Source organism: Natrix helvetica, assembly GCF_964273705.1.
Source record: "Natrix helvetica genome assembly, chromosome: 4".
Taxonomy (NCBI): Eukaryota; Metazoa; Chordata; class Lepidosauria; order Squamata; family Natricidae; genus Natrix; species Natrix helvetica.
This window is the reverse complement of record NC_138550.1, coordinates 33,588,653-33,877,010: the sequence shown is the minus strand read 5'-3', so window position 1 is coordinate 33,877,010 and position 288,358 is coordinate 33,588,653. Positions and strand designations below refer to the sequence as shown.

Below are 288,358 nucleotides of genomic sequence, written 5' to 3'. Positions count from 1 at the left end.
TTAATTTTCTCTTCACATGCTTTAATTGTCACTTTTACATATTTAAGGTGCACAAAATGGCCTTTCATGTATGCTTCATTTACAGTGAGGAGAAATGATTTAAACTGACCAAATGAATTTAATTCTGATTAATCTTAAATTTTAATTAACATAAATCAATTTTAGTTTTATCCATCCATTTAGTTTTACGGGTTTTGTGGAACATGTTCCTATCCTGGAATATGATTCCATTAACAAGTGTAGTTCTTGGAACTAAAGAGATATGCATTCACGCTAGCATATTTACATTGGATCACTATTTACTAAAATTTCTTTAAGTTATCACTGAAGTTGTTAATTCTAAGCTTTTCCACTACAAAATAAACAGCAGTCAAGTTTTGTTAATAGCTAGATGCATAAAACATTATTTCAAAGTTTCCATTTTAACCAGTGAACGTTGCCAGAATTGTAAAATTCCAAATTGTCCATAGTCCTGTTTAATTTGCAAGGGTAGGAAATTGTCAAATTGACTAGAATCTTATTGATTCATAAAATTGTAAACTATTCTCTGCACATAAATATTAGCATGTGCCATGGGCATATTATTTTAATTATAATATTATGTGCTAGTTATTTCAGTAGCAATGAGTAATGGTTCCATGGGTTCCATGGAATATTTGATGTTCATACATCAAAAGCCATCTCAAAATTGCATTTATTTTGGCTTCACATGTAATCTCAGATGTCCATCCTAAACATACTACACTGTTCAATTTTTGAATATGATTCTCATTTCAATTTCCACTTGAGAATTTGTTCTTAAAACATCAAAAACAGAAAGCAAATAAAAAATAATCCTTTCAAAGATATTGTTTTTTTTAGCAGCCAATCCAAATATTAGCTGAATGTATATCTAAACAAAGAAATGTAATTACATTGAAATGAACCCTTTTCGGTTTGCATTTATTTTATTTATTTATTAATCCAATTTATATGCCGCACCCTCTCCACCAAGGGACTCGGGGCGGCGTACAATTTATTACACAACAAATAAATAACAAGGAGGAGATATAAAAGCAATGTACAACACATAATAAATAAATAATCAATTAATTAAAAACAGCAAAATGCAATTAAAAACAATTAAAATACCCAGAGTTAAACTTAATTTAAAATTTTATCCAGAGGGATTAGAAAATAGCTATAATTCAGGCCAGGCCGGCTAGTTGGAACAGGTGGGTCTTGAGTTTCGTGCATTTACAAATATGGGTATTCAAATAACCTTTGGGAAATTGAATGACACATTGGAGTTACAGATTGCAACCATTCCAATAGTTCTCTTGTGATTTTATAGTTTTGATTGGTTGGTTCCAGTAGTGGGTTCTGGGTGGTACAGCCCGGTACAGCCGTACCAGTAGTAGCCGGGAGAAGCGGCCACTGTACTGGTACGGCGGGTCGTTTGGCCCACCCGCCCGCCCACGTTCCATGGCCGTTTAATAACATGACTGGCCCATTGCGCACATGCGCACAATGTGTGGCACCTGCGTCATCTCCGCCAACCAATTGGGGGTCGCAGGGTGGTGACATACACACATGCGCATAGCACATGTGCCCATCTAGAATGCCCAGCCCTGTGCGCAGCATACCGGCTGCGCGGGAACCTACCACTGGTTCGTTGTATTTTGATTTGCCTTAATTTGAATTACAGAGGGTAACGGTATACTATCCAGAATATGCTCTGAGTGAAGACGCTTATTAACTCTGTAAAATAAAGACATACATATATATATATATATATATATATATATATATATATATATATATATATATATATATATATATATTAAAGTAGTCCTTATCTGATTAAAAAAATAAGTAACAGCTTATAGGCTGATTTTTCCTGCAAGCAAGAAAAGCTAAATAGCGCGTGCAAATTAGTCCTGTTGTACGGTCATCTCATCTTGTGTAAAGGGTTTTAATTTTAACATATAATTGAATTGAACACCCTTTTAAATAGCAGAACATTATCAAATATCATATCTGTTTCTATTCTGTGTCTATAATACTGTTTCAGATCACACAGGAAAAAATTGGGGCCCCTAATAGTCATTGCACAAGTTCTTCGTTTCCCTATGCTGCATTAGTGAGGTTGTTTTTGCTTTTGCAAGTGTACTTTTGTGCAACTTGTTTGTCTCAGTTAGACTGTATATCGGGGCATAAAACTTTTACCAGGCTGACATCTTCCAATTGGCTTTTAGGCCTTTATGGCAATGGGCTACAGTTTAACCAACAGTAAATATGACAATGAATTAATGATTTTAATATATGTATTTTGATTTAATTACAATTAAATATCTTTAACATGGTTTACTTACTGTCAGTGTTGATGTCAGTTTTTCAAGCATTCTATTGACACTAAAAAACTTTAAAAGTCTGTACACTTTACACTCCACACATAATTGAATTAATAACTAATTTAGCGATTGCAAATATACGGTACTCAGAAAAAACATTTTATGTTTTTTCTGCATATTTGTCAGGATATTTGTTTGATAAATTATCATAGAGGAAAAATGCTCTCTTTCAAAAATGTGGATAAATATTCCCCCTATTTTATTCATTTTGATAAGCATATCTTTGTGTTTTCTAAACACTGCACAACATTACACAATCTATTTACACTTCTTGAAATATTATCTTTACTGATGTATTGAACAGTAAAGAGTTCTAGCATCCCTCTGTACAATAACACTTAAGAAACTCATGCATATATGCCATTATTTTCAAATGATTAATTTCTTCATACAATTAATTTGATAGGGATGAAATTATATATCAAACATAAGGATCTGCTTTATGGTAAGTTTTAAAACTCAGACTTTTCGCTTAATTCTTAGCTCCTAAAATACCAGTAGTCTAGGAGGTGAAGACCTGAACCGGTAGTAAAAAATTGCAGGATTTCCTGCTTTCTATCTAATCTAAATTGTATGGCACACCGGATTCCTCTCCCCTCGCTGTTCCGCTTATGTTTGCAGGCGCACTTGGCAGCAGACTCTGCCCACCTGCCCAGACGTCATCATGTCCATTTTTGATGCTCTGCACGTGCACGGAAAGTCCTGCACATGTGTGAAGGTGGCATGTGCAAGAAAAGCGAGCATGAGAACGCATGTGCACTCCCATTTACGAATTGGTAGTGAAGGTAAGTTGATTTCACCCCTGGAATATAGTAAAAAACAATTTCATCTTCAATCTCTACTAACATAGACTCTGGGAGTTGTTTAAATGTGATGGCGAGAAGTTGTTTTTACATCCAGATTTGTAAGAGTCTGTTAATGTAGCCTTACAATAAAGTAGAATTAGTTCCTCAAGTTATGTTTCCTATCTGGGTTACTTGGAAGGACTAAGAGTGCTATACCTGAAATTGAAAAGTAGATTGAAATAAGAATTTTTATGATTTTAAAGTCTAATGTCTGTTTCAGAAGAGGCCGTGTGGATAGGCTTTCCTCTTTTAAATTCTTAGGCATGTTTATTAGTCAAGATCTCACCTGGAATGTGAAGGAGGGGAAGTTTCCCCCCACCTTCGATTAACGAGGTGCGGATCGTCAGCCCTTCCAAGAAGCATATCTCTGAATAAGCAGAAAATAAAACCCGAGAACATGTTCTAATAAAAACAAAATTTAATATGAAATGAAATAAAATCTTACTATCTAAATCTTACATTTTGGCAAGAGCAATTGTTGCCCACCTCCTTCGGCAGGCAAACGGAAGATCAGAAGGGAGTAGGCAAACCAATTACCGCAGTGACATGGAAATACAACACGTCCCTGATAGTTAGTAAGGCTCAACAGAGACTTCATTTCCTTAGAGTCCTGCAGAAAAATCAGGTGGAACAATGGCTGATGACCACACGTACTGTATAACAGTATGGTGTGCTGGTTCAACAGCTGCAGACAGGAAGACGCTACAGAGAGTGTTTAATTCATCACAAGAAACCATTGGTTGTCCCCTAACACCACTGGATAACATCGCCAGGTCTCATTGTTTCAGCGGAGTAAGGAAAATACTTAGGGACAATTTGCATCCTAGTCAGTGTCTTTTCTCACTTTTACCATCGGGCAGAAGACACAGAAGTATAGCCAGTCGGACAAACAGGTTTAAAAACAGCTTTTATCCATGGGCTGTCAGACTCCTAAATACTACTACAATCACACCATGCAAACATGGAAACATATGACTGGTTCCTTCCTAATTACTTGTATAAGGACCATTTTCTATGTTATTCATGTTGTTTTGTATTTGTTTATGGATTGCACCAGTAGTGGCTAAATCAATTTCGTTGTATATACGTACAATGAAAGTAAAGGTTATTATTAAGGGATGTTACAGAAAAAGAAATGCAACAAAGTCCATCAAGAATGACTTTTTTTTTTTAGATAAAAAGAATGACTGAGAATTTCAAAAAGAATTTGTTTTATACATACATAAATACATACATACATACATACATACATACATACATACATACATACATGCTGGTCTTGTTGTATTCGGGTCTTTTCCCATGTAAGATTGAAATTGTCTTGGCAATGTTTCAGCGAGGTCTCACTCGCCATCTTCAGGCTGGGTTTTGGGCTTAAAATGTGATCGGAGCTGCCGTCTTTCTATAAATCTTGGTGGAGGTGTGTGGAGTGCTGGCTTTGTTTCAGTAAGTGGAATGATTGATTGGTTGTATCATGATTGGTAGATTGTGCTGATTGGTGCTGACTGTGTGTCCATTGTTGTTTTGTGTTGTAACGGCCTGGATGGTTGGAGGGGCTCGTTTGTTGATTAGGGCTGGTTTCCAGCTGTCTGATAGGCGGGAGGTATTGTCACAATCTCAATCTTACACAGGAAAAGACCCGAATACAACAAGACCAGCATACCTACACCTGTGAAAATCTACGAAAACACACAAACATATATGTGTGTGTGTGTGTGTGTGTGTGTATGTATGTATATGTATATATACATATATACACATACATACATATACATACACATACATACACATACATATATACACATACACACACACACACACACACACATACACACACACATCGCATGTATATGTATATAAGAAATTGGATGTAGTTTTGAAAATTAAGAAGAAAATAAAAATAACAATCCTAGAAAGCAATTAGAACAATTTTTGCTCAATGTACAGTCATAAGGACACTGAAATATTTAGGGTTTTTATGGGTTTTTTTAAAGGTGTGAATAAGATGTTGGTGTTGCCAATTATTATTGCCCACAGAGATTAATAAGTTCAGTAAGGTAACAATATTTAATCAATCTTGAGTGAGTTCAAACATACAAACAAATACAACTTGGATGAGAAACTAACAAAAAACGAAAAGCCTATAAACTAGACAGGAAAGCAGAAAAACTTTCCAGAAGAATGTATTGCTAAGCATTTCTATAATGTTGCTAAAATGACATCATATGTATGGGCATGAAGACATTGCAAAGGAGATTCAAATAGTATATCTTGAACATATCTTGATTTTCACAGATCTGGAGAATTTTTGCTTTTTTGCTTCTAAACTGGCCACGTGTATCAAAGCTATCTTGCTTTAGCATTTAAATTGTCTTAGCAATTATACATACATACAATAAAGTTAATTTTTTTAAAAAATATGAAAGAATCAGCAAGAAGCTTTACTTGAAATGATTGGGTTTTTTAGCTCTTATACTTACAGAAACCTGAATAGGAGTTAGAAAGTCTGTCTTCCTGCACTTCAGGAACACTAAAGACCCCATAGAGAAAGAGTTTTATCCTTTTCTAACTCATCTAAAAGTTGACTTCACTCACTACAAAAGGGAACACGGTCTCTGTTCAATATAGACAGATTAAAGAGAATAGGCAGTGGCGGACAAAAGGGTTGGTCTCTTCTTTATAATCACACAGAGATCATTCCTGCAATTCTTCCTTGATTAAGGGCGTTGTTCCTCTAACTCTTAAAGCGGCCTGCTCAAAGTGCCATTATTGGACTCCACAAACTAAACAATTTACTAGTTAGATCAGGACTGTCAAGCTCAGGGCCTGGAAACAGCAAAGGCCACCACCCCCGAGCTCCATTTTCTCTGGCAGAGGACTATCAAAATACACTAAGAACAAAACAAAAGGAGAAATGTTTCCCCTTTTGCATTTTAGCATGCAAGAATGGACAGGAAAGGGGAAAGGGAAAGAGGAAAGACAAAGAAAAAGAAGGAAAAATGGAAAGAGAGCAAGGAAGGAAAATAAGGAAAGAGGGGAAGGAAGAAAAAGGTGAATGAAGAGGGAAGGAAAAAGAAGAAAAGGAAGGAAGGAAGGAAGGAAAGAAGGAAGGAAGGAAGAAAGGAAGGAGATTATAGTGTGAGGGAGGGAGGGTCTCAGGGAAGTCCTGCCTTAGCACTTGGCCGCCACAGGTGCCCCGACACAATTCCTGTGTCACACCCACCATGGCCACACCCACCTCAGCCATGCCCACTATGGTCATGCCACCCCACCCCACACACACACCGGCCTTCCAAGGTCAAACCCAACCCTGATGCAGCCCTCAATGAAATCGAGTTTACACCCCTGAGTTAGATTATGAATCAATTTAAGTACCATTTAAAATTGCCAATTTAATGTGATCTGTGGATGAAATTCTGAATGTGTATAATTGATACAATACTATTTTTAAAAAACACTGTTTTAATTCATTCACTTCTTTGCCCAAAATCTAGCAACCAAACTAAATTGAAAATATTTCTATATTTCATTGACTTAAATTTAACTGTTCATCCTTATTCACATCTATGAAGCATCTCTCATTGGGCAAGCAGATTTCTACTACCATAGTAGGGCTTTTTCATCTTCTTCCACTGAAGCTGTCCAGACATCCTTAAACTATGTGCTGATATTTTCAGTGGAACGTCATCTAGTACAAAGGAAATGACTTCCAATCATTGGATCGATGGAAATGTCTTTCCCTGATAGAATCATACAATGAATTCCACCTAAGATTTTACAGGACATTAATTTTGCATGGCTTTTTAAAAAACCGGCTATGACTCATAACTGCAAATAATATATTTTGATTTACTAATCATAGCTGAATCATTAGGGCACTGGTTAAAATGCAAGAAGCATTCCCACAGTTCTAGAACTTCAGTGTGATTTTTTTTCCAGACCATACCATATACCCAGGATGGCGAACGGACTTCCAGTTTGCTCATAGGGGCGGTTTTAGCCCTCCTGAGCCGTCTGGGAAGCCTCCTGAAGGTCCCTGAAGGCTTCAGAGGACTAAAAACAGCCCTATGGACAAACTGGAAGTGACTTCCGATTTGCTCGTAGGGTCATTTTTTGCCCTCCATAGCCTTCAGGGAAGCCTCCGGAAGGCCCCTGAAGGCTCCAGAGGGCTAAAATCGGCCCTAAGAGCAAACCTGAAGTCCGTTCCCAAACTTCCAGTTTCCCGTAGGGCCACTTTTTTGCACTCCGGAGGCTTCAGAGAAGTTCTGGAAGCCTCCGGAAGGCCTCCAGGGGGGGCAGGGAGGCTGTTTTCACCCTTCCCAGGCTCCTACAAAGCCTCTGGAGCCTAGGGATGGCAATAAAAGCATGCAAAAAATGGGGGGGGGGAGTGCTGGTCATGCGCACACATTGCATTATGGGTGTGGCATGCCCATGCACGACCCCCTGCACTACCTCTGCTTTTGGCACGTGAGCCAAAAAAAGGTTCGCCATCACTGCCATATACTTTCATAGTGAATTTGGTAGTGTAGGTTCCCTACAATAAAACCCATATTAGCGTCCAGTCTCTAAAGGTAAATACATATATTACTTTGCTATAATCTCTTCATTTACACAACATCATCCTATTATTATATTATATTACATTACATTACATTACATTACATTACATTACATTATTAGACAAGTTTTGCAAGGCTGTGACTGACCACATGGTCATACTGGTTCAGATTTGATCAATCTTCCCCACTCTTCAATCTTCAGGTACTGCATTTCTCAGAGTTGGTATTCCATACTAATCCTGTTTGAATTTCAGTATCCAAAATTCCCCAGCAAGCAAACTTATACATTGCTACGTATTTTTTGTATGTTGAAGTTATTTAACTAAAGAGCACCCAAGTACAGAAACACTCGTTTTGGCTCTGTTTTGTTTAGCAAAGTATGCTTTCATCAGTACTTCTGTTCCCCTAAATTTCTTTTTCTTTTAATAAGACAAAATATTGGTGTGATGGGATTATATTTTTACCCTTTCCTAAGGTTTCAGACTCATGGTATAAATATTTTGCAGGATTGATTCTCAGGGATATGATTCACACTGTTGCATAAGTACAAAGGTCTTCTCACTTAATCCTGTTTGGTGACATTAAGACAGGAACGAGAAATAAATTAATTTGCTTTTGAAAAGCCTGCTATGGTTCTTTTGTTTCTTTCTCTTGCTTATTTAATTTTTAACAGCAATTGGTCAAAGCCCGTTTTATAATTTACCTACATAACAAGGTGTGTGACCATGAAAATTAATGCACTATTTTTTGGCATTGTTTCTTTATGGGTGTGGCAAGTAAAAACATGTCATGGCCTTGATAAATTGAGAGTATGTTTGCAGTACCTATACTTTTCATTTGACTCATTGAAACAGGCAGCTGTAGCAATATATGCCAATGCAAATTGCAGAATGTTAGGTGAGAGAGTTCATTTATACCAAGACAAGAAAACTAAGGTATAAATGAAAATAAGTAGGATAAAAAAACAGTTACGCAATACTTTACTCAAGTAGTTTTATCAAAGAAATTACTAATGCTTGATCTTTTTCAGAAGATGAAGAGTATTTGCATCTCAATACTAAAATATTCTAACAGACTCAAACAATTACTCCCATGTGGCAACTCTAGGGAGTCAACCAAACCACAATAACGTCAGAATAACACACTCTTTCTCAAGCCATAGGCTGTACATTTTACAAGATATGTCAGGTCATTGGAGGGGGGTATCATTGATGGAAGGTTGCAATTGTACTTACAGAATAGTATCTGGCTTTTCTTTGACATTCAAAATGATTATATTATTTGCAGAAATGCTCTCTTGGTATCTGTAATAACAATTGTTGTTAAACAAGTATTTACAATAAGTCTTTTTTGTACAACACTGCAAGTGATATTTATAAAAGAGCTATAATCTATACATATAAAAATGGCTGTATGTGGTATGTGTATGTTCCAGCATAAATCTGGAACGCCTCGAGCAATTTCAACCAAACTTGGCACACAGATGACTTACTCTCTGGAAACAAATACTGTGGGGATAAGACACCTCTAACAGCCCTCAAGGTATGCGTTCTGTTAAGATACAGCCTGTTGTGTTTTAAAATGGCTTCTACCGTACTGCCATAAAATGGATTCTACTGTACAGCACAGTGGAATTGCCATGGTAACGGCTTCACATTCTCCACAAGGGGGCTCCCTCTGGTAAGGGGGGAAATCCAACATTAGAAATTATGTTTGGTCCAGGATTATTTTTGAGGACAAATGAATGGATTATGACAAATAAATATCCTGGCAATGCTGGGTTATCAGATAGTTTATAATATCAGTAATCTCTATTCTCTTAGTCAGCCAAGTGCGAGAACCAGGAGGGGCAAAGGTGATTGCGTTGCTTGGTGCCTTGGGGATATTGCTAGGTTGGTGAGTGGCACTGTGCCCAGCTGAAGAGGGGGGTTGCCAGGCGGTTGCTCTCTTGCGAGTGGGCTCCCAAAGAGCTGGGCAGAGCAGCCACCTGGCAAACCCCCTTTCCAGCCGGGCACAGTGAGGTTCACTGACCTAGGGGTATCATCAAGCCGCGTGAAGGCCTGTTCGCTGCCACCCGGCTCTCGCGGCTTGGTGCCTTCAAAATGCCAGTGAATGGTGCTCTGCACGGCTGGAGAAGGGAGCTGCATGAGTGGCTGTTCTGCTCGCGCGCCTCCCAGCCTCACGATGCCCTGGCCCAGCTCTCCCTGCAGAGCTAGGGCATCTCTGCTGCTGCCATCCAAGCATGGCTTTTTTGGCAGCTTCCAAACTGAATCTTCTGGCTGTGGCCATTCTGGGCATATGCTCTATGGTTGTGGGCTGGCTATCAGGAGAGGAGGTGCCCTGGCTCTGCAGGGAGAGCTGGACCAGGGCATTGTGAGACTGGGAGGTGCATGAGTGAGAGCAGAACAGCCGCTTGTGCAACCCCTCTCTCCAGCCATGCAGAGCGCCATTCACTGACATTTTGAAGGCTCCAAGCCATGGGAGCCGAGTGGCGGCGAACAGGTGCTCACGCAGCTTGGCGATATCCCTAGGTCAGTGAATGGGGCTCTGCATGGCTGGAAAGGGGGTTTGCCAGGTGGCTACTTGTGAACGTGGTTGCTTCATGGCTGTTGTGTTGTGCTGCTGTGACAGCACAACACAGCCATTCGCCCATGAGGCTGTGCCCGGCTCTTTGGGAGCCCGCTCGCAAAAGAACAGCCACCCGGCAACCCCAAAACAATAAACCCTCCTCTCATAATAAGGCCCAAGCCATATTTTGTGTGTAAAAAGAAAATAAGACCCTGTCTTATTTTGGGGAAAACACAGTACCTATACAAATAATCTATATTAGCACAAATGTGAACAAAAATCAACTAAATAGACTAGTTTATTTAATAGATAACTAGACTTTTTCTCCAAATGCATAAATCAGTGTAAAAACAGAACCAAAATGATTGTGGTCAGGTAATTGAGAAATTAAGTGAAAGAGAAATCAATATACTATAATTACTAAACATCTTCCTCATTCAGCAAGGAAAATTCATCAGATGATTTCAAGCATAAGGACATTGTACAGAAGAAGATTCACAACTGAATTGCCTCCACTGAGCAATCCAGTGATTGAGTTCTTACCTGTTATTAAAATTATCTTGGTGGCATTGGGTTTATGATGATTGCTTTATCACCATTTCATACTGTAGTTAATAAGTGATGTGCACACTTATTAAATTTCACAAGATGTACAGAATGCCGGAAGTAGATCGGCAACTCTGCAGTGCAGTATTGTGTCTATATTAGAGATGAAGAAACTGGGCCCTTCAAATGAAATATAGCTTCTAGCAACCATTTGTCATGATTATGAAAGTTGCTAAGTGTTGTAATTAATCAATACTTGGAGAAGCACATTCTGCCAGCCTTTTCATTATGTGAAAATTGGCAAAATCTCTCCATAGAATTGCTATCTTCTCACAATTCTCTTAAAAGGACAAGGATACAAATGACACAAAGCATGTTGAAGAGAAACCCAGAAATATTGCATATGTTGCTATTCTGTTCAGGAATTAGCAATTTCTGGTACGTAAACAGCTGTCACATTATTGATTAAAACTTCTATTAGGCTGTGAACTACGTGGGTGTAATTATGCCTATGTGTGTTTTTTCCCCAGTACAGCATCTCTTAACAGATGTATTTCTTGCACCGGATATTTGCAAATTCCCAGAAGGGTAGTCTAGATTTGTTCTTTGTCTTATAATTAATTATGATTTTTAAGACAAGGCACTTTTAATTTGCCACATTTGTTTTATAAAATATTAAGAGTTCTTGTTTGTTGCTTCTATTGTAACAAGAAGTAGAATTTTGTGTGATCAAAATTAAATACTTTTGCCATAAATGCATTTTAAAGGTACAGAGGATGTGGTTAGGGGGGGGGGGAAACCTCCTATAGAACTTTTTAGGGCTTACTCAGAACAGTTTAGACTTTTTAGCATCAAAAGTATTCATTTATCTGGTACACTATTATTTTGCTGTTGAGTTTTATGTAACTGAAAAATGCTAAGTTATTTTAGTTAACATGAACTTTTTAATATTATATTATTTAAAATATTGTTTTATTATTTGTGAAAGAATGTAAAGAATTAAATATTAAATTATTCTATCACTATAATATTCATTATTATAAAGACATTTTGTATTAGACATGCATAGTTTACTTAGGCAATATGGAGAGATTTATTTATTTATTTATTTATTTGATTTGTTAGCCGCTCCCTCTCCACAAGGGACTCGGGGCGGCGTACAATAAATAAAAACACATATATATATATATATATTACATTACATGGAGGAGGTAACAACCATTACAATACATAAAATAATAATAATGAAATTAGGAATCAAAATACCCCAGTTTAAAATTGCTAATTTAAAAAGACTGTCAGGAGGAATAAGATGGAATTATGGTTGAGCCAGGCCAGATAATTGAAAAAGGTGGGTCTTGAGTTTTGAACGGAAGGAGCGGAGGTCGGTGGTAATCCTAATGTCGAGGGGGAGGTCATTCCAAAGGGCTGGGCCCATCACAGAGAAGGCCCTGCTCCTGGGTGTCGCCCTCTGGCATTGTTTAGTGGATGGCACCCGGAGAAGTCCCTCTCTGTGAGAGCGGATTGGTCGTAGGGATGTATGGGGCAGGATGCGATCCCGCAGCTAGCTAGGTCCTGTGCCATGGAGCGCTTTGAAGATGGTAATCAAAACCTTGAAACGCACCCGATAGGCCACAGGAAGCCAGTGCATCTCGCGCAGGAGAGGTGTTACATGGGAGTATCTAGTACTCCCCATAATCACCCGCGCGGCCGCATTCTGGACCAACTGTAGTCTTTGAGTGCATCTCAAGGGAAGCCCCATGTAGAGAGCATTGCAGTAGTCTAGGCGGGACGTCACCAGCGCATGGGTGACTGTGCGTAAAGCATCCCGGTCCAATAGGGGGCGCAATTGTAAATTAATAAACAAAAATAGCAAACAATTTAAGATAAACCTGTAACTCTGGGGTAAATACTTTTATTAATTTTTCAGTGGAGGTAACCTCATTTCAGGTCTTCAACCAAATTTTGGAAGTATGGTTAAGGCATAGGGAGGAAATAGACAAACAGTTTTTTGTCGTGGTTAAGGTGTTGGCCTAGCAACAAGAGGACACTGAATTTTTGTCACTTCTTAGGCATGGAATCCAGCTGGGTGATTTTGGATCAGTCACCCTCTGTCAGCCCAATCCACCGACAGAATTGTTGTAATAATGAAGGAAATAGAAGTATTGTGCATATTCATGCCTTGAGTTATAAAATAATAAAGCTAAATTAAAAAAACTATTCCAATTTTTGTTTTGTTTTCTTTGTATTTTATTTAATAAAACAAAATGTGTAGAACAACAACAAATATAAATAATAATAAATAAATAGAAAAGAGATGTATTCGGTTTAGTCTCCAGCTGTATTCTGAAGTAAGAAACTGAAAGAAAGATTTACCAACTCAGCCAGGGAAAATCAGGACACTGACAACAGTTGCAGGAGGAAAAGTAATGCCAGACAAATTCTTGACTCGTGATTTATTTGTTGTATTCAATTGCTTTTAAGCAATCTTTTTCCAATTAATTTTAGCCATGGCTATTGTTACCTTATCAAGTGCCTCATGATTATATTGCCAATTACTCATCATTCACACAGAGAATAGATATGAAGTACACCATTTTCTCCGTAGTCATACTGGCATCTTACTCACTCTGGACAGCCACCACCCCAGACCACACCTTAATAAAAAGATCCATCTACACAGCTTGTGGTCTCCTTAGCCACCTAATGAGAAGGAAGGACTCACTGGAGAAGAGCCTAATGCTGAGAAAGATTGAGGGCAAAAGACAAAGGGGATAACAGAATGAGGTGGCTGGATGGAGTCACTGAAGCAGTAGGCATGAGTTTAAATGGACTCCAGAGGATGGTAGAGGACAGGAAGGCCTGGAGGAACGTTGTCTATTGAGTCACGATGGGTCAGACATGACTTTGCAACTAACAACAACACACAGCTTCAGTATAAGAACTAACATACAGGGAAAATAAAAATTCTTTAAGTTGTAAAATAATTTTCAATTCTTCACTTCTCCATTTCAGTTAAAATTTGCACAGCAAAATCACTTCCTAATGATTTCATGGCTATATCTAGGTGTTGGGTTTTTTTCTTTTTAGCTAGCCGACGGCTCTGAAATTCCCCAGATTTTTCCCATTCACCTAGTAACCAGACCTGACCCTACATAATTTCTAAATTCGAAGATCAGCTAGACAATGCCACTTGCTAATATGCCCAACCTGCTAAAGTGCATAACATAGACCTTCCAATGTACATTATCACCCTTTTATGCATGGATAAGGTAAAATATTATTTGTATATGTACAGTTGCCCAGAACATGTAGCTTTGTCTGATGGCTTTTAGACAACTATAACAGAAACATTAATTACTTAGCAAGATGATCAGTCTGGTTTATATTGTTATTTCCCATACCATCATCATTAGTGTTAAGTATCTTGTGACCTATTCCACGCATCAAGCAAGAGTATTCTTAGGAAGGCAATGGTCTGTTTTAAGAAATAACAGGCACTTTCTTGTTGACTTGAGTCACACAAAAAGTCCTCTTTTTCCAGACATCTGTGAATGCGTATCTTTTCATAGGCACACAAGTTATCTTCCAGTTTCCAAAATGTTCCCATACATTCAGGGTAGGTTTCCCCCTATTCTAGGCTTCCTTTCAAGTTATCTTATGGATACAATTATTGTTGTTGTTTTGATTTGTGCGTTGATTTATTATTAATAATAAAGCTATAGATTTTATCTCTATCCTTATCATCACACTTCCTCACAACTGCAGCCCTATACATCCACAGTGGGAACCTGTCTGCAAATTGAGATATGACAAGTGCTGATTTTACACACCTATGGTGGGCATAAATTATGATCTAAGTGCATGGATAGTTAGTGTAAGGATTTGAGAATCATAGAAATCAGAGATCAGGATCCATATACTGTATGTATCACAATTTCCTCTCCAAATGATATTGTTCATGAGAAATCAGGTTGATGAAACATATTATAAGAGTGAAGACCAGGGTTGCATTTTTTGTTTGTTTAGTCATTAGCAGTTGATGAATTAAAATTCCTATCAACCTTGGCTACAAAACATGCCAATACAAAAAGATAGGAACTTAGAGAAAATGGGCACGGTTATGGGAAAGGAACTGGGAAAAGAAAACTGCAAATGTTGGGAGAAAAACAAAACATTACCAACACGTGGTAATGGAGTCTGGCTAATGACAAGGGAACAAAGACTATCCCTGTGCTTCCTCCAAAACACCATCTCTAACTACAACCATTTCTGGTCATCTGATTTCATCTCCAAGGTAATGTGTAGTGAAGGTTAATATATTTGGTACATATTGAAGCTGTTTTTGGATGGCACTCAGTATCCAGTGAATACCACCTAAACATTTTATTGATACAGCTAATGAAAATTTATTGATTAAGAAAACGAGTTTAAGATTGAGAAAAAAGTGAAATAATTTGTCGAATTCATGACAAATATGCATTGTGTGTTATTTCAAAATGATTGTGTTAAGTCATGGAATGAAGTTTTTAAAAAATAATGAAATTGGAATGAAGTTTTAAAAGAGGGAGGAGAAATTATAAATCTAATTGGGAAATTTTATGTGAGGAATTTTTTTACCTAAATTGATATTTCATTTTATGCAGATACCACATATAAATAATGGCAAAATAATTTATCTAAGTTTGTATTGCAAGAAAACACCACAAGTTAAATATAAGATGAAACAGAGAGAAGAAGAAAAAGTGAAAGAGTGTATGATAATGAACTATTTTTTTTGTTAAAATATACATAATAACAATAGGAAAATGTATAACTGAAAGGATTGAAATTTATGCTATGTTATAATCTTAAAAACAACTTTTATAAAATGAGGTACAGTTGGCATATAACATCAGAAATTATGGTATAAAGGTACTCCAAATCTGTGTTGAAAATGTGAACAATAAGAAGATTCATTTTACTATGCTTAGTGGAGATGCAAAAGGGCTAGAAAATTCTGGATTCAAATGTATTCACTGATTCAGGGGATTTTTAAGATTAATATATAACTGAAAACAACTTTTTTCCTGTTGGATTAAGGGATAAGCAGTGTTAAAATTTCAGGGTACTTTGTTCATATATACCCACAGCAAGATTATTGTTGGGGGGAAATTTTGAACACAATATAGATCTAGTGGATTGTAAAGAATTTGGAACACAAATTATAAATTAACAAGATCAGTAGCATACAAAGAAAACATGTTCAAAATGTTCTATTGTTGGCATCTACCACCAATGAGATTGGCCAAAATGTATCCGAACATGAATCCGACCTGCTAGAAGTGCAAAAAAATGCAAGGAACTTTCTATCATATATGGTGGACTTGTCTGGAAACTTAAAAGCATTGGATTAACATTTGGAAATGGATACAACAAATTATAGAGGAACAAATAGAATATAAACTGGAACTCTTTCTGCTGGGAATAACCAAGGGAAAATATAGAAAGAAAATTAAATACATACCAATACACCTGTTAACTACAGCCAGAATAATGTTTGACCAATGTTGGAAACAAAGTAATATCCCCCCAGATGAATTAGTGATTCAGAAAATTCTAGATTGTGCAGAAATGGACAAGTTAACATTAAGATTAAAAGACAAAGAACAGTCTGAATACTATGAAATCTGGGATAATTGGTATAAATGGTTGCATAGCAAGAATAAAGATAATTCCACTGAGAAACAATAGAGAAATCTATAGAACTGTAGATGAATGTATATAAATATAAAAGTGATATAAAATAGATATATACAGGTATGACGACACAACAATGTTAATGTGATGATTGTAAGATGTTATAGTGGGAAAAACAATAAAATTTGATCAACAAAGATTATTGTTGGGGAAAAGTAAACCTATGATTTATGTGTTTTTTATCAGGGCAAATTGATAAAAAAAACATACCCAAATATGGCTTTCCCCTTTCACCCCAATCCAGGAGCCTTCGCAGAAATAAAGGGAGACTAGTATAGATGTATTTCAAGTAATTTAGTTCTCATCAGTTAGCCATACTAAATAGCTTGAAATAGATCTATACTAGTCTCCCTTTATTTCTTTGTCAGTAAATATAAATTTAACACAAAAATAATTTCTTATTTTTATGATTTATGGTTTTGATTATTAGATAGCATATAGTACAGAAAGAAGAGAGTCATTTGAAAGAAGTACATCTACTATTGTTTTTATAAAAGATTGGAAGCCATTTCTCATACCTTTTTTGTTTGTTTGTTTGTTTTCTATTTCTCTTCTACCTTTTTTCATTCTCTTTCTTTTTGCACTTCAGCTTTCTCTTTTATTTCTTCCTTTTTTCCATCCTATTTATTTTAGTTTAAAAACTCTTGTTTTAATTTTTTTTAATAAAATTATATTAAGAAAAAACAAATTTAATTCCCTTTTAGTTAGGTCTGAATTCAACAAGGGCACTTTATGATATCCTTCTGCGTATATACTGCATTTAAAAAAAAAAAATCCCACTGACATGTTGTAAGAGCCACTGTAATCCACACTGGGTTTTAAACTTATTACTTAAATTGTTTTCAAATTTAAAAAATAATGTTGCAAAAGGGCAAGCTAAAATTTAGGAATGCACAAAGCACACACCTTGAAGACAAAAAAACAAGCCAAGCCTTGTTGCAAAGAATGCCCTGGGATTACGTTGCTTTCTGCATGGCACTGTTGGCAGAGCAGCACCTCAAAATTCTAGCCTGCAGCTGTGCAAAAAACAGATCCAAAGCAGAGACACCTTTCTCTTTCCCTTCTTCACATCTCACAGCCCCTTGCTCTTGCACGCACAGCATGCCATGGCAGAGAGAAGCATTGGGCTGAACCCAAAATCAGATTATTTATATAGTTTACTCATCTCTCTCCAGCACTCCACCTTAGTGACTAATATACCAGTTTCTACTGCTTCTCAGGCTATACTCATACACCTCCACATGGTACGCCAAAGATACATATGATTCACAAGTATCCTGAGCATATACAAAAGGCCTTTGGTATTTTTATTTGGTAGGATGATGTTTAAAGTAAATTAAAATGTAATTGTCACTTATTTCTCCGGTCGCATTAAGAGCAATAATACCTTGCCCTGGTATAACATAGTAAAGGATTTAAGCCTTTTGTCTATTTATTGTGTCTGCAGGCCTTTCAAGAAACCCAAAGTCATCATCAATAATCTCCCCATATTAATGTAACTTAAAGACAGCGGCACAGAAAATATTTCCTTCACAATTTTGCTTTACTTTCAAATAATGAAAGCTCTCTAGGCACGTTATGTGTTTGGGGAGGAGGGAATAATGTTGCTTTTAATGTTCTGTCATGATGGTTTGCCTTCATTTTATGATGAACCAACTAAAGTTCTTGAAAGAGAAGAGAGCAGTGTAGGGACCTAATTCTGAAACTCTTCACTGTCAGCCTCTGACAGATGAGGGAAAAAGACGCCACAATTTTAACTGGACCTCTGCTTTACTGAGATGGACGATAGTAACATAATTTTGAAACCTAGCAGTGTTGCTCTCTCCTCTTCTTAAATCGCAAGTTGGTATAAGATGGAACCTGTTTGACTTCCTTTCTCACATTTTCTCCATTTCCCAACCTTAACCCAAACTTTGGATTTCATAAATGTTTCTATATATGTTTTTTTCAAGGTCATATTTGTGGCTCTGTACACATACACACAACCTTCCCTTTGTCATACTTAACTCCTTAGAATACTCCAGTTTAATATTGATAAAATTAATTCATCCAATTAAGGATTCAAAAACCAGAAAATAACTAGTTGAAAATTCTAATGTAGAACTGAAAAAAGCTTATCCTAAAGGTGCTTTTTCAAGAGGCAACTGTTCTGACCTAGGTTTCACAAGAGCATGAGGCAAACTCTTTGTCCCGACAAAAAACCCTTTTATTAATGTACTGTCAATTTTGCCAATTCACATTCAGCAAAGTCTTTCAAGGGAGGATTTATAGTCACAGTCCTTATCTGGCTTGGAGAGCTGTCAGGCCAATATCTGCAAAATTTGGCAAGGAGTCTGGGAGAGTCATGAACAAATTAAGTGAACTAATTGTATCCTGAAAACTCCACTTGTCTTTCGCTCTTCTTTTCTATCCTCTGGGTGGGGCCATTCATCGTCCACCTGCGGTCTTACTCCCAAGTCGACTCCTGTTCTATAGCTGTTCCCTTCGTCTAGCAACTCTGCGCATGCGCACATTGGGAACAGGCTCCAGATGTTCATCTGCTTCACTGATGCCTGACTCTGAAGGCAGCTGATAGCTGGCATACAGCTCTGGCCCCCTCTCTGCCTCCAACACAGAGCCCTCATCAGAGCCTTCCCCAGACTCCAGGACTGGCCCATGTTCCTCCCCAACCTCCTCACTGTCTGAATTGTGGCAGGCCACAACAGCAACTTTCTGGTTTTTCTTTGAAGACATTTCGCTTCTCATCCAAGAAGCTTTTTTCCCTGAAGAGTTAAAGAAGCTTCTTGGATGAGAAGTGAAACATCTTCAAAGAAAAACCAGAAAGTCTAGTTGACTCTTGAAAAAGCACCTTTGGGACAACCATGACCTGGATGACTGACAATCTCCATAGACATTTGAAAAAAAAGCCTGTAAAAGTTTTAAAGACATAAATTAAATGAAACATATAAACTTACAAATATATTCCATGAATAAGAATTAAGCTTAGGTAAAAAAAACTGTTTTCAAGGAGATAATATTTGATTTACATCTCCAGTCATAATTATAGAGTACATAGCCAAATAAAAAGGTATTTAAAATACCTACTGTATATAATATATCTAAAAAATCCTTAGTAGGATCATAGTAAATAATTTTAAACAATATTTAAAAATTATTTTGGATCATTAATTCCATGTTTCAACATACATTTAAAAATGGGGGGGAAGGGGCAATACCAAGAAAGCTCAGATCACAAAAATGAATAAGAAAACCACATTGTTATAAACATACCGAAAGTAATAGTGAAATTATATTTAGAAAATATATTATGATATATAAGTTGATTGAAAACTTTTATTCCTATATGCTGATTTTACATGATTATGTATTAATGTTTTATATCCAGATGTATACCATGAGTTTGGAGGGAGGGGGCGTCTGCCATATTCGCAACTGCCAAAATTTGTATATTATTCCACATACCCTTTTCCTAGTAAATGTTTTTAAAAAACCAATAAAAATTTTTGGAAAAAAAAAAACCATACATTTAAAAAACTTTTATTTTGATGTGACCAAGATTAGAAGAGATAATTAACTTCCGGAAGAAAAAGAAAAGGATTTTCAGGTTTTAAGTTGATCAATTTGATAATGAATTTACTTGTTTTTAGTAGACATGTAGTGTGTTATATTCCATTACATTTATAAAGAAAAATAATGAGATCATCATGTTGTTAAAGATGTAATAATTATAATGATTTATTAAATGTATATACCCTCCAACTCCTAGCAAATCTGGGTTAAAAATAACACTTCATTAAAACGTGCTTTTACAATGTCCTAAAATCATTATATTCTGGTAAAATTACTTCATAGATATTGTCACACATATTAATTTGACATTGAGACAAGATTTAATACTTTGGATGCACATATTTTTATGAATTACATACCTATTGTGTGGAAATAAGAGCTGGATAATAGAAATGGATCTTCCATGCTATTTCTTGGAGCTTTGTCCTTCATAGGTAGAAAGATAAATTTATGGTTCCTCTTCAGAAACCTCCAAAAAGGTTGCAGTATTTTTATCAATAAAATAGTATGCTGGTTTCAGACCTTTCAGATATTCCAGAGAAGAAGAAGCACCTTGATTACTGATGTTACCTTTGCTATAACAATTGTATTGTATTGCTACAGAATCTTGCAAGTATGAAAACATATCTCCCGTCCCTTAGTTTTATCTCCTGAAAACTATGATGCATCATTTCTGAGAAGTTTTCTCCACATCACCCAAATACAAGTTTCATTAATCAGACCATTGTCTAGGCCTGTGATGGCGAACCTATGGCACGCGTGCCACAGGTGGCATGCAGAGCCCTCTCTGTGGGCACGCACCCCATCGCCCCAGCTCAACTCTCCATGGCATTTCTTTCATGAGCTTCTGTTTGTCTGCAAATGATGAAACAGAAGCTCAATGAAAGAAAAAGATCTTACCTCTGGCAGAGCTGCTGGTGTTGGGATGCCTTACCTCCCACCGGTGAGCTGATCTACAGGTCTCTTCTGAGCATGCTGTATGTTCGCGCATGTATGTACCTTGCAGTTTGGGCACACAGTGCCTAAAAGATTTGCCATCACTGGTCTAGGCTGCAGCTCTTCCTCCATCTCCCAAGGTTATTCCCACATACTATTACAGTTGCTCTTTATTGTATTTGGTATGGGACCATAAATAAATGTTAATTATCTATGGAAGAAAAATTAAAATAAATTCTTGAAGAATCATTATCTTCTTTTTTTTTATTTAGTTACTTTCTGTGATAATTGCAAAATATGGTTCTGTACTAATAATGAAGTATCTTTACTGGAGTCAAAGACTAGAACATAATGAAACTCTATAGTATAAAAGTATAAAAGAAAAGATACAAACACAAAAACAAACCTATACTTATATAGGACCAAACTGTAAAATTAACTAGGCTTATTGATCCATTGATTTGCATATGGTGTAGCAGAATTACTGTAGATCTCAGGGAAGTCCCAGCAATAGAACAGGCTTTTGAGCTGAATCAGAATAGAAACCCAGCTTCAATTTCAAGTTTATATGTCAGCTGCAGTGATAAATTTCTAATATGAAAATTTGTATACTGGTTTTATTCAGAATTGTAAGACGTATTCAGAAAACAGAAATTCATTCTTAGAAAAATACCATGTAAACAGATTACTTCATCCTGAAAATCTTTGTTTACTTTTGAAATATTCCTAATCTCTCTTACTAATTATTTATAGTGTTTTCAAGTAAACCTATTTCATCTGAATCAGTCACAGATTTTTCTGCTTAATCTAAAGCATTATATTTCTGATTGAAATTCTTAAATTTATTATGCAAAAATAGCAACTATTTTTATATGCATAATTTCAATCATTCTAAAATTTGTATATCATGAGAATTGATTCAGTTTGGTTTTCTTTTTTCTTTCAGGTCTGGACTAAATTCATCTGAAGATGAGATATGGTCCTTCTCTGATTCAGCACGCTGTTCTTCATCAAGAAAGAAAAAATGTTTTCTCTGTCCTTTTTTTAATGGATCCATAACAGGGGTGGGTTTCTACCAGTTCGGAACGTTCCTGCCAAGTAGGTAGTAACTCAGCCGCCCATGTCCCTGAACTGATTCTATCAACAGCGCCATGGGTGCCACCATCTTGCTCTTTGCTTCTGTGCATGCGCAGAAACAATGTTCACTACTGCGCATGAGCGCGTAGTGTGTATCAAGCAGGGACGTGCAGTCAGGGGAGGCAGGGGAGGCAGGGGAGGCAGAGCCTCACCGCTCTCATCATGAAAATTTAAAAAAAAAGGGAAAAGGGAAAAGGTGCTGAGGAGCCTTCTGCACACGTGGTCGGAAATGGGAGCGCTCCGTGGTCCCCTTCATGTTGACTCAGGAGTCAGGAAGGAGGGGAATGGGACCACGTGTGCAGGAGGCTCCTCTAGCCTCAGCCTCCCTCCTGCGCACGTCCCATTCCCCGCCTTCCTAAGTCAACATGAAGGGGATCGTGGAGCGTGAGCCGCGGTCCCCTTCATGTTGACTTAGGAAGGCGGGGAATGGGACGTGCGCAGGAGGGAGGCTGACGTGGTCCCATTTCCCCTCCTTCCTGAGGCAACATGAAGGGGACTGCGGCTCATGCTGATGACATCACCAGCCTCACGAGCCATAAACTTCACCGCACGTCATTGGTAGCAAGTGTGCACGGCCAAAGCGCATCCCTGACCAAACTGGCAGTAAAAGAATCCAGTACCAACCCCTGATCCATAATGATCCATAATCCATGATAGAAACTACAGGCCAATAATGTAGACAGGATTCATTAAGCAAGAAAGGAGTCAAAACAGACAGTATGGTTATCATGTACACCAGGAGTGATCTGAAATTGTGATTCTAGATGCTTCCATAAACAAATTAAAAAGTCCAACGTAATATACCAAGTCTAAGCCTTAGGATTCTAGAGTCCCCACGAAAAACAAGTAAAATTTAATGGAGATTCAACATATTAGAAAAAGTATAAAATATGTATGATCTTTCAAATGGCATTCATGGAACATTAAAATTAAATAAAAATATATTGTTTTTTTAAAAATGCATTTTACAATTATCCAAATCTCACAAGATCGTTACAACGAAACATTGTTCACTCTCAAGCAAGAATGCAAAAGATTTCTTAAGATCTTGCAATCAAATGTGTTTTATGCCAGTTTAAACAGTTCATGTTGGTAATCATTACCTGGCAAGGTAATTAACTTCTGAACAAGGCCGTAAGGTTTTCAGAATGTGCTAAGAATCTTTTAACTTTTTATGGAAATACTGAGATAACCTTTCACTATTTCTCAGTGCTTTAATTTTCTGACTGAGACTATAAAGAATATAGTCTTGTTTTTTCTTACTGTATTTTTTTTCTATCTTGTTACATTTCCTTTTTTTATTTACTTTCTATATTTTCTTAGTTTGCCTTAGTTATTTACTTATTTAATAAAATTATTGTTAAAAAAATAAATAAATGTAACTCTCTAGGATGGGCCCGGGACATTGGCAAACATGGGTTGACCACTATTTGCTAATTCAGCACATCACACCCAGTGCCATTACAGGGAGAAGCCCTTCCGAGCTTCTCATGGGTCGCTGGCTAGAGTCCCACTTAGACCGGCTACACCCCAATTATTCTGCCTCATCGCCCCCAGACTCCACAAGCAAGATTTGGACATTTAGCGTAGGGGATTCGGTATACGCCCACAATTATGCCAGGGGACTCTGTGGATTCCTGCCACAGTGATAGGCATCACCAGCCCTCGCTCTTACCTCCTAGAGCTCGAGGACGATAGGAATTGGAGAAGGCATATTGACCAACTCCGTGGCTGCCTCTCCAATTCCACTCTTAGACAACCAGAGGTAACTCCTGCACGAGTTATCCAAAGCTCTACCCAAACGGAGCAGACACTCACTCTTTCCACAGCCAGCTCAAGTCCGAGGGTACCGGGAAACTTATCTGGTTATGTTGCAGGCCTACAGTGAGCTCCGAGCGAACCGTCTCTAGAAGCTCCAGCCGCAGCCTGTGAAAGGTTCCAGGAGCTTCCACCAAGCGGAGCTGCGGAGCAAACAGGTCTGTCCAACCTGTCCAAGGAAACTCCTCCTACTGAACTGCGCAGGTCAGACAGAGCTACCCAAAAGCCCGCCTACCTGTGTGACTATGTAACAAGTAGGATTGTTCCATCCAAGAGGGGAGGGCTGTTAGATATTTGTTCTAACTACAGTGATTTCCACCAAGGTCCTCTGTTCCGGCGGGAACAGAAGTTTAATCCTATTGGTCGAAGGGTCTGACAGCTCCCTATATAAGGGCTGCTATCAGACTCAACCTTCACTGGATTGTTCTCACTTGTTGTACTTAATAAAGAGCTGTTGTTACCATTAAGCCTGTGTGTGCCTGTGTGTGCATTACCCAATCTAACAATAATCATAGGAATAAAATAATGTAGCTACTTTCTTGAATTTTAAAAAACCCACTAAAAATAAACCAGAGTAGTGGATGGTGATGGTAATGGTACATATGAGAAATCTACACATCTGTTGTCTGATAAATTGTCACTTCTAACTTGCTACAAGAAGCTGATGGCATTGGAATGATAACAAAATGGTGCCAACATTAGAAATTGCAGTTAAATTAGTTATTGTGGGGTAGACTGCAGGCTTTTCAAACATAAAATAAAAGTTTAATGTTGCAGCCAAAGGTCATGCTATTTCATTTTGGTTTTGCTGTCTTGTCAATAAAAACTGTCAAGGTAGAAAAATCCAATGGGAATCAGATTTAAAAAAATAGTACACAAGAGTAAACAAGTAAAGGAAAAAAACTGTCAAATATTTATAGATTGTAGGGTTTTTTTTAATGCACCCAACATTCAAATGGAATTTTAATATAATGTATGTATGAAAATTGAATTAAATGGCCTTCATTCCAAGTGTTTTGTCTTAATAATCTGGGAACATTATTAATAGAAATTAAGTATCATTATTAATGGAAATTAATATTAAATTAATATTGAAATTGTGCTTTCCAAAAGATGAAAAGGCTTTGTTTTCAGAAATAATGTTTCTTTTTTTATGATAATATGGTACTTAAGTCAAATCGACAGTAGATAAGACTCAATGGAATTCAAGGTGGGTTGGACTTAAATCTCTTGTGGGCACAAAGGGACTCAAGACTGATGACATATTTGACGTCTCCCTCAGGTTTAGCCTGGTCATCTTATACATTGAACACTAAATTGGCGCCAGATAAAGGTCAACAGAATCCAAGTGAACACAAGGACTGATGACTATTTAACTCTACCCTCCAGTACTGCCTTTTCTTCTCCTGCACATGGATTCTTTTGCTAGTTTTGTTCTGTGGCATTGAATGAAATCATAATTTTACCTTCTTTTATTTTTAGATCTTTGATTTTCTAGAAGCACTGTAGTAAGAGTTGATAGAATATTTGCTATTTGGGGGGAGGTTCTTTGCCTCTTCTATTAGTTGCTTTAACAGCTTGTCAATAAGAATGTACTAGGGATTCCTATCAATAACTTTGCTGAAAGCAAGGTAGATTTCATGGGAAATGTGGAAGCTGTCACTACCTTTTCAAATTCCTTCTTGTCTGCTCGAGGTATGGTTAGAATTAATGCTGTTGCATAGACCAAAGGCCTGTAACGATGTGGAAATTACTGATAAGACAATAATGGTTCCCTAAAATTCATCCTTAGGACATTTTCACACATCTGTCTCAGTCTCTTATCTGGTACTGCACTTGTGCACAAATGAATGTGTATCCTCATTAGTTTTCTGTGGGTCTAGGATAGATGAGAAAGGGGATTCAGCTGACCATAAATGAAACTGAAAAATCAGCATTTGAGCAATCACCTCACCCTACATCTTTCTTGACTGCATCTGGTTTCCAGAGAGAAAAAACATGTGACTATTTGGACAGAGAGAGAAGTGCTTGTTAAATTGCAATATGGAATGAAACTCGATCAGGATAGTGAGAAGAATTGAATCATTTCTTAATAAGTAGCTGTCTGACTAGGGAAAGCTAGACCTCTCTGGGACTAAATCAATTCCTTCTAAGCTAATTGAACAACTTATTTTTCCATTTTGCAATTTCCATGACTTGTTTGACCTCTACTCCCAAGACTTATTGAAGCTGATCGTGTCAGATGATCTGATGAAACTGACATCTAAGCCATGAAGTCCAATTCTGGAGCAGAGTTCCTTCTGGCTTTGTGGACTGGCAGGGGAAGAAGAGGAGACGGTTCTCCATGAGCAGTGGGGAAGCACACACAGTGCACAGCTCCATTTCTACAAGTGGAGGGCACGCACAGCAGTTGCTCACACAAACAGGAGCATGCGTACAAGTGCTCACCTGCTCTTTCAAGAGTTGGGATGTATGCTAAGGGGTGCACTCACCCACTCCTTTCACAGCCCGGTTTAAATGACTCAAGCCCTGGCAATAGGCTACAGCCTGGGGTTTGGGGACTCCTGCTTTGGAGAATAGGTTGAACCCTTCTTCTTTGTGTCAGCCCTTTAGATACTGGAAGACTGTCCTTTTTTTCATTAAATATTGTGGTGGCCAAAACTGGATGTAATATTCCAAGTGTAGTTTTATGACGGCATTTTAAAGTGGTTCTAACACTGCGTGTGATCTTGATTCTGTCCCTCTGTTAATGCAGCATAGGACTGCATTGACTTTTTAGGCAGCTGCAACACACTGCTGGCTCACATATAAATGAATGTCCACTAGAACTCCAAGATCTTTCTGACACTTGCTACTATTAAGGCAAGTTCCCACTATTCCACACCTGTGCACTTGATTTTATTTGCCTAAATGTAGACCCTTACTTTTCTCATCATATACAGACCCGACCCCTTTGTTTAAAATCCCTTTACTTTCTCAGTATCACTGTTGAAAATAATGGCATGGATTTGAGCTACAAATATTCTCCTTTGATACTTATGACACCCATCTATATGTCTGAACCTAAGGTGAGTTAAGCAATGCCACAAACCCCCTCCACAATGCCTGGAAGCTCTTAAGGACTGCATAGAGCAACAGGCTAAAATGTGAACCTTGATAAGATGGAATGGTTCTGGTTTTGGGGCTCTTCAGTCCATGGAGTGTGTTACCCAGTGCGTAATCTGGGTGTGTGTCACTCATGGCTGGAAGGCCTTTGGACAACTGAAGAGTGTGTGTCAATTATACCCTTTCATGGACCAACAGTCACTGTTCACAGACACCCATGCCTATTCACCTCCCATCTTGATAACTGCAATGTGATCTACCTAGGGTACCCTTGAAAAGTATCTGGAAACTTCAATTGGCTCAAATGGTGACAAAAGTCTACATTTGCATGTCACCTCTCTTATGGGAAATGCATTGGCTGTCGATTTGCTTCTTGGTCCTATTCAAGGCGCTGATTATTAATTTTAAAGCCCTACATAGCCTGGAGCCAAGTTGTTTGAAGGGTGTCTTTTTCCAATTATAACTAGCCAACCCACCAAAACAGGAGGCAGGACTTTTATGGGTTTTCTCTCTTAAGGAGGTTTATTGGGTGGTACCAAAAAGGGCCTTCTCCGACATCATCCATGTAAGAAATAAGATTGGTCCTACTTTGATACTCTTTTGAAAGGCCGCAAAGACATGCCAATGGGACTGAGGTCCCCAAATAATATAGAGCCAATCAAGACATTGGTTTGTCTATTGTCATCAGGTGGGCAGAGGGGGCAGTATTTATTTTGTATTGGTATTTATTGTTCTGCAAGCCACCCAATGTCACTATGGGTTGGAAAGCCGTGTAAATTTTCTAAATAAATAAATAAAATCTTCAACAATACTTTATGGGAAAAAATAATCCCATTACATGACCTATGACCTAGGCAGATTTAAAAACTTAGGATTCATTGTGTTTTAAAATTGTTCTTTTACACCTTGAAAGGCAACATAAGGTTTAAAGAGAAAGCAAGGAAGAAAGCCAGAATCTCATCTCATTGTTGTATTTCTTACTGCAACTAAATAAGAAAAACCAATGCAAGAAGTATTAACTCTTACAGAAGTATTAATATCAAAGTATAAGACACCATTTATATTGATTAAAACAAGTTTATTTCAAAAGATATATTTGTACCTCTAAATATAAAATATAAATTTCCCTATTATTTGTCTACAAGACATACTTGATCAAACAATATGATCTGATTAATTATGGAAAATTTATGATTCAGGGTAGTGATTCAAGAATGGTATGTACATAATTTTTAAAAAGCAAAGTATTTAATACAATGAAATATTTTAATATATTTTATTTACATTCTTTGATATATTAACATTTGGCTACCTACTATACCTATAAGGTAAAATAATATAATGCAATTAATTTTTTGCAAAGCCCTGAGACATACGTCTATTGATTCAAAATGAGAGAATCATAGTCGGTGTAGCAGAATCCTACTCAGACAAAACATCAATTCAGTTTTCTGTCATTAGCCGAATGCCTTCTATCAATCTGAGGATTTACACCACACTTTATGTGTGCATTGATCATTCTCCAGAATCAGAGTTTTTACTGTTTCGGGTTTTTAAATGATGAAATAGTTTGCCTTTTAGAAACAAAAGAACATAAATCTTTGGGACCACTAAGTCACAAAAATCAGTTTTTGCACTCTATCATATGCAAATATGTGTACAGCAACTTTTAAAACAACCAGTATTTCAAATTATACTGCCTCTTGAAATTCATATTCCGCTTCAATTCCTCTTGAGCATGATAGAGGCATCATGCTCAATAGCTTCTGGCAATTCTATCATCTACAAAGTCATAAAAGCCAGTGGTCATCAGTATCTACAGTGCAAATAATGAATTGCTGCATGTTGCTACATAATGAAAATAAAGTACTGTCTTTAAAAGTATTGCTATTAGAATATAACAGGTAGTCCTAATTTATTTCATTCTTAGAACTTTTTTTACAAATGAAAAGTTTATATATGACATGTAATCAACATCATTTTGATCAAATGAAGATCATTTTTAGTCCCTAATTGAATCTGTATCATATTACTGCTTATTTATTCTAATTGAACTCTTGATTTTTTTTTTGTTACAAACATGAATAAGTTTATGTAATTTATAAACTCCATTACCATCAGAAAGTATTAATTGGAAAGAATTAATTTGAAAAATAACTAACAAAAGGCCAGCTTTATTTTTCTAAATCTTCATAAATTATTGTTGTGACCAATGAAAACACCATATAGACAATGTTTCTTTATAAATTTAACAATTATGTTTAAAAAAATTAAAACTTTACTGAATTCTACACAGAATTTCCCACTGTAAAAGGTTTAAATTATTAGAACTTTCATTACATTTAATTAACTATACCTACTCAAAATAACAATAAAGAAATACATAAAAAGAAAGTTAAAATATAAATGACTATTAGTAAATTTTTAGTATTCTGAAGAATACTTATATTCTATATCATAAGCCACAGCAAAAATGTCTGCTCATTATATATTATTCTTAATATTTGCTATACCCTGATGCAAAGTCAAGATAATCCTATAAACAATACAGTACAGAAATTACTCTTGGGTAGAAATATGAAAGACTATACTGTCAGTTTTGTTCTTGATATGTTAAATTGCTTAATGGAGTAATTCAAATGATTACAGAATGCTTTGTATGAAATATTCTCAATTGTGAAGAATTGTTATTAACCCACTATATAATAGTGAACAAAATATTCTTGTTTCACAGAAACAACAAACATTTGCCTCCATTGGACAAATGGTATATTTACAGTTACATGGGGGCTGCCTAACTGACAGCGAGTATGGGTCATTTTTACTCATGGAGTTTAATAGACTGATGATCTCTGCTGACTCGTCTTTCCTTTTAAGATTCGTCTTATCTGAGAAAGAGGAAATAGAAGGGAAAAAGCCCAATTATTAATACAATATTATTTAAGTCTAACAGTATGCAGTATGCTTATGACTACGTTGTTTAGTAACACAATTCTGGTCCCATTTGATATTATAACCTGAAGACTAACTGCAAAATTGTAAGCACAATTTTCCTAAAACCCCTAGGGGTGTGGGTTCTGTTAAGATACAGCCTGTTGTGTCTTAAAATGGCTTCTGCTGTACTGCTGTAAAACAGCTTCTACTGTGCAGCGCAGTGGAGTTGCCAAGGTAACGGCTTCACAGTACTCCACAAGGGGCTCTCTCTGATAAGGGGGAAAATCCAATATTAGAAATTATATTTGGTCCAGACATTTTCCCCCTATAAATAAATACCGGGGCAACGCCAGGTTATCAGCTAGTAATTTATACTTTCCAGGTGCATGATGAGGAGCATCTATTTTCTTTTTTAAGTTACTGAAACTAGAATAGTGGAGCTCATTAATTTATACATGCTCTGTAATTTGAAAAAGCTTCCCCTAAAGATGCAAACTAGCCATTTAATGGAATAAACAAAACAAAAAAACCTTCTATAATGATAAAGGACACTCTAAAAGAAACATGTTTGCAAAGCACCTTAGATTTCAAGCCTTGAAAAAGCTTTCTATTTTTATAAAAAAAATATTAATAAACTCAATATAAGGGATGTCTCCCTACTTTTGTAGTTTAATTTCATTCCAGAAAGAAGCAAAATAAGACATCAAAGAAAGCAACATTTTCAAACCGGTTTATTACAAAGACATTTTTTTAAAAAAATCTAGGTGCCTGTCTCCTCATTCTGTAACAGGGCTATCATAGGAAAGAAAGAGAAAAGCACGAAGTGTGAAATCTACTTCACATAAACACCAGATTTCAGATATATTTTATCTCTTACCTCAACTCCAACAGGGCTATCAGGAACCAAGTGAACTGGCTGCTCGTTTTCCAAATTCCTGGCACTTGGATCAGCTCCTTTGCGCATCAACAAACGAACTGCATCCAGCTGAGTCATTCGATGCTGCAAACTAGCGGCTACATGGAGTGCAGTATTGCCATTGTAAGCCTAGTTATAAGAGAGAAAAATCATTATTTGAAAGGAAATGAGAGCAGGTGGATTATTTCTGCCAATATGAATTCCCTAAACTAGACACATGGTTTGTTGTTTGTATACCTTGGCATTGATGAATGAGAGAGAATTTGGAAGCTCTAAAAAAAGTCGAAGGAGTTCCACATTTGCTTCTTCCCCTGCTAAGTGAAGGGCTGAACGGCCACTTTTACGATCCTGTCCATACACAAAATAAAAAGGGTAAATATTACACACTGCACATTTAGTCACTGTAAAATGTAAGAACACATACAGTTAGTAACCATAAATGAAAACATAAAATATACTTTGAGGAACAGTTTCTTTGTCTTCTTAAATAATGGCATTATCTTTGAAATGTTACAGACTGGAGATGAGCCTAATGATTAAACTACATGAGCTCCGATGGCACCGTGGTTAGAATACAATATTACAGGCCAATTCTGCTCACTGTCAAGAGTTCGATCCTGACCGGCTCAAGGTTGACTCAGTCTTCCATACTTCTAAGCTCAGTAAAATGAGGACCCGGACTCTCGGGAGCAATATGCTGACTCTGTAAACCTCTTAGAGAGTTCTATAAAACACTGTGAAGTAGTATATAAATCTAAGTGCTATTGTCTAAGTGCTAGATAAGAAATTATATAGGAATTAAGGAGTTAGGAGGGTATTTTTATGATCATTATTTGTTTCAGAAATAGAGACAAATATTTGCAGAAGTAATATGATACCTGCAATATTAGTCAACCATTAACTCATTCATGTGCCTTGCTTAATATTCAGTATTGCTCCATTACAAGCTTGGACAGTAATCTGATATTTATGAATACTAATTAAAGTGAGACTTTTTCCTTTTTACATGCTAATGTGTGAGAAGAGAAAAAGCAAAATGAAATTTAAAATCGGTGTATTATTTCAATAATATAAAAATACAAATTATTCTTTTGGCTTAATACTGGTCACTTTATGTGCAACACATATACATTTAAAAAACTACAGAATATCTATTCAAAAACATAAAGATCAAACTGAACTCTCAAATATAGAGAGTTAATATTCTTTGAATATTCTATGAATGTATCACATCACATGGCATATTCTTCTAAACATATATATCTTCAAACAGATGCAAAACAACAGTGCGTGATTCATTTCTCAGGTAAACATCTAAGTCTGTTCTAATGTTTCCTTATGTGACTTACTCTGGCTTCAACAGAGGCCCCCATCTGAATTAGATATTTGATTGTATCTGCCAACTTCTTGCTTTTCAACCTTAATTCCTGGACTTCAGGAATATGCGGTGACTGCTGCCCCTGTAGTTCATGTACCACGGCATTATGAACCACAACTGCACAGTGCAATGCTGTCAAACCTTAATATGAAATATATCAGTTAGCAAAACAAAAACCCAAATCACCTTGTTCTAATCAATAATGTATTAAAAAACAAGAGTCATTCCAATATCTAGATTTCATTTTCATGTTATTTGCAGTGCATAATTTAAAGGAATTTTAATCTATGCTCTAGTTAGTGACATGCAATAGAGATAGGATCAAGAAATGGCAATTGAAGAAACACATGTATTTTTATTCATTTAACTTCATATTATTTGATATGTTTGTCTATGTCTAGAACTATAATTAAGAATATAGTTATGATCTATATCTAGATAAAAGAGAAAGGTTACAGGTTTACTTTTAAACAAAAAAATAAATTAAATAAATGTTTGAATATTATTTCTCTTTTTGTAATTTGACCCTGACAGTGATATGCCTTCTTTTACAATCTCTCAATCAGCCTTTCCCAACTTGGGTCCAAATATATAAATTTCAATTCCAAAAATACAGGCCTCTTCTACAGATATTATTTAACCAGCTTATCTAGGTTAATGTAGCATTGTCAACATAGCATTATTAAGCTCAATTAATTAATGCATTAGACAAGGTAGAAGGGATTTAGTGTTGGATTACATTTGAAGCTATTTCCATAATGTATTTTACTTAAAAGTGAATGTCATTAGCAAGAATAAATGTGTGTTGCACAACATGCCAAGTACAAGTTCTGAGCATCAGCACTGGAACCTGAACATTTTTAATTGGGTAGTTTACCCACTTAACACACAATGTAGGAATATTAGCTGCTCACCCTCATAATTAGTTCCTTCCAAATCAACATATTGATTGCTTACAATGGCTCCTTTTTGGATTGCCTGAAAATGAAATGAGAACGTACATTAACTATACATGTAACAGTAACTGAAATATGAAGGCATGAGATCAAATTTATATAATTCAGAAAAGTTTATGCCATTACAAATATTCAATATTTGTATAAAAAATTGGTTAAAAAAACAGCACTTTCAAACTAGACAATTTCTGTTTGTGGTCCATTGTCTTTCAGTGTATTAGAATTACAATTCACAGGAACAAAAAACCTGGCTATCACTTGAAACAAACAATTAGAAAATAACCAAATGTCTCCTCAGAATTGCAGAAATAATTGCTGCAATGTTCTTGTTTGCTATTTTTTTAATTGTGTGTAGCGGAAGGAGGTATGAAATGGAGAATAGAATTAATGAGAGCCACTGAATATTATCAGTCAGTCAGTCAGACCTCATGAAGAAAAGGCAAAAATAATTTTTCTTGGGTTTCGACATGGGATTGGAAAGGTTATACATCACATTATAATACTTTATAGACTTTGAGCTTCTGAGCAATTAGAATTAAACTGGATGGTTAAAGTTCGGTTAAAACTATACTTCTAAATAATGTAAAAAAACGTAACAGAAACTATACTATATTAAATCCTTAAATGTATAAATTATAGGTGTTGAGATATATTATAGATGCTAATAAAGAGAAAAGGGCAAATGCAATGGTTCCCACCTGAAGGACTTGTGCATGACCCTTCTCAGCACACACATGCAGTGGAGTTCTACCCCAGCAATCTGTAGTATTCACTTGTGCTCCAAGACTAACAAGGTCCTGGACGATAAGGTGTTGATTTGCAGCCACAGCTACTTGCAAGGCACTCTAGATTAACAAAAAGCAGATGTATTAGACACTGTAATGGCAATTAAGAAAACAAACCACATAAAAGCCTTTTCAATGAAGTAAAACCATTTCAGAGAACACCTCCTTGATGAAATCAGCTTGGACTGTATAGTTTAGCAAATAATTCTGTTGCATACAGATTGCACACTAAGTTTCCAATTTCATATTAAAAGGCAATCTAAATAGGGTTTGATAAGAAAATAAATGAAATAATCATGGACATAAGGTGGGACTTTGCTATGCTGAGAGAATCACCTGGCCATTGTGTTCTTTAATATCCAACATATGCAGGGCAGCCATCTTCCTTGCCAGCACATAGGAAACTGCCCGTCGTCCCTGGGCAACTGCAATGTGGAGAAATCTGTGGGGAAAAAATAGAAATTAGCACAATATTTAAAGCTGAATAACCATATCCATTTCAGATGTTTTTAAAATATGCTTCATTAGATGATAGTATTATCATCTAATGTATTCTTTCATCATATTTAGGCATTGTGCCAGGTGTAACAGAATAACACCATTGGAAGGGATCTTGGAGGTCTTCTAGTCCAACCCCCTGCTCAAGGAAGAGATCTTAATCATGCCAGACAAATGGTTGCCCAATCTCTTCTTAAACACCTCTCCATTGAGGAGCACCCACAACTTCTGAAGGCAAGCTGTTCCACTGATTAATTATGCTGCCTGTCAGGAAATTACTCCTTATTTCTAAGTTGGTTCTCTCCCCTTGATTAGTTTCTATCCATTCCTCTTGTGCTGCTTTCAGATGCTTTAGACCAGTGGTAGTCAACCTGGTCCCTACCGCCCACTAGAAGGCATTCCAGCTTTCATGGTGGGCGAGTTTGCTGTAACTCTGCTTTATAAATTTTATAAAGTAAAGTTACTTCCCTACTTTATAAATCACCATTATTGTGGAACCGGTGGGCAGTTAGAAAATTTTACTCCTAACAGAGATACAAAAGTGGGCGGTAGGTATAAAAAGGTTGACTACCCCTGCTTTAGACAAAAGGTTGGGGTTTGTGGCAACCCCTGAAATATTGTAACAGTGCTATCATGTCACCCCCTAGTCCTTCCTTTCACTAAACTAGACATACCCAATTCCTGCAACCATTCTTATGTTTTAGCCTTCTAACCGCCCTTGTGACTGTTCTCTGCAGATGTCATTATCATTAATGTACTACAGAGCTTTTTGTTCAGTCAATGAATAGCAGCCTAAACAAATAATGCTGATTCACTATTTCCACTTCTGCAGTAAGTGATATTTGGACAATACTCACGTGTCACCATCAGAATCTTTAGCAAGAATCTGGTCTTGAGAAATGTTGGCCATTTTGTTTTCTTCCTGTTCCACTTGCCACTGGAAAAATGATTTGCCCAACTGACTTGTGCTGCCTGCACTGCTCTGAAGTTGCAGTGATATATCTGAAGAAGACAGAGATAAACTATGTTCCTCAAGGCCCCTGGAAGTGTTATCTGAGACTTGGTTGAAATGCTGAGAGCAGCTGCTGACTTCAGTTTGTTGGAGGCCACTAGGAATTGCTTGAGGGAGTGGAGCAGAGATGTTGTCTGATCCTTCTGGGTCATTTAAAAGCGAAGCAAAACTTTCTGTGGTACGATAGGGAAGTTCTTGATTATCAAAAATGTTTTGTTGATATTCAGAGGAATGGCTGCCTGCAGAGTGTGGCCTGTATTCCAGCAATGGTATACAATGCTGGGACATATCCTGTTGTTGTGTAGGAGAAAACTGATAATTCTGGGACATTTCCAGCATTGGAGAAGAGCTGCTTGTTTGGAAAGCTTGGTATTTTTGAACAGGTGAAAAAGCTCCAGCCATCTCTTGATATTGGTGTTCCCCTGGAGAGTTGGAATTGACCATACTGTGATGCCAGCTAACTTGTACAGTGTTCAAAGACACTGGGTTGAATTCATCCTTAATATTGATAATATTCTGCAGCATATCACAGCTGCTATCTTGCTTAGGCTCATTATTATGGGGATCCTCCATATTATTATCCATGGAAGTTGGTGTCTGCGGAGGTGTCTGCAAGATAAGGGGTACAGATTTTAAACTGATCTGATTGCATCTTGCCTTAGGAGACAGTTGGAAGTTTTACAGCAATGTGAGGATGACTATGAAAAGCTCCATTAAAAATACTTACCAAGAACTGAGGTTGCAAAATAGCTGTTCGTTTGTAATACACTCCATCAGAAAGACAGTCTGGAGCTTTTCTTTTCCGATTATGAGTCAATATATTTTTTAGTTCTACTGAAATATAAGCAGAATTTGTAAGTCTATGGCACAGCCCATTTTTTAATATTCAAAGAGAAACTGAAGGAACAAATGAGATGAAAAACTGTACCTGTGTATGGATCATATTTCATCGATGTTCCTTGTGCCTATTTAAAAAAAATGAAATTATTCTCATAAAGTAATCATGAGAATAAATATTTACAGAAATATAAATATACCTTATGAACGTTTAATATTTTTTCAGAAGAAGCAAAAATTTTAATTATAGTTTTTCCAATAATTATATTTTACTATCTTCAAACATCTTTCTCATTCTACAGTATTTATTTCAACCAAAAGACATTAAAACATATGAATATCAAAAGAGGATAAAAATGTAATCTAAGAGTCCATGCATTTCAGTATTATATAAAAGCATAAACAGGATAACTAGCTTAGAAAGTCTGCATATGCAGATATATTACAAACATTCATCATCATCCCTGGGTTACATAGTTAGTTTTTCAGATCCTTATTAATTTCATTTAATGAACAGAAAAATTTTCAATATAAATTTGAGGTATGTTAACAATTAATGTAATTAAAGTGTCTCTGTTTAAACCTACGCTACCACTTTTCAAATTAGTGGAAGGATAATTAATGAATATAATTAAATATTTTGTACAATTTACTAATTCTAACATTTGAAGCAATGCCCAATATGGTGCATTTGTGCAATTATAAAGAAAATGCTTTGGATAACAGAGATCCCTAGAGGCTGAAAATGTTTTGATATAGAAGGGTATAAGACATGGTTAAGAGGATGCTTATTACTTCCTTTTAACTCTCATTTTAATATATTGTTCAAAATTACTGGTCCTTCTATAGAAAAAAGAGTGCATGTATGCAGAAAAAAGAAAACTTTGAATAGGAAATCCCAAAATATCCTAATACAGTTTGAAATATTCATACCACAGAATGCTGAACAGTTGTTGGGAAGAATGCAAACATCTGGAAGAAGAATCTATTTGGAATCTGGAGTAAGAGTATTGTGTTGCAAGTGCCACCTAGTCTAAACTAAATTAAAACTCTAAAAGTGGTTCACTTCCCCCTTTTAGGCAGAATAAGGACTGGGTGATATTTACCAACATTGAAAATTACCAATAAAAATATTGAATTAAGATTGAAATCTGTTCACTAGAACCTTCAGTGATTTGAGCAAATGCATGCTTTGCATTTTTCCATAAAAAAAAAAGAACGATCCATTTTTAGGTATCGTTTACAATTCTCATTCACTGACAAAATATTTTTTTTAAATGTGCATTTGTTTATTAAAGGTCATGCAAGCTATTGCATTTCATTATAATGAAGATGTCAATTATCTTCTATATAAAACTGCTGCAAATATTGTATTCACAAATAAAATAATTGTTTTGATTCTGAACAACACTTATGAAAACATACAACACAGACCTTTAATTCCTCAGTTCCATAATCTGTGGACATCTGCTTGCTATTTCTAAGATGCAACAACAATTCTTTCACAGAGTTTTTTACACGAACACCTTGGAAAGGTCCTCTTTGCTGCTTTCCTCCCCCCATATGTTGCTCACCTGTTAAAGACACAAAATTAAAACAAAAGCATGACACAAACAGAAGATTTAAAAGAAAAGGAGAATTCATATAAATTCATTCTAAACAAAAAACAACTAATTACTAATTAATATTTAAATTAGATTCTCCCACTAAAAATGCATCAAAATAGTAAAAAAAAAAACCGCTCCCACTGAAATTATCTTTTTTCCAAATCCAGATATTCTAAAAATTTTGAATTGCGATTATCAAAAGTTTTATGAGCAACCTAGAGAATCCATTTCCCCCACCCCGAAAACTTTTCAGGATTCTGCAGGGAAGGGAGGAATATCAAAATTCATATCACTTTGCCTCGGCAAGCTTTCAGTGGGCTTAAACAAGCAACACAGGGAGAAAAGCCTGGAGCAAGTTTTGAGAGATAAACCCATGCATTTAGCCATATTCACAGGGATGTTATACAAAATCATTTATAATTTTAGGGATTAGTAATATTGCAAAGATAGAGAAATCAGAAATCTGTGAGTTCTAGTTCTGTCTTAGGCACAAAGCTAGCAGGTGATTTTGGGCTACTCATTTTCTCTCAGCCCTAATAAAAAACTACTTTTGAAAAACCTTGCAAGCAAACAGCAGAGACTTAAGAAGACAGTCTCCAAGAAACAGACACAATTACATAGAAAGAAAGAAAAAAGACGGAGAACCCCTACCTAATATTTTAGTAAGAGTGGAGAAATTCCTACTCAAAACCATTAAGCATTAAAATGACTTTGTATAAATAGATGTTCAATATTACTTGCATAAGTCCCCTCCATAGTTAAACCTCTTGTCAAAAATATGTTCTTCCATAAGATTAGCTGCAAATATTTTATTCACCCTCTTAATGACATCAACCCTTTAAACACAATGAATTTTGAAGCATAAAAAACAGAAGTGAAAAGAGGAACAATAATGCACATCAACCCAAGAGAGAAGCAGTGATCTAATTTTAAAAAGTACAAATCAGATTTTCTACATAGTCTACCTATTATTTAAATTTTTTTTAAAAAAACTAAATTCCCACACATTTGAAATTTCTGGATAGGAAAAGCCACCCCAATTTAAGAATAATTTCCCCTTTAGATGTTTTAATAGAATTTCCCCCACCCCATCAAAAGAAAACCAGACGTATATGAACACATCTTTAAGGATTCCGTTTCAGAACAGAAAGAAAAGAAATCAAGAATCAAAGCAGATTAAGTACTTCAGTCAATAAGATTACACAAAGCAAATTTCATAAAAATGTAACGTAAATATGTAATACAATATCAAATGACAATAGCAGCAGCAAAATTTATAAAAGCTAATTGGTGAAGGACTTCAAATTAATATATCATTGTAAAGATATACCAGATAGACTAGCTTTAATATAACTCTTGTACAAAAGGTTAAAAAATTGTGATATTGAAAGTCTACAAAATTTCACTATTTCCCAAATATTTTAAAGGAAGGAAAACTTTACTCAAAAACCTTGTACAATCAGACTTCATTTGTCATTGTACAAATTAACCATAAATGTTCTCAGTCACATACCACAATTTTATCATGAGCATAAAAATTATAAGTAAGATCAGCATCAGTCTCCTAATTTGAAGTTTTAGTCTTGAAATAGGAAACCTAGCATTGTTTTAAAAGCTGTCCATGTCTCTCTCTATATTTGGCACACAGTTTTAGCCATATTGGGCTCTATAGAACAGATAAATAAAAGTGAAATGTTTCCACTGAAAGCAAAGCTTTCACTCTTCACAAAGTGATATTGTATCCCAAGGTCATTAGTTGTACAAAATTTATAATCCCTTTTTATGGGTAAAATACCAATCACTTTTTTTTTAAAATAGCACATCATCTTATTTGCTTGCACCTTCATAAGTAAAAAATTATCAAGATATGCTAAAACTGATATGAGTAGGTATATTTCAAACTCTACTTTTAGCAAATGTAAATCAATAAACAATTTACAGAAAATTAATTCACTGTGGGGCATAATACCCAATAAATTATTTTCTATTTTTAATATAATAATATATTAAGATACTAGTATTCAATACCAGATAATGAATATGCTGGTAAATTTAAATCCACAAATTTAGCTCAACATATTTTATATTTTCATTTTCTCTTTACAACAGACATCTTCTGCTAACTCTGACAGCAGCCATGAATGTCATACAGCAGAGGAAGGAGAATTCTATAACTTTAAAAACACATTTCACAAATGGTTCCGTAAAAGAAGCCGAGCAATTTTAGAGGCTAAAGCTAGTCTTTGAATGCACTTACCAACACAGGGAATCCAGAGCATTTAGTATATATAGCATTATCCATTAAAGTATTTTGATGCTTAAAAATTAACAATTTGGCACTTTATTCAATTATTATTCAATCCAACTGTTTTCTAACATGTTCATACCCAGTGAAATACATGATCTAACCTATATATAATTTGAGAGACTTGTAAGCAAAACATTATGCAAAGCAGGCTTACTCCACTGAAATATAGGTAGCTGCACCATGGACAGGGGAAACAGGCACTTCGTAGATGGGCAGCTGCATAGATGGCAATGGGCAACATAAAAAAACCAAGACATCCTTCATTCTGGACATCCCACTAAATAGATTATCCAAGGCATTCTTTTTAACTAGCTTGTAAAAGAAGCTTGTATGTGATAATCAAGGATATCAGACATATTTTCCACAGGAAGTATGGACCTGCTCCGACATACCGATAAACCACAAATTCTTCATTCTTAGAGCTCATTCAGATAACCAGAAAAGTGTGATACACACACACACACACACACACACACAGAGAGAGAGAGAGAGATGCAAATCCCAAAGGTGCTTTTTCAAGGGGCAACTGAACTTCGTTTTTTTTTCTTTGAAGACATTTCTCTTCTCATCAAAGAAGCTTCTTCAGCTCAGTGGAAACAAAGTCCAGTTGCCTCTTGAAAAAACACCTTTGGGACAACCGAGACCTGGATGACTGAGAATCTCCATAGACATATCGTTGCAAACGTGTGCACACTCTCACCACGACAAAGGGGGCAGGTAGAAGAAGACATTATATAAACGGCCCTCCCTAACCCGTCAGAATGCATTGCACTACAACTCCTATGACTCCCTAGGCGATTAGGAACTGTAGTCCAACGTAACTGAACGGCTACACGGAGATTTCTAGGACAACCATCCATCAACCACCAGACCGAAAACCTTAAGAAGAGGACCCTAACCCAGCCGGAGTAGCGGGCGTCGCTTTTGGGAAAGCCGCAGTAAACGCCCTCCGCCCAAAACTTATTTCAGAGACTACGCCGGGTTGTACCTTCTCCAGTCGGGCGACCGGCGTTCCGGGAATAGCGCCTCTTCCTCAAGTAGTTGCTGCCGGTACCGCCATTGGCCGAGGGCTCCGAGTCAGATCCAGGGGATCCCGGAGCGGAAGGAGTGGGCGAGCAACTGCCCTCGCTGGAGTGAGGGGAGGCGCCATAGAAAAAGGCCAAATTGAAGGGGCTGCTCAGAGAGCCGGAATCGCCATCTAACCCAACGTCCAGGCTGTTATCCACAATCATGGCCGGGGTCGCGCGGGAGCTAGCAGGAGACAGAAACTGGCGCCAGCAGCTGAGCCCAAAGCCAACGCCTTGGCCTCAGCAGACCAAGTGTCGGGGAGGCGGAAGCGGGCGCGGCAGCTTTATAGCGGTCTGCGAAGTGGAGGTGCAGGGGGAGGAGGGAGAGGAGGGGAAGGCAGGGCGAAGCTCTCCGACCGCCCGAAGGGCAAGTTGGGCGCGGCTGCGTCGAGAAGCGACAGTTCCAGTAAATGTATTGCGTAGGTTTGGTCAACAGCGTTTGTTCTCTCGTGACCTGGTAACTTAGGAAACCTGGGATGAGCTTAGGCCGAAGCGGAATCCGCGGACGGGCGGGCGGGAGAAACGCTTTCGGCGATGGAGCCATTTAGCCAAGGCCTACTAGTTCGATTTTCTTCGGTATTAAATTGGCCAGCGCTTGTCTTCTGTCTCTCACTCGGTTTCTAAATAAACGAGCGGCAGCTCAGACTTGCCACTTCTTAACTAAGAGTTAAAAAAAAAACCAGGCGAAGGAGCCGTAACTTTGACCTTGTGGATTGTAACAGCGGACAGAAGAAAAAAGATCTGTTGGCAGATCTGGCTTGCTAACCGAAACTGAAGCGAATAAAAACTGACCCCCTCTTTGTCCCAAAGGGACAACTCCCTCTAGTCTTGTTCAGCCCGGGAGGAACAGCAGTAGACGCTTCGACACAAGACTCCCGCTTGAAAAATAGGGGAACTGCTCTCATTCTTAATTAACAGTAACAGAGTTGGAAGGGACCTTAGAGGTCATCTAGTCCAACCCCCTGCTCGCAGGAGACCTATTCTAGAGAGAGGAACTGCCGAACTTTCTGATCGACAAGCTCAGCGTCTTAGCCACTGAGCCACCTAATGGTTTTTAGCTTTCTGCCATAAATTACTAATCAGAAATTCCTGATTTCCTGTGGACCTGTTTATCAGCCCCACCTTGCCTCGAAGAAGACTTGAGTTCCTGTATAATGCTAAGCTACAGTTGTCTAAACCATGGAGGGCAGGCTTCCTTTATTTCAAGAAGTTGAAATTGGAACAAAGATCGTGAATCAGTGGGCATGTGCTGGCAAAGGCATGCTTTTAGGCCTTGGTATTCCTTTGCTGGGACATAATTTGTGCCTCCCTATTTTCTGGGGCTTTTCTCTAAACTGGCTGCAGTGCCAAGTACTGGTGTCCACACCAGCCTTATTGAATAAACTGCAATTAGCTGGGTTCTTTACCACATGCTATGGTGTAATCAAATTAACCTTGTCACAATTCAGCACAGTTTGTTGGATATAGCAGGCCATGGAACTATTAGCTATAGTCTGGCAGTAATTTTTTAATGCCCCAGAACCTGGCATTACTCTCTTACTTGCCTGCAGTGTGTGCCCTACAAAAGTTATAATCAACTATTATTAAATATATATATTAAAGTATAATATTTCACAGCAACTTTGCCTTTTAAGTTGCTTGTCATTACTGTTCTGCTATGTGTAGGACAATACAGTTTTACAGCACATGCGAAGAAAGGGGGTGACTTAAATTTCAGTTGTGATTTCAGGTGTCTAACCAAGTCTTCCAAATACCCACTCTTGGTATTTTCTTTCTTTTAGAAATTGGATTTGTCCTTCCTGATAGACAGAGTAAGAAATGAATGGGATTCCACTGCTAAGATAACAGGATGATTTTCAAAGATATAAATCCCCAGTGGGCACTCTGACAAATTGGAAAGGCAGCCTATATAATTAGATTTAGCTCATACAATATTAAAATGTATATATGTGCTTTATATACTGCTCAAAAAGGAGGCAGCGGATAAACAGTGCAACCAAGATGGTTTTTCAGAAAAGCACAGTATGGTCATTATTTAAATTAGAGCAATGTATTCGTATGGCAGAACCTTTTATTGCTGTCCCTGGAACCCTCAATGGTAATTCTAGAAACTTGTCAGCATGATTTCCTATAATTTTGAAGCAGTAAATATTCAAAAACAAGTCTGTAAAACAAGTTTATAAAAAAAAAACCTCTCAAAACTTAAAGTCCTCCAGACAAATAGGAAAAAAGTGGAAATCCTGACCCTCTATATATATAATGTGAGATAATGATTATGTGAAAATATTGCATGTCAAATTTTAGCAACTAAAAGAAATGGGTTGCTCCCAGTTTAACCAAACCGGTAGTGGAATTCAGGCCTGAATCACAGAATCGGCAGCGATCCAGGCCTGCCACACCCCTGAACTGGTTCCTGGGCTGCCGCCATTTTGGATTTTAGTGACTGCGTAGTGCGCAGTTCACTGTAAATTGTTCTGCGCATGCACAGAGAACAATTTACATTGAATAGCACACGCATAGAGTGCGCCTGACTCGCGCAGGTTGCGAACCAGTAGTAAAATTGGCAGCAACCCACCCCTAAACTAGACACTCTTCCCAGTAGCTATAATTGTATAGTTATATAGTGTTGCAAGGAAACAAAAAAACTAAAACTAACTAAGACATGTTCTAAAACATGTCTTCAGACATGCACCAGGAAAAAATATATTTACAAGATTTATAAATGACGTCATGCCAGGGTTTAGGCAGTGTCCAAAATCAAACAGTGATAAAAAAACAAGCTGTAAGCACAGAAGGCAATAAAGATATGGAACTTCCTTTACCTGCTTAATAACCCACAGCTTTCCAGAAAAACAAGGTTTTAACCACAGTGTTCTATAAAACAGTTTTTCTCAACCTACCTTTAAGAGGTATAGACTTCAACTCCCAGAATTCCCTACCTATGTTGGCTGGGAATTTTGGGATTTGAAATCTATATATCAACATTCCCAAGGTTGAGAAACATTTTTTGAGAAGCCCACAAGAGTAGAGATTGGCCTTTTTAGGGGCAGGCTGTTCCAAAGGAATACAAGAACAAACTGATGAAGTGATTCAAGATTCCCACTAATGGAAAACAGCAATCTTATTATGCAACAAACTCCAATTTTGCTCCAGTTTCATGCAGACAACAGAATGAAAATTATCCAGTTGTCAAAATCAAGTAATGTTATGAGGTAAATCCAGAGCCAGTTTCAATGTATACCCAGCCCTCACATGAAAATGGCCTGAAATTAGCAAAAGTAATGATGAATTATTTGGAAATCTAAAGCCAGAATAAAATCAAAAATTGTACTTTTTAACGCCTCTATTAGTATTACAGCCTAAATTGCTCGATGCATCACTAGTATGAATCATATTTACTTCACAATTCACATGTGTGGAACCAGCTCTTGGCTTTGAGTTATCTTTTCCATTTCCACTTGATTATAAGCTTGAAATATCAAAACTTGAAAGTAATAAAAATAAATAATAAACACTTAATTTATAACACAATTTGTGAATTTATGTAATTTTTGAACAGATTTCCAAAGCTTTGTACCTGATAGTACATTTAAAGGCATGGCCCTAAACAATATAAGCCTGGTTGTTTGAGACCCTAAATCAGGCCTGTCAAACTCAAGTCGTGGTGGCATCATGGGACGTATTGGGACTTTTTTTTCCCTTCGCTAAACTGGGCACAGGCATGGCCAGTGCATAATGCATCCAGCCAATGGGCCAGGAGTTTGACATCCCTGCCCTAAATGGAAAAGTGAATACAAATTCTTCAAACAATTGAATTGATCTCAAAAAAATGTCTTAAACTAGAAAATCCAATCCTCCATCACGAATAAAGCAGAAAATCCAGACTCATTTCCTATGCATTATGTGACCTGGTAAACATCATCAGAGCTAACTCTTCCTCCTGCCCCATCCCAAACTATTTACTCCAAATTTGCTTATTACAAGTTATTTAAAAATGATAACGTTGTGTTGTGCATCAGTTATGCTCCTTGTGGTTCAGGAGTCCCTGCCCTCAGTCATTCAAGCCATGATCATGTCACGCTTGGACTACTGTAATGTGCCCTGCATAGGATTACTCTTGAAGAGCACTCAGAAACTACAATTGGTGCAGAGTGTGGAGGTATGAGCAGTACTTGGGGTCCCTAAAGTGGACCATGTTACACCATTATTCTGCAAGTTGCACTGGCTGCTGGTTTGCTTCCAGGTGCAATTCAAAGTATTGGTTATCACCTTTAAAGCCCTGCATGGCATGGGTCAGGTAACCTGAGGAATCATCTCACCCCAATTGAACTGCCCTCCCCTAGTCATGCCAGCAAAAGAAACATGCTGCATCAGTCAAGGAATTCTGGCGGGTAAGGTCCAGGAAGACAACCTTCTCTGTCAGGGTTCTTGTCCCCCTCCCCCTGGGATGAGATCCACTCCTATCCCTCTGATCTTCCATAAGGGCCTGAAGACCTGGTTCTGCCAGCCGGCTTGGGGGCCCAATGAAGGAGTAACATGCTGGAGATGGTTGATGAACCAATAGAAGATCTCCCTCACCATCTTTTAATTATAATTTACATTTTTAATTATTGTTAGAAATATTTATTATTATGGTTTTATTGTTTTTAATGTTGTAAGCTGCCTAGAGTTGCCTTGGGGCAACATGGACAGTAAACAAATTAATAAATCAAAATAATAGAATTTTTAGTATTGAGTAAAATCACTAAATACTTGATTATCATAATTATAATCACAATTTTTATTTAACTGTAGCTACTTTGGCATTCGTTTTTATAAAGTATGAACATACTTTATTGCTTATGTCTCACTTTAGGTATCAATTAAAAAGGCGGGGAGGCTTAATCCATTCAGCAGAGCATGTCATGGCTTATCTTTCAGTATCATCAGATTACAGCTTCATTCAGCAACTTTAGGCAAGGTAGAATTTCTTGGTCTTAAAACTTTATTTCTTACTTCTATATTTTATGATGCAGGATACCAGCCAGAATTGTAGTGTTGGGTGGATAGCTAAAATAATATACAGAAAATACTTGAAAGAACCTGGAAAAATTGTTATGTATTAAATAATAGTTCCATGCTGAAAACATTTCTCTTGCATCGTTTTCATGATGCTTTAAAATTTGAAGGGTGGAAAATTTTTCCTTTAGAATCTCATTGGTTTTCCAGGCTTCCTGACCTTTAAAAAATGGGAAATTTTCCCATATGTTTTTCTTTACATTTTAATTAAACTTTGGGGAGCTGAGATGGTGTATGCAACCATGTAGTCAATGGCCACCTGTTTTGTGTGCATATGATATGCGTGATATATTTTAAAAAGGGCTGGGACTTTGATCACCTAGTATTATCTGCTATTTGATTTTTTGGTGTGTAATGAGAGCTTCCTAGGTTAACAGATTTTTAACAGCCCTTCATCCAGCTCTATGCTCACATGAAAAAGATTTAATCAATTATTTTTGAGTTGTGAAATCACACAGTAAAACATACGCCTATATCTATTGCTTAGCTTACTGAAATACAGTATAAGAACTGAATGAAAAATAACCTCCATCTACCTCCATCTATAACTTTAGTTTAAATGGTGATATTTTAACCAACAAGAAACTAATTCTTGAAATGACCTTTGTTACTTAACAGAATCACTACTGTTTGCTACACGTTTCTCCACACTTTTGTCTCTTCAGCAAAACCCTGCTCATTTTTTTCATTTGTGTCAGATAGATGCTTACAAAAGTATTATTCAAACTTGGGAAAAGGTGGAAGTCCCATGGCACCGTATCTGAGCTGAATGGCAGATGAGGTTGGATGGGATAGGAAGGTAAGATCTAACTATGCAATTGCCTCTTGGGTAGTTCATGAGATGTGAGGCCTAGCATTGCTGTGTCCTTCTTATGCTTCCAAAATTGGTTTAAATCTGGTTTTGATTTTTTTTACTGTTGCAAAGTAGTGCTCTGAATTGATAGTAGTATCATATTGAAGGAAATCCATGTATCTATGTCTCCAAAACTCTGAGTTTGCATACTAAAGCCTGGGTTTTGAGTTTGAATTTCTTTCATTAAAATGCTGGCAAATTTCAGCTGATGTCTGCCATTAGTATGCGGGTAATCCAGTTTTCACAAATCTAATGACCCACATGTCCCTGTGAAGTGCCGAGCTTGACAACAGCTTGATGAGTGGATCACTTAATTAGCTCATCAATTGTTCTCATTGAAACTTGTTGGTTGTTGTTCCAGTTAATTCCCCCATTCTCGATCACACAAATCAGCTGCTTCCAGTTCACCTTCTTTCAATTTTCATTTGACAGCAACATACATAATCACATCAATACAGTTAATCATAAGCAACCTGCATTTGGCAGTAAATGTCATTTTTGACTTGACTTTTTGACAAGTACCGTACTCTCACTGCAGGTTACCATTTCATGAACAATAGCAGCATTATTGTAAAATAAAAGAAACAATGTTAAAGAACACTTCCGAAGTAAGAGTACGGTAATCTACCCTTGTATATCCCCATTCACATAATTATATAGCAGGGATACAGATGCAAACAAAGACTACTGATCAGTTGCCTATATAGTTCAATATAAGTTTAAAAAGTAGTATACAAAGACATACGAGCATATATAAACATGCACACATGCACATATACACACATGATCTTAACCAAGCTTTTGGGTTTCTTTATGGAAATATAAAAGTCCATATGAAAAGTAGAATGCATTCATAATCAGTAATGGTAAGTCTAATGGGTGAATATTTGCTAATTTTGCAGAAGTGGAAAGTGTTTATGCTTGTGCAAATTGGAGTGGCCAATTTTTATTGATTCTCTTACTTTTTTCAATTCTTGATGCAATATAACTTTTTTAAAAAATTCAACATTTAAGCAATTTTTTTTAGAAGCATAACAGAATTGCAGTGTGAAAATCAGCAAAATTCAGATGCCCAGACCTTTACTTTTTACTTTACTTTTATTTAATTTATATACCGCGCCCTCTCCCAGAAGGGACTCAGGGCGGTGTACAGTCATATTAAAACAACAATATAAATACATAAATATAGATAAATATAGATGGAGGAGGTAACATATAAACTGTACAGTAATAATTAAAATTAAAAGTAAATATACATTAAAACTACCCCTAAAAAACTACCCCAGAATAGAATGTTTGCCAGGAGGTTAAAATGGGACTATAAATCGGCTAGGCCAGCTAATTGGAACAGGTGGGTCTTGAGTTTCTGTCGGAAGGAGCGGAGGTCTGTAGTGGTTCTGATATCGGGGGGGAGGTCATTCCAGAGGGTTGGGCCCATCACAGAGAAGGCTCTACTCCTGGGCGCCGCCCGTTGGCATTGTTTAGTGGACGGCACCCGGAGGAGTCCCTCCCTGTGGGAGCGAATTGGTCGCAGGGATGTATGAGGTAAGATGCGATCCCGCAGGTAACTAGGTTGTGTGCCATGGAGCGCTTTAAAGATGGTAATCAACACCTTGAAACGCACCCGAAAAACCACAGGCAGCCAGTGCAGCTCGCGCAGGAGAGGTGTTATGTTGGAGTACCTGGTACTCCCCATGATAGCCCGCACGGCCGCATTCTGAACTAGCTGTAGTCTTCGGGTGCATCTCAAGGGGAGCCCCATGTAGAGAGCGTTGCAGTAGTCCAGACGGGACGTCACCAGCGCATGAGTGACTGTGCGTAGGGCGTCCCGGTCCAATAGGGGGTGCAATTGGCGCACCAGGCGAACCTGGTGGAACGCCCCCCTCGCCATGGCTGCCACATGGTCATCCATCGACAGCCGGGCATCTAGGAGGATGCCCAAATTGCGCGCCCGCTCCATGGGGGGCAGTTGCTCGCCCCCTATGGCCAGCGATGGAGTCCACTGGTTGAACCGGGGCGCCGGTAGCCACAGCCACTCCGTCTTGGAGGGGTTGAGCCTGAGTCTGTTGTCCCCCATCCAGACCCGAATGGCTTCCAAGCACCGGGATATCATTTCGACGGCCTCGTTGGGGTGGTTTGGGGTGGTGATGTACAGCTGCGTATCATCAGCGTACAGATGGTATCCGACCCCAAAACCACGGATGATCTCACCTAGCGGCTTCACATATGTGTTGAACAGGAGGGGCGAGAGGACCGACCCCTGCGGCACCCCACAAGTGAGCGGCCTCAGGGTCGACCTCTGCTCCCCTGCCAGCACACATTGCGTCCGGTCGGAGAGGTAGGAGCAGAACCACTGCAAAACGGTGCCCCCTACTCCCACCCCCTCCAGCCGGTGCAATAGGATACCATGGTCGATGGTATCAAAAGCCGCTGATAGGTCTAATAGGACCAGGATAGAGGAACAACCCCTATCTCTGGCCCTCCAGAGATCATCCACCAACGCGACCAAGGCCGTCTCCGTGCTGTGACCGGGCTGGAAACCGGACTGGCGCGGGTCTAAATAGTCGGTTTCCTCCAGGTGACGTGGGAACTGTTGTGCCACCACACTCTCTACAACCTTCGCTAAGAAGGGAAGGTTGGAGACGGGACGATAATTAGCTAGCTCCGCCGGGTCCAGGGAAGGCCTCTTGAGTAAGGGCCTCACCACCGCCTCCTTCAAGGCGGCCGGTAAGGACCCCTCACCCAATGAGGCGTTCACTAGACCCAGGAGCCAGCCTCGTGTAACCTCCCAGGATGCCAGTACAAGCCAGGAGGGACACGGGTCCAATAAACATGTGGTGGCTCGCAGTCGCCCACGTAACCTGTCTAAATCCTCGGGGGCAACAGAGTCAAACTCCTCCCAGCGTGGTCCCTCAAGATTTGCTTCTGACGTCTCCCCTGGTCCACTGAAGGGGGCCCATCAACTCCGGATCTGAGCGATTTTGTCCTGCAGATATTCCCCAAACTCCTCTGCTCTACCCTGCAAAGGGGCTTCCCGCGGCCTCTGTGATAGGAGGGAGCAGGTCACCCGAAACAGGGCGGGAGGGCGGTTGTCTGCGGACGCAATAAGAGCGGCACAATGTCTACGTTTGGCCGCTCTTAGTGCCACAAGGTAGGTCCGTAAATAGGCTCTTACCTGTGTTCGGTCAGATTCGGAGTGTGAGGACCTCCACCTGCTCTCTAGGCGTCTCTTGTGGCGTTTCATCACCCTTAGCTCCTCGGTAAACCAAGGAGCCAGGGTGGTTCGTTGCCGCAGGAGAGGCCGCAAAGGCGCAACCCGGTCCAAGGCCCCGGCAGCCGCCCTATTCCATGCGGCCACTAGGTCCTCCGTCTGGGAGTGGGTCAGGGCTACAGGAAGTGGCCCAAGCTCCATCTGGAACTTATCCGGTTCCATCAGGCGCCTGGGGCGGAACCATCTGGGACAATCTGGTTCCGCCTCCCTGCGGCGGGGGGTAGCGCCAGGGAAGTCGAGCCGGAGAGATGAGTGATCTGACCATGACAGGGGTGTAATAACCAAATCCCCTATTCCCAGATCACTCGTCCACTGTCCAGAGACAAAAACAAGGTCCAGCGTGTGGCCACCCTCGTGTGTGGGGCCCTGAATTAGTTGGGTCAGGTCCATGGCTGTCATGGAAGCCATGAACTCCCGAGCCACCTCGGATGCTTCACCCGTCGACGGCAGATTGAAATCCCCCATAACCAGAAGTTTGGGGGTCTCAACCGCTGTCTCTGCGATCAGCTCGAGGAGCTCAGGCAGGGCCGCTGATGCATAGCGAGGAGCCAAGTATACAATCAGCAAACCCAACTGCCTCCCTGGGCCCCATTTCACGCCAAGGGGTTCACACCCGGATATCTGTGGCACAGTGAACTCCCTCGGTTCCAGACTCTCCCGTATAATTACCGCCACCCCACCACCCTTACTCAGGGCCTGATCTTTCCACAAATGCAAATTCATCACTGATTATACATCACTGTCTACATAAAACAGGTTAGGGTTAGGAAGAAAGAAATCTGTGCAGAAAAGGAACAACTAAACATTTATGTGAAGTCAGTGTGTTAGAAATTTTATTTTTACTTTCTACATTTAAAAGTAACAGTAAGGTTAGGAATAAAATACCAGTCAAGAGTTTTGATGATCACTAATTAACAGATTTTGTTAGATTTCACAGTCCATAAGAAACTCAATGCATGTGGAGACGTGGGTAAAATGAGTTTGCACTATGTACCAAGATTCATTAACAGTAACAAGGAATCAAAGGTGGCAGTTGTTTGCACAAATAATTAATCATTAATCAAGGCTACAATTTACTAGAAAGCGTTCTTAGACACGAAGCTTCATTAAAATGGAGTCCTAGGATGCATCTTTGTTTTAAACCTGGTCTTAGACTAAGCAGTCTTTCAAGAATTCAATACTTTCAAAGAGAGATTTGTCCTCCAATATCAGTGCTATGTAGCAACTGGAGTTCAGATTCCTAAATGGGTACCTACACATTTATTATGTTACAGTTGCATAATAAGAAAATTTCACTCTCTTTCAAGAAATACTTTCAAGTACAATTTAGCATTTATATTTTTGATCAGCATAAGCTTCCAGTAGAATGATTAAACTAAAATACGGCTTATCATGATTAATCTTGCACATATTACCCTACCTTGTCCCAAAGGTGCTTTTTCCAAGACTGGACTTTCTTGTTGTTGTTGTTTTTAAAAAAATATTTCTCATGCAAGAAGGTTCTTGGATGAGAAATGAAACATTTAAAAAAAATACCAAAAAAGTCTGTTGCCTTTTGGAAAAAGTACCTTTTGGGACAACCATGACTTGGATGATTGAGAATGTCTACTATAGACCAATGTTGGCAAACCTTTTCAGCACCAAGTGGCAAAACAGAGTGGGGGTGCATGTGCAGGGACGTGGCGGAAATCGGAAGAGCAGTTTACCGGTGCGCACTCACTGGAGCGCCAGAAACTGGAAGAGCAGTTCTCTGGTGTGCATGCTGGGGAACTGAGCTTTCGGTTTCTGGCATGCGCATGTGCACTGGTCACCTGGTCTTCCAGTTACTGGTGCACATGTGCACATGAAGTCCATCTGGTTGGCACGTATGCACATGCCAGAAACTAGAAGAGCAACAGGCAATGGCTGGCGTGCCTGGAGAGATGGCTCTGTGTGCCACTTCTGGCACGTATGCCATAGGTTCACCATCATGGCTATAGTTTAGTTTAGTTTAGTTTATTAAATTTATAAACCGCCCCCTCTCCCCGAAGGGACTCGGGGCAGTGTACAGACAATAAATATACAATAAAAACAACAAAGCAAAACACCAAACCCAAACAAACCAACTTAGACACACAGTCCGTACAATAAACAAACTAACAATAGTTAAAATAGTTCCAATTAAAACCAATTAAAACCCCAAAATTTAAAAATTTAAAATGCCATCCAGGAGGGTCATGATTAGATTATACTATATTTCTAATTTACAATTACAATTGTGCCAGGCCAGCTAATTTGAACAAGTGGGTCTTGAGTTTCTTACGGAAGTAGTAGTAGTAGTAGTATAGACACTACCAGGGGTGAAATTCAGCCGGTTCTGACAGGTTTTGGAGAACTGATAATGGAAATTTTGAATGGTTCAGAGAACCGGCAAATACCATCTCTGGCTGGCCCCAGAGTGGGGTGGGAATGGAGATTTTGCAATATCCTTCCCCCAGGAGTGGGGAGGGAATGGGGTTTTTGTATATCCTTCCCCTGGATTGGGGTGGGAATGGAGATTTTGCAGTATCCTTCCCCTGCCATGCCCACCAAGTGACGCCCACAGAAACGGTAGTAAAAAAAAATTTGAATCTCACCACTGGACACTACCCTACTTTTGTGTAAAGCCAACCTAAGCACATTTTGTCCAGTGACTAATTCAAAGCCACATTTGTTTATTCTCCCTTTTACTAAGTTTTTACAGTATTTTCATTTCCAAAGTAACTCTCATTAATTCACAAAAAGTAGCTGGTAGTTGCATGACACGAAAGTCTTCATATTGGAAAAACAGCACAAACAACTTTGCTTATTATGACTTTGAACAGCATGTGGCACTTTTATCAATGAACTAATGGCATATGAGTTAAATCACCTGATAACGTTATTTTTATTGACACTATGCAGGAAATGTGTCACAACAATGTTCCAAAGTAGATGCTTTACAATTAGCAAATATTACATTATCAACACAAATATTTGCTAGACCAAAGCAATTGTCACTGATGTCAATGTTCTTTTTTCCAAGCTAACATAAGAAGCTAAATTACACAAAAGCAACTGCTATAACCTTATCGCTGAAGAATGTCATCAGTACTGAAGCACAATACAGCTAATATAGGTAGTCACTGACTTACAACAGTACATGTAGTAGTGACCATTCAAAGTTACAATGGCATTTAAAAAAGTGAATTATGACCTTTTTTCACACTTATGACTGTTGCAGCATCCCCATGGTAACATGATCAAAATTCAAATGCTTGGCAACTGATTCATATTTATGAGGGTTGCAGTGTCCCAGAGTCCCATCTTTTGTGACCTTCTGGTAAGCAAAATCAATGGGGAAGCCAGATTCACTTAACAACCATGTTACTAACTTAACAAATGCAACAATTCATTTAAAACTGTGGTAAGAAAAGTTGTAAGATGAGGCAAATTCACTCAACAAAGGAGGCAAATTCACTCAATATAAATTTTGGACTCAATTTTGGTGTTAACTCGAGGGCTACCTGTACTGTTGAATTATGGATTATAGAAACAGAGGTGCAGCTATTGTTTTTCAAAGTCTAAAATATTTGGACACTAAAAGGGCATTATTTATATTTTAATAACTAGACTAGTGTTGGCAAATCTTTTGCTGGAACGGAAGTGCGCACACGCATGGGGGAGCACCAGAAACGGGAAGAGCAGCTCTCCGGTGCACGCATGTGGGAGTGCCGGAAACTGGGAGAGCAGCTCCCCAGCGTTGCATGCGTGACAGCCACCTGGTCTTCTGGTTTCTGGCGCTTCTGCACACACCAAGACCAGCTGACTGGCACGCATGTGCACGACGGAACCAGGAAGAGCAAAGGGCGATGGCTGGCGTGCCCGGAGAGATAGCTCTGCGTGCCCCTTCCAACATACGTGCCATAGGTTCACCATCGCGGGACTAGATTATTCCCAACATCACAAGTACCTTCAATATTCATACTGGGCCATAAAGAGTATCATTTCTTATATTGCATGTTTGGTTGAGCCACAGACCATCATTATCAACAAAATGGTCACAATCACTATTTTTATTTCATTTTGTTGCTACAATGAAGTAGCATAGCTTTTTTAAATGTAATTTTAACTGCATAACGACTGGTGCTTCTTCAGTTTACCTTGTTTCAATAAAGCCCAGCTCTCACAGTGACATTATGTACATGGCTACTCTAGAGGTCAAGAGCTGCTTCCAGGTCAAACGCATAGTAACAAGTGCAGTCAGAGACACTCTCGAAATCTTGTAGCATTGCCTTCAAGTAATTCCCATCATAAGATTCAGGTACCAGGTAAAAATCATTGCTCTGAAATTGCCATTTCTATTTATAAGAGAATGCAAACCTGAATTTAAGTCAATCCTTCCCTTTGGGCCGAGGAAAGGGGAGAATTAGACTGGATGGGGAAAAGGTCTCTGTTAATTCTGTTCTTTGAAGTATATTATTTGGATGAGTTGGAGTGAAATTCAACCGGTTCTGACAGGTTCTGGAGAACTGGTAGCAGAGGTTTTGAGTAGTTCGGAGAACCAGTAAATACCACCTCTGGCTGGCCCCAGAGTGGGGTAGGAATGGAGATTTTGCAATATCCTTCCCTCTAGGAGTGGGAAGGGGATGGGGATTTTGCAGTATCCTTCCCCTGCCATGCCTACCAAGCCACGCCCACAGAACTGGTAGTAAAAAAAATGAATTTCACCACTGAGATGAATATATTTCAGGTATTCTGGAAAAGCAGAGAATTAATTTTTTAAATAATAAATCCAACTTCTAAGAAGCCAATAATATATTTTGTGGATGCTTTAGCCCAGTTATCTTAGGTAGCTGAAACTGTAATAAAAAATCAAACAAATTTATACTGATAACAAGTTTCTCAATTGGAAGGAGGAAATTGAAAGAACTGAACCAACATGATTCGAATAATGTCCAGGAAGAGAATATGATTTCACCGAGATGACATCCTCCATAAAAAATGTGTTCGTGGTATCTATTATGTCATTACGTAGCTACTTTTGTACAAGAGTCCAAAGTAGTCTAAAAAACCTTCATGATAGTATTTACATATGGAAATAGTACTTAATTGGAGCTTCTGTTTTTGGCTTGAGGCATTTTCAAGCTCCAGGTTCAGTCCTAGGAGATGTAATGTTACACCAGAAGGTTTCTAGGTATATACATTTTCTTTATCATTTTTCAGAGTATAAGACAGAGTATTTTTCGGAATATAAGACACACCTTTTTTCCTCAAAAAAGAGGCTGAAAATCTGGGTGCGTCTTATACATCGAATACAGCATTTTTTGCCTCCCGAAGCCCCGCCCCGTCACCAAAATGGTCGTGCATACCCTTATGGAGGCTTTCAGAGAACTCCTAGGGGCTGAGGAGAGCAGAAATGAGCAGAAAACAAACTGTTTTTTGCCCCCACCGCCACGCAGCACTCTATAAGCTTCCATAAAGCTATGCATGCAAAAAAAATTTGACAAAAAACGGGCCAGTTTTTGCGAAAAACGGGCTGGTTTTTGCTCGTTTTTGGCCTCTCACTCCCCCCAGGAGCACTCTGCAAGCCCCCCACCAAGACTATTCATGCCTTTTTTGAGGGGGGAAAAACAGGCCCTCTTTCGCAAAAAATGGCCATTTTTGGGAGGTTTGCAGAGTGCAAAAACTTTTTTTTCCTTTTGGAAAGCTCTTTAACTGATTAATGAGAATTACATTGATCAAGTGCTATGCCAGCAGAAACAAAGTCAGATGCTGCAGGTCAGTGATTTCCTTCTCCAACACATGGATAAATACACCTGGAAACATCTGCCTACCTACCTACTCTATCTCCCTACCTATCTACTGTATTTCTCTCTCTATCTATATATTTCTATTTCTCTCTCTATATCCCTCTACCTACCTACCTTACCTACACACTCTCCCCCCCACCTACCTATTGTATTTCTCTCTCTATCCCTTTATCTACTTACCTAACTACTCTCTCTCTCTCTCTCTCTCCCTACCTACCTACTGTATTTCTCCTCTCTCTCTCCCCCTCTCCCTCTAGCTGCCTACTTTTTTTTTTAATTTACCTCTTCAAAACCTTGGTGCGTCTTATACTCTGAAAAATACGGTAATACTCAGAACAAACTTTTATTTGCCAACCCTATGTTCACAGTATTAATTTTGAGTGTCAGCATCCCTCCTTAATGGAATAAGATATCTCTAAGAGCCAAGGTGGTGCAAAGGTTAGAGTGCAGTACTTCAGGCTACTTCAGAAGACTGCCAGTTGCAGTTAGGCAGTTCAAATCTCACCAGCTCAAGGTTGACTCAGTCTTCCATCCTTCCACGGTGGGTAAAATGAGGACCCAGATTGTTGGGGTCAATACGTTGATTCTGTAAACCACTTAGAGAGGGCTGTAAAAACACTATGAAGCGGTATATAAGTCTAAGTGCTATTGCTATTGCTAAGAATCAAGAACCAATTGGAATAACTAATGCCTTATTATGTGGTTCTAATCTGAAAGGGTTGCTTTCTTAGTGTCTTCTACCATCTTTATGAGTGAATCTCCAATAATGGGAAGTTTTCCACATAACTGCACTTGCATACTATGAAAACTTTATGGACTGTATTTCAGCTTATGAAAAGAATGGGAGTCCTGGAACAACAAAACAAAACAAAAATCACCCAACCGTAGGTGATAAAAACAGTGACAAGTTTACAAGAAAAAAACTTGTCTTTCTTTTTTTCATCTTGAAGTGACTGAGACAAAAGATTTCTGATCTTTTGTCATAGATCTTTGGTAAAGTAAAGGTTCTCCTTACACATGTGTGCTAGTTGTTCCTGACTCTAGGGGGCAGTGCTCATCTCCGTCTTAAAGCTGAAGAGCCAACACTGTCCAAAGACATCTCCATGATCATGTGGCCGGCACGACTAAACGCTGAAAGAGCACAGAACTCTGTTACCTTCCCATCAAAGGTGATCTCTATTTTTCTACTTGCCTTTTTTACGTGCTTTCGAACTGCTAGTTGGCAGAAGCTGGGACAAGTAACGTGAGCTCACTCCATTATGCGGCACTAGGGATTCGAACCACCAAACTGCTAACTTTCTGATCAACAAGCTCAGCATCGTAGCCACTGAGCCAGCACGTCCCTCTAATCTAGTGAGTCTAATCTAATCTAGTGAGTTTCTTTTAATGTTATTGTAGATTGACATGTTACAAAGTTCAAATGGTGAGATAAAATCATGAGTGTGTTCTGACCTGGCTCCCTAACACGACAAACATGCTGTTTATAACTAAACGTTCCCTTTATTAGGAGCATCAGCAGCCACGGCTCAGAGTCTTTCTCCCTCTCTCTCTCTCACACACACAGCAGGCTAATTAAGTCTTTAAGCGGCTGTGGAAAGCGAAGCTCGCTCCCTTTCCCCCTGAACACACCAGGAGCCTCTCTCTCCCCACACTAGTAAAATAAGTCCTGAACCACTCACTCATTACCAGCATCAGATACATTCACACACATGCTCAGAAGGCACACCAACTCTCAGTGCCACAGATTCCACAAAAGAATTCCAATAAAGTTCCAGACAGGATTCAGAAGTTCGGACTATCAGTGCTGACCAACAGGGAGATGAATAATTGTCTGCCACACCTATTCATCTCCGACGCCTGCCTTTTATCCCCAGAGCCAAGGTGGGGCTTATGTGGTGGCTCTTCCATCCTGATGATCAGCCCATAGTGTCCTGCTGCTCTCATCGCCTCTGTCTTCTGCGCATCTGCATATCAGACACAGGACCCAGCTGTTTCTCCTCTTCCTCATCAGCCTCATCTGGACCTGGGGGCTGTTGCCTCTCCATCTGGGGCTAATGGATGGCCCAGGCTCTACTTCTATTTCTATCTCTGACAGCTCCATTCCTTCTTCCTCCTCAGAGTTCTCCAATTTCCTTGATGCTGGCCTGACTCCCACTCCACCTCCTCCTCTGATTTGGCTGCAGGCCACAACAGTGTCTTTAAAAAAGAGCCAACACCCAATGCTTTTAAGATTTAGCGTTTATACATAATGTGAGTTACTGAAGTATTATTGTAGACAGTACCCTTGTATATAAGGAATTTATAGTAAAAGAGCCTTCCTTCATTTGTGGAATTTCAAAGAGGTACTAGACAGCATCATTTTCAAATTCCCTTGTTTTCTCATCTCCGCCCCCCCCCCCCCCCCCATCATAGAAATTACATTGTAGAAGGAAAGAGAAGAGTATCAGCACAATCTTTCTGCACATTAAATAGGAAAATGTCTGAGAAAATCTGACATCGGAAATGACTTCCATTTTTTGTTGTACATCCATTTATCTTGTAGTGGACAAAACGTTTAAAGAGCTTGGGATTGTTTTCTTAGATTTTGACTTTTTTTTTTGCTTGTTTGGGGTTTTATTGTACTCTCTGTGTATAGTCTTCAACAAAACTGAATATTTATTCCCCTCAAGGAAGATTTTGTCCTTGCCATCTCCTAAGCTATTATTTATTCATTACATTTATGTCCTTTTTCCCCTCTGAGATTTCAAATGGTGTTTTTAAATATCTGAACTAACAAAGCAAAGTATTGGGGGGGGGAGTAAAGGAGTACGGTTTTATGTTCTAAGAATATGGCAGACCACCATGACCGTTTATTTTTTTAAAAAAGGTTCTAAAACAAATGCAACTCATGCCACCACATACAAAGTTTTTAAAAAGTCTAGCAGTACAGATGAAAATTCTCCTACTTTTTAAGTTCCTCTGCAGCTGAAGGATCTAAAGAGACTATGTTACTCTTGGATAATGGATGGGTACTTGTTAATGTATTTTATTGTGCATTTTTGTATTTTACTGTGGGTTTTTTATTTGTTGTTTCTAGATAACGATGCTTTGATTCATAGACCTGCAAACCATTTACTATACTTTTATTCCATCATGCATCATTATGAGAAAAGGAAAAAGTGAAGTTATAAAATAGGAAAATACTATTTTCCAAGTATAACATGAAAAGATACATATAGAACATGTTTAAGGCATACTTTGTACACAGTATTGTGGAATTGACTAATCCCTTCAGAAATCTTATACTGTATACTGAATTTTATTGGCTTCTTCAGCTATGTTTAAACTATGCATGTCCATGAATGCAAATATTATCAACCTCTGATGACTTCTTCCAAAGAAATCAAATCTGTGTAATTCTGAACTTTTTGCTTCTCAAGACAGGTGAATAAAACTGAGTATTCTTTCATTCTTAGCATTGCGCTGATGGAGAACACAATACATAAAAGCTTCCCAGTTGTTATATGAAAAGTTATATTTTAAGCCAAGACTAGGCACTACCTGGAACTAGCCAGCAATTAAGGGCATATCATATAGCCTCCATTCATTTGAATTCCTGATCAACAACATATCAATTGCACAGTAACAAGAAAATCAAGAGAATGTTGGCTTTAAGGAGTGTTTCCCTGATAACATAGGTTATATAAAGGTATCATGGCAAATACCAAATCTTTTCAAAGTACAAACATCTTTTATTTTATTGCACCTGTCAATAAACCTTGGTGCAATGTACTACGGTGTTCTTAGATTACTATTGTAATTGTAACTGTAAATACCAGATCTGGAACTGCAAAAAAATCAGGCAATAAAATGCTATTATTAACTATAGTGCTACCTAATCGTTATCCATATTTTTGCAGCTCATGTTTATTAGCCGTAATTAATCTCATGTCCCCCTTAAGTAGGGAATTTTATTTTCTTCTTTCTAATTCTCTTTTGGATAACTATTATGACTCTGGTGTTTGACCTCAATAATTTCCAATGGGTGAAGATCTGGAGCTTGACTCTAGAAGTCTGCGACACAGCAACTTGTTTTGCCTAAATAAAGAATCTCCTGCACTTTAGTCAGTAAAAAAATGGATTGTTTATTTGGATGAAATGGTAAATTTAGTTTAGCTTAGTTTAGTTTAGTTTACTGTCACTGCACCTTGTACAATGAAATTAAATGCCATCTTCAGTGTACATTATACATAAAAAGTAATACAAAAACACACCTCTTTCACATTCTATAAAATTGAATTGAAACCCCTGATATTGTATTAATATTGCACTATTCAGTAAAATTCTGTATTTTGTGCACATTTTTTGTGCACAATCTTCTTAATTATCTTTAAGGAAATGGGAAAACTGTCAAAGGAATACACAGTTATTAATCTGGTGTTTTCCAGATCTTTGGCCACAACTGGAATCCACCCAAATATTCAAGTTTGTTGAATTCTGAAACTTGCAGTCTCAATACATTTAGTCATTATCAATATTTTCATTATTTCAAAGACCAGTTTAAATATTTGTTTCTAAAACTGGTCTTTGAAACAAGGAAAAGTGGTTTTTTTTTTTAAACCGAATCAGTGAAAGAAAATGGAACTGGGTAATGAACATGCATTTTCAATTATCTGAGTTTTGTGTCATGAGTAACCTGTTCATTTTGGTTCCAAAAGAAGAGAATATCTGTAGCTCAGAACTTAACTTGGTAACTTACTTAGTCGGGTACTGAAACATCTGCAAGCAAACAACCAAACTCAGAAAGTCCCAATGATTCCACTGTTCATTTTTGGTTTTAAAACATAAGCTTTCAGTCTGAGAACTTTAGGAAAACACATAGTGTTATGAGATTGGGAGGTGAATTGAGTTCCCTTCCATCTTGGCAATTCTTGGTTCTCAAAAGAGGCTATGGGCAAAAAATGTCTGGCACAAACATAATACATTCTATTGTTAGTTAAATAGTCAATAGGTTTCCATGGGAATTCAACTATAGACTGACTTCCTTACTGGGCAGAACAGATCTGAATAAGTTGCCTCTCCCCCACAAAAAATGTTGTAGTTCAAGAGCCTGTAGTTTTGCAGATGCAGTCGGATTGACACAGTATCTAAACAGCACATCACAATTGAAAAGTACAACAACTTTAGAAAGCTAATTACTTGAGAAAGTTGACAAGGGTGGAGTGGAGATATCTATTGAAATGTTTAAATCTATGTTCACCAGTATATTTGAGTTAAGACAAATATTATAAACTCAATGATTCAAAGCCAGTCAAACGTGGAATACATGATACTAAGTTCTTATTTATCTAAATATTTTATCCCGTTTTCTAACAACTAAGGAAATATACAAACAAAATAAATCAAGCAAACAACACAGAAATGCCCAGGTAGTCATGGGAATTCAACTCAATCGAAGGACTCTTACTTTTTAATAATCATCCTCTCTTGCATAATACAGGTAGTCCTCAACTTATGACCACATTTGAGACATTTGTTAAGTGAGTTTCGCCTCGTTTTGAGAGTTTTCCTTTCACAGTTGTTAGGTGAATCATTGGAGTGGTTAAATTAGTAACATGGTTGTTAAATGAATCTGGCTTCCCCATTGACTTTATTTGTCAGAAGGTCAAAAAAGGTGATCACACCGGGACACTGCAACCCTCATAAATATGAACCAGTTCTCAAGCATCCAAATGTAAATCACATGACCATGGGGATGCTGCAGCAGTCGTAAGTGTGAAAAACAGACATAATTCACTTTTTTCAGTGCCATTGTAACTTTGAACAGTCACTAAGCAAACTCTAAGTCGAAGACTATCTGTATATATCTGTGAGATTAAAATGGATTCTTCTGAAAATTCTGATAAATAAACAACTTTTCAATGAGATATCAGCCTTTTAGGCTTTATTAAGGCTTAAAAAACTGGGACATGTAAAATATACATCAAATGAAAATCAATGGTAATAATAAATGAAATAACATTTTCTATGAAAAACCAGGGTATCCTAGGACACAGACACTGAGACAAGAAACAGGTCTAATGAATACAAACCCTCATTTTGCTTGCTAATAAGGACATTGCTAATTGTACTGTTTCTTTGATCCTTCTAGCATTGAATAAACTCAACCGTAGAGGGAACAGATTTACCAGCTCATATATTAAATGAACCTATTACATAAGAGACATTTGCATGCAAGGATCTCTTGATAAATAGATGTATTTGATAAACTACTTGTCGCTATTGAAAATATTACCATTAATTTAAAAGTAGCAAAAAACATTCATGCATGCTGGTTATGCAAATCACTGTTGCAGGACAAATAATTTGTATTTTTCTATTCTAGCCATTCAGTAGTGGCTCCATTCCAGTATTAATGGAACAACTATTTTTTATATTTTTAAAATATTATAATTGAAATCATCATGCTATCTTTATTTACTCACACACATCATGCTCTAATCCATGCTCTAATTCTGCTATAATAAAAAGGCAGGAAGTTGATGATTTGGTCCTTGAAAACAGAGATTTAATCATGAAGGAGAGAAAGTTACTAGTTTAATGCCACAGAAGTCAGAATATTTGAAAACCTGAACAAATATTATACTTCACTTTAACACATGAATTCTAAACTCTGTGCCAAATATTTTTTGAATGTAATAAAATAAGAAATCAATTTCTTAAAACTAAATTATTAGGATTATCCAGCCAAGGAAGATTCTGACATAAACACTGTAGATGTGAGTTTTTGATTTTTAATTTAATAATAATCTTTTTAATGAATGGCTCTTATTACAAAGTATGTAAATCAACAGATTATTTTTAATCATAAATGCTTAATAACTATGCACATCTGAGGATTAAGATCATTGAAATTGCAAAGAAAGATGACAGTTATATTGGGGGTGACCCTTGAGTGAAATCAATTCATATCAAGCATTCTCAGCAGTCCCTGTTGTCTTTACTTCCAACAACCTATTTAACTGACCCTAAGAAATGTACAGTAGCTGTTATGTAGCAAGCAGTTGTAATAACATAGCAATAGCACTTAGACGTATATTCTGCTTCATAGTGCTTTACAGCACACTCTAAGCGGTTTAGTCAGCATATGGCCCCCAACAATCTGGGTTCTCATTTTACCAACCTTGGAAGGATGGAAGGCTAAGTTAACCTTGATTCGGTGAAGACATAACTTGGAGCTAGCCAACTGACAAGAAGATATGTTGAACTTCCAATGTTTCATGCTTTCTGTCAGCCAACTCCAGATGACCCTTTTCTAAGTACTATAAAATATTTTTCAGGCTTTATTATATCACATTCCCTTTTCTTGTCTTTGTTATAAGTCAAAAGTAGTTAAATCAAAGGCTGGGGAGGAGGGGCTGAGATTAGGATTTATTAACTAGGACTTTTTTTGGAAGAGCACTTTCTAAGGCCCCACATGGCAATCAGCCCCATCCAAAGTATGCTTCAACGTTTTAAGTAATGTGATGTATCAATACACTTTCATTTCCAAAGAAATTAATTTGTTTAATAATAATAATGTTAAGACTTAATTGTTTGAGATGTCTCCCCAAATTCCAGTTTTCTGACACTGATAGCCAACAAAACAAGACAACAGAAAAGGACATCTTGATTGTATATTTTGAGATAATGCTCAAAAATATCTTGCCTGTAGTTTTTCAGACTCTTAAATCCTGGTTATACTTTCCATATTATGTATCTTTATAATTTAACTATTTATGCAATATGTTGCTTTATTTTATGTTATTGAGATCAATTCATATTGTAGATATTTAAATTTTTCCTCTACATATCCTGTAAACTGACAAGAGTTGTGAAAGTGCAGTGTAATTACAATTTTAAAAAATGTATACTATATTGTAATAGCTTCCATGATTACCTGGCATCCTTGATGTGAGTTAAGCCTAAATTTCCTTTATATATTAAAACTTTTTAACAGTAGCATCACATACAAAAGTAACAGCTTCCCAACAATTATAGTAAAGGCTGGCTTTTAATAACTGGATAAGCAGCGAGATTTATCCTCCCCACCCCCACTCCTCCCAATTCAGATTTGGCATTCACAAGTCAATAAACAGTTTACGAAGTTAACCTAAAACCACCACTTTGCTTTGGTGTATAATATATCACAATAAGCAGAAATGACATTTTTCCACGCCGGGAGAAAGGCTACAATGATTTTCTGTCATTTCATTTGTAAGCAGCCTTTTCACAAACAATTGTTACTGGGAGGTGGTGTCTCTTAAATAATAAGCACGAAAATATATCCCAGCAGCCACTATCCGGTATCCTTAACAATTAAGAATGGGAATATAGATATACCTCCATATCTCTGGAGTGAAAGTAGATCTGAGGAAACGTGCCAACAGTTTTCCCAGCAGATGAATGGTCCTCAGCAACTGATCCGATTAAAGGACAAAGCGAGAAAGAGAAAGAAAGAAAGAAAAAGAGAGGGAGGAAGGGGAGAAATAATCTGTCTATGATTTACAATTACCTAAAGCAAAAGCCATGGGAAATCTTCCCCTCACCCACCCCACTTTGAGAGCTCCACACACTTTCTAGCCCAAAGCGAAAGTTTCCCACAAAATTTACTAGGTCTTCTAAGGGGTTCTTTTTAAAGTATAATTTCAGTGATTCAAAGCTGACTCGTCTTTTCGGTTTCGCAATGGTTAAAAGTGGGAGGGGTGAAGGGGGGAATGTTGTGACACGCAAGAGGAAGTTGAGGCGAAGGGATGAGAGACGCAATTCGGAGTTTTCCGGCAGGGTGGAAATTCCCAAGCTGGGTGAACCCAGTCCCAGGGACCTTCCCCACTCGGCTGAATAATTGGAAAACCCGGCCTGGTTCCGTGGCTCAAGACAGGATTTTGACCTTCCTAATTGGATCTTCAGTCATTGATTTCTTTCTTTCTTTATCGTTTCAAAAAAAAATTATACTCGGACTACTAAAAGAAGGTCCTTAGATTAGAAGATTCGGAGAAGGCATACCTCGCCTTATCCAAGTGGCCGCTCTTTCACTTTCTGTTCTGAATGGGATTTTCGAGTGGGAGTGGGGAGGTTTGTTTTAACCAAGCAGCTTTGGATCACAAAGAGCATCGGGGTAGAAGTATTAACGGTCGAAAAGGAGCAAGGAAAAAACAAGGGAAGGATTTGTGTCCTTATCTGAAGTACAGACGATATTTGCAGAAGGAAATATAGGAAAAATCCATTTTAAGCAATAAAAGAACCTGGCACATTAGAGGCAGAACTAATTAAAATTTATCTATTGACAGCATTTTTCTAGCACACATTCATGATCCATTTTCGGGGGGGGGGGCAGACACAAGATCCAGCAAGCCGGCCTGGCCTGTTAATGTTAATTTTAATTTATTTTAAATGTATTGTTTCTTTTTTAAAAAAATCGGTTTGGTCTTTTTGGAAATGGGTTTAATCTTTTTTTAACTTTTGTGATGTGTGTTTTTAATGTTGTACGCTGCCCTGAGTCCTTTTGGAGAAGGGCGGCATATAAATCCAAATAAACCTAAACCTAAACAATAGAAAAAAAAGCTTTAAAAAAAGTAAAATATAAAAAATGTACAATATAACATTCAGGTTATACTACATTAAATAAGAAAATAAAATAAACTAATAAAAGTATTAAGTATACATACATACCAGCTAGTTATGGTGAGTGAGTGAGTGTGTGTGTGTGTGTGTGTGTAGATGATAGATAGATAGATAGATAGATAGATAGATAGATAGATAGATAGATAGATGATAGATAGATAGATGATAGATAGATAGATAGATAGATAGATAGATAGATAGGTAGGTAGATGATAGATAGATAGATATGATGATGTATAGCTTCTTTATCTGGTGTATTAAATTCGTCTATTGGTTCTACTGGGCTTCTGAAAAAGTCTGTCTCACTCTCTTTAGGGGTGAAATATGTTGGCAAGCCAGGCCTGAGCTGGGGGAGAAAAGTTAACCCTGACTCCCTTCCCAACAGAGATGACAGCAGGGAGAAGCTTGGCACTGCTGCAGGGTAAGTGGCAGATGCAGAGGAATACAACTCTTGTCCTACAAGATTCTAGGCCAAGCTTCCCCAGGTGATATTTGTCTCTGACCACAACATGCCCCAATAGCCTGGGGGCCAGAGCTTTTTAGTCACCACTGACTATCATAAAATATTCACGTCATCTCTACAAGATAAGCAACAAGAAATCCGAACTTTTTTCTTAAAAAGTGAACTTTTAAAAGGCATTCGGCATGGTTTTTAAGGATTTGACTCATTTTTGAGTTGATGATATCACCAATATGTCTCAAACTTCATTTGCTAGATTCCAGAACAGTGACGAACAAGCCAAGTTGCGTGAGGGAGTATAGTTTCACAGCAGCTCCATACTGCTGGGAAGTTGTGCAGTGATTAGCCCAGTGGCTTTGACTTGATGAAAAAAATATATATAATTAGCATTCTAAGAAGTTGAAGAAATAATCAATGCTAATTTAAAGTATTTATATCATGTTCTGGACATACCTAAGAAACAAAATAGAGATGGAGAAAAACTAATGTATCAGACTCACTAAATTAGAGAACGATCAGAAACCTACAACCAAATTACACTGGAAGAGTTTTATTAGAGGTAAAACATCAGATGTTCCAGCAACATAATTTTTAAAAGATAATTAAATAATTTTTAAAAATAATAGAAATAAAACCTTAGGTCGTCTGGATAAATGCCAGGACTTACCATAGCAACTTCAAACAACAGACAAGAATTATTAATGTTCACTTGCATCCACAGCTTCCCACTTCTGATATGAGTCTGCTTTGTAGTGCCAGTAGTGATACCATCTGCCAAAAGCAGTTGCAAAAAAAAAAAAAATCACAGCAGCACCTCTTTTTTGGGACTTCCCTCCACCTCCTTTCTCGGTGCTGCCTACAAAAGATACTATGGGCATAAAACAAGTCAATCTCTGCCCAGTCCTGTCTGAGTAAGCGGAAAGATATACAAAATTGCTACCCCTTCTCAACATTGGTTGTTTTGAAACCTGCCCTGGAGTCAGGAAGTGGTGAGTGGGTGAAGTTTTCCTGTTCTCACAAGAAAGATTATATAATTATATCACTGGTATAACTGGATGCAGATTTACAATTGTCTTAATGGCTTAACTACTTGTTGCAAGTAATAGAAATTATTACATTAGTTTGGACAGATCTGTGGCTGAACTAGACATTTGCTCTGCTTTTGACCTTTAGGCTAATGGCTACACTTTAAATAACAGACCTCGCAAAATGGGTATGAACAAAACATACTTCAAATAGGTAAAATTACTTTAAAAATTAATTACAACTAATATGATTTATCTTTCTTACACTTAATCTTCTCTCACTACATTAAAAATGTAGTTGTACATTTAATGTAATAGCAACTATTTCTGGAACAGCTCTAGGGGCTGGACCTGAAATTTTGGAGATGAGCAACCAGGGTGATTAGGGGACTGGAGACTAAAACATATTAAGAATGGTTACAGCAACTGGGCATGGCTAGTCTAGTGAAGAGAAGGACCAGGTGAGACATGATAGCTGTGTTTGAATATTTGAGGGGCTGCCACAGAGAGGAGAGTGTCAAGCTGTTTTCCAAGGTATCTGAAGGCCAGGCAAGGAATAATGGATGGAAACTGACCAAGGAGAGATTCAGCCTAGAAATAAGGAACTTTCTGACAGTGAGAACAATCAACCAATGGAACAGCTTGCCTTCAGAAGTTGTGGGGATTTTGTCACTTGATACTTTCAAGAAGAGACTGGACTGCCATTTGTCAGAAATGATGTAGGGTCTCCTGCTTGAGGGGGGTGTTTGGACTAGATGACCTATAAGGTCCCTTCCACTCTGTTAATCTGATCTGATCTGAGCAACTGCAGATTTATCCAGTTTAAGGCTTGGCAGTTACAATATGCTTATAGTCAAGCACATACGGCTGCAACCTTTAAAAATCTTTCTCTCTTACTTTCCCTGCAGTAAAAGGAACGGGATAAAAAGACATGTGCTTTCTAAAACACAAAGCAGGTTATTCCAATAACTGAGAAAGGACAGAGATGACTATCATAACTAGTCTAAGTCAGAAAAGCAGCACTGTGTCAAATTAAAATGCCAGCTCTCTGGCATCCAGTGTGAGTTATAAATTACAGTCTGAGTCAGTATTTCTCCATCTCAGCAATTCTAGGGCATATGGACTTCAATTCCCAGAATTCTACCCGCCAGCCCTGTTGTCTAAGAAATTCTGAGAGTTGAAGTCCATACATCTTAAAATTGCTGAGATTGAACACTGGTCTAAATGATAATTAGATTCCCGATCTGTATAATTACACCTTTTACACGTGCAGGCCATGGAGTAGCCATGGGATGATGGGATATGTACTTCAACCAGTGGTGAAATCTAATTTTTTTCCCCACCGGTGTGGCTTGGGTGTGTGTGTGTGTGTGTGTGATGTGATTGGGTGGGCGTGGCCACCTTTTTTTTTTCACTTTTTGAAGCATTTTTCCCCTGCCAGTTTGCAGGGAAAAAATGCTTTAAAAAGTGTGTGTGGGGGGGTGGCTTCCAAGGATTGCATGGCTCAGCTGTGAGTCGTGCAATCCTCGGAAGCTATTTTTTTGCTTTTTAAAGCATTTTTTCCCTGCCAGTTCAGGGAAATCGGCAGGGAAAAAATGCTTTAAAAAGTGGGGGGAAAGCTTCAGACGATCGCGCAGCTCACAGCTGAGCCGCGCAATCCTTGGAAGCTTTTTTTTACTACCAGTTCCCAGAACGAAGGACAATCGTCCCTACCAGTTCGGGCTAAACTGGGCCGAACTGGAAGGATTTCACCCCTGACTTCAACACTAGATTTGAGGAAAATCTGTTTCAGCCTGTTTGCAGCGTTGAAACAATGTTCTCTTTCTCAGGTAAGTAGAACAGCATATCTGATTCAGAAGACAAAGGCGCCTTTATAATCAATTGCAAAATCAGACAGAGTGATAAAGCTCAGTCAATCTGCTTGCATGTATAAGCATTGTTAGTGTTTGCCTCTTAAGTGATGCATTTACAAATGCAAACACTTCATTCATTCCATGCTTTAGAACCACTTGAACTTACATGTATTTATTTCACCATTTTAAACTGCCAAGGGAGGAAAAACCCCAAATGTCTCCAGGTTAGGACAGAAAGAATCAGCCAGGAAATAGAAGTTGCAGAAGTTAGGAAAAAGAAAAGTAGTACAAGTTTCTATAGCTGAAATTGATCTGAGCAATAAAGAAGGCCTAAAGGAAAGGAAAAAATTATTCATGCTGACAAAGAAAACTAAAATAGAAATAGGTGGAAGTGACCAAAAGCACAAGATGAAGCCTAATTCAGCCATGCCAAACTCTCTCTGGCATATCTGTTTTCAAGTAGATCTCATGCTACCATCTTTTTAGTCACATATTTGAGGGTAAACTTTCAAACCCGCTATTACTGTCTGAACTTCTATAAAACTGAACACCTATTAGCTAGCAGCAAGGAGATAAAGAAAACTATAACTCACTATTGCCATCTAGTGGTTGCCTGGATTTCTGCAGCCCAGATATGGCAGAGCCACACATTGGATTTAAAGTTCATTCCTTCAGAAAAGTACAGGTAGTCCTCGACTTACAACAGTTCATTTAGTGACCAAAGTTACAATGACACTGAAAAAAGTGACTTATGACTGTTTTTCACAGTTATGACCTTTGCAGCATCCCCCATGGTCATCTATTCAGAATTCAGATGCTCGGCAACCGGTTCACGTTTATGACCGTTGCTGTGTCCCAGGGTCATGAGATCACCTTTTGTGACCTTCTGACAAGCAAAGTCAATGGGGAAGCCAGATTCACTTAGCAACCTGTCTATCAACTTATCAACCTAACCAGCTGCAGTGATTCGCTTAACAACTGAGGCAAGAAAGGTTGGGAAATGGGGCAAAATTCACTTAACAAATGTCTCACTTAACAATAAGAATGTTGGGCTCAGTTGTGGTCATAAGTCGAGGTCTACCTGTATGCCAACATAATTTGAACTGCCTCATTTAGCAAACTTATTCTATTTCAGTAATAAGACAAGCAAGTACGGGTAATCCTCAACTTACAACAGTTTGTTTAATGACTGCTCAGAGCTACAATGTTATTGGAAAAAGTGACTTACAACCATTGCAGCATCCCCGTGGTCACATGATCAAAATTCAGACCTTGGCAACTGACTCAGATTTATGACGGTTGCAGCATTCCGAGGTCATGTGATCACCTTTTGTGACCATCTGACAAGCAAAATCAATGGGGACGCCAGTTTCACTTAACAACCCTGGTACTAACTTAATGTTTGCAGTGATTCACTTAACAACTGGGACAAGAGAGGTCGCAAAATGGGGCAAAATTCACCTAACAACTGTCTCACAGGTGTTTAGCAACATACATTTTGGGCTCCATTGTTGTTATAAGCTGAGGACCACCTGTAGTGTTGTTCCTGCTGTTTTAATGTGGGACAATTTAAAGATAGTCATTGGACAGTTCTCATTTCATTTCACTCCCTCTGAGCATCGCTTCCCATCATGGAAAGCAACTACCAATTGCTCCTTTTTACCAGGTTCGCCAGTTGCGCCCCTTCCTGGATCGGGATGCTCTGTGCACAGTCACTCATGCCCTCGTCCTTTCTCGCCTGGACTACTGCAATGCTGTCTACATGGGGCTGCCCTTGAAGAGCACCCGGAGGCTTCAGCTTGTCCAGAATGTGGCCGCGCGGGTTGTCATGGGGGTACCTAGGTGCTCCCATGTCACACCCCTTTTAGGCGGCCTGCACTGGTTGCCGGTTGTTTTCCGGGTATTCAAGGTATTAATTATGACCTTTAAAGCGCTCCATGGCTTAGGCCCAGGGTACCTGCGAGACCACCTACTGCCACCAGTAGCCTCCCACCGTCCAGTACGATCCCACAGAGTTGGCCTCCTCAGGGTGCCGTCGGCCAAGCAGTGTCGGCTGGTGACCCCCAGGGGGAGAGCCTTCTCTGTGGGAGCGCCTTCCCTCTGGAATGAGCTGCCCCCAGAGCTCCGCATAATCCCTGACCTCCGGTCCTTCCGACGCGCCCTAAAAAGTTGGCTTTTCCAGCAAGCTGGCCTGGCCTGTTAATGTTAATGTTAATTTTAATTTATTTTAAATGTACTGTTTCTTTTTTTTTAAAAAAAATCGGTTTGGTCTTTTTGGAATTGGGTTTAATCTTTTTTTAACTTTTGTGATGTGTGTTTTTAATGTTGTACGCCGCCCTGAGTCCTTTGGAGAAGGGCGGCATATAAATCCAAATAAACCTTAAAACCTTAAACCCTGAATATGTGAATGGATATAGATGGGGGACAGTAAGCAGTTTGTATCAGGTTGCCTGGCTTCATCATAAGCATGGATGAGGATGCAGGATGAAGCAGGAGGTAGCTCTGTCCTTAACTACTGCTTCAAGGAAATGACATGAGACCTTGGAAGTATGTAGAAAAAGCCACAAAGTAAAAGGGATGTGAAACCTGAAATTGGCAGTAGTGGAATGCCTACCATGAGGTAAAAAAGATGTGGAGACTCTAGAAAGAGTGCAGAGAAGAGCAACAAAGATGATTAGGGGACTGGAGACTAAAACATATGAAGAACGGTTGCAGGAAATGAGTATGTCTAGTTTAATGAAAAGAAGGACTAGGGGTGACATGACAGCAGTGTTCCAATATCTCAGGAGTTGCCACAAAGAAGAGGGAGTCAAACTTTTCTCTAAGGCACCGGAGGGTAGGTCAAGAAGCAATGAGTGGAAGCTAATTAAGGAGAGAAGCAACTTAGAACTAAGGAGATATTTCCTGACGGTTAGAACAAATAATCACTGGAATAATTTACCTCCGGAACTTGTGAATGCTCCAACACTGGACATTTTTAAGAAGATGTTGGATGTCCATTTATCTGAAGTGGTGTAGGGTTTCCTGCCTAAGCAGGGGGTTGGACTAGAAGACCTTCAAGGTCCCTTCCAACTCTGTTATTCTATTCTATTCTAAAAATATCACCTGTGACTATTGAAAACCAAATGGCAATATCAGGCTCTTTTTCCTGGTCTAATCATACTTTTATATAGCACAAGGCTAATGCTGTTTTGTGTTGTGAACACAGGCCTCATGTTCTTTCAAAATAGAAAGAAAACCATTTTTTTAAAAAAAATATAGCAGTCTTTCAAGATAATGCCGAATCCTTGTATGTAAAGAGCTCATGTGTTGAAAGAAATGTCCTTCTGGGTTCGGCTCCAAGTGGGGAAAAAGACACTGGAGACGTGGCTTCTTGGAAAGATGGTTTTAATGGTGGACAGGACCACATGGCCTGAGTCTTGAACAGAAAAGGTGATCACATGCTTCAATGTTGGTGGAGAAGAAGAGAAGGAAAGGGAAGGGCTGAAGAAGAGCTTGCAGGGCTTTTTATAATCTGTTCGGCCCCACCTATCTGTTTCCTGTTCCTGTGTAAGAAATGTATTCTGATTGGCTGTCAGACTCACATGGGCCCATGCAGGGGCAACCCTCTAGGCTGAGTTTTGAATCCAGGTTTGGTTGAGTTCAGATGCCATGTGTCAGTTGAGTAAAGGCTTATATTATCATGCCTTCATTCCCATCCCCCTGGAGATGAAGGGGAGAACTCTTTTATTATGTAAAGGGACTGGCTCAGGCTTTAATGGCTCATGGACAAAAGGTGGGGGCAGGAAGCTGCAGGGAGAGTTACCTTGTCTTTTTGAAACATGTTTCTTTCCACATCCAGAGAAATATTCTGCCTTATCAATATTTCCTAGGATATTTCATTTTTCTGGGAGAGGGTTGGGTGATAACTTCCTACACATGTAAAGCATGATACATAGTAGAAGCATCACACAGGCAGATATCTTTGCAGAATCCAAGTTTTGGCTTTTTTTGCAACCCAAACCAAAATGGTCATGGAAAGCAGTGTCTAGAGGCCAGAGATGATTAGACATGTAGAATCAAGATCACGTGAAGTGTTAATACCACTTTATAATGCCTTGGTAAGGCCACACTTGGAATACTGCATTCAGTTCTGGTCACCACGATGTAAAAAAGATGTGGAGACTCTAGAAAGAGTGCAGAGAAGAGCAACAAAGATGATTAGGGGACTGGAGACTAAAACATATGAAGAACGGTTGCAGGAACTGGGTATGTTTAGCTTAAGAGAAAGAAGGACTAGGGGAGACATGATAGCATTATTCCAATATCTCAGAGGTTGCCACAAAGAAGAGGGAGTCAAACTATTCTCCAAAGCACCTGAGGGTAGAACAAGAAGCAATGGGTGGAAACTAATCAAGGAGAGAAGCAACTTAGAACTGAGGAGAAATTTCCTGACAGTGAGAACAATTAATCAGTGGAACAGATTGCCTCCAGAAGTTGTGAATGCCCCAACACTGGAAGTCTTTAAGAAGATATTGGATAGCTATTTGTCTGAAACGTTATAGGGTTTCCTGCCTAGGCAGGGGGTTGGACTAGAAGACCTCCAAGGTCCCTTCCAACTCTACTATTGTATTGTATTGTATGTATGCAAAGTGACCAATATGAGACAAGAAGATTATGAGCTGAAGTAGTTCATGGACAGAGGATTGAAACTGGATGAGCCGACTTTCAACTTCTATACTAGAGATCTAAACCCAAACAAAATATTTTTTTTAAAAAAAGACTCATCAACACACTAAGAAAGCAGTGAATTAAAACAGGGAGAAAGATTATAGACCTAAAAGTGAAATAAACTTTCAATGGAAGACTATGACTGGTACTTGTAGTAGTGTGAAAAATAACTTAATTTGTGGATAACATTGTTTGATTATTGAAAGAATGTGTATAAAGAAAAAGGAATCTTGGTTTCCCCCCCCCCCCCCTATTTTTTCTTCAAGTCAGCTGTTCTAACTATGCTTCATTTAATGCTGGAACTTTGAGCAGGGGTGCCATCTACTGGTGAAAGAAGATATACTAGTACACAGTGGGAAACATCTTTGGCAAGTGAGGATTAATTGATTAATTGATAGCAGGAAAAAAAAACCGAGGAGAACAAAGGAAATAGTGAAAGGTAAACAACACCCGGAAGACCTTTCTGTTTTGGTTCCATATCTACTGTTTTTTTGGTGGCTTGGAAGTATTGAGTAAGCCTTTTGAAAAGTTTTAAGGCAAGGTGGATAATAATTAACAAGAAACATCCTTGAAGTTGAACATTTGATTCTGTGGATTAAAGACACTTGGTGGGCCAATCTGGATTATTAATATTATTTGATAGAATATTCTCGACAGGGGTGTCAAACTATTTCATTTGAGAGACACATCAGGGTTGTGTTTGACCTCGGGGGGAGGGCTGGCGGGGGAGCGTAGCTAGCTCGATGTCACTCCTGTGTGGTGGCCCTCCCAAACTCCGTTTTTGCTGGGAGAGGCACCATGGGCCGGTCCTTTGCTGTTTGCAGGGCAGCCCTACGGGCCAGATCTAAACAACCTCTGGACTGGATGTGGTCCCCGGGCCTTGAGTTTGACATCCCTGCTCTATGAGACAAAAAGGAAAGAAGAGAGAAGGGAAAATAAACGAGACTTTAAAATTTGGAAAATGTAGAGAGTACAAATTGGAAAATTTTAAGGGCTATAAATTTAGGGGATATAGAGAAACAATTCCAGGACTATATAAATTTTATTAATATTGGCATTTTGGGTGTTTTGGGGCAATTTGGATATTGGAATCTTGGTGGAATATTAAGCAACTATTACCCTATTAAATGATTACAAAATATTTCAGTGGGAAAACAGATATGGTTTATAAAGAAATATTGATGTTTCAATGTGTTCACGAACATATGACAAGGAATCATAGGGAGATGATGGAATTGATGCAGGAGACACATGTGAGACTAGAAACCCCCCAGCAAACAATAATAAAAGATGAACAAAAAATTCACAAAATAGAGGAGAAACCAGAAGCAGCTAAGGAAAGAATAGAGAAGATAAATTCAAAAATGATACAAGCGGATAAACATATGGAAGAGATAATAATTCTAAAATGGAACAGACAGATTATCCTCTAAAAGTTCAAAACATAGAAGAGAATAAAGAGAAAGTTCTCTTAAAAATGATGAAAGAACTACGGATGGGTACTCTAGAGATCCAACAGCAAGAGATAGGCATTGTGGCAGATGAAATACTTAGATTAAATAAATAAAGGAGTTGCAAGATCCCAAGGGAGAAGCATGAAAGATTTGCCCAAGTCAATAAGAGTTGAAATTCTAAAAAGGGCAAGAGATGGGTAGATATAGAATACTTCGTAATAGCGTGGATATCTTATTAAGAGTTAGAAAAAAGGTAGAAAGTAGAAACTGGGAAAATTGTATTATGTATACTATGTCTCTATGAACACATAATTACCATGTATACATAAATGAATATATATATAGTAGTACTGTGCTTAAAATATATTGACCCAGACAATATACAGTTCACCAAGCATTTATGGATATTAAAGAAAAAACTATAAATGAAGCTATTAAAAAAAATAAAGTGACCAATATGAGCTAGACCAGACCTGTCAAACTAGTGGCCCATGGGGCGTCACACACAGGCCACGCCCACCCTGGGTAAAAAATGTGATAATGTCACATGACACGATCGAATTTGACATCAGTGAGCTAGATAGATTGCACCCTTTAACATCATCAACCACAGTTGAGAACACTAGATCATGCCTACGGCAAGAAGTATATTAGGAGCGCCTTAATCAACTTTGTATGGACTCTTCTTAGCAACTCTTTGCTTATAAAATCTCTTGTGATTTCAATGCCCTTCTTCTGTTTCCTTAATCAGCTTATCTTTGATTGTGTTATCAATGATATTGCTAATAAAACTTCTCTCTTTAAATCCATAAATTCTTTTGTTTTCTCTTGTTCTGTATCTTGCCATCTGGTGTAAATTTCCCCTCCATTTAATTCCTCTTTCAGTATTCCACTCTTTCCCTTTTCAGAGACAAACCAATCACCATAAATATCAGAAATTTTAATTTCTTTATATTCATTTTCCTCTTCAATTTTTAGGATTTTAACCGCCACTTTTTCCATGTGATAAACATCTTAAACTCCTTCATCATATTTTGCAGTTAGATGCACTAAGTCTTCCAACTTCTTCTCTATCCTCTACCGTGTATCTGATAATTTCTGTATTTCTGAGAATATCTTTTGCAGACTTACTGCTGTTCTGCTTTCTGCTGTTGAAATTGTGCCATTATCTCCAGCTAACAAACACTGCTGCTCTAGTTTAGAAGATTTTAACAGGATTAAGCATAAATTCACAATAATATTTCATTTTCACCTTTCTCTGGTTAGAAATATACTTCAAAGGAACATCTGTGTGCTTTTCTTCTTATCACTCTCTATAAACAAGCAGTGAGACCTTGAAGTGCCAAGCCAGGATAATCAGTTTTTCGTCTCCAACACACAAGCCTATAGCCTCCAAGTAGCAGTGTTATTGTTGCAATGTTGTAATTTTGTTTCTTTTTGTATCTTTTTTGTATTTCAAGTTATAAAAAAGCTCAATTCTTAAATGAGTTAGAAAAACACCCACAGTAGTGAAAGAGGAGAATTTTAGTCCATGGGTTACAGAGAATAGAAAAAAAAATAGAAGAAGAAAACTTAATCCATTCATTTTAAAAGGCTTGCATAAATTCCATCTGTGAAGATAGCGTTTAAAAAGGAAGATAACCCATTGTCCAAAACCATTCCAAATTTAATTCCGCCACTTATTTCTTCTGTTCTCCAATTTAAATTAATTTTAAGTTTTTTATAGGCAGTCACTTTTAAAACAGTAAAAATTCCTCACCAGCTGAAAGCACTTTCTCTTTCTATATCCTTCCATTTTGGAGCTGCCCCGACTTCACCAGCCAAATGGCTGGATTTTTTGTCACCAGCTTGAAGAACTTCTCTTGGATCAATCAGGGACTTTGCGATGTCCCTGAGATCAGCAAGACGTATTCTTCCTGTTCACCATCTCTGCGAGACGGTTTAGGTCCGTTTGGACCACCCAGTGGCAAAAATATTGACTGCGATCTCAGAGCATTGAGATTGCACGTTGTCTCGTCGCAACTTCGGTTCCTCGTTGATTAGAGGACTGACACCACAAATGGCAAAAGATATGAGACTGTTTTGATACTGGAAAGATACAGGTTGATAGATGGAAGAGTATAATTTAAAACTAGTTAAACTTAGTGAAATTTAGTGACAATAGATATAGTTAAATAAATAATTGATAATGATAATAATGTATACAATGTGTAGTGTTATGATAAGTAATAATTGTATATGAATATTGAATGGTACCCATGAAAGGAAGATTAGAAATCCTTTTGGATTATATAAAAGGTTAATAAAAAAGAATTAAGTTAGATTCAGTTAAGTCTTGATTATTAGGGGGGGAAATGATATGATACAGGATATAGTCAAATAAAGGAGGGATAATGATAACAACATACAGTATATATATGTATGGGTACAACATAAGGAAATGGGATGTAAATTGTAAACAGTGATTTGGAAAGAAGGATTAGAAAACTTTATTATTAAATATTATGGACATTTAGCTAGAATAGGACATAAGGATCTAGCGTTATTGAAAGATTTTAGAAATAGTAAATGAAATGCCAGTATATGGTTATGTATTAAATCTTGGTATATTTTATGATGAAGGACGTTTAAACAATTATAGTCAAATGAAAAAGGAGGTATGATGTTGGTAACATGTACAAATATCTGAGTTAAAATACTTGAGTTAATATGAATTATGTTTGTTGAAGAGATGCACGTAAGCCTTTTTGTAATCAACTCATACACTTTCTACAGTATGTAAAGAAGGATGTGTTGTGTTTGTTTTGAAAATAAAAAAATAAAAAAAACTTTTATAAAAAAAGAAGTATATTAGGAGAACAGCACTCGAACATTGGAAAAATAAAGGTGACATTAATCTTCATCTGAGGATCAGATAGAGAGGATGTAGCATAAAGAAAACAGTAACCAGGTTAATGCAATAACCCCTGAGAATTAACAGATTTTTAGTTCGTTGCTAGTTGCTCGGTCTGGCTTAAGTCATCCCTCCCACTTAGTGCTATGACTGACTGCAACATTGCAATATAATTTCCAGAAATTTCAGGGAAGAAATGAGTCTGTCTGCAAGGTTGTACAAAGCTAGGACAGATCGATCAGAAATCTAATACTTAAAAAGAACTCCAACCCCAATCACTCCATATCAGTTCTTTTTAAAAGTTTAATGCTGATTTTCTTCTATTGTAATTATGCTATCATCCCTTCCTCAATATTTACTTCTTTGCTGCCATCCAGTGGTCATCTTCCCTCCATACAGAATATACTGTATATTTGGACAGTTTTAAACATTCTTAACTCCCCAAAAGTGCTGAATGTAAAAGTCATCCTATAAAAGCAGACAACAAAACTGCAATAAGTGCACTTTTGAGGAGGTTCAGTTCCACACCTAGAAGGAACAAAGAGTCATTTGATTTTCAGGCGATTCCTGGATATTTTCTTGTCATGTTGAGAGGCAGATATGAGAATGTCTTCTTTGACCTCCAGACAAAAGAAGTAGCTCATAGCAGGGCTTTGTGGTATCTATAGAATGCAACACATTCATCAACAAAGCTAAGTTGCCACATTATGATGTAAGCATCTCACACTTACACACTCAGGTGTGTTTGTGACATCACACATTAAAAAGGTCAAAGTTGATCTCTACTGAATAGAGCCAAAGTAGTTGCAAGGCTTTTATGGAAGTTGAGACTAATGAAATTATTGTTGTCTTTCCTATATAGCAGGCATCTATATTTCTGCTGGCATTACCATAACACCCCAGTAAAGCATGAGCAAAATAGAGCACAAGGGATATATTAATCTAGAGAGGTGGGCGAGGTGTAGTCTTAGGGGGTTTTTAGCCAAATTTTTGATTCGTTTTTTAGGGGGTTCTAGGGTGGGGGAGGGGTTAGTCAGACTAAGGGAGGGACCAGTGCTGTGGTGGGTTCCTGCCGGATCGCACCGGATTGCGCGCTCCCTTTCGGCGCTAAACCCGGAAGTACGTTCTGGCCCCGTCCCTGGCGACGCGACGACGCTTGCCTGCGCTCCACCAGCTCGGCTGGGAACGGAGACGTTTCTCTGCTGAGCAATGTCTTCAGTGGAGTGGTGGCAGCCTGGCAGGCTGAGCCTGCGTCCCTTTCAGGCGCTCCGCTCCGCTGAGGAAACGTCTCCGTTCCCAGCCGAGCTGGTGGAGCGCAGGCAAGCATCGTCGCGTTGCCAGGGGCGGGGCAAGACCATACTTCCGGGTTTAGCGCCGAAAGGGAGCGCGCGATCCGGTGCGATCCGGCAGGAACCCACCACTGGACCAGTGCCAAGCCGGCGGGTGGAGTTAGCAAGGAAGTGAGCGGAGCCATTAAGGGGGGGGGGGAGTAGTGATAATCCAGAAGAGGGTCTTTCTATTCCAACGGTCGTGGGGAGGGGCAGGTGTGAGGGTAGACAGAGACCTCATCACCGGTTGGGAGACCGTGGTCGTTGGGTACGGCCGGTCATATGTCCCAACCCCCGCAATCTAAGTGGTCAGGACCTACAGAGCCAGGGCCTGAGACTGGTGTTATGCAATGCCAGGTCCGTTGTCAACAAAGCCCCCCTCATTAACGACTTGGTGTCGGAGGGGGAGCCGGACCTGGCAGGAATCACGGAGACCTGGCTGGGCCACGAGGGAGGTCTCCCTCTCGTGGAAATGTGCCCGCCAGATTACTGCGCATTTCATCAGTCACGGGCACTAGGCAGGGGTGGTGGGGTAGCGGTCATTGTGAGGGAAGGTCTCGAGCCGAGAGAGACCACTGTGCCACAGATAACCAGTTGTGAGTCCCTATGCGTGAAGTGGGGCCCAGGAAGGCAGTTGGGCTTGCTGATTGTATACCTGGCTCCTCGCTATGCATCAGCAGCCCTGCGCGAGCTCCTCGAGGTGATCGCCGAGATGGCAGTTGAGACCCCCAGACTGTTGGTCATGGGGGACTTTAACTTGCCATCGGTAGGGGAGACATCCGAGGTAGCTCGGGAGTTCATGGCCTCCATGACAGCCATGGACCTGACCCAAGTAATTCAGGGCCCCACACATGAGGGAGGACACACACTGGATCTTATCTTTGTCTCTGGCCGGTGGAGGAGTGATCTGGGAGTAGGGGATTTAGTCATCACACCCCTGTCATGGTCAGATCACTCACTTCTCTGGCTCGACTTTCCAGCCGCTACTCCCCACCGCGGGGAAGTGGAACTAAAATGTCCAAGATGGTTCCGCCCCAGGCGCCTGATGGAACCTGATAGGTTCCAGACGGAGCTTGGGCCATTTCCTGTAGCCCTGACCCGCACCCGGATGGAAGACCTAGTGGCTGCATGGAACAGTGCGGCCACCGGGGCCTTGGACCGGGTTGCGTCTTTGCGGCCTCTCTTGCGGCAGCGAACCACCCAGGCCCCTTGGTTCACCGAGGAGCTGAGGGTGATGAAGCGCCGCAAGAGACGCCTAGAGAGCAGATGGAGATCGTCACGCTCTGAATCTGACCGAACACAGGTGAGAGACCATTTACGGACTTACCTTGTGGCGTTAAGAGTGGCCAAGCGTCAGTATTGTGCCACTCTTATTGCGTCTGCAGATAACCGCCCTGCTGCCCTGTTTGGGGTAACCCGCTCCCTCCTTCAACAGAGGCCGCGGGAAGCCCCTTTGCAGGGTAGAGCAGAGGAATTTGGGGAGTATCTGCAGGACAAAATCGCTCAGATTCGAAGCAAGTGGTCTGGAGGGGACATCGGAGGTGGGTCTTGAGGTTCCACTCTGGGAGGAGTTTGACTCTGTTACTTCCGACGATATGGATAGGTTGCGTAGGCGACTGCGAGCCACCACATGTTCACTGGACCCGTGTCCCTCCTGGCTTGTACTGGCATCCTGGAAGGTTACACGAGGCTGGCTCCAGGAGTTAGTCAACACTTCTCTGAGTGAGGGGTTCTTGCCGGCCGTCCTGAAAGAGGCGGTGGTGAGGCCCCTCCTCAAGAAGCCTTCCCTGGACCCAGCTTTGTTAGCCAACTACCGTCCCGTCTCCAACCTTTGCTTTCTGGCGAAGGTTGTAGAGAGTGTGGTGGCACAACAGTTTCCACGCCACTTGGAGGAAACTGATTATCTGGACCCGCGCCAGTCCGGTTTCTGGTCCGGCCACAGCACGGAGACGGCATTGGTCGCGTTGGTGGATGATCTCTGGAGGGCCAGAGATGGGGGTTGCTCCTCCATCCTGGTCCTATTAGACCTCTCGGCGGCTTTTGATACCATCGACCATGGTATCCTATTGCATCGACTGGAGGGGCTGGGGGTGAGGGGCACCGTTTTGCGGTGGTTCTCCTACCTCTCTGGCCGAGTGCAATCTGTATTGGCAGGGGGGCAGAGGTCGACCTCGAGGCCGCTCACTTGTGGGGTGCCACAAGGGTCGGTCCTCTCACCTCTCCTGTTCAATGCATATATGAAGCCGCTGGGTGAGATCATTCGTGGGTTCGGGGTAGATTACCATCTGTACGCGGATGACACCCAGCTGTACATCTTTACCCCAAACCACCCCAACGATGCCGTCGAAGTGATGTCCCGGTGTCTGGAAGCCGTACGGATCTGGATGGGAAGTAACAGACTCAAGCTCAACCCGTCCAAGACTGAGTGGCTGTGGCTACCGGCGCCCCGGTTCAACCAGCTGATTCCATCACTGGCCATTGGCGAACATCTGGCCCCCGTGGATCGGGTACGCAATTTGGGTGTCCTCCTAGATGCCTGGCTGTCAATGGACGACCATGTGACAGCCGTGGCAAGGGGGGCGTTTCACCAGGTTCGCCTGGTGCGCCAATTGCGTCCCCTATTGGACCAGAACGCCCTTCGCACAGTCACCCATGCGCTTGTGATGTCCCGGCTAGACTACTGCAACGCTCTCTACATGGGGCTCCCCTTGAGATGCACCCGAAGACTGCAGTTGGTTCAGAATGCGGCCGTGCGGGCAGTTTCGGGAGTCGTTAGATACTCCCACGTAACACCTCTCCTCCTTTTCGGGTGCGTTTCAAGGTGTTGATTATCATCTTCAAAGCGCTCCATGGCACAGGACCTAGTTATTTGCGGGATCGTATCCTGCCCCACACATCCCTTCGGCCGATTCGCTCACACAGAGAGGGACTCCTCCGGGTGCTGTCCACTAGGCTGTGCCAGCGGGCGACGCCCGGGGGAAGGGCCTTCTCTGTGATGGGCCCGACCCTCTGGAATGACCTTCCCCCTGACATTAGAACGACCACGGACCTCCGCTCCTTCCGCCAGAAGCTCAAAACCCACCTGTTTCATCTAGCCGGCCTGGCCTAATTCCAGCTTTCCCACCTCAGTTTGTATTTTTAAATTTTACGGTTTGGTTTTAAGGTCAAGTTTTTAATTTTTATAAACTTGTACAGGGGTCTATTTAATCCAATCTTAATTATATTTATTATCGATTGTATGGTTTTAATTTGGTACCTGTACACCGCCCCGAGTCCCTTCGGGGAGAGGGGGCGGTCTAGAAGTCTAATAAACTAAACTAAACTAAACTAAACTTTTCCTTCTTTTTAATAAAATTGGGTTTCAAGTTGCCAGATTGAGACTTTCATTTTCATCTCTGCAAAAGAGGTTGAGACTGCTGTTCTCTGACAAGCCCAAAGCAGCTAGGGCTAATTGACACTATAACCTAGGGCCATGATGGCGAACCTATGGCACGTGTGCCACAGGTGGTACGCAGAGCCCCATCGCCCCAGTTCAGCTCTCTGCGGCATTTTTTTTTTGTAGGCTTCTGTTTCCCTGCAGACAGAAGCTCATAAAAGAAAAAGATGTAATCGCTGGCACAGCTCCTGGTGTTGGGCTGCCCCGCCTCCCGCCGGCCAGCTTCGGGTCTGCTGCACATGCATGCATGTTCACGCATGCACACGTGCATATGCACACCTTGCTGTTTAGGCATGCACGCACATGTAGTTTGGGCACTTGGTGCCTAAAAGGTTCACCATCACTGACCTAGGGTTCCCTATTCCTCCTCCTCATGTTGATACTGATTGAGGATAAAAAGAAGGATGTCTTCCAATGTATGGGGAAGCTGCTCAGCCTCTGAAATCCCCATCTTTCTCACAAATTATTAAAGAGAAGACTGGCCAGAATATTTTCTTTCTTAGGGCAATAGCAGGACAGTATTATGTAACCCATAACTACATGCTGTTCCATTCACAAAGCCATGGAAAGCAGGGTCAATAGGTATGGCCAGGTGAGCTGCCTTTTCCAGTGATGGCACCTCACTGGTTGGCCATCCACCATAGCCCAACTTTTTTTAAACAGTATAAAATTAGAGTTTTGTCAAGCTCTCTAATATCTTAAGGCTTGCATATGTAGATAAAATCAAGCTGTACTAGATTATAGAGAGCCGTCAATAATAGAAGAATGCTCACTCACTCATACTAAAAGCATATGCCAAATACCAGAATTCACGATCATAATTTGTAATCTGACAATTCTATTCTGTAGGATTTGAGCATTCTATTTTGGGTAGCAAATTCCAGTTTACATTCCTATTTATAGTCTTGGAGTTGCCATTTTTTATATTTATCATATATAAAACAATGTGTGAAGAATCATAAAGTTTTGATACATCAGCCCAATGAAGAACTTTAATTTGAATAGAGAGTTACTTGTATTCCTTCACATGAATTCAGAAGCAGCCATGTAAAATGGCAAAAATCTAAAATCCATGTTGAAATATATTGGTTTTGATGAGAAAACACCAATTTGTATGTATTTGTGTGGGGTTAATTGGTTATTCAGTAGTTGGCAAACCACATAGATTAATCAGTCAAAGTCCACATTCTTCCTCTTAATCCTTTTGCTTACAAGAAGATACAATGGAATTTACATGTAGACATCACATTCCATGCAGCAAAATATTAACTAAGTAGAGAATCACGTATCTATGTCATGAAGTGTCCATGAGGAAAGCATGCATCTGTAAACCAATCAATAGTTGCCAAGTGGATTTTCTGTCCAATGAGCTTTTACTATTCTGAGAAGTTTGACAATAAAAGGGAGCCCGAACAATGCTCTGGGTGGGTGCCCTTCCCATCAGGGTGCCTTCCATCGGGTGGTCTTCCCAGCACAACCTTACTCCTATCTGCGTCTGCTTTTTCTACGCTACCAACATATTTGTGTGGCTTTGAAGAGACAATTATGGAAATATCATTCGCTATTAAAAATAATATAATTTTGTGGCTATGATGTCAGGCAGCACAGAATATGCCATTTCATTGGCCTGCTCAGTTCTGTAATGACAAAGTGATCATTGGTCAATTGTCATTTGTGTCCTATACTATCTCAGTGCAGTGTGTGGCAATAAGAGAAGACAGCATGGGGCAGGGTAAAGTAAAAATTAAATATTTAGTAAATTCAAAATAATATACATTTTGATTGATAAAATGTTTTACACAAATGTGGCATTAATGATTGCTGTAAAGTCATCAGATAGCAAATTGTTAGCTCATAAAATCCATTGTTTACAGGAAATTTAAGTAGACTTCTGCATGTTAATAGCAATAATCACAATGGTTATAAACTCATTTCTTTGTGTTATCACTGGTAAAATATTAAATATTTCCATATATATATATATCAAACATTGCAGACATTCACCACTGAGAAGTGTATTTTTAAAACTGTTATCATGCAACAATGAATCTTAGAAACTTTCAATTCCCAAGTTTGACATGTAGATCTCCATTTTGCAAAGCAGCAACAGCTGAGAAAGCCTCCAATCTCACTTCAAAGTCCCATTATTTCCATTACTCCATTATTTTTAACATGGGTACTTTTCATGCAGACATAAAGTATATGGCCACCAAAGGAGCATCACCTTCAAACCTGGTCCAGTTACCTGGGGGAGAGATGGGGAAGAGTCTGCTTCTTACCTAATGTAGGAGAAATGCCTTTGCATTATTACTATAATCTGCCAACACTGCAGATAAAGCAGTTTCAAGAATTACCATACAAAATGCCTTTTATAAAGAGAATGAAGCGCAAGCAACAAGAATAACTTCATAAGACATGGGAAATATCTTCTGGCAATATAAATGTAATTTATATCCGTCTCAGTATACTACATGATTAAAAATGATGAAATATATCCTGGGTCAAAAACTGAAAAATAATCCCATGTCAGGTGAACTCCTTCTTATAAAGATATTATGCCCTGGAGTATTTGTCTTTTGAAGAAACTGAGGAAACCGGTTTCAGCTTGATTGTCATACTAGAATTAAAATTGATTCCCATTTGACAGTTCAAGAGAAATGAAGCAGTAGATGGTAAAACTAAAGCAGGAAAGCAAGAGGCCCTTGGATGTGATGGGACAGATTCAGACATGGAAGTTAAGATCTTGTACAGGTAATCCTCAATTTGCAACCACAATTGATCCCAAAATTTTCATTGTTAAGCAAGAGAGTTGTTAAATGACTTTTTATGATGGTGGGATGCTGCAACGGTCAGAAGTCTGAAAAATGATCATACTCTAAGTAACTTTTTCAGTGCCATTGTAACTTCAGACAGCCATTAAATTAGTGGTTGTTAAGGACTACCTGTAACATTGCAACATACAAGCTTTAGTTTGATTCATGAAGATATTTTTACTACTTTGACTTGAAAATATTATGAATGGAATATATGGAATTTTTAGAGTATTTAAGATAAGGAATATTTAATTCTTTGCCATTTCTTTTTATTTAGGTATTTTTGTGGACAGAACAGAAATGAATTCCTAGACATTGGAGAGACTTGTTTATTTTTTGGCATGAAAATAGGATCAAGAGCAATTACATCATAACATGGATCAAATAGATTGTTCCTTTTTGGCTGATAAGGTTCGTATTTATGAAATCTTACACAAACACAATGGTCAATCATTCTCACCCCACAAGAAAGCATGTAATAGCTTATGTCAAGGATTAAAGGTATTTTTAAAGGTAAAACTATTGGACAAAAGAATGCAGTGTTCATTAAACTTTTGGTGCCACTATCACTTCTCATAATTATTTATTGTGATTAAAATACAGGTAGTCCTCCTTTAGTGATTTTCTTGCATAGAGACTATTCAGTTAAAACATGTAATGCCTGCCTTAATTACATCTGTTCTAACCAAAATTCTTCCAAAAACGTGCCTATTATTTTTTGTTTTTATTCTATCTCTAACTCTTTAGAAATCAGACAAAAAGCTGAATTGACACAACTGGCAAAAGGGATAAATCAGACAAGAAGCTGAGGCCAATAAGAAAAAGAGAAGAATATTCCCTTCTATTTTGGGGGTGATTAATTATCACTGCTGTATTTTTTCAGGCATGGCAGACATGGCTGTTTTAATTAACATGAAAAAGGCTCAGTGCTCATCTAAGTTCCAAAGCACTTTTTCTCGATAATGTCTGAAGTGTGCTTAGTCCTAGTAAAACAAAACAAAACCCTTTATGCAAGTGAGGTGTAGAACCCGAATACTGCAATACATGCATTATAAAAGGGTAGGGTTAGGTGTGTGGAAACATAATATACATACAAAAATCTCCCTGCCATCAATAAATATAAATGTGCATGCTTTTGTGCAAGTTGGCTAGATGTGATGCAAATTATGACCACAAAAATTCAGCAACGCTTTACTAGTTCAAAGTGCTGAATTATACAAATAGAGACCACATTTTATTATGTAAAGCAGGTAAGAAATTGTAGTGTGTTTCCAGTGGGCATATAAAAGACAAGAAAGCATCTAACTGATTTTTGACAATAATATTTTCCGGATGTAATTTATGTGGCAAACGGTGAGCCAGTGACATCTCCCAAGCATCCACAAAGTACACCCCAATTCCTGAGAACATCTTCCTCATTATTCTGTCAAGCTGATAGGAATACCAGTCACTGTTGAAAAGGCTAACTTCTGGCCCATGTTCTTGAACATTGGCAGTTTTGATAACTATGTATGTTTTTGGGCTCCGGTCCAATAGCCGAACAACTGCCCTGCGAATATTTCTCAATCTCCTGATGTACACTTCTATAGGAAAAGTGCCAAGGTGAGACCAAATAGTTATGGCTATCACAGTGTTCTTCCCACCAACAATACGATTCAGTTCATTGGCAATATAATGCAGCTCACTGCTAGAAACTACGAAAAAACGAATGGGAGGACCATGGCAATGAAAATTTAATAAGATGTTGTGCTTTGGATCCACAGCCATGAGAGGACCAACTTTCTTAGGACTTCCAAGGTTTAATTCCACAAGATCTGTTTAAAAAAAAAAGAATTACTATATCATTGTATGCCATCACCCTATCACTACCTAGAAGCGTTAGTAACATAAAACTAATTTAGGATTAGCATTATGCCTTCTGAAAAATCATCCAAAGGACAATTAAATGGAAGGTTTAATCTTGCATCTTCAATTAACCATTTCAAAGGAATGAAAAAAATATAAAAATCTATAGCCCCAAACATAACCACTTCTTTGGAAGAAAAAACTTCCAATGTCTTAATCACCTGAATACGCCTTCTCTTTATTCTCCTTCTCAAATTCTTTGCTTCAAATGTTCTGCACTTTTCTGAGCAGTACTGCAGCGGTCTACCCCTTCGATGTCAGTTCTGCTCTAGTATAGAGAAGTCAGCCAGCAGAATTTCCTTCAAAAGTCTACAACAGGGGTGTCCAAACTTGGTAAGACTTATGGACCTCAACTCTCAGAATTCCCCAGCCAGCATGGCTGAGGAATTCTGGGAGTTGAAGTCCACAAGTTTTAAAGTTCCCAAGTTTAGACACCCCTGATCTACAGTCTTGTTTCCTGCCACCATTTAATAACCATCTGGGTTTGTGCAGCTGGGATCTAATAGATTCGTTACGAGGACCTGTAAATGCACCTATTATATTTGCTGTCAGATATAATTCAGATATAATTCATTGGAGATTCCTTCATTTTTGTTCAGTAGAACAGCAACTCTCTTCTTTGGAGCCCACAAATGGGATAGTTTTTCTTCTCATAGGTGAGACTTTTGGGATTGCATGCTAAATGGCAGCTGTCAAAAGATGATGGGCCACAAATACCACAACTTACTTCCTTCTCACCTAGCTGCACCTACTTTCTTGTCAAGAGCTTCTGAAATTAAGCAAAAGATTAACCACATTTAATTTTGACTTAGGTTTTCTAACTTCTAGAAAGTGCCAGATAGCCTAATAATGGGATATTCATAAAGGGGGATGAGGGGGACGGGAAAACTGTAGGTTTAGGATTTCTTTTCAATGTTTCTCTCAAAATTTTAAAAAACAACATGCATATCACCCAAACTACACTGGTAACAAAATGATAAACACTGGTAAAATACTGTGATCTTATACCAAAATTATTTATTGCAGAATTTCTTTTAGAAGGAATCAATTTGAACATACCTGGAACAAATTTTGTCAGATATTCAAACCACTGTCTGATTGTAGAGTCTCCAAACAAGTAAATAAGTTTTCCCTCTAAACATTCAGTAATATCTGATGACCTATTAAAACGCCGAATCAACTGCGTGTTTTGATGCCATTCATCTTGATAATAATAACCAGAAGGAAATACATCAGAGTTGTGAGATCTTTTTAGACTGTCCATTTCTGAAAGAGAACATTTTGAATTAATGAATAGAAATGAGGAGTCGTGCATTAAAATTGTAGCTTGAAACAAAATAAGAGATCACATACGAGTCTTGCAAAAGCAATTTTATAATTTTAAGCATCATGTCTGCAAACTTTACAAACGCCATTGTAACAAAAATACTACAACATCCATGTTCCAAAAAGCTATTAACAAATTTTACCCTTAATAATATAATGGATAACTGCACTGGCAGGCAGGTGAATTTTTGGACAAGCATGGACAATTTTGAATCACTGAATTCAATTATATGGAAAACTCAACTGAGTCTTATGATTGCAACATAAATAAATAAACAAACAAATAAGCAAGATAGCAAGTTGACAGATACATATTCTAAATATACATTTTCAAATGCCAGAGGCAACTGTTTTCCTTCATAAATGTAGGAAGTCATAAGATATACACTATCTAAAATATGAGCCTTTAGCAAAAAAGAAAAGAAAAAAGAAACACGATAAGTGTAACGCTATTTACTATTTATCTAATTATTAATTGCAATTATATTATTTTAAATTGGCCATCTTTGATATTTTTAAAGATGGTATAGTAGAATTTTTAAGAATGCACTTTTGGATATATTATCGATATTTATTTACTTTATTTATGTTGCCCATGTCATAACAAATGACTCTGGACAGCTTCTAACATTCTAACAATTTAACCATAAATATACTACATTCTCAATCATTTGTAGTAAAAGTATTCTAATAGTATTCTACAATATGATATTAATGGGAAGGTCCGGAGATCTGAATTCAAAGGGATAAATATGATTCAGATATAAAATCCAACATAAGGTTGCATAATTGGCAGTTGGAATCTTCTCTTGGATTCACACAGCTGCTACATGGTTGCTGTGGAGGAAAATAAATGTTTTGTTTAAATTGTCCCTGAGCGATTCTACATACATGCCAGCACATACCAAGTGTCCTTTTCAACAGAACTGTTGCTTCAACAAATAAGCAAGGTAGAAAACGTGAAGAATTTTTCATCCCTAAATATATAATGATTAAGTAATATTTTTAAATAATTTAAATGTCTGTTTTGGGTCTGCATGGGGTCTGTTACTTGGATCCCTGACATTAAATACAATAATAGAACTCTTATCCATAGCTCTTCAACAGTTTCTCATACAATACTGAAACACTGTTGATGGTTGCAGTTATAAGAACAAGTTTAAATAGTATAAAGCAAAACTTTCGAACTGTTACTTTACCTGCAGTCTCCAAAGGTTTAACAATCACAGTATCAGGCCCGAGGGAAGGTATTGCCATTTTTATATTCACACCACTAAAGAAAGGGACAAAATTTTTTTTTTAAAAAAATCTAAATACAAAAAAGTCACAATTGTTTATCGCTTTTTAACTTGAACACTATTGTGTCACTGACACAGTTATGTCTTCTTCTGAATATAGATATCTCAATATGAATAGGACTAGAGAGATTTCTTCCTAGATGACAGCAATAGATATTTCCCTCTGATGCAAAAGCAAATAGTTATATGAAATGCCTTCACTAATCATAATTGTAAAACTCTGTATATAAGATTCATGTTGAAAAGTACAAATTATATCAAAGCAAACTGAGTTAAGAGGACTTAATAACATTCCATTGTATTTTTCATTGCTAAATGCATTTATTACCAATATGATGTATTGCTCACATTACTGTGAGGCTTATCAACAACATCAGCGAATAATTGCTTCTTTCCACAGTAAAAAATGCAAAAGAAGTCATGAAAGATATTTAAAAAGACATGTTCCTCAAAGGAACAAAAAATGTTTGCTATTTTTTTAAAGCACGTACACTAGCGAAATTTATATTAATATAATATATATTATATATTATATATATTTATATAATATGTGTCTACAAAGCATCTTGGGCAAATTTGTTTAAAATTAGTGATAGTGTTTAAAGAAAGTTTCAAACACAAAAATATTTGGATTTTTAGACATTGATTGTTTTAATCTATTTGGGGAGAAAAGCCAATAATTTCCTAGTAACACAAAGTAAAAAGAATGCAAAATGACTCAGAGGTGCTTAGGCCCAACAGTACTATTAGTTAAATACTAAGCAGTTTTTTCTGACTGTCAGGGATGAGAAAAGAATGGCCCAAGTCTTCTGAATCAAAAAATTAAAGGAAAAGGTTTAAAATTTAAGCCTTTTCCCTCTAGTGACAGATATGGGGCATAATCTCTTGTTTTCCAGTATGGTAGTCATAACTTCTGAGCATATCTAATTTAGTATTTACACTAAAACAATTTATTTAACTGGGCCGTGTCTGTAAGTTCCTACTATAAAGAAGTTCCTGAATATAGGGCTATTATCTGAAGAGCCAAGTTTTATTGCTACCGTTGTCAAAACTAAAAGTAGAGTATATAAAGCAACAGCAATAAAGCCCTAAGATAACAGAGTTGATGAAAATTATGAGCCATAAATTTGGCACTAAAATGCTATCTTTTATACTATTCAGCAAATTAGAAAAATTGTAGCAGAACCGTACAGATGTTTTGCTTCTTTGGCATTTATTTAAAAGGTCAATTTTAGCCTAGTAAAGGAATTCAAGAAGAGTCTTTCACCATCCCATGTTTTAAAAAGAAAAGAGAAGGGGTGGGATTCTACCGGTTCGGACTGGTTCAGGCAAACCGGTAGCTCTGACGACCAGTTGAGAGTGAATCGGTGCGCTCCGACGATCAGGTGGGTTCACCTACCCGCTCCTGCACTATACTGACCTACATCTCCTCTGCTGATTCGCACAGCAGAGCGGATTGCCGCATCTCAGTTGTGTTACCCCCCAGTAGTAGCACGGAAGGTAAGTATTCTTAAAACCGCGCACGCGTGCAGAGTGGCATCAGGCGCATGCGCACGCAATCACTGAACTGGTTGTTAAACCGTCTGGATCCCACCACTGGAAAAGAACCAAAGTAATAACTTATACAAAACAAATATTAAACATAGAGTCTAAGAAAACAAGTACCTTTGGAAAAAGTTACTCTCTTCTGAAGTTAAAAGGCCCTTTTTATATCCCCCTTTAAAATGGCTGATCCTAGTGGCACAGGAGAGTCTTCTTGGCTTGTAACAAAACCATGGTTCTCCAGTATAGCTATCTGTGAAATTACAGACTGGCATGTCCCCAGGCAAACACACATTGCATATTGTAACTTCTGAAATCCTTCCTGATTTGAATAAGCTTTTAAAATACGCCCTGTCTGGTTTTTCTTCCTGTAAACGTTGAAGGAGTTGGATTCCTTCACTAGGATGAACCAAGGACACAGATATTGTGACCTCCCCTGGCCAAAATAAAGTGAAAAAAATTCTGTATGATCCATTCTGATAATCTACAGTTCTTCCAATGGCTCCTGCTTTCAGATCTGCAGAATGAATTCTTGACTGAAGGTAATCGCCACCATATTGCTTCGGGTTTCCGTCATAATCCCTCATCTGGACAAGCACTTCCAGCTGATCACCAACTTTGAAATTTGCATGATTATTTAGTATCATAAAATTGCTATGGAAAGGGTCAGTACTCCTTACAAAGGGGACTTTGTTCTCAGGAGGTTTGGGCCACTGTAGAGCAGCAAATAAAGATTCTTCTTCCTCTTGTTCAATCTTGGACAAAACCTGATGCTCATAACCACAGTACAGTTTTCTGCGTGTTCTAGTTGTATGCAACGGGTGTTGTGATTCATTCTCTTCTACCAACCACTTTAAACCTGTAGTATTGAGATTCTACAAAAGAAAGAAACTCTTTCAAACAAGAGTTGTAGCAAGAGAATCATATGACTGTATTTATTTTATTAGCACTTTTCAGCAGCATCAAATCGGAATGGTTCATAAGAAATACCACGCAACCCGAATTGTATTTCTCTATTTCATTAGTTATAAAAGATTGTTATATGTATGTGGGATTACAGGCTTCCATTAGTTATGTAAATACTTTATCCATAGTATTTAAGATATCATTACACCACTCAATTCTAATACTCTTTATTATATTGATAGAATTAACGTCTTCTATTTTCAGAACTAACTAAAAATGCTTAGTTATTATAGTTCTTTGTCTGTATCTGTTATGTTTGTATATCTGATTGGGAAAGAGCCACTGAAATAATCTCAGAATTGTTATTTTCCTGCCATTGCCTATTTTTCTTTCTTTCAGCTTTTCTTTAATCTCATAACCTTATTGTCTATAAAGGACTTGAGTTCTTGCTAAGCCTGCATTTTTATTCTGAAAAGTGTTTAGCCTTAGTACAAGATTTCCTGCTTACTTAGTCTACATAAAGGAAGAAAAGCAATTGAAGGAAGTCATCACTTCATTTATTTCCTACTAATTTTAGCACATAGACATGAGTAGTTGAACATGAAGTTTATTGAATAGACTGTCCCTAGAACTGTAAAAGGATGCAATATAATTTGTGGGGGAAGGGCTTAGAATCCTGCAGGGCCTTACTCACCAATCTTAGCCAACTCTTCATGGATTCCATTGCAAACATCACATATCTTTTGGTTTTGTTCTTCACCAAAGTTAGATGACATAAAGCAATATTTTAACAACAAATGGTGCTTGAGATTTGACAAAAAATTGTGCATGGTAGGATTTTTATGTGATGTTTCTTTACACTCCAAATACCCAGCCACACACCCACTCTTCTGTTTCAGGATCTTAATGCAGTGTTAACTGATTCCTATTGTAGAGAGAATGCATGCTGAATTGCACATTGGTTGGAAGAATTTCATTCAAAGGGGAACATATGAAGCAGATTCTGATGGCTCTTCTTGAATGTAATGAAGCTAATTATTAAGAGTTGCAGTGGAAATATAATGAAGCAAGCTGTTGATATCTTCCAGAAAATAAATTGTTATTAGTCTAAATTAAATAGGAAATGCAGTCAACAAAACTAATAATGATTGACTTGCCAGGGGACATATCTTTAGATGAGGGAAACAGAGAGGAAGTAAAGATAGAAGCATCAAACTGTAGTAGTGTGGTCACTGGAGATTCTAGCAATGTAAGAACTATTTAATTTATTCTGATTTTCACAAACCTTTGAAGAATATCTTTCAGTTACCGGTATGTGTTTGCCATTATACTCAGTATACATACTTATGTGCCTGATTGATCTGGTTTTTCCCCCTCCCCTCCCTTCAGAGCAGAGAGATGGACTAAACAAGCTATGTATTCTTATTTTCTATGCAGTGCAGGTCCCCATAAAGTCCAATATGCTCAAGTTAGGATACCAAAAGGCTCATTTATGTTAATATAATTAGCCAGCTGGTAGCTGCTAATTGTAATTGATAAGATTTTAATCAATTTCATACCTTTGCCTTTTTTCCCTTCTAAGTGGCTCAGGCTCAGAGGTGGGTGTATAGTACGCAAAGAGCATAGCATTATAAAATATTGACAAAACAATTGCAACATTCAAAGATTTTGTAATCATCAAAAGAGAGTAAGAAAAGAGATTACAGTTAAATATATGGTATTTATACAGTAAGACATGATATTTTACCAATAAGAACTCCGGAGCAACGCATTCAAAGTCACTGAAAACCATGTCATGGGAAGACCTGGATGATAAGAACGAAGAACTTTCAAATTATTTGGCTACTTCTTGGGAGGGTTAAGTAACTTACCTCTAGTTGATAAAAGTTGTGGACTAATGCCAAAATAACCAACAGTGCCAGAAAGAAGCACAAAATATGTGCTTTGGAGCAATGAGGCCACATGATCCCCTCATCTCTTTCTCACCCACTTAAGATGCTGCCACGTTGCCCATATTCCACAGGTGTCAATTTCATTGTTATCCAGCATCACGTAAATACTGTATCATCAAGAGGCTTCTGTAACATCACCATTTTCTGTAAAGAATTTTAAACTTTTGATTAGAGCTTGAATACAGCTAATAGAAATATGTGTACATCTGAGAATCAACAATATTAGAAAGATATACAAGTAGCCCTCACGCTGTAACCACTCTTTCAGAGATCTTTCAAACTTACAATGGCACTGAACCAATGACATATACAACCAGTTCTTGAAGTTCTAATTGACAGTATGCCCACACTCCTGTGATTGTGATCTGTGTGTCAAGTTCCAATAAATACTTCCAACCAATGAAGACTCCAAGGCCAGAAGTTCCTCAAAGGTTCATTAGAGATGTCATATTGGCACATCTGGGGAAAACCCAAATCTGGAACCTCTCGGGTTTTCCCCACCCAAAGGAAAGTCGAAGTTCCTTCCTTTGCACCCACATGTCCATCACATGGTCCAATCCATCCACCATCCCAACTGGAGATGCCTCCCAGTCACGCCGCTCCAGGTACAGGCTGAAAGTCCTTGACTCTCAGAGAAAAATGTTGGCTAAATACTTCTACCAATTCCATGCAAACACCCCCCCCCTCCCAGTTTCCCCCACACTAAATGTGGCAGCCCTGACGATCCATGGCCTCCATGGCTGACAATAGCATTATAAAGTACTGACAAACCAATCATAATATTCAAAGATTTTATAATCATCAAAAGAGAGAAAAAATAGATTACAGTTAAATATTTTGTATTTATGTATTAAGACATGTGATTGTGAACGGTGTGTTCGGCTTTCAATTAGATTGCTGCAGCATTCTGCATGATTGTCATTTGTGATCTTCCCTACTGGTTTCCCACAAGCAAAGACAATGGAGAATCTGGAAGGACGGTCACAAGTCACTCAGTTAGTCTCTCCTTTGCTGCCTTTTCTCCCAAAGAGGCAACTGCAGAATATAAAATCCATACTCCACTGCACCACCTACGGTAGCATACTCACTCACAGCATCTGCTTGCTCACATTTCCTGCCAGTTTACTCTCTCCAGTGCCTGCCCATGTCCCCTTGCTGATCTATTCTCCCTAGTATCTGTCTGTGCTGGCCTACCCATGCTTCCCAGCTCCTTCCCCATTCCTTGCTGGCCTGCCCAAGGGTCTTACCAGCTTGTCTATGAGTTCAAGTCCTGTCTTAGCTTTAAAAACCAGCTGGGCGAGTTTGGACCAATCAATCTCTCTGTCTTAGGCTAACCCACCTCACAGAGTTGTTGTGGGGAAAATAAGAGGAGGAAGGTGTATTGGATATGTTCATTGCCTTGAATTATTTGTAAAAATAATAAAGGCAGGAAACAAACAAACAACCTTGGAAAAATCAGGACAGACAAAAGGAACTCTGTTTTCACACAACATGTAATCAAATTTTCTACCATGAGATGTGGTGCTGGTTACCTGCTTAGCTGATTACAAAAAAGTATAGGGCCAATTGATGGAAGTGATGGGGATCAATGACTATGAGACTTGTGGCAGTGTAATTGTCATTGGCACCAGTGGTGGGCTGCAGGCGGTACGCTCGGGTACGGGCGTACCGAAGCCAGCCCGGAGCACCAGATACCGTTCCGGTACGGTGCTCTAGAGGGCTCACCCGCACACCCTTGTTTCTTACCGTCCTTTTACGTCTTCAGCGCTTCCGCGCATGCGCACAGCACGACGCTCCGCTGAGCAGCTGGAGCATCACGGAGGCTCGTAGAAGCGCCAAGACGCATGTGTGTGCTGTACATGTGTGTGTACACATGCACGCACACTGCACATGTCCAGGTGGCCTCCAGCAAGCCCGTTCCACAACCCACCACTGATTGAAACCCATCTGCAGGGAAACTAGTAGGCTTCTGTATGCAGTTGTTAACAACTATAAGAGCAGATTATTGATGGCAAGGGAACCAATCCAGCAAGGCATTGCTTATGTTCTTATAATCAGATGTAAATAGATCCTGATTGATAATTTTTACTTTTCAGATAGCTTCTTCCTTTATCATGACACTAAGCTTAGCCAATTATAGGAATAATGTTTTGTTTCAATTTTTTTTACCACAAAGAAAAAAAACAAAATAACAAACCCTGAATATAAAAAACACAGAAGCAAGAACATCTTAGAAATCCACACATTTTGAAGTCTAGGACCATTTTAAGGAAAGATAATTTTTTTAAAAATCTACATTTTGATTTTTTTCACAAAAAGTATGATTATTCATATAAGTAATCTATTAGGAATTATTTTGTTGGTTTTACTAAAATAGAGGTTGTATTAAATTGATTCTTCTTTAAAAAATATTTTTATTAAAATATTTTATAAACTAATAAAAAACATGAGATAACCAGTTACTGAGATCATGGCAGTTTGCTGCGCATGTCTGTACATAACCTTTGTATAACCTCTACATCTCACTCTTTTTTATTTTGTTAGACAAGGTATCATAAGAAAAGTTAATAAAAGTGTCATAATAAAAAAAGGAACATCCTTACAGTTGCTTATAGAGGGCATACTGTATACCTGACCCTGAGGTAGAATGGAAGAGGGTTTTAGGGCAAAAAGCTGTAATACATATATGTTCAGACCCCCCTTCTTCCCTCGCCAACACAGGACACACTCCGGACCAAAACTACTTCAACAGGATTTATTGCACAGACAGACAGACAGATCCTTGGCAGCAATCCACCACGACAAGACTCTCAGAACCCTCCGACAGAGACACAATAGCAGCTGTCCAGCATGCTAAGCTTCCAAGACAGAACTTTCCGAATAGTTCCATTGTTGACTTCTGCAAAGGGCGTATGCTCAATCAATCCTTTTATAGACTGAAGAGGAGTCTACTTATCAGCAGCTGAGAGCAATTACCGCCGGTAACTGCGCCCTTGCTCCTTGCCCCTGTGGGCGGGGCAGTAACAGGCATCTAAGAACTCCCAGCTTATGTCTGAGTCACTGTCCCGTGACTCCTCCCCACTGCTCCAAGGCATGGCATCCAGAGCCCCCCTCCTTTGGCTCTCACCATTGCTCCATGCCTCAGGCGCCTCCTGGTGGCCAACCAGACTCTCCGATCCCTGCTCAGAGTCAGAACCCTGCCCAGGGTCCTCCAGAGCCGACTCATAGGGACCCTCGCTCTCGGAGTCTGGTGGCAGCTCCAACGGCTCCTGCTGGGCCACAACACATATATATTGCAAAGGAAGGGAAAACACTGAACAAAACAGCACTCATCAATCAAAATAGCACAAATAATGACTAAATAACATAAGACATTTCCCAATCAGCCTGTGGGCAACCCACGCCTAAAGCTTTCCCACCAAGATCCTAAAGTATCAATTTTCAAATCAGAGGCCAAATTGTATAAAATATTGAACTGGTGCTTTTGATTCATCTGAAAGATTGAAACAACACATTAATTACTAAAATAGCTAAAAAGGTAGCATTAATTATTTTTACCAAATTGCACACAACAGCATTAATATTAATATAAGTGCAAGCAGCAAGCCCTGGGACACCCACTATAAATATAGCCAATGCTACGTATTCTACTTTATTAAGCAAAGCTATCTCTGAGTCACAAGTGCTATCTAGCGTGACTCCACGTTGAGAACAGCTTGAGTGAAGTTGCTGTTTGGAAAGCAAAACAGGAATTAACTGGCTGAGACAACACTGTGCTTCACTAATATTAGCAGGAATATAATTGAAAGTTTCTTGACGACATATAAAAAAACCATCCTTGCAGGAGTCAAGCATAAGCAAAGTGAAAAGAAGTCTCAAAAGCTGTACAACTTAAAGCAGGTGAACTAATATGAAGACAGTGAGGTTTTTTACTTGAAGATGTACAATTAACTACTTTTGCGCATGTTATATTCTCAGAAACTGCTACTATTGGAGTATACAAAACAATTACATCGGGGGGCAGATCATAGGCAATCAACCCCCAACTAGATATACTTTTATAGTTAAAGTTTTCATTCAATAGCAATGTACTCAAACCAGTGAAGTGCTGAATTACTACAAGCGGGATACAAACAGGAACCAAACATGTAAAAAGCAAATTTTCCATGTCATATAATTCAGATAGGCAAAAGACATCAGCGTGTGTGATGTTAGCTAGTTGCACCCATAGATTTTACTTCAATCGCTGTTCAAGTGAAAGCCCAATTAAAGATGATTTCGGGGAAGAATTTTTACTTGATCATAATCAGGTGGAGGCTGTGGACAATTGTTGTCCTGCCAAAACTTTAGAGCCAAATTTTTCTACTGCTTGACAGCACTAAGACCATGGATGTAATATCTTTACTGGAGCCCAGGGTTCAAAATGTAAAGTTTTCCCTATCTCTCCAGCCAGCTTCCTTATGCATGCCTCAGGTGCTGTAACACCTGACTTCTGTATCAAGAATCTAAGTTCTTGTACATGTTGCTGCTGGTGAGACAGATTGCAACCCATATTTACCTCTCAAGGGTCCCGTAGGACGAAAGTGCACTTCGGGGTCTGTTCCAGACAGGAGGTAAGTATGTAGGCGGTTGCTCCCCGTAGGGTGCCTTTGTCCCTGCTTCGGGCGCCAGATGTTGGTCTCAGAAATCCATCACAGCAGGTTGTGTCCAAAATGTCTGTCTGCCTTACGCAGAGTTTATTTGGCTTTTATATAGTGTTAACAAGCAGAGCCAGAGCATAGGTAGCAACTGCATCTTAATGGTACATTCTACTTGTCAATCTCTTAAGACCATCCCAGCCAGGATAAAGGCTTCACATAACACTATAGTTCCTGGTACTGACTGGCTCTACTAATTAGGTGAGGTCATAGATGTTGAGATAATCGGTTACTGAGATCATGGCAGTTTACTGCACATGTCTGTACATAACCTTTGTATAACCTGTACATCGAGTAATCTTGCTGCATTTGCCATATAAAAAAACAATGTTCTGTTTGTCTTTTTAATTGACTATCTATAAGGTTTTTTTACTTGAAGATGTACAATTAACTACTTTTAATCAACAACAATCTAGTTTCAACTTAATATTAGTCTACAAAACTCTTGGTATAGTTATATGCATTTGCAACATAGTTTGGAAGTAACCTTGTACATCCTTTTGTTAAATGTTCGCTTAAGTTAAAACAAAGCATGAATTCCAGTCCTTTTAGTCCCATCTTGTCCCATTGGTCCATCTGTATATTATAACCAAAATTCTTGGCCCATTTCATCATGTACTCTTTAACTTGTTCTTTTTCTGTTTCAAATTTCAATAAAAGCTTAATCATTTTAGCAATAACACGTTCATCATTTGTAAATAATACAGTCATAAATCATTTTGGTAATTTAGTTTATCTTATCTAGATTAAATTAATTGTACTAATGAGAACCATTGAAAACTAAGTCCTTCTGCAATTGTTCTCTTGATTTCTTTTTCAGTTTGCCACGATCTTGTTATAAATATTTTAACGATGAATTATTACAACCTTTGCAAAAAGTGAGTATTCTATTCTAGGCAATCGAAAGATATTAGATGGCAATAGAGCATTAATTCCTAAAGAAGATAAATAGTTGACTTTATCAAAAGATTATTAACCGAACAATGACTACAAGGTATTTATAATGATTCTAGCTAACTGAAATAAAAAAGAGGACACTTAAGAGATAATATTAAAATGTTCTGGACATTCCAAATATTTTGGAATATTTCATTGTATCATTTGTTTCTGTACTATATAAAAACACTTGAGACCCTCTTAATAAATTATTATTATTATTATTATTATTATTATTATTATTATTATTATTATTATTATTATTATTATTATTATTATTATTATTATTATTTTGCTTTATCTGTATAGTTGGTGATTTGTATTTTTGGATGGGCAAATAAGGTAAAAAAAACCACTTCTTTCAAATTCTTGAATTAAGTTCTCCTCAGCTCCACACCAAACTTGGGGTCCTGAATTTCAAGGCAACATTCTCATGTTCTCATATGGTTGGGGGGCATATAGCAAGCTACTGTGGGAAACAATACATGGAAGACATGGGTCTTTGCTCTGATATAATATGGCTCTTGTGTTTTTATGAGTGTTGTCTTTCTTGACTAGAAATTAAATGCACAAGAAAAATGAAATACAACTAGGATGGAACAGGTTCTCACCATTTTAGATTGTATTTACCTGTGGACAGTTGGAGATTATTTGTCCCTCTCTAAATATAACACTTTGTGGAGGAGAAGAAATAACAGAGGGAGAGAAGGAAACCCAAGTTAGAACAGGGCTAGCATTCCCCCTTCCTCCTGGACAATTAATTTCAGATGCTCAAGGTTGCACTGAAACCCATTTCATGTTAAGTCCATTCACTGTCCACTAAAAGTAAAATTTGGACTTCTGATCTATTTGAAGACAAAAGAATCAAGATTGCTGGTGGCAGAAAACTATTTTCCTTTCACAAACAAACGGTTCATAGAAATCCGAAGGTGGTCACTGCAGCAAAAAGCGGGTTAAAGCTCGGTTCGGTTCGTCGTATCATTTTTAATTCACCCCCTCCCCCCGCGCTAACATGAATCGAACCATTTCAACGAGACTCAAAGGAGAGGAGATCGTCACCTTGCTGAGGATTGAGGGGGGGGAGGGGAGACAAAAAACACAGCGAAACCAGAAAGATGCTATACCGAATCTGGAAGCAAGAACGTTTTCAATAGCCCCGTTAGCAGGCATCGCAAGTCGCTCCTCTGCAGCTGCTGCACCCGTCGCTTCCCGCACTGTTTGGTTCATTATGGGGTTGATCTTTCGGGGAGGCCTTCTCGCTCACCCGATGGGATCATCTACCCCACCACCCCCTCCCCCGACAACAGAAAGCCGTTCACTCACAGCTACGATCCTGTGCCGCCCTCCCCAGGTCATTGGAAGGAGAGGCGGGAATGCAAAGCAACCCACTTATGCAGCAATTCGAGACGACTGAGCCGAACCGAACGCTCGCCTCGTCCACTTCCTCTTATCTGATTTGATAGTTGTGCATTTAGACCCCCGGAGCTACCGACAGCAAAATGCTTTCGCTCCGCCTTCCGCTGGCCGGTTCGCTTTTATTACGCAAGCACAGGCCCGTGTGATCGATCGCTGCTTTGGCATTTTAAAGCAGACACAATTTTAGCTTCTTCGGACTTGAATTACTGCTGTGCGGTATTGTATTTGCCAGGTGGCTGTCTCCTTCCTTCGATGCTCGGGCGCTTTCCTCTTTCGCTGCACGCTTCCTTTTTGGGTCCACTGTCTAAACTGAATGGAGCGTTCCATTAAATTTTGGTCGGCTCACTAGAGATAAGAGATATTTGTAGTAAAATTAAACGTATTCTTCAGTTTCTGGCTCTTACAAACAGGCTATGGAAAGCCAAAGAGCTGAAAAATGCATTGCTAAAACACTGTAAATCTGCAGTGCGTTCTTTAAGATTTGTGGGAAAACAGTCCTGAACTTAAACTGGATAGAACATAACATTCAAACATCATGATTTGGAGGATCTGTTTCTCTTTTTTTTAACACACTGCTTCCTAATGGGTCCTCTGGATTTAAGGATTAAAAATGTATTCAGTGAGTAAACTGACATATGGCATTAAACCACAACTGCCACAATTTGCATTACAGCCTAGCCCTAAACCATAAACCAAGAGTTAAACCAGGCTTGTGTTGTTTCGTATACTGTAATGCAGCCCATTTGCAAAAGACCAGCTGAGTTGTACCTACTCTCACAAGCATTATGAAATAAAAGCTTGACCAAATATTTATAAAAGAAAAAAAATTAACTAGGAACATTGTCTTCTTCACTATTGGGGTTTAAAAAATGCAGTTTTACCCATCAACTACCAGTTGAAGCTTTCCAATTCCAATTGCTCTGGCTCACAAAAAAATGAACATGTTAATCATGCAGCAAATAAATCATTTCAGACTTACAAGCATTTCATAATTCAGAATACTTTATTACATCAAAATAAATTATTCCCAAATGCAAATTTTCAAAAATCGAACCATGCAGATTGTATTTTTAATCCAGATTATAAAAACTATTACAGTCAGATTAAGTTTTCTGTAAATAAGAGTTTCTGGCTGATCAAATGACCATGGTCAAGTATGCAATTATGTTGCCTATTTGCATTCTAGAGAGCTTTTCATGAACATTTTTAAAAAATCTTTTTAAGAGTGTGTCCCGTTCCCCCTTTAGTATTACTCCTCTTCTCTTTTTGACAATGACCTGGAAGTTTTTAAATTCAGTAACAGAAGTATTAGATTATATGGCTTTGAAGAGGTAATATGGAATTTACCCAGTTTAGGAACAGTGATCACTTTATCAATACCGATTGATATGAAATTAATAAGGCCATATTTTTATTTTCAGTTTTAACTACACTTACATTAAAGGTAATAAAATTGTGCTTATGTAAAAGTAGAATTCACTGATCTCAGTAAAAAATCTCTCGTTAAAGATTACAGCCAAAATATTGAATCTCTAAAGATTTATATTTACATAGACCACACACAAGCACTAAAAACCAGCGTCTTCATCTAACAGTAATCACAAAGTTTTACTTAGGAAAATAAAAATAAGAAACACAATTTAATGTACAATTAATTAAAAAATTAGGTAAGGGTCCATTTATACCCTTGCTAAAAAATTGTTGTAGACTGTCCCCAAATTTGTAACAATTGGGATAGTTACAAGAGAAAAAGAGAATTTCTCTTGCATCAGCAGATTAAGACCAGCGTTGGACTCCACTTAAAAGATTTTCCTAAAGAGGATATACTTAAAAAAGCCTCTGCCTCAGAATACATTACATACCACGTGTTATACTACTTACAGAACAATATATTGTCTAGACCTCTATTAGTTGGGAGGAAGAAAGGTTTCCGTTTCTACTCTGTATTATGAACCAGAGGAAGCAGAACTGATTATTTAGACATACAGGCGGTATAACAAAAACAGGAGGGCGCAAAAACGTGTCCCTCTTTTCCACTTATTCCTTACTTCTTTCCCATTGCTTATTTCATTAAAAGGATTCATGGATCATGCTAGTCAAAAAAGTCTTTTGAAAAGCTTAATTTGTTTTATTCACTTGCCATGGTAAGTCCTAAAAGGTGTGCAAACAACAATGAATTCTGAAATAGGCAAATCTGAAACTAAACAAACCAAACTATGACTTGAGACTTAATGTTATGTATAAATTAAGATAATGAACGCTAATTCCTTTATCTCAGGATGAGTTTTGTATATAAATTTAAGTTTTTTAAAGTAATGCATCAACTTTCTCTTATGTATCCAAGTAAGAATCCAATGACAATTTTAATCAAATAAAATTGCATTAATTTAAATATTCATATATATTATTTCCCAAGATAAAAGCAAATGTATTTTTCCTCTATAATGCTGTAACTTTTTCTAATAACAAACAAAAATATCACATGTAACCATAGAAATAATCAAAATATGTAAAACTGAGAAAATTCACACACTTGCAGATTTTCAAATGATAAGGAGTGTTAAATTTTTCATTTTGCATTCATTTTGATAACGAATAAAGGCTTTGTGTATGTGGGTTTTGAAACTCCCATTATGGATAATCAAAAGATGTAGGTTTTTTTCATTAATTTTTTCCAAATATATTGCAGCAATATATACCTCAAAGTATCAATACCAACATCAAAACGCAGAAAGCAATTTCCTTACAATCACAATGCATTCCTCTTAACTTCATAATTTTTACTCAGAGCAGAAAAAAAAATCCTGTATTTATTCCAATACAGAATGAACTATTTTACTTAAGTGGGAAAAAAGTGCTCTCCATAGATCCAACTTTGGAGCCCTACTCATTTTTATAGAACAGAAGATAAATAATATTAAGCCAGCTACAATGTATATGAACACAAACATACTGTTTCTAACCAAGAGGTACAAATACTGTGCCTTACAAAGACAGATATGAAGTTCAAGAAAAACGAGATGAAATAGTATATTTTAAACTCCATTTAAGCACGTTTAATGTTTCCCTTGAAATAGTATTTTCTAAATATGTCTGCAATGCTCTAAAAATGATATTTTTATATTTCTCCCTACAAAAAGAATAAGGTTTTAACTGGCCATATTGTCTATGACAAGTTTAAAACAGTTCATTGGTTTTATGCTGCTTTAGCATACAGAGATTAATTGTACAGCACTATGACCAATATATACTAGAACATGTACATATTGAGCATGTATATTTTGTATACATACAGTACATGCATTCTATAACACTACAATTTTTTTTAAAAGATATGCAAATGACCAACATATTTAAATGCCATGGGTCATTTTGAAAAAAAGGTAGTTGTGGTAAAATTCAAGATCTCTTAAGCAATGCTTCAGTCAAAACATTTTTTCCAGCTTTTGTTTTCTAATTTAAGATTGGCAGCATAAACTCTTGAATTCCGAAAAAGAACTCCAAGTTGAAGTTAAATTTGACACAATAAACCTATTCCTGTATTTGACACAATTTCTCAAGGCAATTTCTCAAGGCAATATTTGCAATTGACTCATTAAGCCAAGAACAATGTATACTTGATTATATACTTAATACTGGGAACAAAATTCCAACTTTTAAATGTTCCAGAATTTATGAATAGAAAAATATTTATTATTGACAATAACAATTATTAGCAGTGAAAACATACAAAACATTTACTGATAGAAACAGTGGGGTCTGTAAAGAATTGTTGCTTTCTTTATCATTATATGGTGAACAGTAGAATGTAGGCATTCTCCATGAATGCCAGAATATTGTTAATTTATATTAATGTTTGGCAATTTTATTTTAGCAATAGGTTTAGGTATAAAATTGATTACGTAGTGTCTTTATAGACATTCTGACCTTGGCAAATTATTCCTATCGTCATGAGAACATAGTGTGAGAAGCTGCCTCTTCTCTTTCCTCTTCAGGTCGGTTTGTTTGGTTACACTGTGTTTTTTAAAGTTTCCCACTGTCCCAGTAAATGAAAAAGAAAAATGACTTCATAAAAATAGTCCTCTGTGATAACAGGCTGGACTCAGCTGTTTGAAGTTCAATAGTGATGTTTGTAGAAAAATGTTTGGAGTAATGGTGAGAAAACTGTCTGGCACCATTTAAAAAAAAAGGATATCTACATGGAACAAGATTTCCAAAATTTCCAAGCTTATAATTTAGTATCTGTGTGTCAGAATACATTTTCAGACTATTAATTAAGCGCACTCTTATATTATTAATTGTATATTGTGTAACCATTGGGCCAAATAGCGTTTCAGATTAGCAGGCAAAATACGTTTCAGATCATGTAGGGATGCAAAAATAACACTTGCCATCAATGTCTTAACCTGAAATCTGCCTTAGGGGGTTGCAGATAGGTGCTATGTTTGTGCCTTCAAATATAAAGTTCTGCATACTATCCTTATTTGTCAAATAAATATTTGTATTTCTTTCTTTGAATATTACAATAAGGATTCATGCTTTGTTTTCTTGGAGAAAAGAGTTGTTTAGTTCAGCTATGATAACAGCAATATAGAAAGTACTTAAGAGTCTTCAAAATTATATTTCATAAAAATCTGTTCCAATCAAATCACATGAAATGTAAGTTACCATGTCTATTTGAACCTATCTTGATATAATTTAAAAGAGTGTAAATCTAATGTTAAGAGGATTAACAAACCTGTTAACAAGCGATTTTTAAAAGCAAGGAGACCCACATCTCCAAAAATGTAGAGAAATTGGTCTAATAACATAAAATGTTGAAGTGGCTTTTATATTATTTTCTGTCGGTCTATGCTTGCTATACAGATAGCCTAACAGAAAGTGTCTGCAATGAAGAATCACAGTTTGTCTTTTTTTCTGCCATTTTATCATTTAGATCGAATGTATCAATTCCTTCTTCTGCTAATGGAAGCACATCCTGAGAGACTAAAACAGCACTGCATAAAATATCCTTTTCTTCTGATAAAACAGCTGTATGGGTCATACAACTTTCTATTCCATTGCTGCAATTTGTATTTTCATCAGAATCATTTAGTTCCTCAACTGTTTTTAAATATTCTTGGAGAAGAGTATTGTTCTGATCATTGTTCAAACTCTCTTCACAATATTCCTTGTGATCAACTGGGATCATAACATCAGAAAGGCTTCCTGAAAGAAAATCTTCACAGGGCTTGACTGTTTGCAGAGAATTTCCTAGAAAACCTTCATTTGTTTCTGTCAAATGTTTTTCAGAGTTCTGCAATTCATTAAGGATATTTTGGTCTGATACACAGGAATGGAAACCTGAATCAGGATATTCCTGTAAACCTTTCTGATGACACATTTCAGAAGACGAACCTAACCAAGTTGAACTATCAATAGGAGAAGGTTCTTGATTTGGTCTAGATGACTGTATGAATAATTCATGTGGACCCAGAATGCTACCCGCAGGAGTATCTTTTTTACTTAGGTGTTGGTTTACTGAAAGCTGCCATTCCTGAATAGATTTAACCTGTATAAACCACAAAAAGAAAAGATTATAATATATAATGTCATATGTAATTGCATAATTATATCTCATTTAACACGAAAAAGTTAATTGGGTCAACTGTAAAACACAGCAAAGTTTCAGGAGAATAGCTTAGTTTTTATTCATAAAAAATGAATATTTAGGAAAACTAACGCTACCTGATCCCAAAGAAATTTGACAGCTTCCTCTTGCACAAGTCTTTGAAGTTTCTCTTCATTTTTTTCTTTTCTTAACCTGCAAATGATTTTCAGATATACATCAAGCTTTAAAAGTGTTGCCACTTTGATCACCACTTTTGCTGCAATACAATTATTTATAGGTAGTCCTTGTCTTACGATTACAATAGAGCCCCAAATTTCTGTTGCTAGGTAAGACAATTGTTAAGTGAGTTTTGCCCCATTTTACAACCTTTCTTGCCACAGTTGTTAAGTGAATTACTGAAGTTGTAATGTTAGTAACAATGACTTTGCTTGCCAAAAGGTGATAAAATTCCAGGATACTGTAACTGTCATAAATATATGTCCGAATTTTAATCATGTCACCATGGGGATACTGCAACAGTCATAAGTGTGAAAAACAGTCATAACTATTTTGTAACTTCAAACGGCATTAAGTTTGTTGTAACTTCAAACGGTATTAAGCACGTGGACTACCTGTACTGCAATAAAAATAGATTCTGGCAAAGAATGGCGTTTTGGAGATGAAATATATTTATATCAGTTTATTGATTAAATTGGCCAACTTAATCAATTCTAATAATACAACTTAATTTTGTCTTTGCTAGAGACACTAAAGAGTATTTTTTCTCTTTTGATTATGCTAACAAATTATTTTTGAAAGAATACTCCACTTTACAAAGTTGGTGAGCTTTACCTTCGTTTGGAGAACAAAGAGGAGCTTAACAACTGAAGGAAATGAATCAAATCCACCACACCCAACCATACCTATAATATTGTTTTCAGGTAAAATGTATTGATCTCAAATTATAGCAAATTTTATTTCTTTCCTATTATTTCAGTTTACTCGACTTCCTACTTACTTTTGAACTTCTTCAGTCAAATGAATGATATGTTCTTGCATTCTGCTGAGTCGAATTTCATAGCGTGCTTCCCTGACTCTGGGATGGAATGTTCTTGTATAAAATCCTCTCCAACAGGCCTGAAGCTTGGTGGCAGCTTTATTCATTTCTAGAAGTTCATCTTTTTTCTGGGTTACAGTAACTGATGCCTCAGTAGGCAGTTCTAGAGAGCTAGCAACAGAAACACACTTGATAACATTCTCTTCAGGTGAGTGTGACTGTTTTAAGCCACTGAACTTTATATTATCATCAGGGGATACTTGATAACTGCTAACGTCATCTGGTTCAATATCAGTATTTACTGAAGAAGCAGCAATGGGAAAAATATCTTCCTCTAGATATGCATTTTGAGTTTCTACGTCTGCTGACTTGAGGGTGTACGTTCCCAAAAGCACAGAATCATTGTTCTGCTTTTCTTTGTTCTGCATATTAATATCTTTTGTAAATTCCAAATATGTACTGCCCACATCTTCCACATCCTCTACATCAATGCCAATTCCATGAAGTTTCAGTTCTGTTGAAGTGGGCGACATTGGAGACAGCCCTGAAGCAACAGGCATAAAAGTAGATTCTGAAGATAGGAGACTACTGTTCAACTTGTCCTCATCAGTTTGTATATCATCCAAGTAAAAATCCTTAAAAGTATTTCTTTCAGCTTGTACTGAAATTGGAGAAACATTTTTAACTGCATAAGAATGGTCATCATTGGATTTTGTTGCAACCCAGGTATTTTTTTTAATAATACGTTCTAGGAAAGAGAGTAAGGTAAAACACTTTCAATATTTATATATCCACGTATGTATTTTTGCCAAACATTTACTATTTATATCTGTCTTTTGATTAATTAGGGATAAGGACAGGAGTTTTTTACCCCTGTTCCGTGGTATGCCAGCAACTGGGCTGTGTAAACCAGCGAAGGCCCATCTGCAGGATGCAAGCAACACACAAAACCACCACCCCTCTGGTCCGCGGAAAAATCTTTCTCCACAGAATCAATCCCCGGTGCCCAAAGGATTGAGGGCTGCTGGATTAAGGGATAAATTATTGATGTTCTTCTGGTCCCTAACAATAATATGCATCTGACTAAACAGCAAAACAAGAGAAGGAAAGAGTTCAGAAATGATTGTCCTCTCTTGTCAATGCAGCAATGGAGTATGCTATATAGAGCCTCTTTCCAATATTTTATCAGGCTCTACCAAGACCAATGGACAGAATACAAGGTGGACTTAGATAAACAGAAATTATTAAATGGCTGACATCATTAGACATACGGTCCATTACCACTTATAAAGTGTAGTTAAGAATCTAGTAGATAAAAATTTTATTGCTAAAATTGAAATAAAGCAGGTTAAGACTTGTAAGTCAAAGAAAGGTAGTCTATAAGATATAAATATAATATCTAAGATTAGATAAAATATGACAATATCTAAAATACATATAGATTTGAGATGCTGCAGTGCAGTATGTAGCCAAGTGCACTGTAATAAATGAAAGTTCATATATAAGTAGTATCTGAGCCTAACTCTGTCTGAGAAATTAGGATATCTGCTGATCAAAAGGAGAATAAATGTAGATTGAATGTCTCTATAAAAGAGCAATGAATAAGTATATACAGTATTCCATGGTTTCTACTTATCACAGGAACAAAGTCTTTCAACCAATGCTTATTTTTTAAAATTTACTAAAACAGAAGAATAGAGAGCAGAACATTGTTGTGAGGGGAAAATATTTTCTATGACCAGGTATGTCTAAGTCAGAGAGAATGAGGAGTAAACATTTATCTAGTATTTACTTTCATCCATATAGATCAGGGCTATAAAATTCCTGGCCCGTGGACCTTATGCATCAAGCACTGACCACAGCCGCGCCTGGTTTAGCAAAGGGGAAAAAAGTCCTGAAACATCACATGGTGATGCCATCACAATGTGAGTTTGACACCCCTGATATAGATGAATGATTGCCTTTGAGGCCTTCTAAAACCTCAGCATTTTAGTCACCTCACCCACAGTTCACCAAGTTGTGCATGCTTTGGAAGACATCTGAGGCCTTCCAAAACATCATGAAACCAACATTCAAAAATTACAGTTTATAATCTACATGAACCATCCTAAAATCTTAAATTTTTACAGCTTTAGATTTGCTAATGAAGTTAGAAGATTCAGAAGCTTGGCTTTAGTTTTAAAACAAGAACAATTATTGCCACTGCTGTTGGTGACATAGAGGTTTGTGTCAGCTGTTTTATGAAATCAAACAAGTTATCTTTTGTTTCTTCAAAGACAAGAATGAAAAACTACTCTAACCTATCAGAAATCTTTAAGCTTCTTCTACAGAGATGCTTTCTGTGTCCAACTATGGTTACAATTCACATCCATTTAGTAAAGAAAAGCATTTTTTTTTGGAATACTTGAAGATTGTTTTTTAAAAATACATTTTAACTATAATATTGAACAAGATCTTCAAGAGTTCACTTAATATTCTTAGCATATTACATATTATAAAGTAGTCAAAATATGCACTATTGTTAGTGTGAACAACCATTTCCTTGTTAGTGCCTATATTCATAAGGTGTAACCGAAGTAGCAACGTAAGCCTCTTTTAAAAATGCCTCTTTGACTGCCTTGTGGAGTTTTCTTATTACAAATTAATTTGCTGTATGGAGTTACAGTCTGCATAATAAATTTCAATTCAACACTAAACTCCATTTGTAATATATATTTTCATTATTCCTAGTCCTATTTGGCTATAGCTTCTTCCTTTTATTCCTCCACTCTCTGAATTTCACAGATATGTTATCCCATTTTGTCCACTCTAGTATGCCACAATTGAACCATACTTTGTTAATTATGTTACAATATATTTTGAATTTTAATTCAAATAATTCAGTACAGTAATCTAGCACGAAGGCACACTTTCATTATGAACTTGTAATCACTAATTACAAGCCTATAGACAAGTGGGTGGCAAGAATGATGAAAACACAATGGATATGAATTCTTACCACCTTCAGTTATTTCTTCTTGTACATGGGCAGGACTGTTTGGCTCATTATTAATGGGTAGTCCTTTATTCAGAGTTGAGGATACAGGTGACTCATTGGCATGGCTCTGGTACATCAATTGCCTCTGATGCAACCTAAATACAAAAATTTAAATGGTTTTATTTCATGACTCAAAAGTACTAGAGCAGAGAACCACTCTTCTTTAATATCACAAATGTTAGCAAGAGTTAGCAAAATACATATATATCTTCAAATCAACTTTTCTAACCTTAAAAAGCAGCTTAAAAAGCCTCATGAATCAAGGCCTGCTTGAATAGTTAAAATGATTGCATTTAATTATATAAAAATGACTCATAAACAATGATATTCACACCTTTGCTTATGTAGTATTTTTTCCAGTTTGGCATCCTCTGCTGATTGGAGTCCAAACATAGTAGTAAGAGGACAAACACTGGCCAAATATTGTACTAACTGAAGGTGCTGGCCTGGTCGGAATGATCTTCCCTTTCCTTGACTGTAAAGCCATTCGGCTTTCAAGCTATACGCAAAAACAATATTAATTGTAATAAACATTTTGAAAGTCCTTTTTATGAGAAACATAAGAGCATAAAAAAGAGCAATTGAAATCCAGAAGTAATAGATGCAACTCGGAAGCAACAGCAACAATATAATCAATTGTTGATATATCATAATACATTGGGAGAAAGCAATAATTTTCATGATCTCCAAACTATAAAACTATTTCAGCTACATACTAAGTATCCAGGAGTATATAAATTAAAACCAGATCTTGGAAGTACAGTAACTTGTCTTAGAATTTGTTAGACTTAAATATACATACATGAAAATCCATAATGCATTTTTAACAAACTATTTCATAAAGAACAAATACTCTTTCTACTCAATATTATCCATACATGGTCTCATATTACTCTCTTTCAGAGTAAGTTATTATGCAAAGTTTAGGAAAAAAATAAGTAATAGTAAGTAAAAAATTAAAGGAAGATAATATGAAAAAAGGAAATGTAGCTGTTCTATAGTATCTATCTAGCCTTTAACTTTTCAAATAAATCTTGCTGCAAGAATGCCTGTATATTGTTTTAAGTACTACTTTTTGCTCTTTAAACATTTCACATCTTTCACAATTTTCTCACTTTTCTCTTTCATTCCTTGCAACCACTGTACTTCCCAAATTTTAATCATTGTTACCTCATGTATTCTTTCAGTTAGTTTGTGCACATGCTTTCTTAATCCCTTGAAATTTTTGTATTTATTCTTGCTACATTTATATAGAGCAGGGGTGTCAAACTCGCAGCCCAGATGCATCATATGCTGGCCCTGCCCCCCGCCCGGTTTAGCGAAGGGGAAAAAAGTCCTGATACCTCACATGACGCCGCCGTGAGTTTGACACCCCTGATATTGAGTGGCATTATATCAATCATCAGGCACAAGTTTAGTTTTCTCATATATGTTAAACAATATATACAGCCACTGTATAGGCAACTCTTGTTCTATCTGAAACTGACAAAACCTGAATCGGTTTCACATTAAACTATTTATTTTGCCTCTTAAGGCAAATATCTAATGCCAGCTCATTCCTCTCTATGTGTATTCCCCATTGTGTGTCTACTTACTCTTTTGTAATCCCCTTTCATACATATCAAATGTAAATACAAACATTAATTGCAATTATCCTAGCACTAGGAGAGTATTCCCAACACTGCAAGGAATGGGGAAAAGGGGTTATAAAACTTGCCCTTTCCCCAAGCTTCTTGTCAGTTGAGTTCGGGAAACCTTTCATACCGTTTGGGTTCACCCAGGCTATTTGGGCTAATATCCTTGTAATGCTGTAAATATATTTCAGGACAATTTCTTATTAAAACTTTTTCAAGATTTATTACTGACATCTCTTTTTGTTTTCTCATTCTTTGGTATTTGTCTTCCAAATGCTAAATGATGGATAGGTACATAGATTGATGGCAACACTCGGTTTAATCATGTTCTTACCTTTCTTTCTGAGAAACCACATACCCATCAATTACTTTAAGACTGAGACACCAATTGACAATAAATGGTCGGTAATCAAAACCTGGAATGTTAGGTGTTGCCATCACACAAGGATTGTTCATAATTGAGAGTTGCTCTAGTTTAGGAAAAGAGGTCAAGAAAGAAATCTAAAAAGAAAAGGAAACAATTATTTTGGTGATTAAATGTAAAGAAAATTTATATGCTGAGCAGCACTACAGATACAGCCTACAGCTTAGTTATGTTAGATGTTTGAAAGAAAAATAATTTTACTTGCTTAATTTTATCGGAGACTATTGTTTTATTTTATTATTTCTTAGAATTTATTAAACACATTTTTATTAGAATAGTAGAATATTTTCTGCCAATAGCTTTATTGTAATATGGAAGACATTTCAATTGTAAGTCCTGACTTACAACCAAAATTGAGCCAAAATTTCCATTGCCAAGCAAGATAATTAAATGAGTTGCACCCCATTTTACAGCCTTTTTGTCACTGTGGTTAAACGAATCACTGCACCTCTTAAGTGAAACATGCAGTTAAGCAAATGTGGCTTCTTCCATTGACTTTGCTTGTCAGAAGCCAGCTGGGAAAGTTAGGGTTAGGATTTTAAAAAGGGTGTTTAAACAAAGTTAAATTCATACTGCTTTTAAAATGATACTTCTACTTTTTAATCTGATTAAGACCTTCATCACTAAAAAAAAGATACAAAATACCTGTACCAGGAACATTTGTTCCTCTCTCCTCTTAGGTAGGATCAATTTTATTTAAAGCATTTTTTAAGTAATCCAAAATTTATCTTTGATCATAGTAACTGATATTTAAATTTCAAAAATATCCTGCAAAGAACTTACCTTAAGAATTTGTCTCAAAGAATGTCATTTCCCCTTTACAGTGTTTTAATTACTTTAATTGCTAACATATTTAATTATTTATACAATCATTAAGTGATTTCTAGTCACTGTCATTTAATTTTAAAATCTACATATTTTCTGTGCCAAAACATAGTAATAAAATAAAACTATAGATGACTATAGTGAAATGTACCTATAGTAATTTAGCTTGCATTGGATTTTTTTCAAAAAGTTATCCCATTTTCTTCAAAAATATTATTCTTACCTCATTCAAATCTCTAATTTCATTTTCTGCCAACGAAAAAATAGTCAGGCCTTGAGGTAAACAAGAAGGTGCTGAACGCAGTGAAGTTATGATATTTCCATGCAGCAGCAGAGTCTTGAGGAACAGTAAAATGGAGAAAACAATATCCAGACATATTCTTTAATAATGTGAATACTCTGAATATTAATAAAACTACATAAGGATTATGAAAATACAGCCAAATACATAGATGTACACACACACACTTGAAATATTGTTTATATTTAACACATGGGGGTGTTAAAATAAATGATATTTCAAGGGAATGTAAAAAAATGTACATAACTGTATTTTCTCTTTAGTTTAGTTACATTTAGAAATGCAATGTTAGATCTAAATGATATTAATCATTGACTAGTTAGTCTTCATTTTAGTTGAATTACAGCCTAAATTACTATGTACCAAATCATGTTTTAAAGAATGGTTGTTCAACCTTTCGGCTAGGCTGGGCTGCATTGAGCAAAGTGCAATTGGGTCACATAAAAATATACACAATATAGTTAATGTATATAAATAAAAACTTCCTTTATTTTGTATATTTTTATTATCTGGTGAGGCTGCATAACTAGATGTCCAGGGCCACATGCTTGGACACGACTGCTTTAAAAGCATTTAAAGAAGAATTTTCTTTTATTTGAGACAGCTTACACTACATCTTATTCATAGTTACCTGAAGAAAATGCTCTTGTGAATAAGATAAAAACTTTATTACGGTTAAAGGCTAATAATGCTGCTCTGAACTCACCCTTTAATTAGTAATATTTAGACCACCACAGAATATAAGCTTAAAATATTTACCTTTAGAGATGAAAGTCTGGAGATATCGCCTAATTGTGGTACATTGTTATCTGACAAATCAAGATGTTGAAGAGATGTGCAGCAACTGATCTGGTCTATAGTCTAAAGGAAAACAAAATATTTTTCAGCAACATTATGAAGCTTAATAGTTGCAATTGCTTAAAGTTCTTAATACCAAAGAAAGTGTCTTTTAGATTAGCAAAAATGCATTACATCAAATAATATGGCATGGTATGCCTTGAGTCTGAGACGATTCCTGACATTTACCTGGAAAAAGTCCCTGCAGTTTTCTTGGCAAGATTTCAGAAATGGCTTGCCATTTCCTTCTTCCTAAAACTGAGAGTAACTGGCCCAAGATCACTCGCCTCTCAGTTTCTGGCCTGGTGTCTTATCCACTACATCAAACTCAATTAAGACATGCTATAAATTCATCTTCCATAATTAAAAAAGAACATGTATGCTTTATTCTGAGTCAGTTTAACTTATGACAAAGGTGTATAGAAATTAAATCATATCTAATAGAAGACCTTTGAATGATATAGCTTCTAACTATTTTAATATTACATGTAAATATAGTAAATTAGGTTCCAACATGAAATTGAGAAAAACAGGAGACCTAGATTGTGTGGAGAAAGCCTGTGAACCAGAAATAATAGAAAAGATATATAAGGATTGGAAGGCATCTTGGAAACATCCAAAGCAGGAAACTACTAGTTATGTGCTTGTTCAGAGGAATATTTATCACTATGTCTTAGGGGCTAAGTGTCCATTTTGCATTGGATTTTAGTTTTATTCTAATAAACCTGACTCTAATGATTCTGGAACATAAGATCATTATTATAAAAGTTGGGCTCAAAACAGATTTCTGAAATCCTGGATGCAGTCTCGGGGATCTCCAAAAGTTGCTATCAAACAGCAGTTTTAGAAACATAAAATATTTGAATGGAGTACAATCATATTTCCCACTTAGTGTAAAAAGGTTTAAATGGAATAAAATAAAATGTACTTTCTAATGGCTCCACCCACTACTTTCTGGAGTCTACTAACTTGCACATCTCACAAAGGTTAAATGTAACTTGCTGCCCAGAAAAAGTTGCGCAACTCTGTTCTAGCAGTTTGAATTCTAATAAATCAAACATTCCAAGACTTTGAAATTTGCATTAAATTATTATACATTTTAAAAAGCAGACTACCAGAACTCCTAAAACATGAGAAATGTATGTTCAAGTACAGAAGTATAGAGACAAGAATGGAAAGAAGAATTCCTCTGAAAACAAACAGAAATAATCTGATAGTTTTAAATGTTGTAATCGATTTCTGTCTGCCACAATACAAGTCTAAAGTAATTTACCTATAATATCTTACTTAAAATAATTAAATCTCATTTCTAATTTTAAAAATCTAGAGTTGACTAATGAAGAAATTAAATACAATAATATTAAAATCTATAATAGGCCACAGAATACAGATAAAGATATGAAAACTGTTAAGAAGGTATTTCCATAAAACAGGTTATAAACTGACTGACTTTCCATCACAGCAAAAGTTCGATTAAGGAGGATGTTTATCTCACAGGAAGAAAATCTAAAGTCCAGCATTAGCTACAGAAAAGCTTTTCCTCATTTTTTCTTCAAAACAGTTGTATCAAATAGCATTATTTCACCAAGGGAACAACACTTACTACTATGTTAGAAAGGTTGTTCTTCAGAGCCTACACATTGCCCAAATCTTATCTGAATGGTTGAGGGGCTATCTAGATAGCATTGTCAACATAATATAGGCTAGTGAAGTTTTTCCATCTAATTTTAAAATTCTATCCTATCCTATTCCATCCCATGTAATATTGCATTTCCAAACATTTTGCCTTAATCAAGTTCCTAAGTATGACATAAATTAAATACAATACTACTGTATTGGATTAACATTTTATTGTTTTAAGTATTTACTTACAATTTTAATGTACAAGGCCACCCACTTCTATACAACTCCTCCCAAAGGCAAGATGCAATAGTTATTTTGTTCATTATTTGTTGTTTATTTGATTATTTAAAGAAAAGTTACCTTTAAGTTGTTTCCTGCCAGATTCAGCCACTCCAGATACATTAGCTCTTTCAATCCCTCTACGTTACCAATACTGTTGTGAGGCAAATTTAACACTCGAAGATGAGTCAGCTTGGCTACACCCATCATCCGCACTAGACGATTGTTGGCTACTGACAACTGCAAGAAAATGGACAAATAGCTTCAATTTTGCTTACAATTACTTTAATTCTTGGAGAAAACTATAAATGGGAAAGTATGTACGTACCAACCAATACTAGAGATTAGCACTTTACTGCAAAGCAAAGTACCAACCTTTAGCATTGTGGGGGAAGTCTATGGTTGTATCAGTTGCAACCCAGTCTGGAAGATCATGTTACGTTGAATGAATTGTAATCCAAACTGGAGTGCAATGACCCATGCCTTCATCATTACCTGTTTAAAACTACTGCTAATATGCTTTACATTGGTCTGACTTAAAAGCTGCAGTTTTAACAGAACAGCGGTCTATGTACTGACTGATCTCTCCCACTGGAGGCACATTTTACTGATGTTGCAGCCATGCACTTATTTTTATGTATTTATTACATTTCTGTGCCACCCATCTCCCATACAAGGTCACTCTGGGTGACTTAATGAAGATAGGCTTTTGTGTCTAATTTAAAATGCTGATACTAACCTATAAATCCCTACAGGTTATCTGCAGCCCTGTATTCTTGTATTGGAAGTGTAGTTTAAACCTTCCTTCTTATCAGTCTCTTTGTGACTGCACCTACAAAAGTGCTTTCAAAATTCATTTTCACAGAATGTGCCTTCCCAATAATATTCTGTCAGAAGCTTTTAATTACTTCAAAGCCAAAACATATAAGAAATATTAATTAACACAAAGATAATTAGTTGTTATAATTGGTGTACACAGTATGTGCATAGAAATCTGATGAATCAAACATTGTATTGGACTCATATTAATTGAAGGTTACCCTTTGCTTATAACATACAGAATGAAACATTACAATTTATTTTTCAAAGTTTTTCCCCAAATTTAAATAATTTAAGTAACAAAGCATATTTGCTCATATGTATGAAAAAACCCTACCTGCATCAAGTTCTTATAGTTCTCTAGGTGTTCCAATTTAATTAATTGATTTTTATCCAAAATCAAAGTATGTATGTCTGTATTACAGGATAAAGTTGGTCCTAGTTTTTGTAAACCCTGGCCTGACCAATTAATTAAAGAACCTGTTAAATAAGAAAAAAATCCATGTTAAAAAAACCCAATACAGCAAATTTAGAAGACAATATGCAATCATAAGAAAGTATGCAATCATAAAATAATATTTTACAATACAGTATTTAAACTGGGCACCAATTTCTTTGTTCTTATTTTTAACGTATCTGAAAAACTTTAGTATATTTTGAACTTCAGCTTTTGTAACATATTCTTTACAGTGCTAAGCAATATTTTTCAAAGTGTTCTAACATAAACTGCTCATGTCAGGTCCTGTAACATTTCTATGGGGCATTCTACAGACATTTTGTAGAATATGCCATAGTGTTTCCTTTACATTGTATTGCAAAGGTTTAAAAATAATGTACTTACTAAAATATAGCATTGCCATTATTATTTACAATGGAACAGTTCCTTGCTCAATTTTGCCATCCTATGAAAAATAAATTCTCACATATAACAAGAGTTTTAGCATTAGCAAATAGCTTGTAACACAACCTCTCCCCCAAAGAGAGACAAGTATCACAATACTATATAATGCCTTGCAGGGCAAAAAAACTAGTTGCAAAAAAGAATGATAGTAGTATCTCATCTAATAGTTACATAACTGTCATTACACTTCTATTTGATGTGCACATGTAGAAAGAAGGCAAAAAGGAATGTCTGGAATTATTTCAATATACGTGTATATACATATAAAAACGCCAAGTAAGTGAGGTACCGCTCCTACAAACTACACAAAGAAACAACCGCTCGCAAGGCCTTTCGGGATTTGTAGTGCATTGTTAAAATTAACTCATACTATTAATCAAGACCAAGGATTATACAAACTACAGTCCCCATATAGCTTCGCGCGACACTCAGCGCCCCCCCCTCCCATAACGGTCAACGAAAAGACTGGCTGTTCCTCAGCCAAGTTTCCCAAATCTCTTATTTTCGTCGCTCTCCGCATTCGGCAGATTTTACTCCTACCTTGACTAGCGCCCGTGGATGGCTTTACCGCCTCAGACTTCGTTGCGGAAACCTCCGCAAGCGATGCTGCCGCCATACTTCCCGCTTGCTTCCAATGCTAGGCAACCGTACTGAGGCTAGAGTACTGATTGGATAACAGGAAACGCTTGAGAAAAAATAATGGCAGATATTTTATATTACGGTACAAAGTTTTTAAGGCCCCTTGTGTCCCAGATAATGAGTTTTATCTACTTTAGGAATTAAACTACCAGCTGATGAAAGAGCAGCACTTCCCATCGTACAACAACTAGCGGGTGTTCCCATCATGCACCGCGCAAGTCTAGAATCCGGTTTCCCGTGAGCCTCTCTTTCTCTTATACGCTGGAGGAACCGGTGAGGTTGCTCCCCGGCTACCATTATGAAGTAAGACTCGGGGCCTTGGTTTAATCCGAGGCCATCGTCGGGTTTGGCACATGAAATGCGGGAGGTTTAGGCTTTCTCGTTTTGCTAATTTGTTTCTCGATAACTTTGGAATGCAGGGTCGAGCTGTGCAGCTTCAGTGGGTACAAGATCTACCCCGGCCATGGCCGCCGCTACGCTCGTACGGACGGAAAGGTAAGGCGTAAAAAAAAAAGGTCTGGCATACTACTGCAATTGTTATTCAATACATGCATGGAAGTCATATTTTGATAGAATCACTGAAAAGATAACTGGCATTGTTAACATATCCATCCAGTTTCATAATTACAGATGTAATTTTTGGTGATGATGTGCCCCTACTAGCCAGCACTTAGAACAACCTAAAAGAAATTATTAGCCATATAGCAAGTGAAGTCTTATTAAAGCAAAATACACGTTTTGCCTGACTCGCCCAATGGAGCAGTGAAGTAGTTAAGGAATCAACAAGTAGATTATTTTACATACCTTGGAAACAGGGCAAGCACTACTGGTGGAGTACTGCAAAAAGTAGCATCTTGACTATACTTTTCAGTTCTTTGAAACGTTGCAAAATAACGTAGTTGGGGTTTAGCTCAGTTTTAACTTGTATATTGCCTAGTTCACAGCTAATCACGATTGAAACCTGAAATCTAGAATTGTTTTGAGCTGTTTTATCAGTCAGCATTAGTACCAAACGCTTGTTATGTTTAAAAAAAATAATCCAAATGTTCCAGGTTTTTCAGTTTTTGAATGCAAAATGTGAGTCTGCATTCCTGTCTAAGAGAAATCCCCGTCAGATCAATTGGACTGTTTTGTACAGGAGAAAGCACAAGAAAGGACAGTCGGTAAGTATTTTGCTGTATTTGTTAATTTAGGGAGACTGAATAATGATGGCTGCCTGTATTCTTAATAAGAGTAAGAACACCCAAAATAATATTTAACAATATCACAGAAAGATGACATTTATTTTACCTCACAGCTTAAATATTCCTATGTTCCATTACGAACATAATTAAATTTTATTACAAGAAATACACTTTCATGTATAGGATGCATACAGTACTTAGATTGACTTGGGATGAAGTGAGAGGGGAAATAGATTGGTTATGCAAAACCAAATTACTTGTGAGACAGTTTACAAGTACCTTAACCACAAACAATTATAATGTGCTAGAAATCTGTTGTTTTTGATGAGCCTTTTTGAGATTGCCTGATTTTTTTTTTGATGTGTTGAGTACCCTGGGAGCTTGAAATGCTCTGGTATTACTTTATTCTTATTTTGAATCCTGTTGTAAAAGTGCATCCATTATGTGCAAAGTTTGTCCAGTTGTGCTAGGTACATTGCTGGCAAATGATGATTTATACCACAAAATAGATGTGATAATGCTGTTAGTTAAGATTTGAGGGCAGAGTAGACACTGTTGTAGGTCTGATTCTTATCTCAGTACCATTGTATGTAGTTTCTTTTTGCTTCAGTTTCAGTGGTATCTGCAAATATGGCCTTCTACCCATCACTTCAGAAAATGCATTACTAGGTCTGTTACTAATGAGTTGTCTATTGATCTTGTTGGATGGGTAATCTGAATACCTAATCTAATTCCATTCGTGGAGTATCTCTGTCAAGAGAACCAGAATAAACACAGTTGCAGCATGCAGCCGGGTTCTACCATGATAGATTTGATTAAAATTTCTGGATGGAAGCTGGAAGTGCATGTTTACTTGCATGGTGTAAATTCTGTAGGTTTCCTGTAAAATGAATGCGTAGTTTTACCGTGACATCAAAAAAGTGGCCCTTTTGGAAGGAAAGTCAATGCTGAGGGTGATGGTGGAATCCAAATTGTTGAAGTCATGATAGTATTTGACCATTACTTCAAAACAATGAAATGGAACCATTCCTTTAATTTGCTCAATGTGTAACTTGCATCTGTATAACTATCCTCTTTGTTCCCAATTTGTCTCATCCCAATTCAAATTCTAGTCTAGCTATTCTGTGCATCTAATGAAGTCAGTTGAAGCTCATCAAATGTTGCCTTTTAATAAAATATGTTAGCAGATTGATTCTGTTTCCCTATACCTTAGTCATCATAATTCTATGTGTACATAATTTGGAGATCATGCTTTGCTGAGTTGTGATATAGTGTATTCATTTTTCATAATTTATATCATAATACATGGCTTTTCACAATACATTATTAAAATATATTCTGTGACCTTTGTTAAAGGATTATTGGTTTAAATTATTTTGATGGGAATAGGAAATCTGTGTTTTTGTTGTACTATTAAAACAGAGTGGTTGAATGCATGTTCTGTGGCTAGGAAAGAAAATCCATTAAGAGCTGTGTTTTAAAATGGCTGTATATAGTTAATTGAAATAAAAAAGCAGTATTAGAAATGTACAGCACAATTGTACATCTTTTTAATGAAAAGTAAATCATGTTTTTGGTAAATTGGAAAAGAATTATAGCTGAAAATGTACAGAAAAATAGCTCTAATATAGAGTTGTAGCCTTGTGTATTCATGGATGACAGGGCCATCAGGCAGGCAGCCTTTGATATCTTAATATTTCTCTTACTGGTAAGTGAAAGACTATAATGTATATCAAGGGGAAAAAATTCCAAAGTGGACTTTAATTATTTTTTTAAAAAGTTGCTTTTTCTTAAGTTTCAAGTGATCAGCAAATGTGAAATATTAGATAAAAATTCCTGGGAGTTGAGATAGGAAGTGAGAAAACTGAACTGTGGCAACTATATGAAATACTTCAATCTGGCATGATCAAAAGGCTTGTGTGTGTGTGAAATTTTTTGAGTTTTTCCAAGTATGGATACTTTTTTGAAGCATTTATTTCTTTGCTCAGGAAGAGGTACAAAAGAAACGTACACGCCGTGCTGTTAAGGGCCATAGAGCAATCACAGGTGCTTCTTTGGCTGAAATAATGGCTAAGAGAAATCAGAAGCCTGAAGTGCGAAAAGCTCAAAGGGAACAGGCTATTAGGTGAGTACATTTTATTCTTATCCTTTATAAAAGTATGATTATGACCTAGTTGACATCCTTGGCTGAATGTAAAAAATAGACATTTGATTGTGGATTTTTAATACAGAAGAGTGTTACTTTATGTTACTTCATTTGTATATTCCTTGTCACATGTAAAGGAATTATGCTAAAAAATAAAGCCAATGCAATACAATTTAACTTTGTTCAAACCACTTCCAAAAGTCCAAAAAGAATTTAAAAAATATATCAGGAAATTAAAAATACTTGGTGACTTGTGGTCTGGGATTCTTCCACTCCTTTATTTCGGTATGGGCTTAAACTAGGGATAGTTTCACCAATGGCTAGATCTGTTTCCAACCCTTCATAGGGATGAGATGAAAGGGACTGCTTTAAGACATCTGGAATACTTTGATGCTGCAGCTCTGTAGCAGCAGCTTGGGCCTGAAGATACTACAAGTGGGGAATTACTTAAAGCATCCAATCAGCAAAAATTCATCTGTACATTTTTACTTTTCAGGCACTAGGGCAGTGATGGTGAACCTATGGCACACATGCCACAGGTGGCACGCGGAGCCATTTGTCAGGGCACCCGAGGCGCTGCCGTCAGCTGGCCAGTGCGCATGCGCGCGCTGGCCAGCTGAGTTCACCCTTTTTTAAAGCCATTTTTCGCTCTCCCCAGGCTCCAGAGACTTTATAGGAGCCTGGGAAGGCGAAAAAGGCCTCCCCTGGCCGTCCGGAGGCTTCATGAGCTTCCCTGATACCTTCGGAGCACTCCAAACAATCCTCCGAGCAAACCGGAAGTCACATGAGCGTCAGGGAAGCCCGGAGGGGGCGTGGGAGGCTCTTTTCACCCTCTCCAGGCTCCTATAAAGCCTCGAGCCTGGGGAGGTGAAAAAAGCATGACTGGTGGGTCGCGCATTGCATTATGGGTGCGGCGACCCCCCTGCGCACACGACCCCCCTGCGCTTTCCCCACTTGTGGCATGCGAGCCAAAAAAGGTTCGCCATTGCTGCACTATGGTAAGGAAAGCAGCATTTTACTAGTATTTATAAGCTATTGCTATCTAGAATGGGATATAATTTTTAGAGAAAAATCAGTGCCTCACATGATACCCTGCAACTACATTGAATAATATTGCAGAATTTTCCTTCTTGATGTATGGCAGGGTAGGCAATCTTTTTTTGTTTAGAACTTATACTTTGCCTTTATGCCATGTTGGGGGGGGGGCACATATGTCTTTATCATTGACAGAATTTTGTAAGAATGGAAAACGGTTGAGGGAAAATGGTTTGATTGGAGGATGAACTGATTAAGGGGAACCTAATGTTGCAGAAAATATTTGGCCCATCTATCCAGGGTTAGGCTCTTAAAGGTGGAATTTTGGAATTTTGAGTTGTTATATCTAGCCAAATGTCTCCACACATCCATAAACCACTATTCTGCTATATAGCGGACATACTTTTTCATACATTTTGGATGTTAAATAATAAAAAAAATGTTCTCATTAATATTTTTGCAATATAATTAACAGAGCTGCCAAGGAGGCAAAGAAGGCTAAGCAGGCAACTAAGAAAACAGTACCCTCTACAACAAAGGTAATGATCGGCAAAAGCTGTTAAAGCAAGAGTATGATTTCTTGTATCACTCTTTGTAGATTCTTATTTACAAAACAAAACAATTGCAGCTTTGAACTCAAATTGTTCCTGTGTTCTAGTCTCATTTATCAGTTTGTGACATATTTCATACTTTCACTGCATGGGTGACTTGAAGATAACCACTTTTTTTCTTCATTTGCTTCATTTATGTTTTACCTTCCCTTTGATTGCCCAAAGTGATAGTATATGATATACATAAGGATATTTTATTTCCATAATAATTTTCTAAATAGATTGAGCTAAGAGTTAAGAATGAGCATTATGATCTAATAAAAACTTGAAAGTAAGTCTCATATTCAAATATACTATTCAGATACTACATTGCTTTTCTGCCCCTGTTGTAATCTGGGTTCTCTGTGTGACTCTCCTTTGAGTTAAAAGTATCAGTAAGCTACAGTCCTTGATCAGGGAAGGGGCTGCAATAAACTTTTAAAATGGCATAATTGGATGGTAACAATTGTTTCTCAAAGGCTGCAATATGAAATTCCTTTAGTTGAATGGTTGCAAAGGAGTTCATAGTGTAACATTTCTGACTAGATTGAAAACTTTGTTCAAATGATTTAGAGCCGTTCCTAAACCTTTCTGGCTTTGCAGCCGGGGGGAGGGGCAGCATGGTTCTTCGAGAGCGGTGGTTGCCCACCACTTCTATGGCCCAGTTCCGAATGGCTCAAAGCCCGGTAGTGGTCTGGGGGTTGGGTACCCCTGATTTAGAGACACTTCGTTTTTTCTCATTCACTCACCAGAAATTCATCTATATACATTATGCTAGTTTACACTAATTAAACTGACTTAATATGTAGCATACCCTCATGAGTGTCTTGTTTCTATTTCCAGGCACCAACAAAGACTGCACCAAAGCAAAAAATTGTGAAGCCTGTGAAAGTTTCTGCTCCTCGTGTTGGTGGGAAACGCTGATTTGTGCTGATTTGATTATGTCAAATAAAATTTTGACTATAATTGGTCTATTCTCTTTTAAAAAAAAACTTTCTTGAAACTTTCAGGTCATTTTCATTACATAACTTACAATGATGAGCACTAAAGTTGAAAACTGCTATTAGCAAAACATATAAAGGAAAGTCTGCGTTTAAGAAATTATTAGTGGGGGGGAAATCCAGGATTTAAATCTCAATACAAATTCATTTGAAATTCATGTTACTTTTGCCTAATCTGCTTAAATGCCCTACAACCTGTTTATTAAGGGAATTTTGCCACTGCAAACTGATCATTTACTCAGAATAAATTTTATCATATTTCAACCACCTTAGCAGTAGCTGATCAGTTAATAGTTGAACATTGCACAGCCATAACTATTTCTGGTGAAGGATTGCAATTAAGTTTTCTACCATTAAGAACTTGTGACCACTTATCTCTTTCTCTGTATGGAGATAGAACAATGGAAAAACTGCTATGCCAGTTGGAAGGGAAAATGAAAGGAAAAATCCATGATTCTGAAACCCCTACAGGAGTCTTAGAATTCGATGGAAAACATTGTTTTATTTTTTTAAAAAAATAATTCAATATATTTTTATAATCAAGAGATACTGATGAATCAAGATAGTTATTTTAAAGCAATTTTATTTATAATTTCAGAATTTACAAGATTATATTTGTTGTGAGCTCAGCAACTAGATTTATACATTCAAAAAGACTATAGATCCTTAATAATTTAAAAAAACTCCCTTTTTGCAATTCTGTAGTCTCTATTCAGGGTGACACGATGGAGCTGACCATTTACTGGCCAGATACCCATGCTGACACTTACATGGAGTTTGCAGCAGATATTTTTTCTTTGCACCCTCCAAGAGAAATGTCTGCTGCTACCTAGGAGTGAACTCAACCCTTCAAGTGGAAGCCAAGCATCTCCCCCAATATGTCACCATACCGCTCTGTACTATAGATCCTTAATATAGCCTTAAAATATCAAATATGTAATTTAGTCAATTGTATATTTCCATACTGTTAAGATTGCATTTTTACTAAACAATGCATAATGTAACCCTATACATATGCTGGCAATCAAGAATGAGAAATTTATATTACAACACCAACCAAGTTTATGATATGAATAATATTTTGCACTGTTTAGACTTAAAATTGACAGACAGATAGTGTGCATTCTTGTTTTGTTATTTAGGCTGATAAAGCCATTTTATGGGTTAATGACAAAGTAACTGCAGAAATTCTATTGAAAAACATTTGGAAACTTAAACAATTTTTATACTTCCAACTACAAACTTTTCCAGAGATGCTTACATATTTTTTTTAAAAAATTGTATATTTTAGACTAGCATTCAGTGTCACTGCAATGGGAATTATTGTAACTTAATAGTGATCAGTGAACTTGGCTCAGACCTACAGTATTCTGATAATTGGGTCAAATTTGTGTGCTGCAACATGCCAATTTTATAAAGGCAAGATGCACTAGGGAGAGAATACAGAAAAATTATGAATAAATACTGATGCATGGCAACCATTTATCAGCTGGAAGACTCAAATCAGGAAACTCACACTCAAACACCTGCCTAACAACATTCTCAGTAGAAAGCCAATGGGTCTCTGAACACCCAGACATAAGACATAAATGACCCTACAAAAAAGGTGCCAGGCAAACTGGATCACATTATGATTGGCTATAAGTTGAGGGCATATGCCAGTCCTATCTGATTTTTTTTTAATATACACGATATTGCACTTCAGTGGTTACAAGGCCTAGACATTGGTATTTGAACAGATCTGTTTAACAATCTTGATGAAATGCCATGTGCTAAATAAATGTGCTTTCCCAGAATTCCCGGTAAACATGATCAGTTGGAATTCTGAAACGAAATTTGCTAACTAGTCGTCATCTGAGAAAAAAATCCGTCTAAAATAACTGCTTATATATGATGAATTAATTACATTTTATTTGCAAGCTGGGTATACTACATATTATCCAAACGAACAATTGAGAAAGAAAAATAGTTTGAAAAGAGAGGAATCCTTTTTGCAAGCCACTTGGCGATAAGAAAGTTCTGACCGTGCTTTCCGGTAATTATTTGTCGGCTTCTGTAGAAAGTGCAGAAACAAATCGAATAAGATGCTTTACAAAGTTAAGCTGTAAGGCTTACAAATGTAAGGCAAATTTCATATTCTCATGGAAGCGCTTTAAGAATCACATATGGGCAGAGCAGTTCAGCCAAGCCGGCAATCTGCAGGCTGATTAGTTCAATACAAGAAAGGAACTACATTTATTTAGTGCAGTTTAAACTATTTTGCCTATATTACATGCAATTAAACGTGTCCCACTCATGTTAACCGCTCTGTATTAAAACAGCAAATCATTTTCAACGGCCCTGGCAACGTTTGCCCGATTCCAGCATGGCGACGCTCCTCAAAGCGCTTCCCCTTCCCTCCGCTCGAAGGGCTAGGCCAGACCTCACTTCCGCTTGTGCAGCAGCCATTTTGTCTTTCCGTTGATCCGGCTGCCCGAGCTTCTTCCTCCCACCCGTCGCCGAGGACCGCGAAACTCCAGTTCCACCTCCTGGGGCCCGATTCCTTCTGGACCCGATGCTTCGGGTTTTTCTTTATTTTAACCCTTCCCGTAATTCCCCCTTTCCCCTTGCTTTCCCCTTCGCTCGCTCCGAGTGGTCTCCTTTCTAACACCTGTGACAGGAGACACCACCCACCCACCCGCGACGCCTGCTTCTCTTCTTCGGAGAGTTCCCTCGCGTCTCCTCCGCGGGGGACCCGGGGGTTCAACCTCATCCCACCCCCCAAAACAGAGCTGGACCCGCATCGGACTCTCTCAGCGGCTGAAGTGCCCCTAAGCTGACCAGGGGGCGTCCGCCGGCTGCCACTCACCTCCCCGCCCGCCATGTCGAGCGAGGAGAGCTACTTGGCCATCCTGCGCTACTTGACCAACGAGCGCGAGCCTTATGCGCCGGGTACCGAGGGCAACGTCAAGCGCAAGATCCGCAAGGCCGCCGCCTGCTATGTGGTGCGCGGCGGGACCCTCTACTACCAGCGCCGGCAGCGGGACCAGCAGCGCTTCGCCGAGCTCGAAGTGGTGCTGCAGGCCGAGCGTCGCGGCCGCCTCATTCGGGCAGCCCACCTGGAAACTGACGGCTCCCACCGGACCCGCTTGCAGACTTGGCAGCGCCTCTCCAGGCGCTACTGGTGGCGAGGTGAGGAAAGGCGCTGGGTGGGATGGGGTTGTGGGGAGGAGGAAGAAGAAGAGGGGGGCGTCCCTGCGTGACCGGTCTTGAACCAGCGGAGCGCGAGAGCACGCCGTCTGGCTGACTGGCTGGCTGTGTGCTCGGAGGTGCCTCGCAGCGGCGCGGTGACACGCGCGACTTACTCGCCCCACCTCTGGTCTTGAGCGCCGCCTTCGTCAGACCGACGCGCTCTCTTTCGAAGCTGCTAAAAACAGACCAGGGAGTTGCCTGGCTCGTGGCCGAAGATGAATTTCCGTGGGAATGGGCTTCTGCTCAAAAAACTCCCGTTCAATTCACCCGCTGCCTTCTCCTGAAGTCACTTAACCGCGGTTAATCATTGTGAAAATGAATCTCGTTTTCTGCATGATTGCATTGATGCATGTTGAACACAACATTTAGGGCTTCATTTGATCAACAGATTAGGATTATCGGTACATTTGATTTGCATGTCTACGGAGATTCTCAAGTCATCCAGGTCGTGGGTGCTTTTTCAAGAGGCAACTGGACTTTTAAAAAATGCAAATGACCAGCTGTCTGCAAGGAATATAAAAAAAGCCTTCCATTCCCCACCATCCAGTCAAAGCTGGAGAAGCTTCTTGGCTAAGAAGCCAAATGTCTTCCAAAAAGAAAAAGAAAAAAACACCACCAAGAAAGTCCAGTTGCCTCTTGAAAAAGCATCTTTGATGTGTGATGTGCATTGGTTCTGCAGGGGACTTTTTGCCGATGTTAAAGGTTTTTTTGAGCTCATGTTGAGCCCATGTGAACTGTAATCCCCAAACGAGCAGCAATGATTTGAAAAACAAAACAAAAATTGTATAAAATAAGGACTTCTAAATTTTAAGCACATTTTCTTTTTGTAATAGCCTTCAATCAATGCAAGGCAGACATGCAGCTTCAAATCTGATATAGCACTAATCAAGGATCTTTTAATTTACATAAATTAGCTTACTATAGACAGGAGGCAGATGGGTATTTTCTGTTAATTATCAGACATGAGTTCTAATGGATCAGACATGTTTTGTTTTGCATAATTATGGATTTCAGGGTAGAAAGTTTATAGTAGCGATGTGAATAGGCAGAGCAGAACAAAAGCAGAATGAAAAATATGCCTTGTAAAGAATCCCCTCTGTTTCATTTCTCCATATGTTTTTGGTTCAATACTATGCCATAAGTATGAAAAATTCATTTTGTACATTTATAGAAAGTATAGGTCTAAAACTGATGGGAGTCCTGACATGGCAGGAAGATTTGAAAATAAGCAAAAGCATTGGCTCTGATTTAGTCTCTTTCCATGCAACCAAATAAAAGGTAACGGATGAGTGTTTTTGAATAACTGCCCAATATTGAAAATTTAATTTTAATATATCAATTTATGCATGAATAAAACAATACATACAAAAAGGTTTTGTGTTTTTTAAGGTATCCTGAAGCAAGTTAAAGATTATATTAAAGAATGTAGCAAATGCCAGGAAAAATTAGATCGTTCTAGATCGCTGTCAGACCCTTCTGAAATGCTGGAAGAGCTAGGATTGGATGCAATTTCTCATGAAGATAGTAATGAAACAGACGATGAAATAAATAATTCCACGTCACTGCCAGCAGCATCACCAAAACCAGTGAAAAAGAAACCAATAGCCAAGCATGAACTTGTATTTGTAAGTAAACATTCATATATAATTGGCATGGAAATTTATTTTACATTTATGCTATAAACTGTTTTCATACGTAGCATATTTAAGATGATACTTAATTTGCTTTTGTTTGTTTTAGTTGTAACAATATGGGCTGTCTTTTTTGATGCCAGGTTGATAGTAAAGGCCTTGTGAAACAATCTTCTCCAAAACATTCTCAATCAGTTTTGAATCAGTTGAACCAACAGCGGCTTTCTAGTCAGTTCTGTGATGTTACCTTACTTATTGAGGGAGAAGTGTACAAAGCACACAAATCTATTTTGGCAGCCAACAGTGAATACTTCAGAGAACTTTTTATTGAAAAGGGAGCTGTTTCCAGCCATGAAGCAGTAGTAGATCTTTCAGGTAATGTATCATAATATCAGTGAGTTTGTTAAATATGAAGATTTTTTAAAGGCAATTCAATAAACTATATAAAATATATTAAGAAAGACTATGCTGTCAAGTTTTCCTGAAGAAAAGATGCTTGGGTTTTTTGTTTATTTGTTGTGCTTTTGGTTTAATTTGACAGGAAGTAATTTGGACAGTGTGCCCCAATTTATTTATTTATTTAGTAAATTTATGTCCTGTCTTTCAGGATAAAAAGGGACCTATTTTACAATAGTGTATCTATTAATATACCACATTTAAATATAACTAAAATGATTTTTATATAGTAATGTTAAATACAGAATTATATCATAACATGACATTAGTGAAAAACACTGAAGCAAAAGTTTACTTAAAACAGAGATAAGGAATGAATGCATTTCTATGCAGACGATTCCTGAGATGTGTGACAGCTATTGAAAAGAGACCCTGTCCTCAGTATTCATCAGACTGGCAGACTTCTATTTTTATAAAATAAATGGCGAGGGTCTACTCTTTCATCAAATCTTTCTAATTTATTTTGTTTGTTTTGTGTGTGTACGTGCAGGATTTCGGAAGGCCAGTTTCCTCCCTTTGCTAGAATTTGCTTATACTTCAGAATTAGTTTTTGATTTTTGTAACATGGCAGCTGTAGCTGAGCTAGCTCAGCATCTTCTCATGACAGAAGTCTTGGCAATCTGTGAAAATGTACACAAACAGATGGAAGATAAACAAATCACCGTATATCAAAAAGGAGATGTACAAGTAGTGGAGGTAGCTCAAACTATTTCAGAGCAGAATGAAAATGAAGCTAATCCTGTTGCCAGCACTGAGCAAGCAATATCTACCGAAGATCCAGGAGCAACGGTGAATGGAACATCTTCAAACACTGAGGCAGAAGAGATGACTGTGTGTGAAACTGCATTGCAAATTGTTTCAGAGCCTCCTGCGAAGAATCTTCCTGAGCTCCCGATCCATACTCCTGCTTTGGAAACAACAGAAGATGACGAGAAAGCCCCAGTAGTGGAATGTTCCACAAATCAAACTATAACTTTGGTACAAACTGAACCTTCAGTATCAGAGCAAGTTATTATTAGTACTCAGGCTGAAAATGAGGCTGATCAAAATATAAATGGAGATCCAAATGTGAACAGCGAACTTAATGTGAGCAGCGAAGCAAATGCAGAAGTTGCTGTTGAGGATTCCCAGGAAGGGCTTAAGCGAAAACGTGGTCGGCCTTGTAAAATGCAGGACATTCCACAATCACAACCGGAGGCCACAGCTCTTAGTCAAGATGATACTTATAAAAGCAAGCTTCGCCAGCGATCTGTTAGTGAGGGTGGCTATATTCGACTGCACAAAGGTACCGAAAAAAAACTGCAGAACAGAAAGCCAGGTCCCAAATCAGCTATCCAGCAGGTATAAGTCTGCTCAAAATCTGTTGTTTTTTTTAAAAAATGGGTGGGGGAGACAGGACTATCTATAAAAATCTTGAAGTTTACAAATACATTTTTTCCCTTCTGGCAAGCCCACAAAGTGATATTACACTAAGACTTTAAAGTACCTAAAACCATATATACTGTATATCAGCTGTACAACAGAAAGATTTTAATTTTTCTGTTTTAATATAACAATTACATGTAGCTTAGCTGATTGGAATGGGGACAGATGTTACCGCAAGAGCGGTAGCTGCATGATATTGTTAATTAATTAAATGTGCATGCCACCTAATTCTCTGTTGACAGCGGACAACAATCAAATAAAATAAAAGATGGCAAGTGGGACAAATAAAATAGAATGAAGCAAGAAATCTCACTCCTTCACTAAAGATCTGGGTAAAGAACTAGGTCTTCACTGCTCTTCTAAGCAATATCAGAGTGGGGACCATCTGGATCTTGGTAGAGAGACTTCATTTCACAGAGCAAGTGTTGCCACAGAAAAGGCATGTCTTTTGGGTCTCAATATGTGACATGATTTAATCAAAGGAACGCAGAGCCCACCAATCTTGTAAGATCAACTTAGTTGGGCAGATAGTATGGCAAAGATTTATTTACTTCAAAGATGCTTAAGAATTCAATGCTGTGTGTGTTATGGGCATTTACAAAAATTGTGTATACAGATTATATTCTTTCAAACATTTTTTTTGTATTCCATCAAATACAGATACAAATTTTTAAATGCATTTAAAATTTATTGAGATTGATTGAATATTTTTGTTTCCTATCCCTTAGATAGAACTAATAAAATATATTTACCAATTATCAGATTATGCTGTATGTAAGAGGCATGATTTAGCTAAACTGGTGGACTGGGAAGTTAAGTATGATTGAGTGGAATTTGGATGAGAGGTTTTCAGGAAAGCTCAGAGCCATGAGTTACATTGCACTATTTTTGAAAATATGACACCAAAAGTAATGGCAACTAACTTCTATGCTGTTAAAATACCAACATGGTTATGTTCATTAAGACCCGTGAAGTTAACTTAAAAAAAGATTGGCTTTTCTGGTCATGTATTTTGGTTCTCTGCAGGTAATATGTTTGAGTTGTTGTTTCTGTTTTCTGTATGACTAATATTAATGTTAAATATCAATTTTTTAATCAGGTTGCTATGAAGCTAGTGCAAAGAGGCAAGAAGATGAAGCAACCCAAAAGAGAGATTATAGAACACAGTGAGGCAGAAGCTCAGCACAAATGCAGTGAATGTGGGATGATTTTCCAGAGACGCTATGCTCTTATAATGCACACATTGAAGCATGAGAGGACAAAAAATTATAAATGCCCAGTAAGCACTTGGTAAAATGTATTATGAGTAAAGATTCCTATGATAGTGTTAACATATTCTTTGCATGCTAAGTTTCTCTGATAGAGTTTAACCTGATAATAGTTCTTGAATATACACTTCTGTCCTTATTTTATAATGATCAAGATCCATGGTTTGAAGCATTACTTTGCAAGTGGGTGGCCATTTCCAAGTCTGGGAAATGTAAATAAAGTTGATTAGACACAGAGTGGAAAGTTACATCTTTTATCTTTTGATTGAAATGTATACATTATAATTTCAGTTATATACTATATATATATATATACACACACAGACACACACACGCACACCTATTTTTTAATAAGATTTCTCACAAGAAGTAAAATTTTTGTTTCCTTAGCTATGCAAAAAAGAGTTCCAATACGGTGCTTCACTGCGAGCTCACCTTGTTCGTCATACCCAAAAAAATGAAGTGACTGTTGCAACTGCTAATATAGAAGAAAGTGGTGCTGCCACGAAGGGAAGAACTAAGCGAGAATTTATCTGTGATATATGTGGAAGAAGTTTGCCTAAACTCTATTCTTTGCGAATCCACATGTTGAAACATACAGGTGTAAAGCCACATGCATGTAAGGTAAAAAATAACCCATTTCCTTCACTGCAATGTTAATGCACTTTGGTTAATGCATTTCTCTGTTAATGCATTTCTCTGGTAGAAAGTAGGTTTTGGAATTCCTTTCCTCCGAGGTCCAATCCATTTCCTCCTGAATTTCAGGAGAGCAGTTGACATCTGTTGTTTCATCTAGTGCAAGGAGAAGGCATACTATGATAAAAGTCTGACATTGACAAGTGCATGATTTTGCATATTTCTGCATAGTTCTAATATTGTAAATGCTGTTTATATTGTAAGTAGGTTGATTTATTTTTGAGTGGACTGTTTTTAATCTATGGAATTATTTTGACTGTTAGTCTCCCAGACTCTTCAGGTATGGAAAACATTGTCAATTCATAGCAATCATAGATAGACTTTTTCCCATTGCAGTCTGTCCCTAACCTAGACCTTTAGGTCTTCCAACAGTGCACTTTTTTTTTTCCCCGCCAAAAACTTTATTTACCAACTGTGCTTATTACCGCTCAACTGAATCTATCTACCTTGCTGATCCTCTCCTTTCATTCCATCTTTCCCAGCATTAGAATATTGTCAAAGCACTATGTCTTTGCATAACGCATCTGAAGTAGGACATTTATGTAGTTATTTATTTAGTTATTTGATTTATAAGATTGCTCAAATCAAACTGCATGTCTGGATGATCAACAACAACAAAAACTAACATCAAAAAAAGGATAATTTGTATCTCAAGTGAGAATTCTGGATTGATTGATTGATTCAGCAATCCATTTATTTCTTTTCTTGGCTGTGCATGGTATTCTCATGAATTTTCTCCAATACCAAAGTTCCAAAGAGTTGATACTCTTTCTATCCAACTTCTTTGAATTCCACTACCATTATTTCTGCACAGTTTGAATGATGTATTTGCTATTATAAGTACAAAGATCTGCCTCCAGCAACTTTCTATATCACTGCTGCCCAACATAGATGGTTGCTTACTTTTGCTGTGCAGTTGGGATGACCTTTACAACTTGGGGTGTTCTGCTGGAAAATTTATTCTTCACATACACACTGTGGTCTTTGCTCATTCCTGCCACGAACACCCTCCCTTTCTCCCATCACAGTGAAGCAGCAAACAGGACTTATGAAGGAATGGAAGCATGCAACCAAATAAATAAAATAAGTATCTCCCCTAGCAAAGTAATCTAGTTACCACCAGGCTTTGCAAAATCCAGATGACCACTAGATGGCCGTAAAAAGTGGGTGTTTTTGATGTCTTTACTTCATTGAGTAGTTGTATGGATTTTGTGCAATTCAGATCTCACAGTCCTAATCTAATTTTCCAAAAAATGCTAGCCCTAGGTAAAAAATGTCAAGTACTTATGGATCATGCAGTATAAGATTCAGTGAAGCTTTCTTCATCTTAGTGTATTGCTGTTCACCTTGAAAGACAATATTATTTTTGTGATGTTGTTTAATAGATTTGTGGAAAGTCATTTACCTACAAACATGGTTTAAAGATGCACCTTGTGTTGCATGAGGCACAAAAGCAGTTTAAGTGTGAATTGTGTGACAAATCCTTTGTCACAAAAAGAAGCCTTCAGGAGCATGTAAGCATTCACACAGGTAAATGACACACATTATTAATTAATGCCAGCAGTAAAATAATGTAAGAAAGATTATATTGTCACTTCTCAATCTAATGGGTTTCCTCTTTCATTTTATTTCTATAATTTTATACTTCCAAAAAACTCCAACATACAAGGTTGATTCTGTGTAGTAAACATGCTTTAACCATCAGTCTGGCCAAGATGCCAATCAATGGGAATTATATGTATAGTTTTTTAAGACTAGAAACCAGCTATATTTAACGACCAGTGATATCGAGCCTGTTAACTGAATAAATCAAATGTAGGCACCGGCTGTGACATTTCACCTCATTGATTGCCAGGGTTGAATCAGCTGGACTGGCTGGCTTCTTCCATTCCATTGCTATTTCCAGGACTGAATGCTCATTGGAGTTGGGCAACAATCTGTATGGGCCCAATATTCCATTATTCATTCTGAGGTTGTACAGAGGCTGTGCTACCTGTTAAAACTTCCAAACAAGCTCAAAAAGACTATATCAAAGTATAGAGCCAGTTTTCAGGAATGTATAAAACATGTATGCTAAACAACAGCCACATTTTAAAGTGTGACTTCAGTAAAGAAAGTGAAGCATTCTACACATCATTGAGCAGAGTCTTTGAAGTCAGCCTTTGTATGCTCTACATTTGACCAACTGTTTCAATCAGTATGTGAAAAATTATTTCACACTGAAAAGTTATTAATATATATTTATTTCATATATTATTTGGGAACAGGAAACAGCTATAGTAGTTAAGAATAGTGGTATCATAAAAGTGAGAAGATGAAGATTAAGAGAAGGAAGGTAATATGAGAAGGGGGAGTTGGATTATTTGTTTTGAGTTTTAGAAAGTTTATATGTGTTAAGATAATTAATGGATTGTGAATATTTTGTTTCTTATCAAAAATCGGGGTGGTTACTTTTCCTTTTGCCAGATTGTCATCAGATGTCAGCTCTAGCCTTTTGGAAGTTGCATGTGATCTGTAGTTTGCCTAGCCATATATCAATATACTTTTATCATTTTCAGGAGAATCAAAATACTTCTGTTCACACTGTGGAAAATCTTTTCATAGAGCTTCAGGACTTAGTAAACACTTAAAGAAACATCAGCCCAAACCTGAAATCCGTGGCTATCAATGCAACCAGTAAGTGTAATTAAGATTTTAAAAGGTTTGAAAGTAGCTTGCCTAATCTTGGTAGGTAGTAAGTGATTATCCATCTTATTCTTGTGAAAGCCAAAATTGCTTGAATATTAATTGTATTACTACAAAATTTCTCAGAACTTTGAAATAATTTGTAGTAGGCAGTTTTTAGATTAGTATTGTAATACCATTTTTATTAGATATTTCTAGAATAGGACTTAGACCTGTGATGGCGAACCTATGGCATGCATGCAAGCTATCAGCTCCAGCGCGCATGCGCACACTGGCCAGCTGTTTCCTGGCCTTCTGGAAGGCGGTGGAAGGCCGTTTTCATCCTCCCCAGCTTCAGGAAAGCCTCCGGAGCTTGGGGAAGGTGAAAAACGGGCCCAACAGGCCAACAGAAGTTTCTGGTTGGCCCGTTGGGCCCATTTTTCATCCTCCCCAGGCTCTGCAGGCTTTCCTGGAGCCTGGGGAGAGTGAAAACAGCCTCCCCCGGCCCCCTGGAGGAAATACCAAGCGCTGCTTGGAGGCGAGTAGTGCGGTGCATGTGGGGGGTGGGGGTTGTGCGCGCATGCACATGTGGGGGGCACTTTCCATTACCGGTGCCAGCACGTGCTGCCGTGCGTGTGACTTCACATTTTTGGCACCCAACAACAAAAAGGTTAGCCATCACTGATTTAGACTATTATATTGTAGCATTGTTCATGGATCCAGATGGCCATGATCTAAATCTTCCTTCTCAGCGTTTTTAGGCTGTTTTGGCTGGAATTTTTGCCCCTTAAAAACATTTCAAACATTCTAACTCTAATTTCTTTATTCTTCTCATTGTTTTCTTATAACAGGAGCTCAGTTTTAGCCTTTTCAATAGAAATACATATTTTATTCTCCATACAAATTCCTAAAGAGAATTCTCCTGTTCAGGATTTCAGGCAACCATATTTGTATTATAAGTAGTTTCATTTCACTCTCATTCCATATTGACACTAAGCATTGTATAGCTTTCAGGTAAATTCAGTGCTCAGTGAGCTAGAAATCTTTTTAGCTGAATGAGTGGATTCTCCATTAGATTTCTTTACTTTTTGTAATTCTTATTCCTCTGTGTCTTTGAGTTTACCAATGTTCTTTGTTTTAGTATCCTTGGGTTCTTTAGTATAATAATATAATGATGATGATGATAATGATGATGATGATGAAAAAAGAAAAAAAGTTTGATTCATTGATATTGCAATACCTGGTGATGCACAAACTAAAGATAAGCTGCAAGAAAAAAAATCACAAAGTACCAGGACTTGCAAATTGAAGTTGAACGACTGTGGAAAAAGAAATCATGTGTTGTCCTGATTGTAATTGGAGCCCTCAGAGCAATACATAAAGGGCTACCTTGCTATTTGGAAATTCTAAATTTATCAGACTTGAACATTCTTATTCTACAAAAAAACCATCCTACTTGGAACAGTTTATATCCTCCGATGTTACCTTAACAGTTCCTAGGTCCTTGGTTAGTACTCGAGCTGTTGAGCTACCAACCAGCTCCAAACGCTGTGAATCTCACCAAAGATTAACCAATAATAATAATAATAACAACAACAACAAACAATAGCAATTGAACTACTATTTAAATATTTGCTTATTTTCACGTAGTGCTCATTAAAATTGTATTAATCTTATTTTTCCATTGCATAGTGGATGGACATAGTTTATTCCGAAGATAACAAATTGAAACCATTCTTTTTTATTTTATAATGTTATTTATTCCAGAGTGAGGTAGCAATATTGGTTGTAGAATAGTTTTGAAAACAGTTCTGGAAAGTTAATTAGTTTAGAATCATTCCCTTTTTCATAATCTGATAGAGAATTAACTATTTTGTAGCATAGGCAAATTGTTTCATATTTTTATAGGGATTGTTTTCAAATATGAAATAATAGTATTAATGCATGTATACATATGGCTGCACTGTGGTAACCTTTTTCTCTTTTCATTATTAAGGACTATATATATGTACTCTATATTATTCATCACAAATCTAATTTCAGGTGTGAGAAAAGTTTCTACGAACCTCGGGATCTCCGCCAGCATATGAACAAACATCTTGGAGTGAAACCTTTTCAATGTCAATTTTGTGGGAAATGCTATAGTTGGAAGAAAGATTGGTATTCTCATGTAAAATCACATTCTGTTACTGATCCATACAGGTAAACAAAGCTGGGTACTCTTGGCTGCAAATACTTAGACTTAAATGAAAACTTTAAATGAAAGCTTTATGTAACCTGTACTTTTTTGATGGGATAACTTAAATGCAAAAAAACATCATACCCGATTAAGTTACTGAAAAAAGCTCATTTTATTTTGTCTCAATATATTGTTTTGATTTTTTTTATTTAGGCAGCCTATTTATTAATTTATTCAATTCCAGCAAACTCTACCAGAGCTTATATCACTGTATAAATCTGATTATATCCATCAATCTGTTTATAGACTTAGACATTCAGTATTGAGCTTTTGAATTATTAAGAATTCTTGGTAGGGCAGAACTCTTTGCAACAGAAAATTAAAAAGATGATGAATTGTAAGTGGATGATGAGCTATGAGATTACGTAAGAAGTTCACAAGACTCTAGTTCTAGCATTTCACTTTTGCTTGCAGAGCTATTTTTGAACTACATCAGCTCTCCTATATCATTCCAGTAGTTATCATTGCTTATATTTAAAATGTTTTTTACTAAAATGTTTGTTTAGTAAAGTTAGCTATCATGGAATATAAAAAAGGTTTTCCTTGAGGTTTTTCCAGAGTTTGTAAAATAGTAAAAGATTCTTATTTATGCTCCAGTTGACTTTCAAAAAGGCTTAGATTTGTTTTTCCATAAAATCCAATATTAAGGTCACTCCTCGAGCAGAGGTGTTGGACTAAATCTCTTAAGATCTCTTCCAATTCTGTTATTCTTCTAAAATTTCATAATGTCTTCAAACCAGAAGATACCAGTGAAAGAATAAAAATGTAAAAGAAATTTCTCTCTTACTTTAACATTGTAAGCCATCTGATCATTTGGAGTTGGATAACCTCTAGCGCTAATAAAATCAATCAGTCAATAGTTCTTGGAATTTAGGAAATCAATGATACATTATTTATTCTTATTAATCACGAGTGACAGTCATCTTGGTGTTTTGAAGCTAAAAGAAAAAACAGTTGATATGGTAAGCTTTTATTTACAGTTGCAGATGGTAAACTGAAAAAATAATGGCTTCAACAAAGCAGTCTAGTCAGTAGTTGAGGTATCAAGTGTATTTAGTGTTTTGATTTCAACTACTCTTAACATTTCTCCTGTAATAAAGTAGAAGTTCCTTCCTATATTGACTTCAATCTCCTTTATGTAAGAAAACATTCTCCAAACTTTTCATTTTATGTAAATGAAAATGCAGTCTATGATCACCCAATTTTCATGGTGCTTGCTTTCAAGGATCAAGAGAAAAATGCATCTTGTGGAGTGATAACATGATATCAATGGAAGTTTTGCAGGTCTTGGTCAACAAAAATACATAGAGCTATTCCAAGTTTGTTAATGAGGAGAAAAGTAAAATAGTGCTGAAAAAGCAGTTTTTTTTTTAATGAACTCTGCCTAACTTGCATAAAATGTAGGATTGTACTGAGCCCGCTCCCTTAACTGTTCCAAACTTCAGTTTGAGACTTTGCCATTGGAACTGAGAAAATAAATTATAAAGGTGTATAAAAAGGTGTTTAAATTGACCAAGGAGAGATTCAACCTAGAAATGAGGAGGAACTTTCTGACAGTGAGAACAATCAACCAATGGAACAGCTTGCCTTCGGAAGTTGTGGGAGCTTCATCACTTGAGACTTTCAAGAAGAGATTGGACTGCCATTTGTCAGAAATGGTGTAGATGCTCCTGCTTGGGGGGGGTGGACTAGATGACCTTTAAGGTCCTTTCCAACTCTGTTAATCTGTAATCTTTCTTCTTTCTAAGACAAGATGAAACTATATTGCTATATACCTGAGCAGGAATTCTGTTTTACTTTATTTGAAGCACACCATCTAATACTGCATCCTTAATTGTATTTGTATATGGTTATAGATTTTTTAAAACTATCATTCATAGGTATATAAAGGGCCCATTGTCTCTTTGAGCCTTCCAGAAAATATTAGCTTTTTAATACTAGTTCCCCACTTTCACTTGTCCTTACTTGTAAGCACCTTAACATTTTTTTATTACAATAGTCTATTCAAATACTAGTTTAGCATTTAAAAGGTTGTTTTTGAGTACTTTATCAAGCTGTTATTTTCTTTATGTTTAGATGCAATGTGTGTGGCAAAGAGTTCTACGAAAAAGCTTTGTACAGGAGGCATGTTAAAAAAGCCACTCATGGGAAGAAAGGGAGAGCAAAACAAAATTTGGAGCGCATTTGTGAACACTGTGGGAGAAAATTTACCCAGCTTCGGGAGTACAGAAGACATATGAACAACCATGAAGGTAAATGAAACAAGTCTGATTTTTTAAAAAATAGCACCTTTCTAAAGATATTCAAGATAAGATATTTATTACAGCCAGGGACCAGCTGTAAACTGAAGAGTGAGAAAGTAAATATAAAATCACAATTAAACTCAATAAAACTAGTGGTAAAGGAGTGATTGTTCTACAATAATAAAACAAAACATAGCCTCATTAAGAGAAATAAGAGCATATTGGTTAGATCAGCAATGTGCGTGTGCACCCATAATGTAATGTGCACATGACCCCAGGGGTGGGTCCTGGCAGGTACTACTGCCGGTTTGCTCGTGGGCGTGCTGCGTGTACACTGCACGTGCGCAGTGCAATAAAAATTGTTCTGCACATGCGCAGAAGCAAAAAACAAGATGGCCTATGACGCCACCTGGAGAACCAATTTGGGAGCGTGGCAGGCCTGGGTCACTGACGGTTCTAGCGACCCAGACCGTCAAACAATTATCGGTTCAGCCAAATCAGTCCAAACTGGTAGGAACCCACCACTGCATGACCCTCCCACACACCCTTCCACCCACGCATGCGCATGCACCTCCACGTGTGCCCCCTGCGCATGTGTGCATGACATCCCCACGCTCCCCTGCATGCAAGTGCAACACACCCACCCACCCTGCGGGGTTCTTGGTGTTCTATGCCCTTGGTTGTTTTCTTGCAGATGTTTCATTACCCAAACTAGATAACATCATCAGTGCTAGTCTGAAACATACTCATGTTTCTATCTCCTGTAAACCAATGTCAGTGGCAACATGATAGAAATGAATGTGAGACTTTTCTTCTGTTAGTCTTTGGTCGATTTGGTTTCCGTGCGTCTATTTCTTTTTAATTTCTCTCTAGTTTTGTAATTTTTGCCAACTTTTATTTTTGTTCATTATGGAATTTTTCCGTTTAACTATTTTTTTTTATTTTTATTGCTTTTTATTTATTTCAAATGGTTTTAACTGGGATTGGGCGATGTTTACATTTAATGATTAAATAAGAAAGATATGGTTGTATAAGCATAGTTTGGCTATCCTGCATTTTTAGGAAAGATGAAAGAGAGCTGAAACAGATAAGCTGTGGGTTTCCAATTGCCCTATTGTTTTCTTTCCCTTTTGTATTGAAAAAATGGATGGCAGATTCCCACAAATACCTTGATTTACTTAATCAGAATCTGTGAAGAAACGAATCTAGTCCTAGCACCATTTTAATTTCTATATCTCTGAAAGCAAAGATAATTAGCTAATTATAAATTATGTATCTGAACAGATATTAGTATGTTATATTTGCAATTTGATATTTCCTTTTTATCTGTTTAAAACTAGCTTTTAAAATTATAATCATAGTAACATGATAATAGATGGGAAAGAATGCCATTTTTCTGTATTTTAACACTAACAAATATTTATTAACCCAAAATATCCTGGGTTTATAGGTGACCTGTCAAGATTTCTCTATGCAAAATGACTATACAAAAGCTTATACTATAATGAACTTACTGGCTATGAGAAAATCTCATCTTAATCATTTTTATAGTAATTTTCACTTTTAAAGATTAGTAAATGCTTTCTTTCTGTTTCTGTTGAATAGGTGTTAAACCTTTTGAGTGTCTAACTTGTGGTGTTGCTTGGGCTGACGCACGTTCCTTAAAACGCCATGTAAGGTCACACACTGGAGAAAGGCCTTATGTATGTCCAGTATGCAATGAAGCCTACATAGATGCCCGTACCTTAAGAAAGCACATGACTAAATTTCACCGGGATTATGTACCTTGTAAAATCATGCTGGAAAAGGACACTCTTCAGTTTCATAATCAGGGGACTCAAGTCGAACATGCCATCAGTATTTTAACATCGGATGTGCCAGAACAAGAAACAGAGGTCTGTACTGAAGAGATTGAGACTGTAGTAATTACTGAAGAAACACTTGACCCTGTTGCAGCTACTGAAGAGTGTTCAACAGTTTCTACTCTTTCTGACCAAAGTATCATGCAAGTTGTCAATTATGTATTAGCACAACAACAAGGACAGAAAATAACAGAGGTTACAGAAGCTATTCAAACAGTAGAAGTAGAGGTACAGCATGTTTCTGATCAAGACTGAATACAAATATTCATTAATGTAGTATCTTGGTGAAACTGCATGTAATTAACAAAATATTAACTGTCTGGCTGGACTTTTATAGTAATTTCAGCATTCTGTTCTGAGTTTTGTGGAAAACATACATCTGTAATTAAAAATTAAATTCACCAGATAAGTAATGGACTTGCCCTAAGACTACTGCACCAGATGTAAATATTAGTTTTGAAAAACCTTTAAAATAAAATCATTTATGTGAGTGATAGTTATAATGTAATTTTTGATGCAGCTATTTTTTTATCATTTAATATACCAAAGATTTGTGCCAATAGTTTTCAGATTGTAGCTATATGAAGTTCAAGGAAGGGTATGATCTACAAAAATTATGAATGTTATTAATGGAGATAAATATTGTGGTATAATATATTTATTTAGTCAAAATCTCTGCATAATTTCCTTTAAGTATAAAAACAGTCTGGATGGCATAGACTTTCTTACAGAACAAACTTCCCATAAGAACGACTTCAAGTCAAGCTGCATTAAACCATAGGCAGTTTTAAGACTGAAACTGGGCAGTATCAACCAAGCATAAAACATCCTGCATTTCCTGTTTTGCTTTACGTATTCTGAAAAATACTTCCAGGATTACATGTTTTGAGATTAGCTAAAGTATTTGTATATATCATGTATAAACTGATAAAAATTGGTTCAGTTTAGGATGAACTAAATACAAATGCTGTATATAAGAAAAACTGGATTGCTTAAATTTATTTCTGTTCACCGTAAAGGTCCCGGAGTTTAAGCTTTCGTACTGTCCTGATATTTATATAATATTGTCTTAAAATTTAAGTAATTATGTGAATTAAAGTTTGTGAAAAACAAACCAAAAATTACCTATTATAATTAATACACAACTTTGCAAAATAATAGCAAACAGTGGTATTATATACAATATGTAATGTTTTTAATAACTCGGCCCACTTGCCAGTAAAATAGCTTCATGAGCAAAAAAGGGATATGGGCAAGTCCATGTACTCCATGTACCCTTAAAAATAGGTACAGGTAATCCTCAATTTACAACAGTTCATTTAGTGACCATTCAAAGTTATAATAGCACTGAAAAAAGTGTCATGACTGTTTTCACACTTATAACCATTGCAGCGTTTCTGTTCTGACCCAAGTCATGCTGGCAAGGCAGAGGTTAAGTAGAGTCCATTTATTGCTCACTTATCACAGCATCAAAAGACCTACCAATGGTGCAGTGAACCTCGACCCCAGCCCTCAGTTTTCCCTCAGTCTGAATTCCTCGATTCCACAAACTAGCTGACCCACAAGGCAAAGAGAAGTAACAGTACCCACAAGTACTGAGTCTGCCACATAAGCCCAGAGTTCCCAAAAATCAAAGCACGGTCCAAAAGTCTGAAGTCAGGAAGCTAATTCCAAAGTCCACGAGTGAAGCCCAAAGTTCAGAGCCAAGAAACACAATCCAGGGTTCACATGGCAGCATTCACGAAAGTTGGGAAGGTGCACATCAAAGCAAACAGGTGTTCCTGACAAACATACTTCCTCCAGCATCTGGTTCTATCATCCTTCCCCAAATGTTCCTTGGGAGGAAGGGTGGAGCTGCTTACTCGCAATCAGCCTCGCTGACCTCCTCTGTGCCTATTCCCACCCACAGATCAGGTGGGGGAGGCAGCTGTTCGTCAGAGGTTGTCTGGAGCCTGTTATTTGTGCTGGCCCTCTGCAGCTGGTCCACTTCTTTAGACGGTTCTCCAGTTGGCCATCACCACCCACTGCCAAGACAATCCTGAGACTGCCTCGTCCTCAGTCCTTGGCTTCGCCACTCATTTGGAGGGGACTGTGCCCTCCCTGTTGGACAACCCAGTTCCAACTCCTCCGAACCAGGATCCAACGAAGCCATGACAATCCCCATGGTCACATGATCAAAATACAGATGCCTGGCAACTGACTCATATTTATTACAGTCAGTGTCCCGGTAATGTGATCCCCATTTGTGACTTTCTTACAAGCAAAGTCAGTGGGGAAGCCAGATTCACTTAATTGCAGTGATTCATTTAACATCTGTGGCAAGAAAGGTCATAAAATGGGTCAAAATTCACTTAACAACTGTCCCACTTAGTAAGGGAAATTTTGGGCTGTTGTGATCGTAAGTCGAGGACAACCTGTATTGTAAAGTTATCATGCCTCATGGGAAGACTTTACCTGAGAACTAGATTTTTTCAAGGGAAGATTTTATGGATATAAACAATTGATCCGTTTCTCTAAATTTTGACATGAACGCTTCCTGTGTGTTTTTGAGCTTAGAATAGTAGCTGTTTGTTACTTTTAAAAAAGCCCTGCATTAATTCTGAGTTTTTGCCTGCAAAATAATGTGACCAAACTAATATTCTGATGATTCTTATTCCAAGAAATACACATCACCTAAAACATTTGGGTTTTTTGTATATTTTTTAATTTATGGCATATAATTGAGATAATATGATTTCACTCTGAAAGTCCAAGGGATAGATTTATTAAAACAAGGCACTGTAAAAAGTAAAAGTTTTAATAGATTACTTTCATTATAGCTAAAAGCATTAAAGATAACAGTTTCTATATTATTTTTGTACCTTCACTAAATATAATTTGTCATTAAGGACAGGATAAGGTGCTAGTTGTTCTGCTTGTATTTTTATTTGTTTAAGAAAATTTGCATGGCTCCCAACTTACTTTTAGTGACTCCAGGTGGCTTTGCAAAATCAGAACAGATTGGGCAGATTGCGGGAATTCTCATTTAAATATAGTACCTAAACATTTGTTGCTTCTAATTTAAGTTTCCCAGCACTCCCTTTAAAATGTGCTAGTAGTACAATAAACTTGTAAAAGGTAATCTGATAAACCTAAAAGCTGTATCACTATTTTAAACAATTAGTTTACAAATGAGTCTTTCAAGGGGGGATTATTTCTCATGAATTATTTCTTTCCAGTATGTGATAAACTTTGATGGATCAAAATTTTATTTTATATGTGTAAGATACCCATCAGATTGTTGCCTTTAACAGTAAGCTAAGTTACAGGTAGTCCTTCACTTAGAACCATTAGTTCACTTAGTGAAGTTACACAGGAGTGAAAAAATGATCACATAATCAAAGTTTGGGTGCTTGGCAACTGGCATGTATTTATGACGATTGCAGTGTGCCGGGGTCCTGTCCTTCCGGCAAATTAAATCTATAGGGAAGCCGGATTCACTTAACATAACATAACAACTGCAATGATTCACTTAACAATTGTGGCAAGAAAGGGAAATGGGGCAAAATTCGCTTAACAACTGTCTTGCTTAGCAACAGAAATGTTGAGCTCAGTTGTGGTCATAAGTCAAGAAGTACCTATCTGTAAAGTGCAGAAATAATGAACACTAAGCATATGAATGAAAGCAGAGGATAAGAGATAGGAAATGGAAATTTAATTTAAAACTAATTTACTTCTTCACCATGCCTCTCCACCTTCTATTCTTGCCAGCCATGCTTACGTCTACCATTTCTATGACCAGTTCATAATGTCCCTTTAAATTTATCATTCTTTTCTATCAAAACCATTCAGCTATAATTTTCTGTCTTCCCCTTCATTTCAACCCATTCCTGAACCTCCTAAATGGGTGGCTGGCAATGCAGTCTTTAAATATCCTCTCTTGCATAGAATAGGATGAGAACATGGGACAAAATTGGGTATTGATTATACCAAAATCTGGCTAAACTGACAAGATAATGTGTCCTTATCATTAGCCAGGAATGCTGAAGTGACATAGGTAGTACTAAGGGTTCTAACCTACTGTATATTATTACTAGCTGTTAACCCAGCATTGCCTGGGTATTTGTTTATCCCAATCCTGTATTAGACCAAACGTAATTTCTAATGTTGAATTTCCCCCTTACCAGAGGGAGCCCCCTTGTGGAGTACTATGAGCCATTATCATACCAACTCCAGTGCTGTGCAGTAGAAGCCATTTAAGGCAGTACAGTAGAAGTCATATTAAGGCACACCAGGCTGTATCTTAACCGAGCACACACCCCAAGGTATGTTAGGGGTGTCTTACCCCCCACAATATTTGTTTCCATTGTTTTATTTGATTTTAATAAAAATAAGTGGATTGAAATATTATTGTAAAATTGTTAGTTAACCTAAGCAGAGGTGTGTGAAATTAGTTTCCAGTTCAATCATGATGCAGTAAGACAATACTGCTATGTTTTCTTTATAAAGTACTTCTTAGCCTCTATTTATTGTACGAAAGACAACCCAAGTAACAGAGGGGTAAGGATGTGCTTGTCCGCTACCACCTTATGCTTACTTGTATACTTTGCTACCATGCAGTGAGTCTGCCATATACTATAGATTCAGATGCACTTTCTATCCCTGCTAACAGATGGCTACAGGGGTTCTTTCTACCAGAAATGTAATTTGCTTTGAAACATACAAAAAAGTTTCCAGAGCTACAAGAGGAGAAACCACTTATATGGAAAAATTTTCAAGGAAGAATATTGTCAAAAAACACTGTCCAGTACTACTAACAAAGACCTCTAGTATGAACTGATCATTCATTTGAGCAAATGTCCCAGTTTAGCAGTTTACTATAGCAAAAGTGGTAGATTGCTTTAAGTTCTGCATGTGGTAAGATAGTTTGATAGATAGATAATTTAAGATAAATGATTAGAGTAATTATATTGTCTCAGTTTAATTCTTCTTTAGTGATGACATAATTCCAGCAATTTTAGAAAAAACTGCTCCAAATATGACTAAAGTCTGAACACCCATTATACATGCTAAATGGTCTATAATATAATGAAATCAGAAGGAAATGAGATGTTTCTATGGATAAGACAATAGAGGAAGCCAAAAGTTGTTTTAAGATGAATTTGTGTTTTCATAATTCCCTTGTTACAGTTTAGGATACAAACAAATTATTTATAACATATGAACTCAACGGTGCATCTAGTTTTGTGTGACTAATACAGTTGTCTCAACAATTAGATCATATGCCTAGATGGTGTCCAATTTGCATTCCCATATTAAAGTAGCATAAAATACTTGAAATTATGTAAAGATGCTACGAACACAACTGTGAGATTTCACAATCTTGGTTACGTCAGATCTGAATTACAGAGCAGATACACTACATCAGGAGTGTCAAACTCACGTCATCAAGGTGACATCATGGGATATATCGAGACTTTTTTCCCCTTCACTAAACCGGGCATGGGCGTGACCAGCATGTAATGCATCCAGCCCACAGGCCAGGAGTTTGAGAGCCCTGCACTTCAGCCTCTGTCTCCTAGCATTGCCTCCTTGCAGCAAAGAGCAAACAGCTTGGTCAGTTTCAGCATAGGCTGATTTAGCACAAGCAGCTGATTGGCGATTGGATCTGCCTCCCGGAAGACCACCTATCAGCTGTTCCAGGCTGCGGGGATCGCCACCGCCCATCACTGCCGTCGCCATCCATTGCCGCCTCCATGCGTCCCATTTTCAGCCTTTGTGCACTCCATTTTCGGCCTCCATGCGCCCCATTTTCGGCTCATTCCAGGCAGCAGTGATCGCTGCCGCCACCACCTATTCCCACCATCTAGAACAGGCTGTAAATAGGATGCGCGGAGGCTGAAAATGGGGCACCTTGCAATAGGCAGCAGTGGCGATGGCAGCGACAATCCCCACAGCCTGGAACAGCTGATAGCCGATATTCCAGGAGGCAGATCCAGCTGCCAATCAGCTGCTCGTGCTAAATCAGGCTGCGCTGAAGCTGACAAGGCTGTTTTCTGTTTGCTGCAAGGAGGCAAATTGCTGGGAGGCAGAGGCAGATTTTCTTGTTTTCCTTCCCAAAAGCTAGGTGTGTCTTAGAGTCAGGACCGTCTTATAGTCTGAAAAATACAGTATTTATAATACTACAATGTTACTGAAAACAGTTTATCCGACATTAGTTATACTTACTGTACTTTCCTCTATTCTTACTGGACCAATTAATAGCATTTTATGCTACTACTAAAGCATGATAACACTCAGATATGTATACATTTTGATGAGCTTAGCAAAAAGCATTGCCAATGCTGCTTTAGTAACCTACTACTGAAAGAACAATTATGTAACATTATTCCAGGAATGAAAAGCTGCCAGAAGTAAAAGTGGAAATTTACATTGATATTTTACCAATCTTTATGTACTATTTGGTGAAATAGTTGCCTTTTAGTATTATAATTTCTATTAAAATACAGAAAACAGAATAGTGTTGCTTACTGGAAAGACTATTTCTGGTTTAATATGTTGAAGAGTAAAGCAGTTAATTTATTACTTTCGCATAGAAACAGAAAATTGCCTACTCCTACTACATCAACCCTTAGCAAGCTCCTATCAGATATCATATAGTCACTCTTGAACCTTAAAAATTAAACCATGATTAAATAATGCAATATAAAACTGAGGTATGATGTAAGCACTCATAATCTGTTTTGGTTCAATGTTGAATTCTCCTGGTTCCTGTTGTATTTGTAACAATAAAGGATGTTATCTTCTTTAATTTCACACACCAGACTAGAAAGAATTGAATATTTCATTTCTTTTATGCATGAAATATATATATATCCAATTTGGGGCAAATAGAAATGAACCGACATTGTGGATGAGCTCAATGGAATATTATGATAGTTATTTGAACTGTTGCTAATAATTCAAAAGGAAAAAGTTGGCAGTTTTAAGGAAGCTGTACAACTTACTAAAAGAAAAATATACTGAGGACAATCTAAACAAACAAATAAAAATCTAAAGAACGGGTAAAAATGAAATGGACAAAACATTAGCAAGACAACGATGAAAAATATGGATGCTACTTTTGCTATGCTGCCTTATCTGGGCAGGTGCCTCATCTGGGAGGGATGAATAAAGAACCCCAGGTGTACAAACTGGGAGTAAATATTCCCACCTGGGTCATCCAAGGTGCAAAGGTCATCTTAGCTGAAGCAAGCAATCACCTATGTTGAGCAGCACTGATACAAGAAAGATAATGGAGGGAGATGATTACTGTAATTACAGTGGCAAAGACATTAGTTCATACAGCACGGAAGAAGGAAATGGTACAGCTCCAGTATTTTTACCAAGAAAACCACATGAATAAAAAATATGAAATGATTGATGTTTTAGTGCCAGAACATGGGCACATCAGGATAGATAGTAATATGTTACTGAAAAAGTACTGAGGATCTTTCAGTACATTAATAATATTTGCAAAGTAGTAAAGTCTCTGAGACATCTAATTGCTGATGTCATACAGGAAACCCAACATTTGAATCTGCAAAGACAGAATCACAGTATGAATATGGAATTAAGAAGCATCAATATAGGAAAGCTCTCAACGCACCAAATCACATCACATCAACTCAAACTTTAATTATGGTGAAAGATAAAGGTCTTGTAAAAGATGAACCAACTGCACATTGAAACTTTAAGCATCAGTGAATTGAGATGGACTGACTGAAAACAGTTTCAATCAGAAAATCATTTTTTTATTCAGAACATGAAAAACAAAGAAGGAACAGTATTGCTTTTGTTTTTATTGTCAGGAAGGGTATAGCAACAAAACAGTCTTTGGCTACAGTGCAATCAATGACCAAATAATATCAAATAGATTTTGTGGATAACTCTTTAGATTTATATTCCAACTACCAATGCAGAAAAAGAGGTTCATATGTTTCATGATCAGGTTCAATCTAAAATTGGCAGAACATACAAACAAGAAGTGCTAATTGTGATTTGAAACATGTAACCTGGACGGTGACAAAGTTGGAAAATTAAGGAGGAAACTGTTGTTGGATCTTATAGTTTCTAAGACCAAAATAAAACAGGACAATTGTGGCCACTCCAATGATGTCTTCATACCTAACACCACCTTCAAAACCCAATACTTGTAGACATGGATTTCACCAGAAAGAGTACATGGAAAGCAAAGTGATTTTTATTCATTTTGAATAAGTGTATTATTACTAAATAATACAGAAAGCGTATTATTACTAAAGGAAGCAGGAGGACCTAACTTATAGCATCAAAGACATAGCCTAGTCCTGACTGTGGAACAAATCATTAACTACTCATGTGCAAATTCCAAGTTATGCTAAGGAAAAGGAGTAGAAAGCCAACCAGTTTCTACAATATGACTTGCAGCATATATCTACCATTTCCAAGAACATCAGGGATTGTTTTCAACTCACGAAGTCCATTGAAAGAGGAACTGTGAAATGAGCTTGAAGAAATGATTAAGGATGAATGTGAAAAAAGATGGAGAAACGGATGAAAACAAATTGGATGTTAAACTGTTAAAATTGTGAAAAAGAAAACCAGAGCCAGTCTCAAAGAGCTTCAGAGAACTACAGATAATGCTTGACTTACAACCATTTGTTTAATGACATTTCAAAGTTACAATTGCATTGAAAAAGTGACTTTCTCATACTTGTAACCATCACAGATTTCCTGAGGTCACACATAATCAAAATTTGGTTACTTGGCAACTGGCATGTATTTATGATGGATGCATCATCCCAGGGTAATGCAATCATCATTCTTCATCTTCGCAGAGAATTTCCAACAAAGTCAGTGGGGGAAACCAGATTTGTTTAACAATGGAAACAAACATGGGAAAACAAGAATCTTGCAAAAGAGATCCATATACAGAAAGAGGTTCCAGCCTCAAATTTTATGCTGAAGGATACCAATTGGCAGATAGAAACTATTTGAAGATCAAGCAAAGATGGAAGGAGTATACTGAAATACTGTATTGGATGCTGGGAAAACTAGGATGAGAGAACAACCAGAAACAAGAAGGGTGGCCTCAGTTACACTAGCAATAGGTATGCTGATTGAAGACATGAAGGACTTGGTTGGGGACAGATTATGATGGGAAAAAATGATGTGATCACTACGAGTAAACATTGACTGGATGACAATCAATGGCTTCCTGTAAGTGATTAATCTACTTCCATTTATAAGTCTATTGAAGATCTTCACAAACTGCTCCCTGAGGACAAGGAAGGTATTTACCACCTCAAACCTCTCACTTAATTTTAAAAAGGTCCTCTTTCTTTGGAATTAGTTGTAGATATTTCTGAGTAGAATAAATAATTAAGTAATTCTCCTACCAAAGGACCCAGTATTTGATTGCCACAAGGTGCATATTATTTAGAATAACAATTTCCAAGACTTTCTGGTAAAGCTCTGTAGTATAATGCAAGACTTTCAACAAGATACTAAAGAGCTGGAACATTTGCTTAAGTAGATAAGATACTGTAAACATTTGCTTATACAGTTAGTCCTCAAGTTACAACAGTTCTTTTAGTGACCATTGGAAGTTATAATTGCACTGAAAAAAAGTGACTTATGACCGTTTTTCACACATGACTGTTGCAATGTCCCTGTAGTCATGTGATCAAAATTCAGACACTTGGTAACGGATTCATATTTATGACAATTGCAGTGTCTTGGGTCAAGTGGATCACCTTTTGCAACTTTTGACAAGGAAAATGAATGGGAAAGCCAGATTTATTTTACAATTGTGTTATTAACTTGACTGCAGTGATTCGCTTAAAAACTGTGGGGAAAAAAGTCATAAAATGGAGCAAAACCCAATTAACAACTGTTTTGTTAGCAACAAAAATTCTGATGGGCAATAGAATTGGGCTCAATTCTGGTCGTAAATCGAGGGCTACCTGTATTAAATTGGCTTGCTAGGATTATTTCAGGAAAGATCTGTCTCATCTTGATTAAAAGTCGCAGCAATTACATCTTCTTCAGTTATTTAGCCTAGGGACCTTTGAAAATAGAGATTTTCATTTTATCATGCTGGCTAAGGAGGGTCAGAAGGATTTCTAGAAACATATGGAAGATACTTACTATCCTGACCCAAAATGGAGAGAGGCATGTAGTTTAAAACACCTCCTCCATTCTCAAGTTATTGAAGAGGAATAGAAAAGAAAAAAGGAGAAAAAGCTGAAACAATAGTCTGGAGCATGGGTGTCAAACTCGATTGCTTCCCGTGATGTATCACATCTTTTGCCTTTGCGGAGCAGGGGTAGGCATGGCCTCCACGTTGACACATCCATTCCACAGGCTGCCAGTTTGATAGGCCTGGCCTGGCTCTGGAGGGAAAAAAAGGCTTGGCTACTGCTATCTCTGCAGCTTTCCAAGTATTTTTGGAAAGCAACTGATTTTTCCAATTAGATGCAATATTGCCCATCAGAATAAGTCTATCAGAAATACATACTTCTTCAAGCAGTGCTTGAACTGTGAAAAGACAAAGCTAAATATTCTGGTTGTCTCCGTTTGACTTTGCTCATTAGAACAAAGGTAGAAGTCAGCACAAAACACTAACCGGTGTAAGGTCTTTCTTACTTGCTTTTTCCAGGCAGATTGTTCCTGATCCTAGCCCAATATTTCCCTCCAGATAATTACTTGTGCTTACAGGCAGAGAACAAGGATTACACCAGGTCTACACATTGGTTGCACCATGTTTTTTTTAATGAGCAGTGTTGCAATGAAAGTGTAGGAAAATTTAAGAAAGAAGTTTTGCTTTGTTGAAGTTTTTCATTTCAAAATAAAAAATGCATTTTAGCACAATAATACACAAAAAAATCCAGTGATTGTGTAGACTGCAAAACTAAATCTGAAATTATATATTCATAACAATTTTCAGAAAACGAAATATTTTTATCTTAATACGGCAGCAAAAATAATAGAATTTGATCAGGAGTACATCAAATATGGATTCACTTTATATTATAAACTCTCTGTTTGTGTGTAAAGCACACTAAAATAGATAATTCTGGATATTAATTCTAGCATCTGCAAAATTATGAAACCTTTCTGTAATGGTTCTTCTAACTAAAAACAGAAGAAAATCTTGTTATTGGGAAAACTTGTGAAGTCTTGCATTATTGTGGTTGCCAATTGAGGAGAAAATAAAGAAATCAGAAAAAACCTTCTAATTCTACAGTCAAGCACCAGACTGATAATTTAGCTGAACATATCAAACTCTGCTTTAAGGAAAATATCATCTTGTTCTTAGCTGTGATAATTATGAGAGATAAAGTAAACTGTCCTGAACTCATCTAGGCATATTAAATAACTAAAGGGAACATGAAAATAAAATGTTTTTTTTTTTCAAATCTTGAAGACATTGCAATAGCTTCCAAAAGATACGACTTTGAATTGTATCAAAATTCTTCAAAGAAAATAACCAAAGAATGAAGAAACTGGATATTTACACTGATAGTACAACATAATGCTGAGGATCACAATAACAAATGACAAAAATAGAGAATATTTCCGAAATAAAAACACATGCCTCTTTCTGCCCTTCAAGAGAATAAAAAAGGAATCTTGTCTGAGGGGTCCTTGGTGCTCTCTGAGCTTGGTTGTTTTCTTGAAAGCATTTTATTACCCAAACTAGATAACGGTCTATGGAGAGTCTCAGATATCCAGGTTGTCCCAGAGGTGCTTTTTCAAAAGGCAGCTGGACGTTTTTTCTTGAAGCTGTTTTGCTTCTCATCCAAACTTCTTCTTCTTCTAATGAAGAGAGAAATATTTTCAAGAAGAAACAAAGTCCAGCTGCCTTTTAAAAAAGCAACGTTGGGCCAAACTAGGTAACACCATCAATGCTAGTCTCCTTTATCAGAATTTTTTCCTTAATTTATTTGCTTTATGAAAATTTGGGAGCTGCTCACAGTGTTTTGTTCTGCACTGAGGTTTGTTATTAAACAGAGAAATATGCTTAGACAGTCTGTACGATATGAAAGAAGAAGCCACTTTATTTTTGGAATATTGTGGAAAAGATCAAATTATTGAGGCTTACAAAAACCATAGTTTTCAGTTAAAATTGACATATATGGCAATAGAAGCCTTGAATAAAGGAGCCTATATAGCTCCAAGAAACAAACATAAGAATTTGTTTATTCCCAACCCACTATGTATGGTGAATCAGGTGTAAGACTTTATACTTATCAACATGGGTTACAGATCTATGCTGTACTACACTGGATTCGACATGCCACTTTAGCTGGAAATCTTAACCTTTTATTTAGCTGGAAATCTTAACCTTTTATTTATACAAGAAATGTAGGGAAACCATCTCCAACAATTGACGAGTCTGCAATTTGAATATTGGTACTGATGCTATAATAACATTACTATACGTGTCAAGACTCCATTTCAGAAAAAAAGGCAGGGTTATATTCTCTTCATTGTTTATGCAAGTCATGATTATGGCATTGCCGGTTCTAAGGTTCAATACTACTGAAGATTTCTGGATAGAAAATAAAGTTACAATAAAGTTGTGCATAAATATTGGGTGTCTACTTGGTCTTGATAGTGTGATTTCTAAGATCAGCTGGTGGCAGCCCTCAGTTCTGAGGGAATCCTTCAAGGCAAGAACTTTGACTCAGATTTGGGTGAATCTGACTAACTCTGTTACTGATATGCCATGTTAGCAGCAGTGGAAACCACTAAGGAGGATAGGTGATTGAGGATTAAGATTAATGATTAGGATTAAATATCAAAATGTGAAATCCTCAGATTTAGGATAACAGCACATAGTAGTGTTATCATAACTGCTGTTTTTGTGGTTTGACATGTTTGAAAATACTCGTGTATTTTCAAGAGATAAACTCTAAAACGGTACTATAATGACCTTTACATATTGAATCATTGAAGGCTGATTGATAAAGGTTCACAAGAGACCATCCTTTATAAACCTGTAAAGTACGCTATGTTTGCTTTTTTTTGCAGATAAATTGATTGGATGGATTTGAAAGACAACCAAACAGACAGATTTCTGGGCTCTTTGAATGAAAGTCTCTAAGTCTATAGCTAATTTTTTGAAGATGAACTGAGATTCAAATGGAGAGATTTATAATTAAATGTAAGCACAGGATCCTAGTGGAGCTAGAGTTTTATTAGTGAGGACAAAAGGGAAGATGGTTTTCTACATAATAGTAGTAGTACAACGGAATCTCATAAACACAAAGGAGAAGTGTTGAAGCTTTACTCCCATTAGGAAGTCTATGGCTTAAAGTTGGCCGAGGGGAAAACCAGTTGCCTAATTTAGAGCTGCACCATATCCATAACAGTCAAATTTAAGAAATGACTTCTGATATGGTCAGCACTACTGAGCTCTCTCTAAATTTAGCTCTAAGTTCAATCAGCATATCCTGAAAAAAATGATCTCCATATGACAATATTTTCATGGGAACAGAGACCTAACGGGAACTAAAACAAACCATGTCCTAGTTTATCAATTACATTTTAAATGGGAGCTATAGAATACAGAATAAGCACATCGAGAAATACAAGAAAACTTTGTTGATCCAGGAAAATCCATTTGACCGTATCTTCATTCATTGTTCTATGCACAAACAACACACAATGGGGGATGTCTCAGTCATGTTATTATTCCTCCCAGTTTCTATAAAGTAAACTTTATTCTTTTTCCACTGGAGCAAAAATAAAATGAAAAGTCATGCTATTGTGATCAGGCACTATATTGCCACAGAAAAGTGGGACCCAGAAAGACCCTATTTTGAGATGCTTCTCTAGAACCATCTTGATTGTGGAAAGCATTGATTAACCTTCCAGGCAACCCTTCATATGACCAAATGAAAATGTTGCAGGCTGCTTAACTACAATCTACAACTACAAATGGGGTACAGATAGTCCTCAACTTATGGCCACAATTGTGTCCAAAATTTATGTTGCTAACTGAAACATTTGTTAAATTAATTTTACCCCATTTTATGACCTTTCTTGCCACAACTGTTAAGTGAGCCACTGCAGTTGTTAATTTTGTAACATGGTTGTTAAGTGAATATGATGATTCCAAAAGGGGATCACATGACTTTGGGACACAGCAAGTCATAAATATGTTGCCGAGCATCTGAATTTTGATCATGTGACTAGAGAGATACTGCAATGTTGAGTGAAAAATGGTCATGTCCCTTTTTTCAGCAGTGTTGTAACTTTGACAGTCATTAAATGAACTTCTGTAAGTTGAGGACTATCTGTATCAGGATGCTGTCAGACCAACTTACCCTTAGGGTTAATTGAATGTATAAACTGATCTGTTTCTGTTTGTGTACCGTTTTAAAATTTACATTAACTCTTCCTTAAATCAATAAATGTAAAACCTTGGGGATGAGGGAAGGCAGTTCAGTGTTAGCAGGAATGTGGACTGGGCAAGTGACTCAGGAGGTCACTCAGGAGGCTAGTGACTCAGTCCATGGTGTCTTGGGCTGTAAATGGAACAGGGGAGGGAGAAATATACTTTCAAACTTGCATGATTCTGTTTATGCTATCTTACAATAAAGTAGAATTAGATGATCTGGCTATACCTCCTGACTGGTCTGCCCCAGAAAGCTGACATAAGTACACCTATTCAATCACTTCCATCTTCTTGCTGATGTTGTCTTTAAATAAGTTAAAAAACAGGTGAGTGGAGAAAACATCTACCCAGTTTTTGGATTGGTTCCCTTTATGACCCAGCTGGTTAGCAATGTTGGTAATTAGCTACTTTAAAAATTAAAGAGGGATAAGAGAAATGCAGCACAATTGAAGACCAGAGTCTAGGAATGTCTTTCCTAATCAAAGAATGTGGAAAATACTTTTTTGTAGAAAGAAACTTCCTTTATTCATAGTTCCTTCTGTCATTTTGAAAGCTGCATCCATTATATTTTGCCATTACCGGTGGTTTTCCAAACAATGCTTCTAATTTTCTATGTCTATTTAATAGCTACATCTTTGCATTCAGCTGGTGACATCTTAGAAGGATGTTTTTAATTTCCTAAGACTAAACAAAGATACAAACAAACGGGAAGTTGGAAATATTCAAGCATAAATGGTGTCATTTTCCAGACCATGGTTTTAATGAAACAGTGATCCTATTGAAGCTTTGTAATGAGCGAAGGCCCCCAATCCAACTGGAGCTTCTGGCTCCAGATGCTGACCTATATACATATTCTGCAAAGGGACATAGCAGACAAGCCTTGGGTCAAACTATGCTACGCAAACCTTGAAAGCTACACCAACCAGAAATATGGTGTTCTCTTTTTTATTTAAGAAATTAGAACGTTCTAAAAAAATGAGAAAAAGATATTTTCTTGAAGAAATGAAGTCTGAACAAGAAAAGCTAAAGGGTGTGTGTGTTTGCATCTGCTTAAATATGAATGCAAAATAAACCACAAAAACAAACAAACCCAAACCATGATTCTCTGTCTTCAAAGTAGAGTTCACTTTTGCTACCAAAGTTCTAGCACAATATATCATCAAAATATGGAAAAAAAATTGCAAATTTCTGCATTTTAGTAAACAATTTAATATGTGCTAATTTAAATATGTGTAATTCTTACTCCTATAGGATTATTTTTAAAAAGACCCTGGCATTTAAAACATGACAAAGCATAGTCTCCTTCTGAAAATTCCTTTTTCTTTGACAGCCTATCAATCAATCTACTTCAAACTGACAAACATTGACAAGCACTGGTCAAGACTCAAGAGTTGAAATGTTAAAAAATACTGATTTACCTTTGTTATGAATGTTTGTAATAATTTCCTAATATGTATATACATGCAAGACCCATTTCTTAAGGGGGAAACAGGCTACAGAAGGATTACACAATGTTCGAGAACAGGATTATACTAATAGTCTACCACAGTCAAAAATCTTAGATTGAAATGTAGTAAAGTTATTTTGCAATAGTTTATTTTACAGAATTATGTGGATTAAAACAGTCTAGCAAGACTTGATGTACTGAACCTCTATAAAAGTAGCCTAAAGAAATAAACAACAAAAACCTATCACAGAACAGGATCTGGATTTTTTTTAATACAGCAGCATTTAACTTAAAACTAATTAAAGACAGAGTGATTTTTCTATCTTCATATAAGAATAATTGTAAAAAGAAAATTTCTTTAAAAATGTACTACTTCCAATGCCTTTATTTTCCATAACCTTGTGAAATTAAATGCATGAAGCTACAAAATTAGCAATTGCTTTGAAATTTGTATACAAAACATAAGTTACCTCTACTTTTAAACTCATTTTTGTTGTTGTACCACGACGAACTTTTAAAAGTGGCACCCAAAATAGCTGTATACCATTCTAAAAAAGGGCACTATTCCTTTAATATTGTACTCTCCCATTTCCCAACACCCAGATTAAAATAGACAACTAGTCATCCTGTTCACGAACATTTCCAAGATGAGATTTCATATTACGTTCCCATAACTTCTGGTTGTCAGAAAACCCGTGCTTTCCTTTGTTGAAAGAATTTGGTCCTGCTGAAGTTGGAGTATCCCTGTAAACAAACAAAATCAATTGGTTCACCTTTACTAATTTAGTACTTTATTTAAAAATATTTAAAGAGCTTCTATTATAAAGTGAGAATGCCATATCTATATGCAGCTGGCAGCAGTATGTTTATAATCCTGAAATCCAAAACTATTGTATTTGGACACATTTTCTTATGGCAGAAGATAAATACAATAAAAATATTTTCAACTGCTGAAAGCTAAAAAGGATAAACCAGAAACATGGTATGTATAAATTCCAAATTATAATCCCCGATACATTTGGAAATAACTCTAGAAGAGCTACTTAAAGTTTAGCTTCAACACACAGCCAATATACTAATATAATGAATATTGTTCTACCATTTTCCAACAATGTTACTATGAAAGACATGTTACCTTCCAATGTTTTTCATACGCATTTTAGCTTCTGGAGGCATCTCTTCAGGTTCACTCTAAGTAAAAATAAAACATGAACACAATTATTTTGTTTATAGTATAGATGGGATTGTTTTTGAAGGGCCCATTTGTTATTTTGTGCTGATCTTGAATGTCAGCCCCCAGCATATAAATCAATCATACATTTTATTACATTCAATTTAATAATTTATTGTTAAAAATCTCATCCAATCTAAAGTTTGTAGTTTAAATTTTTTTATTAACTTTAGAAAGACACAATACAGCTCTTGCAGCTAAAGCAGCCTACTACCCCTATTCTACACAACATACAGAGATATGTGGCAATTCAGATTCAAAGGCAAAAAGATGCTTTGCACTGCTAAATCTGCACTTCTCTAAAAGCCTTTAAACCTAAACATATTTTCGTCAGGATTAGCAACTATGTGATTGTGTTTATTTACTATATTCTTATAATTAAATGTGTATGTGACTCAACTTTTAACTACTCTAAGCAGTACATAAATTTTTAAAAAACTCAGAAAAATATAATACAATAATAAAAACAAAGAACATAAGATGGCAAAACATGGGCAAGAACAAAAAGCAGACCTGCACTACCCAGGAGGGCTCTTCAATTACCCTCACCAAAGCCTAGGTATTCAAAGTCTACAAAACCACCAGCAGGGTTTGTTTGTTTGTTTTATTAGATTTGGGTACGTATTTAACGCTATAGATCTGTAATACATTCACATTCCTGCACATTTCTCAGTTACTTACATCTTCATCTTCATTGAATACTGCTGCTACAGAGAGTGTTTTTGGAGCTAAAGTTGGAGTAGGTTCTTTAGGTTTCTGAAAGAGGCAAAGAAAAAAATTATTGATGCAAGAAATCAATACAATAGAAATTAGTAATTAAAAGCATGCTACAAATCTTAAGTAAACCAAATTACTAAACACAAACTGACATTTTACTTGAACTGTACCTTTCTCTACCCCATATTACATGGAAAATTGTTTCTAAATCAAGACAATTCAATTTATATACGGTACAACTAAAACTCTTATTCTTGTAACTTTTAACAGGGTGAAAGGGTGCATCATAGGCAATAATTTTTGAACCAAGATTTACCTCAAATGGATTAACATACAAAATGTGTCCAATACCCAGGACCCATGACTCCCACAGAATTGAAATTTGGCAAATCTTATGGAATATTTTATGCTATAAATATCATAAAAGAGTTTTGTGACATAATGCAAAATGTCATAAAACATTTTCTGTGCTGATGTTTGAATGTGCTATACAGGTTTTGTTTTGCTACTGCCTTCTTCCGGCTATGAGAGTGTGACTGGCAAAAGGTCATCTATCTGACTTCATGCTTAAGACAGCACTAGAACTCATGGCTTCCCGGTTTCTAACCGGTGCCTTAACCAATACACCACATTGGCTCTCTAAACTACTAATTATATTCCTTTAAATGAATTCATATATCTTTAATGAAGGCTAATTAGTATTTATTTTTGTCAGTATATAATATTGCTAAGTTATGCACTCACCACCATACTACAGCAAACACTAGAATAGAAATTATCAATATCTTCACATTCCCAGCAAATTCCATGTTCCGTAAATCTTATAATTGTTCATAAAACAAGGCAATAAAAACCATCTATAATTCACAAGGCTCAATTAAGATAAAATCAACATTTTAAGACTATTTTTAATGTCAAAACAATATTTATTCATTCAAATACTAAACATTACCAATTCAAAACATTTTCTAACCACTTACAGTTGCTCCAAGTTTGATGGATATTGTAGGTGGTTTCTTTGAAAGCTGAGAGGCAATGGCAAACCCAAACTTGGACATTTTGGCAGGAGCAGGCTTTGTTGAGAAGTCTTCAGCATCTTCATCAGCTGCACGTTTTTCCACACTACGACTCGAGCTTTCCCCTCCATTACTGGAAGAAACAGTCTTAGTTTTCACAGGTTTTTCTGCCTCTTCTTCAGGTCCTGGTGAAGTCGAAACAACTTACCAAGATGAGCTATTTTTACTGAGTGGACTGATGGGAGCAGCAACCTCATAAAGCAGTGTTATTCAGAGGCGACTTTTGCACTTACAGTGTCAGCACCTCCACAACTGTTTATACAGAGCACACTGTAAGGACATAGACATATAGTGAAGGGAGCTCCTATCACTCGGCTAATGCAGAATAAAAATAATTAAATTATATAAGTAAATATATTTTAAAAATCATGCATCTGCATGACATCCCTACAAAAATTGGGAGAGTTATTTCAAATCAAGACAGAATAAACCCATGGAAATAATTAAAATATATAATCTTTAAAATATACATTTATACTGTCTTGAATTACAGAAAGATAAAAAGATAGTAAAACTGAAAATTCTAAAATTTAAACCACAAATATTTATGCCACAATATAATTCTTAGAACTAGAAATCGTCACAAAGCTTATAGTTGGTTTATTGCAGCAAAAAAACAAAGTTTGCTGGTAGCTAGGTGAAATTTAGTAATGTGGGATTTTATTTAGCTGGGTTTTAAACACTGTAGTTGTTGTTGACTGGAGTTTAAGTGATTCCCCAAAAACTAAGCAAAGCTGGAATGGATACTGTTGGCAAGGAAGGGCACAAGGGCATTCTAGAGTATAGACTACACTATGAAGCTGAAATAACATTCTGAAATAAAGTAGTAAAAATTATGTTGATACTGGTGGCAAGAAAACAATATGGCATTATGAATTAAGTTCTACACATTTCCTTTTATCAACCAGAATTTGCCCAAGATTTGCATGCACTCCAAACAAACTAATCATTTTTGTTCATCTGGATAACTGCTGCTACTAAGTTTTGAATTTTTTTCCTGTTTGTATTCCTTGAAATATACAGTGCATTCAGAAAGTATTCAGATCCCCTTCCCTTTTGTCAATTTTGTTATGCTGCATCCAGTTTCTACAGTTGTTGAAATTCATTTTTTTCCTCATTAATCTATACTCAGTATCCCATAATGACGAAATGAAAAAAGAATTTTAGAAATGTGTGTAAATTTATTTTAAAAAACATTGAAATCTCGCATTGGCATAAGTATTCAGACCTTTCACTCAGTACTTTATTAAAGCACCTTTGGCAGCAATTTTATTCTCAAATCTGTTTGGGTATGATGCAACAAGCATTACACTTCTGGATTGCTTGCAAATCCTCTCAAGCTCAGTCAGGTTGGATGGCGACCATCGGTTGACAGCCATTTTCAGGTCCCTCCAGAGATGTTCAAGAGGATTCAAATAGGGTTCTGGCTGAGCCACTTTAGGACATTCACAGAGTTGCCCCTAAGTCACTTCTATGTTGTCTTAGCTGTGTGCTTAGGATCGTTGTCTTGTTGGAAAGTGAACCTTTGGCCCAGTCTGAGATCCTGAGCACTATGGAATAGGTTTCATTGAGGATATCCATGTACTTTGCTCTATTTGGCTTTCCCTCAACCCTGACCAGTTTCCCAGTCCCTGCTTCTGAAAACACACCCACAGCATGATTCTGACACTACCATGCTTCACTGTTGGGATGGTATTGGGCAGGTGATGAGCGGTGCCTGGTTTTCTCCAGTCATAATGTTTAGAATAGAGGCAAAAGAGTTACATTTTGGTTTTATCAGACCAGAGAATCTTGTTCCTCACAGTCTGAGAATCCTTCAAGTGCTTTTTTGCAAGCTCCAAACTTTCATATGTTTGCACTGAGGAGAAACTTTCATTTAGTCACTCTGCCATAAAGCCCAGATCAGTGGAGGGCTGCAGTGATGGTTGTCCATCTAGAACTATGTCCCATTTCCAAACAGGATCTCTGGGACTCAGTCAGAGTGACCATCAGGTTCTTGATTATCTCTCTTACTAAGATCCTTCTCCCGATTGCTCAGTCTTACCAGGTGACTAGCTCTTGGAAGAGTCCTGTGCCAAACGTCTTCCATTTGAGAATTACAGAGGCCATTGTGCTCTTAGGGACCTTCAGTACAGCAGAAATTTTATTGTAGCCTTCCCCAGATCTGTGCTTTGTAATAATTCCATCTCTGAGCTCTGCAGGCAGTTCCTTTGACCTCATCGCTTTTGCTATGCTACAGTATGCATTGTCAGGCCTTCTATAGAGAGGTGTGTGCCTTTCCAAATCATGTCCAATCAATTTAAATTACCACAGGTTGACTCCAATCAAGGTGTAGCAACATGTCAGCAATTATCAAAAGAAACTGGAGGATCTGAGCTAAATTTAAGTGCAAAGAGTTTGAATACTTATGCCAATGTGATTTTTTTTCTTTCTCTTTTTACTAAATTTACAGACATTTCTAAAATTCGGTTTTCACTTCATTGAGTGTAGACTAATGAGAAAAAATGAATTTCAACAACTGTAGAATCAGGCTGCAGCATAACAAAATTGACAAAAGCTAAGGGAGTCTGAATACTCTCTGAATGCACTGTAGGTAATTTGTTGCCCTTAGGGCAGTGATGGTAAACCTTTTTGTAAAGGCATGCCAAAATTGTGTGTGCGCTTGCCAGCTTGTGCGGCCACACCCACAATTCAATGTGCCCTGCCCACCTGTGCATGTGACCCCCGCCCACCTGCGCATCTACGCATGACACCTCTACATGGGGGGGGGGGTTCGCCCTGCCCAGGCTCTGGAAGTTTTTCTGAAGCATGGGGAGGGCGAAAACGGCCTCCTCCAGTCCTCTGGAAGACTGAAAATCAGCTGAGCTGACAGCTCGCGTGCCGGCAAATATGGCTCCGAGTGCCACCTGTGGCACGCGTGCCATAGGTTCGTCATCACGGCCTTAGGGATTTGGCTTCTATTGAAACTTCTAGGATATGATATGCCCATATGACTAAGCACAATACTGTTGTTCTATAGGCTCACTTCAATATTCTGTTTGTCCTTTACTCATCTGAGTTTATGAACATCTCTCTGTTCTCTGGGGACTACTAATTTGGAATTATGCCTATCAGTTCATCATGCTATGCATTGCTAGCCAATCCAAACAGCATTGATATTTATGCTGGATCTGCAGAAGGTCACAAATTCTTAGGAGTACTAAGTGTAAGACTGCTGGGGTCCAATTCCAATTAAGCATTGGAATTAAGCATTTTTGCTGAATATTTAGTGTTATATGTAGGTCAACATTAAGTAGTATTGGAGGGAAAGCTACAAACTGAATGAAGTTATGATTTGAAAATGTACCTTCTTCTGAATTCCATAAGGATTATATTTCAACCTATCTTATGATTCTCTCCTCCATAGAAATCAGGGATTCCTCCTGACTCTTAAGAGTCTATAGCTGAAGCTCCTAAGATTGAGGCTATGTATGTCTCATAGATCCTTCAGCCCCTTTGTCCCTTTTTGATGTCACTATTATTGTTTTCTATCTTTCTCTTATATCCCTCATTTTTAGATCTATTAGGTATTTTATTCTTCATTTATCACATAAATATGAGATTCACAAGTCTACAGAGGGTGCAAAGAGAAGCTTTAATCTGATAGACTTCTGGAATTAAAGTAACTGCTCTCCTTTCTTATCACCTGACCAGGAGCAACTTCAGTTCTCCATTAGCTGGTTTGGGATTGTCTATAACTGTGCTTTCTGACTACTGCTTTTGAAGGGACAGATAGACTGCCTGGGAATGCCATGTTCTGTGTGAATAGAAAGGACATAATGAGGATTTGTACGTTGTCAAATCCTAGGAGCTAAACTGAAGGATACTGGGTTTTGCAGTACATAGTGGAATGGGTTGAGTATTGGTAGAGGAATGAGTTCACAACTCTTATTCCTCTACCAACACTCACCCCCAGTATCTTTTAGTTTTCCCAGCATCATTTTGTCAACAGAGTAGAGGGAGAGCCAACTAGTAATCCTCATTTTAAATTTGACAGGGTGTTGGGTGTTGCTATGCTGCTTTTCCAACCTCTAAGACTAGTCTACCTTCTACTTTTTCTCTGGAAAATGTAGATTATCCTTTCAGTTCCATTATTCTTGTATTTCCAAGTTGATGCAAAAGTCTGGAACAGTGCAACTTGAATAAACATTTGAGGAGCTGATTTTGAGCAAGTAGTAAGTTGTTATAGAAGCTTGCTCTAGAAACCAAACTATTTGCACTTATTGTTATTAGCATGAATCAAATGGATTCATCTATGCATCCCTTAGTTCTACCACAGAATTACAGGATTGAGATAGATCAGTGAAAACGAAACATTATAACACTACATAATGATATGCTCCAGTATATTCTTTCTCTAGCATGTTATTTATATGTAGTATAACATGTACATGTTATGTACATATAACATAAGACCAGCAAACACGTATCTTTACAGATCAGGCATAGCTATTATAGATGTCGTAGTTCAACACATCTTAAATCACTACATTCAAAAAAGGTTCTTCTTGAAGGAAATAAATCATTATGCATCTGATTTATATATAGTCTAGTTAGTATTTATATATGTTATGAGACTAATGCCCAGATCCACTGAATTCCTGTGGGGCCATTTTACGGACCTTTTATCTCATAATAACTATAAAAGAATGCTGATCACATTCAGTTTATTGCTAGAGCGAGTAACTTGCACCAACAACTGCATTCTGAAGTTGCTGAAAAGAGCAATTATCCGCGCCAATCTTCATCTGCAACGCTGGTGGACGAGGGTGACGGCCGGATAGTCTTCCGATCGCGCAATACATGCAAGGCGCTACTTAGCCTACCCAGGTACCAGCTAGCCTGTTCTACAGGGGTCTGGGCGAAACGTGCACTAAACCCTGCGGGGCTCTGACATGGACTAGATCCACACAAACTGCCCGGAGATTAGGTCACGAGCTCCTTCGTGGAAAAGTCCGAGCTCAAATGAAAAGCCGAGGAACGGGCATTATACGAGAGCCAGGCTGCGCACGGACTCTGGAGAAAGAGGGGGAAAAGACAACTATCCTTCGACCTACGAGAATTTTCACGTCTTAATTTAAAACCTTGGCTGAGGGGGGGTGGGGGGAACGGTTGCGGAAGAGGAATTTGAGCGCAGTATGTTTACCTCCGTCAAGCCGCGGCCGCTTCAGCTTCACATCACCTCCTTTCTCGTCCGCCATTTTTTTTCTCCTCCTCCCTCCCTCCCTGCCCCTCCGCTACTGCGCCGTGAGTATGCGCAGTAGATGACTCCTCTCGCGATCCATCCGGGAAAGTCCGGGGGGGGGAGGGGCGCTGCTTAAAAAGAGCTTCTTTTCCTAAAGCTGAGCTGGTTGTTCTTAGGGCTTTCCCCGCTCCTATTACTTTCCTTTGGAAAACCCGCAGTTTCCAGTTGTCAAGGCGGCCGTTAAAGAGCTGCGGCAAACATTTGATTTGCGCGACGGTCCTTTTGATTGGACACGACGTCACCGTATAGCTGCTATCTCAAGCACAGACAGACAAGGTTCAAGAAATGTATTACGGTATTTGCAATTAGCGTCGAAAAAAGTCGGAAAAGAACTGTAGTACTACAAACCTGATATTGCTGATCAAACTGTTTAAATATCCCTTTAAAAAATTCACGGCCCATGACTTCCATGGAATTGAAACTTGGCAAATGTTATAAAACATTTTATGACGTACCCATTATAAAACATTTTGACATTAAAGACAAAGGAGAAACAGAGTATAATTTAATATGGGATGTATGGTGTAATGGGTTAGATAATAGATGCAAAGATTAGAAAAGTAAGGAGGAAAGACGATTAACAAGCCAGAAATAAATATAGGTACAAGGCTAGATAGAAGAATTCTTACTGTAAATAATACTATGCCCAGACTGTATAAAAGTATAAATTAAAATATACAGTACAATAAACAAGAGAGCTATGTTAGAACTATGGAAATAATAGATATAAATACAATACTGTATGAATATATATGTATGAATAAGAGATTGGAACGAGGAGATATAATATGTATATTGTATATTGTAAAAATGATGCAAAGCTGAAACTGTGATGAAAAATGCAGAAAAATGTACAATAAAAATATTTTAAAAATAACACATTGTGACATTATAAGTCATAAAATATTTTCTGTGATCAGATTTCCTGATGCTTGACTATGCTGTACACTTCAACATGGGCTGTTTTAAAGCAAAGGAATCTCTGAACATGCTGTTCTGTTGAAAGCAAGACATTAAACGTTCTGTCATTATTGAATCTGGCAAGGTGAAGATGACCCAATCAACCATGGGTTGAGTGTAAAATATCAATTTGCAAGCTTTTGAAGTATGAATTACTGGATTTGTAGCACAAAGTCAGCAGCTATAACTATTTTACTTCAGCAAACAATGCATCTGGTCAAAAACCAAAGAAGGGCAAAGGCACAGTTTCAATTGATGTCATAGAAAGTTATGATTCTGTGTGGCCAAGCTTTAGTTTCACTTGAGCATTGTATACAGGTAGTCAACAGTTCATTCAGTGACTGTTCAAAGTTACAAAAAAATATATGACATGATCGTTTTTCACACTTATGACCATTGTAGCATCCCCATGGTTATGTGATCAAAATTCAGACGCTTGGCAACTGATTCATATTTATGACAGTTGCAGTGACCTGGAGTCATGTGACTACCTTTTGCGACCTTCTGACAAGCAAAGTCCATGGGGAAACCAGATTCACTTAATAATCGTTACTAATTTAACAACTGTGGCAAGAGATGTCGTAAAATGAGGCAAAATTCACTTAACAAATATCTCATTTAAGAACAGAAATTTTGGAGTCAATTGTCGGCGTAAGTTGAGGACTATCTGTATATAGATCTTTTGTTTCATCTTGAGATTTTTGGTATTTTCATTAATACATTTTTTTTATTTTATAGGGTAAAATCAAAAATTAGTACAAAAAAAATTGAATACAGGGATGACCACATAGTTAGACTGCTTTAAAAATGCCAAAGAATATAGTACCCATTTCTAGAAAATGAAATTGCTTGAAGTCTACAATACCTACAATTTAGACTCTGATGGCAGAATTCTCACATTATTATTATTTTGGTTCAATGCACAATTAGCCAGCTGTTCAGACTGGATTTGTCTACCTGTCGAGTCCTTTCCAAGAACCTGGAATAGGCAGTGATATGTCCTTGTATATCTCACTGTACATTGTTATTGTAAACTGATATGTCACTGTTGACACATGGGGCACTGCCATGACGTGGTTATGGGGCTTATGTCCTCTGAGGAAAATAAGAGCCATACCAGAGGTTCAACCATACTGGATGGGTCTCATCAGGAGTCAAAAAAAGTGTGGCGAAACGTAAATTACAAAAATTTGTACCAGCTCACTTGTTGTGCAGGTTAACAAGGACCGTGCTAGATGTTGGAATTCTTGGGCATCTGATGAAAAATAGGCGACAGGATTCAGTCCTGCAGCTGCAGAACTATTGGAAGGAAAGGAGGGAAAGGGAACGAAATACCCATCACAAATATCCCACGATTGAAAACAAAGAAATAATGATCTGTTATTACAGATCAAGTTCAACAAGAAGATATTTGAAATGAATGCACCAATTCTAGAAAGAGCAACATCCAGAATCAGAAATAAGAGAACAGAGGGTAGCAGATCAATGATTCGTATTTATAATACGAAATAATAATTCACAGAAGCAGAATTGGAAGAACTGAAAAAAGTCTACACAGGGCAGAGAAATCAAAGCTGTGCTGGAAATAATTTAGACTGTTGCAGTAAACAAGGGAGAGTTAGTATTAAAGGAATCCAGCAGAGATATAGAACTGTATTCATTTGGAAACCAGGTAACCCTCAGCCTCAGAAAACAAATCCCTCTAAATAAAGTAGATGATTAAAAAACTTTAGCATCTGGAATAGCGCAAAAACATCAGAATAAGGTTCCCTGCATTGAGGTTTGTTCCAAAGAAACAGCTGGTACAAGAATTAAAAGATGCCAACACTGCAATACCAAACATAAGCACCAGCTCACTGCAAGAAACAAACCAACTAATGTACACCATAGCTGCAGTTATAAATATAAACCTGGGATGCAAGAACAAAGAAGAAAAAAATCCCAAAGCCACCAAAATGAAAGATTTGATTTGATTTGATTTGATTAAATTTATAAACCGCACCCTCTCCCCGAAGGGACTCGGGGTGGTGTACAATCAAAAGTTAAAAACACCATATACATATACTCTATTTACACTAGAAAATAAGATCAGCAAGCTGAGATCAGATGCAAGCTAGAACAGATGAAAGAAAATAAGCTGAAGAACAAGACCAAAGAATACCTAATCAAGAAATACCACTTAGAAACAAAGATGAAGGAAGCACTGGAAATAATAAAGCAAACAGCTGTAGCCAAGATCAGCAAATACTAAGTTCAAATTGCAAATTATAGGCAAAATCTCCAATTTCAATCAGAGAATCAAAAGAAATACAAGAATGTAGCTTGGTTAAAGGAGATGGAAAAAAGAAAAATGTTATTATTAATCAAGCAACTGCCTATCTCCTCATAGAGGAGCTCTGGGTAGGATAAAAACAGTAACATTCTGAGACAATTCAAATGTCACTACGTTATTTTGTTTGTCTACTTGAGCCTCTATTATGAGTTATACTGTAGAGAAGTTTTTCTTATCTGACAATGATTTATTGCGCATGCTTAACACGTTTCTTAATACATCACACATTCCAGAGACTTTTGATCTTCTGTTCGTCTGCCAAGGTGGGCGACAATTGCTCTTGCCAAAATGTAACAATTAGATAGATTTGTTTTATTTTTATATTAAAGTTTGTTTTTAATTAGAACATGTTATCAGGTTTTTGTTTCTTATCTGAGATATGCTTCAAGGAGGGCTGGCGATCCATACCTCGATCGAGGGGGAAGGGAAACTTTCCATTCCTTCTTATCGAATATTATAGGTCACTTATTTTAAAATGTATGGGGCTCATTCTACTTCAGGTTGACTCTTAAGCTAAGTGATGGACATGTTCATTAAATGAATTTGTCACTGAACTCTTCTATAATTTTTTACTTTCCATTTTCACCTCAGTCCCTGTATTTCTCAATAAATCTCTACTCAACTATTACGCATGACCTGATTTTTTGTGTGATTAGCCCAGGCCAGGTACATATTGCCACAATAAGGCCAGTAAAGGAATAAAATTCTGAGCACATCAGAATACTAGATATTCAAATTTCAACAATTAACATTAAACTAATCACACAGGTACAAAAAATAAATAGGTAACATATAGGTAACATCAGTATGTGTACAACTTGTATTTCTAACTTTTTAAGATTCTGTATTCCATGTAATGTGAACAATTTAGCCAAATAATACACATCATAAATTTGCTTATATTACATATGAATAAAAGTTAATTATCATGTTTATAGCATTGGCATATGTTTTTAGCAACAGCCATTAAAAAGCTAAAACATATTCCTGCTTGTGAATGTATTTTCACTGGATAAAAGGAATCAATTTTCCACACTATTGGCACCTTTCTCCCAATATGCACTGCCAGGGCCGCTGCACATGAAACATGGCACGTTCTACCAGCTCCTGCTTTTTTTCTGATATTCTTCACATCTTCCTTTCCCTCAGCTGCAGTGAGGCACTGTGGTGACCTGTAAATATGAACATATGTTGGGCCAAATATAGATGATCCCAAACTGGTGGTTTTATGCAGAGATTGCTCCACTTGTAGAATGTTTTGCTCCTCTCCCTTTTTATCTCTGGTGATTACAGAAACATCAAAAGAAGCTTAACTATTGTAAATGGGAAGCTGGGATGGAATATCCACAATGTTGCTCTATTTTAAACATTATTAATATTTTTGCACTGTATGCTTGATGTGTTTAAAACTGCGGCAAATCACCTTTTACTTTTAGATCATTTGATCAAAAGACAAGGTAAATAGAATTATAAAATAGTTAGATCAAAAACATTTAAAACATGTTTTAGTTAGTAGCCCTTTATATTTAACAACTCTAACTTTTTAAATAATACCGTAACAGTTGAAACAATTGAGTACTCAAATTTTTTCTTCTAAAATAAAAAGATCAACCACACAATTCACTTTTTTTAATAGTTACATTCCTTACATAGTATTAATTCCTGCATAAAATCAGAACATTTACAGTAATTTGAGCTCCTTGTTTAGCAAAATTCACAGTAACCACATATTCCTCTCTTATCAAAATTGGGAAACTACATTTACATAACTTTGTTGTATGATGCAATGCAACGGGAAGCAGAGAAAAAGTGTATACAATATTACATTGGAGTTAGTGACAGACACACATTAACAATTACTGTTATTGTCTTTAAGCTGACAGAACATGTTTTTCAGCCCCATTGTGTATTACAGAGGTTTTCTCAGCAGTCAGAAGTGATGCTTCCTATATATTTACAGAGTCCTCCTGTACTAAAACTACGTTATTAAGTCTGTAGAAGTTGAAAAGTTTCTGTGGAACAATGTTATTTTACATGAAATTTATACTAGTCATAACTGGTGATTTACATACTATTCTTCCCACAATCCATTCCACAAACGTTTTTTGGCGAGCTCCTCTACCAATAGCTTTTTTTTAAAGTTTTGATCAGATATTTTTCTATTCTTTTGTTTATGAATAAACTGTTGCAAAGATGGATCTAAAAAACCTTCGTGTTTTCTTTTTGGAACAAACTCTAGAGCTTCCTTCCAATTTCCAGTATTTTTCAGAGTTAATAAGATCATTATCATTTGATCCAGAGTAAGAACTTTGGCTCCAGTTTTCCAATTAAAGTATCTTTCTAGAGGAAGCTGTGCTGTTGCCAACTTCAAGCGCTTTGCACGAGCAAGAGAGACTCCCTTCCTTATTGTCTTATCAACTAGGGAACCAATTATATAGATTTTATTATGGTCAAATGTTTCCATTACAGTGGGAGAATCAGCAGTTAAGTAGACAATCTGCTCCCTTGGAAATAATTCAACATAGGACTTTTCTGTTACTGTCACAAACAAATTGTCCCATGTATCTCCATAACGCTTGAGGAATTCTTTGTGGTAAGGCCCATCTTCTTTAAAATTACAGTAATATAAATGGAATGGTTCTACAGCTTTACGATTTGCGCCTTCACATTCCATCATCTGTTTCACTGTATTCTGCAATTCTCTCTCTGACATATCATTGTAATCCATGTCAAATATCAGAGGCTGGCCAAAACTCATAGCCTGAGCAGCTTTCCAATTGTACGTAACATCCATTGAGGAATCCCAAATGGCTCGAAACAATTTACTTTTTGGTATTAGCTCTTCATTTTTCATTGTTTTTCTAAGTTCCTCCCTTTCTTCCTGTTGTTTTTTCCTTTTTTCTTTATCAGCATTCTTTCTCATTTCTTTTGAAAACAAAAAGGCCAAATACCTATTTCTTGAACTAACAGAAGGATATTCAATCAACCTCTTTAACTGTTCTTCAGTAATATTTTCTGGAGCAGGTTTACCTAAACGCCTAGACATGTCAATGTATTCCTTAATAGCTGCTATATTAGGCTCTTCTTCAGGCGATGTTTTTTCAAATGCTTCTTTTTCTAAGCCAGAAAGCACAACCGATTTCCATTCATCTAGATCTATGTTCTCATTAGCATTTTTTGAAATATTTTTGTTCAAATAAATCATCCTCAGTGTTCCACATGTATTGATTTTGCTGGGCACTGTTAAAAATAACCCATATTTTGTCATTTTTGGTGCAATCAAATTGAAGGCAGATCTTCTAATCAAATTCAATAAATGCATGTTGAAAAAGATCAGAATTGAGAGTTGTGATGTCCAATAGATACCTGCAGTCACACATATATAGAAAAGAGAATATATTTTAGAAAAACAAACCTGAAATTGCTCATTATAATTATTATAAACATCAGTAACACAAACTGATTTTATTTATTGCATTTTTATTCTATCCAAATCTTATGATTCTGAATAGGTTGCAAAATAATGCAGTTCAGCTATTTTCAAGAGCTGAAAATAAAAGTATTTAGATCAGAGAAAAGGAATTTTAGCCTTTTTGTGATTTCAATCGTATTTTGGAAAAGCTCAGGTTCCTACTGACCAAAGCAGTGATGCAAAGTAGACAGAACTGCCAAGCCTACTTTTTAAAAAGTACATATATGTATATTAAGAGTATTTTAAAGCTCATGGCATATTTTTAAATAATATATATTATGCATGTATGGAAATTAAGAGTATTTTAAAGCTCAGGGCCCATTTTTTTGTATTTTTCCTCTCAAAATGGCAAAAAAAGCTACAATGTGCTTGGTTCAGAAAATACTCTAGAAAATGTAGCCAAGGGACTCAGGAGTCATGGAATACTAGAATTCCTAGTTTTCTGTTAATTTAAAGAATGTGGAAGACAAAGGAAGAAATGAATGAAAGGTAGATTATTAGTCGGACTATTACGTGAAAAAAGAGTCATCTCACAATAGAATGAATGAAAAGTGCATGTAAGGAAAATTACACGGAAGCTTCTAGAAACAAAGACAAAAAACTATGTTAAAGAGTAAGGCACATGCATATGGAGTTACATTAAAAAGTAGTATTAAAAAGATGCTTAGTATAATAATTAAAGTAAAAGAAGCTGTCAATAAAAAAGGAAATATAAAAATGATTGCTGCAAAACTATGAAAACTGATTTTGATGTGAATAATGTCTTAAGATGCATATGGAGTTTGCTTATGGGGTGCTGCATGAGTTGTTTAATATATAGGATTTGTTACAAGAAATGAATATTGAAATAAACTATGTAAATGTATGCTTCAGGAAATTTTGCTGTATGGCAGTAAGAGCTGGGAATGTCAGGAGAAATGAAAAAGTAATGAAAAAGTAAAGTGAATGAAGAACAAATGGAGGTACTTATATACTATAAAACATAGCGATACAGGTATGGTAAAATATATTTTATAAAATTATATTACCTTTTATTTTTTAAATATTTGGTCACTTGATATATTTGTATAGTAACACAACTCTGAAGTTCTAGAGAAGAAAAACAGTTTTTAGAAACTTAAAAATTAGTTTTTGCTTGATTTCGCTTAAAGCATTAACATTTATTTTGACTCTCACATCTTCTAGGCCAGGGGTGTTAAACTGGTGGCCTGCGGGCCAGGTGCGTCATGCGCAGGCCACGCCTACCACAGCTTTGTTAATGGGGAAAATGTTGCAAAATGTCATGTGACAGCAACATGACGCAATGAGTTTGATACCCATGTTCTAGGCATTTATTTTGCTATGGGCAGATATATATAATTGGGTATCATCAGCATAAGGATGATATCTCATCCTATGGCAATAGATGAGCTGTAGGGGCCAGTAGTGGCATCTCTTCCCCAATCATCGCCAACTGGAATCAATCCTGGAGAAAAGCCAAATTAGAACATAAATACTTTTGTTTCCACATGGAAACCGCTTCTAAACTCCATGCTTGATGTGGAAAAGAATGAAACTTTGATTTTGAGTTTCACAGATTTACTGATAAACTTTTGTAGAAATGACTGGTTCATACTATTATGGTAAAACAAAAAGTTGTGATTTGTTAATGCCTTATTCTACTGCAAGAGATAGAGTTGTAAGTTAATGTTTCTGTTTCTTTTTCTTTCTCTACCCTTCCTCACTTTTCTTTCCTCTGTCCCTTTCCCCTTCCCCGTCCTCTTATTTGCTTTTGTATTTTGTATTTTATACTTTATAACCTAATAAAAATGTATTTGACTGAGAAAGAGGCCAAATTAGCACATCATGTAGCCCTCCCCCAACTCTCTGAGTCAATCCAGGATACCTTGGTCAATGGTATCAAAAGAGAAGTCAAGCAGAGCAAGGATGGATGCACAATTGTCATCTCATCCTTGTCAGAGATCATTCAAACGGGCAAAAATGTTGTTTCTGTCTGAAATCCTGACTGAAAAGTAGGTGATATTTTCTATTTTTTCCTTCTTTCTGCACTTTTTATTTATTTTCTTTTTTTTAGTTTTTAATTTCAATTGTAATGTTCAATAAAAGTATTATTTTTAAAAAATGAGGTCACATACAGAAAAAAGGCTTATGCCAGAAAGTTCCCTTCCCAAAACATGGAAGCTAATGAAACCATTGACAAAACATAATGGAAAACAGACAATGAGCTTCTTATACTACTTTTCTCCTTACTATGAAGCAAACCCAGAGAGATTTAATTTTTTTTTAGCTATGTGTACAAAAATATGGTTTTAATTTTAGAATTGTAATATATCCTCCTGTACAAACATGAAATCCACACCTATTATTTATTACTGAGAAATGGCCACCTCCCAGCAGGTCTATTACAGTAAACTGCATTATTTTCAGTGAGATACTCATTATAGACTCATTTGGTCTCACCAGAACTATTGGTGACTACACTAGGACACAATTCTCTTGGCAATAATATCTGTTTGCTACATTTTCTTCTCTGTTTTCACTATTATCTTAGTGCAGATATGTCAGGTGGTTTCTAATCTAAATACTAAAGCTTCACTGCTGTGGTTTTCCGAGAACAGTTAAGGCTGGCTAGCTGTGGCATAAGAAGACATCACATTGAATTCAATGGAATTCAGAGAGACAAACCCAAGTTTCACTGTAAGTATGCCTAATTAGGGTGAGAAATAATACAATGTGTTTCTTCATTCTTTTTTTTTCCTATCTCATTGATAAACGCGGCAACATTTAAAACAGGCATCACCTCCTTCCCAGGAGGTGAAGAGAATTTCAAAGGGGGAGCAGCAGTTTTAATTTTGCAAAACCAAATCTATTATAGTTGAGAGTCCAGTTTCTTAGGTGACGAAATGGACTGAGGTTTCACGTTGCTTTAATAAACAATCTTACTTTCTAATATCTGGTATACTTACCAAAGTGCACATCTAACCATGCCGACCCGCTCCGGAATAGGTCCGTCCCTAAATATATCCCGTCGGACACCCTAGAACTAAGACTCCGACGGATAGTTCCGTCAGCGAGAACAAGTTCTGTAACGGTAGTTGGCATTGATTGGAGAAGGTCCTTGTCATTCACTGGGCCTCATTAATAGTTTCCTCCCCCCCGCCCCCGCCCCCCAGCAAAAACAAGTTTACCGTGTTTGCTGTCGCGGAAGCAGTGCTAACCCTCCTGTCTTGTCAGCCGGTATGAGTTTCTTGTTGCCTCAGTTAAATAGCAAAAAGGAGGTGGATGAGGCGATTAAAACCGTGGCGGAGAAAGTCCTGGTTCTTCGCTTTGGTAGAGATGAAGATCATGTCTGCCTGCAACTGGATAACATTGTAAGCCGGCATTTGCTTTTTATTTATTTGCAGTCCCCGAATTTAAGCCGCGTGTATCGCCAAACATCTGCCGATCCTAAAATAAAGGAGAATATTTGTAGCTCAATTGTTTTCTTGCAGAATTTTTAATTTACCTAAACTTGACTAGAGAAGCACTGATGATGTTACCTACTATGGGTAATGAAACGTCTGCAAGAAAACAACTAAGCTCGGAGAACACCCGATCCTAAAATATTTTCATGTGGTGCTACAGGAGGTCAGACAGATTTCCTGAGCTGGCATATTTCATAGTGAACGAAAGTGTCATCTATATTTATCAGACACACACGTGATGCTAGCAGAATCTGCAGCAAGGCCTCTTTTAATCATTTAAATGGATGGATTGTTTAGTAGTATTCTTGTTATCCTTGCTATCGAAACTACAATTATTGCTGGTGTATTTTGAAAAGTACATCTAATTATAATCCAACTTTTATGTCTTTTCAATCACAAAGGATCTCAGTAAATTGAAGTTTAAATTATTCTGTTTTTCACTGCTGTTATTGAAAGCCTTGACTCCTTTCTTCATGCATCCAGTGTAACACATAACTTTGGTCTCTTGACAGCTTGCAAAAACATTTCATGATTTGAGTAAGATGGCTGCAATTTATTTAGTGAACGTGAATAAGGTTCCAGTGTACACCCAGTATTTTGATATTAGTTATATTCCATCAACTGTCTTCTTTTTCAATGGGCAACACATAAAAGTGGATTATGGGTAAGTTGGTTTGCATGTAGCCTAAGTGTGATCATGTTTGTTGGTATTAATTTTATTATTCTGTGACTTAGTCTGCTTATTATGCAGAGCCATTATATACTTGATTTTGGTTTGAATTCCTGTGATTTAATTAGGTCACAATATGCCAAGGCAAAATCAAACAAGAATGCAGGAAGCCAAGAAGTATTTTCTGTGATACTTTTTTCCTATTAATTAGGATAAGTAGGATTTGTATGCAGAATATGTAAGTGAGTTGAATGTTACAGAGATGGGTTGGCATGACTTATACCACACAAGGCTTATGGGGATGGAAAGTTGGTGAAATAGCTAAATGAAGTTCATTAAGAGTTGCCAAATATTTAATAATTTTAACTTCTATCATAGTAATTGTGGCAGCTTCTGTTTAGTTAGAAACATACAGTTCAACTAGGGGTGTCTAAATTTCTGCGTGCAGTTGTATTCAGCAAATTATGCATTGGACAGTGCATAATTGACTGACAGATTGTTTATTATATTTATAAATGGTATCAATCCATAAAAGTGTTAAGAAATGAATGCTGAAGACTTTATGGATTTTAGTTTTCCAAGTTAGATTTTGAAAATGAAGTCCTATTACAAATGATAAAACATTACTGGGCATAATGAATCTATATGTAAATAGTTCTATCATAAAACACAGTTGTGGTTAATTTTATATTGTGAAGCACATCTTATAAATTCACTTTATATCAGAAATAGGAATTGCTCTGTCATTGGTTTCTAGCCATAATGTCTAAATTGAAACTCCTGGTCATAGGTCCTGAAGCTATAAGTTTCATTATCCATTTATGACAATTGTTGAGAAATACACTGGAGTGGATGAACTTTTAATTTGATCTTGGACGATTATATACAATGCTAACATATATTTGTAAAAGTGAGGCGCTTGGTAGATTCAGATTTTGAACTACTTGTATTTTTGAATTTCAGCTTTAACATTGTTGTTTAAAAGTGGCTTTGTATTATTTTTTTTCCTAAACAGATCACCAGATCATACCAAATTTGTGGGAAGTTTCAAAACAAAACAAGACTTCATAGATTTGATTGAAGTGATCTATCGTGGAGCGATGCGTGGAAAACTCATTGTACGAAGCCCAATTGATCAGAAGAATATTCCCAAGTATGAACTTCTCTACAAAGACATTTAAATGCCCTTTCTGGAAATAAATGGAAGTTGGAATGGGCACACTGATTAAGGCTTACTTGAACATGTGTCCCAACTAAGCCAGCAAAAACAAGTAATCTTAATCTTTGCATGATCATATTGGTCAACATCAAAACAGACAGATTTTCTGTTATTATTTTCCTTAAAGTTATGTACGTCAACAAGTTGCTGACTTTCTATTATTAGCTTATAGCCTATATCTTAACAATTTGTTAAATAAAGGTACCTGCTCTAAAGCAAACAAGTAAAATCCTTGAACTATAAACAAAAATAGAAACTTTTTTACACAAGATTGAAAGACAAAAAAATCATTTTATTGATGAACATTAAATAAATTACAAATAAATCACGACTTAGCATGTGTGAACCCAGTTGGAAATCACTCGTTTGTTTTCCCTTTTCTTTTTGACCTAGAGATAGTTGTATTTAATTATATTATTTAATAAAATAATGTATGTAATTGCTGTAAATATTTTTGCCTTTGTCCTGCCTGTCCTAATAAGTTTTCGCTCTAAAATTATTTTTATCAGCCAGAATTTGGAGCCCATGAAAGACATGTAATGCTAAAATCTTTGACTTTTAAAGATGGAATCATGCCATGGATGCAGCTGCCAGTAGGTAGTCTGCCTCCTGTCCACCCCCAAACTTACTACCTGAGTTCTTTGGGGGATCTATTTAATGTCTGGTTTCATGGTTTTAAGCAGATTGATTATATGATGGTTGAGGGAGGAATAGCAGAGTTGTTCCATAAAGTAGGAGCAATAATTCTAGTTGTGAGGAACAGAACTGATTGTAAGATAGAGAACAATTTAACTGGATAATTTAATCTTTATTCTCTTTAGGTGCAGGTCATTTTAGGGCAAAAATAACATTATTTATGATTTGATTATGGTGGATAAAATTGAGACTTGGCTGGGAGAAAAGGTGAATTCTATCTTCTTTTTCTATTGTGAAGTGGATTCTGGAATGTTGGGAGAGCAGATTGTAGCTATGTTTCCTAAAAATAGATAGGTAATTTTTACCAGGATGCCTGGAGAGATCTTTTTTTTTTTTTGAAAAAAGTTTTATTGGTTTTTTTAAAACATTTATAGGGAAAAGGGTAAATGGAATGGTTACAGATTTTGGCAGTAGCAAGTGTGACAGAGGCCCCCTCCCTCCAATCTCATAGGTTACATCCATATATCAAGCATTAGTCCATAGTCATAAAAGATCAGCATATTAATTCTAGAAAAAAAAAATTTTTTTTCAGTCAGCTTATATTGTTATAATATATAATCTAGATATAATTTCATTATTACTTTCGGTTTGTTTATAACATTGTGGCTTTCTTATTCATTTTTGTGATCTGAGCTTTCTTGGTATTGCCCCTTCTCCCCCTGCTGGCAGAGCTCCGGCCCCTCCCGTGTCCTGTGTGACCATTGTGGTATCTTCTGTTTTTTCTAGGTTCGCTTTGTTTTTTTCCATAAAGGCCTGTGCCTCTATGGGTGTGTTAATTCTAATTCTTTTCTCCTCCCAGAATATCAGCATACCTTCAGGCATCAACCATCTAAACCACACCCCCTTCTGGTATAATTTATTCGCCAATTGCGAATAATTTTTCCTTTTCTCCCTAATTTTTTTGGGAATCTGTTTTAGAATGGTTATCTCCCTATCATGGTATGTAAGTGTTTGCCCCCTTTGCACACCCAGAATTTCATCTCTTGTGCTTTTCCTAAGGAATCTAATATGAACCTCCCTGGGCACATTGTGTGTTCTGGCATATACTGAGTTCACTCTATAAGCCAGATCTATCTCCCATTCCATCTGTTGTTTATCTTTGTGTATGTATTCAGCTAAAATATTAGTCATTATGTCCCTTATATTTTCCCCATCTGTTTCTATTACATTTTGGAATCTAAGATAGAAGGACATTCTCTCAAAATCTGTTTTCATTTGTTGGGTATCAAGTTCTTTGTTTCCCCTCTGCAAGGCCTCAACCCCCCCTCTCGCCTCCGCCACCCCACCCTCCACAACGTCCAGTCTCTGTGAGTTCTTATAGATTTGCACTTGATTTTCTTTGATTTCATCTTTCATTTCCCTTAGCTGTTTCTTAATTTCCTCTTGGCCCTGTAAAATTTGTTGGAGCATTTGTTGAAAGTCTATCTCTGTAGTCTTGGGTTGCATCAGTTCTGTTATCTTTGACTGTGTGGCTGGGCTAGATGTTGCAGATGTTGGAGCAGAAGTAGCAAAACCAGGTTTTCCCGGAGGTGGTCTTTTTGGAGACATGGTTTGGAAAGCAAAGGAATCAATCACTGTAGAGACTGGGCAGCTGGAGAAGAAGAGCAGGCAGACGAGTCCAGGAGACAGAGAATCCAGACAGGTGGGAGTTTCTTTAGTAAATCTAGCAATAGGTGAAAGTTTTTTTTCTCCAAAGGGTTCAAGGAATCACAATCCACAAGAGATTCCTCTGGGTGGCTCGGAGACAAAGACCGGAAGCCTGAATTTTGAAGGCGGAGTCAAATTTCACAGTTCACAAAGACAACGGAAGTGTGCCATCTTGCCCTGCCAGTTTTGGGCTCAGAGGCATAGCAAACTTTTGAAAGTTCAGAAAATTCTCAGTTCACCCATAAGTTCTGGATCTAAGTCCAAGGAAAGTCACTTTTATAGGGGTGAGGCATCATTAGTTGGCTCTCCCCCTCCCTCCTTCCCCTGGGGGCGAGAGCAAAATCTTTTCAAGCCGCTTGTCCAAGGGGGGGGGAAAATCCCCCTCCCTCTAGCCGCACCTCCAGCAAAAGTCCGAAAGAAACTTTGTTTAAAAAAGGGCTGAAAAGTCCATTAATTCAAAAGAGAGGGAATGGAGAAGGGAAGCCTCTCACCACACCGCCGCTGCTTCATTCAGAAGTATATTCTCCGATCGGCATGGGGCGAGACGCGCGCACACGGGCGCCCTCCGATACTGCTCCCCGGTGCCTAGAACGAAGCGGAGAAGCCCCCGCCAGCCGACGCCGACGCCAGGACCCTCCGCGAGCCGTTCCCTCGGCAGGACGCCTCTCCGGGGCGTCCTGTGCCCCCCCAGAAGCGGGGGAAGCCCACCGGGAGAGCGGGAGCAGGCAAAGGCTTGCCTGTCGCCGTAGCCGCCGGAACCGGAAATCCCGATGCCTGGAGAGATCTTTATTCTTCTTTCCTTTTCTTCATAACCCCAGGATAGGGTGAGAATTTAATTTGTGTATGGTCCCTCAGTTTTAGATTTCATAAAATAGTATGACTGATTAGAGAGTTGCTAGTTTATCTATTTGTGCAATTCCATTTTAAAACATTAATAAGAAAAATGCAAAGATCTGTATACATACATACATACTGTATATGTATGTGTTGTGTTCCGCCCGCGGCCTGCGAAGCTGACAACAGAGTTGGACAGTGAGTAGGTTGGGAAGGAGCATGGGCCATTCCTGCAGTCTGGGGAAGGCTCAGACGAGGGTTTTGCATCGGAGGCAGAGAGGGAGCCATGGCCATCTGGAAATTATGTGCTGCCTCTGGAGCCTCCAGAGTAGGACATCAGTGAGGCAGAGGAACAGGGGGAGCCTGTTCCCAAAGCTTGCATACGCAGAGCTGCCAGAAGGCAAGAACAGTTAAGACAAAAGAGACAACTCAGGAGTAAGGCTTGGAGCTGGTTGGCCCCTCCCATAGAACATAAAGGAGAAGCAAAGGCAGGTGCACCTTTGCAGGAAGCAACTTTGTTCATTCTGGTCGGTCTGAAGCTCCGTTTTGACTATGGTCTGTGGCCTTGCAAGCTAATTGCCAATTAGGTCTTTGGCAGTGTTTCAAGGAAGATAAAGGTGGGTGCTTATCAGCCTTATCCCGAAAGACTTTGACAGACTATTGTTGGACTCTTTACAACTATTTGTGACTCATTACGGGCTGTGAATGAACATAATTCTCAGCCTTTGAAATAAAGAGGGTTTTTTATTGTTTCAGGAAGCCTAGGACAGAACAGTATGTATATGTATGTATATATTGACTCTAGATAGGGTTTAGACCAGGGGTGGCGAACAAGTTCGACAAAAAGAGCCAAAATTTTAAACTGTGAGAGTCAGAGAGCCACACCACGCAGTGACCTGCCAAAACAGACAAACACTCACACAAAAGCATATAATTTTAACAATAATATATTAAACACATAATATAACATGCTCAGTCAGGTGTTTTTTGTTATAAATTTTTATAAACCCATTAGAGCTGCTGTATAACTTTTAAATCCATAAATAAGTGGAATCTCTGTCCACCTAACAACCTACAAGATTACTTGATGACCACAACCAGGAATGCCACACTTGCAGTCATTAAACAAAGCAGTCACATATCTCGCTTAATGACTGCTTTGCTCAGTGACGAGATTGTGATTGTAAATCGAGTACAACCTATACATGGGTAAAGCCTGGTCCTAATATTATCTTCCTTTAACCTAATATATGTATTATAATATATATATGAGTTTGGATTATCTTTGATATCTATTACAATTACAGGCTGTGAGAAAAACACTCGTAGAATTTTGGGAAATATACTAACCATGGAAATTCAATTAAATGTTTTCTCCTATTTAAAACTCTGCTGCTCCTGAACCCAGAGCTTCAATATGCAACCATTATTATTAATTTGAGCAATCATTAGAACCTCACCGGAATTCTGCAGCAACTGTGCTAGACTTTGAAGCATTATTTTTTTGGTTTATCTCAACAGCAGAGGGCGCTGTTGAGATAAACCTGGAAGTACGGTCGACGCGACGACCAGCTCACAGCTGGTGGAGTGCAGGCAAGCGTCGACCGTACTTCCGGGTTTAGCGCGCGATCCGAGCCACAGTATACTAAATAATGGTAAGAGGCAAAGAGCCTCATTTATTTTGGCCGCGAGCCGCATGCGGCTCGCGAGCCGCGTGTTCGCCACCCCTGGTTTAGACAGATATATAGATAGAGCGATACACATGCACACACACACACTCGCTCTTATTAGCTTCCAAGATTGCCACAAGGAGGGACATTCAGCTCAGTGGACAAACTGTTCCATAAGAGGAGAGCTGCGGTTGAGAATACCTAATATTAGGCCACCCTTCTGCCATAATGACTGATAGGTCTGGATCTTTTGTAGACTCTGTGGTCATCTAGATAAGACAGAGTACATTTGGGAAAGATGTGTGTCTTAAATATTCAGAGCTTTAAAGCTGGTGACCAGCTCACTGAAAAATGGACTCCAACCAGTGCAACTCTACAGTACCAAGGCCACTGAGCACATAGGTTTATTTATTTGTATCCTGCCTTAGCTGCAAACATGTCCAACACACCACCCCCTATTTTCCCCACAGCAACTCTGTGCAGTGAGTAGGACTGTGAAAGAGTGATTGACACAGTGTCCTAACTGGTTTTCATGATTAAAGTGGGACTTGAACTCATGGTTTCTGCTTTCTAGCCTAGTGCCTTAACGACTAGACCAAATTTGGTTGCTGCATTTTGGACTACCTGAAACTTCTGGGTAGTGTTCAAGGGCAGTCCCATGTTAATCTAATCAGATGACGAAGGCGTAAGTGATCCTCCTCAGATATTATAATATCTGATAATATTATATTCAAGGTAAAGTTGCAACTGGTTTATCAGACAAAGGCACTCCTGGTCATGCTGTGTGTAGGAGCTGATTGTTCAGAAAGATCCCAGGTTGCAAATTAGCATTACAGGGAGTACAGCCTAGTAAAGAGTCAAGGATGATACAATCCTGGAATCAGAAGGCTTATGATTTAACAACCATTCTGTAATACAGAATGAAGTTTGAGTGTGTTTTTCCTTGAAAGCCTTCAGGGACCAACATGGGAAATTTACACCATCTCCCAATGAGCCTGTGGCGAAGCTGTATAACTGGATATCATCATATTGGTGAAATTTTATCTTGAAGCAACAATTTATTTCTCCAAGAGATTTCATATAGATTCAAATCTTGGTGCCAAATCCCACAAAACATTTCTGGTGCTATTTGGTGCATTCCAGGAATTCATAGCTTCCTAAACAAATATAATGCTATCCTTTTTATTCCAATGGTGAGTCACATTGCTGTTTTCATGCTGGTCTGGTCTTTTGCACAAAGCACAATGGTGGTGGCATTAAGAGTTTTTGAGTTTTACAGTTGCTATGAAAGTAATTTTGTCAATCACTTGGAATAGGGAACTCTTCAGAGAGAGACAGGATACCTCCTAAACAGCTTCTCTAGTTCTCTTCAAAATTAAGCTTATAATATATAGAATACAGAAAAAGATTCATCATAAACTACTAAGGCACAACAATCGAGTACTATGCTGCAACTATATGTACAACAAATATGCATTTTATTCTGTGCATATGGCACAACCAGCTTCTATCCAACAAAATTTTCCCAGGTAGTTAGTTAAAGCTGTTTCAAGTTTTCTCTAAGCAGCTAAGACTTACTGTGATATTTTTAATGGGATCTTTGCAAAAAATCTTTGCAGCTGAGAAAACTCAAATTCTAGAATCAGTTACGGTAATGTGTTGTCAGTAATTGTAAGATTAATATTAGATACATTTGTAATTTTGGGGAATATGGGAAAGCTGCTTGGAATGGTACAGTTCACTGCGTATTTGTATTCTTGCCCATGTGTTCACTGTGGCCTAGCTGACATAATACTCCATTGAGAAAGGACAGAATGCCTTATTTAGACCTTAATAAATCTTACTATATCTCTTAAATTGTAGGTTAGCCTCCTGTATTCGGGAAAAGGTATAAAGAGGTTGTGACTAATCAGCTTCAAGAAAGATCATCTAAAGATATTTCAAACTAACTTGAAAACAGCCTTAGTCTAATACAGTGGTTCTCAACCTGTGGGTCGGGAACCCTTTGGGGGTCGAACGCCCCTTTCACAGGGGTCGCCTAAAACCTTCGGAAAACACATATTTTCGATGGTTTTAGGAACCGAGACATCACTTTTATGGTTGGGGGTCACCACAACATGTGGAACTGTATTAAAGGGTTGCGGCATTGGGAAGGTTGAAAACCACTGGTCTAATAGATGATTTATCAGTCATTTCTGTAAGACTAACAGACTGTGTTAGTCTAGTTTGGTGCTAGGCATTGCAGATGGGTTGGTGATACCCAAATCTTTTTCTCTATTTCAGTCACGAGAAAGGGCAATATTTTTTGAAATGTATGTCCACAGGGGATAATACTGTAAGCTTGATGCAGGATAATAAAATGAAATTAAAATCAGACAAAGCAGGAGGTGTTTATTTTGAAGGATCATGATCTAGATCAGGGCGGTCCAGCTGGCGGCCTTTGGTTTGGATGCATCATGTGCAGGCCATGCCCACCCCAGCTCTGTGAATGGGAAAACCATCGTGAAACATCACATAACGTCAACGTGATGCAACGAGTTTGACACCCGTGATCTAAATTCTAGAGGACAGGACTATACTTCAGAAAAAAAGTAATAGTTTGAGAACCCTCCTACATCCTGTTTTCTCAGGTTATATCGGATTGCTTTATAGTAACTAGCTTAGAAACTTCTTCATGTTCAAAATGCAGCAGAAGATTGTTCAAAGACTATTTGGAAGGTAGCATTTTGTCTGTCCCTCTGGGAATTGGCTGCACTGTCTGCCAGTTCCTAGAGGACATATAACATGCTGATTATTATCAGTAACCCTAAATCATCTAGACTCAAGTTGTCTGCTTATATGCATGATTCTCACTTATAAGATTGCCAGACAGTCCATTTTTCAATACATATATCAGTCATCTGGTGATTGTTTTGGGATTCAGTCTATTCTGTCATGCATTTCTGTCATGCTAGAATGCATTTTCTGTAGGTATTCAATCTACATTTTTTACAATCCTGCAAAAACGCCTTAAGGACCCATTTTTTCAACCTGTATTTTCATTCTTTTTAGAAAGTTGAAATTTTTATATAAAATTTATGTGCATTTTAATCTGTTACTTTATTTTAATGCTGGTTCATGACTGAAATTGAAATTTAAATCCAACCTGAACGAAAAGAACATTATTCAAGTAAAATGGAACTGAAAATGTAGATAATAATCTAGAGAAAAGAGATTTTTAAAAGTAACTTTTAAAAAAGTCTTAATATTAACAGTTAGTAAGATCAATCTAATTTGATGTGACACTGTCAAATAAATATAATTTTAAGCAGTAATTTTTGTGAAATGTTCAACATTTCTATGCTGATTTGAATATATACTATACATGTACTCTAAGGTTCAAAACATTTAGAATTATGCTAATTTGAAGTACAAGTAATTGACTAATATTTCAAACAAAATTTTAAACCTATTTCTGATGTTTATCCTACTTACATTTTGATTGTTTTACTGATGGTTCAGATTAAATGAGAGTTTTTTAAAAGCTTAGTCAAAGAATTTATTTGTAAGACATTGAAAGAAAAAACTGTCACTAAATTACAAATTCGTACAAAATATCCTTTCAACAACTAAAGCCCGACTATGGAATTCAAAATTGCACCTTATATAATATAATATAAGCTTCAGCCAAAGGGGAAGAAAAGAAATAATGAATTAAATAAAATAGTTTACCTTAAGAGTGTGCCTAGGCATTTGCATTGAATACTTTTTTTTCTGATGAAGAAACTATGAAAAACATATATTCTTAATTTTTTTTCATGGCATTTTTGCTCCTTGTTGCAATAGGTGATCGGCTGAAATTGTCTTTAGTACTAGCTTTCAGTGCATTCTTTAGATACTTGAAGATGGACTGCAGGCTAGATGATGGAGCCATATTGTACTTTTCAGATCCGGTGGAAACTATAGGACAATCCATTTTCATAAGGTAGTCTACTGACCTATCTATAGGCTTACTATTTGATACCCACTCTTGACAGTGCTTCCATATCCATGTTTGTACCTCGGAATTGTCTTGTGTCTGATGTTTCATGTGATGTTTAGAGTCAATAAGTGCAACGGCACACACTTTGTTCATCACTTCCAAAGTTCTTTGCATGAGTAAGTTGATAAAAATCAATCCCCCATAGCCATGGGCAACAAAGACCACATTTCTAGAAGATGTCTTTGAAATGAAGTGATCCCAAACATAGGTTGTATGTTCTTCGGGGTTACTGCTGTTTCTCTTTGGGACTGCCCATGAGAAATTTAGAGGACAAATAGCATCATTCTCCACAAGGCTTAAAGATTCAGGTTCTATTTTCAGATCCACAAAATTGTCATTGGGATTTAAAACAATCACTCCCCAAGAGTTCTGCAGAGCCATTGTAATGAAAGGTATCTGAGATCCCTGTTGAAGGCCTTCATGTATTATTGACTTTTGTGCCCACTGGCCTGCACGAAATGTCCCTCGATCTTGAAGAAGGACAAGTAAAGTTGAACTATTTGTCAATGCATCTTCACTCATGAAAAAGAAACTACAAATTTTGCTGTCTGCCATACATGTTGGGATGTAAATCTTCTGCAGACTGCAAACTTTTTCAAGGAGCTCGTAAACATACTGAGTTATTAACTGTCCAAGAATTTGGTAACGTTTGTGATTATCTTTATATGAATTCTCATAATTAAAAACGAAAGGTTCATTAGTGTCTATATGCTTAAGCTCACCATTTTTGTTAAAGTCGTATTTAAGTTTTTCTGGGCACTCTGAATTATTTATTAGTTTCCTGAAGCTCACATCTTCAATCATTTGTAGCCACTATAAATAAAGAAATTATGTTAAAACATATTTTACTTCTTAAAAGTTTTCAAGTTTCTCTAACAGTTTTATTTTAAAAAATGTATCTTTATTAAAAATACAATATTGCTTTTCATATATTGTCAAAAAACAGTAAAATTGTATTAGAACTATAACCTCTAGGAATATGATTATGAAACATCTGAAAAGTAATACTTAAATCATATTGACTCAAGGGGAGGAGTTGAACAAGCCATTGTTTCTCATCTTCCTCTGAAATCAGCATGACTCAAAAATACATATAGTATCTTTGGCTAGAACTTGCTGTTTATTTCTGCCCTTTCTACTTCAAGAAACTCAAAGCAGAGATACTTTCAGTTGGCCAGACCTAAATGCATTAGGTTTCAGATGTAACATTACTAGTGTTATCACATTGAAGATGATACCTTGTTGGGTAATGAAATGCCTGAAAGCAAGCAAACAAACTCAGAGATTATAATAAAATAAGCTCTTACTCTAAATTAAAACAAAAAGAACATATAAACAATATACATACTAAACAGTCCAAGAAACACTAAAATTATTTAACCAAATAACTTATTTTAACTTTAAATATAATTCTTAAAAATATCCAATATAAAATATCAAATATTAATAGAAACACCCAATATTTCTATAGTCATAACAAATCTAATTATCAAATCCTAAAACCATAATATTTTTATTTATTGTAGAAAATACATAATACATAATGTGCTCTAACACATAAACAATTTTCAAAAAAACCTTGAATATATGTGCAAATCATACTTACATTCATCTTGCTTGAATAATGCAAAGACCTCTGGATACACTTTCATCTACTATGCTTCAGGAACTTCTTTAAATGAGACCCAGGCAAAGTGATGAGTTGTAGAACTCTGTTGTTTTCCAATACTAGTTTGGCTGTAATGACAGAAGCTATTATAGTTTTTTACATTAGTGTTCCTTTTTAAAATCAAAATACATTTTTTTAGATCTGTATAATGTGCTTACACTTGAAAATAGTGTTACACTGAAGTAGACTTAAAATTGTATTGTTAAAATTGCATTGTTAAAATTGTTGTATTGAGACAATTATTTTTATCTGCCTCATATTTAAAATATAATAATTATGCTATAAATGTTTACACCACTCCTTTGTTAATTGTTGTATTTGCCAGCTTTGTTGAAATGCAAAAATGTACATTAACAATTCATAAAAATGTAAACTCTTGCCTATATTTTTATATTATTTTTAATGTATTTTATGTACAGTAGATGTCTGTGGAGATTCTCAGTCATCCAGGTCATGGTTGTCCCAAAGGTGCCTTTTCAAGAGGCAACTGGACTTTCTTGTTTTTCTTTGGCTTTTCATGGAAAAAGCTTCTTCTGCTCTGACTGGATGGTGTGTGTGTGTGTGTGTGTCAGAGCTGAAGAAGCTTCTTGGATAAGAAGCGAAACGTCTTCAAAGAAAAACAAGAAAGTCTAGTTGCCTCTTGAAAAAGCACCTTTGGGAAAAGCATGACATGGATGACTAAGAATCTCCATAGACATTTAGCTATGCACTTTGGAATGAATACCCATGTATGGTGCAGGAGTATGAATGGATTTCCAGAAAAAATGCAGACTCAGGAACCATTTGTGCTTCAGTTTGAGATGGAGACAACACAGACTCATCCCCAGCAGCCTGCACCTGTGTTCCAACAGTGAAGGGACACAGGGCAGAACACACAGCTCCACAACATAGTACTTTCAGCAGTTTCGAGAAGGCTCCACTCTATTGCACTACTCAGGTGACCTGAGGACCTCCAAGTAGCTTCAAGGACTCTCTAAAAGAATGCAAATGACCAGCTGTCTTCAAGGAATATAAATCCTTCCATTCCCCACCATCCAGTCAGAGCTGAAGAAGCTTCTTGGATGATAAGTGAAACATCTTCAAAGTCCAGTTGCCTCTTAAAAACACCTTTGGGATATTTTATGTAGAGCATTTAATGGGTACTTCTGAATTCAGGGCTGTAAATCTATATGTATCTAAAATATGTATCTAAAGCCATCTATCTAGGAAAGATATGGATATTTGAAGAATGCATGTGCACAATTTAGAATTATTTATAACTGCTAAGAAAATTATATCTTCCAGGACTGTGAACAAAGGTAATGGGAAAAAAATCTAAAGCCAGCCATAAGAGACTGCAAACTAGCTGCAAAGTTCAGCCAAATCACTTCAGTGATAATAATAATTAAATCTGGAAAAATAAATTACAATATTAGGATTTTAAAAGTTTGACAAAAGTTGAGTGCTTTTATGGGTTACCTTATTTTATAATTGCTTTGGTTCACAAAGGGAAGCCTGCAAACCCCAAAAGGTCATCTTCCATTTACAGGTTTTCCCTTTCTAATTTATTTCTTATATTTTTTCCTGTCCACTAAAAAATTGTTTTCAGTTAGAGTGACATCTAACTTTTGTTATGGAGAAATAACGCCTCTCTTCATTACAATTGCCTCAGTACAGCAATAATTGGATACATTTCTAGTGAGACTAAAGCCCATTTATTAATAATATCAAAGTCTATCTATCTAGAAGCACCAGAATTAGAGCTTTTAATTTAAGAAAATGTTTCAGATTGATTTCTGGTAAAAGATAAGTTATTTCTTGAAGTGCTGTACTGATTGCCTTGATTTGCATTTTTACCAACTCATAATTAAAGAACAGTGGTTGCTTTTTCTGAAGAAAACCAACATGAACAAAGCAGTTTAGGTAAATGCAGGGGTGTCCAAACTTGGGAACTTTTAAGACTTGTGGACTTCAACTCCCAGAATTCCCCAGCCAGCACTGGCTGGGGAATTCTGGGAGTTGAAGTCCACAAGTCTTAAAGTTCCCAAGTTTGGACACCCCTGGGTAAATGGGATACTGGGTTGAAGATAATATTCTCAAAGGAAGAGTAATAGCTAATTCTTAGGCTCAACTATTTTCTAAGCTTAACTCAATCTTTTGAATCACAATTCTATACACACCTGTCTCTGTAACGTGCACTAAATATAATTTACTCTCAAGTGGACAAGACCTTCACGACCAATTCACAGAACTCCATCCAATTGCAGGTCATACAAAGTCGCTTGGTTTTTAGACTTGGCATTGCGGAGGAGTTTATCTTCCACTCCACAGCTCATGTGGGATTTTCAGTTATTTTTCCCCAACTTTCTCTGTAACGGATTAAAAACCCCATTTTTTAAAAAAAAAAATTCTTAATTGGAAATCGTTTTAAAATAAGCCAGGATTGAATCCCGGTGTTGGCGAAGTGCAAAACGACGCCTTCTTTTGGAGGACTTACACTACGTACTTAGATAGCAGAGAGCGAGGGCGGAGCCGAAGCGCCCTGAAACGCAAAACAACTCCGCACCAACTCTGGCCCCGGATGCCCGAGGAGGACCCATCTGGACGAAGCCCGACTGCAGCCTCTAGCGACGGCTTTCAAGCCCTCGCAACGATTTTCAAAGCCACATCGCTCCGAAGGGCGGCGCCTCTACCGGAAGTGGGGGAGGGGGCGGGCGAAATGCTACGCGAGGCGGCGCAGCGGTCTGCCGGTGGCGATCCGAATCAACAAAGGCGAGCGCAGTCGGAGGGGTAGCGGGGCTTCAATCCGCTCAGGTGAGAGGGAAAAAGAAACATAGGCAGGCTGATCGGTCGCAGTTAGAGCTGTTTCAGGGTTTGCTGCGAGCCTCCCTTCGGGAGGAAAGTGGATTCTGCGGAGGTAGCCTCGGAGGAAGCTCTGCGGAGGGCTTTAAAGCATTCGGCAGGGCAATATGGTGCGCCCCATAAACGGCGAGGTGGGCAGGCTAATAGCGCTTATCCCTTGGTGGATGGATGGTAACTACAGCGCGGTTACCTCCGTGTTTTTTTTATGGGCATGAAGCCCGTTCTGTTCCTTCCGCATCCCAGTTCGGAGGTTTGTGCATTTTCTACATTCAGAAAGAAACTCACACCCCGACGACCACAAGTGTACGGTTTTATTACATTTTAAAGGCATACGTTGCTGCCGTTAGTCTCATCCTGTTCGTTTCCTTAGGTGGTTCAGTTTTTTATAAGGAACTCCGTGTAAGTTGCTGCAGTGAACGCAGAATTTTTAACAGGTTCTTTATTCTGTCAACAGTTGGCGTGAGTTAGACCTTGTGTTTTTGATGCGTGGTTATTATCCCCCCAACTGGCAGTAGATAAAAGGGTAGACCAAAATAACTGACGTTAACACCATGGGCCAGGAAATTCAGGGGCTAGGCTCTTTGGGGGTGCTGGGCAAGTTTCACATTGAACTAACGAGCAACCGCATGTATTTTTAATGCCTGTATAGATGCAAATGTATATTGCAAATCTTCCTTTGTTATATGCTAAATGTTCCTTCAGCAATACTTCAGGATAGTAATTGTATTCTCCAATATTAATCTTGTGTGTCACTTGATTTCCCCCCCTTCCCAATATTTCTCAATATGAAGGATATTAACTTTTTTTCTCTTTGATTAGGCATGTGCTGACAATGCTACTGAAATATATATATATATATATATATATATATATATATATATATATATATATATATATATATATATATATATATATATATATATATAGAGAGAGAGAGAGAGAGAGAGAGAGAGAGAGAGAGAGAGAGAATGTTATCATCTTATATATGTGTGTGTGTGTGTGTGTGTGTGTAATATTTTTTCCATATGATGCTTGAATGTTATCATCTTGCAGAAATTCCACTAAACTAAAAGTAATCTTTTTTAATACAGCATGTCATAAAGAAAGTGTGGGAACACTCCCCTCCCCCGGAAAAATGAAATACTTGGGGGAATATTAAAAAGGAAGGATAGAATATTTCCCCTAAAGGACTGGGTTAGGCAGAAACTTCAGATAAGCAACACAATCAAGCCAAAGTTTGGCAAAATTAGCTCAGAAAAACATCTGAGATTTGCATTTCCCCTTTTGCTTATAGAGCATGGGTGTCAAAACCCACAGCCTCACGTTGCCATCATGTGACATTTTGTGATGATTTTTCCTTTTGTAGAGCTGGAGTGGGTGTGGCCTGTGTGTGATGCATCTGGCCGGCGGGCCGCTAGCTTGACACTCCTGCTACAGAGTCAGCCATGACCACTAATGACCCCATAGGAATCCAGAAGGTATAAAACCCACCCACTCTAAACTCTATTTTGTTAGCTGTCCCAGAATCACATGTGATTGGTGGTTCTCTTCATCAATAAAGGACCTTTCTTTCCAATCTGCCTCTAGCCTCCATTTTATTTCCATTGCCTTTCTCTCGACTTGGAACTGGACCTGGATATTTCTTCCAGTGAAAGATTTACTACATAATCTCATATATCTAAGTGAATACTCACTTTGTTGACTATTAGAGCAGGATATAAGCCTGTCTGAATGAATGAATGAATGGCTGTCTTCGGTTCTTTTTGGAACCATACATTTAATAAATATATTTAGGAAGAGTTTCTCAGGCTCATGGCTTCTGATGTGCTATACTTCACCTGTATCATTTAAGCTGTTTAAGTTCCAGTTATTCATCAATTATAAAATATGATCTTAAGAATTAAACCATATATCAGGAGTGATGTACTATATATTACTACAGGTATATTGATTGATAGATAGATAGTTTATACTAAAATATATATACTATATATTTTATGCTGGTCTTGTTGTATTCGGGTCTTTCCCTGTGTAAGATACACGGGAAAAGACCCGAATACAACAAGACCAGCATGCCTACACCCGTGAAAATCTACGAAAACATATACATTTTATCTTCCTACAAGGCGATGACAATTGCATCTCCCTTTATCCTATTTTTCAACTGCTGGCCTGAGACACTAGGTTTGCACACATACTGTTTGATTAGGTTTAGCATAACACAGAGACAGTGAATAAAGAGGCAATATTGAGGCTGAGTCCTTTCTTAATTCAGTTTAAAATTATGATTTGTAAAAGTTTGTTTACCATAATCATGGTTCTGTTATTCAAACCAATAGAAGAAAAGGGAAACCTCAACTTTCTTTTACACACACAAACATCATGAGATATGCAAGGAATGAAATAGACATTGAGTGAGTAGTTGAAATGTTCAACCCTTTCCCCATCCCATGCAAGATAGCTCTCTAAATATTTTTAACAACAATGGACAATAAAAGTTCTCAGTTCCTCTGCTTTTTTTTTGCTGTACAGAGCTTAATTTATTATTCATTTTATTTTATTTTTTCAATTTTTTATTGTAAACACTTATACACATTGACAAAAACATACACAACACTTACAAATAACATTGGAACTTCCCGTTCCTTCTTACAACAGATATCTATTGGTGCATCTTTACAAACATTACAAACAATATTATTCATTTTAATTTACCATAATGTGCTTATTAAATCAAATCAGCAAACATAATTTGCATTTATGTATAAGCTAAAGGTAAAAGGAGAGCTTAATTACTCTTTTCTTTCTTCAAATTGGATTCCATCTCAGCTTTAGTTCTGTCGTATATTCAGACATAGCATATTAATTAAATCTCCTAAGCTTAAGGCATGAATTGAGTGGCTTCCTTCCCACTAGAAAATGTTTTTATAGTGAAAACAGTCTATTTTTGAAAACCTTAGTGATGGATCACCCACAACGCTAGGAGGAAAGGTATTCCATTGCTTAACTGTTCTTGCTGTCAGAAAATTATTCCTTACTTCTAAGTTGGATCTGTCTTTAATAAGCTTCCGCCCAATACTACTTCTCCTCTGGTGCTACGGAGAGCAAGCCAATTGTCGCCTCTCTATGACAGCCCCTCAAGTACTGGATACAGATATCCAGTTCACACAAGTAGCACTTGAGAGGGATTTATTATGTTTATTTCACAACTAACGTCTGTGTAGCATTCCCCCAAAATCCATTTCAATTTCCCACAATTTGTAGCGACCTCGGTGACTAGACATCTTCTAACAAGGACAACAGGAGTTTACCAATAGAATGTGACTAATGGAGGGAACAATGAGGTGTCTGGCTGGCCACAAAGTAGCAAGGCACAAGCTTGAAGCGAACGAAGCCAAAATGACAGCAAGCAAACTAAAAAAGATGCCAACAGTTTCGCTTTAGCAGTTCTGAAGGACAATGAAGCAAAGAGCAGGTCTCCCCGAGAAAGTCCAAGTCCAAACACGAGTCCCAGGAAAATGCATGAACCATGGCACAGGAGCGAAGTTCTGAGATGAAGCAAAGGAGTAAGGCAAGAAGCTGAAGATGTCACACTGAAAAAACAATTGTCTCTGACAACCACTCAACTCCCTCTACCTGCTTAAAGCAGCCCAACTGGTGTTTCTTAGGAGGGGTAAGGCTGCCTCCGCTTGAGTAGCCTCCGACGAGCCTGCTTGTGCCTCTTGGTGTTCAGATCTTCTCATCTGTGGATTTGGCAGGGGTGGCAACTGTTTCTCATCAGAGTTGTTGTACCTTATTAGCTGGTCTTGTCACAGATCACTCTTCCAAGCTGACTGGCCGCAGTTGTACATCTCCATCTCCTGCTTGTATGGGCGTCTGCCTGTCCAGACAGTCACTCACCAGTTTGGTCCCCTCTGGACACAGAGCCAGCTGGGTGAGTTTGCGCCAGTCACTTTGTTTCAACCATAGGAAGAGGCAATGGCAAACTACTTATGGAAAACCTTACCAAGGATACTGCAGGGGTTTATCCAGGTGAAGAATCAGACACAATTGAATGGACGGAAAAAAATTGCAAGGATAAGAGTGAATGTTAAAATGTACATAATATGAGTCCTAGGAGAATAAAAATGCCTTTGCTTGGCATGGTACCGGAAATATCATGCTGTAATTCACATTTGCCCTACAAGGGACAATGTTGTTGATTTAGATTGTTGGTATTATGGCAAAAGATTATCTGAACTGTGCCTAGAAACATGATGAGAACCATTGAAGAAATTTGTTTATCAGTGCAACTTAAATAAGCATCTCTATGTTATATCTTGACAAGTTTATGATCTGCAGTTACCGTGGAGCTATGAATTGTTTTAGAAAAAAGTAACCATTAGAGAAGGCTACTAATTCACAAGAGATACACATCCTTTAACATGTGGGAAATAGATAATGTCTCCTAACGTTACTGTGTGAATCTTAATTAGTTCTTTTTGGAAGTGCTAATTATGGCACGATACATAAAGGTGTTGTTTTCTGTCTGTCTTATGCAGCCGCAACTATGGAAGGATCTGGAAAATCATCTTCATACCCACAAAATGTAAGTTTTCATTGAGTTTGACAATGTGGTATATCACATAGGATGGAAAATAAATGCACATAAAATAAATAACAATTAGTGAATTATTTACTGCATTATAATGCAAGGAGAATTGTAATGTCACTGTTTAAGGCAAATTAAAATTCTATATATAATGAATATTCTGAAATGTCTATTGACTTTGTAAATGATATATTACTCTATAATATAATATATTAATGCTTTGCATTAAGTTTGTCCTTTAATCTTTTTTCTTCTTGTGCTGTTACATTTTTTTTCTTTTGATCTACAACTATGAATGAATTTTTTTATTAGTATCGAATACCAAAGAAAAGATCAAACACACAGCCAGATGATGAGCATATTCAATCTCCATTGTCAAGATTTGAAGTAATTCACCAATGGCAAAATTCATTTCAAGGGGTAAATAATAGCCTTTTTCTTTTCCATTGTTTTGGAGAATTTAAGAACTACTCTTGGATACGTTTATTAGCCATATTCTTAAAATTAGATATTATATAATGACTTAAAAGGTGTACTGTATTTTTTGGAGTATAAGACGCACCTTCCCCCCCCAAAAAAGGGCATGAAATATTGGTGCGTCTTCTACACTGAATACAGCATTTTTGGCCTCCTGAAACCCCGCCCACTTCGCAAAAATGGACGTGCGTAGGGTTTGGGAGGCCTGCAAAGTGTTCCTGGAGGCTGGGGAGGGCAAAAACGAGCGAAAAATGGGTTGTTTTTTGCTCATTTTTGCCCCTCTATCCCCAGGAGCACTCTACAAACCTCCCAAAGCCTATGCATGCCCTGTTTTTTGCAAAAAGGGGCCATTTTTTGCTCATTTTTGCCCAGCCCCCAGAAGCATTTTGCAGGCCTCTCAAACTCTCTGCATGCCCTGTTTTTTTACAAAAAATGAGGAGTTCAGAGGGTTTGGATGGCCTGCAGAGTGCAAAAAAATTTTTTTTAAAGGTACCTCTTCAAAATCTTGGTGTATCTTATACTCCGGTGCATCTTTATAGTCTGAAAAATACGGTAATTGTATAACTGTATGAGTGCAATATTTGGTATTCAAGAACAGACCAGTTTTTCAAGAGAATAACTTGAGGTGTTGGAAGCACTGATACATCCAAATGTTGTAAACTTGGAAAAAAATCATAACATATAAAGATATTCTGAATGAGAAAGGGGAACTTAAAACTAAACAGGAACTACAAAACCAAGGGGTGGACCTAGCATGGTGCCAAACCTACAAATACAATCGAGATATGAGAAATACACAAAGACACATGGTTTCTATAAAAAGCCAACAACACTTGATCGGATGCTATTAGCAGCAGAAGAAAATAACTTGAGGTGCTTATTTTCAGATAAACCTGGAACTTAAATCATGGTTTTAGAACTGACCTTAACTTCATAGTTCCAGAACAGCATATTCAAGTAAATGCCCTTCAATCCTCATAATTGCCATAATAGCCAGTGTGAACATTCATAAGAAGCAGGTTGTCAATCCTTCAGATTTTATTCACAACTTCTGAAAGCAAGCCATTCCATTGGTTAATTGTCCTCACTCTTAGGAAGTTTCTGATTCATTGCTTGATTAGTTTCCATCCATTGGAAATGGAAATTATGCAATCAAATTATTATTCAGCACCGTGTTTATTAAACAAGAATGCTGTATATCAATTTATGTTACAAGTTTGGTAATTTTTCAAAATGTATCTTGTGCTCAGTTTTTCTGAAACATTTTTACATGTTTTGAAACATTATCTCTTTCCATCCCTATTTCAGTGGGCATCAGGATCAAGGAATAAAAGGATTCAGTTAAACTGGAAGAGTAAAAGCATTGGTGATGAAAGATCAGTAATGAGGTGAGCTGATGATTTTTCATAAATTAATAAAATAAGTACCATAATCTCTTACTGTACATTCTTGTGGATAAACCCATTTGCAGATAATCTGATCCTCAAATTTTTAATGAAAATACTATGAAAAATGTGCTATCGCTGATAAGCCATGTGTTTTAATTTTCACAGTTGGCTTATCCATGAGTTAGTTTAGTCCTTGAGATGAGCCAGCTACCTGTGGATGAGTTTATTCACAAGTACATAGAGATACTTTTAAAAAGTATTACCGTATATATTCACGCATAAGCCCATTTGAGGATAAGCCAAAACCAATTTTGGGGATGTATTTTACAACCTAAGATTCTCAGCTTGTCCTCCAATATGTACATTACTTCTAGTGGTATTGATGCCTTGTTTGTAATATAATAGATATATTATTAAAAAAGTAACAGTCACTGACAAAAATGGACCTAACATCTCTGTTTTCTCTCACATTAAAAAAGAATGGTTGGGTAAACAATGCCTGATGTGACATGTTTGCATCATCTGAAAAAATATTTTTCCCTGAGTAGATTAATATTGAAGTATACTGTAAAACTGTAGTTTTATTGGATTAAATTACGTATCAGATTGCAACTTGAATCAGCTGAATATATGCCTATTTCCTACTATTCCTACTAATTCCTGCTTCCTAATAAATTTGCATTACCGGGAAGTCTAACCTTGTTGGAATTAGGCATCAAACAAATTAATTAATTAATTAATTAATTAAATCATTTTGTTTTTATCTAGGTACAACAGTACCAAAACAGGTACTGAAATCAGTAATAAACAAAGCAGTATATTAGAATCATATATGTTTAGCATCTGCCAGTTTGGAGGTGATGATCAGTTTTACAATGCTTTCAGACAGTTCCATATGGGTTTAGATTACAACCCCCTGTCAATGGAGACCTTTGAAGCAAAGATATGCAAATACTAGAAGGAGGAGATCTTTCCAGTTCCAAAACTTTTAAACTTTTTTTCTCCTTTTAGTAATCAATGCAAACTGTTCCTCATTTGTGATCTTATATCTACAAGAATAACTACACCATTCCGCTTTGTTAACAATACAGTATTTCTAAACATTGGCTTCTTTGAAATGGAGTTCAATTCTCAGAACTCCCAAAATGCTGGGTGGGGAATTCTGGGAGTTAAAGTCCACATATTTTAAAGTTGCCATGGTTGCAAAATACTGCTTTAAACTGGAAGCCTCCAGCAGTGAATGAGAAAAAGTAAGAGGGAAAGAGAGAGACTCAAAGAAGGGAACGAATCTTTTCCTTCTCTTTTCCTTTGGAAAAATGAGCAATGTGATCTTGCAAGTATTACTAATACTATATACTGCAAAATAGCAAAAAAATTAAAACCATGGCAGGATTAACATATTATTGAAAGTCCTAAGAGAATTAAAATATTTTTCTGGTACTAATAAAATATTAAGGGCATGCCAATACATATTGTTGGGGGGGAAATTGCAACATTGGGGCACTATGTTTGACAAAGCACACTCTTAAGTAATCTCAGTAAGAGGGACCATAAGGAGCAGTTCCTTGGAAAGTTACATACAGTGTGGATCAGAATATGGGAAGAAGCATTTGTTCATATAGGGTGGTCCCAAGCCATGAAGAGTTTTATAGATTAAAACCAGCACTTTGAAATGGAACCAAATGTAATTCGGAGCCAGTGAATATCATAACAAAATGATAGGTGTTCTTTTTTTTTTTAAACAAAGTTTTATTGGTTTTTAAAAAAATAAAAAGGAAAGGGGTGGTGGAATAAGTTACAAATTTTGGCAGTCACAATATGTAGGAGGTGTCCCCACCCCCCGTGCTCATAATTTCCATTTATACATAAATCAGTTTAATACTAGATAGCAATATTTTGTCAGCATGTAAATTCAAATAATAATTTCAATCAATTTATATCAAGCAGATTTTCTTACTCATTTTTGTGATCTGAGTTTTCTTAGTATTGCCCCTTCTCCCCCCGCCAGCAGGGCTCCGGCCCCTCCCGTGTCCTGTAGGTCTGGTGTAGAATCATCAGATTTATCTAGGAGTACTTTATTTTTTTCCATAAAGGCCTGAGCCTCTGTGGTTGTGTTAATTCTAACTCTTGTATCCTCCCAGAATATTAACATACCTTCAGGCATCAACCATCTGAACCATACCCCCTTCTGGTATAACTTCTTCGCTAATTGCCAGTGAATATCATAACAAAATGATAGGTGTTCTTATCGTCCAATTTCAGGCAATACTCTTGATCCACATTTATACTAACTGAAATGCTTAAACTCTTAAACATCTTGTAGTCATCTAAAGAGGTTATGAGGGCGTGGACAACGAAAACAAGGCTGCAGACCTTACTTTTGTATTTAAAGACAAGAATAGTTTCAGAATCAGTCTTGAGCTGTGAAACTGATCCTTGGGGGGAGTGGGGGGGTAGAAGTTCCATCCAGAGCACTCACCTGGACAGATAAATAAACCATTGGTAGCATCACTGCCTCAACTAATGTCGGCTTAGATTTGTTAAATATCATCCAGCCCATTATCATGAACAAGGAATTCAGCAATTGTACTATTTCATCTGAATCTCATGAAAAAGAAATACTGACTTAGCATACCAGTAGACTTTGTTCTAAATCTCCAATGTTATCTCAGTCAGGAACTTTTTGATTGTAGGCAATATCTTCTGTCACATTTCCAATATCTTTTAGAGCAACTTGGGAACTGCATTCTAGGCTTTGAGGGACCTATGTGGCAGAGGTGGTATTCAGCACGCTCTGACCCATTCTGGGGAACCGGTAGCGGAAATTTTGAGTAGTTCGGAGAACCGGTAAACACTACCTCTGACTGCCCCTGCCCCGATCTATTCTCTGCCTCCCGAGTGCCAGCTGATCGGGAAGGAATGGGAATTTTGCAGTAACCTTGCCTTGGAGTGGGGAGGGAATAGAGATTTTACAGTATCCTTCCCCTGACACACCCACCAAGCCACGCCCACCAAACCACACCACGCCCACCAAGCCACGTCCACAGAACTGGTAGTAAAAAAATTTGAATCCCACCACTGCTATGTGTCCTTGTGATTCAAGTTATCCACCCTTTCATTAAGCTTTGCACAGGGATACTCATGATATTTTTATTTCATACTTTTCAGTTACTGTTGTAGATAATAAGACTAGTATTAGTATTTCATTCTTGGTTGGATGATGTATGCTGACAAAGGAAATATTATATAGCTGGTTTTAATGGAATTACACAAAGCAGTCAAAAGAGGTAATTTGCAACATTCAGGAGCATATATGAAAATACTTCTACAGATTCTTAAAGCAGAAGCTTTTTTCAAGGTTCAACTGCTTACAACTGCTTTGGAAGCTACACCCATCTATATCTATAGAATGCATTCAAAACTACTTTCTGAATTTTTGCATAGCCCTAACAGTAATCAAGGCCCTTGGAAACCTGATTTCTTATTTTTTCCCCATGATGTAGTTTTTCAGTTCAGCCTGCTGGCAAGATGGACTTCAGAGAATGACAAATTAGAAAATACTTGGAACTAGTAGCTCTTTACTGTAATACCAATAATTGTATGTCCTAGTACATTGAACAAAATCTGTAGTGCACAAAGCATCTTTCTAAATTATTAATGTTAATGAATCTTTTTCCAGGCTTGCACATCTATTTTAAAAAGTACTTTTAAGAGTCTTTGCTGTGTCTTTTATGCCCAGCTGCTTTGCTTTACTTTTTTGCCCAAATGTGTAGAATATATGAACCAAAATTTGATTTTATCACATCTACCCTAAGTGTTCTCTATTTGCTGATTTGATTTTGGCGGAACTATATCCTATAACTAAAATCTATAGGACTTATGCTTTGATCACAAAGATCAAAGAGATGTCTAGTTACTGACTTAGGTTTTGTTACATGTAAAATTCATAACTTCTAGAGTTTGAAATTCATTTCTGGATTACAATTCTAAGTTGCTGAATGCATGTCATTTCAGTACTACTAAACAGCCCAATTAACCATCTGAATTTCTGAATTTAATTGAAAAAGACCAAGAGTGTAGACTAAGCTAATGTCAGAACTGAGCGAAGAAGATACATCTGTAATTAAGCGGAAATTCTGATTCCAATTTTGGATAGTTCCTCTTTCCAGTTTTAGTTACTGGGTTTTCATTGTTATTCTGTGACCATTTCTGTATTGACAACTTGTAGAGTTAGATCATGGCTATTTCTACAGTAATTTCAGAATCTTTTAAACAAGACATTCAATTCTGTCATTTAGGCACAATGACAATGGCTACATGCTATCACAAAATATGTTTCTAATGCAAAACCTTGGTAACAATTTCAGTCATTACTGATGTGAAGAGAAAGAAGACTACAGTGGCCAAGCAAATGTATAGCAAATAAAGCTGTGTCAAAGAGGAAAATGTAGAAGCAATTTCCCTCTGTAGAGTAGAATAAATATCCTTAGCTGAAATAATTTGGCTTATGAAGGACACTTGGTTGAATTCATGTATCCTAATTCGACTTCCTTATTTGCTATCATTATTATTACATGTATGGCAGGCAACCCAAAGTTATCTTGACGAATGTCCTGAAGACGGAATTAGGAAGAAAATATATAAAGGCACAGTTTGTAACTGATGCTAATTTATCTCATGCTATCAAGTTGCAGTCAAATCAACAAACCTCATCATCTGTTGACACTCTAGAGATATGGCACATATTAAATCCTCTTCACCAATCCCTCTTTTTATCAGAAAGGTATGTCTAATTAACTCTGTCTTAGACATAACACAACATGTTATTAAAATAATTGTATGCAATTGTGTCTCATGAATAAGCATTCCACAGTACATTTTTTTTTCACTTTTAATATCTTCACTAAATCTTCCTGAGGCATCCATGTAATTTCCTTTTAGAATTATTTCATTTGATAGGGAATTTGTAAAGTTACATCTCTTTGACAGTTCATATCGGGGAAGAATTGTAAGCTTAACATCTGGAAGAAAATTCAGTTTCTTTTCCCTTTTCCCCCTCCCCAACTGTTTTTCTTTTAACCTTTTTCTTGAGTGTTCATTAAACTAATTCTTCAATTCTATTTCCGAAGAAGACAATAAGAATAGCAGCAGGCTTCTTCCTTTGTAGATCCCTTGATGTTACATAGAAATTTAGCATCCCAGCAGAAGACTTAAAAAAAAATTGAAAATGCAGAATGTCTGCAAATACTTTTTTGGCGATCAACAGATGTCTTAGTGCACGTTGGCATTGTGCAGCAGAACCTTTTAATATGCCAAACCTTCTCCTTCCCATGGTAATGTTACCATAATTTATGATTCTAAACCAAGCAGTCAAATTTGAAAACATGTTCTTCTTTAGGAATAGTTTTTATAGATAATCCTACATACAGAGTTCAGAAAGAAATAAGTATTTGTTTGTATGTGTGTGTTATTGCAGATACTTCTTCTAATTCAAAAGACCAGTCAATAATTTACTAAATTGATGGCAATTTAATTAGGATTTTTCTATTGACCTTTTACATTCATTTGAGAGTAAGGTTTGATTGTGATGAACATTTTCCTCTGTTCAAAGTGGATTTTCTCATTTTATTTACTGCATTGCAATGCATGCTTATTTTTTTCTATGATGCTGATACCAGTGTCAACAGAAAGTCAATGAAACCATCAATAGCATTTTTAATTGATCATATCTGAATTTTTCTTCTGGAATACTTCACTTACTTTCTCTTTTCATTCATTTTTGAACATTTGCGGGGGGGGGAGCTATGATAAATGAAAGTTTGAGATTATTTAGACAGTTTCAATATAACAATTCACCATTTTGATGCATTGAAGATTATTAATTATTATATGTATAGCAGGCAACCTAAAGTTATCTTGACGAATATTCTGAGGACAAAAACAGGAAGAAAATACATGCAAAAGCAACATTTAACTGATGCTAAATTATCTGATGCTAACAAGCTGCAATCAGATGAACAACCCTCCTTATCTATTTCCAGCCTAAAATCATGTCAAACAATAAGTTCTGAACAAAGCTGTATTTTTCCTAAAAGGTATGTCATTCAAAACAGTGTTTTATTGATTGTATTCCTCTTTATCACTAAAAGTAGAGTTTCAAACTAATGCATATAGGAATATATATTTGAAGCTACAGTTAAACAACAAAACACTAAATTATGCATGAGTTCAGCTGGAACAAGTTCATGCATGCTTTATATATTAATTTATCTAAGTAGAAAATAATTTTAGTTACATTTCAGCCTTTCTTCATATGTGCTTATGATGACATCTGTATGCTCATTGAGCTCTTTTTTGCAGTTTATTGGTTTGATTTAAAGGGTCGCATTGGAGCATTTGCTCTGTGGATGACATAGGAAATCATTGGAAAAGATTAAAAAATTATATAGACTCAAAGTTTCATTATAATATATTCTACTGGAAAGACTTCCATGTTGACAAACCTAATTTTCCTAATAGATTCATGTTTTAGCATTGAAATAAAATAGAAACCTTCAAACGTTATCAAAAAATAAGGTCTGAATTCTCTGAAGATAGAGAACAAGTAGCTTATCTTAATTTATTAAAACTATAGAATTTGAATTGTCATTTTTTCAGTATAACTTCTTTGTCTTCTAGGAAGATATATTATATTTTTCATCTTATAAAATATATATTTTAATGAGGGTTCTAAATACTGATAGATTGCAATTATTGAGGTGTTTTCAAATAGTTTTAAACTATATCTTTGTAATCTACTTGTTCTAGCATTTGAATTAAATGGAATTATTTTTAATTGTACCACTATCTTAAAAATGTCTTATTTTTCTTGGGATTAGCCTTTTCAATGTATACTTAAATAGTTTTCATACTTTTTCAGTGTCTCATGTGGTTCTGACAAAATGTATTTAATAAAGCAATATTGAATTGGTAAAGAGACAGTTTTAATAAGTTTATTTAAGGCTATTCCTTTCTCTAATGTTATTCTGTTTTTACAGAATTATTGTAATAACTTTGTCTTTATTCTCTCATTATAAGAAATAGCTCTTGTGAGTTATGTCGCTAACCCATTTCTTTAAAAGTACCTGTACTATGATGCAGATAATAAGCAAATTATTTATAAAAGTATAATAAGTTATTGCATGTTATTATTTAATTAGTTTTTAGGCCTAGCTTTGTGTGGTATAGAATAAGTAATATGTTCCAGTATACCCAAGCAATTACCGTGTTTCCCCCAAAATAAGACAGGGTCTTATTTCCTTTTGACCCCCAAAATAAGCACTTGGCCTTATTTTTGGGGAGGTCTTATTATTTTTGAGATGCAGGAAGTGGTGAGCATGGTCACCTCATGGCTGCTGCTGTGTTGCAATATTTTTTGGGAGGGCTTATTTTCGGGGGAGGGCTTATTTTAGCGCATGCACTCCAAAGCTCAATTGGACTTATTATCCGGGGAGGTCTTATTTTCGGGGAAGCAGGGTACATATTTTATAGTTCAAAACTTCTAAACTTTTTACAAAAGTAATTCCATTTAAAGTAGCTTAAAGTAGCATGACCTGGAAGTAAATAAAACTGCAATCTGATACGTTCTGCACTGAAGCTTTTTTCATTTAGAGATGATGATGATGATGATGATGATGATGAGTTTTATTTATTTCCAAGTATCAGTAGTAAAGTAAAATAAATTGTTCCTCAACAAATTCATTTTTTCACTTCTAGTTTTCTGAATGGAGGGCTTGGTGACATCAACATCATCATAATCACTATTGCCATTATTGTTGAGCTGATTTGATCTGAGGTTTAGAAATTTCCCCCCAGGGCCTTCAATCCTGTGAACTATTTGTAGTCTTGAACAACTGAAATACTGGTTTACCATTTCAGTGAGAGTTTGATTTGTGAATTTTTATATCAGTAGTGAGGGAAAGAAAGTGTGTATTTTTTAAAATCAAAATTTGAATCTAATGATATAATCTTGTAATTATAAGGGCCTATAATCCTGTTGGTCTAGGACAATTTAGAAATGGAAATTCAACTCTGGATTCTATTCATACATGTCCACCAGGCTGCAAGTGTTCTCATTTGAATACTGAGAAAACTTTATCTCAGAAAACCCCTTAAATTGGGCATGACAGGGTGATTTACTGAATCCTAGGCCCTGCATTTCCTGCTATTGTGGCAAGGCTACAAATATGCCATTCCCATTACATATGATTCGGCTACTGATACCGATCTAAAGTTTATTTCCAAATACTGTGAGCAATAGAGAAGATATCTTTTTAAGCCATAAAAAATAAACACAGTGTTCAGTGCTCTAATCATCTACAGCCAATAGAGCTGTAAGGTTTATAAAAGAAGGTTGTTTTCTCTGGATATTGAATTATTATTATTGGCAGTTTTATTGAGATCTGGTTTGAGGAATATATATTAATTTAACAAAACTCTTTATCTGTTACATAACATGGTAATTGGCTCAATTATACAGGAGTTGAGCTATACTTTGGGGGGTTTGTTTACTTGTTTTTTTGTTTTGTTTTTAAATATAACGTTAATTAATAATTTTGTTTCTTCCCAGATATGAAAATTATCCAAAAAGATCACATGAAAAGACACAATATAAAGATACAGAACTTAGTAATGCTTTGCAGACTTTAAGAAAATGTGATGTATTGCTAGAAGGTTTGTAAATAATGTATTTTAATCCACTATAATATTTAGATAAAGCATAAAGTTGGCCGGGATAGAATTCTCTAACCTGGCCAACTTTAGTCAGCACAGTCATTGTGTTGTTGTATTACTGCAATGTGTTTTATACAGATTGTTTTATCATAAAATACAAATAAGTGTTAGTTTCATTGATAATTTCATCCACAAAGTCATTCTAGTCATTTACATGGCATATCATATCTCAGAGATATATGCGCTATTTGCATTATAGTTCTATATAAAAGTTTTTGAAGCAATTACTTAAAAATTATGCTGCCCCAAATGCTATAGGACTTAATACTCACAGAGATCATAATGTCAGACATCAAGACTACCTTCATTTTTAATATAGTTTAGGGTGAAACAGAATGGATATTTTCTTCATTTTCCAATAATTGAAATGTTAATTAAATAATTAAAAATATATCAAATAAGCAGATTAAACACACACACACACACACAATGAGCGAATATAGGACAGTCTTGAAACTATTAGTAATATGTAGAGCAACAGACAGTTTCAGTAAACTATTGATGAAAATTTTACAGTCGTCTTAGAGGTATCTGAAAATTGGTCACAAAGAATATTTGCCGTATGTTATATTTGGAATGAAATTATTTCCTGTTGTAGTGATTGTGCATCTAGAACTATTAAAACTAATCGTTTCAGATTGTTAAGATTTTAAAATGTTATCTTTCATATATTCTTCCAACCGTTAATGTAGAGATTGCCAAACTTGCTATTTTAGACTTCACATACCATCAGCCTAGCAGTTGATGATTGTAGCTTTGCCAAGACATGCAGCTGCCATTGGTTTCCTGCTATTGCCAAATATTAGCTTTTAGTTTCTGTTTGCATACCATGACAAAGAGGAGAAACAGAGGTAGAGTGGTTGGTTTCTGGAATTAAATGGGCTTGAATGGAAGTATTAAATGGGCTTGAATGGAAGTATGAATAAAAATGTATTTTTATTTGACTCTTCAATATTTCATTATTTAAAATAAAGACTGCAGCATCAATAATAAACGTGGACACAAGACAGAGAAAAGACAAGAGGACTTCAAAAATGTTTCTCCTTCTTTGATGAAGTCAAGCTGTCAAAATAATGAAAGTAGAAAAAGAAGAGGTATTTTCTGTAGCCACTGGAATGAAGCTTCTCCCAAAAAATCACTACTGGCAAGTATATATACATTAGTGTTTGTTTGTTTGTTTGTTTGTTTGTTTGTTGTTTGTTTATTGGATTTATATGCCGTCCGTCTCCAAAAGGACTCAAGGCAGCGTACAACATTAAAAAAAAACACATATTCCAAAAGTTAAAAAGGAAATTAGATAAGAGTATCCAAAAACAAACCCAATTAATATTAATAATAACATTTTAAAAATTAGATTAAAATTAACAATTAAATAAATCATTTATTTTATTTTGTTCAGGCAAGGCCGGCTTGCTGGAAAAGCCAACTTTTTAGGGCGCGCCGGAAGGACCGGAGGTTGGGGATTATGCGAAGCTCCGGGGGCTGCTCATTCCAGAGGGAAGGCGCTCCCACAGAGAAGGCTCTCCCCCTGGGGGTCGCTAGCCGACACTGTCTGGCCGACGGCACCCTGAGGAGGCCAACTCTGTGGGATCGTACTGGACGGTGGGAGGCTACTGGTGGCAGTAGGTGGTCTCACAGGTACCCTGGGCCTAAGCCATGGAGCTCTTTAAAGGTCATAATTAGTACCTTGAATCGCACCCGGAAAACAACCAGCAACCAGGGCAGGCCGCCTAAAAGGGGTGTAACATGGGAGCACCTAGGTACCCCCATGATAACCCGCGCGGCCGCATTCTGGACCAGCTAAAGCCTCCGGGTGCTCTTCAAGGGCAGCCCCATGTAGAGAGCATTGCAGTAGTCCAGGCAAGAATGGACGAGGGCATGAGTGTCTGTGCATAGAGCATCCCGATCCAGGAAGGGGCACAACTGACGTAGTAGGTGAACCTGGTAAAAGGCTCCCCTGGCCACGGCCGTCAGGTGTTCTTCTAAACTAAGCCGCATGTCCAGGAGGACTCCCAGATTGCAGGCCCTCTCTGAGGGGGCTAAAATTTCTCCCCCTATCATCAAAGATGGAACAAGATGCACAAATCGGGATGACGGAAACCACAGCCACTCAGTCTTGGAGGGATTGAGCTTGAGCCTGTTCCTCCCCATCCAGATCTGCACAGCATCCAGGCATCGGGACATCACGTCGAGGGCATCATTTGGGTGGTTTGGGGTAGAGATGAAAAGTTGGGTATCATCAGCATATTGATGATACCGTACCCCAAAACCACGGATGATCTCACCCAGCGGTGGAACTTCTCAGGACCCATAGTGGATGTGGAGCAAATGGAAGATTTGTGGCAAGTAAACCTGGGTCTCCAGGGGCAAAGTATACATTTATATTTATAAACATACACTGCCAATTCATTATTTATGAGTCTTTAAAAGTCTTTGTACCTTCTGTTAGTATATCATTCTTAATTGTTCACCTGAGGAAGGAAAGAGAAAGCAGACACAGACTACTAATCATGTGATTGGTTACAATACTCATATGATTCATAACAGCAAACGTTTTCTGTTAAGTATGAGAGAGAACATAATGATCTACAGACCTGCCAAAACATAGGCATTTAGAGTCAGGATGAAATGACTCAGCCTTCCATCCTTCCGAGGTCAATAAAATGAGGACCCAGATTGTTGGGAGCAATATGCTGACTCTGTAAACCGCTTAGAGAGGTCTGTAAAGCACTGTGAAGCGGTATGTAAGTCGAAGTGCTGTTGCTATTCTAAAGCTTGAAAGAACTTTCAATTCTTAATATTGTTACAGAAAGAACACAAGACAGAATCAGTTCAATCACCTAGTGACCAAGATTCAAGTGAGAACCACCAGAATCTTACACCCAGTCTACAGGAGGAAAATATTCAGCAGCCTTTGGAATCAGATTTTAATGAAACACTGAATACCACTGATCTAGGCACTACTGGATGCTGTCCAAGTAAAAATAATTCAAATTCTTCTCCCGATAGCAAGCTATATTCTCTCACCAATGAGGATAAATCTATTTTGTCTGTAGTCAGCTCTTCTGTGAAGGAGGAAGTGAATACAACTTTGCCACTGAAAAATCCATTGAATAAATCTGAAATGAATAAGGAGACGGCGGAGTCATCAGAGCCAAGTATGTATTTTATAGCATTTTAAAACTTGGGTTGGGTAGACAAAAATGAGTTTAAACAAATAAGCTATACTAATTTCATCAGTTATAGTAGGGTTTCCCCACCCCTACTTGCAGGGGTAAGCAGCACATTTGCAGGATGTAAGCAGCACATGGAATCATCCTCCCTCCGGTCCGTAGAAAAACCTGTGTCTATGGAACCGGTCCCTGTCGCCCAAAAGGTTGGGTGCCGCTGAGTTAATAGGAACATTCAGGCTTTACATCATATTTATTTTGCTTTTATTTTATTTCAGTTATCCTTTCTAGTGATGAAGAAGACCTTTCTGAGCTACAGGATCCTGAGACATATTTTCAGACTAAGAAAGACCATGAAGTGGAGAAAACGGACAAAGAACAAGAAAATGTTCTACATTTATCAGAAGATCCATCACAGTATGAGACCAAAAGCAAAGCAAAAGAAGTAATACATGTTTGCTCTATTGTATATGTTAGAATTCACACCTTTGCACATCCAGAAATAATAACCTTGCATATTTATTCTCTCATCAATCATGTATATTGATCTCATAGCAAAGAACAAGCACATTAATTGTAAGCACATTTACACAGTCTGCTTTTAATATATATGGAGGAGGGAGGGAGAGAGAGAGAGTGTGTGTGTGTCAGAAAGGTACTAAAAGCTTAGTGATTATATAAATGGCTTATTCATATGATTCTTGTATATGAGGTATTCCATACATGAGTAAAATACATTTTTTGTTTCTGTCTATGGTTGCTAGTAAAAATTCTGAAATCAAGCATTTGGAATTTGGAGAAGCTATTTTAAAATAGCTAGCTGAATGGTTTGTTAGAATGGTTAATTAATTTGTGCATTTTTCTTTTTCATAGGTACCAGCTGATCCACTTGTTCTTCATTCCTCTGCAGATCACAGCACCATCAATGAACACGTGCCCCTTGCCTTAGATATAAAGTTTGAAAGGCTGTATTTTGGAAAACATAAAAGAGCAGCAGCAGGATATGCTAGAGTAAGTTTATGTTATTAATTGAAGCCAGGCATCTTCCTCTGCGCAAATCTACTTTTAAAACTGAATTAAAAAAGAAACTAAACAAATTTGTGATTGTAACATTGGAAGAATAGTTCAGCTCTGCAGAGATTCAGATCAAAACAAATAGTGATTCACAGTGAACGTAGAGGTGCGCAGAGCCCATTAAACCTGATAATATGTTTTTAAGGACTGTGCATCATCTGCAGAGAGCAGCCGAACAGGTACTAAGTGTGTGCCTACACTTGCCCATAATTAGTTTGGTCTTTGAATCTAGATTCCTCTGCACAATCAATTCAATTCAAACATTTTTTGTCAAAGTACAACACGTGTAGAATGAGATTGGCTGAGACTTTCTTCGTGCACCCCCCCCCCCCAACACAATACAACTCAAAGAATGCATCTCAAAGAATACATCAATACCTCGCGAAGAATAGAGAAAGATTAACCTATTTGTTTTAGGGCCATAATCTTGCTTGTAACTTCAAATTCCTGAAATAACTGGCATGAAGGCACAGTTAAAATATGCAAAATTTTGCCATGGCTTTGTTATGTGCATTGGTTATACAGCGGAATGTTCAAGGAATTGTTGAAATAAAAGAAATAGTTTGGAAGAATTGGTGAACATGAAAGAATGGTATCAATTATTAGTTTCCTTCAGAAATCCCATTCTCCTAAGGTATTCTTTGATTAACTGAAAATAGACATGAACTTTCAAATAAAGGATCCATCTTTTCTCTTGCTCTAGAGAACTAGAAAAGGAGAATAATAAATTTCAGATATAGTCTCCAAAGAAGTAGTAACATTTATAAAGTAATATGTGAATAGTTTGAAAACTGTTACTACTTTTTAAAAACTTTATATTATATCTATTAAAACTTTCTATTATAATATTGTTATCAGTTGAATGAATGTTTCAATTTGTTCCTCATTACAACTGTTACCACTTTAACAACAGTTTTCACCAAATTCTCCTAAATCCTCCATTTAGTTTCTACTGGTACGCTCTCCACTCCCCTTTTTGATTAATAAAATAGACTTGCCACCTACAGTCATATATTGAGTAGTTAGTCGTATAATCCAATAAATAAACTTGATTTCCACTTACATAAATTTATTTGAATGTCTTTTGGGAACTTTATGAAAGGAAAATTGGCTGTTTACTTGAAAATAATTTTATTAAATTTTACAATTGAGAGATGCCTTGCAACTGATATGAATTTAAACAAAGAATACAAGTCATAAAAATCTTAGATGTATTTAGCGTTTTAAAGTTTTAAAACTACAATACGACTTTCTGGAAACACATTAAATACTTAAAGTATTGTGAACCACTTTCTTACCATACAAATTTTAACCTAAGATTATATTTCTAATACCTTGTACTAAGAAAGTCTAATTTTCTATTTCTTTTTTATTTGAAGTTTACCATCAATTGCTTTACAATCCCATTTGAAGGTAAGATTCTATATTGCTTTCTTGTATTTCCTAAGCAAAGGGACTGATTAAACTTTAAAAGAACCTTACTCAAATTTTGACTTCATAACTAAATTAATACTCAATGTCTTTCTTTTTGGTATAGGTATCTCCTATATAATAAAAAGAGCTGTTGGATCGGTTCTAAAAATGTAATATATGTACCCTTTCATTGAAATCATGGTTCTGATCCCTGTTATCAGAATAATTCTAAATAATACACTACTAAGGTAACAGATAACCTGGGATTTTTAAAAACCTTCTGACTTCGGTTGACCAAATATGAAGCAGAAGAATTATTATTTTGCCAATGCTGTTTTCATTTTAAAACAATTATAAACATGATTGTCAAAAAGTGAGCTAAGCATAAATATATCTTTCAGAGACACAACAGCCCATGTCAAATCTAAACAACCTGCCTCTGCCCCTTTCTAGAGAACACTGTTTTGAGACTGTTAGTGGCAGAAAGGTTACCACTGCATATTTTCCATAGGTCCAGAGCAGATTTGCTATCTCATTGATGTGTGTTTAATTGTTTCTCTACAGTTGCATTGAACAAGAAAATAGTACTCTCAATAGATTCCCTACACTTAAAAAGATTTGGACTTTGGACAAATAAAGATTCGTCCGATTTTGGGAATAGTGCTATCATTTTTCTTTGGCTCTCATTAGATTATATGGAACAAGTTGAAAATCAACTAGGAAGAATTATATTAAATAAGCAAGGTATGTATAGATATGGGTTGCTATATAAATGTGATTAATAAAATAAATATGGCTTGGAAATTCTAAGGAGTGCAGTTTGTTTGAGAGAGTGGGTGTGGTTTGTTTATTATTTCTTTTATAATTATTGCGCTGTCTTTTCTGTTCTGATTGCCAGAATCACTTTGAAGTTGGGCAGTGTCTAATTGAATGCATTAAATTTGATTTATAAAAATAGTTGCATTCCCGATTCTTTTGGATACTGCTCTGTCACAAGAGTCATTCCAATCAATTCTGAATACTGCTGATTAGCATTTTACATATGACACATTTGTAGTCTTGAATTTTTAGTTTTCATGCAGCTCTGGAAGATACCGTGTTTCCCCGAAAATACGTCAGGGGCTTATTTTCTTTTGCCCCACGAAATATGCCCTTGGGTTTATTATCAGGGAGGGCTTATTGTTTTGGGGCTGCCGGGTGGCTGCTCCCTTGTGAGCTGGCTCCCGAGGAGCCGGGCGCGGCCTCAGCGGCGAGGCAGCCATGGGGTGGCCATGCTCACGAGCGGCCGCCCGGCGGGTCCCCTCTCCAGCCGGGAGGAGCGCCGTTCACTGACCTGGGGGGTGGTCCCTAGGGTGCCAGGCCTTGTGGCGCTCTGCCCGCCCTCCAGCTCCCGCGGCTTTGCACATTCGGGATGCCCCCTGGGTCAGTGCATGGAGCTCTGCCCGGCTGGAGAGGTGGGTTGCGCGAGCGCCTGTTCCGCCTGTGGCTTCGCCGGGCACTTGCGCGGCTCTCCCGGGCCACTGCCGCTGGCTGCTGCTGCCTGCCGCCGCCCGCCGCTGCCCCGTTCCGCTCCGCGCGTAGCTTCCGGGTCCGGAACTCGGGGCCGAGTGTTCTGGCGTCAGCTGCTCTGGGAGTGCTCTCTGTGGTGGGCTGGCTGCCGGACAGAGTGTCTTCCGGACAGAGTCTTCCGGCGGCCGGCCCACCATGGAGAGCGGTCCTGGAGCGGCCGATGCTGGAACGCTCGGCCCCGATTTTTGGATTTGGAGGTTGTGCGCGGAGCGGCAGCGGCCGGCGGCAGCCTGGGAGAGCTGCGTAGGTGCTTGGTGGGGCTGCGGGTGGAGCGGGCGCTCGCGCGGCCCGCTTCTCCGGCCGGGCAGAGCTCCATGCGCTGACCTGGGGGGTGTCCCGGGTATGCGGAGCCGCGGGGGCTGGAGGGCGGGCGGAGCGCCGCGTGGCTTGGCACCTTGGGGATTGCCCCCTGGGTCGGTGGGTGGCGCTCTTTCCGGCTGGGGAGGGGATTTGCCGGGCGGCTGCTCGTGGGCATGGTTGCCTCATGGCTGCTTCGCCGCTGGGGCTGTGCTCGGCTCTTCGGGAGCCAGTTCACAGGGGAGCAGCCGCCCGGCAACTCTCCCCTTCGGCCGGGCAGAGCGCCGCTCCCCAGCCTAGCGGTATCCCGAAGGCGGCAAGCAACCCCCCCCCCCGGCTCCTGCAACTTGGCACTTTCGGAATAACGCTAGGTCGGTGAGCGGTGCTCTGCCTGGCCGGAGGGGGGGGTTATTTTCGGGGGTGGGCTTATATTTTTGCCCACGCGAAAAATGTGGCATGGGTTTAGTTTCGGGACAGGTTGTATTTTCAGGGAAACACGGTATAAATGTTTTAACTCCATGGCATATAAAACCTCTAAAACAGAAATTCAAGAAAATATGGGGAAGTCATAAAATAAGTGCAATCTGTGTTATTTATCTTAATTAGATTCAGACATAAATCAACAAATCCTCCTTGTGGATTTCTGGGTAGCAAAAATGTGGGTTTTAACTTATAACAAAAATTACCCTTTCCTGCCATCTACCAGTTGTTCTGATTTATGCAGTTTTTTAAAATGATTTTTTTCACCAGCTGGTGTTATTGTGATTTTCATATTTTTGATTTTTTAAAATATATTTCAGTACATTTTTTAACATTGCAATCTAAATTGTTAATTCAGTTTCTAAAGTTAGAATTAATTGGTGGTGATAGTGGTGCTAATTTTGTGGTCCAAGCAGTTTTTATTTTCATTATTTCTTACAGTTAAAGGAAGCAAATTCGTTTTTATTCAGCTATCTCAGATGCTCACAGAAAAGGAGCAGGTAATGCTGAATAGGATAATTGCAGAAATAAGTACAAAGATTCATTCTGCAGATCTTACCAACTTTTTACCTTGGCAGCAAGCCATTGACGAAATCTCATGTGAAGAAAATTCTTTCATGCACTATTGCTATGAAACATTTCAGAAGCACTTAGAAAGGAACAGAACTTCAGTTTCATCAGAGCAGCCCCTGGAGGTAAGTACATTGCTCCAAAACAAATAATTTCTGGAATTTGAATTTATCTGTAAATTTTAAAGCAAAGCAATTAATTCTTTTCCTGAAACTCATAAAATTAGAAATGCCTAAACTTGTCCCAGCTTCTCCCAACCTAGCAGTTCGAAAGCACATAAAAATGCAAGTAGAAAAATAGGAACAACCTTTGGTGGGAAGGTAACAGCGTTCTGTGCGCCTTCAGTGTTTAGTCATGCCAGCCACATGACCACGGAGACGTCTTCGGACAGCGCTGGCTCTTCGGCTTTGAAACAGAGATGAACACCTAGAGTCGGGAACAACTAGCACATATGTGCAAGGGAAACAATTACCTTAAACCAATATAGAATATTGCAATATTTATTATTGGTACAGTACTTTCATAATTTTGCTACGATAGTTATATAATTTCAATATGGAAGCATAAGTGCAGAATAAATATATATTTTCTTATCAGAATTTATTCTAAATTAAGTTGTTTCCACCTACTTGCAATACTTAAATTGACACATCCCTGATGGGACAAAAATTTATAAAAGAAAGTTTAAATGATCTATCAGGATCTAAGAACAGCTGAATGGTGAACATGATTTTGACTTATTTTATTGCTTTCCAAATGATAGGTTTAGTGAGGAACATGAAATGGCTTTTAATTCTGAAATCAATACTAGGTGCTATTTTTTTTTTGCAGCCAACTTAAATGGTTGGGTATCAAATATTTAATCTGCTCTAATATAGAACTTTCTTTTTGCCAGGAACGCAAATCAAATCTCACCAAGCCCAATTATACCTTGCTGCAGAAACAACACAGTGGACAATACTCCTTTTCTATTTCTTCTGGGAAAGGAAAGGAATGGAAAGAGTTGCAGGAGACTGGACCTATGAAGAAGTATGTATGACAGTTTTATGTAATAGTGAAACATCCAACTAACGATAGAGGCCGTTACTTACTGTACTAACAACTTTACTTTTTGTGCAGTAAATTGATAGTTGAATATACCATGACATTTAAAAATAAAATTACAGTTTAAAATGTTGTTTCATTGTTAGGTGTCTACTTTTCAGATCCGTAAAACATTATTGTTCAAAGAAGTCAAAGTAGGAATACATTTTGGTCCATTTATCTCAATTTGTTTCCCTGTAGGAACATGCTACGTTCATATGGCATTTATGTTCTGGCTACTATCCTTCACAATAGGATCATTTTGCTTCCGTTGTTTAACATTTTATTCTCAATAATATTTCAGCCAAAATGGAAGCTTCTATACAAAGTATGAAAAAGTGAAGTTATTGTTGCAAAATCAGGATTGATCAGGATTCCATCCCATTGCAGTCCTTTATCTGAAGTTGCTTGTCAAGATCACATGGTTGTCCAGAATAATGCAATATGGCAGTGGGATAAGCTTTTAGCAGCAATTTGAGATCTTCCTTACTTAGCTTGTATCATTTACTGCCTCTCCTTCTTCAAAGTGGAAGAGCCTCATCAGGCAATTCAGTATCAGATGAGCTTTCTACAACCTGAGGAAGGGAGATGAACAATTTTTACTAACATGAATAAAAGCCATCTATTCTGCTTCAGAAATCGTAGGCATTCCAATATTTTCTAACTCATTGAGTTTTAAATTATCTTCTGAAGGGTTTTCCTCAATCAGGGGAAGGAGAACAATTGATTTCAATTCTACTAACACAGGCTATCCACATCAACATTCATTCAACATATTTGCTAGGCAATAAATTTGTTATCTAGATAAATGATTAGACAGCAGAACTGGGCCAGGAGTAGAAATTCAGAGGTAATTGTGTATATTGCTTAATGTAGTCATATACCTTCCTGAAATATAGTATCACATTTAATAGAAAAGTCTTAACACCAATTGGAATTAAAATATTTAATAAGCATACCTTTTTAAAGTTTTCACTGTTTCCTATATATGTTGTACGTTTCTTTCAAATCAAAGCTTTTTTTTAACAAAAACCCTAGATAAAATAAAAATTTAGATTTTATGTTTATAAAAATAAACTAACTTTTTAGCAAGAAATAAACATCGAATTGTTCAATCCTAACATTAGTAATAACTTCACAATAATTGTTTTGTTTTGTTTCTCAGCTTGATTGTTTATCCTCCTTCACCTGCAAAAGGAGGGCTTGGTGTCACAAAAGAGGATTTGGAGTGTTTAGAATATGGAGAATTCCTTAATGATGTGATCATTGATTTTTATCTTAAGTAAGTAAAATTGATGATAAGTTCCTTTGCAGTTGACAGGGTTATTGCTTGATAGGAGACAATTTGGAAGGCTGAAAGAAGTTTCGCCTTCTTTTAAATCAGCGGTTCTCAACCTGTGGGTCATGACCCCTTTGGGAGTCAAACGACCCTTTCACAGGGATCGCCTAAGACCTCTAGGGTCTAGAGTCAATAACCGGAGAAGGAATTAATTCGCCTGATGTTGACCAATGGGAGCATTCACCAACCTTGGTGTGGAAAGGGAGGCATTTTGCAATGACAGCCTCCACACCGTAAACAGCTGGTTTCCAGTGCTTTCTGGGAAGTGTGCTCTTAACCTGCACCTGTCAAGATGCCGCTGGCTCCGGGATTAGTTGGTTACATGTCGCCTGCCCAGCTCTGCAGCGGCAGCCCTTGGGTGTAGTAGACATATGGCGGCGGGGGCCCCAAAGAAGCAGGTCTGCTTTGCCTGGTTGGAAGAAGAGGGAGTGCGAGAAGAAGTGAGAGCCTTGGGAGACACCACTGGGGAGGATGCGGCCACTGGAGGTAGCGGGCGAAGAAGCCGGGCAGGTGGCTCTAAATCAACCTGTAAGTGATTTTTCTTGGCGCGGGAAAGCTGGTGGCTGCAGCGGCGGTGGTGGCTTCCCGGCGGGCACTGAAGTGGTGCATTTTGGCTGCTCTTTGCGCTGTTTTCCAGGGCCTGTTGAGGCAGGAAAGCCAGGTGGGTGAACGAGCCGGGCAGCATGTCGAGTGACAGTTGGCTTCGTTCTCCGACAACCGCGCGGGTACCTTGCCCTTATGGGCCAGCCCGTAGCTTCCTGGGAGCAGCGAAGGAAGTACGGGGTTGGGCACTGCCCTCTGGTGCCCTTGAAAGAACGACAGTCGGCAGACCCAATTGAGCTGCCCTGCTGGTGAGAGATCTGACAGGGATCTCTCTTGTTTTCCTTAAGAAGCAAACGTTGCCCTGCTGGAATAGGGACAAATGGAGACCCTTCGCCTCTTGGCCTGTTTTTGTTCAAGCCTAACATACAGGTAGTCCTCGACTTACCAGCCTACACTTGAGCCCAACATTTATGTTGCTAAGTGAGAAGTTTGTTGTGGGTTTTGCCCCGTTTTACCATTTTTCTTGTCACATCTGTCAAGTGAATCTCTGCAAGTAAAGTTAGTAACACTGTTGTTAAGTGAATCAGGCTTAACAATTCACAACAGTAGCAAAATTACAGTTATGAAGTAGCAACGAAAATAATTTTATGGTTGGGGGTCAACCAACCAACATGAAGAACTGTATTAAGGGAAGGTTGAGAACCACTGCTCTAAATCAACCTGCAAGTGATTTTTCTGTATTTTGTACTAATTAAATATCAGCTTGTTGAAAATTAAATTATTTAATTTAATTTCACGCCTAATTATTTTAGAATGTCAAAAACATGGCTTTCAAATGTTTAGTGTAAAAAAAATATCAGTTGCATAAATAGCCAATCACTTTATTGCTTTTGATATTTTCTCCAGGCAAATTGAAGAACAGAAATCATGAGAATTAAATTTTGCTGAAATACATATGAATGAGTAACAGAAAACATTTTCATGTAAGAAGTAGAACAGCATTTTGTTTTCTTTTATATGTTTCGTAGGTATCTGCAATTAGAAAAAGCTCCCAAGGAACTTGCAGATCGGTCACACATATTTAGCAGTTTCTTCTACAAGTGCTTGACCAGGACAGAGAAGAACTCTGAAGAAAATCCAAAACTATCGTAAGCTGATTTTAAATAAGTATCATTTGTATTTCTTAAAACAAATGAAATAGAACTATTTCAAAGAATTATTCTTGATCTAATGCTATGGATTTTGATAGAATTGTGGCACTTTTCCCTAGTAAGGTTTAGTTGCTTTATCAGTACATCTTTTTTAGAGTTAGGCTTGAACAGCTACAACTAATCTCTTGCATTCTGATAAAAAAAATTGTAAACATTTGGTAAGGAACTATAATCCAGGAAGCTATATTAGTATCACAAGATTGCATATGTATCAGTGGTGCGATACGACCAGTACGCCCCAGTGCGGGCGTACCGGTGCCTGCTGGGAGCACCAGGTACCATTCTAGTACGGTGCTCTGGAGGGCCCACCCGCTCGCCCGCGCTCCTTACTTGTATTTGAGCTGTTCGGGCTTCCGCGCACACGCACAGAGCTGGAGCGTCGCAGAGGTGTCGTGAAGCATCATGGGCACTAAGTACGCATGCGTGCTGCGCACATTCATGTGGTGGACGCCCAGCCCCGTTGCACCGTACCTGTTGCACCGGGATCCAGAACCTACCATAGATAGATAGATAGATGATAGATAGATAGATAGATAGATAGATAGATAGATAGATAGATAGATAGATGATAATCAATTTTGTGATACTAATATAGTTATACGCACACGCGCACAGACACAAAAAAAATCTACAATATTTGTCCAAAAACCTTAAGTTAATTGGTTTTGCTTGTTGATGATGCTCTTTCTACCATGATACTTTTTCCTAACACAGTTCCTTTACATTTTAGAATAATAATAGTTGTAACTATTATTATTTATATTCCCACCATTCTCGGATGATATGCACAGCCAAGGATAAGGGCAAATAATCAAAACATGTGGAAGATATCAGTGCAGAAGAAATAACCTTTTTATAAATGGCCAAGTACTCATTTAAATTACCAAGGTCTTTCTGTGAGTTTATGAAGATTCTAAGTCTCAATTTCTTACATACATAGCACAGAAGGGAGAAGGGAGCTACAATTCCATTGGTCACTCTGTCAGTTCCGACTCCTTCCATACAGAAGGAGTCAGGAGCTTGAATAATTGTACTGATGGGCATTACTACATAATAATTGTAGTGATGGGCCAACTAATCAGCTGATTCACAAAAAGTGAATTTCCTACCGTGTTTCCCCGAAAATACGACATGTCCTGAAACTAAGGCCATGCCAGATTTTTGCGATGGGTAAAAATATAAACCCTCTCCCTAAAATAAGCCCTAGTGAAGGGGTGGGTTTAGCCAGAACAGAGAGCAGCCCTTCCCTTCCCCGGTCACCTCAGGGCTTCTTGGCCCCTTAATCGGATCAGTTGGGCTGCTCTGTTCACAAAACAGCTGGTTTGCGGGTGCTGCTCAGGCCTCTGCCTCCAGCAAACGCCGGTCACTTTTGCAGCCAATCGCTGCTGCAAAAGAAGCCAGAGCCCAAGCAACACAACCCAAATGCCTCATGCCCTCCATGCCTAACGGTGACAGTCACAGCTCGCAATTCCGTCCATGGAACAGGAAAAGAAAGCATTAAAATCCATACTCTTGGGACATCGGAAGAAGCCCTGCGAGGAGACGCTGCTGCCGAAGTGCAGGAAATTCCCCCCCCCCACCTGCAAATCGTCCTTTCAAAGAGGAGTTTCACCAGGATGAAGGTGACACAAACACCGCCTTCAGCCACCTCTTCATTCTGATGAAACTCCTCTTTGAAAGGACAATCTGCAGGTTGGGGGGGGGGGGAGATTTCCTGCACTTCGGCAGCAGCGTCTCCTCGCAGGGCTTCTTCCAATGTCCCAAGAATATGGATTTTAATGCCTACAGGAAGTAGGAGCTTCTCACCTGCATATTCACATTGAAGGCTCGAAATGGGACATTTTTGCGAACGGCTTGAAAATGGGGAGGGAGATATTCCTGCCTCTCCCCCTGTTCTGAAGGTCAGCACAGACTGAGAACAGGATACGTAAGAGACGAAATCCCCCCTCCCCATTTTCAAGAGGTTTGAAAAACGCCACATTCCAAGCCTTCACATTATCCAGGATTGCAGGATTCAAGGCATGCGGGAGGGAAGATTTTGTCTCTTATCCTGTGACCTTCAGAACAGGGGGAAAGGCAGGAATATCCCCGTGCATATTTTCAAACGGTTTGCAAAAACATTCCATTTCGAGCCTTCAGCATATTGCAGGATTGAAGGCTCGGAATGAGGCATTTTTGCAAACAGCTTGAAAATGGGGAGGGAGATATTCCTGCCTCTCCCCCTGTTCTGAAGCTCAGCACATAGGATAAGAGGCAAAATCCCCCCACCCCTTTTCCTGGCAATCGTTCTTTCCTTGGGATTTCAGCGCAGATGCACATCCCCCAAATGCTCTATCCGAAGCCTTCTCTGCGTCTGTGCAGAGCTCCCAAGGAAAGGATGGTGTGTGAGAGAAATTCCTAACCCCCCCTCCCCAAGGCAGCCACATCCCTCCACTAACCTGCTTTCCTGCTCCATTCTCCACTGCCAAGTGCAGGGCAAGAAAAGTAGTTTGTTAGTTTACTTCCAACTTCGCGAGACATTTTTTTTTTTTGTGAGAACTTGGAAGGTATTTTCTGTATTTTTTTTACCATAGACACACAGTCTACTTTTCTTGTCCTGCACGTGGAACAGAGAATGGAACTGGAAAGCAAGTTAGTGAAAGGATGTGGCTGCCTTGGAGGGGGAGTGTGTGTGTGTGTGTGCTCGTTCATTCTGCCAGGAAGAGCTCCCCCCCCTCCCGCAAGGCCAGAGCAGCCCAGTCAGCTGTTCCGTGGCCAGCAAGCAGGGCAGGCGAAGTCCAGGATGCAAGGAGAACTTGGGTCATTGTGGTTGCAGGCAAGCAGATGGTGGGACAGAGAGGGTGGGGCTGGTGGGCTTGCTGCTTCCTGCACCTGAAAAATAATAAGCCCTCCCCCTTTAATAAGCCCAAGGCCATATTTCGTGGGTCAAAAAAATATAAGACCCTGTCGTATTTTCAGGGAAACACAGTATTGTCAGGTAAATACTAATATAAAGTAGTTTATAGGTTCTTTCCAGATAGGAAAATCATTATTTGTTGTTATTCTAACAAACACTATTAATTATTATTTTACAGAATAGCCCAAAGAAGACACCGAAGAGTAAAAAGGTGGACTCGGTATATAAACATTTTTAATAAAGATTACATTTTTGTGCCCGTAAATGAAGAGTAAGTTTGCTATATACTTTGTATACATACAATTAATGTCTTCTGCTATAATATCCACCTCTGTGTCAGCTTATATTCAGTGTGACTGTATATGTAGAGTTTAGATATTCTTGAAAAGGGCATGAAGTCATCTTTAATAAATGCAAGAAATAAAATTAGAAATTTATATGAAACATATAGTCATAACTTGTAATTTAGATGCTATCTAAAGAAATAAACATTAATTGGGAAAATTGGCGTAGTATTTGTTTTATATCAAATGAACACTGGCTTAGCGGAAATAAAAATAAAAGAGAAAGGCATTCATAATCCAAAATATTTAATTTGTTCCTCTTAGTGAAGCAGAAATGATTTTCCTTTGCCTTTTCTTGTCCAGGTCTCATTGGTATATTGCAGTAATTTGCTTCCCTTGGTTAGAAAAAGTTATATATAAGGATTGTGAAAATCAACATTTGCCACAATCTGACTTCCAGCAATTTCCACATCAGTCAGAAAGTAACAGTGGAACCATTAGAAAAGAAAGTGTTTTGGTCCTTAATGATATCTGGTGTGATACTGAAGAGCAAGATATAAAGAGCAACCTGCATCATGAAGGTAATGATTTAAAATATGTACTGGATATTTTTTTAAAAAAGATCTATATATAAAGCTCTTGGAGATCAATGAATGAATACTGTTTGTATATTTCTTTCTGGTCTGCTTTTCCCTCGGTGGCCTGCTTAACCAGTTATGAGGTTTAGTGCATGTTTGGTCTCTCCTCATTATAATCCAGGCATTTTATTAGGGATGATCTAGTGGCAAGCAAACATTTCATAGCTCCTGTTGATTTTTTTATCCATCAGTTACAGTGAAATTACTTAGTCATTTTGTTTTACGTTTCATGCTAATAGTCTAGTTCCATATTCATGCATGGTTGACCCTTGCATACAAGCATAAATTGTCCCAGTATTAATCAGTGTCTCAACATACGAAGGCTCCTTCATAAACTACAACTCACAAATCCAGACTTTGCCTTTTCAGTTGAGACATTTCATGGAGCAGATAACATTTCAGAGAAATCTATTTAGAAAATCCTGGCTTATGCTATTGCAAAAATTAATCGTGATTTCCAGGATTTCATGGATTACGTATATCCCTACATCACCAGGGCCAGTGTACTCCATAACCAATGATCCTGTCCAAGTGCTATCTGTAGGCATATCTGGAGTAAGTATAGGAAACGTTTTGGAAATCCTGGGCCTTATTTCACATTTTTATATAATTTATTTCCAACTTTCTGTTGGTGGAAAAGAAGAAAAATGGGGAGGTAATGCCATCCTGGGATCTTAGCTTGCCATCTTTGACTATTAATGTGGTATTGTAACTTTACGCTAAAATGTATAAATATCCAATACAATACTTTGTATTTTCAATACAAAGCCATCTTCCATCCTTAATATTATTGTTCTTTAAACCTATTTTGTTTTATCTTAGATATTCAACCAGGCACCATAGCTTCAGAATTCAGTTCCAAAGTTTCCAAAGTAAGTATTTTGATTGCATTCATATAATTGTATCTCTGCTTATAGACTTTGCTGTTGGAAGACGGTTTTTATATGTGTCTGCTCCTTCTCCTTGGAATTAGTAATCAAACCAGGGAATATTTTTTCATTCTTTGCAAGATAAACTGATTTAGAAGATGCCAAGATATTAACTAATTTCAAAATGTTAATATCCTCACTTGTTCCAAAACAGCTACTTATAGTATTTTATCCAAATGAAAAAAAATGGTTTATTGTTGAGTGGTCCTCCAAAGTTCTGTCCATCACAACACCCTTGTTTTCACATGATTGTGATTTGGGCACTTGGAAACTGGCTTGCACTTAATGATGGTGACAGCATCCCACGGTAAAGTCTATATACCGTATTTTTTGGAGTATAAGACGCACCTTTCCCCTCCCCCCCTAAAACAGGGTGAAAATTTGGGTGTGTCTTATACACTGAATGTAGCCCCACCCACCTGCCAGCCCCCACCCTTTGACCTCTGCCTCCCAGTAATTTACCTCCTTGCAGCAAACGGGAAAAATGGGACTTTTGGAGGCGGCAATAGGCTATGGTAATCCCTATAGCCTGAAACAGCTGATGATCGGGAGACCGGTGCTGAAAATGAAAGTGAAGCTTGCTGTTTGCTCCATGGAGGCAAATTGCTGGGAGGCAGAGGCAGATTTTTTTTTCTTGTGCTAATCAGGCTATTTGCTGCAAGGAGGTAAATCAATAACTATAAATGCCTATAGAATGTTCAAATTATTACACTTATTTTTTAAAGACTGCTTTATTTTTCTTCTAGTCAACTTAACAAAATGAAGAAGCTTTTTAAAATAAATGCTTGATCTGAAGAGGCGCAGTGCTATTGTATCTCCTTTTAAATAGCAGAGAATAACGTATACTTCCAGAAAGCCACATCAATTTTAACAGCTTCTGTACAAGTGTAGTCTGAAATGTAACAATGTCCTGTTGTCTAATTAGACCCTGACTTTGTCACGCTTGGAGTAGATCTATTTAAATAATTGGGAGGAGTTAGTGTGACTACATTTAAGAAAATTTTCTGTCATTAAAATACTGCTATAATGTACATTTCTCCAACTGCTTGCTATTTCTATGGGTCAGACATACATGCACAGAAATACACCACAAACAGTATATATTGTCTTAACTGTTTGCTCTTTGTTGTAAGGAGGCAAATTGCTGGGAGGCAGATATTTTTCCCTTGTTTTCCTCCAAAAGCTAAGTGCATCTTATACCTTGGATCGTCTTATACTCCAAAAAATATGGTATATATATTTGTGGCAGTCTTGTTTACCATTATATGGGAATCCTTTGAATAAAAAATTACACATACTGAGGCAGGAGCTAAAATGGTACCATCTACATTCTTGTTAGCCGAGGTTTGTAAAAAAGTTATAAAAGCAAAATCTCGGAATATCAATTATGTATTAAGGAACTGACTTTTAGATTTAGTTTTAAGCATTTGGCTAAGTTGCTGTACTGTTCATTGTATAAATCCAGGTTTATTTCACATTTTATAAAATGGTTTATCCTTTCTGGTTTGCTTTTTCTGATAATATTGTGAATGTTTTTCAGAAATTCTCAGACACTTTAAAAATCAAGAAAATTTGTAAAAGGTAGGCAAGTTCATTTATTTTCATTTTTCAAAATATAGTAAACATGCACACACATGCATACATATATTCTGTGGGTTTTCAGCAGAGGTAGTATTCAGAAGTTTCTGACCCATTCTGGAGAATCGGTAATGGAAATTTTGAATAGTTCGGAGAACCGGTAAATATCACTTCTGACTGCCCCCCCCCCTCTATTCTCTGCCTCCCGCCTCCCAGCTGATCGGGAGGGAATGGGGAATTTCCCTGCCACGCCCACCAAGCCACGCCCACCAAGCCATGCCCACAGAACCTGTAGTAAAAAAATTTGAATCCCACCACTGGTTTGCAAGACAGCAAACAGACCTAATACTGCTTTCGCCTCCTGTTTTTCTCACACTAAATCCTCGTAAGGTGAGTTGGACTGAGAGAGATTGAGTAAACCGAAGTCACCCAGCCAGCTTTCATACCTAAATTGGGACTATAATTCACAGTCCCATGATTATTAGCCTGGTGGTTTAACCACTAGAATAAACCATACTTTTATGTATAATTTAACTATTATGCTATCTCCACAATCATAAGTTAAGTACAAACTTATTTCATTAGATTTTACCCTGAAATGCTCAAAATCAAGACAGATGTTTTGTATAATCGAACCTATTTTTCCCCTTTTCCATAGGCCATGTATCCTTATCTTAGATTCTCTGAAGGCAAGTTCAGTACAAAATACTGTTCAAATCCTGAGAGAGTGAGTATTATTGCATTTCAATTCTGTTTTTACTTTTCATAATATATAAAACAGAATATAAACTTAATATAATATAAACTTAAATATCAAGGTTTTTTTTGTTTCTATACAGGTTAAAATTCAGTGAGGCAATCAATGTCACTACCAGATTTCCGTCACATCCTATATTTATTTTGCTAAATCTGTAAACATTTATATTTAATAATATGAATGAAATGTAACATAAAATAAAAATAAAAAGGCTATATTGGGATATAGTTGTATCTACACATATATGCTGTTCCTGTTTTAAGTATGTAAAACATAGAAAAGAAATAATAAATGTAAATCTAAGAAATTCAAGGCATGTGACAATTTAAAAAAAAGAAACATAAGTACATATAATCTAGAGTAGTAAATTGAAATAGTACATCTATGTACTACCCTAATTTTCAAACCATCCTTCCTTCTACAATGCCCATTCATGTCTTCCACTGTTTATAAATGACTTTCTGTTACTTCTTTCTTATAAGTTGCTTCCTTGTATATTCAATGCAAATTCATTTATTCTTGAGCCTATCTCTTCTTATTTAACAACATATGATTTTCCATTCCAACCATTTAGTTCACTAATTTAATTTATACCAGAGTTCAGTGGAAAGGTATTTATACCTTTTTGGCTTTGTGGACTAGCGGAAGGAAGAGAAGGGATGTCTGTGTGCACAGTGAGCAATCATGCCCGCCGCTCACACAAATGTAGTGCATGCACATGTACTCCCTTGTTACTTCAGCAAGTGGGGATATGCGTGCATGTGCATGCTTACCAGCCACTTTTGTGGCCTGGTTCCAAAAGGCTCAAGGCCCAGTAATGGGCCATGGCTCGGGGCTTGGGGACCCCTGATTTATACAACTTTCACTTCCATGTAATTAGAGTATCAAGGCTTCATACCAAGCCTAAACTATTTCTACTTCACATCCCCAACAAGATTCAAGGAATTTATTTACCGTAAATCATGCAGAGACTTAGGAAAAATAAATATACAATCTATACCCTTCCAACTATTCTAATTTCCCAGGTAAAATTCTGAGCATCTTCTTCCTGCCTTTCCAAGTCAGCTGCTAGTTTCCCGTTTGATGCATTGCTTAGATCCATACTGCCTCATATAGTCTTTCTAATATTGATTAAATATAATTCAAGCATCTTCCTGTCCTGAACCAGCTGAAATCTAGGAGGAGGCAGCAGTAATGTCTGTATTTGCCACCCTGAGTTATTTATAAAAATAATAAAGGTGGCACGTAAATGAAATTAAATAAATACATGTCACCACAAGCATTTCTTATACATTTAGCCATAAATACATTATACTGCTGAAATGTCATGATACCTCCTTAACTTTCTTTCTGCGCAGTGATGAACAATTCACTAAGCATTCCATTTATTCTCATGTATATTATACTTTGATCAGGTACCTTTTTTATTGCATTCAGCAATCAGCTTTAAATTCATATTCTCACAAATAATTCCATAATAATAGCCTAATCGCTTTTCCTACATTTCAGCTAAACGACAGATCAGTGACCAGCTGAAAAGCAAAATCTGATTTGCACACATTCTCCTGATATGCTCTAGATTATGGAGGCCATAATAGGATTGTTCTATTTGTCATATACCAAAGAACGAGTACCTAAATCTAACCCTAACATGCTTCCATTATTCCCATTTTGGCTAAACCATGTTCAAGATTGTGAAAGATGGTATGCATGAAGCTGGGAGCTGGAGTGATAAACTAGAGTAAAATGGCAATTTCCTAAGAAGGAATTATCAAAAGGGAAGGGGGATAAGAGGCAGCCCAGCCCAGATCTGGATAGAAGATAGAAGAAGAAAGTGAAAGCGCCACTCTGTAGAATTTCCCAGGAGATATTTGTAGGCTAGAAGCATTAAGGGTTTAGTCTGCCAAGATTCTTTTGCTACATATAAGCAAATAAAGAACTGAACTGTGGTTGAATTGTTCCACATCATTCCCGGGGCTTAGCTTGACAAAGAGAAAAAAATGGGATTCAGCTGAACTTCAGTTACTTCTCACCTTGCTAGAAACATACTTTATCTTCTTTATACATATCAGTTTTCTCTGTCAGAGGCCTAACTGTATACTATCTATGCAGTATACAAATCAAGTCAAAAGCAGCTGAAATATTTGAGGGGACAAGGATAGAAAACTTCCTCTTCACATAATACTACACCAAGTGTACAATAATCATTTTAATAGTGATTATTAGTTTTCATATAACCACAGAGGGTTGGTTTGAATTCAAACCATGTAAATCAATATTTGTTAAGGTAAGGTGAAGGTTCCCCTGCACATGCATGCTAGTCGTTTCCGGCTCTAGGGAGTGGTGTTCATCTCCATTTCAAAGCCAAAGAGTCAGCGTTGTCTGAAGATGTCACCGTGGTCATGTGGCCGGCGTGACTAAATGCCGAAGGCATACAATACAGTAATAACAATAGTAGAGTTGGAAGGGACCTTGGAGGTCTTCTAGTCCAACCCCCTGCCTAGGCAGGAAACCCTATACCGTTTCAGACAAATAGCTATCCAACATCTTCTTAAAGACTTCCAGTGTTGGGGCATTCACAACTTCTGGAGGCAAGCTGTTCCACTGATTAATTGTTCTAACTGTCAGGAAATTTCTCCTGATCTATTCTACAGATCGCTGTTACCTTCCCACCACAGTGGTCCATATTTTTCTGCTTGCATTTTTACGTGCTTTCGAACTAATAGGTTGGAAGAAGCTGAGACAAGTAACGGGAGCTCACTCTGTTACATGGCGCTAGGAATTTGAACCATTGAACTGCCGACCTTCTGATAGACAAGCTCAGCATCTTAGCCACTGTGTCCCTATAGCAATATTTTTTTCTTGCGACTTAAATAAACAGCAATTGATTTTTTCTCATTGTTATCGCATTGGAAAGCAGATCATGTCATTTGAACACATCTTAATATACTTCTCTTTTTCAATTTCAGATATCTAGAAGCAGAATGGGAAGCTAAACGCAAAACTTGTCGTGAGTTCAGCAAATCGACTATGGTGGATTTTTGTCCAAGAGTCCCCAAACAAAATAATAACAGTGATTGTGGAATATACTTATTGCAGTATGTGGAAACTTTTTTTCAGGTACAAATAATTTCAATTCACTTTGTACTTGTACTATAGCATTCTCTTTTTTTCTGGATAAACCCTGAGATTGTTTCCAATGCATGGCTGCTGACTAGAAATATTCTACATCAGGGTTTCTCAATCATGCCCCCATCCATATGTGTGGATTTCAATTCCCAGAACTCCCAATAACAACAAGACTGGCTGGGAAATTTGGGGAAGTGATGTTCACACGTCTTGAGAGTGCCCCAGTTGAGGTAGTAAATGCTCTTTCACAGGGGTGGCGAACAAGTTCAACAAAAAGAGCCAAAATTTTAAACTGTGAGAGTCAGAGAGCCACACCACGCAGTGACCTGCCAAAACAGACCCGGAAGCAATGTTCCCTCTAATTTTTTTTCGATGTTTGCTTAGCAACCAAAATGTTGGCTCAGAAACTCTGGCATTTGAAGCACGCAACTCTTAAAGCTGTCAAGTTACAAGACCCTTGCACCCCTAACCCTTTAGGGAAAAAAACCCCCAGGGGTCTTCAAACCTGACAGCTTTAACACTTGTGGACTTCAACTCCCAGAATTCCTCCTCCAGTCATGTTGCAGCGACGTCATCTGCGTGGATCTGCTCCATCTTTGCTTTCTTCATTGTGGGCAGGGCTTCTGCTGAAGATGCCGACGAGTACGAGTTGCCACCAGAATAACTGCTGCTACCTCCTCCAACAGAATCACCAGATTTGCTCCTGAGCTCAGCGCTGGGTTACCTCTGCCCCCTCCCCCTCCTCCGTGCTTTTGAGGAGCCATGAGGCTTTTTTTCCCCTGCTCCCCCCCCCGCCTTCCTACTGGCTCCTGCAGCCTCATGGCTCCTCAAAAGCACGGCGGAGGAGGAGGAGGGGGCAGGGGTAACCCAGCGCTGACTGAGCTCAGCTGCTCCGAGCGGAGGGGAGGCGCTGCTGCCACGCGCGGAGATGCCGGCTGGAGCTTTGGCGGCTTCATCTCAGCCGCAGCGCCGGGCGGCAAATCCGGCAGTGCTGCCTGTTAGAGGAGGATGAGGAGGAGGTGGCAGCAATTCTTCCGGTGGCGGTGGGGGCTTTGGGGCTTCACAACTAACCTCAGTCGCCCCGTGCTCCTCAAAGCAAGTCTGGGGAAGACCTTTGCAGGCGGCCCGTTCTAGCTGCCTGCAAAGGACCTCCCCAGCTTCCGAAAGGGAGCGCGCGATCCGAGCCACAGTATACTAAATAATGATAAGAGGCAAAGAGCCTCATTTATTTTGGCCGGGAGCCGCATGCGGCTCGCGAGCCGCGTGTTCGCCACCCCTGCTCTTTCAGATCTTCAATTTCATGAAAAGGCTTTTAACAAACGAATAGCTCTGGGGTTTATCAATATGGATACAACATATTGTATGATCTTCTGATCTTCCAATGCTGATCTAACATTTATTTATTTATTTATTTAGCTAACAGTTCATTAGCTACCATATTTTTCGGAGTATAAGACGCACCTTTTTTCCTCAAAAAATAGGCTGAAAATCTGGGTGCGTCTTATGCATCAAATACAGCATTTTTTTGCCTCCTGAATCCCAGCCTCCTTCACCAAAATGGCATACCCTTATGGAGGCTTTCAGAGAGCACCTGGGGGCTGGGGAGGACAGAAATTAGCAAAAAACAAACTTCCGGTGACGCCGCTGGCCTTGGAGGACGCTCCTTCAGGAATGCCAGCCCCGTGTTTGAGTAACAAGCTGCTAGGACAGCATAAATAAGCTGTCTAGCGGTTTGAACCCCCCCTCGGGAAAAGAGGGGGAGGTGAGCAGTCTGGCGTAGGGTAGAGTTCCCCAGCGGCCCCAGAAGTAATTCTGTGGCATGAAGGGTGTGAACTCCCCAGGAAGCCCGACAATCTCCTCATCTCGGGATGCTTCTGCTTTTGCAGAAACAAAAGGCAGCGACCACTCCTGCTGTTCTAACGTTTAATCTACATTTGAACAAGGCGCAGGCAGAGCAAATCAGGAGATCAACATAACGCAAGTACAAGCCTTAACTCCATAGATTATATCTCCTTCTGTAAACCTAAAGGGAACTTTTAAAAAAATGGCGCCGGAATAATAAAGGGTGTGGTGAAAGCAAAAGTGAAGCAGAAAGCAGAATAGCACTTGTTAAGTGCTTGTTAGTATTGTTGGAAGACTTGAGAGAATAGGTGGATTTTCTAAACTGAATAAATTGGTTGTTAAAAAGCTTGATTTGAATACTTTGAAATGGCTTCAAAACAAACAAAATTAAGTGTCTCTAAAAGCGCTGGCAGTTCTCCAGCGCAGTCGCAAAAGCTGCAATCTTTACTACCTCCGGTGGAAACACAAACAGAAACCTTGACACTGGAGGCTCTACAAAATAACTTACAAAATGTATTAAAAGAACAGGCAGCTGTCTTGGAGGGGAAAATTTCAAACGATGTCTCTGATGAAATATCTGGAATTAAGGATTTAATCCAAACGCATAACCAAGAGATAAGGGAGGATATAGTCGATGCATTTAAAGGATTATTTGGTTACGTAACATCTATCGATGAGAAGGTGGAAGAAATTAATGAGTCTAATATAAAGTTGGACAATAAACTTATGGAGGCACAAAGTAAAATTGATAAGTCGGAGGCGGAGCTTACAATGATACAATATAGAACAATGGAATTTGCCCTGAGGATAAGGGGTTTGAAAGAACATAACCAAGAAAACTTAAGAGAGGTCTTTGCAGACGCTTTCGCTCAACTAACTGGGGAACCAAAGGCCGAATGTGCCTGGCAAATCGACAAAATTTACCGCATTAATTCATGGATTGCCAGACAAAGACAACTGCCAAGAGATATTGTAATCTATTTTGTCACCAGGAAAATTAGGAATGAAATATTGCAAGCAGCCTATAAAAATAAACTACAAGTGGCAGGTCAAGATGTGATAGTATTGAAGGAAATCCCCTCAAAAATGTTGGTATCTAGAAAGGACTATGCATTTCTAGTGGATGAACTTAGAAATCGCCAGATTCAATACAGATGGGAGACCCCAGCCGGATTGGTGGTGAATTACCTGGGAGAAAGACATCGTCTCAATTCTGTCTGGAAGGCAAAAGATTTTTATAGCATAGTATTAAAGGCAGGATGCCCTCCATCTCCAGGTCCCAAAGAAAGAAAAGAGACAGAGGACCGCAGGCAGCAAGATAATCAGGCACAAACTGGGGTTGTGAGTTTACTGCAGGAAACAGAAGAAATTATGGAACAAAGACAAACCCGTGCGGCCACTAAACGTAAAGAACAAGAATTAAAGTCTCAACAAGCTCAGATGATAGTCCAAGAAAATATAAATATGAACACAGAAGCTGTGGAAGGAGCACGACCAAAGGTGAAATCCCAGCAAGATTTCCAGGCAGCTCTTAGAAAGCTTCAGCATGCTGAAGATGACAATTAAATTTCTAACTTGGAACGTTAATGGCTTAAACTCACCACAAAAAAGGAAAAAAATATTTCACTATTTGAAACACTTTAGAAATGATGTAATTTGTCTACAAGAAACACACATTAGAACACAGGATCAGAAATACTTGATGAATGCAAGACTGGGACCACACTTCGTAGCATCTGCTCTGGAGAAGAAAAACAGTATAGTCATATATTTAAGAAAAGACTTAAAGGCTGAATTAATTGAAGCAGATCCTAAAGGACGATATATCGCAATTGAACTATTAATAGAAGAAAAGAAAATACTCTTAACAGGAGTATATGCTCCCAATCAACAACAAGAAAATTTTTACAAGTTGCTTCACACTAAATTAATACAATGGGGTTATAGATCCTGTGTTTTATTGGGTGACTGTAATGGAGTACTGGATTCCATTCAAGACAAGAAGAGGCTGTTGCAAAATACTCAAACACGAACAAGATTACCTAAATCCTTTTATGATATGATGGACGATTTTGAATTGAGAGATATCTGGAGAGAACGGAATGTTAAAGAACGGGATTTCACATTTTTTTCTGATAGACATCAATCCCTTTCTAGAATTGATTTTATACTAATTACAAATGACTTTTTTTCCAGGGTGAAGAAGACTAAGATATGCCCGAGAACTTTAACAGATCACAACTCAGTTTGAATGGAATTTGAATATGGAGAGCGACCTAGGAGGTCTTGGAGATTAAATGAAAATTTATTTAGATACGAGAAAAATGTTATGGAATGTAAAAAACTATTGAAAGAATATTTTGCTTTTAATATGCATAAGGGGACATCTATGGAAATGGTTTGGGACGCAAGTAAAGCATACATGAGATAAATATTTGAATAATATTTATAGGCGCAGACAAAGGGAGAAACAAAGGGAATTAGAGGAAGAGATTAAAAAAAGAGCAAGAGTTAATGTCTAAACCAGATGATAAGAAGATAAAAGAGGTAATTACCTTATTGCAAGGGCAGTTTAATATGTTGGTGTCTGACCAGATAGCCACTAATCTTCTATATGATAAACACAACACTTTTTGCAATGCCAATAAACCAGGTAGATGATTAGCATACATGTTAAGGAAAAAACAAAAGTCTCGTATTATAGAGAAAGTAGAATACAAAGGTAAAGAAGTTTTTCAACAGGATATGATTAAAAAGACTTTTTTAGAATTTTACACTAGATTGTATGCTGGTGATAAAATACAAGGTTCAGACATAGACAGATATTTGGAGAAAGAGAAAATTCCTATACTCAAAAGATGAGCAAAGGGGAAGATTGAATCAACTTGTAACTACAGAGGAAATTTTCCTGGCAATTAAGCAGTTAAAAATTGGCAAGGCTCCTGGCACTGATGGTTTGACAGCAGTTTATTATAAAAAGTTTCTAGAAATGGTGGAATCTCTTAGGGAATTATTTAATAAAATCCAAATGGAAGGCAGGGTTCCACCATCCTGGAAAACAGCCTTGATTTTCTTGATTCCAAAAGAAGATCAGGATTCTACTCAGCTAAAAAACTACAGACCTATTTCATTACTTAATACAGATTATAAAATTTTTGCTAAAATACTGGTAAACAGGTTAATGCCAATTGTGCAACGAACGATTCATAATGATCAGTCTGGTTTTATGCAGAGGAGACAAATGAAAAGTAATGTAAGACAAATTATCAATATAATGGAATATTTGGGAAAGAATAATCAAGTCCCGGCAGTGCTTTTATTTTTAGATGCGGAGAAAGCATTCAATCAAGTCAATTGGCAATTTTTAATAAAAATATTACAAAAGATGCAGTTCGGAGAGCATTTCATGCAATCTATTAAGGCAATATACCAGAAACAGATAGCACAAATTATAGCTAATGGAGGTTTAACAGAATCTTTTAAAATTGAAAAAGGAACAAGACAGGGGTGTCTCTTGTCTCCATTATTGTTTATTTTAACCTTGGAATTGTTGAATAGAATATGTGGGTCTGATGAACTACAAGGAATTAAGATTAGGCATTATGAATACAGAGTAAGAGCATTTGCGGATGACTTGGTTGTAACTTTAACCCAGCTGGGGGAATCAGTTATAGGTTTAATGAATATAATTAATCAATATGGTCAAGTATCTGGGTTTAAAGTAAATCTAGGGAAGACAAAGACGATAGTTAAAAATATGACTATAAACCAAAAAGAAGAATTAGCAAGAGTAACAGGATGTGAGATAGTAAAAAAGGTTAAATATTTAGGAATTTATATTACAACTTCAAATGGGAAATTATATAAGTATAATTATGAACCATTATGGCATAAAATACAGATAGAAATGAACAAATGGAAAAAAACTACAGTTGTCTTTGTTGGGAAGGATAGCAGCAGTTAAAATGAATGTTCTGCCTAAGTTTCTATTCTTCTTTCAAATGATACCAATACTTAAAAAAGACGCAAATTTGGAAGAATGGCAGAAAGGTATTAACAACTTTGTTTGGGCAGGGAAGAAACCGAGAATAAAACTTAAAATAATGCAAGATATACGCGAAAGAGGCGGCTTAAAAATGCCCAACTTAAAATTATACTATGAAGCAGTAGTTTTAACAACAATTAGTGATTGGATTAACCTAACAGAGGATAGAATATTGAATATTGAGGGTTATGATCTGGTATATGGTTGGCATGCTTATCTAATATATGATAAGAAGGTGGATAAGATTTTTAAAAGTCATATTTTAAGGAATGCTTTATTGCGTGTCTGGAAAAAATATCAATATAGGTTAAATGATAAGATACCTATGGGGGGGGGGGGTGCCCAGACACGCTACAGAGAACATAAGTATAGAACAAAAACAAGATGTAATTACATATGCAGAACTTCTTAGTATAGATAGAGGTGTACCACAGTTAAAATCTTTGAATGTACTTAGAAAGGAAAGGATAACTCAAACCTGGTTTCAGTATGGACAGTTACAGGCTAGATGGAAAAAAGACCAGAAAACTGGTATTATCCAAAATGAGGATATTTTGGTAAAACAAATTAGGGACCAGGGTCAAATGCATATAAAAAGGTTGTGTACAATGTATTGATAGAAATAGACTCTGAAACAGAATTAGTTAAAGATTGTATGATAAAATGGGCACAAAATTTCAAAGAACCAATAATGATGGAAACATGGGAAGAGATCTGGGTAAGAAATGTAAAATTTACACAAGATCAGAACTTGAGAGATAATTTTTACAAGATGCTGTAGAGATGGCATCTAGATCCAAAAAAGTTAGCCTGTATGTATCCGAATCTACAATCGAAATGTTGGAGATACGATTGTGTTAGTGCCACGTATTACCATATTTGGTGGACTTGTAAAAAAGTTAAAGCATTTTGGATAAAAATATGGTGGGTTATTCAAAATATTTTGAAAAAAAGGATAAAGTTTATGCCCCAGTTGTTTTTGTTAGGTATAGTTTCAGATTGTACTGTTATAGAGACTAATTTGATTTTGAACCTAACAATGGCAGCAAGTTTGTTGGTGGCGCAGTATTGGAAGAAGGAAGAGTTGCCCACTATCCAAGAATGGACGTTAAAAGTAGTAAACGTAGCAGGGATGGCCAAAATTTCAGCGTATTTGAAGGACCACTCAGATGAGAAGTATAAGCTGGACTGGAGAAGATGGATTGACTATATTCAAAACAAATACCGGAATAAAAAAATTCAGTTAGCTTATGAATGAAAGCATAAGGAATGCTATAATTTATTTAAAGTTAGTTTAATAAAGGGGGAGTTAAAGCACAAGTATGGTAGCATGTTAAAATTAGTTAGCTTATGTTAGCGTATGGTTGTTAAACGTTTATACCCTGTATTCTGCTCTGGGAGGTCGGGGGGAGGGAGGGAGGGAAGAGGGGGAGGGTTGGGGGAAGAGGGAGGGAAAGGGGGGAAATAATTGTAAAATTTATCAATTTTTTAAAATAATAATAAAAAAAAGAAATGAGCAAAAAACGTGCCGTTTTTTGTTCCCCCAGCCCCCAGCAGCACTCTATAAGCCTCCATAAGGCTATGCATGCAATTTCTTTTGACATAAAAGGGCCCGTTTTCATGAAAAACAGGTCGTTTTTTGCTGGTTTTTGCCGCCCCCAGGAGCAGTGCAAGCTCTTTATGCCCCTTTTTTGAAAAAAACGGGGCTGTTTTTTGCTCGTCCCCCCCCCCGAGCACTCTGCAAGCCCCCCCAAGGCTATTCATGCCCTTTTTTTGAGGGAAAAAAAAGCGCCATTTTTGGGAGGTTTGCAGAGTGCAAAAACTTTTTTTTCCCTTTTGGAAAGCTCTTTAACTGATTGATGAGAATTACATTGATCAAGTGCTGTGCCAGCAGAAACAAAGTCTTAGGTGCTGCAGATTGTCAGTGATTTCCTTCTCCAGCACATGGATAAATACACCTGGAAACATCTACCTACCTATCTACTCTCTCTCTCCCTACCTACCTACTGTATTTCTCTCTATCTCTTTCTATTTCTCTGTCTCTATCCCTCTACCTACCTACCTACCTACCTACACACTTTCTCTCCCTCTCTCCCTACTCTATTTCTCTCTGTCTCTCTATTTCTATCTATCATCTATATATATATCCCTTTATCTACCTTTCTAACTACTCTCTCTCTCTCTCTCCCTACCTACCTATTGTATTTCTCTCTCTTTTTCTCTCTCTCTCTATCCCTCTATCTACCTACCTACTTTTTAAAAAAAATTGCCTCTTCAAAACCTTGGTCCGTCTTATATTCCAAAAAATACAATAGTTATTTCTGTGCCTTTGAATCAGTCAGGGTTGGCTCCTACAGTTTTCTTGGTGCTTTTTCAGATGTGGTTTACCAATATTTCCTCTCTAGAGAGAAAATGATAGGCCCAAGTTTAACAGCTGGCTTTGTGCCTGTCTCCTGGCTTGTAGAATTCATGTTTGGACCTGTGCTTTTGGCTGTAACTCATTGATAGGATGTTATTATATGAATTATATGTTTATTTTAATAACACTAGTAACAAAAAATATTTCTTGCAAGATAAACAATACTTTTCAAAAAAATTACTTACACAGAATCTTTTTTTTTTTTTAATCATCAGAATCCTATTGTTAACTTTGAACTTCCGGTACGCTTGGAGCAATGGTTTCCTCCTCACCTGGTGAGAAGAAAGCGAGAACAGATTAGAGACTTGATCTTGCAACTACATTTCCAACAGCAGGGTGGCAGCAAAAGCTAGCAGATTTTTCTTCTGGATCTTGAAAATAAAAAGCATGGATCCAGAAATACGAGAAATCAATGTTTCTTCTTGTAATGTTGTGAAGAGCTGCATTTCTGTATTTATTTTAAGGGTTACATTCGAACTATATTTGCAGAAAATGAAAGCATATAAATTATAATTATGTAATTTAAAGAAAATGCCATTACATTGCCTAATTTTGTTTCAGTGGGGAAAATAGAAGCAAAATTACAAACAACAAAGATGGAAGAATACTTTAATCCTAAGAAATGTAAATAACTTTATTCCAAAAGTTAGAAAGTAAGTCTTCACAAAATGGGTACATTTAAAAAGGTATATTTAATATTTTTGAAAATAGTACTTCAATATTTAAACTGAATATATATCTATAGCTGCTTTTAAATAGATACGGTATTGCTCCATTGGATTTTTGGCTATAGTTTGGGTTTTCTTATTCATATACACAATCACTTTCTACATTGTATTTTTAAAATGCCGGAACACAATGTAAAGTCATGCTTCAAAGTTATTATAAAATGGAAGTGTCATTTGTTTTCCCTGTTAATTTGGTTACATCTCTCAGATTCAAACCTAATCTGTTTCTGTTGTTCAGAAATTACATATGAATACTATGTATTTGATCAGATACTTAATGCAAGACCATGTGGTTTTCACTGTACTGGGTACAGGTGGAACTTGTATCTGGCAAGGTATCACCTTGGGAATTTTATTAATATTTCAATTATTTATTTTGGGGGTGGAGTCAGTGGAAGTGTGTCTAATACGCACTTTGATTGACATCTTATACTAACAGCTAGGAGTAAGCCCCATTAAATTCCATATAACTACTGTTTGTTATAATTTTTAAAAGTGACACAAAACAAACTTTTCTTAGCCAAAAGAAATATGTTTTTAAAAATACATATTGAAAAATTGAATATATATGATTCTCCCAAGTATTTACATTTGAGATTGAAGCTGTTACTAGAAGAATTTATACTGGACTAAAGAACCCTAAAGAATAAGGAAGCTGTTAAATGTTAAAGAAGGAATTTTACTATTGAATAAATTATTATTTTATTACGGTGTTTCATGAGTTCTTTTTCTTCAATAAAAGTCTCACTATTACACTGTTGAAATTAGATTTGACTTGACAGTTGTTTGCAACAGATTAGTGCTGTTTCTTTGGAAGATACTAGAATCCCTGTAATCAAGAATTATTTTAAATATTCAATTCAAATGATTTTTTTCTTACATGAAATAAATACTGCACAGAGAAGAAACAAATGCTATTTATTTGACTAGTTGAAACTATATTTTAATTACATATTTTTGTGATTTTACACACACACACACACACACACACACATATATGTTGTATTTGTGCTGATAAATAAATAAAGGGAGACTAGTATAGATCTATTTCAAGCTATTTAGCTCTCATCAGCTAGCCATACCCTTACTGGGATTCGAACCTGGGCTGTATTACATATCAGGCAGATGTATTAGCCACTAAGCCACAGGCTCTCCTTACCAGCTGAGCCAGGGAAATAGGTATGTATTTGTGTTACAACCCCTGGTATGCTCGCTACTCCCCCTTTCTGTCCTTCGGCTCATTACAGAAGACCATCCAGGCAGAAAACCATATTTTTATTTTTAATGTTGCCTTTGCTATGTTTGTGTTGTATTTGTGCTGATAAATAAATAAAGGGAGACTAGTATAGATCTATTTCAAGCTATTTAGCTCTCATCAGCTAGCCATACCCTTACTGGGATTCGAACCTGGGGCTATATTACATATCAGGCAGATGTATTAGCCACTAAGCCACAGGCTCTCCTCCTTATCAGCTGATAAATCTAATACATCTCATCAAAGATAAGAAGACATAAATCAATGTTCCTATGATGACTTCCCCAGATGTTTCCCCAGATGCTTCTCTGGATATCTGTTTGGAGAAGGATAAGACAGACCCTAAAACCTCAGAAGGGGAATTGGTCAATGGCTCCAAGGCAAGGGCTGCAAGTAAGTGAAGGGGAGTAGTTGAATGAAGAGAAACAGGACGAGGAGCCAGCTGAGAGTAATTTGGCTGAATGACAGCTATAGCAGGACAGCCCTTTTATTTAACTTTATCTTTATTTAAATTTATAAATCGCTCCCTCTCCCCAAGGGACTCGGGGCGGTGTACAGTCAAGGTAAAAAGGTGTCAGGTGAGAAAGCACACAGTGGCAGCCAGTCAGTGATTAAGAACTGGCTTCTGTACCTGATCCGAGAACATAGAGAAGAGAAAAGGTAGGAGTAGCAAAGGTCAATTTGACAACTCATGAGGAGGCAACTTTGTTCTTCTTGATAGGCTGCACCAGAAGCTAACTATTTAGCCAGCAGATAAATGGAGATGATGCTTGGAACAATGTGTTCATTTCCTAACTCTGTGGTTCTTGGTTGTTGTGATTTCTGCCTTGCTTTGCATTGCCACCATGCCTTGACTTTGGATCATGCCTGGTGAACTCTGAACTTTTTTTGCCTCATAACCTTCGTGCTGTGGATTTAATTTTGCCTAGTAAATTTATCTTGTTTGGGAAACTTTCAAGTGCCTCATTAGCTATTAGTCTGTGGACTAGCATTGGTCTACTTTTGGCTGGACTTAATTGGGACAGTTCTGGATTTTTGTTGAAGGGAATTGCTGGGAAATATTAATAAACCCACTAAATCACTGTTACATGTAAGCAGAGGTGGGTTGTTCCCGGTTTGGCCCAGATCGGCCGAACTGGTAGTGGCGGTGATGGGAGGCTCCGCCCACCTGCCCAGGTATGCATGCGAGCATGAACGAACCGGTGGCGCTGGGATTTGAAACCCACCTCTGCGTGTAGGTGTGAATGAGTGGGAGGGCACAGTTCTCAACCTTTACTTAAGAGGACTACTCTATAATCAAAGGTTTTTGAAGATCAAATTAAGATACAGATTGGCAACCACCTCTAGCAACATGTTACGTATTTGTCTCAGGTGTTCCAATATTGTACTTGAAAAATAAAATGCCCCAAATATTGGGATATGGGAATGTTGGCTTTCTAAAGAAATATTTTCACTTTGTCGATCTTGCTGGAGACCACCAACTAGCCCATATCCTGGTGATCACAAAGCAGAAATCATGAAGTTGGATAGATAACTTGTGCATGGTCCAATTTGAATAACTCTCTTATGTTTCTTAAAACTACATAAAGATGGTTACTTCTTTGAAATTACTTCTTTAAAGTAATTTTGAATTATGTTTTTAAAGTCATAGATTCTTTGCATAATGCACAAATGACTTAGATGGAGAACTCTCAGCCTTTTTATTCCATCCAATTTTTTCTTCATGTGTCAACCAGGAGAGAGAAAGAAACTCTTTTAGGTTTAGCTTTAGGTTTATTGGACTTATATGCCGCCCTTCTCTCAAAGGACTCAGGGCGGCGTACAACATAAAAACACATATTACAAAAGTTAAAAGAAAGATTAAATAGAATATCCAAAAAACCCAATAGACGTTTACAATGATATTTAGAAATTAAATTAAAATTTATAATTAAAATTAATAATTTATTTTATTCAGGCCAGGCTGGCTTTCTGGAAAAGCCAACTTTTTAGGGCGCGCTGGAAGGACTGAGGGTCAGGAATTATGCGAAGCTCCGGGGACAGCTCATTTCAAAGGGAAGGCGCTCCCACAGAGAAGGCTCTCGCCCTGGGGATCACCAGCCTGAGGAGGCCAACTCTGTGGGATCGTACTGGACAGTGGGAGGCTACCGGTGGCAGTAGGTGGTCTCGTAAGTACCCTGGGCTTAAGCCATGGAGCGCTTTAAAGATCATAATTAACACCTTGAATTGCACCCGGAAAACAACCGGCAATCAGTGCAGGCCGCCTAAAAGGGGTTAACATGGGAGCACCTAGGTACCCGCATGACGTCTTATACATCGAATACAGCATTTTTTGCCTCCTGAAGCCCCGCCCCTTCTCCAAAATGGCTGTGCATAGCTTATAGGAGGCTTTCAGAGAGCTCCTGGGGCTGGGGAGGGCAAAAATGAGCATGAAATGGGCCATTTTTTGCTCAGTTCCCCCCCCCCCCAGCCCCCAGGAGCACTCTATAAGCTTCCATAAGGATATGCATGCAATTTTCTTGACAAAAAACAGGCCCATTTTCTCAAAAAACGGGCCGTTTTTTGCTAGGTTTTGGCCCCATCCCATCCCCCAAGAGCACTCTGCTAGCCCCCCCCCCCAAGCCTATTCATGCCTTTTGGGGGGGGAACCCTGAACCCATTTTTGCAAAAAAACGGGCTGTTTTGGGGAGTTTTTCAGAGAGCAAAAACTCCCCCCCCCCTTCTGAAAGCTCTTTAGTTAGAGTGATTGATGAGATTGATCAAGTGCTGTGCCAGCAGAAACAAAGTCTTAAGTGCTGCAGATTGTCAGCAATTTCCTTCTCCAGCACATGGATAAATACACCTGGAAACATCTACCTACCTACCTACCTACCTACCTACCTACTCTCTCTCTCTCCCTACCTACCTACTGTATTTCTCTCTCTATCCCTCTACCTACCTATTCTCTCTCTCTCCCTAACTACCTACTGTATTTTTCTCTCTCCCCCTCTCTCTACCTATGTACCTACCTACTCTCTTTTCCTCCCTACCTATTTCTCTCTCTCTCTCTCCCTACCCTCTACCTACCAACCTACCTATTCTCTCTCTCTCTTCCTACCTACTGTATTTCTATCTCTCTCTATCTCTCTCTATTTCTATCTCCCTCTCCCTACCTACCTACTGTATTTTTCTGTCTCTCTATTTCTTTCTATCCCTTTATCTACCTACCTACCTACCTACCTACCTAACTAACTAACTAACTAACTAACTATTCTGTCTCTCTCTCCATACCTACCTACTGTATTTCTCTCTCTTTTTCTCTCTCTATCCCTCTACCTACCTACCTACTTTTTAAAAATTTGCCTCTTCAAAACCTTGGTGCATCTTATACTCCGCTGCATCTTATACTCTGAAAAATAAGATACATATTTCTATTATCTACACTCATTGGCAGTAGCTGTCTAAATAGTCTTACTTGGTGAACCGCTTGATTTAATTGTGTTTGACACTTTTTGTATTCCTCAAACATTCCAGCTTTCTAAAGGTTGTAATCTGATGATTAGCTTACACAAACTGTGGTTTAAGCTGCTTTGTGGTCAGTACTCTCAAATTTGGTGTACAAAACAGCCTGCTTTTTGTCAGCCTGCTATCCAATAGCTTTCAATACACAGCAGTAGCAAACTCTACTTTCATGGCTCATTGTGGAAAGAAAGAGTCTAACTTGATAGAAGAGAAATGCTTTCAAGTTCTTTCTTTCCCCGCCCTATTTGTATGACTCCATCTGTTTATACTGATAGAGATATGCAGGTAAAAGTAGGAATTTAAAATATTGGTATGTACTGTATATCTCTCTGTGTATGTGTATATTGATAGATATAGAAAGAATATGTAACTAGGTAGATAGGCATAGATATGTATATGTATATGTGTATGTAAGTGTTTATGTTCATGTGTGTATGTATGAAACTTGTGGGAGTGGTGCCTAGAGTTTGAAGTTGAAGGACACATTTATATTTCTCATGAAAAGGCTTTTTCCTCTGAGCTAAATAGCTACACCAGAAAGACTGGAGCAGATGCGTGTATATATCATCAACCGCTGGAAGAGACCAAGTGTGTTCTGATGGAAAAGTTCTGAGGTATATTATCAACCAGAATATTTTGAAGAAGTTCATCAATGGACTTGGCTTGGAAGATGACAAATAATTTAGCAGGCAAAACCTAGAAAGAGGCCCTTGAGCTGTAAATGGGGCAGTGCTTGAGGCCCCCCAAAAAGCCATGTAGAAGACCATGCAAGATGCATCTGACCTACCAAAAGGCCCTGTGGATCAGGCTTGTCAGAAAGGTTGAGACAACTTCCTGCAGATGATGATATGACGTCAATCAGCCCTAGTGGGACGATGGTGTAATGTGTCCTAGAATAAAGTTCCACTAGATATTTAGATGTATTTAGCCTTTAATCACTACTTGTCCAGTACTGTTATTGTGCCATTTTTATTGATTGATTTGATTGTATAACAGCCCATCTCACATTCATGACTCTAGGCAGCTCATCTAGTTAAAACAACCACACTAAAAACAAAACAAAACACAGATATCAATAAAACTCCATTAAAACCAGATTAAAATATAACAAGTAGGCAAATGCAAGGCTCATGCCTATTATGTATCATTTATTATACTTTATTCCTTATTCCAGTTATGCAAAACACCTCTTTGGGTAAGTAAAGAGTAAAGCTTTGGAACCAACTGTGTGTAGTATATAAACACTTCCATATATTTTACTTTGTAAGAATACAGAAAGGATTGGCTTCTTTGGGGAAATATTTTTCAGTTCCTTTTTTTAGAAATCCTAGATTACCTTATCAACTCACATCCAGATATTAACTAGGTCTGAAACTTTAGCTTTTGGGGATCAAGGTCAAAGATGACATTAATGTGAACTGGTCTTTCATGTACGTCAATTTTAAAATTATTATTTTCATGTATATGTCGCTGTGTATGTATAAAAACCCCTTAGTTTTTTGTTTATTTTCTTTGTAAATGGGATAGCAATACCATTATAGAAACTATAAATAAGTACAATGTTATTTAACAACGTTCTTTTTGGTCTATTTTCTAAATATTTCCCTGCTTTAACCTTGTCTGGAGAATCATAGTGATAAATTAAATCAAGCATGTATTGTTACCAGCCAGAGTTGCAGCAAAATCACTCAAGGATGAAAATCTCTTATCTTACGTTAACATAAGATATTGCTTAAATACTACTTTTCCCCCCAAGAAGTTAATTAAAACTGTATTTTGTTAGGTGAGAATGATGCTGCCCTTGTATGGAATGCCAGTTAAGGGCATGATAAGCTCTAGTAAAGCTGGCTCAGCTGACCAGCTTAATTTTTTAAAAAAAAAACTGTCTGCACTGGAATGACTAATATCAAGAAGCTTCTCCTTTAGCAGTTCTGTAACTCCCAAAATGAAAAATGAAATAATTTATTTTAGAGAAAATAATCTTAGATATTTTGTTGGGCTTTTGTTAAAGAAACTATAGTATTTTTCTTTTAATGATCAGAAGGAATAATATACGACATCAGTGCTTTTCCTGGAAGAGAATCTTATTGGATGCTTGATACGTTCAGGATTGCTGGTCCGGTGGAAACGGGACTTGATTATTTCCTTTTTCACTTTAAATATAAAACAGAATAAGAGATAAATAAATATGTGTGACTTTCCTTGGAAAATATATTTAGGAATATGCATATTTGTTTTGACTAAAAGGGATTTTCCAACATTTGCAGGTAAGACAGTATACCTAATAATGTGTGTGTTTGTGTGTGTGTGTGTTAATATTCATTTATAAACCATTTTACTAATTAAACAGTTATTCCATACTTTTATATTTAATGAAAATTCATTTAATCAGAATGAGAGGGAATAGCTTATATTTATATGGGGCTTGAATCAGTCTTTCTGAACTGGAATCCAATGTGTTTATCTGCAATTCTTAAAATTGAAAGGAAAAATTAATTGTAGGCTACAATGTCCCTATCCCTAACATAAGAACAAGCATCACCTAAGGCTTGCTTTTGCTGAAATATGTATATCATGAGAATAAATACTAAGCATATGTCTGTTTTATATTTACAGTGTAGACTCGGTAGTAGCTTTTCTCAGAAAACAAAATCTTAATATTGTTAATATTTGTCCTCAAGCCAGTGGCAAGTATATCATGTTGTAACTCTTCTTGTAATGCTTATATTTATTTTTCATTTCAAATAACATTTTTAAACATTGCTAATATTTTATCATTCATATAGTCAGTGAATTGTTCAACTTTATCATTTTCCTCCTAGTTAGTTTTTACATTATACAAAATATGGGAAATATGTGAACTAAGTCTGATTACTTTCCATATTAAAAATATGAAGCAGGAACTAATCTCATTTCCATCTTTAAAATGTAGCCATTTTGTGGGATTTAGATTAGCCCATTCATATTAAATGCATAAATTGTGCTTGAAAGTTTTATGCTGTTTGTCAAAGTTAGGATGATACAAATAGAAAATGTTTAAGAAGTGAGTCACTGTAAGCCTCCTAATCTGATTGGAAAATTCTGTAAAATGTGTGCAGAACAAGTAGGAGAAACTCTGTATAGTCTCTCTATATGAGAAAGGATTATTCAGACTATATAGAAATTAGTTTTATCACCTAGGCAGAAATATGTTTTAACAATAGTGTTGTAGTTTCTTGACACCTATGGAAAAGAAATGCTAGCTCTTTTCTTCTTCAATTTTAAATCAAGTATAATTTTCTTATTTTGGGTCACAAAATCTATATAATAAACATTTTTTCCTTTGAAATCTTGATTATTATCTACCTTGATCGCACAAACAAACAAAAAATCCCATGATAACTTTTTTAATAAAAGAAGATTTATATTTAAGACTTATTTGCAATACTATAACAACAAAGAAAGTATAATTAGTGGAAAAGGTATTATAACTATTATGACACACTGTTTTTTACTAGAGTCATATCCTGCCGTTTTTGTTCAGGAACTGAAAGCGGTGTACATAGGAGTTGCTTTCCTTATTTTTCTTCATATCAACAACTCTGGGTTGGATTGAAAGACAATAACTGGCCCAAAGTCACCTAGTGACCTTTGGTGATAAATGGTGGACTAGGATAGTGATCTCTTTAGCATCAACATTTTAACTCCTGCACTGCTTAGTTAACATCCATATTACCAGACGAATATAAGAAAAGTAGACTGCAAACATCTGAAAGATTGTATTTCTTAATGAAGCTTATAAGATAATGTAGTACTCTAGCATTATATCCATAGCTCCTTAAAGATATTTCTTTGTAATGAACCCTATTTACCAACAGAGGACACAGCACCTAAGAACATTTCTTTGGATCTTTCATCTGATACTTGGCAAACAAATAGAAGTCATTCTCAGTTTCTGGATTCTAAGCCTCTTCTTGACTTCAAGGAATCACAAAAGTTCAGCAGGCATTTATTTCGAATGAAGAGATCCATTTTCTTCCCCACTGGAATTAAAGTATGCCCAGAAGAGTCTATTGAACAGGCTACTGCCAATCATCTTAAATATTTCAAACTTAGAGGTAAGTGAACAGTCCAAGGCAACTGCTGTTTCTTGAGAGAATCAACATCTAGATTTATGTGAATGTTAGAAACCCTCAGAAAAACAACCCTGTTGGGCTGATGTTGGGCATATTGCCATTTCCCCCCCTTGTCTTCCTGTTACTCATCAGGAAGTGTAGCAATGAAGGATACAGAGATAACTGCAACAGAAGTAACAGTTACAGAAAATAATAGGACAATCAAAGACAGCTGTCTCTTTGGGATGTTTGCTTTGCTTCACTTGTTTATTACATTAAATCATGAATTTTCTGCAATAACTTAAGACAATATGCATAGTACTCCCACAGTCCTGTCTGATATGCTAACTAAATTAGAGCAATTGGTTTAAAGCTTCAAAGCTGCATGGATACCAGAATCTAGATTGTCCCATCTTAATCCACCTTAATTAAAAGTATTTTAATTATTATGCTACTTTTCACTAAATATTAGCAAAGCAAATTCTCTTCTCATTGTATTAGGACTGGTATTTTGGTTACTTGTTTTACCTCAAAGAATAGCCACTAGCATATGGGAGATGGAAAAAGGAAATGTAAATTTTGCTTGGAGAAGTTATGTTGCCTCTCAGTGCAGGCAAGCTTAAAAATTATGTGACATATGAAAAAAATATGTCAGCTCAGTCAGAGTAGGGGTTTGGGGGAAACACATATACACACATATCATTTACTTGGCTATGTGGCTATTACAAATGAGAATAACATAAGATTTGTAGCGCTCCAAATGCAATTCCACAAAGAAATTTTCCAGAGATCATGAGATTATGCAGGATCAGAAAAAGGCATGCTTGCCATAAGAAGATGTAGACAGGTAGCTTCAAAACATCTTCTTTGGAATCAGATCTGAGGCATTACATTTTCCAACAATGGGCAGTGTAGTACTTTTAAGTATAGTCTTTAAAAATGTTAGTGATTCTGAGATAATGAAGAAAATGCTACATTCCTTCTCTTCCTTTTATTTCGATTTTTCCTGTATAATTTATATAATTTGACCATAGTTTCCAAGTCTCAGCATCCAAACAGATTGGTTAGATTCCTATGAACTTGTACAGAGCCCTTTTTCACAAAATGTTCTCCTTAACTCTATGGATAGAGTTCACTGCTTCTCTCTAAATTTCTTGACACTTATAATCAATTAATTATATCTGCCATGCTCTCTTTAAGAATTGCAAGCTTAATAAAAGGGATTTGTGGGTGCTATATTTAGGACATTTAAATGCTGTCTTAAAATAAATTAGAAATCAGAACATGGTCCATGCAAAGGGTTGAAGTGATAGTTGTAATGCTGTTGATTGAAGTTAGGAAATATTTTAACACCACCTCTGATGTTAAAGGGCTTACACAAATTAACACCACAGAAACCTAAACAAATATCTCTTACATCCTACCAATTTACCATTCCCATTAAATGTCCTTCTCTTTCTCCGTGTTATGTTTCATCTCTTCTGTTTCATTTGAGTAACATCATGCCATTTCTGCAACATACATTCTCACATACTCATGTCTCTTTCTTTCTTGTGTTGTCATCTCTTCATTTCTTTCTTCAACTCCAAATAGCAGTTTACTATACAATTAAATCTATACTAATGTTTCATTTTTCTACTGTGCCTATTTGTAATCCATTTGATATGAACATGCATTTTGTAGAACTGCTCCATTCTGCTCAGGAAGGCCTACAACAGATGGTTGTTTGATCCCCTGATAAGGACTGTCATACCCAAAGGCCTCTGTGAGGAAGGACAAGGATTCTCTAGCCCAGATGGTCAAAGTAGCTGTGAACTGGCATGATATTTCTCTTTTTCTCCTCCTAGGCTACCTACCAAACAGAAGAATGAATTGGTATCTAGAATAAAATGGACCTTTCTTGAGTAAAAGTGCTCCTTTAATATACACTTAGTAATAGTACTGCTATTGGTATAAAATTCTCAGAGAGAGAGGCTTCTTTGAAGCAGTAACTCATTAATTTTTTCATGTTGAATAGCAAACTGTTGGACATTTGGGAATTGAGTTTTAAAGTTTTAGTTTGCCTGAGCTAATATACTGTACATAGGTCAATGTTTAAGAAACACAAATGGGATTATAATTGGATTAAATGGAAGAACTGCTCATTTACATAAATGACCGAGCAAGCTCTCCAACCTCCAACTAAATAAGCAGGACTAGTCATGCACTGATCCTCAGCAAATCCCTTTCTGTAGAATGATAAGTAACAGACTAAAGCATCTTACTGTATGTAATGATAAAAAGGCATTGGGCAATAATAGCAATGTTAACTGGCACTTCCTGAAAAGACTAAAGCTTTTTGTGAGGAAGACTTATTGTATAGAGAACCTTATGAGGATTTATACTATATGTTAAGACTGTTTATTTAAATGTTTAAATGGATCATATAATTCCCAAAGAAAACTGTTCTCACACTGAATCCTCCTAAGACATAAATTAATTTTACTTTTATTGTTGTAAACCCCCTAGAGTATCCACATGTTTAAAGAAGCGGCACATAAATTTAACAAACAAATAAATAATGATAAAAGCTACCCTTATGGGATTGAAGTCATACTTATTATATCATACACTTATTGTCAAGTGTCAGTGATAAAAGCCAATAATTCAGCCTTTGCAAATTTGATCATCTAAACTGTAAAAATTAGGAATAATGTAAATTGCGAAATGTAAATCTGAAAGATAATAGATCTCAGAAGGCTGTAATGGGTAAGCTCTTTATAGAACATTATGAGTTTCTCAGGTATTATTTTTAGATTATTTATGTTTGTAATTATTCATTGAGTTTTTATTCTTTTAGGAATCTATATGAGATGAGTGGACATTTGAAACAAATAAACAAACAATCCAATTATGCAATATTCTGGAGAATTACACAAGTTTCAAGTGTTCGCATTTGAAAAATTAATGATGATTAATTGATTAGGAATTCTGATTTCTAAGATCGACCAGATTTATCTTACTATTCATTCTGCTCAAATACATTTGCTACATGAGCTCAATTTGTTGTAGAAAAAACTGCCTACTTGGAGTAGACTGTAATATCATTTTCTATGTTTTAAAATTATTTAATACATTTTAAAGCTATTTTATCATTTGGAAAGAGGAAGGAAAACATGGTGTATGTAATTATACAAAAAGGAGTTTTTTCTAAGTGGAATGTTAAAGGTTTATACTACAAAGCAGGGGTGAAATCCAGCAGGTTCTGACAGGTTCTGGAGAACCAGTAGTGGAAATTTTGAGTAGTTTGGAGAACAGGTAGTGGAAATTTTGAGTAGTTCAGAGAGCCGGCAAATGCCACCTCTGGCTGGCCCCAGAGTGGTGTGGGAATGGAGATTTTGCAGTATCTTCCCCAGGAGTGGGGTGGGAATGGAGATTTTGCAGTATCATTCTCCTGGAGTAAGGTGGGAGTGGAGATTGTGCAGTATCCTTCCCCTGCCACGCCCACCAAGCCATGCCCACCAAGCCATGCCCACCAAGCCATGCCCACCAAGCTACACCACCCCCACTAAACCACCCCCACAGAACCAGTAGTAAAATTTCACCACTGCCACAAAGCCTTGGAGGATTTCTAGACATTTATTTCAGACAAAAATCCAACAAAAACAATTGACAATCAACCATGTTCTCCAGCTGATTGAAGAAAATAATATTCTTATCAGGCCTTTTATCTCTGCATTCAACTTTAATTTAATCTGCTCTTGGCATCACTTCTGTGGGATTCTTCTGAACAAGATCATTGCCTACAAGATCATTGCCTAATTTTGACAAAATTACCTTGTGATACATCCATGAACTTGCTAAAAGAACCATTAACTATAAATATACACACTCAATAAACTTAGTGCAATTTAAGACACATTTGGATTAACAATTGCCACATAGAATAATTGGAAATAATTGGAAATAATTAGTTATTTATTTATTTCCCTATTTCTCTTTTATTCTATTCTTTTAGTCTTTTCTTTAGAAAATTGTACCTATTTCCAACATTCTTCTGTCATTGTTTTTCAACTTTTAATCCTGATAACTTTCCAAATAATATTAACATACCAATTTGTCTCTGTACTTCTTCTGATGTATACCCTCAGAAACACTATACTCACAAAGAATTGTGCCTTTTTTCATTCTTAAGTAAAGCCACTCTTTTCACTGCCATGCAATGACCATCCAGACTTCTGTAAACCAGATAGCCTTCTACCATATGAACAGTAATAGCTATTTTTTGGTTTCTAGCGGATGTCTAGAAATTTTGTACATTTTAACATTTAGTTGAATATAATATCTCTTTATAAATTTATAAATTCTAACCCAGCAGGATTGTTCACGTGCAGTAGTAACAACAGTATCTAGCAATGTCTTTGTGCGTCCCTCTCTTTATGTCCTAATACAACAAGATAGTTGTGACATAATATTGATACTTGTATTTTTACAGTAATGGAATTTTCTTTCTTTTTCTTTTTTTAAGTCTGCCAAGAAGCTATTTGGGAAGCCTTCAAAATCTTCTTGGACAGACTCCCAGGTCAAGAAGAATATCAAAAGTGGCTAAATGAATGTGAAGCAGGAACTGTGAATATATTTGAAATGGGCACCAATTTTAGTCAATCTGAAGAATATCAAAGCCTCATTGCAAAGGTAAGAGATACGGAGTTTAAGAGAATATCAGTTGGACATAGTTACAGTTATAGTGAAGATAAGACTATTGCTATTTGATGAAAAAAGGATGTACATTTTTGAAACTGCCTTTTCAATTATTCTTTATTTTATTCTATTTCTAATTCATTATTCTATTAAACCAGTTACTGTTTACTATGTCATACTGGACATGATAAAAATAATTTCAGAGTTCTCAGGCTCTGGAAAATTAGCACCTGACATCTAATGTGTAGTATCTCTTAAAATTTATTCTTTTTCATTTTTATATTTTTAGTAACTTATTTGATATGCCTAAAATTACTTTGGATGTCATCTTGCAAATATCAAATAACAAATGTTGGAAAATAAATTGTGAAGAAAGAAAGTTTTAAATTTATTTCAGCTTTGATCACAATAAAGCTGATAAATCGTTATTAATATTTATTATGGTCATTAACCAACACAAAGGAAATATATCTAAACACAGAGAACCTTTTCAGTGCTTTTTGAGCTTGATTGTTTGCAGGTATTTCATTGCCCAATAATATAACATCATCAGTGAGAGTGAGTGTGGGGTGGCCTCTGCTCCCTATTTATTTACAACAGCACTACTGTATATAAATAGAGAGCAAACCTATACTCAGTCATAGTGATAATGTTACCTAGTTGGATAATGAAACATCAGCAAGCAATCAAACTCAGGCAGCACTAACATAAATATGTATATTTTCTTCTATTGGTATAAATACATAGGCTAGGCATATAACATATATGTACCTTTGATATTAAACTGAATATCAAGGGTAGATATAAAGAACATTAGGAATAAAGAAAGATAAGACTAATGAATCAGAATAATAAAAAAATAAAGTCATAATGAAACTAAAACTTTAAGGTAAGTGCTACTAAAAAAAAATCTAAATAAAGCTAATTACAGTGTTCCATGCACCTTCGGCATTTAGTCAGGCCAGTGATGGGTTGCAGGCGGTATGCCCCGGTACCGGAGCCTGCCTGGAGCACTGGGTACCGTTCTGGTATGGTGCTCTGGGGGGCCCACCCGCCTGCCCACGCTCCTTATCTGTCCTTTAAAGCCTTCGGCACTTCTGCACACGCGCATGGCGTGTACAGCACCTGCGTGATGCTCCACCAAGCAGCTGAAGTGTCGCGGAGGCTTGCGGAGGCGTCACTGGAAGGTAAGATGCATGTGTGCACTGCGCACGTTCATGTGGAGGATGTCAGGCCCTGTTGCAACCGGTACAGAACCTACCACTGAGTCATGCCCACATGACCATGGAGACGTCTTTGGACAGCGCTTCAGCTTTGAAATGGAGCTCTTCGGCTTTGAAATGGAGATGAGCACTGCCCCCTAGATTCGGGAACGACCAGCACATATGTGCGAGGGAAACCTTTACCTTACCTTAAAGCTATTAAATAAAATCAGTTAAAAAGAATGTCAGAATTGTAATTATCAATACATTTTTGACAAACCAAGCAAGATAGCAAGTACAGTAGCTAATAAGATAAGTATGAAACAAAGGCCACATACTACTTAAAAGAACAATAGGAATTTTTAAAAAAACATAATGCAAAGAATAAATCGTATCTATTAACCATGCTCAATTTGATTAACCTACATCAGGGGTGTCAAACTCACAGTGTCATGTTTTTGTCACATGATGTATTGAAACTTTCCCCCTTTGCTAAAATGGAGGTGGGTGTGGCCTGCATGTGATGTATCCGGCCCATTGACCATGAGTTTGACACCCTTGACCTACATGTTTACCTTCTGAATTATTTTATATGTTGCTCTACAGAACCTAGCTACATAATATATAATCTCAGGATTAGTGTTGGAAAGCAGATATTGCACATATTTTGTAGTAGTAAATCCTCTTATGTTAATTAAAGCACTGCATGTTTCTATATAGTAATTGTGCTAGCTAGAGGCTAAAAATGTGATAGCTGCAGACAAATTCTGACCTCTCCTAGAGTAGTAGAATAACTGCTGTACTCTTACCCACATTTTGTCTAATGGCTAGAATGAATTATTTTGATACCATCAGCTGGAAGTCTATGCCCAGGTATTTAAAGCATAATACTTGCTTAATGACATTGCTGTTGATAGACCAAGGCAAAACTTTGGGCCAATTTATAAGAGGATCTAATTAATTGACTATGTACCTTCCTGTCAGCGGCTATTCAAACAGATTTTTGCTTCATAATGGTCTGTCCCTATCCAGGTCCTTTGAGTCTTCCAATAGTTTACCTGTTATCTTTGTAACTGAGCCTATCTACTTTGCTACTAGATATTTGAATATTTTTTAAATGGCTACAGTACCAAGTACTTGTCTACAGTGTATTTCTTGGCTGCTTACCGTATTTTTCGGAGCATAAGACGCACCGGAGTACAAGATGCACCAAGCTTTTGAAGATGCAAATTTTTTAAAAAAGTAATTTTAAATTTTAAAAAAAAAAATTTAATTTTTTTTTAAAAGTAGGTAGGTTCATAGAGGGATAGAGAGGGAGAGAAAGAGAGAGAAATACAGTAGGTAGGTAGGGAGAGAGAGTAGATAGGTAGGTAGGTAGATAAAGGGAGAGAAGGAGAGAAAGAAAGAGATAGAGAGAGAGAAATACAGTAGATAGGTAGGGAGAGAGAGTAGGTAGGTAGGTAGAGAGAGGGATAGAGAGAGAGAGAGAGAGAAATACAGTAGATCAGTAGGGAGAGAGAGAGGGTAGGTAGGTAGGTAGATAGAGGTATATATAGAGAGAAATACAATAAGTAGGTAGGAAGAGAGAGAGTAGGTAGGTAGGTAGATAGAGGGAAAGGGAGAGAGAGAGAGAAATACAGTAGGTAGATATGGAGAGAGATAGAATAGGTAGGTAGGTAGGTAGGTAGGTAGGTAGGTAGGTAGGTAGACGGATAGAGAAAGAGAGAGAATGAGAGAGAGTGAAATACAGTAGGTAGGTAGGGAGAGAGTAGATAGGTAGATACAGGAATAGAAAGAGAGAGAGAGAGAAATACAGTAAACACTCTGCAAACCTTCCCAAAATGGCCCGTTTTTTTGCAAAAATGGGCCCATTTCTTTTCAAATAAAAGGCATGAATAGCCTTAGCAGGGCTTACAGAGTGCTCCTGGGGAAGGTGGGGGGCAAAAATGAGCAAGAAAAAGCCTTTTTATTGCGAAAACTGGCCCATTTTTCACCCAAAAAATTGCATGCGTAGCCTTATGGAGGCTTATAGAGTGCTGCTGGGGGCTGGGGGGCAAAAATGGCCCATTGTTTGCTCATTTCTTATACTCCCAAAAAATACGGTACTTTTTTACAGTGAATGATTGAGCCTAAAAGGCAGAAACTATCTAACACTTCAATGTTTTCTTTTCATAAGTCTGGCTATTGTACCTGCTGTCATTATTTTGGTCTTTGTACTTAATCTTTGGCTGATTTTTTTTCACTATGCTCCTAGATTTATATTACTGGCACATTCAGACCCTTTGCGTTTTTGCTATCAGAAAAATATTATTACCAGGGGACAGGTTATTGGGGTTTCCTCCTTTGGCTGTAAAGCAAACATGATCATCTTCTTCCAATCCAGATTTCCATGGTATAAATAAATTCAACATATAGATTGAATAAATAATGGAAGAATATAAATTCTTGTCTTATTCCTTTGCCAACTGCAGAATGTTTGTTTGCCCTGCTCTGTCCATAATGTGCCTTCTTGACCTTAGAATAACTTTATTGTCACTTTATATGTACACTAATGATGATTAGGGTCTTTTCCAAAGGCCAATGTACACTACATAAACATAAATAAATAAGTATGTATGTAGATACATAGATACGTACATACGTACATACATAAATACCCTGTTTCCCTGAAAATAAGACCTGGGATACTAAGGTCTTATTGGGATACTAAGCCCAATCAGGCTTTTGAGCGCATGCGCTTAAATAAGCCCTCCTCCGAAAATAAGGCCTTCCTGAAAATATTGCAACACAGCAGCAGCCATGAGGTGACCACGCTCACTGCCTCCTGAATCTCAAAAATAATAAGACTTCCCCGAAAATAAGGCCAAGTGCTTATTTTGGGATCAAAAGAAAATAAAACTTATTTTCTTATTTTCGGCTAACATGGTACATAAATACATAAATAAATATATAATGCATATGCCCGCATACCCACATATATTCATTAGTTTGACCTGTTCATTAGTTGACCTGTTCATTAGTTTTGCATAAAACTAAATACAGCTTGTCTGCCATACCATTTATATAAAAATTGAATCAAAGAGGTGCTAATATATGCAGACATGTTGTATTCCCTTAGCAATTGATTGCGAAGCCAGCTAGAATTATTCTTGATTTAGCTGATTGTTACTTTGACATCATCTAATGTTAGTAGCTTTTTAAGTACTGTACTCTTCAATAATAAATCTGCTGTGATATTCTGGTATATTTGATTTAATCAATGGAAAATTTGGGACCAAATGAATTATGGATTGATGATTCTAGCCTTTGAATTGAGTGTTGCATTTTAATGTTATTTTCTGCATTTTCCAAAACCGATTCAATGCCCGATATTGACATTTTTAATTTTTTTTTCTTGTTCATAAATATTAGTGTCTTTTTTTTCCTAATTCCTTTGTGGAAAGGAAATGTACAAAAGGTGGAACTCAATAAATTAATTACTCTTATCATAAACCGTATGATATCAAATGAAATCCACTACAGTTATAAAGTGATGTTAGATATATACCGGTACCCATGTAAACTTTTTTTCCAAATGTTGTACAAACCCTAAACCTAAAAACCTACTTAAGGAATTAGTTATTTTAAGCAACTTCATATAACTATGTAGAAGCATTTATGATAACCTTCTGTGAAGACTGCAGGGATAGCTACAAGTAAAAATTTTAAATTAAAAGTTTAATGTTTTTGCTAAGGCACATATAATGACTGTATAATATATGCTTCTAGTTGCATCTGACTTTTAAAAAATAAAGATAATCTTTAATAAAGGCTTCTAAATGAGTTTTGATATTATACCTTAATGAGATCAGAAAAAATAAACCATTTAAATAGTGACATTTAAAGTTTTTGTTCAGAAGCATATGGAAGAATTTAATCAATATTTATCTATTTAATGAAGCCAAATACTTTAGTTTTAAAAAAAATCATTCACCCACACATTTAAAAAAACCACAAAGTTATGACATACTGTGAATATTATAAATTACAATCCATTTCTGCAATCTGAACTTGTTAAGGTGGAATATATCAACAACATATCAGAACCACAATCGGCTGTAGAAGTTAATGTGATATTTTTCTGCCATAATAGATTTAATTTGCTTTCAGTCTTACAGTCTTACTATGCAGTAGTAAAACTTCCAAATCCAGAATCAATATTGCTTTGAGTTGTTTTGTGATCTCTGTAAAAATCATTTGCTCAAATCCTTAAACCAGACACCAGGAGTGAGTGCCTAATCCAACGGTATCCAAGGTGATATCATACTTATGTTTACCATCTAACCCAAACATTTCCAGTAAATGTTATTTTAAACCTGCTGGTTTTCATCGGACCAGCTGCCTAAGTGATTTAGAGATGTGTCCTGGGCTAACCTAGTCCTCCCCCACCGCGCCCACTCTTTTCAAGTTTATACCTTGTAATCCAATATTTCTCAACCATGGCATGTGAATTCTTCAACATGGCTGTTTGGGTAATTAAGTCACACCTCTGAAAGTTGTGAAGAGAAACACTGTTATAATCCAAAAAAATCCAGGCCATCGTGGAGATAGATAATCTTTGCTGCAAAACCAGGGAATATATAATATTTGGTGAATATGAATTCCAAAGTTAGGTTACAAAATGATAAAACACAGAATTGTATTTGGGAACACTTCTAAGTTTATGCATTTTACGTATTTGTTTATTTAAAATGTGTAATAAATAGACAACCTGTTTCTGACATTGACTATTCCCATTGCAATTTTTGTGATGTTTGTATACTTTCTCCTAAATATGCATCTACATCCCATTGTCTGAATCTACCTGTAATATAAGGGTTTTTGTATCTGGGAAAGAGATTTGTAAGCCACTCAGAGTCACTTAGAATGAAGAGGGAGACCATATAAAATTTCTAAATAAATAAGTATTCTGTGACTAATATTTTGGTAGATTTGGGGGTTTGTCCTTTTCCTTACCCAGATCCTTTCTAACTGATTTTTCATTAGTGGAGTCATTCAGAAGCTATTACTCATTTGCTGTATAAGAGGCCTATTAGGTGCAGCCTCAATTGCAATATTTGAAAATTCAAACTGTTGTTATTTGTCTCTTGAAAATATGCTGATTTCCCGCATTAATTTTCAGTTATTGGCTATACATTCTGCTCCTACCAGTAAAATAAATAAATAAACAAATAATAAATAAATAAATAAATAAATAAATAAATAAATAAATAAATAAATAAATAAATAAATAAATAAATAAAAGGTTCTTTTCCACAAATGTGTATATTGGTAATCTTGCACTCTTAACTTACCTGCGCATTGATGCATTATTTTATTTCTCCTAATAATTTTCATTCTTTAGGTAGAGAAACCATTTATAGGTATGCTGATAAATAATAACATTATAAATAGTCTATAAAATACCCAGAACTAACTAACTAACTAACTAACTAACTAACTAACTAACTAACTACATACATACATACATACATACATACATACATACATACATACATACATACATACAATATCTAACTAGTGCTAACATACTATCTTTATTAGTTTTACTGTTCTATTCTGAATGCTTTGGACACATAATACAAGCAAACTAAAATAACTCTTAATCTTATCCAAGAATACTAAATATTTCAAATTTACCTCCCTTCTCTAATTTGAAATCATAATACCTATTCAGAATGTCCAGTGCTTATTTTTCAACAACTGGATTTCAAGAAAAATGGCTTGCCTAATGATTGTCTGCCTTAATACTAATAACATATATGGATTTTTCTTCAATTAAATGTACAAATTAATCTGAATTGGCACACTGTATATTCACATATATTTGCTTTATGTTCCAGTTTAGTCAAGCAACTAAGGCGATTATAAATCTAGGAAAAATATAAAATGAAAGCAATTCATTTTCAAATAAACACAGTATAATGTATGTGCCCTGCATAATTAGAAAATAAACTTCTGTCTGAAACGTTTTAACTTTTTTTACTTTGTAAAACTTTAACTTTATTTGAATCTTGATAACTGGACCACTGTGAATGAGGGGGCGTGTCAACACAAATCAAGATCTTGCCATGATAATGCAATTGAAGTCCCATCCCTTTTTATATGTTAGAGTTAAGTCTTAAGTCTTACATAGTCCTATTCCCGAATAATGTGGCTATTAAATGTAAGCATCCATTGAATTAATGCATTTAGTTCTATAAACATATATGATATGCCTTCAACTTTCTGAAGGTTTTCCTTTGAATATTTTTATGAATAAATAAGAATGAACGGGTTTGGCTATTTGGAATGCTTGGGACACATAATAAAAGTACATATATGAAACATAAAATATAACATAAATTTAAAAAATGCAGTTCCACATTTAAAATATGGTCTTCTATTTTTCTAGAAAGTGTCCTATACTAAAGAAGCAATGGATGGGTGAGTATCTATATTGTTCTATATTTTACAGTACATGTTGTCCTCAAATTACAATTACAGTTGGGAACCACATTTTCCATTGCTAAGCGAAGCAGTTGTTAAGTAAGTTGTTCCAGATTTTATGACCTTTTTTTCCGTGTTAAATGACTTACTGTTAAGGGAATCATGGGGTCATTAAGCAAATACAATTTCTTCCATTGATTTTGCTTGAGGGAAGTCATCTGGAAAGGTCACAAATGGTGATGACATTACTTTGGGATTTTGCAAACACTGAAAATACATGCTGATTGCCAAGTGCCTGAATTTTGAACATGTGACCATGGGGATGCTGCGACAGTCATAAATACAAGGACCAGTTGCAAGTCACTTTTTTCAGTGCTGTTGTAACTTTGAACAGTTGCTAAACATATGATTGTAAGTTGAGGATTACCTCCATATTCAGAAGTAAGAAACCTTTCTTCCATGATTTAACTTTATTCTGCTATTTTGATTTCTTGTCAGTTTTTGCAATAAGTTGAAGTTTCACAGCATCCTTCCTTCCTATTTCAGTTAGAGTTCAAGATTTTTAAGAATTAAGAATTTAATGCATATTTTATAAGCACTGAAAGCATTTCCAAATTTTTAACATATAGCGTTGGTCAAACATGCAAAATTCATAGCATTTTTGAGGTTTGGAAACGTCCTTGCCTATTTCATGGTTATGCATTTAGTTTTTTTTTTTATTTAAAAAATTCACAATTAGTGTCTATTCATCATGTTGGCGTCATTTTAAAAATGTCTGCAGATTAGCTTTCCTAGATTTGATGTTATTATTAAGTGACTTTCATAGTCTAGGGAAAACTAACTTGTAATAAATACAAATAACCATAATTTCATCTTTTCCAAGTCCTTGAGATAGAAATTTGCAGCATTTAATACACTTTTAAACATCTTTTAACAAATCCACCAAAAGCCAAAATCAAAGATGTAGCAATTATGTTGTTTTTTTAGTAAATTATATTCCTTTTGTATGGTAGCATATTAATAATTTAAGGTGAATCCATTTTGGACCATATTTATAATGCCAATCAGATGTTTCTATATGCGTTCAATGCTAAAAAATGTAATAGAGGTTCTACTATATTTAGAACAAAGCACTTGCCGTGTTATCACAGATATCACATAATAACTATCCATAATAACTATTCAACTGAACCCATGATATTACATAATCAAAATCGCTTTCATTTCATTATAGTTATCAGATGTACAATGATATTATTGAAAATAAATAAAATTAATTCCTTACATTCATATGGAACTTATAACTCATAACTGTGAAAGGAACACCCTTGATGTATTACCATCAACAAAATTCTAATCACTGATTTTTTTTAGGTTTCTGTGTTTTCATTGTAATTCTTTCAAGTGTTTTAATAATTTCTTCCATCTCATCATACTCAGTAAAATCCATTGGGGAAAAAAATGTTTTCAGTCTTTATTGGCAGCTTTGGGAGATTCCTGCTTTAGTTTACACATCTATAAATGGCTTTTGCCAGTAAAGAAAAGGAAAATATTTGTAAAATATAGTTTGTATATCAGTGACATGGAATGGGTCACTGATATACGAATTATATTTTACAAATTAAAATTAATGGGAAAAATATTCAATCACAATTTTGAGAATGTGGAGACCTATAATATAAACTATATGCAAAATAACAATTGTAATCTAACTAAAGTTTAAATATGACAAATTTCACATTTCAAAATGCAAATATTTGCAAAATAATTTCAGTTTTTCTCTAGCATTTATTGTTTTAAAACCAATTTGCTATTATTTGGCATCATTTACTTAACAGTTTTGCAGTGTTTTAAGTCTTGATCATCAAAATTGGAGCTAATTGTGGCCTGTCTCTTAAGTATAAGATCATTTCAAAGACTTGATGAAAATGATCACTGTTCATATGCCACAAACAATTTCAAGTAATTTCAGAAGAGGTTTTTTATAATGTAAAGTTTTTTGAAGCAGGAAATATATATCTCCAAGTATTGAAATTGAATGCTACCTTCCCAGAGAAATAGAAGAATGTCAAGGGTTCTTTCCAAGTTGAGACATACTGAGAAACACTGAACTGGAATAGTAATTAGGGAACTCAGAATTTATTTATATGTCAAGATACTGTACTACTTTCTATTAAACATGACAGGAAAAACTGTTCTTTTTTTTCCAAAGAGCAGTTATAAAATTTAAGCATTAAAAGAAAAAAATAATTGTTACGCCACTTGTTCCCATTTCTACATCCTTTTTTCTCATTTAGATATGTGGGATTGCAGCTTATTTGCACTGAACCAATGTAAATTGTTTCATACTATCTACATGCCCACAGTAAAAAATGAAGATGTATGCAGATACTATGTCAACTACGTTTTAGCGCACAGGCTCATGCACATGCCAGGAAGATGATCTTTCAGGTGTTGGGATGTGCATGCACACTGTGTTACTGCGTTTATTTGGTTTGCCAGCTGTGCCTACATTCTGTGCAGAATGAGCTGTCTTCTTATCAGCAAATGATTTACTGGGCAGGTCATTACATCACATTCCTTCTTCCTTCCTTCCTTTGTCTGAATGCAGGCAGACAAAGGAGCTCTGCCAAGATGTGATTAATTTAGTTAGTAAGTTTGTATTTTTACTTTATAAACAATTAAAAAAATTTATTAGATTATGCCTCGGGTTCATTTTTTGCTTACTTCAAAGGTATGCTTTCAAGGAATGCCAAGATTCACACCTTGTTAATTCAGGGCGGAATTCACACCCTGACACACTGGCCACCTGGTTTTCCAGTTTCTGGTGTGCATGCATGCACAAAGACCAGCTGCCTCGTGCACATGCGTATGCCGGAAACTGGAAGATCATCTTCCCAGCGCATGCATGCGCACCTGGCGGCTGCTCTTCCAGTTTCCTGCATGCGTGCCATAGGTTCACCATCACAGGGTTAAAACATGCCTTCATAGAGACTTCATAAAGAATAGTGCTGTAGAAGCTATATATAATAATAGTTATTGACCAACACACATAGCATTATCTTTGAATGCCAAAATAACATTAAAATTCCTAAAGCCTTGAATTTCCTCTTAGAATGTCAGGTAGAGTTTTCTTTGTTTCAGAGAAAATGCCTTTGATAATACAGGAACTTTTCAGTTTATTTCACATTTATTTTAAAAACAACTTTATTTTTTCTTGAACAAATTGAACTGTGATAGTATGTAGGTAAATTACTAAAGAGAAAACCAGTATACAAAAGAAATATAAAGTGGCAGGTTTTCTCTATAGGGTCTTCTTCCTCCTGTTATTTGAATTCCATCCTCTTCAGTCAAAGTATATATTCCAAACCAAGGTGTACAGTATATCTACTATTTGTCACACTTGATCTTTCAATTATGATGAATATTAGAGCTTTATTTTATTCCACTTGGTTTGCTTAGATTTAAATCTTGACTGAATTAATTAATCTTAGTCTCCTGAAACTTTTTTATCCTCTGAAATCATTGGCTTTCACAGATGTATCTGCACATCATAGCTACCATTCCACAGAAGTTATTTTTGTTGTTGTTGCTGTTGGTAAATTGTAGATAAATGGTTCAGATCAAAGGTCGAATAAATTGAAACAAACAGAGATATTTCTCCATAATGTACTTATGCCTGGATATTATCAGGAATATTCAAGTCTCCATGTTTTGACTTGGGTTTCATAAAAATATCCAATCTGCAAAGAAGTTAAAGATTTCTCAATCTCAAAGGTGATTTTTCAAAGGCAACTTTACTGTTTTTCCTTGAGGAAGAAGAAAAGATCTTTTTCTTCTTCCTCAGAGGAAGAGCAATCTAGTTGTCTTTTGAAAAAGCACCTCTGAGACAACTATGGGTGGCTGAGACTCACCATAAACAAAGGTTTCTCAGGTTTACAATTATTACAATTGTGTTTTAAAATCATAAGGGAAAAATGGGGGCAGTTAAATAACTCAGCTTGTGTTCTGAGGTACCATCATTGATTTTAGAATGAATCATCTATTTATAAATAGATAACATTTAGTTATCTCAATTTCTGTAACATCTCTTCTAAGAATTTTGACATTAAATACAACAAATTGCTAAATAGTATCAACTTCTGGCTATGTAAGGTTTTGCCTCAGCTATCTGTTCAAGAAAGCAGAACTCTTGAAAGCATGCAGCATTTTACAAGGAACTTTTATTGAGAGATAGAGATAGCAGAGAAGTTAGGCATATAACCCGCATATAACCATTAGGTTAAAATGTTGTTCTGTGAAACCCATCCCAACTGTCTGGGGTGGCACTGGCCAATCCCAAGATGTGAAAATGTTGTGAGAACCTTGAGCTGAAAAGGTGATAAGGAGTCATTCCCAGGTGCCGTGGTCTTCTTCCTCTGGAGATGAGATAACGCAGATGGCCCCAGGCTCATCCTTCCCTCCCCCCTTATTCCCATGCAGGTACATCAAAGTGGGGTCCTGACAACCTATACCTTTTGCTAAATGATGCTAAGATGTTTTTAGATTGCACCCAAGACTCCTTTAATTATTAATACTACCTTTGTTTTCTTATTTTTTCTGCTTCTCTTTGCACTTTGTATTTTATTCTCTTCAGTTCTTTCTCTTGTATTCTACTCTTATTATTCTTATTATTGGAAAATGATATACATTTTAAACTAGTTGCAAATCACAACAGAAATGTTATATTAAGGACTGGGGGGGATATGTTTTTTAAGCACCATGCATATAAACAAAAGAAATCTAATATAAAGAAAATGCAAAAAGTTGCTTCCAATTCTAGTAAAAATATAATTGATGATTTTCTGGATTTAATGATCTCCACATGATCAGGTTTTCCCCAATAATAGTGAGATTATTTCAGTAAAAACTGTGACACACACAAACAATCACACTCATTATCTGTTGTAAAAACATTCTGCAAATAGCATTGAATTATTTATCCACTTATCTCTCTTTTCTGAAACAGCCACAGGAATAAGGACTGTTAGTTTTGAAAGAAAATATTTAATCTATTTCTTTGTTGTTCACACACAGACACACTTCATCCCTTTGTTTTTCTTATTTTTCAATTTTAGGATGTCAACTCCATCTCCAGTTGGTGATACTACCACTCTGAGAGGTCTGTTTTCCTTAACTTGTCTGTTGCCTGATTTATGGATTTATGGAAAAGTATGGAGCAAGATGATTACACTTTTGCATGTGAATAGAGTACATGGAAGTTGGTCAGAGTCCCTAGCTATAGAAGGGAATGACATTTTCCAGGCAGAGAAATGCTGCAGTTGTGTTGGGCCAAGTCAATATTTGTTTCTCTGCAATAACTTAGGTTCCAATTTTTCAATGGGTCAATGTTAAATGTGACTAAAGCTTTAGTCAGATTTATTTTCTTTTGACTTGATAATCTTTTCAGACTTGGATTGTTATTTATTTTACAAAATAGTTAATTTAAAAATAAGGTAACATGTATTATTTTCTTTAGATATAGTTGCCAGTATTCCTCCTCCTCCTGATGTGGTCTCAACTGATAGTCATTTGGACAGAACTGAAAAAACAGAAGATCATGAAGTAAGCTAAAGTGCTTTATAATTTTAATTTTTATAGATGTTGCTTGATAGACATTGGAGGTATTGGAGCAATAATAGCTTCATCCAAGTTTTTTAAAAAGTTATTTTTTTTTTTACTTCTAAGGCTAACTAACTTCAGTACCATGTGTAATACATGAAAGAAACTAGCATACATATTTATTTGGTATAGAAATATAGTCTGGGGAGGTTGTTTATGACTAGAATTCATTAAATCAAATTGTTCTTTTGCTTGTTTGCTTTGCCAGGCGAGTAACGAGATAACAAGAGATTATACAAAACTAATGAAGCCTGCTCATGAGCAGTTGGTTGTATTCAGTGTTCTTCTCCCTGAAGAGAAATACATCAATGAGCTAAGCAACCCTTCCACTGAAGAATACCAACAACTCTCTCAGCAATTTATTTCTGAAGTAATTATACCACCTATATATTTTTGCCATACACTTTACGAGTTGCTTTTGTGGGTTGGAGATCAAGAAAGATGAACCCTAGGAAAGGAGCCAGGATCTTAACATTAATAAAGATGTATTAAAATGATCCCTATACTTACAGCCTCAGGGATTCATCCTCCTCGCAGGACAACAATTAGTCTGGATTGTGGTGAGATAGCAGAGGTGGTATTCAGGTGGTTCTCTCCGGTTTGAGTGACATATACTCAACATAATGTGCGAGCACTGCACATGTGCAGAAGGCAGTGCGCATGCGCAGATGTGCGTGTGCTCACATTTGTGAACCGGTAGAGAAGGTAAATGAATCCCACTGCTGTGAGATAGACAATGGATATGACTCAGAAAGAATTGCATTTGCAGTTGCAAGTTTTATAGCTCTTCATCGCAGTGGTAAGATTCAAAAATTTTTACTACCATTTCTGTGGGCGTGGCTTTGTGGCTGTGGTGTGGCTTTGTGGCTGTGGCTTTGTGGCCATGGCAGGAGAAGGATACTGCCAAATCCCCATTCCCTGGAAGAAAGTTACTACAAAATCCCTATTCTCTTCCCACCCCACTAACCTGCTTTCCAGCTCCGTTCTCCTGTTCAGGTAAACAAAAGATCAGCTGGGAGGCTGGGAGGCGGGGGGGCAGCCTATTTGCCGTTTCACCAAACTACTCAAAATTTCTGCTACCGTTTCTCCAAAACCTGTCAGAACTGGCTGAATACCACCTCTGCTTCAACCTCTCTTTCCCACTTAACCCAGAACTGCGTAGTTTAGGCAAATGGAAAGGTTATATATTAGTGAAGATTAAGGTATTGGGCCTTGCTAAAACAAACATTGGAACTCATTATCGAATTGGGATTAGAGTAGTAAATTTGTTCTCTCATAATATGCAAGCGTAAATAGCTTGTCTAAGCAATCTCTTTCCCAGGTCTTAATCAAAAAAAGATAACTCAATTGAAGTTAGCTAATAGTTGAACACTGAAAATGGCAACCCAACATATCTAAGAATATTAGTCAATCAGTGCTCATTGTTGCTGCTCAAGCTTCATAATATCTAGTTCAAGTGCTCTGTGAAAGATGCCTTGGAAATGAAAGGATTCCTGTTTTATCCAGAATAAGCATGCTAAATGCCAACAGAGAAATGCACGGTAACCAATCGTATTTATCATATTTTGGTTTTTAAAAAGTAAAAAAAGAAGTATTAGCTATGTTTTATCCAGCTTTTCCAGCGTTCCTAAACCAGACATGAATTAATAATGGTCACACATGTTTAACACTGTTATTTGAGAAGCCAGCATTCCCCCCCTCCCCCCCCATGTGTTATTTCTTGCTGTAACTATAAACAATCTTTGACTCCTCATATTTTCTGGCCTTGGTCATAATGCTGCAACTATTTATATTATGACCTGCTTAAGGAGAAGGTACTGGTTTTAGATCTTGCTTTTCCTCTTGAGAAAAATTGATATAAACAGATTTTTATACCAGGCCTGAATCTGAAGGTCAAATATACTTTTTAATCTGGATTTATTTATGCACGCCATTGTTTAATTTAATAGAACATGGGTTGAGTGATCTATGAAATAATGGTTACAATATTTTTACAAGCTTATGAATATACATATTTAGTATTCTGACAGCATTTCATATGAGGGAAAATATATATAGTGTAGTCACAGAAAATCACTGTAACTGTTATATGGCTCGGTTAAGCTAGACAGCATCATTTTTCTAACTGTACAGCCAAGAAGCTACGCCATAATATGAATGCCTGATCAGACAGGCAGGTTGGCTATAGTTATTCCCCTTCATCTCTTGCCATGTTCTCACAGTGCTTAGATAATCTTTCCCTACTGCAGAATGTTTTCATTATGGCTAGAGTATAAGTACATCAAAGATTTTTTATTGAGAAAGAAGGAATATTGAGAAAGTCAAATTGTTTTTCTGCCGATGAAGCATTCTTGATGTGGGATGTGGATTATATAATTCCTTCATTTTTAATTTTTTAACTATAATGAGCACTGGATTCAGAGTAAGAATAACCACATTATTACTAATAACTTTCTAATAACCACAAGCAATTTAGATAAGGAGAAAACTGTACTTTTCATTAAATGAAATTCATTATGTGAATTTTAAATAAAACATACAAGAAATTAATGAAAGTTGTGGAATTTTCGTAAGTGGAAAGATTAGATTTGTTACCTTTTGAAGAAAAAAAGAAATAAATATTTTCTGAGGAATATTTAGTAAGCATAAATGGTCAGCCCCCAAATCACATTCTAATTGTTCTCAAAAATTTGCAAATTGTGTATGAATAGGGAGACAATTTCTGTGACTTTATAATTTTGCTATCAGGACCACTTCACTATATTAATTGATTATATTTCTATGGTGCTTCTCATTGCAAAGAATCCAAAATTGTTCACATTATTATTTTATCTAGTTACTTCTCCATAAATCTTACTTTAGCTTCTTGGTATGTTGACAGCTTCCAGATCTGAATTTTCTACTGCTAAAATTAATGTTCTACCAATTATGTCAGACCAGTGTTTATGGTGTTTTCCTAACTGTACTTCATGCTACATTTGCATGTTGAGTGCATAAATTCCATTCCTCCAGGAGTTAGATCAAGGAAAAGCAATGACAAAGCAATTCCTAAATGGAATACAATTGGAAACTGCATAATTGAGTAAACAGGATTATGATAACAGAGAGAGGGCGGAGGGAGGGAGGGAGAGAGAAAGAGAGAGAGAGAGAGAGAGAGAGAGAGAGAATTGGACAGTGAGTTCTGAAAATAAAATGGTTTGAGGATCATCTCTCTATCTTTCATGTAGATTCAGAATGCATATGAAGGACTGCCTGGATTTAAGAATATCCATGTAACTGAATTCAGGTATAAAATATTATAAGCAATGAAAATTAAGCATCTTATTATTAATATTGTCGGTATGGAAATTCATATTTTGCCTCCTTGCTTAAAAAGCTTCCTTCTTCTATCTTCTCTCTTTTTGTTGAAAAAATATATTATAGTTAATGAATACAATATTGTTGATGTAAGCTTAAAATATAAACATTATATAACATTATCTTTGTTCCACTGTTGATGTACAGTATACACTTGTATACTTGCATTAGTCATATAGCTAAGATTATGAGTAATGAAATAAAAATATATCAAAGAAGCAAAACTGGTTTAGTTTGCTCCCCTAAAGGCTACTTTATAGGTTGGATAGTACTTGTTAGTTTTATTTAAGTACTTATTAAGTACTATTTAAATACTTATTTAATTATACAGACCACAAAACAATTATATGCATAATTTGATCCCATAATTTATGCCTATTGAAACATATTATAAAGCATATTGTAAAAATATGAAAATTGCTACAGAGAAATCCAGCCTGCTCTAAATGTGCAATTTCTTTTGTTCTGTTAAAAATTTCTGCTAGCTATCAAATTGAAAGGATAGTAAGGAAGTATTGTTACAATAAGATATTTTAACAAAAGCGATCGTCATTGGTAGCAATATAAAAGCCTTCTGTGCATGGCATGGTTGTGGTTTACTTAAAGCCAGAAGAAGGTTGAAGCCATGTTTGTAGATTCCTGTGCATAAAGATTCCTAAGAGCAGGAATATAATCTGGGTCAGGATTAATCAAGCAAGGTTATAATTTTATCAGATTTATTTATGAAAATACAGACTATGCAAAACTAGATCCTAGCTGGCTACATTATAATAGGACAAGAGCAGTGGTGGGTTTCAAATTTTTTTAGAACCTCTTCTGTAGGTGTGGCCTGCTTTGTGGGAGTGGCTTGCCGGCCATGTGACCGGATGGGAGTGGCTTGGCAGTCATGTGACCAGGTGGGAGTGGCTTGGCAGTCATGTGACTGGGTGGGCATGGCCAACTTGTAAAATGTGATGAAACTCACTTAACAATGCTCTTGCTTAGCAACCAAAATGTTGGCTCAGAAACTCTGGCATTTGAAGCATGCAAGTCTTAAAGCTGTCAAGTTACAAGACCCTTGCACCCCTAACCCTTTAGAAAAAAAAACCCAGGTTTTGAACAGCTTTAAGACTTGTGGACTTCAACTCCCAGAATTCCTCCTCCAGTCATGTTGGCTCAGGAACTCTGGCATTGAAGTGTGCAAGTCTTAAAGCTGTCAAGTTACAAGACCCTTGCATCCCTAACCCTTTAGAAAAAAAACCCAGGGGTGTTCAAACTTGGCAGCTTTAAGACTTGTGGACTTCAACTCCCAGAATTCTTCCTCTCGCTCTTCATCTTGATGATATGCGGACAGGCTGGGGGAGGGAGCTGGAACCGGTTCTAAACTGCACTGTAGATTTGTGGAATCTCTTCTATAGAAGAGGTTAGAACTGGCAGGAACCCACCCCTGGAGAAGAGTCAGAGAACAAGAGTTTGTTGCAAGATCCTGAGACTAAAAGCCTTCTCAATAAAGACCAGACAGAATGAAAGCTATGAAGATACCCAGAAAAAATCCACAAATCTTTATCTACATCCCACTGCTCCTTAGTTTATGTCCAGAGCTGGAAGCCACCGAGAGCAAGATCAAAGCAGTAGAAAAACAAGCAACTCGTACTTTCCCAGATTGCAAGAAGTTTAGATCTGATTTTGTTTTGAAGAGCCAGCATAAATCCCTCTCTTCTAGAAGCCAAACCAATCTTGAAATGAGCCAGCTTCATGGGTACAGCCAAGTCAGAGCTGATATGTGAGCTCATATCATTTTGAATTTAAAACACTCTGATTTTGAATTTGAATGAGTTGTTTTAAATTCAAAACTGCTGTGTTGTAGTCTGAAGTGAACTGTTTTAATCTTTACTTCCAAAATTATTGAAAGTCAATATTGAATATAAAGCACTGCTTCCAGTTCAAAAGAACTGCTTTAAATTCAGAAAAATACACTAAATTTTAAATTCTAAGCAATTTACGTATCATTGATTAAATCTCAATTTCTCTTTTCTTGTTTTATGGGAGGATTTGATTTATAAATTTTAGTTTGGAAGCAATATTTCTAATTTATAACAGGTATTCTCTATCTTACCTTAACATTTAGGTCAACTCAGGATAGCAGGTAAAGAAAATTTCAAAACATTTTTTCATAATGATAGTTACTTGTTTCCTTTTAATCACATGTTGTCCATCTCTTGGAAAATTTGTAGGATTTATAAGAAAATTTATCTTGAATCAACAAAAAGTTGTTTCAATAAATTATAGCATTCTATAATAAATTCAATTTTTTTAAATATATGTTTCTAATACTTGTTGGTAAGTTAACAAAAACCATGACACTAGAAGAGTTTATATTACTAAATACATTGAAATGACCCATTAATAATTATTGATATCAATTGCACTTTCTTCTGAATCTAATTGCAATTTAGAAAGGTTATGTTCAGTGAAATTACAGTTAATATGAAACTAATCTGTGCATGTGTAAATCTTGCTAAAATCATCTTACCTTAAGCAATATAATAGATATAGCTGCTGCCCTTAGACAATAAGAATAGTATTTAGATTGATGCTTAAATTACAAAAATGTAGTCATTATCAGAAGGGATGCAAAGAAATATATTACATGACTTGTAAACAAAAGATAAGCTGTAACTGCTAATGTAGGGTTTAAATGACAATCTTTCTAATTCTCCCTTTAACAGGGTAGAAGTCCTGTATGCTGTGGTTTTTGACAGGGAAGCTATGAGCAATGTTATCTGGGATTGGATTAACCTCCAGCCAAACAAAGTGGAACCGAACTCCTTTTCAGAAATTGAAGACAACTCTACAGTTGTTTATACAGATAGTGACTTCAGACATTACATTGCTGAGATCCTCCATAAGAACACTCTATTTGAAAATGCTTCATTGCCCTTGGATCCTGGTTCTCTCCAACTTATTAATGGTATATAAATATTGTTTCGATTCACTCAAATGATTTCACTCTTAAAGTAGGCAAAAACATTTTTCTCTTAAGAATTTGATAGATGATAGTATGAAGCCCAAAGTCACCCAGCTAGCTTTCATGGCTAAGATAGGACTTGAACTCATGATCTCCTGCTTTCTAGTCTGGTGCCTTAACCACTAAATGAACTTTGAAAACATCTATACATAAATCCATACAAATAATGCTATCTCTACTTTTCTTATTCTTTTTATATTGATTATTATACCTATTCTTTTTGTTCTCAGCTTATTCTGCCAGTATTTATTACCTTTGGGTTTGAGTTCTTTATGTGCGTGCTTAAGAAATACAGTATAATTCTTATATTCTAATCTAAAGTCTTAAGAGGAACGAGAAATTCTGGACAACATGCACACCCAAAAAGAGAAATGTGTATTCAATTATTAGTGGCTCTGTTTACTCTGATCAAAGATATAGTATACTCAATATATCCTTTGTGTTCCTTGAAACACTGAATTATGTATATCTATTGTAGATCTGACTCTATAAAATTTAATTGGTAGTGTTAAATGTATATGCTCCCTTAATTAGTTAAGATTAGTAATAGGACTGCAAACAATTTAAAAATCAACATGTTTCATAACTGTTTTTTAATATTTTCCTTCTTAAGTAAAGGAAGTGGCTGTTTCCATGACTGAAATCCCATCATGGATTACTGCTAAACCCATTGATGATGTAAGTTGATTTTCTTGTATTGCCATTTTATTCCAGCACAATGTTCCCCAATTGGATGCTCAATAGACTATTGGATTACAACTTTTATCTTATCTTGCAAATTTCATATCACAACTTTTCATTAAAAAGTTGCTCTAAAAGTTCTTAGTATTATATACATTTACCCAATTATCTAAACTGTTTCAATGCAAGATAAGATAAAACTCAACAATATTCCAAAGGCTCTCAAGTGCTCGTTTAATCTGCAACTTTAATTATTTATGGCAGATTTTATGTTTAATATTTAATATTAAACATAAATATTTAATATTCACAAATATTTTTGTGAAATATTTTTCAGAATAGCCTTTTAAATGTATGTATATTTGTGTATAAAGAATCTAAAATATGCCCAAAATATATTTTTGTAATTATTTCAACATCTTTGAATAATATCAGATACTGTCCCTGCATTTAAATAAAAATTTAATTGCAATTTTTGACAGTTAATGGTCCAAACATTGCTATTAAAAATAATTGTCCTCAGTCTTTGTGGTTATGGTATTTTGGCATATAATTGTGCACATTTTCTCTAGGTTCTCTTACATTATATTACTTATTTCTTGTATTTCGAATAAAACTTCGAATTGAAACCGATTCCCATATAGACTTGGAAATTCATTATAATTTGTCAATAAAAACTTATTATTGATGGACTAAATACTGAACATGTGACAAGGATTTAAATTAACACAAAAGCAGCTCTTTTGTCTGCTTTATGGGAATAGAATTGTAGTAATATTTTAACACAATTATACATAAAGAAGCCTTCTTAGTCCAGATTAGTCTCTCTCAACATCACATTTAAGTACAAAAATATCTTCTGAAAGGGTTTCAGGGCATTTTGTTTGTTTCTTTTCTTTTTTAATTTGACATATTCAACGTGTAGTTTCTCCCAAAAGTAATACAAGATTCAGGAAGATGTTAAACACTAAGCTGAAAATAGTGTAGCAAAGTAGAAAAGCTAACATCTCAGACAAGACCTTTCCTAGACCACAGAAACATAAAGTAAGTGGGAGAAAAAAAAAAAAAAACATCCATACTTGGAAAATTATATTGTTATTTGCTCTTACAATAAAAGTAGTTCTGAAGCAGGCTACTTCAGCTGTCTGCTAACTGCAGTTCGGCAGTTCAAATCGCACCGGCTCATGGTGAATTCAGCCTTCCATCCTTCCGAGGTGGGTAAAATGAGGACCCAGATTGTTGGGGGCAATATGCTGACTCTGCAAACTGCTTAGAGAGGGCTGTAAAAGCACTATGAAGCAGTATATAAGTGCTATTGCTATTGCGATTTATAAGGCACTGGCTTCTTAGTCTAGTCTACCCTGTAAGACTTCAGTATGATACTGGTTTTGTCATTTGCAACCACTGTCCCTCCAGATGCCTCTGATGACATATTTAAGAAGTCACATCCCATGATATATTTAGAGTTCTGATTTGTCCATACTTTTGTTGGAAATTGTACAAATAATGAGATGTGGGAGTGAACTATAAGATAATTTGAGGTATTATTATTATCAATATTGTTTGTAACCATTATGGGTCTATATTTTAGGATCAGGCCATAGTATCTGAATGGCCTTCTGCTGTTAAGTCAACTGCAAGCAACATCTTGCCCTTTGACTTGCCAGGACCAGATCTTATCTTTGATAGTGACAATAATGTGTGGATAAAACCAGATGGTTCTGTGGACTCTGAAAGTATTCTCAATTCAAAAACTGATATCACCATTTCCCCTGAAGATTTGCTTTTTATGGATGAAAAACAAAAAATATATCCTGGAACACCATTGTTCTTTGAAACTGATTCCCATATAGACTTGGAAAGTCATTCTAATTTGTCTTTGTTAGACATTGGTAAGTTGACTTGTTTCTATAAATTATAAGACTTAAGATAATATATTTTTTTCAGATGTGAAAATGGACAAAGCATTTTTGCCACAGTTCTTGATTGGCTACTTCAAAACTGATCCTCAAGTATTAATTGAAATGACAACTTTTCACAATCAGACAGACATTGTCAGATTTTGGCACCATGATAGAAAATATTTTAATTGCATTGATGGAGATGTCACATTTATAATTGCAGTCCTGTGCAGAAATATTTATTTATTTATATTTCATATTTTTCATTGCCCATCTCTCTCGAATATATAATATAATATATCTTCTTAAGAATTACAGAAATCCCTTTGGTTTAATCTTTAATTTCTCAGAACAAAATAGAAATTTTGGAAATCCACCACTAACTACTAATATTTATTTATTTAGATGTATAAAGCTGCTCAGAATAGCAACCTTCAGCAGTCATTTATGTTCTAAATTCCTACAATTAATTAGTGTAATGTACTTCATAGGTCTGTCTTGCATGAAGGGGAATCCCTACTGAAGTTTGCAAATGTAATTGATGCAAATTGCAGTTGTCAGTATTTATAAGACATATTGTAGCAATTTTGACAGATCTGCATAGGTTACTAGCTTGTTTTAACAAAATTAAAATTAAGTTGGTTTACAGATTTGACATTCTTTTGTCATATACATTTTGCTTTTCCTCTTTTATTATTAGAATTTCAATTGCTTTTTTTATTGCCCCCCCTCTGTATTACATCAGTGACTTGTTATTGATTACTGCTTTAGAATTAATAGAGATATATGTATATTTCATATTTTATTCTTAAAATTAAATTAGAAGCATTTTTAAATGAAAGGGATATACACTTTTAAAATGTGTAGTTTTATTCCATTTACTTTAATGCAACTATCTTAATGGTTTAGAAAAAAGAGAAGAATTTCTGTCATTGATAAAGAGTGAATCCATCCTAAAGAAACTGCAGTATTTGCTGAGCAACAAAGGATAACCTTGGGTTTCTTAAGAAACAAAATCCAATAAGGTGCATTCACAAAATGCATTCATAACTATGCATTGATTTTTTTTCAGGACTTGAAAAAGAGAAAGAGTTGGAAGGTTTGCTTGTGCCTACAACTATTCTCCCTCACATTGTGCCAAAAGAAATTCTACCTACAAGTGATTCTGCATTTCCTCTCAGTCTTACATCACCAACAGCCTCTGTTTTAGCAGTAGAGCCTAGTACTGAGGAAGAATTACCTACAACTTCTTTAAAAGAAGAAACTCAACAATCTTCTATAAATAAAGAAAAGGATATTAATGATTATTATGGTTCTGGTTCAGGACAGCAGCCACAAACCAACTTAGAGACCTGGGTGAAAACTGAGGGATCTGGTATGCCTGACTATAATGAAACATATTTTACACCATATTCTCCAAAGGATGATATAATTCAGAATATACTAGATGCAACTATTTCTCAATCATCTCTTGACACAGAAGTCACCTCAGATGAAAGAGTTGTGCCATCTTCTGAAATATACAGCACAATAAAATCGCCTTCCACAGAGGGGGATGAATTCATTTCTGAAATAACAGAAATCAATGACTTAATATTAACAGAACAGTCATTGAAAAATCAGTCATATACAACCATTACAAGAAAAGAATTAGAAAAGCTGGAAATAATTTTATCAGCATATTCTACTATGGAAAGCCCAGTGATCCAATCACCTGAACTTGAAAAAGACTTGGTCACAAAAGAACTGGAAGTTACAGATCAAGCCTATGAAGTCACAACTTATTATTCCCATGAAATGAACTGGGAAAACGGAATTGTGATTGATAGTCATGTAGAATTACCAACCAATCCCCATTCTACTGAAATGGTTGGGATATCTAGGATTACTCCCGAAAATCTCAACAATGTAACTATCCCTGCACGTGCTTTAGTTGTATTCTTTAGCCTTCGAGTTACTAACATGATTTTTTCAGAGGATTTGTTTAACAAAAATTCCCCTGAATATAAAGCGCTGGAGCAAAGATTTCTAGAACTGGTAAGAAATTATTATTTTTCCTGGTTGCTATTGTTTTAGCATTTGAGGGGCATACATGACTCAGTTTTCGTAGGACAGTTTATGACAGTAACTGAAGAAGCCCACTACACAATAGTAACATTTAACAATGATATGCAATGGCTAATTTGCCCTTTAACTTGCTATGTTCATTTCAGTTCACTGACACAATTTACAGCAAACAATCAGATCTACCTTCTTCATACACAATTAAATATTGCTTGTCTATAGCTATTCAATGAACTAACATTAAATCCAATTGTTATAGACATATTCTTATTTTAATTGTTGTATTAGTTAACTCAAGCTTTGGAATATGTTTTATTGTTAACTATCAACATACATTGCCCATCATGTGCATTGCAAAATAACAGTAAATAAAAGGATTAGCAGGTAAAGGGAAAGTTTATTCAGCAAAAATTGTTGATATCTACCTGTAGAAGCATATACTAGGGTTGGAATGGTTATGGTATTTATTACATCTATTTCTTATCAATATATATATGCTGGTTTTGTTGTATTCGGGTCTTTTCCCGTGTAAGATTGAGATTGTCTTTGCAACGTTTAATCATTTATATATTGTTTTTCCTGCATTATAGCTGGTTCCTTATTTGCAATCAAATCTAACTGGATTCCAGAATCTGGAAATTCTGAACTTCAGGAATGGTAGTATTGTGGTTAACAGCCGAATGAAATTTGCACGGCCTGTGCCTCGCAATGTCACAAATTCTGTGTACATGATTCTGGAAGATTTTTGCAACACGGCCTATCAGACTATGAACTTGGCTATTGATAAGTACTCTCTTGATGTTGAATCAGGTATTATTATTATTTTTTGTTCCATTAGCTTATTTTCAGTTGGGCAGAAGACTTTTGCCAAATAGACCTTAAGATTGCAAAAACAACACAACATGATTCAGATAACTGAATGCTATTAAAACCCTTTTCATCTCACTCCATTTGTATCCAATTACCATTCCCTGTTATTTTTTTCAGGCCTCAGACTTTCCATGATACAAAGTAAGATCAGCACTATAGATAACTATTGTGCAAATTTTATACTGTTCCATTTCACAAGAATAAATAATGGTTTGATATACAGGACCAGTGTAGCAATGAAGATTTGATTATTGGGTGCTACATCAAAGCACAGGACAGACTATTTCTATATATTTGGGGCATGGGAGCTACAATGACAAAAGAGGCCTTGTTTGTAGACCTCTTGTGGGTATCTTATGAGCCTCTAAGGAGAATGCTGGCTAACTTATGTACTTGCCTCACCCATAGTTTATTCTCCTGTTCCCAACAAGTTTTTAATATGTCATTTCCCTTGAGTTAATAACTATATTTTAAAGACTTATTTTTAGTTTTTAAAATTATAATTACATTTTTAAATCTCATTTTCACTTTGGATAAAGTTGTTTGTCCCAAAATAGAACTGTGGAATATAAATATATGCCCAGGTTCAAATCCCAGTAAGGTATGGCTAGCTGATGAGAGCTAAATAGCTTGAAATAGATCTATACTAGTCTCCCTTTATTTATTTATCAGCACAAATACAACACAAAACATAGCAAAGGCAACATTAAAAATAAAAATATGGTTTTCTGCCTGGATGGTCTTCTGTAATGAGCCGAAGGACAGAAAGGGGGAGTAGTGAGCTCCCTCCCATATTTGGGCATACCAGGGGTTGTAACATAAATACATACATACATACATACATACATACATACATACAATACAATACAATACAATACAATACAATACAATACAATACAATACAATAGTAGAGTTGGAAGGGACCTTGGAGGTCTTCTAGTCCAACCCCCTGCCTAGGCAGGAAACCCTATACCGTTTCAGACAGATAGCTATCCAACATCTTCTTATATATACACATACATACACATACACATACATACACACACAAACACACACACACACAGATATATATATGTGTGTGTGTGTGTGTGTGTGTGTGTAACACACACATACATACATACATACATACATACATACATACATATGTTTTCGTAGATTTTCACGGGTGTAGGTATGCTGGTTTTGTTGTATTCGGGTCTTTTCCCGTGTAAGGTTGAGATTGTCTTTGCAACGTTTCGGCAGGATCTGTTGATGACACTTTCGTGATTTGGCCACACGGAAAAGAAAAACTGGACAACTTCCTCACACATCTCAACAGCCTACACCCCAAAATACAATTCACCATGGAAATAGAAGCAAACAACCAACTTCCCTTTCTGGATGTCCTAATCTACAAAAAAACCAATGGCTCCCTAGGACACACCATCTACCAGAAAAAAACACACACCAACCGCTACTTAAATGCACAATCCCATCACCACCCTGCACAGATCAACTCTGTAGCCAAGACCCTCATCTCCAGAACCAAACGCCTAGCCGACAAAGACCACCTGAAAGCTGAATTACACAAACTCACAAATGTATTAATCTCCAATGGATTCCAAAGAAAAACAATCACCAACCTAATCCAAAAGGAGACTCCCCCAAAAAACCAAGACACAGAACAGGACAATGGCATCGCCCTCCTCCCTTACATCAAAGGCACCACAGATAAAATCAGCAAAATTCTCCACAAGCACAATATCAGGACAGCCTTCACCACTGACCAAAAAATAGCCAACATCTTAAGAAACCCCAAAGACAAATTCCAACTAGAAAACCAAGGAGTCTACGAAATACCATGCAAAATCTGCCCAGCAATATACATAGGACAAACAAACAGGAGGATAAATGCACGCATCACAGAACACAAGAACGCAGAAAGAAAAAAAGAAAAAACTTCCTCCCTTTTCCAGCACCTTAAAGCTACAGGACATGAAATCAACTTTGAAGGAGCCAGGTTAATCTCCAAAACAGAACACCTCCACAAGAGAATAATCATGGAAGCCATCGAAATAGAGAAACACCCCCACAACATGAACAAACGTGATGATACCTCCCGCCTACCAAACATTTGGAAACCAGCCCTAGCCAACAAACGAACACCACCCACCACCCAAGCCGTTACAATACAAAACAACAATGCACACACAGCCTGCACCAATCAGCACCAATCTACCAATCATGATACAACCACACAACCAATCATTCCACTTACTGAAACAAAGCCAGCACCCCATCCCCTCCCACCAAGACTTACAGAAAGACGGCAGCTCCGTTCACATTTTAAACCCACGCTTGAAGATGGCAGGTGAGATCTTGCCGAAACGTTGCAAAGACAATCTCAACCTTACACGGGAAAAGACCCGAATACAACAAAACCAGCATTATTTATATATTTATAAATTATTTATATATATATATAAATCTACTTCTACAGGGAAAGTTGTGTACTCTTCTGCTATGCATTCATTTTCTCTCATCGTTTTCAGGAGTCCAGGCTGATCCTTGCAAATTCCAGGCATGCAATGAGTTTTCGGAGTGTTTGGTAAACCAGTGGAGTGGAGAAGCTGAGTGTGTTTGTTATCCTGGTTATCTAAGCGTTGATGGATTGCCATGTAATAGCATTTGCCTTCTGCAACGTAATTTTTGTCAAAATGATGGCAAATGTGACATAATCCCAGGGCAAGGAGCAATATGTAGGTAAGTGCATAGTTGTTCAACTGGCTTTTAAATGACTAAAATCACAACTATTATATTTTTAAAATTTTACTAATTTTTATCTCACATTTATTATGTTTATAAATAACTGAAGGCTGAAAACAGACCTAATACTTCTTTTTTCTCCTATTTTAACTATAATAACACTGTGAGGGGGTTTCAGCTGAGAGAGAAAAACTGGACCAAAGTTATGTAGCCAGCTTTCATGCCTGAGGCAGGACTAGAACTCACATTCCTAGTTTCTAATCTGGTGCCTCAACTACTAGCCCAAACTGACTCTCAAGACATTAGTTATGATTGTATAATTGTATAATGTATGAGCAATTGCTCTGTTGTTATCCTGCATTAGCTAAGATTAGTATTTGACATTTTGTCATTTATGGTGACAGTAGAATAACTAACTCATCACTGTTTTTCTTTTTCACTCTCCTGTTGGTATGAACAAATGATAGATGCCGTGTAGGTGAAAACTGGTGGTATAGAGGAGAGCGCTGTGAAGAGTATGTCTCAGAGCCACTTGTTGTGGGAATTGCAATAGCTTCGGTAGCTGTCTTTCTTCTCATAGCCTGTACTGTAACTTTCTTCCTGGCCAGAACCCTTCGAGACCAGAACACAAAAAGTGAAATTGAAGACTCTTTTGTGTAAGTATCAGCTGAAGGTCATTTTGTGTTATTCACTCACTGGTGCTGAAGAGAGGACAGGCAAACACACAATATACGGAGCATAAATGTTGCATAAATGTGTGAACCAGCACCTTTTAAAAATTGGATCTTACTGTTCCTCTAGACAAAATTATATATTAACAAAAGCTTAAAGATAGGTTACCGTAGTTTATAAATAGTGGGTTGATAAATGAAGGAGAAATATATGTCTTACATTTGGGCAGCTTTATGGCTCTACTACTGGAAAAGCTGAAAGTCTTGAACAATACTGGAGGCACTGTTTTATTCTTTTTGCTTTGTTATGAAGTTCTAGTTTGTAGAACCCTCTCCAGCACAGATATTGAATATTTATTGCTCAGAGTGATAGAGAACTCCTTTCAGGTGGTGTTTAAAAAAGCACAGAGTAACTCTGCACTGTACCAGGTCCCTCACCCTCCAGTCTTTCAGTGTTGATGGAGTTTATAGAGATGGCAATCAAATGAATTCAATTACAGCTTTCCATGGGAATTTATTTATGAGATGGAAAATGGAATGTGGCTCATTCAAATTTAGCTACATTTTGTTTTCAGATTTTCCAGTCAACCCATGGAAGTTGGGGTGAAGGACAGCAGCATGCATTTCTGTTCTCCTCATTCATTTTTTTCTGATTGCCTAAGAATATCTATTGTCAACTCAGTTTTGGGAAATATTATACAAACAGTGTCGTTTGACACTTGTTCTGTTTGTTTTCTTTATAGGCAAGGAGACAGTCTTTCATCCATTGAATATGCAGTGAAATACAATCCAATGTATGAAAGTGATACCACTGGATATAGCCACTATTATCGGAGATGTCCACAGCTAACTTCATATAGCTCCACAAGCAATGAGACATCCACTGAATATAGCAGTGAGGAGATCAAGCATATTTATGATAACAGAGAATTAAATAAGGAGGTATGTAACTACTTATCAACTTATATTTGTTTCATTTTTCACTTTGTGCATCCCAAGGATTTAATAATTCTAACTGAATGCACATTTTCAGGTCAAAATGTGGGATTCAAATTGATGAAACAATTTTAAAAGGACATCATATAGCATTTTTTATTTTGTGATTTTACATTGAAATAGATACAATAGAACCATGAGGCTTTATTTAGGATTATTGTACAGTTGCTATGATTTTTTCCCTACTTTTACAGGAGATTCAGGACAGAATAAGGATTATAGAACTTTATGCCAAGGATCATCAATTTGCAGACTTTGTAAAACGACATCAAATGTGACTTAGGTATTTCCCCACTCCATAATTTCTTTATTTGAACCTGCTTATTATGCAGCATGATTGACTCAGAAGAAAGCATGTAAAAATGTAATTTAATTCTTTACATAGTGAAATAAGTATCATTCTACTTGAAGTTTGTTGGCTACTTTATTAACAGCTGAAATATCATGTTATATTGTACATATTCTCTGTTGGTCTACTGTGCGGGTGTCAAACTTGCGGCATCGTGTTGCCGTCACCTGATGTTTCCTGACATTTTTCCCATTCACGGAGCTGGGGTGGGTGTGGCCTGCATGTGATGCATACGTCCATGGGCCACCAGTTTGACACCTCTGGTCTACTGCATATACTGATGCTGAATTTCACTGTGGCCTTTTGATGGTTTAAATTTTTATTACGCTTCTGGCTCTTGTTTCATTTAGTTTCTGTGTTACCTAGAGAACTAAATTGTCCAAAGCATTTAGGAAAGAGCAGAAAAATAGCAAGTTATATAAAATTAATAATAACAATTGAATAAAGACAAACTAGCATTTTTAAATAAATGAAAGCCAAGTATCTTGTATCTAAACATGATGCAGCCGCTTCTTCTCTAGTCCAGGGCTAATTTATGATTCTAGAGGTGCTTCACCTCTCCAGTGCTTTGATTGTAGAGTTCAGTGCTTTATTGCTCTTGAATTGTAATTGTTAAAAGTAAAAAAGAAATATTCGGTACTTAAGAAGTGACCGTATCACCTGCATTTAATTATTTTCATTCAATTGTTATTCTGTTTTGCTTAAATTAAACCCTTTACAGTTTAGAATGCTTTACATTTTTTAGAATGCAATAGAGTGCATTCTATTAAAGGCCAACAGAAGGCATGACATAAAAATGGTTGTTGATATCTCTGTTATGATATCATAATCATAAGACCATCGCATAATAAGATGTAGTTCAGGTATTCTTGAGAAGCAACAGGAGGCTTGGGTTTTATAGATATCCATTCCTTCTCTAGTGTAGTAGTTCTACCAGAAGATAATGACCAAGGACATTATAAAAACAATACTCAGAGAAGTCAAATCACTTGAATTTTGAAAGACAATTCAAATGTATATAGATGATGCAGGGACACTTAAGTCTATTATATTGTGAATTGTGAATTATAAATGGACTTTTAGCAGCAAGGAGGAAAAAGAAAAAAAAAACCAGGGAAAGGAAAGGGGGCCAAAAGAACAGTCCCTCTACGTTGGATTGACAAAAAAGGTGCTAGCAGGAAGAGTTTAAATCTCAAGTTGTGCTGTTTGTATTTGTGATACAACTATATTCAGCAGCTACCAATACTTTAAATTTAAAAATTAACATTTTTGAGAAATGGGCAGCCTGGGAATTTCTCATCAGTAAACAACATCACGTTGGACCAAATGGACAGAATCCTTTTGTCAGGATTTGGTCTTGATTGTATTTTTAGATGATTTCTGGCAGGCATGGGGTGATGGTTGTTTATTCATCTAGCTCTGCCTGATCTCTCAGCAGCATTTGATACCATCAATCATGTTATCTTTTCTGAATAGGCTCTGGGAATTGGACTAGGTGGCATTATATTGTGCTGGTTGTCTTTTTTTCTCTGGGGTCAATACCAGTCAGGGGGGAGATCCTACCTTTGAACCCTATTTGGGTAAGCTCATACATCACTATAGGGTGAGGCATCATTGGTGTCACCCAGTTTTTATATATCTGTCCTTGGTGAATTAAGTGATGCTGTTGATGTTTTACCCTGATGACTCACGGTTGTGGGGATCTGGATAGGGAACAATAGGTTTCAACTGAATCCTGGCAGGACTGAACGGCTCTGGGTTTTTGGCCCTACCAATTTTGGGACTCTACCATCTTTGATATTGGATGGGGTTGCACTGCTCCAAACGAACCCAATGTGTATCTTGCTGGTTTTCCTAGACTCATGAATCCTCTCAGGCAACAGGTGACCATCATGACTATGAAGGTCTTTGAACAGCTTTGTGTTATGCACCAATTGTGCCCATTCCTGAATTAGGAATCTCTGCTCATGATAATTCATGGACTACTGTAATGTCCTCTAGATGGAGCTGCCTTTGAAGAATATTGAAAAGCTTCAGATGATACAAGATGTGGTAGTACAGGCAGTTATGTGTGCTACAGATCACACATTTTGGAATTTGCAGTGATTTCCAGTTTGCTTCTTGGTCCAATTCAAGGTGCTGTTTTTAACCTTTAAAGCCCTTTATGACAGGAGACTGGATTATTTAAGGCACTATCTCTTTGTGATTACATCTGCTTGTTCCATGATGGCTGACAGAAAAGGTGTGTTACGCATCCCTCCCTGGGAACTTTGCTGATATAAAACACGAAGCCCAGGTAGGTATATATTCCAAATGGTGAATGTTCCTCAGGCCCCCAGAGCATATGTACACCAGGTCAGCACTTATCCATTGTTAGATAATGGCCATATTTACTGCATACCAACTTTGCATTCCGAAGAAGCAGACAGAGTCTAGGACCACCAAGGATCCATTAAACTAGTCCTGATGGTAAATAGTGAGAGCAAGATGTTGGGATTTTTCTCCAAGGATATTCCTGGCATCTGTGAGTGCAGGCCATCCTCGTGTTTCCTATCATAGCCACTCCTGCTCATCAGTGTACGAATAATGCCTTCAGTCCTCATGTATCTCCCACAGTGTGATCCTCCCCTGGGATCTCTGCCCGAGGCCAACCCATCTTTATCTCCAATCCCATTTACCAGCAATCACCCCAAATAAATCAAATAATGAATATCCAACTTTCACCACCACTCCTGTGTTCAAGCCTAGATAGACATCAAACATGAAATTAAGAATGTTCAGTTTTCTTATTAACAGCTAGTAGCTTCCCCCTTAAAACAGGAATTTGAAAGCTGTCAGAAATACATCCTATGAATTAGCCCTTTATCCAGGTAATGAATACATAACTTTATGTCAAAAATCAAAATATGGCATCTAGTATTGTGAGCACTGGAAACTGAATACATATCATTCCAGTGGGTTGTTTCAAGTGCCAATAGCCAGCTATTTAGTATCTTTGACAGAAATTCATTAAAACAATTCAGATTAATTTAATATATTGGTCTAGAACTAGTCTACAAGTTTTGGCTATATTTTAATCCGTTCCAAATTAGTTCCCATGTTAAATACAAATTCAGTTAAATATCTCTTATTAAATATGATGAATATTAGAATACAATATCCTTTAAAAATAAGGACATTCTGAATTGCTCATTCAGAATGGAGTTATCAGATGATTAATGAAAACCTTTATGGTGGCTAGTGATTCATCCAATAAGCCAAATTAAAATGAAGTGAAAGCTGCATTTATCTTGAACAAAATACAACTGTATGGTTCATTGTGATGTTTGGTATTTTAAATATTCATTGCAGAAAATATTTCCAGCTTTACTTACAAGAATTTCTTGGAATAAGAGTTAAGACATTAATGTTGCATAACCAAAGGATATCTTCTTCCGTTACCAAATTTCAGTACAATGATTCACAACAGGCTTCATTTATCTTGATGCTCTACCCCAGAATGTTGCTTCATGCCAAACTATACAACATTAAAACAATTTCAAGAAGAATATCCATGTTATATTTTTCTGGAAATTATTTAAATGTTGTATAGTTTGGCATAAAACCACATTTTGGGATAGAGTATCAAGATAAATAAAGCCTGTTGTGAATCACTGTACTGAAATATGGTAACGGAAGAAAATATCCTTTGGTTGGTTATGCAACATGAACTTGAAGTTCTTTCAATAGAAAAACAACGAAAACATTACAGCATTTAAAAGGCAAGCAGCACAGGAATCCTTTGCTAAACACAATGTTAAAGTGGTGAGGACACTTGTTGTAATCCATTTCTATGCTTTTCTACTTCCATTGTGACTTTATTGACATTATAGACAAAAGTGGGAGTTCATTACTTGACAGCACCCACTTTATGATGTTGTCACATTTTTAACACAATTGTTGGTTTCTTTTCGGTGAAGTTTTGTAGTTATTCCAAGTTACATTCGCTTTTGTATTCCTTCACTTTTTTATTTATGTTTAGCCTAGTCCAATTCCAATACTGTTGTGTTTTTGAATTTTAGATAATCTGTGTTTTAGGGAGCTGTGCAGAATGTATGGTTTTTATATGATTTTTAAATCTGAGTGAAATTAGGTTTGTGTCCTCAGTTTAACAATACTACTTCTTGCCAGTTCATGATGCCTTCTCATTCTCAGTATTTTGTTCAGTTTCTTGTTTGTGAGACTTGGAACAGATATTCTCAT

At 37.1% G+C, this 288,358-nt stretch overlaps 11 protein-coding genes across 25 annotated transcripts; 5 read left to right on the top strand and 6 right to left on the bottom strand.

The window, feature by feature from the left end:
• Positions 1 to 28,279: 28,279 nt before the first annotated feature.
• On the bottom strand, positions 28,280 to 41,784 carry NFKBIZ (NFKB inhibitor zeta). 2 transcript variants are annotated; one of them, XM_081951678.1, is made up of 12 exons: positions 41,436 to 41,784; positions 37,967 to 38,106; positions 36,624 to 36,660; positions 36,423 to 36,529; positions 35,541 to 36,304; positions 34,522 to 34,627; positions 34,099 to 34,245; positions 33,359 to 33,422; positions 32,416 to 32,585; positions 31,304 to 31,414; positions 31,028 to 31,195; positions 28,280 to 30,104 (listed from the first exon to the last, which is right to left on the bottom strand). In XM_081951678.1, exons 1-12 carry the CDS (start codon positions 41,677 to 41,679, stop codon positions 30,051 to 30,053), a joined length of 2,112 nt encoding a protein of 703 aa, XP_081807804.1. In that variant the 5' UTR covers positions 41,680 to 41,784; the 3' UTR covers positions 28,280 to 30,050. The 2 variants fall into 2 exon arrangements, with proteins under 2 accessions (XP_081807804.1, XP_081807805.1); XM_081951679.1 differs by having other exon boundaries at positions 36,423 to 36,526.
• A 44,649-nt stretch (positions 41,785 to 86,433) lies between these two features.
• Positions 86,434 to 102,177, bottom strand: NXPE3 (neurexophilin and PC-esterase domain family member 3). The gene is made up of 6 exons (XM_081950759.1): positions 101,807 to 102,177; positions 94,969 to 95,193; positions 92,315 to 93,066; positions 90,551 to 90,624; positions 89,085 to 89,291; positions 86,434 to 87,934 (listed from the first exon to the last, which is right to left on the bottom strand). Exons 2-6 carry the CDS (start codon positions 95,059 to 95,061, stop codon positions 87,333 to 87,335), a joined length of 1,728 nt encoding a protein of 575 aa, XP_081806885.1. The 5' UTR covers positions 95,062 to 95,193; positions 101,807 to 102,177; the 3' UTR covers positions 86,434 to 87,332.
• A 905-nt stretch (positions 102,178 to 103,082) lies between these two features.
• CEP97 (centrosomal protein 97) lies at positions 103,083 to 120,273 on the bottom strand. 3 transcript variants are annotated; one of them, XM_081951673.1, is made up of 12 exons: positions 120,214 to 120,273; positions 119,966 to 120,110; positions 118,862 to 119,004; positions 117,787 to 117,945; positions 115,726 to 115,827; positions 114,889 to 115,002; positions 113,751 to 113,917; positions 112,117 to 112,281; positions 111,744 to 111,877; positions 108,707 to 109,493; positions 107,826 to 107,901; positions 103,083 to 107,649 (listed from the first exon to the last, which is right to left on the bottom strand). In XM_081951673.1, the coding sequence occupies exons 2-12, from the start codon at positions 120,039 to 120,041 to the stop codon at positions 106,957 to 106,959; spliced, it is 2,616 nt and encodes an 871-aa protein (XP_081807799.1). In that variant the 5' UTR covers positions 120,042 to 120,110; positions 120,214 to 120,273; the 3' UTR covers positions 103,083 to 106,956. The 3 variants fall into 3 exon arrangements, with proteins under 3 accessions (XP_081807799.1, XP_081807800.1, XP_081807801.1); XM_081951674.1 differs by lacking the exon at positions 120,214 to 120,273 and having other exon boundaries at positions 111,747 to 111,877; positions 119,966 to 120,123; XM_081951675.1 differs by lacking the exons at positions 119,966 to 120,110; positions 120,214 to 120,273 and adding an exon at positions 119,366 to 119,483.
• Positions 120,254 to 125,985, top strand: RPL24 (ribosomal protein L24). Its single transcript, XM_081951677.1, has 6 exons — positions 120,254 to 120,367; positions 120,484 to 120,559; positions 121,117 to 121,227; positions 123,237 to 123,373; positions 124,905 to 124,968; positions 125,863 to 125,985. Exons 1-6 carry the CDS (start codon positions 120,363 to 120,365, stop codon positions 125,941 to 125,943), a joined length of 474 nt encoding a protein of 157 aa, XP_081807803.1. The 5' UTR covers positions 120,254 to 120,362; the 3' UTR covers positions 125,944 to 125,985.
• A 2,081-nt stretch (positions 125,986 to 128,066) lies between these two features.
• Positions 128,067 to 144,225, top strand: ZBTB11 (zinc finger and BTB domain containing 11). Of its 2 annotated transcripts, XM_081951672.1 has the most exons (12): positions 129,396 to 129,652; positions 130,423 to 130,529; positions 130,641 to 130,876; positions 131,026 to 131,257; positions 131,829 to 132,679; positions 133,863 to 134,042; positions 134,422 to 134,655; positions 136,113 to 136,257; positions 137,286 to 137,403; positions 139,435 to 139,593; positions 141,707 to 141,882; positions 143,479 to 144,225. In XM_081951672.1, exons 3-12 carry the CDS (start codon positions 130,733 to 130,735, stop codon positions 143,988 to 143,990), a joined length of 2,751 nt encoding a protein of 916 aa, XP_081807798.1. In that variant the 5' UTR covers positions 129,396 to 129,652; positions 130,423 to 130,529; positions 130,641 to 130,732; the 3' UTR covers positions 143,991 to 144,225. The 2 variants fall into 2 exon arrangements, with proteins under 2 accessions (XP_081807797.1, XP_081807798.1); XM_081951671.1 differs by lacking the exons at positions 129,396 to 129,652; positions 130,423 to 130,529 and adding an exon at positions 128,067 to 129,191.
• A 14,848-nt stretch (positions 144,226 to 159,073) lies between these two features.
• PCNP (PEST proteolytic signal containing nuclear protein) lies at positions 159,074 to 167,951 on the bottom strand. Its single transcript, XM_081950758.1, has 5 exons — positions 167,799 to 167,951; positions 162,518 to 162,738; positions 161,502 to 161,576; positions 160,725 to 160,780; positions 159,074 to 160,333 (listed from the first exon to the last, which is right to left on the bottom strand). The coding sequence occupies exons 1-5, from the start codon at positions 167,851 to 167,853 to the stop codon at positions 160,207 to 160,209; spliced, it is 534 nt and encodes a 177-aa protein (XP_081806884.1). The 5' UTR covers positions 167,854 to 167,951; the 3' UTR covers positions 159,074 to 160,206.
• A 4,820-nt stretch (positions 167,952 to 172,771) lies between these two features.
• TRMT10C (tRNA methyltransferase 10C, mitochondrial RNase P subunit) lies at positions 172,772 to 177,900 on the bottom strand. 2 transcript variants are annotated; one of them, XM_081950214.1, is made up of 3 exons: positions 177,628 to 177,757; positions 175,690 to 175,750; positions 172,782 to 174,555 (listed from the first exon to the last, which is right to left on the bottom strand). In XM_081950214.1, exon 3 carries the CDS (start codon positions 174,509 to 174,511, stop codon positions 173,261 to 173,263), a length of 1,251 nt encoding a protein of 416 aa, XP_081806340.1. In that variant the 5' UTR covers positions 174,512 to 174,555; positions 175,690 to 175,750; positions 177,628 to 177,757; the 3' UTR covers positions 172,782 to 173,260. The 2 variants fall into 2 exon arrangements, with proteins under 2 accessions (XP_081806339.1, XP_081806340.1); XM_081950213.1 differs by lacking the exon at positions 175,690 to 175,750 and having other exon boundaries at positions 172,772 to 174,555; positions 177,628 to 177,900.
• TXNL4B (thioredoxin like 4B) lies at positions 177,780 to 180,463 on the top strand. Its single transcript, XM_081950218.1, has 3 exons — positions 177,780 to 178,032; positions 178,638 to 178,789; positions 179,811 to 180,463. The coding sequence occupies exons 1-3, from the start codon at positions 177,901 to 177,903 to the stop codon at positions 179,974 to 179,976; spliced, it is 450 nt and encodes a 149-aa protein (XP_081806344.1). The 5' UTR covers positions 177,780 to 177,900; the 3' UTR covers positions 179,977 to 180,463.
• Positions 180,464 to 188,385: 7,922 nt separating this feature from the next.
• On the bottom strand, positions 188,386 to 193,198 carry LOC309390654 (putative protein ARB2BP). 2 transcript variants are annotated; one of them, XM_081950217.1, is made up of 3 exons: positions 193,028 to 193,198; positions 190,489 to 190,619; positions 188,386 to 189,695 (listed from the first exon to the last, which is right to left on the bottom strand). In XM_081950217.1, exons 2-3 carry the CDS (start codon positions 190,492 to 190,494, stop codon positions 188,646 to 188,648), a joined length of 1,056 nt encoding a protein of 351 aa, XP_081806343.1. In that variant the 5' UTR covers positions 190,495 to 190,619; positions 193,028 to 193,198; the 3' UTR covers positions 188,386 to 188,645. The 2 variants fall into 2 exon arrangements, with proteins under 2 accessions (XP_081806343.1, XP_081806342.1); XM_081950216.1 differs by having other exon boundaries at positions 193,037 to 193,193.
• A 46-nt stretch (positions 193,199 to 193,244) lies between these two features.
• On the top strand, positions 193,245 to 241,327 carry SENP7 (SUMO specific peptidase 7). 9 transcript variants are annotated; one of them, XR_014175161.1, is made up of 26 exons: positions 193,245 to 193,344; positions 194,759 to 194,870; positions 197,934 to 197,980; positions 198,296 to 198,403; positions 199,769 to 199,848; positions 204,434 to 204,631; positions 205,746 to 205,943; positions 208,457 to 208,560; positions 209,595 to 209,764; positions 211,430 to 211,778; positions 212,069 to 212,235; positions 212,664 to 212,801; positions 214,244 to 214,277; positions 214,842 to 215,021; positions 217,065 to 217,318; positions 218,089 to 218,222; positions 219,442 to 219,558; positions 221,187 to 221,306; positions 224,444 to 224,536; positions 224,913 to 225,130; positions 226,010 to 226,059; positions 227,657 to 227,697; positions 228,353 to 228,421; positions 231,421 to 231,571; positions 235,875 to 235,969; positions 240,102 to 240,238. XR_014175161.1 is itself a non-coding variant. In XM_081950209.1 (26 exons), the coding sequence occupies exons 3-26, from the start codon at positions 197,942 to 197,944 to the stop codon at positions 240,237 to 240,239; spliced, it is 3,072 nt and encodes a 1,023-aa protein (XP_081806335.1). In that variant the 5' UTR covers positions 193,246 to 193,344; positions 194,759 to 194,870; positions 197,934 to 197,941; the 3' UTR covers positions 240,240 to 241,327. The 9 variants fall into 9 exon arrangements, 8 of the variants coding, with proteins under 8 accessions (XP_081806333.1, XP_081806335.1, XP_081806337.1 ...); XM_081950209.1 differs by lacking the exon at positions 235,875 to 235,969 and having other exon boundaries at positions 193,246 to 193,344; positions 217,065 to 217,123; positions 217,202 to 217,318; positions 240,102 to 241,327; XM_081950205.1 differs by lacking the exon at positions 235,875 to 235,969 and having other exon boundaries at positions 193,247 to 193,344; positions 240,102 to 241,327.
• Positions 241,328 to 242,144: 817 nt separating this feature from the next.
• On the top strand, positions 242,145 to 285,654 carry IMPG2 (interphotoreceptor matrix proteoglycan 2; the record flags this gene model as incomplete). The annotated part of the gene is made up of 18 exons (XM_081952382.1): positions 242,145 to 242,262; positions 249,228 to 249,467; positions 253,972 to 254,207; positions 261,780 to 261,811; positions 266,932 to 266,975; positions 267,333 to 267,418; positions 267,684 to 267,845; positions 270,703 to 270,761; positions 272,940 to 272,957; positions 273,541 to 273,782; positions 274,453 to 274,517; positions 276,112 to 276,412; positions 277,494 to 278,458; positions 279,076 to 279,295; positions 281,887 to 282,097; positions 282,568 to 282,756; positions 283,515 to 283,713; positions 283,962 to 285,654. 18 exons carry the CDS (start codon positions 242,145 to 242,147, stop codon positions 284,043 to 284,045), a joined length of 3,471 nt encoding a protein of 1,156 aa, XP_081808508.1. The 3' UTR covers positions 284,046 to 285,654.
• Between the last annotated feature and the right edge of the window lie 2,704 nt (positions 285,655 to 288,358).

Excerpts from the sequence above, each read along its gene's own strand:
- RPL24 (XM_081951677.1), top strand. Across the intron at positions 123,374-124,904 it reads CAAAGGGAACAGGCTATTAG|AGCTGCCAAGGAGGCAAAGA; the intron begins GTGAGTACATTT and ends TATAATTAACAG. Across the intron at positions 124,969-125,862 it reads CAGTACCCTCTACAACAAAG|GCACCAACAAAGACTGCACC; the intron begins GTAATGATCGGC and ends TTCTATTTCCAG.
- NFKBIZ (XM_081951678.1), bottom strand. The coding sequence starts at position 41,679 with ATGATTGTGGATAACAGCCTGGACGTTGGGTTAGATGGCGATTCCGGC. Across the intron at positions 32,586-33,358 it reads GGAAGGAACTAATTATGAGG|GTTTGACAGCATTGCACTGT; the intron begins GTGAGCAGCTAA and ends TTTCATATTAAG. Across the intron at positions 31,196-31,303 it reads TCTCATTCATCAATGCCAAG|GCTTACAATGGCAATACTGC; the intron begins GTATACAAACAA and ends TCTTATAACTAG.
- TRMT10C (XM_081950213.1), bottom strand. The coding sequence starts at position 177,763 with ATGCCAACTACCGTTACAGAACTTGTTCTCGCTGACGGAACTATCCGT. Across the intron at positions 174,556-177,627 it reads ATGGTTAGATGTGCACTTTG|GTATCTATTGGACATCACAA; the intron begins GTAAGTATACCA and ends GTGTGACTGCAG.
- NXPE3 (XM_081950759.1), bottom strand. The coding sequence starts at position 95,061 with ATGTGGCCTCATTGCTCCAAAGCACATATTTTGTGCTTCTTTCTGGCA. Across the intron at positions 90,625-92,314 it reads GAGAGTAACTTTTTCCAAAG|TGGTGTGAATATAAAAATGG; the intron begins GTACTTGTTTTC and ends CCCTTTCTTTAG. Across the intron at positions 89,292-90,550 it reads TAAACCTTTGGAGACTGCAG|AAATGGACAGTCTAAAAAGA; the intron begins GTAAAGTAACAG and ends GTTCTCTTTCAG.
- ZBTB11 (XM_081951671.1), top strand. The coding sequence starts at position 128,882 with ATGTCGAGCGAGGAGAGCTACTTGGCCATCCTGCGCTACTTGACCAAC. Across the intron at positions 132,680-133,862 it reads CCAAATCAGCTATCCAGCAG|GTTGCTATGAAGCTAGTGCA; the intron begins GTATAAGTCTGC and ends TTTTTTAATCAG. Across the intron at positions 134,043-134,421 it reads CAAAAAATTATAAATGCCCA|CTATGCAAAAAAGAGTTCCA; the intron begins GTAAGCACTTGG and ends TTGTTTCCTTAG.
- PCNP (XM_081950758.1), bottom strand. The coding sequence starts at position 167,853 with ATGGCGGACGAGAAAGGAGGTGATGTGAAGCTGAAGCGGCCGCGGCTT. Across the intron at positions 162,739-167,798 it reads GCGGCCGCGGCTTGACGGAG|GACCTGAAGAAGAGGCAGAA; the intron begins GTAAACATACTG and ends CGACTTCACCAG. Across the intron at positions 160,334-160,724 it reads CGTATGAAAAACATTGGAAG|GGATACTCCAACTTCAGCAG; the intron begins GTAACATGTCTT and ends GTTTGTTTACAG.
- TXNL4B (XM_081950218.1), top strand. The coding sequence starts at position 177,901 with ATGAGTTTCTTGTTGCCTCAGTTAAATAGCAAAAAGGAGGTGGATGAG. Across the intron at positions 178,033-178,637 it reads GCCTGCAACTGGATAACATT|CTTGCAAAAACATTTCATGA; the intron begins GTAAGCCGGCAT and ends GTCTCTTGACAG. Across the intron at positions 178,790-179,810 it reads CACATAAAAGTGGATTATGG|ATCACCAGATCATACCAAAT; the intron begins GTAAGTTGGTTT and ends TTTCCTAAACAG.
- SENP7 (XM_081950207.1), top strand. The coding sequence starts at position 197,942 with ATGGAAGGATCTGGAAAATCATCTTCATACCCACAAAAT. Across the intron at positions 212,236-212,663 it reads CCAAAAGCAAAGCAAAAGAA|GTACCAGCTGATCCACTTGT; the intron begins GTAATACATGTT and ends TCTTTTTCATAG. Across the intron at positions 215,022-217,064 it reads AATTATATTAAATAAGCAAG|TTAAAGGAAGCAAATTCGTT; the intron begins GTATGTATAGAT and ends TATTTCTTACAG.
- CEP97 (XM_081951673.1), bottom strand. The coding sequence starts at position 120,041 with ATGGCGGCAGCATCGCTTGCGGAGGTTTCCGCAACGAAGTCTGAGGCG. Across the intron at positions 115,003-115,725 it reads CCAGACTTTCATCTCTAAAG|ACTCTGCTGCTGCATGGAAA; the intron begins GTAAATATTTTA and ends CTGTTCCTCAAG. Across the intron at positions 109,494-111,743 it reads AGAAGAAATAACTGAAGGTG|AACGTATTATTAAAAAAAAT; the intron begins GTAAGAATTCAT and ends TCTCTTTCCTAG.